The 288,027-nt window shown below is 36.5% G+C and overlaps 10 protein-coding genes, 7 long non-coding RNA genes and 2 pseudogenes across 37 annotated transcripts; 10 read left to right on the top strand and 9 right to left on the bottom strand.

The window, feature by feature from the left end:
- The first annotated feature begins 9,220 nt into the window (after positions 1 to 9,220).
- Positions 9,221 to 14,715, top strand: LOC147486042 (nucleic acid binding / methyltransferase). The gene is made up of 4 exons (XM_086575180.1): positions 9,221 to 9,622; positions 12,401 to 12,559; positions 13,880 to 13,961; positions 14,308 to 14,715. The coding sequence occupies exons 1-4, from the start codon at positions 9,365 to 9,367 to the stop codon at positions 14,457 to 14,459; spliced, it is 651 nt and encodes a 216-aa protein (XP_086431306.1). The 5' UTR covers positions 9,221 to 9,364; the 3' UTR covers positions 14,460 to 14,715.
- A 14,034-nt stretch (positions 14,716 to 28,749) lies between these two features.
- On the top strand, positions 28,750 to 34,659 carry RBL15 (RHOMBOID-like protein 15). 2 transcript variants are annotated; one of them, XM_086575179.1, is made up of 12 exons: positions 28,750 to 28,906; positions 29,720 to 29,885; positions 30,252 to 30,555; positions 30,770 to 30,802; positions 30,924 to 31,015; positions 31,129 to 31,202; positions 32,305 to 32,399; positions 32,825 to 32,894; positions 33,123 to 33,298; positions 33,698 to 33,743; positions 33,861 to 33,917; positions 34,175 to 34,659. In XM_086575179.1, exons 1-12 carry the CDS (start codon positions 28,883 to 28,885, stop codon positions 34,253 to 34,255), a joined length of 1,218 nt encoding a protein of 405 aa, XP_086431305.1. In that variant the 5' UTR covers positions 28,750 to 28,882; the 3' UTR covers positions 34,256 to 34,659. The 2 variants fall into 2 exon arrangements, with proteins under 2 accessions (XP_086431305.1, XP_086431304.1); XM_086575178.1 differs by having other exon boundaries at positions 32,822 to 32,894.
- A 796-nt stretch (positions 34,660 to 35,455) lies between these two features.
- LOC147486040 (uncharacterized) lies at positions 35,456 to 42,249 on the bottom strand. Of its 3 annotated transcripts, none has more exons than XR_015203261.1 (8): positions 41,898 to 42,249; positions 41,652 to 41,816; positions 41,404 to 41,562; positions 37,851 to 38,012; positions 37,578 to 37,694; positions 37,390 to 37,497; positions 36,302 to 37,236; positions 35,456 to 35,859 (listed from the first exon to the last, which is right to left on the bottom strand). XR_015203261.1 is itself a non-coding variant. In XM_086575177.1 (7 exons), exons 1-7 carry the CDS (start codon positions 42,186 to 42,188, stop codon positions 36,406 to 36,408), a joined length of 1,833 nt encoding a protein of 610 aa, XP_086431303.1. In that variant the 5' UTR covers positions 42,189 to 42,249; the 3' UTR covers positions 36,090 to 36,405. The 3 variants fall into 3 exon arrangements, 1 of the variants encoding a protein (XP_086431303.1); XR_015203262.1 differs by having other exon boundaries at positions 35,456 to 35,811; XM_086575177.1 differs by lacking the exon at positions 35,456 to 35,859 and having other exon boundaries at positions 36,090 to 37,236.
- Positions 42,250 to 47,244: 4,995 nt separating this feature from the next.
- LOC147486039 (uncharacterized) lies at positions 47,245 to 48,570 on the bottom strand. The gene is made up of 2 exons (XR_015203027.1): positions 48,434 to 48,570; positions 47,245 to 47,880 (listed from the first exon to the last, which is right to left on the bottom strand). It is a non-coding gene; the product is annotated as an uncharacterized LOC147486039 (long non-coding RNA).
- A 13,501-nt stretch (positions 48,571 to 62,071) lies between these two features.
- On the bottom strand, positions 62,072 to 81,064 carry LOC147486038 (uncharacterized). Its single transcript, XR_015203026.1, has 3 exons — positions 80,756 to 81,064; positions 63,566 to 63,685; positions 62,072 to 62,599 (listed from the first exon to the last, which is right to left on the bottom strand). It is a non-coding gene; the product is annotated as an uncharacterized LOC147486038 (long non-coding RNA).
- Positions 81,065 to 90,294: 9,230 nt separating this feature from the next.
- On the top strand, positions 90,295 to 91,194 carry LOC147486037 (uncharacterized). Its single transcript, XR_015200769.1, has 3 exons — positions 90,295 to 90,484; positions 90,571 to 90,769; positions 91,016 to 91,194. It is a non-coding gene; the product is annotated as an uncharacterized LOC147486037 (long non-coding RNA).
- A 2,711-nt stretch (positions 91,195 to 93,905) lies between these two features.
- On the bottom strand, positions 93,906 to 96,561 carry LOC147486036 (glycosyl hydrolase 5 family protein-like). Its single transcript, XM_086573299.1, has 4 exons — positions 96,093 to 96,561; positions 95,382 to 95,629; positions 94,694 to 95,214; positions 93,906 to 94,573 (listed from the first exon to the last, which is right to left on the bottom strand). The coding sequence occupies exons 1-4, from the start codon at positions 96,507 to 96,509 to the stop codon at positions 94,125 to 94,127; spliced, it is 1,635 nt and encodes a 544-aa protein (XP_086429425.1). The 5' UTR covers positions 96,510 to 96,561; the 3' UTR covers positions 93,906 to 94,124.
- Positions 96,562 to 98,309: 1,748 nt separating this feature from the next.
- Positions 98,310 to 100,560, bottom strand: LOC147486035 (protein TIC 20-I, chloroplastic-like). The gene is made up of 4 exons (XM_086570449.1): positions 100,470 to 100,560; positions 100,117 to 100,184; positions 99,797 to 99,991; positions 98,310 to 99,316 (listed from the first exon to the last, which is right to left on the bottom strand). Exons 3-4 carry the CDS (start codon positions 99,978 to 99,980, stop codon positions 98,673 to 98,675), a joined length of 828 nt encoding a protein of 275 aa, XP_086426575.1. The 5' UTR covers positions 99,981 to 99,991; positions 100,117 to 100,184; positions 100,470 to 100,560; the 3' UTR covers positions 98,310 to 98,672.
- A 172-nt stretch (positions 100,561 to 100,732) lies between these two features.
- Positions 100,733 to 103,340, top strand: LOC147486034 (protein NRT1/ PTR FAMILY 4.6-like). Its single transcript, XM_086570448.1, has 4 exons — positions 100,733 to 100,872; positions 101,136 to 101,280; positions 101,507 to 101,724; positions 101,832 to 103,340. The coding sequence occupies exons 1-4, from the start codon at positions 100,870 to 100,872 to the stop codon at positions 103,230 to 103,232; spliced, it is 1,767 nt and encodes a 588-aa protein (XP_086426574.1). The 5' UTR covers positions 100,733 to 100,869; the 3' UTR covers positions 103,233 to 103,340.
- A 1,289-nt stretch (positions 103,341 to 104,629) lies between these two features.
- Positions 104,630 to 107,999, bottom strand: RBL (Transducin/WD40 repeat-like superfamily protein). Its single transcript, XM_086572313.1, has 5 exons — positions 107,859 to 107,999; positions 107,682 to 107,780; positions 106,492 to 107,579; positions 106,113 to 106,374; positions 104,630 to 105,098 (listed from the first exon to the last, which is right to left on the bottom strand). The coding sequence occupies exons 1-5, from the start codon at positions 107,875 to 107,877 to the stop codon at positions 104,881 to 104,883; spliced, it is 1,686 nt and encodes a 561-aa protein (XP_086428439.1). The 5' UTR covers positions 107,878 to 107,999; the 3' UTR covers positions 104,630 to 104,880.
- A 7,072-nt stretch (positions 108,000 to 115,071) lies between these two features.
- Positions 115,072 to 118,003, top strand: LOC147486032 (uncharacterized). Of its 3 annotated transcripts, XR_015200679.1 has the most exons (4): positions 115,072 to 115,432; positions 115,557 to 115,637; positions 117,221 to 117,288; positions 117,775 to 118,003. It is a non-coding gene; the product is annotated as an uncharacterized LOC147486032 (long non-coding RNA). The 3 variants fall into 3 exon arrangements; XR_015200677.1 differs by having other exon boundaries at positions 115,086 to 115,432; positions 115,557 to 117,288; XR_015200678.1 differs by lacking the exon at positions 117,775 to 118,003 and adding an exon at positions 117,380 to 117,768 and having other exon boundaries at positions 115,086 to 115,432; positions 115,557 to 117,288.
- Positions 118,004 to 118,663: 660 nt separating this feature from the next.
- On the bottom strand, positions 118,664 to 121,703 carry LOC147486031 (uncharacterized). Its single transcript, XM_086569718.1, has 4 exons — positions 121,132 to 121,703; positions 119,969 to 120,072; positions 119,711 to 119,829; positions 118,664 to 119,025 (listed from the first exon to the last, which is right to left on the bottom strand). Exons 1-4 carry the CDS (start codon positions 121,400 to 121,402, stop codon positions 118,947 to 118,949), a joined length of 573 nt encoding a protein of 190 aa, XP_086425844.1. The 5' UTR covers positions 121,403 to 121,703; the 3' UTR covers positions 118,664 to 118,946.
- Positions 121,704 to 122,285: 582 nt separating this feature from the next.
- Positions 122,286 to 128,472, top strand: LOC147486030 (ABC transporter B family member 13-like; annotated as a pseudogene). Its single transcript, XR_015203033.1, has 7 exons — positions 122,286 to 122,622; positions 123,480 to 123,841; positions 125,189 to 125,448; positions 125,529 to 125,840; positions 126,146 to 126,391; positions 126,666 to 127,424; positions 127,935 to 128,472. The product of XR_015203033.1 is annotated as an ABC transporter B family member 13-like (transcript).
- Positions 128,473 to 129,952: 1,480 nt separating this feature from the next.
- Positions 129,953 to 209,537, top strand: LOC147486026 (protein phosphatase 1 regulatory inhibitor subunit PPP1R7 homolog). Of its 13 annotated transcripts, XR_015203264.1 has the most exons (10): positions 129,966 to 130,122; positions 130,449 to 130,505; positions 156,427 to 156,556; positions 156,748 to 157,091; positions 157,320 to 157,431; positions 157,857 to 158,085; positions 158,209 to 158,353; positions 158,456 to 158,585; positions 158,767 to 158,881; positions 159,013 to 159,350. XR_015203264.1 is itself a non-coding variant. In XM_086575184.1 (9 exons), exons 4-9 carry the CDS (start codon positions 156,969 to 156,971, stop codon positions 209,464 to 209,466), a joined length of 843 nt encoding a protein of 280 aa, XP_086431310.1. In that variant the 5' UTR covers positions 129,960 to 130,122; positions 130,449 to 130,505; positions 156,427 to 156,556; positions 156,748 to 156,968; the 3' UTR covers positions 209,467 to 209,537. The 13 variants fall into 13 exon arrangements, 10 of the variants coding, with proteins under 10 accessions (XP_086431316.1, XP_086431317.1, XP_086431318.1 ...); XR_015203266.1 differs by lacking the exon at positions 157,320 to 157,431 and having other exon boundaries at positions 129,960 to 130,122; positions 158,456 to 158,605; XM_086575184.1 differs by lacking the exons at positions 157,857 to 158,085; positions 158,209 to 158,353; positions 158,456 to 158,585; positions 158,767 to 158,881; positions 159,013 to 159,350 and adding exons at positions 207,360 to 207,529; positions 208,804 to 209,034; positions 209,158 to 209,304; positions 209,407 to 209,537 and having other exon boundaries at positions 129,960 to 130,122.
- LOC147486029 (uncharacterized) lies at positions 132,308 to 132,832 on the top strand. Its single transcript, XR_015203268.1, has 3 exons — positions 132,308 to 132,374; positions 132,477 to 132,626; positions 132,791 to 132,832. It is a non-coding gene; the product is annotated as an uncharacterized LOC147486029 (long non-coding RNA).
- LOC147486028 (uncharacterized) lies at positions 135,562 to 136,028 on the top strand. Its single transcript, XR_015203267.1, has 2 exons — positions 135,562 to 135,594; positions 135,726 to 136,028. It is a non-coding gene; the product is annotated as an uncharacterized LOC147486028 (long non-coding RNA).
- Positions 169,333 to 179,491, bottom strand: LOC147486027 (bifunctional dihydrofolate reductase-thymidylate synthase-like; annotated as a pseudogene).
- Positions 209,538 to 236,559: 27,022 nt separating the features above from the next.
- LOC147486024 (uncharacterized) lies at positions 236,560 to 285,898 on the top strand. 3 transcript variants are annotated; one of them, XM_086575196.1, is made up of 5 exons: positions 236,560 to 236,873; positions 237,253 to 237,325; positions 283,822 to 283,878; positions 285,138 to 285,267; positions 285,512 to 285,898. In XM_086575196.1, exons 1-5 carry the CDS (start codon positions 236,861 to 236,863, stop codon positions 285,881 to 285,883), a joined length of 645 nt encoding a protein of 214 aa, XP_086431322.1. In that variant the 5' UTR covers positions 236,560 to 236,860; the 3' UTR covers positions 285,884 to 285,898. The 3 variants fall into 3 exon arrangements, with proteins under 3 accessions (XP_086431322.1, XP_086431321.1, XP_086431320.1); XM_086575195.1 differs by lacking the exons at positions 236,560 to 236,873; positions 237,253 to 237,325 and adding exons at positions 238,081 to 238,173; positions 283,072 to 283,245; XM_086575194.1 differs by lacking the exons at positions 236,560 to 236,873; positions 237,253 to 237,325 and adding exons at positions 282,527 to 282,756; positions 283,072 to 283,245.
- On the bottom strand, positions 250,756 to 260,118 carry LOC147486025 (uncharacterized). Its single transcript, XR_015203269.1, has 2 exons — positions 259,984 to 260,118; positions 250,756 to 251,308 (listed from the first exon to the last, which is right to left on the bottom strand). It is a non-coding gene; the product is annotated as an uncharacterized LOC147486025 (long non-coding RNA).
- Positions 285,899 to 288,027: the final 2,129 nt, after the last annotated feature.

The raw sequence follows: 288,027 nt of genomic DNA, 5'->3' as shown, positions 1-288,027 counted from the left end.
ATTATAAAGTGGTATGGTAAATTAACTACATTCCGTTGTATGACGAGAGCCAACTCAACCATCGAGGCAATTTACATTGAAGTATTTTGTTCTCTTGTTAAAAACTCAACAGGTCCAAACCATCGAGATGTCTTGTCAAGATAACATAAGACAACATAAGGTTTCTTATAGACTATCTCGGTAAGTGTACATCTTTATTGATACACTTACTAAGATTGTAAGTTACATCCAAATAAACATTACACTTCAATTATTTTGAGTTTCGCATCAAACAAAAAAAGATAACTTCACCGCATACAATCTTTCTATGACTACAAACTCCAAAACTTATAAAGATTGTAAGGTTTTTAAATTCTAGGGTTTATATAGGTAGACTCATAGTATGAAATGTATGTTGGTATTGAAAATTTCAATAAGAAAAATACCCTATATTACTAATATAGGGTTAAATGTTAAATATCATTCAAACTTCAAAGGATCTCCAAAAACCGATAAACAATAGTAAACTAAAATGATAGTGGGTGACATTTTCCAAAACAAAGCTTTCCATGTAGTTTTTTAGTTGGAATTTATATCGTTTTATTTGTTTTGTTTAGAAAGAAAAAAAAAACAATAAATGAGAATAACAAAGTAACTAACGTTAAAGGTAAGCACAATGGTAAATCACAACCAAATTTATCTAGGGGTGACCCAACTAACAAATAATCACATCTCAACTAAATCTTAGTTAAAACTTACTAACTGAGACCCAAACCTAGAATTAAGAAATCAAACAAAACAAAGTCTTTCCATTCTTCATAAACACGTCATTATTCCTTTAAAAAAAAATCCCACAAACTTTTTACATGCAATCATAATGTGTTGTTTTTGTTGTATGTTTTTTTTTTTTGGTTAACAAAAAAATAATATAAAAACTCAATGAGTTCTTATGTAAACATGATAAGATGAGAGACCTTAAAGTACAACCGAATTCTATGTTAAAATTTGAAGTAACATTTTTGTTTGTTCACCACTTTAATCTTTTATGTTAGGAATAGAAAGATATATTTAACAAACTCCACTTATACTTGATATGAATGTTGTCTCTCTCCCAGTCTTGGAATGCATGTTCCTTTACTTGTGCCCAGGTATGTGCTTCTCAACTGCAACAACCAAAGCTTCGACCTCATAAACTGACAACACTATTCTTTCTTTCCTCACTTTTTCAGTTTTCTTTTGCGTCTCCATGGGCTCGCAAACCTCTTCATATGTTGTGTAGATGAGCACATAAGATTGCTTTGCCAATTATAAGTTCTAACCTGAAAACAATATTTTAGTTAGACTATTTATTTTGTACTTTTTATTTGTTTAAAAATAAAATAATTTACTAAGTCATTATTAATTTCAACCCAATTTTTCTCCTCAATGTGCACATGGCACAAGTAGTTGCCATGTTTCTCATCCCCCTCGTGCACAATAATTTTATGGAGATGATATCTGACCTATAACATGAAGAAATTAACAATGTTCAACTTTATATTATATTCATTAATTTTTATATTAAAAGGAAAAACATAAATGTACAAATGTACCTGGTGTCCAATATATAAATGGAAATTAAGTCACGTTGGATAACCAACTAACCAACTGTGCCATAATTTTTGCTATCACTAGAAATCCAAAGCCCAAGTTGAATAACCAAATCTTCGGGAAAACATCAATGATCTTTCAATGGATAATTCACATTGATCGTTGCAACATTGACATAGTTGTCAAATTCTACCATTTAAGTGGTTTCTCAACAGTTGGTCTAAACTCGTAGTGCTGACATCTAAAAATATACAAAAAATTAGACTATCAATAGATTATACTTTTTGTATTAGCTAGGCAGCTAAGACATGCAGTCTGAAAATGAGAAGAGAAATCATTTAGTTATTGTGGTAAACAACTCAATGTGAGATAATGTGGTTATGGTGGCTGTGGAGAGGTGTTATTGTAGGAGAGTGTAGTATGGGAATAAAAGGGGATTATTGACTTTCTTGACATAGTACATGTTTTTTATAGTGTCACAATCTTTTGAGATTTCATTTGGGAATCTCTAAAAATTTCATTTAGCAAAATTTTGTTCCAACTAGGTTAGTCATTTACATTTTTATCCATTTTTTTTTTGCTAGGTAAGCTTAAATTGTATTAAAAGAAAGGGGAAAGAGTACAAAAATGATTAGTGTAGGCAACAGACTGCCATACACCATATTCTAGCCAAGTCAGACCTAAATCTAGTTATAATTCATTTAAACCTGTAGAAGACTTGGAAAGGATCTTCCCACTTGTGAATCCAACTTGGTCTTCCAAGGTAAACGAACTTATCTTGAGTTTGCAAACCACCACCAACTCGTGCAAGTGCATCTGAAGTGATATTGGCCTCTCGCCAAATTGCGGTGAATTTGATGGATTGAACTTCAAGTTTGCAGCTCAACCATCTCGATTCCCAAGGGATCCGGTCATTCTCAAAAGCCTTGGCCGATTAAACTTCAAATCGGACTCTACCCATAATTGTTTCCAACCTTTGTGTAAAGCCGTTTCGACCCCCACAATAATTGCTAGACACTCACTCCCCACTATAATATTCTTCCACACAAGTAAGAAGGAATTCTCCCAAAAATCCTTCTAAAAAACTATACCAATGCCTGATGGACCTGGGTTACCCATAGTTGAACCATCGGTATTAAGCTCGATGATATTGTTGTCAGGAGGTATCCAACAACAATGCTTGATGCTTGGTGCACTCCTTGGTATTGGATTTCCATCCCATAACCTTAGAATAACATTATCACCCTCGGTGTTCCAGCTATGTGCTTTGGAGAGTCTAGCCGACATCTTTACTTGTATTTTGACGTGTAACTTACATTCCCACAAGCTACCCACTTTATTGTCAAAATACACTTTGTTTCTCTGTTTCCAAATGCTTACCATTCCTGCAGTGATGGCTAAGCTCCATAACTGTTGTATTCTATTGCTCCATAGTTTAGCTAAATTTATCGCTGAACTGAAGTCAATGAGAGGGGTGGAGTAGTTAAAAGCTAATGCAATCCACTTCCAAAGCTTTTGAGAGAAGGCGCACGTCCAAAACAAATGGGTAAATGACTCAATATGATCTTTACAGAGACAGTAGTGTGATGCTAAATGCACACCAACTTTCTGAACACACACATCTATGGGCACACCTCGTCTTAGTATATTCTACGCCAGAGATGCATAGCGAGGGTGGATATACTGATTCCATAGAAACTTGCTCCATTTAGTGACTGGCTTCTTTTTTCTGATTTGGTCATACGCTGATTTCACCGAGAACTTACCTCTTGAGTCTGGACACCAAACAATGAAATCCTCAAAGTGGGGGTCACACTTGTGAACAACCTTAATGCTAAGGTTGACATTGTCCATCAGTTGCTTCATAACATCAGGAATAACCCACTTATTTTCTACTAACAAATCACACACTCTTGTTCTACACCCCTTAATATGTGCATAATCAACGCCGAGAGCTTGCTTCAAAGACTGAGTGCCCAACCAGTTGCTGCGCCACAAATCCACTTGTTCCCTATCTGCCACGACCCACTATGATCTCTTCACCACTTCCACCAAGGCATTCATTATCCCAGACCAAATGGATGTAGGCTTATGGTAGTTTAGAATTTCACCACCTCATTGAAATATTTTGCATTCATGAATCTTGCAAAATCAGTTTTCTCGTGTAAGATTTCCCAGGCCAACTTCATAAGCATAGCAGTGTTTATATCCGCAAGCTTTCTGATCCCAAGCCCACCTTCCAACAAAGGTTTGCACGTCTTCTCCCAACTTACGGTCACACCTTTTCTGATGGTAGGGTCACCTGACCACAAAAAGTTTCTTATCAACCTTTCAACTTCATTGATCATCGATGTAGGCCACTTGAGGATTGCCATGTTATGAATGGGTAAGCTGCAGAGAACAGACTTGATAAGAATAACTCGCCCTTGGAACGACAACAAGTTTCCTTTCCAACTCGAGAGTTTTTTCTTTATTTTATCTAGAACAGGATAAACAGATGCTCTTGTGATTTTACCTTGGTGTTGAGGAATACCAAGGTATTTTTCTGGTAAGAAGCCCTCTTTCATATTCAGCTCCTGCATAGCTGTCTCCTTTCTTGCTTGAGTGAAGCCTCAAAAAAAAATTTACTTTTTTCTTTGTTCACATATTGGCCGGATACTCGTTGGTATCTTTCCAAAATATAATTTATTTTTCTGAGCCCTCGAATATCTCCATTTGCAAACACAATGATGTCATCGGCAAAAAGCAGGTGACTAGGAGCATGGAAACTTTTGATAGAGACCATTGGCTTCACATACTTCATACTCCTTAAGTAAAGGAGGGTTCGGCTCAAAGAATCTTCAGCAATAGCAAAGAGCAATGGGGACAGTGGGTCCCCTTGCTTCAGTCCTCTGCTCATTGGGAAGTACCCCACAGGACCACCATTTAACAGAATAGAAATGAGTGCTGAACTTATAATAGTTTTGATCCTCCTGATCCACATCGAGGAAAAACCAAGTTTAAGCATAACCTGACATAGGAAGTCCTAGCTCATTGTGTCATAAGCTTGGGTGATGTCGACTTGATTGCCACCGACCCCCCATATCTTTTTCTTGCTTTCATTCATCAATTAAAGGGCCATGGCTATACTAGATCGAGAATTTCTTCCCTGGAACAAAACCCATTTGTTCAAGAGTGATTAGTTTCCCACCCACATCATTGAGTCTTAACTGGAGTAGCTTCGTTATAATCTTCATGAAGAAGTTACTCATACAGATAGGCCTGTATTGGTTAAGCTTCTATGCATTTTTGTTCTTTGGAATAAGAGAGATTAAATTGGAGTTCATTCCCTTAGGTAGGCAACCTTGAATGAAAAATGATTGTACTGCAACACATATATCTTGTTTGATTATGCTCCAACATTTGTGGTAGAAGTGTCCTTGGAAACCATCGGGGCCCGGTGAACTATCTGTCTTCATACTAAACACAGCATGTTGAATCTCCTCATAAGAAGGGGTTCTATCAAGAGAGTAGTTATCTTCTTCCGAAATCAGGTTAGGAACTAAACTCAGTAGGCCTAAATCTTTCTGAACTGGCTTCTCCTTGAATTTCTTTGTGTAGAAATCAACAACATGGTCCTTGATAAGGTCCTGTTCAGCTAGCACTATCCCATCTTCAGTTATGATCTCACTCATAATGGCTGCTCCTTGTCTAATTTTGCACATGTTGTGGAAGTATGCTGAATTTCTGTCACCATCGTCCTCAAAGTGAGTTCTACTCTTTTGCCTGAGTAAAGAAGTTCTATTTACTCTTGCTGCATCAAGCTCTGTTTCTCTTCTGAACAAGAGTATGGTATTTGCTCATCCTCAGGGTGTTGATCAGCCAGAACTTGTGATATGAGTAAATCTTCTTGAGCTCTTCTTATATTATCATCTACATGCCCAAAAATTCCCCGATTCCACTTCTTAAGGTCCTTTTTAAGTCTTTAGAGCTTTTTCATCACTTTAACTATTGGTGCAACTATCATATCTTGATTCCAACTATACGCAACCAAATTTAAAAAGGAAGGGTGTGAAGTCCATATCTTATTGAATCTGAAGGGTATCTTGGGTTTGGGGATAAGAGGATGCATTCCCATAAGTGGAGAGTGATCTGAGCCTTGTCGAGCACCAACCTTATACTTCCAGCCTGAGAACTTATGATTCCAAGCCTCATTGTAAAAGGCCTTATCTAACTTTGAAAGGACTCTGTTCGGATCCCACTGGTTGTTACACCATGTAAACTAGACTCCCTCCCAGTGGCTTTCAAAAAGTTTATTTGTGCTAACAACCTCATGAAATTCTTTCATAGTTGTTCTACTAGGTGGCCTTTTTCCTTTCTTTTCCTCGTTTCTCAGAACCACATTAAAATCACCCATGACTAGCCAAGGTAACACTGTGGACACCAACTTCAACTCATCTCGAAGCTATCGTCTATTAACTAGCAAACAGTTTGCATGAACAAAAGACAGTATGCAATCTTCCACCATTATAGTTATTTGCTGGGCCGAGGAAGAAATAAGCGACATCTTCACTCCTTTCTTGGCCAGAACCCAGATATTACCCATTCTGCTAGGGCAATTATTGTGCAGAATGTACTCTTCAAAAAAATTGATACTAAAGGAGCTAATCACATTTAGTTGATGTCTGATGAGGGGCTCAGCCAAACAAACAACATCCGGCTTATTAGTACTGATCAACTCTTTCAATCTATCTCTAGCTGTAATCTTTAAGGCACCCCTAATATTCCAGAAGAGGATCTTCATTGAGAATTGTGATTAGGATTCTGCACCTAATTAGCAACGGGGCATGAGCGACCCCCTCTTACCTTTTTTTTTTTTCCACCTCGGACTATCTTTTAGAGCCTGTTTCTCCACAATATCACCCATCGAATGCTAGTCCTTGCTTTTTCCGAGGTTCCATAGGGTGGCTATCCCCATCCAACTCTTCATTCCTCAAGTATGAGGAATTGGTTCTTGATTTCCAATCCTTTACATGGTGAGCTAGGACCCGACCTCATGCTCCACTAGTGTTGGAGCTATTGTAGTGACATTCTCTGCGCCACTCTTGGCAAAAATTCTCTGCCATTATTGGAGTGACCCTTTCGCCATAAATAGTGTTCCACATGACCTATGTCCACTTCCGGGATTTCATCTAATCCCTCATGTTTATTACGATTGTACAACATCGGTCTCCTTTGGTAAGTCGATTACACATGTTGTATGGTTTCTTCTTGCACTTCCCGTCGCATGATCATCGCTATGTAATTGGCTCGTACCTCTGTAGACTCAACTCTTGGTTCACCATGCACCGATTGCATACGTAGGAGCAACTACTTGTTCGCCATGTAATCGTGTCTTGGCTGCACCTCTGTCTGTAATTTTACCAAAGCTCACCCAAAACATTCTCAGGACCGAAGTTGTTTAGAGTAACCACATTTGGCCGAGCTGCCTGTTGTTCTCCTCCAACACCCCCAGCGTTCTTATTTTTCCTCTTCCATCTTTTTCTCTGGTTTATATGCATGCCCTCGGTTGCAGTTTGTTCTTTTTCACCCGAGAGATCCTTCTCTTTAGACTGCTCATTCTCTTTGCTGAATGCATCCTTGAGAATTCTACACTCAGTTACCAGGTGACCTAACCTCTTACAATGATTGCAAAATTTCGGTATTTTTCCAGTGTCCACCTTTTTCCATAATTTAGTCTCTTCCTTTTACCTCCACCCAAATTTTCTCTGGGATCTTCTCTGTTAAATCAAGGTCAACTAAGACACTAGCATAATATCCTAGTGTTATTTTTGCTGTTGTTTCATCAGTATGGATTGGTCTGCCAATTGCTCTAGCAAGTGAGAGAATTGTTTTAATCTCCCAGTACTCAAGACTGAGTCCTGGAAATGTGATCCACACCAGCGCATTCGAATGATTTTCCTTATTAGTCGAGAAATTGGGGGTCCATTTAGACAACCTTAACACGTACCTGATCACCAAAAACCCAGGTTCCTTGCCCCCAGATTCTATTGTAGTCGGCCTCATCAGTGAAGCGGAACATAATGTATCCTCTTCCTTATGGTGTAGCTTGCCATTCACCCTTAGGAGCCCACAATTGTTTGATTTTATCATTAACCACGCTCATATTGCATCGTGATAGATCTAGTCTGCCAACTAGTGCAAGTTTACAGAAGTCTAGGCCTTTATCCACTTCAGAAGCTTGGATTGTGATTGTGGGATAGTCACCTTGTCGACCCAGTGTAGGTAGCGTTGAGGTATCCACATCCCTTCCATAGGTAACTTTTGCAGCATTTGCATATGATTTCTTTGTTGTGTTTGTCAGTTGAGGCGTTGTAACATCTACCTCTTCAACTATTACACTCTCAGTGGGGATTCTTGGATTTGCTTGTTTGCTATTGCTTGAACACCCATCTAGAAAGTCCCATGGGCAAAAGACTGGATCTTTATGTCGTTGTAACGATTGCTCATTATTAGGAGTATCGATATCCATGCTCGAAAGCATATGAGTTATGCCGGAAAGAGGGGGTTAACCACCGGTGAAGGCTGGTTAACCAATTCGAGGGGAAAGTTTTCCTCTCCCGAGCCAACCTTATCTCTCACAATTGTTGTAATTAGAACTAAAGTTACCCAAAAAGGAAAAAGAAAGTTCAAAAGACCTAAAAGCCCTTTTACACATAAAATCGCCTTAAAGAGTTGAAGTTGGGTGCAATCATACCAGCACTAATGCAACATTTTTATCCATATTCTACTTAACGAACAAGAAAAAAATAAAAAATGTATTGATTATTTGATGAGAAAATATGATATGATTAAACCTTAACACTACTAAGAATCTGGAAATTTTTAGTATTTAGAGTTTGAAGAACATCTTTGAAAAATTCCACCACATCCTCATGTTATCCTATTTTAAAAATGCCAAAGGCTATGGCTGATAAGAAAACTAAATCCACATAAAAAAAAAAAAATAAAAAAAAAACCCTGTAAACCAAGTATCTTTCGATGAATACAAGAAATCCAAAAAAAAAAAAATAGTACCCAACATAGAACAAAAGGATTAAAGAGATGTTATTAGTGATCAATCCAATATCAACTCCCTTCCATCCCTGGTTGGGTACAGTTTCCTTTTGAGTTATCGTATAAACATAATAAGACGAGAGACCTTAAAATACAATCGATTTATATGTTAAAATTTGAAGTAACAATTTTTTTTTGTTAACAACTTTAATTTTTTATGTTAGGAATAGAAAGAGATATGGAAAGCACACAACAAAGCTCAAAACGTCACAATTCACAGTTTAGTCTAGCTTTATAAATATCATTGAGGGTGACACAACGAATCAAATCTCATTAATTACTTTAAAAAAAAAAAAAAAAAAAATGTTTAGGGCGTATGTTCTCACTTCATACTACCTCTCTAATTCCCAAGTGGAATATTCAAAACCTAGACACCGGTCGAACGATAATACATAACAGTTTGTTTTCCATTTTCCAGCTTTATAAAACCAGTAATTAGTTTTATAATTAGTAAAAGATGCTTCTTTCGGCTTGTCAACAAAACGAAATATCGGTTCATTGAACGTCCGAAATGTCTGACATTTCGATATTCTCATCATCATTTTTAGGTCCACACTCAAAAGTCAAAAGTCAAAACCCATAAACCTCACTGTCTGTCCGACACTCTTGAAGTCTTGAACCCAACAATGGAGGCAGAAGGAAAAGAAACAAAAAAGCCCATCCTCAAAACCGAAGAAGAAGAGAAGACGATGACCCACCAATGCTTAGTTCACATACACTTGAAGCACTAAAAGAGTTTTTAAACGAACAGCAACAAAACCATTTGGAAGAAAAAGAAACTTCTTCTTCTTCTTCTGAAGTTGCATTAGTGGCAGAAGACTGGAGGTTGAGTCAGTTCTGGTACGATCAACATACTGCAGAAACAATAGTGAGAGAGATTCAGCTTCTTTGTGCTGATGATACATCTTCTTGTTCTGTTGCTTGTATTGCTTGTCCAACTCTTTATGCTTATCTCAAGGTATGATTTTTAATTGAGGTTGGGTGCTTTGTTTTGATTGTTTTTTATTTGGAGAAGCTTGTTAGTGTTGTTTTTGAGTCAGTGTATTGAGCAATTTTGTTTCATGAATTATTAAGGTAATGTGCAAGACTTCAAATAATTTGCAAATAGTGTGTTATGTCTGACCTTCAATCTGTAATTGCATTTGGGAATCGAGTGTGGAGCTGATGGAATGAATAATGGTTGTGGTAATATGTATGTAGAAAGCATTTTAATCTGGAGTGTCTAGGTACAGTGCTAGTAACAACATTGAGTGAAATGCCAATGGTTGGTATACTTTGATATAAAAGAGAAATGGGGTGTCAAAGGCACTTGAAAAGGAGTTCAGTGCCAAACACAAACAGATTGAATATGTCAGTTCCGTTTTCAAGAGCGCATGTGCCCCCTCCATGGCACGATAGGGCTTGAGCCTACCATATGTTAGACCTGTGGTCCATACTATAAATATAACAGTTTCTCTCTTAACTTCGGTCTTTTGAAGTAAACATATGTTAAGAATGTGGCACAAGCTCAGAGCTGGAGATCCCATCTTATACATATTGCTATGTATATTCTCAAGATTATGTATTGTAAAGTATGATGTTAAGATTGTAAACCCTTATAAGTTGCAGAATCAAGGCCAAAGGAGGTGCGGGGAAGGTTGCCGCTGCATCCCCACCCAAGGGTTGTTGCTAGGCATGTGTCTAACCTATGTTACGCCCATAACCCAATTGACATAGGTTATTATGTTTCTCCATTAAGCTTTGGATTTGATGTAATCTGTCAACCTGTTTAAAATCTCATCTTTATTGGAGCTTCGGAGGGCCTCTCTATAAGTCTCATTAATAACATTTACCGTTGGTTTTCACATATAACGATGTTCATTAGAGGAGGCGATTAATTTCTCATCGAGAGAGTCAAACAGGCTACCTACCAATTTCTAAGTCATGAGGAGGCTAGTAGTATGTGGCCACCAATTCGAGATTGTACATTATATTACACTTACCATCACAGTGCCATGGGTGAATAGAGAAGGCCTCTAAATTGAGTCTTTTGCTTGGTAGTCGGTATTAATCTAAGGGAGGAAGGGGTATATTTTTTATGTTACACATACGAGGGATGATCATGTATTCTGAAACTTGTTTTCTAAATTAATTCCGGGAAAAAAGTTTATATTTCAAATGGTAATATGGTATCATCCTAAGTAAATGGTTGCTTTGCAAAAAAATTCTGTTATTGTTTCTGAGTCAGTGTTTGGAGCAATTCTGTTTCTGGGGTTAATGTAATGTGGAAGACTTCAAAGCATTGCAAATTATTTGTTCAACGTTCTATTTATTATCATGTTGAAAATTTAGAACTTATTTGGTTCATTTAAAACTGAATGATTGCACGGAAAACTAAAGGCATTTGTGGAAACGAGTGTGATGCCGAAGGCACAGCAATGGGTGAGGGAGTCTGTATGGACAAAATGTTTCATGTCGAGTGTTGTAATCTACAGTCTGAGTACTAAAATTTGAGTGAAATGTGAATTGTTGGTAGTTAGTTAATGTGTAAGGGAATGCTAGTCGGAAGGCACATGAAATGAGAGGAGAGTCAAACACAAACAGAGTGAATATGACAGTTCTGCCTTTTGATGTGTGTGTCCCCAGAGGGGTTGATGGGCTCGATCCTACCTTTGTAAGATCCCTATATATCTCTCTAGATTTCAGTCTTTTGAAGTGAACTGTGTTTAACAGAGCTATAAATCCCCCTTAAATGTATTGCTGCGTATCTTTCTAAAGTTCAGTCTTTTGAAGTAACCTGATGTCAAGATTGTAGCAGGGCCGTAATTCTAACAGGTTGCAGGTTCAAGTATGCAGGGTTTGTCTGCTGAGTTCTTGTTGGGCATATTCCCACCTACGGGTTGTTGTTAGGCATGCGTCTAACTAGTGTTAGACCTACAACCCAATTAGTATACATTGTTATGTAGATCCATAGATTTTTTGATTTGGTGTAATCTTTGAATGTGTTTACAGCTTAAATTCTTGGGAGTGTCGAAAGATATTAATACCTATAATACAAGGCTTGTAGTGCCTGGGCAGGTTTTCACGTGTAAAGAAGTTTGTTGAAGGGAGCTTTTAGAATGACGTTAGAATGTTAGATATTTGTGATCATAGTATCATACAGTATATTACATCATCAGAGCGACGCGGGTGACCAGAAAGTGCCTTTATATTGATTCAGCTCTTGGTACCATAAGCCGTAGATTTTTTATGTAGGCATATCACGGATGTTCACATATTCTGTTATCTGGACTCTAGGTGTATGTACGGTGGGTTTTGATCTCTCGATTTTCAAAGTTCTGATAAAGCTTCTACTTAGAACTTCTACTTGATTGCATCCCATGCATCGTCTGTTGTGTATCACAACTTTCTATGGATGCAACACTTGGTTCAGATTGTATTTTGCTCTACGTCAAGGTTTTATAGTGAATACCTCATATGTAATATTTGTTATATAGTTCCAAGTTTTCCAACTATTGAGGTGTGAAATGCAGTTTTGAGATGTTATTAACAGAAGAAAACAAATTGTAAGGATTGAATTACACTCTTGCCAAAACTAGGTAATGGAAATTTTGCGTGCACATGTATGATCTATGAAGCACCTCAGAATAATCTTTGTCAAATACCTCATAATAGTATTGTAAGGAACTAAGGACTTTCTTTTTCCCTTTATTAGTTGCTACTGTAAGCATCATGATCTTCTCTGTGTGGCTTTCAGAAAATTGATCCAAGCATCTCCGTAAGTTTACTGGAGTATGACAAACGATTTGAACAGTATGGGAGTGATTTCACATTCTATGACTACAACCAACCTGAAGAGCTGTCACAAGAGTTGAAGCATGCTTACCGAGTTATTATTGCGGACCCTCCTTACCTGGTGAGTACATACATTGTGCTTTTTTCATAGCTTTACAAGTGGCTGTTATTTTCCCATCGTTTTAATATGTAGTGAGTGCATATGTATTTATGTTATGTGACCACCTAGTACTTAGAAAGCCATTGTTCCTTCTGTTATTGTGGTCAAATAGAAAAACAGTTCACCTTTTTGCTACATACTCTCTCGATTCATTATGGAACACCAATGGGTACTTAGGTATCTCAAAAGAAAAATGTCTCCACTATCCAAGGCGTGATCCTTACTGGTAGACGAGCTTTGTCTGGCCTCTGTCATTATCTGTTTATCATTCATTTTTATTCAGTAAAATCAATTATATTGATAAAGTACTAGCTATTACCCGGTGGGTTTGGTGTGTGTGTGTTGGGGGGGGGGGATAGAGCCACTCTACTACGAAAAGAGACCTACAAAATGAGCTGAGGGCTGATTTTAGTGGAGATGATGTCTCTACCATGGAGATCATCCTTCCAAAAAGTCAGCTCATTTGAATATGTCCAACCATGCAAAAAGTTGTGTTCAAATTCTAGGATTTCATCCAACTGTTCAAAATTTGTCCGACTCTTTTAACAAGGTTAGACTTTCCGAATGAAATGATTTTTTGTGAGGATGATCTGCAAGGCGCGGGGTCGTATCTACCAAAAGCAGCCCTTCATCATTTTGTAATCACACTTTTTACACGAGATAACCAACGTTAACTGGCTCCGGCTCACACCCGACAAATGCAAAAATAAAAAATAAACAAGTAGCAAACAAAGCAAAACAAAAAAAGAAAGAGCAAAAGCTCCAACCTATCAGGGCCTATTAGGTCCGACAATCCTAGACTACTATACAACCCACAGTGGTACCACCCAAAACCTCCACCCCCTTCCTTTTCATCCGCCTCTTCTCTACATCCTTGTCAAGTTGTCATCCTTCTTAGAGGAGCTGAAGTCAAGATGATCATCCCGATTTTTGTCTCCATAGATAAAACAAATGTCTTGATCAAGCATACATGCACCCAAGGCCATCCTCCCACTTCTTAAAAAACCCTAATTACCTGTAATACCATGTTTGTGGAGAATGACCTGTTTATCATCCAATCACATATAATACCATGAACTTTTGATCAATGGCATATCTAGGTGGGCCTGATGAAGGATTTCTTTATCCTTCCTGCCTTGCAGATACATGGTGGTCTAGTCTTCTTGTTGCGTTTAGACGTTCAGTGTACTCCACAACAGTTATTCTGAATGCCATCTGATGATTTTAGCTAGTTTGAATTCCCAATTTGTAATGTTTCTCTACTTGTTATCCTTCTGACAGAGTAAGGAATGCTTGGAGAAAGTTGCTCAGACGATGAAGTTTCTTATCCAACCAGGAGATTCCCACCTGCTCTTATTGACAGGTAGAGATTTGCCTTTTCAAAGTATGTTTTATTGAGATATTTTCTAGACAACAAAAGTTAATATGCTTATATCATGGTTTTCTTTTATCAGTGTCCAGTGAGTTCATGCTACAGAGCTAAAAGTTATGAATTTATGATCTTCAGTATTATATGTGAACACAATAAAAAGATGAAGTTTGATAATCCTTTATGAGTTCTCCGAGAGAAAAAGGTTCAGAAGAACAATATTATTTGAACCGAAGTAAATCTTTGAAACTAAGCGTTTCTAATATTAATCATTAAAATCTGTATGAATGGATAATTCTCATATAGTGTCATTCTAAAATCTAAATATGTTTTCTTGCAGGAGGTGTGCAAACGGAGAGAGCTGCCGAGCTCTTGAGCTTATATCCATGTGGTTTTAAGCCTCAGCACTCTAGCAAGCTTGGTAATGAATTCCTTCTGTTCACAAACTATGATCCAGGGGAGAGATTAGGCGGATGGGAGTTAAACAATTAGACGAACCTAAAACTATGCTTGGTTGGTTTGGGCTTGTTACCACAATGGAAGGATTTATAACTACTTGGTCCAAAATGACTTCAACCATGTTTATTGTAATTAGGGGAGAGCCATAAGCCCACATCTTACTAAATGGGCAATAACAAACTTCCTACTGGGCGTCTACCAAGATGTGATTTTAAACTCTAGTGTTCTTGAACGAATGTTCGTAATTCTGGAGCTGGAGAAATGTGTTCCTCGTTCAAAATTTGCTAAACTCTGTCCAAAACTCCCAACGTAACAAGTTATTTGTGCAAATGCACAACATTTAGTACGCGTGCTTACCAGAGTCAGTATGTATGATTCAATCTGGTGAAATGCACAGTATTCAAATTGTACGCGTGTTTTTTTTTTTTTTCTTTTCCTTTCGAAGAGTCTGACCAATGCCCAAAATTCAATGATCCACACATGTATCTGACGTGTATATCACCATATCTAATACCCACTTTTCTCTCGCTTGACCAAAAATCCTCCAGCTTCATCTAGCCAGTAGCAGCTGGAGCCTTGTTCTACTCGGGCTCAGCTCTTTTGGGCTTTCTATGTTGCTCAAATTGCAAAATGGGTCGGAGCCTGAGCATAAGTGCGGTAAATGGTTTGTGGCGTGTGGGTATTATAGGGATGTCCAAACGGGTATCGGCCCGGCCCGAACCTGACTTTTCAGGTTTTGAACGGGTATTGGGTAACCGTTACCCGATACCTGAACTGGTTTTCAACGGGTCGGGTATTTTATTGAGAAGTGTGACCAAACCCTACCCTAATCTTATATTTTGGGTACCCAACGGGTTCGGGTTTGGGTTTCATATAGGATAAAGCCCGGTATAAATGAAAAAATAAGACAATAAGAAACTTTATTTGAAATATATATCTACATTTTATTCCTTCTTCGGCTATCCACCAATCCTTCAAACAAAATAAAATTTCTAATGAATTTGGAAGTAATTATCATCTATACTCGGACATAATTATTTGATATGATTTAAAAATAGATAGACTCAGAATGAACTATAGACAGATGATCACATGCAATTACTGAAAAAATTGGAAATCCCGACATAAATTTTTTCATAATCCAATATATTAAATAACTTATCATTGTAAACACGAATGAAATCATAATCCAAATATTTATCTAACTCATTCTTTTATATGAGATTAGTAGTATCCAATTGAAACCGGATTTAGGGTTCGATTTCGGTTCGAGTTCGGTTTCGGGTTATTTAGCCTTTTAACAGGTTTAGGGCTAAATTATCGGGTCGGGCTCGGATCGGTCCGGGTTTAGAGTGTGACCAAACCCTACCCTATGTATTTTGGTTCGAGTTCGGGTTCGGGTTTTGTTGAGTTCGGGCAGAGTTAGGTGCGGGTATTTTGTTCGAATTTTGGACGGGTTTCGGGCAAGATGGACATCCCTATGGTATTATAGGGCTTCACCTTGAAGCATGCTACATTGCTACTCAATTCAAAACTGGGTTGTTTCGTTTCTACTCAGCCACTGATTCTTCTGTCTTCTAATTTTCTAAATCAGATTTTGGGTTTAATCTCCTGGTTCATAAACATCCTATATAAAAACCCCTTCACTCATTACGTACTAATCCATAAAAACTCCCTCTTTTTCTAAAACACCCACTGACTAAAATACCCACACATAAAACACCTGTGGACTTGGCTCTCAAATTTCTCTCCTCTCTTTCTTCTCGACGCTCCCTCTTTTCTTGCAAACCTTATATATCCTGCAAAACTAAATTCACATAGAAGATAAAATGGCAAAACAACCCAAATAGAAGAGAGAAACAACTAACAAAATAAATAAATCAATAGCGATTCTAGAGTGCGCTGGATTCAGGACTCTAGATTCAAGACTTTTGTGGGGCAATACACCCTCACCTTTTGCTGGTGGAGGGCCAGATGAGAGAGTACACATGCAGCATGCGTACTCTAGATTTTGCAATAAATCAAAAGTTTCAAAATAAGATGCTCCAGTGAGAATGAAGCGAGTGGTTCAATCACAAACAAAAGGGAATAAAACAACGATTGATAAAAATATGAAATCGAATGTGAGAATCATATTTATTTTTGAAATTTGTTTGTAAATATGTGAGAATTTCTATTTTTATATATGCAAATGTTTAATTTATTATATAAATTTGCATTTTCATATATAAAAGTACAATCATATATATATGTGTATGAATTTGTAAATTACATATATAGCTTCATATTACAAATTCGTATTTAAGCATATTCTAAATGTAAATTCGTATTTTCACAAGTGAATTTGTATTTACATGTTGTAAATTTGTATTGCAACAGGATGTAAAATCTACTATTTCTAACAATGTATTCCATTCTTCTACGTTGCTAATGCTAAAACTTGTGCAAGATTTGAAGGGAATAATTATAAATGTTTATATCACCAAGATGAAAGAAACTCATTTTGACAATCTTTTCATGGTTTTTGTCGATGGAAAGGTGGATAATAAAATGTTAGAAAAACCAAGCCACATCATCATAAAGTTGTTAGGCAGTTGGTGCAAGGAGAGACATAAGTTTAAGATAGGAAATCAATTTGTGTCTTTATGTTCACCTGACATATGCAAATATATATTTTCATATATTTACAAACAAATTTCCTATCTTAAACTTATGTCTCTCTTTACACTAACTGCCCTAACAACTTTATGATGATATAGCTTGGTTTCTCTAACATTTTATTATCCACTTTCCCCTCAACAAAAACCATGAAAAGATTGCCAAAAATAGTTTATTTCATTTTGGTGATATGAACATCCATAATTTTTCCTGTAAGACCCCAATTATTTTTACATTATTTTGTAATCATATTTAGCATTTCGGAATTTGATATTTATTTATTGGTCGACGTGCTAGAAATGTGGGCTTGACTTTTTGATAAAAAGAGAAATGAGGGGAAATTAATATTTTGAATTTAGAATTTTTGTGTAGAGATTTTTAATATTCGGAAAGTTTCCAAATAAATATGAAACAAGATATTAATATAAGGTATATATATAATAGATATATTACTTTTAATAGAAAATAATATTTTATATTTATGAATAGAGATATCTGGTAAAATAGAAAGTTTCTAAAAGGTTAAGCATAATATATGGTAGGTAATATTATTTAGAAATTAACAAGTTTTAGAAATACTAACATGATGAAAAAAACATATCGACAGAAGAATAAGCAGGAAAAAATAAATATTGAGTGAAAAACTCTGATAGTAAAGTTTTTTCTTCATACCCGTAAAACTCTAGGTTTGGTGAAATAGAAAAAATTATAACTACTCATCTCTAGTATCGCGAAAAAAGAGTATTTAGAATATCAAAGAAAACCGATCCCAAGTTAGCTAAAAGATGCACGATCCGTGTCTCCGTTCTTATTTGTTTTAGTTGTTTAGTTTTTTGTGTGTTTTAAGAAAACCTTATTTTTTTCCGAATACCTTTCTAAATAATATTACCTACCATATATTATGCGTAACCTTTTAGAAACTTCCTATTTTACCAAATATCTATATTCATAAATATATAATATTATTTTCTATTATAAATAGTATGTCTATTATATACCTTATATTAATATCTTGTTTCTTATTTATTTGAAAACTTTCCGAATATTAAAAATCTCTACACAAAAATTCAAAATACTAATTTTTCATCATTTCTCTTTATATCAAAAAGTAAATCCCACATTTACTAGCACGTTGACCAAGAAATAAATATCAAATTCCGAAATGCTAAATATTATTATAAAATAATGTAAAAATAATTGGGGTCTTATACTTCCCTTCAAATCTTGCACAAGTTTTAGCATTAGCAACGCAGAATAACAAAATACCTTATTAGAACTGCTAGATTTTACATCCTGTTGCAATACAAATTTACAATATGTAAATATAAATTCACTTGTGAAAATACGATTTTACATTTAGAATATGCTTAAATACAAATATGTAATATGAAGCTATATATGTAATTTACAAATTCATATATATATATATATATCCAATTCCGAAATGCTAAATATTATTATAAAATAATGTAAAAATAATTAGGGTCTTATACTTTCCTTCAAATCTTGCACAAGTTTTGGTCTTAGCAACGCAGAAGAACGAAATACCTTATTAGAACTACTAGATTTTACATCCTGTTACAATACAAATTTACAATATGTAAATATAAATTCACTTGTGAAAATACGAATTTACATCTAGAATATACTTAAATACGAATATGTAATATGAAGCTATCTCTATTAGTAAAATACACCATAATTAACCTGGCCTTTTAAATTAGACCAGCCTTTTTTCTACCACCTAATACCCCTGATTAAATAAAAAGAAATATTATTCAATGTCTTAAAAAAGGACTATTTCGTCATTTAATTTTTGATTTCTATTTATACCCTTCAATCACAACACACAGACAAAGGAGTTTTATGTAAATTCAGGGTAAAACCAAATCCACCACTATATTGACATGTACGCTGCGGTGTTATCTTGCCATTAATACCCACTTAACTACCATTAATACCTACTTAACTACCATTAATACCGAAGTTCTTTCAACTTCCCTCCTTTCTTCATGAACTCTTTCCAAACCTCTCATTCTCTCTCTTAAAAAGATCAAAGCCAAAAAAAAACCCGAGATCCCCTCTACTCCCTCACGATTATTTGTAAACGGAAATGGTTAAAGGCTTAAAGCAAGTGGGTCGAGATATATAATAGTAGTTGATTTGTGAGTGTTGCACAACATTTGCCATCGAATTATCCAGAGCCCAATAAAATCACCGTTGTTTTTTCAAGAATGCACCCAACTCACTCACGGTCGGTCGGACTTTCGGGTGTGGAATCAATTAACAAAGGTTGTTTCTACTACAATGAAGCTGATTCCCTCTCCACTGGACACTACATCATCGAAAGCGGCTTGCTCACCAAATTAAAGTGTACGTACTCTGTTGCATACTGTTTTATGGAATTTATATTAATTCAGACCAAAGCACATACTCTCCTTCCTTATTCATCTGCTTCTTAATTGGTTATATTTCTTTGTTTTGTCTGCATTCTAATCTTCTTCACTTGGACTAGCAAGTGGACTGGTAGCCCATGTTGAGCACAAAGTCTTCACTCTCTTTTCTGCATCAGAGTAATAGCTCTTGAAACTTGATCTGGAAGAGTTATGGGTGAAATGATGGCAGAGACTCTCAGAAATGAATTTGAGGTAAAACCATATCTCCTTTGTATGATATCTGCAACACCCTTTGTTTAATTTGATCTCAGTATTATTTTATGAACTTTCTTCATTTTTCATACTACCTGCATGAGTTTTGATTCATGATTGTTGAATTCTTATATTATGATTCTCAATTGAATTTTTAGATGATGTTCATTGTTTTTGAAAATTGTTGATGGGTTTTGCACTGAAAATGATATAAGCAGATAGAAAAACCAATTGCCTCTGATCCTAGATTCAAGTAATCAGTTTCATTTGGAAGATTTGAGAACGATTTATTATCTTGGGAAAGATGGTCGTCGTTTTCCTGAAACAAGTACTTGGAAGAAGTTGAGAAGTGTTCAACCCCGGATCAAGAGCTATGAAAAAAGCTTACTTTGAAGCCCATTACAAGAACATTCTTTGCTTTCGAAGGTGGAGATCATGGAAGAAGAGCGGAGAATGGGAGAAGATTTATTCAGATCGGATACTCCATGTAAGGAAAATTCCATTAACAATGATTATGGCACGAAAGTTGAATTCGGTACATTGAAAGCCAATGGAATTACTTGCTCAATGGAGACAGATAAAACTTCGTTGGCAACGACCTATTACACTTTAACCGAGGAGCCAAACCGGGATAGGAGATTGTCAATCGTCAAGGCTCATCTGTGGAGGGTTGAAGAAGAAGGGGATGACTTACCGGATGGTCCAAAGTCAAGTGAATTTGAGGGAGCGGTCTTGGTTTTGAGATGAAAATTAGTATGTTGAACCACGGGCTCAACCGAAGTAGAGTTCAATTCAACAAATGAAGATCGCAGTTATGTAGGTTTTCCAATACAATCGTAACATATGGATGTTTTAGTACAAGAGAACCATCTAATTAGATCTTTAGATCCATTACAACACACCACAGTTAGACATAGAGATCGACAAAGGCGTGCTCAAGAAGAAAAGCACTGATCGAGCACAAGATCCACTAGAACATTCCGCAGGTTGTGCAATGAGACAAGCCACACTGAACAGAAGCATGTTATTGGATCACTAGATCTATTACAGCAGTCACAATAGTTGGACATAGAGACAATCTATGCTCAAGAAGAGAAACAGCTGATTGGATCACAACATTCATTAGAACATCCACATCTATACAATGAGACAAGCCATACTGAAACACAGAAGCATGTGATTGGATCACTAGATCCATTACAACAGTTGCACCAGCTAGATAATGAGACATGCCATGTCGAAGAGAATAAGTCGGAGGTTTTAAACATATTACTACCACAAAGGAGACATTCCGTTGCAAAGAACGCTGTTATTGTGAATATTGTTATTATACAGAACGATTGCTTTGTAATTTTGATAGTGGAAACTTGGTGAGTTTAATTGCGGTAAGAAATTCTCCAACTCGAGAGATTCTTTTTGCGATAATTTCCTTCATTTACTTTCTTGGATCCCTATCATTTAGTTTAAAATTTATTATCACCCCATTCACTAACAGTTGGCATTACTATTTGGATTGGATAATTCAAGGGGTTGTTTTTAGTCATTTATTTAATTGGTTAATTATAATTGTTTAATCCTTTTTTATAAGTTAATAGATTTGTTTGAATACAATTTTAGAGATATTTATGTTTACTACTTTCGGTGTTGATGTAATGGCGGAAAGATTGGCCGAAGAGGTATACATTTCCCCTGGTTATGTATACTTCCGTTTATCATAGCAACAATATGATAGTTTTGAATTTGTGTATATTTTGCAGGTAATGTCAGTCATAAACCGAAGGCCAAAGCTTCAAAAGATATCCTTTGTGGCTCACTCATTGGGTGGTTTAGTAGCAAAGGAACGCTTATTGGTAGGCTATATAAACTAGACATCTTGAGGGAAAGTGATCAAGGAAATGGAGTTTTCGTTTGTGGGTGGCAAGTCAAAAGGAAAAATTCTTTGGATTTGGAACCCATGAATTTCATTACTTTTGCTACACCACACCTAGGTGCGAGAGGGCATAAACAGTAATGTCATTTACATGGAGTATATCTGTTTGGATTTGTTTCCTATGCATCCGTCTTGAGTGGAAAATTTTTGTATCTTTTGAATTTAGGATTTTTTTAACTATTGTTTGTTTGTTTCCTCGAAATATGTCCGACTTGATTCTTCTTGGGTAATCAAAACTTTCCACCCCTTGATTATGGCATCTACTTGCTCTGTTTTCTTTACCAAGAAACAAAATAAAATAATGATAGAGCTCCCTGAATCGATAATGACTTTGAATTCTTTTCGGGATTTGAACTCTGTCGTTCAATTGGTGCTAAGATATATCCCCGCGGGTATCAAATTTGTGTCGTTGATTCTCAGGTAAGTTATGGTAGTAACTTTTACACAATTTCATTTGTGTATGGTTGTAGTTTACGTGGCAATCTCATTTTCCAAACCTTTCAAGTAAACTGTTCTTCTTTCATGCCTTCAGGTTTTCCTCTATTTAATTTCAAAATGCAAGAGGTACTTCCACAACCGCCTCAAGCCTTCAAAGCTTACCTGGATGGCCACGTATAGGAAGCAACATAAGAAGGTGAGTTTATATTTTTCTTCTTGCCCTGTCATTGGTGTTATTGGCCATGCATATGGCTTCATGGTTGATTTTAAGTTTTTTGTCTTATTTCACATGCAAGGTAGGACATTGCTGCAGAGGCTGTAAAGACAAGGCGTCGCGCCACAAAGAAGCCATACTCTAGGCCTATTGTTGGTGCTACATTGGAGGTTATCCAGAAGAAAAGAACTGAAAAGACTGAAGCTCCTGATGCAACCCGTGAAGCCGCTCTCCGGTAAGCTGTTTTTCTCCTTTCTTTGATGATGGCTAGGAGGAATTTGTCTTTTGCTGTTTATGAGTATGTGCACAATCAGTATTCAACTTCCAAGCCCTTTTTTTTTTTTTTTTTTTTTTTTTGTATTAACCATTATTTTATTTTGGGGACAAAAAATCAAAGAGAGGATAAAGAAGACAAAGGATGAAAAATAAAGCAAAAGAAAGCCGAGGCGATGGCCAAGTCACGAAAGACTCGAGTAAAAGTGCCCAAGGGTGGTCTTTGCATCAAAGGGTCCCAAACTTGGAGGTGGTGATGGAAAGCTAGCTGAAAAGTTCTATCTGAATTGGCAAGGAGCTATTTATCATCGCTTGGTAAAATATTTATTCACCTTCTCTATATAGATATATATTGCTCCTATAGTTCTAAATATGATATATATCAGCTCAAAACCTTTATTGGATTAATTTCAGGACTGTCCAAACTCCTAAGTATTATTTGTATGTGTTACAGCCTTCACACTGCCGTTCAAGGAGCTATTTATCATCGCTTGGTAAAATATTTATTCACCTTCTCATCAGAGATATATTTGCTCCTATAGTTCTAAATATGATATATATCGGCTCAAAACCTTTATCGGATTAATTTCGGGACTGTCCAAACTCCTAAGTATTATTTGTATGTGTTACTTCACATTTGCCGTTCAAGGAGCTATTTATCATCGCTTGGTAAAATATTTATTCACCTTCTCTACTATAGATATATATTGCTCCTATAGTTCTAAATATGATATATATCAGCTCAAAACCTTTATCGGATTAATTTCGAGGATGTCCAAACTCCTAAGTATTATTTGTATGTGTTCTGACCTTCACACTTTGCCGTTCAAGGAGCTATTTATCATCGCTTGGTAAAATATTTATTCACCTTCTCTACTATAGATATATATTGCTCCTATAGTTCTAAATATGATATATATCAGCTCAAAATCTTTATCGGATTAATTTCGGAGATCGTCCCAAACTCCTAAGTATTATTTGTATGTTTACCTTCCTTCTTTCCCGCCGTTCAAGTTCAATTCAAGGTTCATACTGAACTTAAAATAGCAAGCTATGGGTGAAATTGATACAAAATCAATTGAATCGGTTCAGTACACTTTCTTTGTTTGGGCGGAAAAATGATCAAAGAAAGCATAGGTCAATAAGCATTACTGAGGTACAATTTACAAAGTTTAATGTGAATTCATGGTTAACACTTGGTTGGAACTGTATAATTAGACCGTTAATGTGCTATTACTGTGACAGGATCCACCTTGATGTTGGTCTACCCAATATATTCAGATGTTGTTCGTGATTAATGATTTAAGACAATTGATTTCCCTCATTTCTTAGGGTAAGATGAGGTCTGAGAATCAGGAGCTTCTGCTAACAGACTTAGCCAACTACAAGGTGCAAGTGGAAGTAAAAGAATATGCTTACAAGCGAGCTCTTCTCAAGCTCAAATCATACAATGTAATCGTTGATGAACCGTTTTGCTCAAACTAAAGAACTGTGAGGCTGAAAGAAACCAAGCCGTTGAAGATTCCAAAGAAGCAAGAGAACAGATTGACAAACTTGAGTCCAAGGTCAAGGAGATGTCTGATCTGCTCCTTGAAGCTGGAGACGCTCAAGAGCAGCTCATCCATGTAATAAATGAGTTGAATGCAACTAAGGAAGGAAGAGCTGCGAATGCTAAAGCTGAAATTTCTTCCACCGAGGAATCAAAGGTTTACGCCAAGAAAGCCGTGGAATTAATGGCAATAGGCATCGACATGGAGAAGGAAAAAGACCGAGGAGCTTTTGAGGTCGTCTCTCGAATTTAATGATGTTGTTCTTACGTCAAAAGTGGTCGCAATTGAAGCAGAGAACAAGTACTCTATAATTTGATCGAGAAAGAGAAAGAATTGCGGGTGGCGGCAGTTCATGCTTTCGGGGAGTAGTTGGAAGAGATGAGAAAACGAACCCGAAATGATGCAAGATTTGGAGAATCATTTGTCGAGAGAGGACCCTATTTATTGATTCTTTACAATCGAATCGGAACAAGTAAAAAGAGCTCCATACTTCATTGAAGGAAGCCGCATCTAATGCCATGGATAACTTGGACAAGCTAAGATCGAGTGAAGCTACTTTGGAAAAAAAAGAGAGCTCCGATCAAAAGCAAGTTACATGATATCATTGGAAACCGAAATTTGAGGCAAAGAATCGATCAAGTAGAATTAAAAAAGTGCAAAAGAGGAATCCATCCTTTTGAATCATGAGCTTGATATGCTTTGAAGTGAAATCAAGGCAAAGAGTGATATCTTGATGAAATCGAGTGGAAAAGAGTCCGCAAAGACAAAGTTGAAATTGCATTACTTAAAGCACGTGTTCACAAAGGGAGGTTGATGATTGCAGCGGTGATTTGCCAAGAAAGGGGCAAAGAGTGTTAAATCTGGACAAAATATTGCTTGTGAAACGACTAGCAATAGAAGCGATTAAAGGCCCAAAAGGAAACCGAAAAGGTTGAAAAGAGAAATGGAGAAAGTAGATCTGAAGAAGAAATTGAGAGCTTTACCTTGGTAACCAAACGGAAAAAAAACTGTAAGCAAAAGATGGATTAGGAAGTTTTACCTTTGTCAATCTCCAAGCTTCTGCATATACTCAATATCTAGAACTCGAAAGAGATGACAGTGAAGCCTAGGTTACAATTTCATCGAAGGAATGTAATATGAATCCTTGGTCCAGAAAGCTGAGGGAGCAGACCAAGTTGCACCATCATCGCCTCATGTTACATCACACTTGATTATTATGATACGGGGCGCAAATTGCATGGTTTGAAGACGGACCTCGAAGCTGCAGAGTTTGAGATTAGGGAGCTCAAGTCCGTTGCAAAAAACGCCGCGGAACGAGGGTTGAGCAAGCTGAAAAAGCTAAGACAACCGTTGAAGCTCAACCGAGGAAATGGAGAGAGCAAAAGCAAAAGAAGGGAGGCAAAGTGAAGAATCAGCTCCTAAAGGAAGCAATCTTCCGAAAACCAATGTTGCTACATATAATAAGACTCATACACCATATCAAGTTATCAACATCGAAGAACTACAGCTGCTGCACAATGGATGACACAGCGTACACAATACTGTCTTTAAAAATTTAACACACTTTGTATTGATTATAATAGTTTGAATCCGGGATGAAGGCACTATTACAACATTCATGCAACCGGACACATTTCATGTACATTACCAAACATGATGAGTATGGAAGTATCGCCTAGCTTTTGTTCACCCTCGTAGTTACCGGGGAAGCCGGGCTTACTCCAAAGTGGCGCTTTGTGCTTGCACCAAGCAATAGCGTAAAAAGGAATATGGTACCGTGGATACCACCACCAACAAATCGGAAAAGAAGGGGCATACCCTTCTTATATAAATCAATTTTGATGTTCATCCCAAATATACCAGCCACCACAACAAAACCACTCACCACGAGGGTTGCCGTCGTCAACATGACCCCCATCTGCAAGAGGTGGTTTTGTTTATCGTCCAGCATGATGTTGATGTAGTCCTCAGTGTCATCGACATATTCTCTTAGCTTTTCACCCAAAAAAAAAAATTGTAAGAAAAGAACTTGGACCATTTTCGAAATAGGTTATGGATTCTAAAAGTGTAAAACAGCTTTTGCAATCGAGGATAATTTTAACTAACATTTAACATAATAAAGAATTGAAAACAGTCTGATTGGATAATTTTAAACGTACACTAACATGACTTTCCCTTTTAACATTCTTTTCACATACTAACCACCTGCTAATCTGCTATGTGTATCGAACTGCCAACAGTTCAAATGCCCTTTTTATTACGTAATATATTTTGGTGCATGTAGGATGAGGATATTATGATCATTGAGAATTGCGCGTTTTACTGCCCATTTAAGATCTTTGGATTTAATTATGTGCTCAGCCTACTGGATTAAGTAAATAATCCAATTTGGTTTGTTGTTTGGTGGTTCGCTTATTTGTTCCTCAAGTTATTATTGTGTTCTGATAATTTGGAAATATCTTTGAAGCACGGAAAAGATTAAAACTCTAACAAATTTTGGTAATATAGTGGAGAGGCATGGAATGAATTTATGAATTTCCTTGGTTCTAGGTAAGTCAATGCCGTTTCAAGTTTACGATTTCCAAAAGTTTTTTGTCTTCAAGGCAAAGGTATTATAAAAAATTCCCATTATAATTATTTTTCCTGCTAATATATTGGTTGTTTTAATTGTCTTGAGGCCAATGTATTTCAAAGACATACTATATTGCTTTTGCATGATAAACTTAAAACCTCTTCTTAGTATGTAGTGTTCATGGAACATTATCCATAAAAGTATGTTGTGTTCATGGATTTTTTTAAAAAAAAAAGAGGAAGCAATTCTAGGCTCCCGGAGGGACTGTCTTGACAAGGTGTAAACATTGAAGATTACTCATCTTTTGAGATAAGGCAACTTCAACTGATGTCAAATCTTGCTTAAGTCAGCCACTCCATGAAGTTAGGGCTTTTGGCATTGTTTTTTTTTTTTTTGTACATATCTATTATTATTACGATATCACCCAAATTTAGTATGTTCATAGTCATTTACTCAAATTTAAAAGATTTATTTATTTGTTATTCACTTGCTGAAAGGATTTGAAAACACAATGCTAGGTAGCTTATCACAAGGCTTCATAGATTGATATGGTCGTATTTACTTGACTATCTATATTGACTATCTATAGGTCTAAACTTTTTAGTCGGTTTTTTCTTTGGAATTTTCCTGCTTTTGGTCAAATCATATCCATTAACACAGAGCCTGTAAGAGGCCTTCATGTATAGGCTTATTTCATCCAAGCATTTTGAAATATGTGTAATTGAAAGCAAGCTCTTTGTAAATTTGGAAAAACCTTATAATTATGTCAATTCCACTTTTTCCTCGTTTTATTTTAGATCTCATGCCATGAGAAATAAATTTTCTTCTTTGTTAACACTTCAGATTGTGTTTGATCGGTGAGAACAAATATATCTAACCGTTTATTTTTAAACATTTCCTCTTCTGTAGGCATGAAATGTTGGTAGGCCATTACCATAGGTTTCATCAGTTGATCCAAGCGCTAACTGTAGATCAAGCTCTTTGAGCTATAAAAAGCAAGAAAGCTAAGCGAACAACAGGCACTGAAAGTGTTACACTTCACCTCATCAAGCTACGTCATCATCCCACCATATTCTATCATGTTGAGAGAGGGCGGCTCCTTTATTGCCATATTTATTTTCTCCGAAGTTCAGCCCTCTCCATGTTGTAGAGACGTCGAATTGTTGATACTTGACTGACAGCAGTCTCTCATCTTCTTAGTTCTTGGTTCCCAAGACAAATTTCCATAATTTTAATGTGTTTGTAAAGCTTTAGGACAAGTTTTTGATGTGTATGGGCAATGCAGCCATATCAATTGGCTTCACTTGTAAGGGGTAGGTGGTTACAATGAGTAGATGGTTGCAGCTTCTTCATATACCAACTAGACAACACCGTCATTGTTACTGCATAAGAGAACTAACGCAACATTGTCATTGCTCTTGAGAAGAGGACAAATCAGAGTGACTAACACATGCACTCTTACTCTTATTGGTGTAATCTCCTATGTGGATTAAGTATGATCCTTTGTAATATATAGAAATGTTGCATAGATGCTAATATGCTATTGTAATCCATTCTTTGCAGTTTGCATGAATGATTGACAAACCAACTATACATAGTGGAGTTTGCATCCTCTTTAATAAGTTTTATTTATTATCCATGTGCAAAGCACGTGCATTTTGGCTAGTATATGTAATTTACAAATTCATATACATACATATATTGTACTTTTATATATGAAAATGCAAATTTATATAATAAATTAAACATTTGCATATATAAAAATATAAATTCTCATATATTTACAAACAAATTTAAAAAATAAATATGATTCTCACCTTAGATTTCATCTTTTTATCGGTTGTTGTTTTCTTCCATTTTGTTTGTGATTGAACCACTCACTTTACTATCAGTGGAGCATTTTATTTTGAAACATTTGATTTATTTGTTTTGTTGGTTGTTTTTTTTTCTCAGTTTGGGTGTTTTAGAAAAAGATGGGGTTTTTATGGGTTAGTACCTTATTTATATAGGATAAGATGTTCGGAGATTAAACCCAAGATCTAGATAAAATATTGGTTAGGAGGGTAGATTTGTCATATCACTCTTGCAGACTCATAACAAAGCGTGAAAACTAGTATAAAAACAGCTTCCCTCTTCTCGAAGCGGGAAAAAAAAATCATTTCCTCAAAAACAAATGAGATCCAATATCGTTTCTGAGGTAACCTCTCAAAACGAATCTCTAATGTGTTAATTTGTTGAATTCATTTATAGTTTTTAGTGTTTATCAATTTATATTCCAATGTTCTAAACCCTAATTTGGTCTAACTCACTGATTATTTATATATCGTTTTGTTAGACTTATTATGATTCGTTAATTAGATCAAATGTAGTTATATAGTACTAATATTTGTACATCTTAGTTTAAATTGTTATAATGTTTTACTTATTGAGTATGGTTTGTAAAGAAACATCAAGGTGTCGGTTAGAATATAGGATTTGACATTTTCACCATGGTTAGTTAGTACCAAGTTCTGTACAGATATGAAACACTTTACTTAACTCACACGTTTAGGCTGCTGGCCTCGAATGATACATTATCACTATTAACTTGTACTTGAATGCTAGTTTACTTCTGTAAGTAGTTCTATATCTTAGAACAAGTTATTTGTGTATGCATCATGTATTAATGTGAACAACAGTAATTGAACTGAATAAGATTTTAGTTTGAGTTAATAGTGATAGGATTTTAGTTGATTTTGTCGATAAATAATTATATACTTGTACACGTTGAAATAATGAGTTTCAAAAGTACTAATGATATGGATGAGGAAAAACAGGAAATAGAATCATTTCCTCCTTTTTATATTCATTATTGTTTTCTATTGCTATTAATTAGAGACTGATGAGCCTTCTTGTATGGCTTTATTGTGCTGCTGAATTTCGTTTCTTAAGAACCTCTTTTTCAGTGTCACAATTAGTTTTATCAGTTGATTTTAGCATCTCAATGTGTAGTTTCTTCTTTGACATACAGGCAGGGTTGTCTACTAGGTTTAGCCAATGGTGGGAAAGTATCCCATTTCTTACTTCAGCCATAGTCATTGTTTGTGGGGCTATATACTTGGTGTGTCTTTTTGTTGGATATGACTCATTTACCGAGATATGTTTTTTGCCCGATGCCGTGGTACCACATTTCCAAGGTACAGTTTTCTTTTCGGACTTGGTGAGATTTGCTAGCAATGATGTTGTTTTATTGATAATTGAAGTACGAAAATATTAAAACTTTCTAACTGGAAACCACCCGTTATAGATTTATCATATTTTCTGATATACTGATATGGTACTCTGCGAGAATAATTCAAAAAGCCGTACAAAATCTATATGGTTATTGGCTGTAACTTATACATTGGTAGTGATATTATTCTGTTGTTTCGGGATCTACGATGTACATTAATTTGTCATCGATCTTTACTTGTCTAATACCTACTTTTTGTTAATTGAAATGTATTCCAGATCTCATCTCTTTGTGTTTATCTCTGAAGAGTTCACGTTTTTCGTGTGTGCAGTTTACCGGATATTCACATCAATTCTTTTTCATGGCTCCCTGCTGCATGTTTTGTTCAATATGTTAGCCCTGGTGCCTTTGGGATCTGAACTGGAGAGAATTATGGGATCTGTCCGCTTGCTGTATGTGATAATAATTCTGGCTATCAGCAATGCTCTCATTCATCTTTCTATTGCGTTATTGGTTGCCTATAATCCCTTTTCCCAACATACGTATCTTGTGAATGAATGTGCAATAGGATTCTCTGGAATCTTATTTTCCATGATTGTTATAGAGACAAGTCTCAGTGGCGCCCAATCTAGAAGGTACTGCTTATAATTGTTTTTTTTTAGGAACTTATAAATTTATTTGACAACTCCATGTATATATTTCTCTTCATTTTGGGGAACTGTTGCTCTAAAATGCACCAGGAAGACATGGATCAATAAATAGTGACTGAGTGCATGGCATTGATTACTTTGATTAGCTTTGTGGTTATGATCTTGGAATCATCTAACTATTCTCATTTTTTTTATGCAGCGTGTTTGGACTTTTTAATGTTCCTGCTAAATGGTAAGGGTGTGAATAATGCACTTGTTTTGGACACTATTTTGTCTAGTGTTCGTTTTGGTTGCAATCTTTTTGGTAAGGTTGCTTCTAGGTGCAATATATTCATTTGAGAATCAATTTTCAGGTATGTTTGGATCTTGTTGATTGTATTCCAGCTTTTGATGAAAAATGTCTCCTTACTTGGACATTTGTGCGGGATTTTGTCTGGATATGCCTGTTTGTTCCTCTCCCATCTCTTTTACACTTGTTTAACCTGCCAATTTTGTTTCAATTTACCATGTCAGAAGGTCAGAGAGATTATTTAAACTGCTATATTTTCCTTTTATCAGATGCCTATGGGTTATTCAACGTTTTACTACCTGGATCATCTTTATATTCTACCATCGAGAGCTCCTCGTTGCTGGTAATTGTTTTCAATATTCATGTTACATAATGGAAGTTAATTACTTCAGTTTTTGTTTGTTTTTCCTGTTATTCAAATATGTTTAACACTTTATGATGTAGAACATTAGTCGAGTCTGTCAGTGTCATAAGTGTGCGCTTATGTTCCCTCTACATGTTATGGGCGTGAGCCCCTTAGTTGAGTCCAAGCCCATAGTTCGAGTCCATTAGTTAGTTGGACACATGTCGTGTTCCTATTGGTTTATGCTTTCTAGGTTTACTTTAAATAATGGGCTTGTAGTTAGGGTTTTAGTAGTTGTGTTTATGTGTGTGATTTGTGATTGAGAGATTCAATAAAAGAGTGATTTTTAGGTCGTCTTTTAATTGTGGTTCAATTAAAGTGTAGATTCAATTAAACTGAAGCTTCCGCCAGTAAGATCTACATTACTTTAACGTTAGGGTTACCGATCAATTATGTCATTCAACTTTTTGTGAATTTTACTAATGAAAAATAAAAGAAAAAAAAAATCATGTTTAACTTGAGGGTTACTGGGACTGGTTGAGCATATCATATTTGCAGTGAGACATGCCACTTTACTGTCTAAAGGGTTATTGAGTCACAGGATACTCACAGCCATGTGATCTTAATGTTAGATCCATTTTGTTCTTGATAATCAGATGTAGGCTGCCACCACTGAGATGTGCTGATTCACGTGGCTGATTCTCAGTTGAAATTTGTCTGTGTTTTGGTAGCTTTTAAACATTCGTCGTCTGTTTTCTCCCTCCTAATGGGTTTTCGGTTGAGATCACACACCGCAAAATATGAATGTTACGTTGTTATGACAAAGCAACTAGGCCACAAGAGGTCTGATACATAGATTCCATCTTTTGGAAAGCAAATAAACTGAAAAAGAAAAAAGAGGAAATATGTCAATAAAATATGCACTTGCATGTTACTAAAATAAGCAGATAAACCAAAAAAGAAAGAAGAGGAAATATGTAATAATATAGGCAGTATTTACAACTGTAACATACGTTGTCTTTCTTGCTCTCCGAGCCATTTTTACCTTTCTGTTTTGAGTATTTAGAACTTAGAGCAATTTGATCGGTTCATTATTTTGCAGTCAACATGTGTTAGACGGCCCAAATTTATTTTGTGCACTGGAGGCAATCCATCTGGTTATATGCCTACACATACAAGTCCAAATTCACCACCCAGGTATTCTCTTTTTTTAATTTTGTTTTTGTTAGAGTTCTAAGAGGACATCTCCGGAGGTCGGAACTAAGGCTGTATCTCTTCTTCATTAACAGTAATACAATTTTACTATTTTCATATGATTTGTGTCCATCCATGTTCTGGATAACTTGGATGTCGTTAAAGAGTTAGGGAAAAAAAGAGAAAATACAAACGACATGGATGGAGTTGGATGGAAGGAGGGATTAATTTCACTAGCCTCATGCATGCTTGATGAGTGTCTTAATTAAACACATAAATATAATAAGATGAATTTGGTTTCAAAGTATTTGAAAATTGAAATCTTACTCAGCAATATTTTTTGACTTATGTTGACTAAGCCTAAGCCATGTGTATTTTCCGATGAGCTTTATGTAGTTACCTGTTTTTTAATCTTTATCATGCAGTAGTTTAATTTCCAGCAATATATGGAGAAACCTTTCCTCGTGGATGCCACAAAGAGAAACAGCAGTTGCTCAGGTAGTGCATCTATGACCTACAAGTCAATATTCATAAACTAATTACAAATTTAAAGATATTTGGTTGTAGATATTTTCTGTACAATAATGACATAGCTCTTCCAAGTTTTATGTTTATTTATAACCAAGCAATTGTTGCTCCATGTTCCGGGGTTCTGTTAGGTTAATGCATAGCTTAATTATTTATTTTGTTTTGTTGAACTGATAGCTTTACTATTAAAACTTGCAGTCAACACAAGATAGCAGGTTCCCCGGGCGGGGAAGGACACTTCTTTCAAGTCAGAATCAAGCTGCTTCTGCTTTAGGCTCTGACTCAAGCTTACAGGATAGACTTTTGGATAACAACAACCCCAATCATCTTTCATCGGCAATAAGCACTGTTGGACATCAGAATCCAGAGGGAAGGTATGTTAATGAGGTGTATTAATATTAGTATTTTCAGCATGCTTTTTAATCGTTTATATTACATAAGCAAGCCCAAAGGAGCTGATTGTTTACCAAATAAACTACCTGCAATTTGAAGGTTATTGAGTTGTTTTTAGTTATGCATATGAAAACCATGGAAAGTTTGAATGGAAAAAAAAAATTATTAACCTAAACGCTGTGGGCATCAGGATGTTGAAGGAACACTTTCTTTCATTACTGTTGATCTACTCCAGACTGTGTGAGTGCAGGGTCCTCTTCTGTTAGATAGTGATATCTAATCATTGTAACAAGCTGGAAACTATACTGACTTAGTCACTGCAAGTTAACAATTTTAGTGTAGCTTATATATCCATTCGCTTTGCTTTACTGGTGTTGCAGGCGTTCAGGTGTGGATAGTGCAGGAGCAGTTCCTTCACATCACCAGGTTTTGACCATTCTATTTAGAATAGATTACCAAGCTAAAAAAGAAGATAGACAGTTGTTCAAATACACCTAGCTAGTTCTCAAACATTTAGTTGGTCTATCTGTTTACTGGATGCAGGGTGCAGTTACCTTTGAAGATGAGCTCCAAAAACTTGTGGCAATGGGTTTTGAAAAGGTACCCCAAAACAAACTTTTTGACCTTATTCCTTGTTCTTGTGGGAAATGATTTGCTTTCCACTAGGTTTAGAGGAAATTAAGAAGCCTAACAGTCTCTATTCTCTTAGATATGGTTCCTTTAATTAATTTATTTATTTTACAAGCTTTTATAGATCACAGAAATATAAATTGGTACTCGTAGTATATATAATTTGTTTTATTTAGACTGCTACAAGTTGGATGGTGCTTGACCAACGGGTGGTGACATTTATGCAGACACAGGCAGAAGTCGCTCTCACAGCCGCTGATGGAGATTCGAATGTTGCAGTGGAGATTCTCATGACGCAGCAGAGCTAGATTGTAATCAAACTTGTCCATAGATTTAAAGATACAAATATACGAGAGGTAGTCTTCAAAGTTATATGAGGTTCCATTTGGTACTTTTTGCAGTATGGTAGTAAAACCAGATGAGACTATGCCTTGAAGGGTAAAAAAAGGAAAAAGGGCAGTTCGTGGTAAGGTACTTTTTCCCTGCCCCCCTCATTTAAGGTGATCTGAACCCATCTTGCTATCCCTGCAGTTGCAAGTATAGTTTGTTGACCATCCGAGTAATAGGCTTAAATCAGCATGGATACAATTTACTGATTTACTAGAAGACCAACTCTGTTCTCTGTAACAGACCTTGTATACAATCCTCACGGTGCAAAGTTTCTGTTGTTTATTAACTGTTTGATAACATGCTAACAGTTGCTGAGGCCCGAGGGTTCGTGTGATTGTTTTTTTTTACTGCTTTTCTGCATCCATTCTTCAGGGTAAGAGTTTCATTTTTCTTTTGTACCAAAAGCGCAGACCAACTTCGTTTAGTCAGTCTCCCCCAGCTGTTCTCAATTGTGGATTCTAGTTAATGCCACGGAACCCTAATATGTCAAACCACCAGTTCTTGTGCATTGAGACAAGTATTACTTGGTTTATATTACAGTTCTGTTGTACTACAACTGACTAAGCACAATCACAAAATTAAGGTGTGTTTCTTCATAGATCCGGATAATGAACTGCTACATGAATACATGATACATGATACAGTTATCTATTTTGCCAAAGAGTACTCTTTGCCAAAAGGTATGGATGTATGGTCCGCATTCATGTAAGCAGAATTTTCTGTTCTCCAACAGCAAACAATGGAACTACGTCCTTGTTCTCCATACAATTAATGGGTCCAACCCCCAACGTTAACTCTACCTCAACTCTACAAAGTCCAACGTCAACTCTACAAGAGCACGTCATTCTACATCAATTAATAGTCATCTCTTGTAAAACCATTTGCATGAAGCATTCAGGGCAAGGTTCCGAACAAACACTAAATTGGCGATTATATGTCATGCTCAACGGAACAAGTATATGCCCATTTTGGTCTATCCATCCAGATGACAAAAGCCTTTTATGTAGTTCTCCCGATGCTTGCAAAGTTGCAATGATACGGGATGGAATAGCGGATAGTATAAAATTTCTTTCCACAGATTCGCAGAAAGTTTATAAAACGCTTAAAGAATAGTCAAATGGTGAAACCTCCCTTAACATTCCATTAGCACATGGAATATTAAATGTCTGAACTGATTAAGAAAAGAGAAATACAGGATGGGGAGTTGAGTCGCTTCACTATACAACTCTCTATAGAATAACAGATTAGATAGGTATCTGAAAAAAATACTTCCAAAAACGAATGATTATTATTTTTGTTTTCAACAATGTAAGTAAAATTCCAAGGTCCATAATGCATGCGTTGGCGCTTCAACAGCATATACACAGATAATTCTTTTTGAGTGCATCACTGATTGGTTGTAATGTTGTATAGACTATAGAGCGATGCCAGGATTTGATCCCAGGTCACGGAATCAGCCAGTCTTTACCACCTTCTGCATTAAATGGGGGCAGCAAGACATCAATACCTTGGCGCACAGTTTCTGCAAACATCACATTGACAGTCATCTCTCAATCAGCTTAAAAAAAAATAAAGTGTCTAAATTAAACTCTGCTTCAGTGTATGTGTACACATCTGCCAAACAAAATCAAATGCATTCAACCAGGAGAAAGTGCATTCGTGATTAGGCACTTCAATATCGCGTGTTGAAAATTAATGTCATTATAAAGATACGCTGCGTTGCTCTTTGGAAAAGGTATACTTCAACAAAGAGATCAAAAGTAGGACATATATTGAACTGACAAAAAATTTAAAAATTCGGCGTCTTGCTATAACTATTTTGATTACCTCGTCAGAAAAACAGTTGCCAAAATACCTAACTCCCTTATAGACCATCAGACCATTTCAAGTGATGCCAGTTGCACATCAAAATGGAGTACACCAAACAAATAAATACTCGGTTGAACTAAAGAAAAAACACTTACAATTTTACAACAGGTTCAATGCCCTCCCACAAGGAGCTCAAGATTGAAATTTCCTTGAGCAGTGTCTCTCAATGACACTAGGATATAAATAAAATTGGCACCTGTCACCAGTCATAACTTCTGCTTCCACTACCAATAGAATTGCCAAATCGGGAGGGTGTATACATGTGCTGGTAAGAATTGGCTGAACCATGTGAATTTGGAGTCATGGGAATATGAGGATAAGCTGAACCATGTGAATTTGGAGTCATGGGAATATGAGGATAAGCTGAACCATGTGAATTTGGAGTCATTGGAGTATGAGGATAAGCTGAACCATGGGAATTTGGAGTCCTGGGAATATGAGGATAAGCTGAACCAGAACCTTGAGTCATTGGGAAATGTGGATAAGCAGAACTATGTGAATTTGGAGTAATCGGAACACGAGGATAAGCTGAAACATGTGAAATTGGAGTTCTAGGAGTTGAATTATAATTAAGAGGAGTTGCGTGATAATTTGGAACATGTGAAATTGGAGTCCTCCGTATGTGATTATGTGACTTCCATGGAGACTGAGAATTCGAATTAAGACCTCCAATGTTAAGATCAGTATTTCTGTGTGCCTTCTTGGTTGAAGTTGAAGGAGACCTCCAACCACTATCTGTGGCTTTTCTCTTAGGACGGTCTCCTAGATCATCTGGTATCCACCCACCCCTTTGCTTTGATCTTCCTCCAGTCTCAAAGTCTCTTTCTTGTTCTCCTGGATCATCCATTATCCACCTACCCTTTCGATTCGATCTTCCTCCATTGGCAAAGTCTCTTTCTTCATATTCGATGCTTTTCTTTTTATGATTTTTATTAAGATCGGGAGGTGCAGACTGAAATCCCGATGAATGCCTGCCTTTCTTTGAATTTTTCTGAGTAGGGGAAGATGATTCAGCCATCCAACGATCAGGCTGCAATAACTTTGAATTAAATAATGCAGAATATGGTTGACAGGACTAGATTAATCTAGATAATCAACATCCAAAAGGAATGACGATAATAAGAAAGGTCTTAAAGCCAAATATAATTATCTAAAATCAGGTCAGGGTGTATGGAGCACTGACCTTGGAAAAGCTTGTGCAGCCTCTTGCGAAATGTCCTTCCTCCCCGCATTTATAGCATAAAGTCGCTGGGGGTGCACCGCTTACCTCTCCGCGTTGTTTTGCACATCCCTGCAGCAATTTTCTCACATAAGATTGGTTGAAGTTTATTCAATGAAGATAGGTTGCTTTTCAATAAATATATTGCTTACCGCGCCAATATGATCTGATTGTCCACAGTTGTAACATGACACTTCTCGTGGACCAGGATCAATGGAGTCAACACAACAAAGATGGCCAAGCCTCTTACAAACATAACACTGTATATCCTGTCCAAGTGGGGAAGAAAAAATACGGTAATTTTCATGAAATGGATGTGCAAGTCATCCAATCTCACCCTGACGGCCTTTTTGAAAGACAAACAAGAAATAGATATTTCCATGAAAACTAACAATGATTACTAGCATGTGGAAGAGTCTACAGACCTTAAGATCGCCAAGGTCATAATCTTTCGAGCAAGTAGACATGAGATGCCCTTGATCTCCACATCTTAAACAGATCTTATTCTCCCGCGAGTTTTCTTGGTGTTTCTCAGGACAGCATTTGGCACGATGACCTCTCTTTTTGCAGATGAAGCAATCTTGACCCTGAAAGAGAAGAAACCCATTAATACTCCGAAACGTAACCCCAGAGCTTTGGTAGGGTAGCTTTTCTATGGTGAAAGAAGAAAGCCGTCTATTTTCTCCCCAGATGTTATGATATCAGAATTCCAAGAGTACAGGACCATGATGATTAAAAATTCCTAATTAGAAAAATCTCATAAAGATGACCTAAAGATGGGAACATATATTTGGAGGATAAGTTAAGTATCCTTTACAAGTATCTGGACCTCTCAATTCTAAAACTTCGGCAGATCTCCTTTATGATGCTCAGTAAAGCAACTTTCTCATCAGATATACCTGCCTTTCTCTCCACAGGATAGAAACATAGACACCTTTTTAAATATTAAGTACAAGTACAGTTGGTTCAAACTTCTACACATTACAAGATTACAATGGATCTAAACTCCTTTGGTTCTGCGTTTGGCTAAGCTCAAATTATAAGCTGCATTCCTCTTGAAGTTTATAGCATATACATGTGTCTAGTCTAGACAAGCAAATTTTGTCCTAATAAGTTATTAGCAAAAGCAACTGAAAGACAGTTTCTACTACTAACGCATTAAGAGTTAAGACGGAAATATACACAGAGTTTGAAATATACACAGAGTTAAGACAGTTTATCCTGAGCCAGATAACCCAGATTAAAGCAGAATAAACTCCCATCTATAACTAAGTGTTCAAAAGGAATATCACGTGTGATTGCCTCTCATCAAACACCCTGTACCAAAAGAAACAAGGCTCTTGATGACCTCCTCCTTACATGACTAGGAAAGGAACCATATACCAACTATGACATCCCTTCAGTAAATGAATTATCAAATCTTAAGTGCCAGGAGGCTGTCTAGTAATTATGTGTTCACCATATCTGGGCATGTTCATTAGACTCATGAGTCATGACAATGCAAACGTATTTTAGACCTGTTATGATAAATGTTAACATCCACTCACGGGCCCAATTTGTTTCTGGTATTCTACAGTCTGCTTGTGGTACAGAAGATCAATTAGTGAGAGGAAAAACTAAGAAAGGTAGCATGATATCTGAATTAAACCGTATATGATTTTCAACATAGGATAGGCCAGAGGGGTGATTTCAAAACATAAAAACCCTGGCAACTTGTGCACCATACTGGGATTTTTCTTTTCCTTCTTTCCTTGGGGTTTCGATTGATTGTAATCGGCAGATTTATACCCTTGAACACAAATCATTTTATTTTTAGATTAAAAACAAAAAACAAACACCTAAACAAACAAAATCGATTTTATGCTAACTCCAAAAGATGAAAATGGTGATTGGTTTGATAACAGACAAGATATTGCCATTTTGGTAATCATATACTGATATTTTCCATTCTTGTTTACCACTTCTGATCCTCATTTGCCTGATTACATTCCTTACATTAGCCCTATTATTTACTGATTCAGTGATTCTGATAATGAATACCTAACTCAACATGTTGCCATGGATGAGATATATCATGCCCTTTCTGCTATGGACCCAGGCAAGATTCCCGGGCCTGATGGGTTCACTCTTTGTTCTACTAAGACCATTGCCATTTTCTTGAATCTGACATTTTAAATAATATTGAAAACATTTTTAACTCAAATATTCTCCTATATAAAATTCAATAATACTAACATAACTCTTATCCCTAAAAATACCAAACCCTACTCAAATCGAGAACTACAGATATATAAGCTTATGCAATATTATATACAAAATTATATTGAGGATATTAGCGAATAATTTAAAAGTTGTGCTGGATAAAATGATTCCTCCTTTTCAGTCTGCTTTTGTTAAAAACAGACAAAATGGCCGAATATACTATTATCCTTCAAGAAATTCTTGATGAAATGAAAAAGAAAAATGGGGTTCAGGGTGGCATGGCTATTAAGTTAGACATGCATAAGGCATTTGATCAAATTGAATGGCCTTATCTTCCGCAGATCCTTAGACATGCATAAGACTTTGATCAAAGTGAAATTTTCATTAATAAAGGAGAAGTGGATTAGTTGGCTATCTCCTCCTTTTCCATCAATTTAAATGGGTCACTTTACTTCCACTAGGTATCTCTGCCAAGGAAACCCCTTGTCTCCCTTTTTATCTATATTATGTTCAGACTTCCTCCTAGAAGTATTGCTAGCACGCAACATGCGAAGAAGAGACATGGAATATGCATATCTAGGAATGCTACGCCTGTTCCTCGTCTAATGTTGCCGATGACTTGACGACTGTTTCCTATTTGTTAGAGCTAACTTGTTTAACACCCATAATGTTCTTGATTGCCTTAATGAGTATTGTTCATTAATAAATCCTGTATTACTTTCAGCAATAATACGCACCATAGGATAAACAAAATGATATCTAGAATTCTGAAAATTCCTCTTTCTAACAGTAATAACACTTTACTTAGGTATAGACTTTGTTCTTGCTAAACCTAACTATATAAGCATTAGTAAAACTCTCAATAAGCATTAGATCTGATCCCTCTATTATTTTAGAAGTCACATGCTAGCACATGATTTCTTAAAAAGAATAGAACATTCCAATAGACTATAAATCTTAACAAAACAAAGTAAAAAAGAGCCCCAACACCAAGCTGATTAGTGGATCAATTTCAATGGTCCTGCATCACATCTATACACAGTGTTCAAAAAGAATATCTTGTGTCTCGTCAAACGACTTGTACCAAAAGAAACAAGGCCCTTGGTTGAAATTATAAGTTTATAACCTCTTCCTTAGACGCTACCACTTTTTCAAAATGTCAGATATTTCTTTCCAACCATGTACCTAAACGACTAGGAATTGAATCATATTCCAAATATGACATCCCTTCGGCAAAATGAACTCTCACGTCTCAAGTGTCAGGAGGCTAGTAATGCGTTCACCAAATCTGTGCGCACACCCATTAGACACACCAAAATACAATTGTATTCCAGACCTGCTCTCGTCAATGATAACACCTACTCCAGAGTCAAACTTACTTCCTGTATTCTACAGTTTGCTTGTGGTTAACAGAAGAACAATTGGAGAGGAGGTATAAAGTAAGGTAGCATAACATCTGGATTGAAATCGTATCTGATTACAACATCGGATAAGGGTACCTCTAAAACATAAAGATGCTGACAACTCATGCAGAATGAGTCATCTTTCTAGGATCCGACTTTAAAGTATCATTATATTTTGACTCTAGCATAAAGACCCTGACAACAACTCGGGCAGATAGTTAATGTTATTATGTATTTTGATTCTAGCAGTTGCAAATCATTTTATACTTTCCTTTGGGTTGTGATTATTTGTAATTGGCACATTTAAGTTTTTTCAGATTATAAAAACAAATACATAAACAAACAAAGATATAAAAGTTGAATTGACACATACCTGAGTACAGTTCCTGATACCATGATCAAAACTCCCACAAATAAAGCACGGTTTCTTCCGCTTCTTTGCTGTACAGTTCACTGCATTATGACCTTCTTCACCACAGTTATAACAAGCTCCCCAGCTTTTATCTTGTGGGTCAAAATATCTCGGCCCCCGCTATCAAAACAAAGTCCAAACGTATAAATAATAAGCACATTTCACATTTCACATCTCATTCAATTTCAATTACAGTTTTAATTACTCACAAGAAGCTTCCGCAACACGATATTATTCTCCAACACCTCAACTGCTTCAACATCATCACCAGCTTGTTTAGTTATTTCCCCCCCAACTTCCCCACTCTTTACAACAACAAGTGGTTCTGTTTCACCTTCCACAGATGTAACTATTCCCATTGGCTCTTCAACATCCTACATCATAATAACAGATTCATAATTACATATCAAGTTCAAATATTTTTCACAAATGGAAACAAGATTCAATATACTTACAGCATCAACTATCTTATTTCTCTTCTTATTCTTATTATTCTTCTTCTTTCTCTTCTTCTTCTTTTTCAATTCTGGTATAACAAATAATTGAGTATTATTCTTAATCTGAGCATCTTCACCTGACGACAAATCAATAACTTTCTCCTTTTCTTTTCTTTGTCTTGCTTTTTCAACGATTTGGAGAGTTAAATCTTCATTCGCTTCTTCATCATCACTACTACTCAATAAAATTACTGTTTCTTCATCCGTTTCTTCAATTACTTTCTCTTTTGAGTTCCTTCTCTTCACCATTGTTTGATTAGGAAAATAAAGATTCAATCTTTTTTTTTTTTTTTTGAATTCTAGTAGGGTTTGGAGAGATTAGTTTTAGATATATTGTCGATATTTTCATCCGGAATGTCGACACTGATTTTTTTTATTTCAACTAGAATAGAATACCACGATATTTTGTGTTTACTAAAAATCCGGGTACCAATCAATATTGTGTAAAATGATTTTTAATTTAAAAGTGTTTAAAAATAAAAATAGTTTTACACATTTTTTAAAACTCATTTAATTCTAACTACATTCACGTTTTATCATCAACCTTTTATTTGGTCTTATTGATTTAGATTATAATTAATTAACGAGTCATTTATTATCAAATTTTATTTAAACGAATTGAAGTTTTTACCAGATCACAAACATATCAAAATATAGCTAGAGAGGTTTTAATGGCGATATAATATACAAGACGAAGAGGTGCCAATAACAGCAAGGGAATTAATATTATTACTTACTTACACACCTTTTATATTAACATTGTCGCTTTATGAATATTTGAATCGAAGTTGTTTGACTTTTGCCCATTTTTCTATGCCTATCTCCTCAATCATTTCTAACACAAACTTTACAAATAAATGCACTCAATCAATCAAGTGTTTTGCATTTATTCTAATGCAATCTTACAAATAAATGCACTCAATCAATCAAGTGTTTTGCATTTATACTAATACAAACTCATTTGTAGATGCGTTCATCCAATCTATAAGTTCACTTGTAGATGCGTTCATCCAATCAAGAAAATGATTTACATTCATTCTAATACAAGCTTATAAGTGAATGCACTCAATCAATCAAGTGTTTTGCACTTATTCTAATGCAAACTTACAAGTGAATGCACTAAATCAATCAAGTGTTTTTGCATTCATTCTAATGCAAGCTAACTTACAAGTGAATGCTTCAACTAATTCTCTTACTTTAGAGACAAACCACAATTTCCTTTCTTTCCCGCAGTTTTCCACTTTTCTTTTGTGTCTTGGATGCAACCACGGATGTCGCGCAAACCTCATCATATATCTTGTAAACGAGCATATAAGGTGGCCTTGGCGCCTTGCTAAGACATCACCTTCTTCACAAATTCCAAACTGCAAATTAAAACAATAATTTAGTTAGGCAAAACACTATTATTTATTTTGTAATTTCTATTTGTTTAAGAATAAAGAAATTTATCCAATCATCATTAACTTCGAACCAATTCTCGCCATTCAGCACATAGCAAATGTAGTGACCACGTTTCTCACTTCCATCATGCACAACAACTGCATGGCAGACTATACTTGACCAATAACATTAATATTTTAAAATTTAGAGAAAATACATAAGGCAAAATAAAATATTAAACTTAAAGAAAAATTCAATAAACAAAGGGTGTTAATATTCTTCCCGCCCAACCCTATAAGCTCACCGCCCCCATAAGCAAAATGACTAACATACCCCTCTGTCTACCTGGTCACGTCCCTCCAAAATCATTGTTTTCTACTTCTCGTTCTTTTCTTCAACCATTTTCACTCAAGTTTTCCTAAGTGGAGTACATCGATACTTAAGTTATGAACATGTTTTCTTCTTCTTTTTCGTGTAGAACTAGATTTGATGTTAATTCAACGAAGTGGGCAAAGAGCATGTTGGAAATCAATTTCGATCCTTCTATTTTAGGGGCATGACCAATTTCAATTTCAATTTCAAAGGAGTTGATCGATATTATGACTCTTTGTGTATTAGCTACCCTCTCCTTGTGACCTTGTTCTAGCATCTAGCATTGTAGCTACTTCATCCTATTTGATACTACTAACGGCCCAAGTAGGATAAAATGATATGGTCGACACATATTGGGTACATATTATAATTGGTATGTGCTATTACAGGAAAGTTAAAAAAATTTGTGCTCGCAAAATTTTACTTGTTCATGTCAATTGATATTGTGACTTGGATGTTATGAAAGCATTAAGAAAATTAGTTCCTTGCAGCAATGGGTTTACATCCATTTAGATAACATAGAGACGGAGAGAGAAAAGAAGAGTTAATTGCAGTGTGGCGGTGGTTTTTGAGAGGGGGCCTATTGGGCATTTTAATTTTTGGGGCGGTGAGTTTATAAGGTTTGGTGGTGAGTATATTAGCACCCTAAACAAACCTACCGGGTTTTCTAGTATATACACTACAACGACACTTTCGACATCCCTCGTGTGAAGTACTACAATAGGCTAAACCCCTACATCCATTTTGCACTTTAAATACGGATGACTCAGTAATTAAAGATTCGAAGGTTGGTGGTCTATTACGTAATTGTTTAGGGGAACCAATATTAGCGTTTGCGGATGTTTGTAACGAAGAGTATCCACTATACGCAGTTGAGTTATGGGCGATAAAAATAGGTTTGCGGCATGCATTATCTAGTAGTGTGCGATTTATTAACGTGGATACTGATTCCACAGATGTTGTAAGTTTAATTTATAACATAAGGCAAAATAAAATATTAAACTTAAAGAAAAATTCAATAAACAAACCTACCGAGTTTTCTAGTATATACACTACAACAACACTTTCGACATGTTACAAAAGACCTTTTGTAACATTTTAGTTAACATTTATGAATGTGTTTAGAGGTTATGTAAAAATTTGAGAATGTCACAAAAGATGCGATCATTTTTAAAGTGTTACGAATGTGCTAGTGTAACATTTTAGAAAAGTCACAAAGCTGCTTTTGTGGGATGACTTCTAAGCTAATATAATGAACGTGGTTGCTTGGACCCGATTACTTGCATACAACAAAGAGAAAAAATCTGGCAAAATAACACTTAAAATAACATAAAATGTTGTAAGAATAAAAGTTCCAACCTAAAATCCGAGCCGTCGAAAAACTTAAAAATCGCATGTTAAGTCGGACTTTTCTTTAAGGGTCTAAAAGTTTATTTTCTTTAAAATTCAAAATCATCAATTTGTGGCATATGGCCATTAGAATTTGATCAATTTGTGGCATATGGCCATTAGAATTTGTTATACCTTCCTGTAAAAGAAAACTATTCCATGTTTTAAATCTTCAATTTATTGTGCGTGTCGAATTAAATATAAAACAAATCGGTTGTTCTCCTTCATCATACTTAGGATTATTGTTAAAAACTTAAATAGAATAGAAAAGAGAATTGTAAAAGGAAGAGATGAGAGAGAACAAGACAAAAACTTCTTTCTTTGTTGGCTTTTGTTTTGGGGTATGCTAAACAAAATGATAAATATAAATGAAAGTAAAAACACTTATTTTAATTTATTTTTATGTTTGGGTATGCCATTATTTCCCTACCAATATCACTCATCATATAACTTGTAACATTTTATGGAAAATAATGTTACAATAAAATTTTGTTTTGCGTAATGTTCCCAACAAAATGTTGCAAAAGCTCGTATTTGTTGTAGTGATAAATAAAAATAAAGTAAAGCTGGATAATTATTAACTCGGTGATCAACTTTGCCACTAGCCAACAAACATCCAACACCCAAGTTGAATGAAAAAAATCTTTGGAAGAACATATCACTACAACAAAAAACTAGTTTATATCACTGAACAGTGACAAAAAGTTTTTTGTTATTGTTTTTTTTTTACAAAACCGTGACCAAGTGGGAGTCATATTTTTTTTTCCAAAACTGTCACAAATATTTCCTCAATAGACGGTTTCAGCCACTTAAAACCGTGACAAATACGTGAAAAAAAGTTAGTTTCTTTCTACTGAACAGATTCAAGGTTTCCAAATAAGAAATCAGGAAACATAATCCACAAGTACGAGATTTAAATTTTTGATTCAAAGCTTCTACAACGATCACTATGTTTAGAAACGGAAGAGATAGACAACCATGGTTGTAGGTGTTTAACAGGATTAGCTTGACAACCTTCTACCAGTCCAAGTGGGTTACCATGGATTCTATTGCCATAAACAATATTTCAGATGTCAAGAAGTCCTACTAGATTCAATGCTAGAAAAACACATGCCCATATGAATTTGTTCAGTACTAAAATGTTTATAAGAAGGCAAGCCATCTTAAGCTAATGAACAAAGTATATCCTACTCTACAACCTTACATCTTCAGTAGATTAAAGAAAGTAAAAGTGCTCAAATTTGAATAAATGATCTGTCTGTAAAACAGCGGTTGGGTTTGTCATTTCGTTTACATTTCAATAAAATTGCAAAACGTTACTTATAAACAAAACTAATATGATCCCGTGAATTTGTGAATGGAATTTAGGTGAGAAAATGATGAAAATAAAAGAAAATAGACTTTGATTTCGGAGATAGAAAATCCGTTTAAGCGAATCATATCTCCTTCTCGATTTTTGATCTATAATAACGACTCTTCATCTCTGAACAAGCGTTATTAGCGTGTGGAATCAATTAAGAACCCCATCTCTGGGTGAACTTATTCGATTCCTAATCGTTATAAATATCGAAACACCCTCCCTAACGAAGATAATCTTCACTCAGGCAGAGTTTCTGCTCTGAGATCACAAAACTAAAGTGTTATTCTAATTAACAGAAAATAAAACTGAATTAAAAATATTTTAATTAAAAACTGGAAATTAAAATTTTCATTACACTAGAAAAGCAATACATCTAACTCTGCTCCTACTAATGGAATAATAGAGATAATCCTCACTCAGGCAGAGTTTCAACTATGAGATCACAAAACTAAAAGTGTTATTCTAATTAACAAGAAATAAAACTAAATTAAAAACATTTTAATTAAAAACTGGAAATTAAATTCTTCATTATACTAGAAAAACAATAAATCTAACTCTACTCCTACTGATAGAATGCTAACCATTCCATGAAAAAAAAACTAAAACTAGACCCTTCTATTTATAGTTGAATGGACGACCGTGATCGAATCTCATAAATCTGATCCAACGATTGAGATTTGACCACTATTCAACTTTTTGACTTTAAGAACTAGTAATCACTATTTGACACTATTCAACACTATTTAAAACTATTTAGAACAATTCATATTTTGACTTTACAAAAAGTTAAATAATAAAAAAATCTAAAATATCTACGTCGCCTTCGATGAATAGTGACGTGTTTGGTTTTATTTCTGATTTCAAACCATACATCTATTTTGTAGAAACAATATGCCTTTGCGAAGAGTTTTCTGCGCTGATCATTTTGACAGGTCATATGCTACATTAAGAGTTAGGAGACGGAAAATGTCGCCATTTAAACTTTCTCCTAATTCTCGGATTGTTTTAGATAAGTTTGACCAAGTCTTGACCCGAAAATGACTCCTTTGGATGGCTAAGGGCTTAAGTTTGTTTTTTTGACTTGTTTCATGGCTCTTTCCATAGTGGGGTCATTCCTGTGGTGGGACCCGTAGCTTTTACCAGTTAGACCCGAAAGTTGATGTTTTGCAAAATCTGGCATTGGATAGAGCATGTTGCATTGATCTTCTGGGCAGGTCACTTGTAAACTTTGGAGTTCAGAATAAGAAGATATGAGCTCTAGAATTTGGTTGAATTTTTTGCACTATTGACCTGTTCTGGTCCGTTGAGTCCATGAGCTTTATTTTGGCATCTGTGAGCTTTGAACGGCTGAGATGGAAGATTTCAAGACCAAGCTTTATTCGACTATATTATGTGCTAAAACACAGATTTTGCGTGTATTTTATCGTTGACTGTCAAAACCTGTGAAAACATAAAAATACAATTAATTTACATATATTAAACACATAATTGACCCAAATGTAATGTCTCTACGTACGGGGTTTAAAACATAATTTTGGGTACTTATTAATGAACCTTCCAACAAAACTACTGTACTAATAGTAACATGACGACAAGTAAACTTCAGTCCTTAATTTTGCTACCAATTGAAAATGTCTAATAAGCATAAAAATACCTATATAACAAAATAGGTAAACCAGCTTGAGGTACATGGAGGATCCAAAAAAAGTGCATCATGATCTTTTGGTCAACAAAGATAACTTTTAAATGACTTTAATCTATTGAAGGGGCCTTTTATGTTAGGCATTTTACACTTTTTGTTTTTAGAATGACTATACTGGTATAAGCATAAAAATACATATCTTACACAAAATGCCATGCATGTGATGCAAGACTTAGCTAACACTGTCCAAAGTAATTATATGCTGGCATAAACAGAACTAAAGTATGTGAGTACAAGAAAAAAAGTCAGAGATTGTTGCATTAATGTGCTATAGAGACAGAAAGAGGATACCTTTGATCATTATGAGAGATGCTCCAACGTCTAGATTCCAGTCCTCTCAATTCCAACACAAACCGTCTCTTCATTTATGCACAAGCTTGAATAGAATGGAAACGGAAAACTGAAATTGAAACTGAAACTGAAAATTTAATTTAATATACTAGGTTAGTAGCAACTAGTTAGTGTTATATAGCCACTGATAGCACATGCATGTCTCAAGTCAAAGCTATCAGAGTTGCAATATGTAACATTGGTAGTCAACATGTGATATTCTTATTTTACTGAAAACACTCCACGTTAGCTATATTGACCGCAATGCAAGGTGACCAGATGAGTATTGGTTAAATTACAAAAAAAGATGAGTATTGGTTAAAAGACCCATTATTGGATAAAACAAATACAAAATTTAACCAAGTTTTAAAGGTTATGGTGGACTAGTGGTTATAAAGTTCTCATTTACAAACTCAATATTCAGAATTAAGAACCCGTTGTAAATGGACACTAAGTATGTTCCAACTTGCACTTGATGAAAGAACAAAACAAATTTACAAGTGTCTAAGTGCAAGAACAAACAATACCAAGTGTTTCGACGTTTCGTAACTCACTTAAATATGAGAAAAACACTCATGGAGTCCTCCACTATATAATGTACTATCATTATATTAACAAGTATAGCACAAATTTTATATATGTACCTTAGTGTATAAGGGGTCTTCTTTGGTCTTGGACTATTGGCGAATGGAACCACTATAACAAAATAAGAATTTAAATGGAGTTAAGGATCGTAAACTTTTAGATGCCAAGTACAAAGAAGCTGGAAAAATGTTTGGATTGAATCATATTTAGTGGTAGAGGTTTCTGCATTTGGCCATTTGAGTCAGGCAAGATTCCATGGCAACTCAAGATTAGATAGAGCAAGTGCATAGCTGAAATGCAACAATTCATGATAACCTCAACTTAGAGGGAGGCTAACTTTTCTGCAGATTAGGTGGCGAAGAGAGCAACAACTATGTCTTCTGAGTCCCCCTTTATGTATCATGGTAAGCCTCCATGGTTATATAAATGGGAGGCTTACACTAGCACTTATTTTAGATTTGATTGAATGGAAGTGGTACCTGATGCAGTGATATATTGGAGGCCTACGGGTTACAATCTCACTTCATTAGTGTATGCTGACATCTTTTTCCCTTTCTTTATTTTACACTTAAACTCTTGTAATCTCCTACCCCTTTTCCCATACTTAATACAATTCTGAACTCTCACTATATAATATATATATATATATATTATATATATATATATATAAATATATATATATATATTGTTTATATGGATTTATATGGATGCCCACCATTGATATGTGTTATCCTGATAATCCTCTATCTTACTGTTTATCGTGTTAATCCTTTATCTTAGAAAGGAAGTTACCTAGTTGTATATAAAGGTAACCTCCTCCCATTCAGATTTACCTCAATGAATAAGAATTCTCTCTATCTCATTCTCTCAATGATTCAATACATGTTAAGTTAGTGTGGTGTTCTCTCCAAAAACGGTTTAATTCTAACACGTTATCAGCAAAATAGTGTTGGGGATTATACCAATACCAATCGGTTCCCCCACTACACAGATAACTTGTATGAACACACTTCAACTCCAGATGAATCTCAAATGTCACAAACTACCTATACTAACATGCCCAACTCGCTAAACAACTATTAACAACAGATAATAATGTAAAGCAGTAAAAGCAAACCACAACACAAAGATTTACCGTGGTTCGGCCAATGATGCCTACTTCCACAAGAGCCAGTTCTTAATAAAGTGGGAAGGAAGATTACAATCTCTCCTTTCAGTCTCTCACCTCACTAGATCACTCTTATCTCTTTACAGGGTTGTATCTGCGTAAGGTTCTCTCTTTGTTTTAGTCTGGATTCCAATCCTTCTGACTTGTTAGGTTCTTAGTCTTAGGTTTTCCAAAACCTTGATTTTGGTTTTTATCTCCAAAACCAAATTCAAGGAATCTTGTAGCAAAGGCCCACGAAATTAGACCTGGCGCTGAAGGCAATGTAATGAGATGGAAATGCTGGTCGCCCCTATGAGCGGGTCGCCTATTCTATCGAACCCCGAGCGCCGAAGTCGCCGCCTATCCGAGCTGGCACGCACGCCTCGATTTCATTTCCAACGTGCGTTTCTCTCCGCTTTCTCCGTTTTTCTCTCCTCATGTGAGGGATAACTCCAACAATCTCCCCTCCGAGCGGTGAGGGGATACCTCCATGCAATTGCCAAATCAGCGGGAGGAGTGTCGCCATTCGGGCAATAGCACAACAAACATCAAACTTACCTTTCTTTCGGTAAGACTTTGGTCATCATATCCGACCCGTTCTTGTCGGTATGGATCTTCTCGATACACAAATGCTTGTCTTCGAGTACTTCTCTAATCCAATGATAACGCACGTGTATGTGCTTGGATCTAGAATGAAAACTCGGATTCTTGCTCAAGTGAATGGCGCCTCGACCGTCACATAGAACTACAAACCGTTTTACGCTTTTAGCCCTAGTTCGTCGAAGAACCTCTTCATCCATAGCAACTCTTTGCAACACTTTCGGTGGCTGCAATATACTTCTCGGCCAGAAGTGGAGAGGGCAACACACTTTTTGCAACTTAGATTGCCAAGAAACCGCTCCCCGCAAAAGTAACCCGGATAACCGGAGGTGGACTTCATCGAGTCAACATCACCGCCGTATGCGCATCGGTGTAGCGCTTCAAAGTAAGGGCTTACTTTCACCAAAGCACAAACATGATTTGGAAGTGCCTTTGAGATATCTCAATATCCACTTAACACCTTCCCAATGTTCTTTACCCGTTTTGACAATCGCCTTACAACCCTAACGGGCGAAAGCAATATCCGTCTAGTACACACCATGACATACATCAAACCGCCCATCTGCGGATGCATAAGGAATCTTTTCCATCGACTCTGCTCATGCTCACCCTTAGGACACATCTCTTTGGTCATGCGGGCTCGCCACCAAGCGGACAACCGACCGGCCCGGCTGATCCATGTTGAATCTCTTCAACACCTTCAATGTAGCTTTCTTGAAAGCCACAACTTCCCACTCTTTCGTCACGGTGATCCGCATCCCAAGTATCTGCTTTGCTTGACCCAAATCCTTCATCTCAAAGGACTTACTCAAGTCTTTCTTCAGCTTGATATCTTGTTGATGTTTGGGCCAACTATCAACATATCATCCACATACAATAATAGCACAATGAAATCCCCATCCGAAATCTCCGAACAAACACACAATGATCGAAAAGCGGACTTCTTGTATCCTTGCTTCGCCATAAAGGAATCAAACTTTATGTACCACTTGTCTCCGGTGCTTGCTTCAACCCATACAAGCTCTTTATCGGCTTTGCATACTAGGTGCTCCTTGCCTTTGACCTCAAACCCTCGGGTGGTCCATGTAGACATCTTCTTCAAGGTCTCCATGAAGAAAAGTCGCCTTAACATCTAACCTGCTCAACCTCTAGGTTCATACTTGCGGTCATACCCAATACCACCCGGATAGAAGTCATCTTCACTACAGGAGAGAAAATCTCATCAAAGTCAATCCCTTTCCTTTGACCGAATCCCTTCACAACAAGGCGAGCTTTGTACCTTGGGTGAGGATTGTTCTCCTCATGCTTGACTTTGTATATCCACTTATTCTTGAGAACTTTTCTCCCTGTGGGTTTCTCAACTAACTCATGAGTGTGATTCTTATGCAAAGAATCCATCTCGTCATGCATGGCCTTCAACCACTTTTCTTTGTCTGTACCTTCAAGTGCCTCTTGATAGTACATAGGTTCTCCACCATCCGATAGTAGCACGTACGTATGTGGTGGATACCTGGTTGAAGCTATTCTCCCTCTGTCAGACCTCCTTGCCCCATCTGCTGGTGCCTCAGGAGGTTGCACTTCTGCTTGCTCTGGTGGTGGTTCATGCATCTCATCTGCATCTTCTATACCAATAGGTTCTATCCCATCATGAGCAATAGGATTCTCATCATGAGCTTCAAACTCATGGTTCTTTGCATTCTCAATGCCTTCTGCACATTCCACAGTAGGAACTTCGGTTCAATCAACAAGATCATTGGTGAAAGCCTTTAGCTTCTCCCTCCTCAAAGTCTCTGCTATGGTTTGGTCTTCTAAGAACACAACATCTCGACTTCGAATACCTTCTTGTTAATCGGATCATAGAGTTTGTAACCAAACTTTTCATCTCCATAACCCAGAAAAATGCACTGCTTGGCTTTGTCATCAAGCTTGGATCTCTCATCCTTCGGAATATGCACAAATGCCCTGCACCCAAATACCCTCAAGTATCCATAATCAACATCTCTGCCTGACCATACTCTCTCTGGATAATCACTATTCAGAGGCTTTGCCGGCGCGACAAGGTTGATCACATGCACGGTATGCGCATTGCTTCTACCCAAGAGCTTCTAGGTAGCTTAGAGTGAGATAGCATGCATCTCATCCTCTACAATGGTACGGTTCATTCTCTCTCTTATTCCATTCTGTTTGCGGTGTCTTGGGAACGGTGCGCTCATGACGAATCCCATGACTCGGCAATACTCTTCAAATGGCCCAATGTACTCACCCCCATTATCCGCGAATACACACTTCAACAACTTCCCAGTCTCTCTTTCCACCATGTTGTGGAATTTCTCAAACACGCCAAGTACTTTCATCCTTGGTCTTCGACTATAGGCCCATATCTTTCTTGATCATCAATGAATGTCATGAAGTACGAAGCTCCCCGGTGGGACTTCACTCTCATAGGACCACATAAGTCCGTGGCAAGCTAGCTTCGGGGCCGATTGTCCTTTCGTGAGGCGACGGAATCTTTGGAAAGACACCCTGTTGCTTTCCTACCAAAAACGATGAGTACATGTATTTAAATGTGTACCTTTAATGTCCGGCATGGCCTTTTGCTTAGCAAGAACTTCCATCCCTTTTATGCCCATGTGACACAGTCTCTTGTGCCACAGTTCAGATGAAGCTTCTTTTTCTGCCGCATTCGCTTCTGCTTTACACAAACTAGCCTGTGTTTTGTAAAGAGAGCAAGTTTTTTCCTCCTCGCGCTCTGATGGAACCTCTGCTCAGTTTCCATACCCCGTTACCAAACGAGTTTACAAAGCCGTCGTCATCTAATTTCCCAACCGAAATTAGGCTTAACCGTATGTCAGGGACATGTCTTACATCCTTGAGTGTCAAGGTGTAGCCGACATTGGTTTCTATATGAACATCTCCAATGCCTATAATCTTGACGCCATCGTTACCCATCCTCACTTCACCATATTCACCACGGTAGGTAGTGAAGAATCCCCGATGCGGTGTGGCGTGATAGGATGCTCCTGTATCTATCACCCACTCTCGTATCGACATGAGGTACTAAGGCGGCCACCACCAACTGATCGACCTGATTCCCACTAGGTCATCGACTAGTGCGGTAGTATCTCTGCTGTGTTTCCGTTCCTCGCACCATGTCTTCATGTACACGCTTATTCTTCTTCTCATCCTCTTCGATGTTCTGCACTCATATCCGAAGTGGCATTTTGTGGCACAATAGTAACATTGCCTCTCCGCCTTAGGAGTTCTAGCTTCACCCCTAGATTTATACGTCATCACCTCTAGAACGAGATGGTTTTCTGTTTTGACCTCTCCCCGTTTCTCTGTGAAAGGATCTCACGAGTGAGAAGAGCAGCTTCTTGCACTCCTTCTAGTCTCCTCGTTCAACAAAGGCGTGGTAGCCATCTCCATGGTAACAATTCCATCCTTGGGCCGCTCCATGTAGAAACCGCTAATGTCTCCCAACTTTTAGGGTAGAGAGCCTAATAGAAACAAAGCCCAACCGTCTCCCAAATTGATCTTCATCAAATGCATCGATTGATGATATTACGTACTTCATTAAGATGCTTTCCGGACATTGAAGAACCTTCTTGGTACTTTCGTGGTTCAAACTTCTTAACGACTAGCACTTTGTTTCCACCCGACTTCCTCTCGTAAAGGTCTTCGAGTTTCTTCCATAGACCGGAAGGCTGTAGTCTCTTACAGGCCACATGGTGAAAGACAACCGTCGTCAATCCATCGTCGAATGTATCCAATCGGCTTTTCTACGTCAAGCTTTTTCCACTTTCGGCCTCATCGGGCTTTTTCGGTTTTACTCCCTCATTCTCAATGGGAAGTGCCAAGTCCTTCGATATAGCAAGTCTTCCATCTTGGCTTTCCGGATGATGTAGTTCTTCCTATTCGGACTCATCATACAAAGTGTTCACGGAATGGTCTATCTCTACAAGTTATTTAACCTCAAATCTTCTCTCAGGAATTTCGTCAAACACCTTCTGGACCAAGATTCGGATAACACCCTAGGCTATTCTAACCAAGGCTCTGATACCACTTGTTGGGGATTATACCAATACCAATCGGTTCCCCCACTACACAGATAACTTGTATGAACACACTTCAACTCCAGATGAATCTCAAATGTCACAAACTACCTATACTAACATGCCCAACTCGCTAAACAACTATTAACAACAGATAATAATGTAAAGCAGTAAAAGCAAACCACAACACAAAGATTTACCGTGGTTCGGCCAATGATGCCTACTTCCACAAGAGCAAGTTCTTAATAAAGTAGGAAGGAAGATTACAATCTCTCCTTTCAGTCTCTCACCTCACTAGATCACTCTTATCTCTTTACAGGGTTGTATCTCTGTAAAGGTTCTCTCTCTTTGTTTTAGTCTGGATTCCAATCCTTCTGACTTGTTAGGTTCTTAGTCTTAGGTTTTCCAAAACCTTGATTTTGGTTTTTATCTCCAAAACCAAATTCGCGGGTACTGTAGCAAAGGCCCACGAAATTGGACTGGCCTTGGCCCTCTTTGAGCGGAAAGGCCAATCTTGGAGATCGAAGCTGGTCGCCTCTATGAGCTGGGTTGCCCTATTCTCTTTGGAACCACCGAGCGCGAAGTCGCGGCCCATCCGACATTTCTAATTTGACATTTCTAACGCCGTGCCCGCCCGTTTTCTCCAAATCGCTTTCTCCTCATGTGAGGGATAACTCCAACAAATAGTTTCTAGCTTTGGATTAAAGGTATGTGTTTAACTTGTTATTATGAATCGTAATCGATACTATTGAATTTAAATTCGTATTTTAGTATTAAAAACGAATTTAACTTTACTACAAAAAAACAAGTTTTAAGTCACAAGTATGTTATTAAGAAATATTAGCATCACTGTTACTATTACTATTATTAAGAGATATTAGAATTTAAGTTTACTGTTAACGTCTTTGTTTGACTTGTTACTGTAAGTTGTCTTTAATTAGTTCATCCACCTTGGTCTCATTCATAGATATGCGCTAATTGTGTTTGTGATAATAGGCATATATGGTGCTGAAATTCTTGGAACAAATACTAAAAAGCAGAATATTATCCAACCTTGAAAAAGGAGAGGTTCCTAGTTGTGTACAATTACTGGTGTCACAGTGTATATACCAAATAATCAAGGGATATTATTCTTTATTCTAAAACCTGATGATGATAAAGTTGTGTGATGTTTGTTACATATGAAAAATAACACATGTATTTATTGTTGAAGTGTGTGATGCAATGTGTTCTGCTAATTCACCGTGGTACCATTGTAAATTTGTAATGCTTAGCTATCCGAGTGGCTCCAAAGGGCCAGTTTTCCTTTGAAATTGTCCTCTTAAATTAGCGAGGTTGGGAATTTATATTGCTTTATTTCCCTGTTCCCTATCTTATGTGGTCGTGTACTTTATACGCATTTTGGGGTTGGGACTTGGGGCTGTGGATCGTTTGCTTTATTTTGCTATTGTTAATTGAGCTGCATGACACTTATATACTATATAATATATAGTAGCAAAATAGTAATCTTTTAATCAAGAACTACAATTTCAGACCAACTGGGTCAATGACAATTCTAGAAACAAATGTCAGCTTTCGAGCTAGTGGTAATCGTGGTAAAGGACATGGTTGAGGTTATCATCCTTATGGAGATGGCAATATTAATAGAAAAAAAAAAATCTCTATTTTTTTTAGGAACTGACGTTTCAAGATCTAATTTTTAGGAACCAGAAATTCTAAGGTCGAATTTTTAGGACCCTGAAGTTCTAAGATCTATTTCTTTTAAGAACCTGAAGTTCCAAAGATTCAATTTTTAGGAACTTGAAGTTCCAAGATCGTCTGGTTGACTATATCGACTTGGTCATGTCCAACCCATAAAGACTGGTCCGGTTTTGGCCCATTACAGTGGTCATTTATATAGGCCCAATTCATTTTTATAGCTATTTTGTTTTCAAGAACTTGAAGTTCTAACATAAATATTGCCGAGCTTCTATAGAAGAGGTTGAAAAGTATAAAGCCTCCAGAAAAATGGAAACAAATGTAATAGATAATTTGAAGAGTGACCACTTTAATGATGGTACTCATTTGGATTGTTCCGATTTCCTTGAGGCTCAGTATGAGGATCCAAATAGCAATGGGAAAGTTTGATGAGCAAACTTTCATCCTTGGAATGATTTATTTAGTTAATTATATTTTTATTACCAATTCATGGAACGTTTACCGTTAATATTGTGTTTTGATTCATGGACAGTCTAGGCCAGGATTGTCGTTAATATTTTGAATTTCCTTATTATGAATCCCAAGTTTTATTTTTCTTAATATACTTGTGCTAATATCAATCTTTACAAATTTATTTTGCTTTATGTTAAAATGTATAGATATATAAATGGAGAAAAGTATTATATATGGATATATGTCCGGTAGACTATACCCATAAATGAGGAAGACATTGTGTATCATATCTAACGTTGGGAGCAAAAAGCTCACTTAGACAGTTTGTATTATATAATTGTCAATTTTGATGAGACAGTATTCCCGTCGTTAGGGGGAGATAATAAAGTTTTTGAAGAACGCCTTATCCTAGCAGGACAACCCGTTTCAGAAGAACGACGAGAATTGAAGTGGAATACTCCCACTCTGTCTCATCTAGATCCCAGAACTCCTCAGTGTGAATATGAGGTTAGGAGAATATTATATCTACAAGAAATTGCAAATAAATTGCCTGATGCATTCAATGATGCAGAAAAAGTGACTAGGTCACATGTTCCAGCTATAAATACACCCGCTAAGATTAATGTCCCGTTGGACAAAATTTGAATATAGCTGCAAATGAATATGTTGCATGCCAGAAGCGTGGCAGACCTATAGGCTCCAAAGACTCGGCTCCCTGGAAGAGGAGGTCCACTGAAAAATTATGCCCCAATAATACTCTAGAAGAAGTTGTGCACAACACTCGAGAAGAGGTTATGCATGAAACACCCACTTCCTCTAAAACCCCAGAAGAGGTTATGAACGAATTAACTATGGAAACCCCTGAAGAGGAACTGGTACCAGAAAATGATGAGATCTCAATATTCCATGCATATTCGGGAGAAGTGTGGGCCAGAAAGGATATGACTATCGATGACGTATTTACATATACGGTAGTTATTGAAATATCCAAGGGCAATGACGATACTGAACCACGTAGTATAAAAGAATGTCAACAAAGATCTGATTGGCCAAAATGGGAAGTTGCTATCAAAGCAGAATTAGAGTCTCTCAATAAACGTGATGTATTTGGACCTATAGTACAAACCCCAAAAGGTGTTAACCTTGTAGGTTACAAATGGGTGTTTGTTCGAAAACGAAACGAGAAAAATGAAATTTCTCGATATAAGGCACGTCTTGTGGCACAAGGTTTTCTGCAGAAACCTGGGATTGATTATGAAGAAACATACATACTCTCCTATTATGGACGCTACAACTTTCAGATATCTAATAAGTTTAGCAGTTTTCGAAAGCTTAGATATGAGACTCATGGATGTAGTGACTGCCTACTTGTGTGGGGACATAGACAAAGATATTTACATAAAAATCCCTGAAGGATTTGGTTTACCTGAAGCAAAATCAAGGAGTACGTTCTCAATTAAACTAAACGTTCATTGTATGGTTTGAAACAATCCGGAAGATTGTGGTACAATCGTCTTAGTGAATATTTGTCTAAGGAAGGGTATGCAAACAATAAAATTTGCCCATGTGTCTTTATAAAGAAATCCTTAAATGGATTTGCAATACTAGCCGTTTATGTGGATGACATAAATTTGATTGGAACTCCGGAAGAGCTCGAGATAACTGCTCAATACCTAAAGAAGGAATTTGAGATTAAAGACCTTGGGGAAACAAGACTTTGTCTCGGCTTGCAGATCGAGAGAAGTTCTAGTGGTGTATTAGTCTACCAGACTAATTACACCAAGAATGTTTTGAAACATTTTCATATGGACAAGGCACACCCATTAAGTACCCCAATGGTCGTTCGGTCACTGAATACAGAGAAAGACCCATATCGCCCCAAAGAAGAAAATGAAGAAGTATTGGGTCCTGAAGTACCATACTTGAGTGCAATTGGTGCATTTATATATCTAGCACAATACGTGCACAAGATCATACATTGCATTTTCTATTAGTTTCTTATCAAGATATAATTGTGCACATACACTTAGACATTGGAATGATGTCAAACACATATTGAGATATTTTTATGGAATAACTTGTATAAAACTATTTTATTCTTATGGTTCCACTAATGACTATGATCTAGTTGGCTATGCAGTCTTTGGTTATCCATCTGACCCTTAGAAGGGTCACTCCCAAACAGGTATGTATTTATTAGTGGTAATGCTGTCATTTGTTGGCATTGCACAAAACAAATTTTAGTGGCAACTTTCTCTAACCACTTTGAAATTTTAGCTCTTCATGACTAAGGTTATTAATTGGGCATATTCGTAGTTCTTGTCAATTACCTTCTATAACAGGTGTTCCCAACATTATTTATGAGGATAATGCAGCTTGTATATCCCAGATTCAAGAAGGATTTATAAAAAGAGACAGGACAAAACACATTGCGCCAAAATTCTTTTACACTCATCAGCTTCAGAAGAAGAAGTATATTAAGGTCAAGCAAGTTCGTTCCTGTGACAACCTTGCTGATCTCTTCATTAAATCACTACCAAAGCATACATTTCAAAAGCTTGTATATGGGATCGGCATGCGCAGAGTTCACCACCAAGCCATATAAAGACTTGTCTTTATCAGGGGGAGTACTAGAACAGGAGGAGCATCCTGAAGAATGTGTCCCAGGACATATGCACTGTACTCTTTTTTCTTATCTAGGTTTTATCCCACTGGGTTTTCCTAGTAAAGGTTTTAATGAGGCAGTATTAAGCAAGTCACAATGATTCTGAGTAATATTGTACTCTTTTTCCTTCGCTTTGGTTTTTTCCCACTTGGTTTTCCTTAGCAAGGTTTTAATGAGGCAACTGCCATTGGATCATTATAGAGCATCCAGAAGAATGCTGCAAAAGATGCATCCACCATAATTTCCACAAGAATGGTGGACATCTAAGGGAGAGTGTTATGAAATCCATGGGCTTATATGGATGCCCACCATTGATATGTGTTATCCTGATAATCCTCTATCTTGGTATTTATCCTGATAATCCTCTATCTTACTGTTTATCCTGATAATCCTCTATCTTACTGTTTATCCTATTAATCCTTTATCTTAGAAAGGAGGTTACCTAGTTGTATATAAAGGTAACCTCCTCCCATTCAGATTTACCTCAATGAATAAGAATTCTCTCTATCTCATTCTCTCAATGATTCAATACATGTTAAGTTAGTGTGGTGTTCTCTCCAAAAACAGTTTAATTCTAACATATATATATATATATATATATATATATATATATATATATATATATATATATATATATATATATATATATATATATAAGAAAATATGAGAGATCAGGTAAAACACCTAATTAATGCGGAAGAAGATCAGTCAGCAGCAAGAACACTTGATTAAACTGAACTTTTATTTATACTAGCCATTTGGCCCGGCCTATGGCCGGACTTGCTACGTAGATAGTTAATGACTTAAAAACCTAAAGTCCACTTGAATAAATAATATATGTATATTGATAGCTAATGATTCATTGCTTATAATATATTTATACTTTGTTTAATGGGTTTATGTTTTTCTAATTTTTTTTAAAGTATTATTGTCCTAAATAACAATTCTTATCATCCTCACCTAGGTTATTATTGTCCTAAATAACAATTCACTATCAAAATATAATGCAACAATCAAGGAATAGAACACACAAAACATACCATATAGCTGCATTCATTTCTTGAGTCTATGTGCATGGGTATCGTGGTGAACAAATATTAGAAATTCAAACATAAGCAGCACTTGGCACTTTGAGAGGGTTTGAATCTGAGTATCCTGACAATTTCCATTGAAAAGCTTTCAAAATATCTCCAAAACAAAGACAGGAAAAGCAGAGAAAGCTTTAAAGCCCACCACTATTGTATATAGGGGTGTGCATGGGTACCTAATTACCCGAATCGGAACCAGAACCGGAACCATTTATAGCAGGTCTGGGTCTTAAAATGTTAGACCCATTTAAAATGGGTCTTCAAGAACCGACCCGATAAAGAACCGAAACCGTTAGAACCGAATAGTAAAAAACCGATGGGTACTGGAACCGAAACCGGAACCGATTAGTTTGATTTTGATATATAGAATTTAGTATTATATAACACTAAATAAAAACAAACCCAAACATTATTATTATATATAGTATTATATATAGTCTATATTTGTTAGGTGTAAAATTATACTAAATATATATAACATTTAGTATAATAGTGAATATGTGTTATTAAATGTATTTTTTATAATATTACATTAAATATGTGTATTATAAATATTAATAATAATGTTTACGTGTCTATGTCTATACGTATAGTCGTATACTATGAATTAACTTATACACTGTCTATATTAACTAATGCATGAACGTATACGTGCTTGATATATTACATGTATATATATATTAGATAACGAATACGTGCAATGCTAACTAACAATTGTGATACATGTGGTATTTATTCTATATATGACGCATTACGTATAGTATAATATACATATGTTCGATTTAAAATATACACATACATATAATGTATGAGAATGTATTTAAAATTTTTAGATAACTTTCAAATATTATTATTGAATTTAGGACCATTACTTCTTATAAGAGGACAAAAATATCGATGACAAGTGTTATAGTCGCCGTAAACTAACTTGTATATCGGTTATATAACTAAAAATAATAATTTTAGCAATAAAAATTTATAACCCGATAAGGAACGGAACCGACTTAATTAATGGGTATGGGTCCGGGTTTTCAAAATATAAAAAAAAACCCAGAAAGAACCGAACCCGATAGGAACTGCTAAAAATAGACCCAGAACTGAAACCGGTAAGAACCGACCTAGAACCGACCCATGAACACCCCTAGTTGTATATTAGCCTTTTAGTTTAGTTTTATTCTTTTTCTGATCATCAGCATTTGTCATACAAACTCATGGGTGTATGATGCATACAATACTTCCTTATCTCTGCATTTCTTGACTTCTCTCTCTCTCTTATCTATAGAGATCTAACATACCCAAAAGGAGAAAATCTATAAAGAACAAAAATAATATTGGGAGAGAATAAATGAGTGCATCATACTTCTCTCTATCTATCGTTCTAGTGTTAGTGATTACAGTTTCAGAGCTGTTCATAAAGGGAGATTCAAGAACTCATTGGGGAGATATAGAAGTCTTAAAATAGTTGAAAAAGAGATTTGATCCTTCTTCAGTGACTCCTGGATCTTGTGTGAGCTCATGGGACTTCAAACTGGATCTATGTGACCACATCTATAGTGAACACTTCACTTGTGGATTCAGATGTGACATTGTTGTGTCTGAGAAAAGCCGAGTCACATAAATCATTCTAGACCGAGCTGGCTACACTGGTTCACTCTCTTCAGTATTTTGGAACTTACCTTATCTTGAAACTGTTAATCTATTTGAGAACGAAAAAAAGAGAATAGATTTGGTGAAAACATACCAATAAATTTCATCAGATCAAGTAATCCCAAGAAGAGGAGTGCATGATGCAATGAACTTCATTAGCCAATGCAAACATTCCAGATATTAAATATCCATCTCCACCAATACAAAATATTAGAGAAATTTGTTAATTAGCACCAACAAAACAATGGGTTAAACTGTTAAAGGAGGTAGTAAAATCATCACTTGTCATCAACTTAGTTTAAAAGCAAATAACATATTACTGAAAAAAATAGAGAAGCAATTATACCTTCAAATCAGAATTGAATTTTCCTAACAACCACTCAATGCAAGGTAAATAAATTATTTTTTGTCGAGTCCAACGCCCCAAAACTCGAACAATTATATACCTAAAGTACGTGACTTTTCTAGAAAAATTTCAACAGAGTCTCCTCTGTATTTTTGACATTTCATAAATATAAAACCTGTCATAACTTGAAAATTTAAAACAATATACTTCTCATTGATTAACCCAGCTACTTAACCGTCTCGACGAATGCCAGAGTAGTTAAATAACTGGTAAAAAAAATGAGAACACTGCAATATTAGGACTTAGTACAACAAAGAACTTGAATGTCTCAATTGATAATAACCTCAGTACTGCATAAGCAGTAATTACGCATCGCCATCCTTGTTCAAACCACCATATTGAATTGGTACTTGCTCAGGAGAAATATATCTATCTATAAACACCCAAATAGATGGGTATCAATCAAAAGATTCATATAGATGGCCGGGTTTTGAACCAGCTCCCTAAGTTCAGTCATAACCATTATTGGGTAATTGATTCAAGATTCTCACAATAATACATGATTTTAAAATTCTTGAGTGAATCATGGAGCATCTTGATATTAGGCATGCTCTTGCACCTCAAGCAACTCTTTTCCATTCAAATTTGAAAATAGCCAATTAGAATTAGTAAGATATACAACTAACCAAGTTACACTATGACCAATCAAATAAATCCACTCATAAAAAAAGGCGAGCTATTTAAATTAATCATGCACCTTAGAGTTCGAAGTAAAGGAGATTGAAGTCTTACAGAGTTCAAAGATAACTTACAGGTAAAGGAGATTGAAGTTCAATGAGGCCCGAGGAGAACACCAATGCTAAGCCGATAGAAACACGATTCTTAAGTCTTAGCGTGAATCTATTTCATAAACATTGAACTTCCTTAACAACCTGCATATAGTAATACCACCCATTTTATATTTAAGCACAAATAATGGGTCATAGAGGAAAATTAATACACAATAGAGACAAAAATAAGAGATTAGGAAAAAACAATAAGAACCAAAAAGGCGCCTTTTTTCTTGGATCCGCAGAGGAGTTCGGTTCAGCAGATGGAATGATTGGACTGGAGTTTTTGACGAAGAGTCTTTTGCTTCTTTTTTGTTTTTCTTTTTGGTTATAAGGTTTGGTGAGAATAAAAAGACCAATCATATGCATATTGTTTATAGGTAATAAGTATCTTAAGGCTATTTAAACATCAAAATGTGAGTGATCTACTTGATATAACTTTACATTTGCTTTATTCCTACCCAAGTTCGACTCAAGGTAGAGGCATTTTTCACAAATTGAATACAAAACTGGGTCTAGTGTAGTATTTGGTCACAACATTACCGGCCCTAGGACTAACGCCCTGCTTCATTACGACATTGAACTCATCTTTCTTTAGGGAAGCCATTGTGAAACTTGTAGGTTTAGTTGGTAGAGGCCAAGCTTCTAGGAAGCATGTGAGCTGGTAGCTGTACTCAATAGCGTCCGATGGCGAACACATGAGTCGCATAGGGGCAAAAATTAGATCTGTGGTGCTAGATATGGGTTGATCATATTGATGGTGTGTCTGCACAGGCTGTGTATTTGTAATAATCATGTTAGTAGTGATATTTGTATAGCAAGTGGAGATCAATTTTGATTAACAGTATCCACAGTCCCACATCCATCATTGTGAAAATAGTGAATGGCGCTGATGGAGTGGAGGGTGGTAGTGAAAAGGTGTTTTAGTAGTGGCAAATTCATCAATATTTCAATGGCGATAGTTTGAATACTCGTTGGTAAGGTTGGTCAGACATGCGCATATACTCAAACTCAAACTCGCAAAGAGATGAATACGTCTCTGTGGACTATAGTCCTAAAAATAGATGTAATCAGCCGATAACTTTAAAGAAGAAATGATAGTCATCTTTTCCAAGGCTATTGCATTCTTCAACATAAAGTTAATCAAATAAAGCTCAAGTTGAAAAATGAATGCAGGTGATCAGAGACATCTAGACTGGAGATAACCTTGAAACACCAAATCAAAATGCTTCAGAGCTACAGAGTCAGCTATACCATAGACATACGTTTTTATAAAAGTATATCAGAAAATACATACATATAAGTATACTTAGAGAGTTACTGTCACACCCCGAATTTCGACAGAATTCGGAAAAACATTATTTGTCCCCGACTCTTCGATTTCCGAGGTGTGACGCACTCTCAACTCCTAAAAACCCATAAACAGTTTAAATATGCGGATAATAAAAACCAATAAAAATTTTAACTTAAACAAAAGTCTTCTTCATGACAAAGATTCACAAATAAGATTAGGTTACAACTCTCCTTTCAATAACTCTTTAATAAAATTTACAAATGAAATACAAAAACATTGTCTAGACTGAAATTCTATATCACCTCGGGGAAAACAAAACAAATCCACGAGATGCTGTGCTAACGCAAAACCACAAGCAACAACCACTCTTCTTCAACACTAAACCTGTCAAAACTTATCAACTATGTTCATTGAATGAACACACCCGATAAGCAAACATGCAAATCGGGTCAGCATTATAAAAATGTTGGTGTGAGTAGCTCTAAAAACAATATATACTTATACAAATATATCCATAATCCATACGGCAGTTAGTTCCTCCACCGAGGCACCTTAACTTTCAACGACTAATACAACATCTTTAAGTACAATAATCTAGGAAGGTAGTTCCTCCACTGAGGCGCCTTAACTTCCCACTAACTACACAACAAACTATACGATCATAAATAAGGCATTTAGTTCCTCCACGAGGCGCCTTAGGTTATAACTAAACTACTAACCAGCCAGACATATACAATTATCTATCTAGAGATATATTATTTACCAACATATTACCATAATTATATTAGTTTAGACTTTCTTTGTGTGTCCCTAAAGTCACGTCGTATCTATGTCTTACCTAGTTTCCCTGGCTACCACAATCGCTACCCAACGCCGAACATGTACATCCACATGCCTCCCTTACATAATGAGCCACTCCGTGCGTAACTACCCTGAGCGGGATGCCGCACACCAGGTAAATCCTCACACGGAAGCCAAATCTATGTAAGCACTGCCACTATTCGGCATAAAATATTGCGCATCATCGTTCTATTTTGCGAACGGAATAATCAAGCCACTATTCGGCTACGCCAGGAGGGCCATTCAGCTTTACTGAAACGCCAGAAGGGCCAATCACATGAGTTGTGGTAGTCAGGTTCTAGGATTTTCGTTACGTAATTTATTCAGGTGTCATACATTAATGACTCATAAACATTCCACTATATCACGTGCAGGTCACTTGCCTTATTGCACTAAGCCACAATATCTAGAAACATCACAATTATATCTCATAACCAAATTTCATTATTTCACGTGCCAATATATTATTGCACTACACCACACTCCCGTGGGCAAATATTCACCAATACTATATTAGCATCTCACATATAAAATAATGGAGTGTATATACATTTCTCCAAGATATTGCATTAATATAAATATCCCAAAGATATTATATCATGTCACAATGCTTCAACGTATCACATACATTTTATTATAACGTTATTAGGAATATAAAGTCTCCTAACATCTCAATATCGTCACGTGTCAAAAATACACAACATCAATGTCAAATCTTAATTAGATAATGACCACCAAATTTATACAAGCTTCCACAACATTTTAGCATTTGATTGTCCATACAATATACACATAAAACGTAGCACAAATAAACAGTCCACAGTCCACAATCAAAGCCCAATATATATATGCTTTACACACTACTCACGTCAAATCTAAATTAGATAATGACAAACCAAGTTATACAATCTCAACAATATTTTATTACTATATTTATCCATATAATCAAATATGTGAAAAACTGGAAAAGTCAACATTCCCAGTCAATGGTCATTAGTCAAAGTCAATGGTCAACGGTCAAAGTCAACGGTCAAAGGTCAACACATCATGGTCAAGGTCAAACTCAACATGTCATAGTCAAAGTCAAAGTCAACATGTCCTGGTCAAAGTCAAACTGTCTTGGTCAAAGTCAACAGGTCCTGGTCAAAGTCAATTCATCATTGTCAAAGTCAAACTGTCGTTTTCGTGTTCGACAGGTTCAGGGTCATAGCCATGGTTCATGGCTAAGGTCAAAGGTGCATGGCTCATGGGCTCATGACCAAGGTCATAGTCCGGACCCAACTGGCCAAGCCCAAACCTTAGAACCCGAAAGTTTAAACATTTAGGGTGTGTTTGTTTAGTGGCAAACTTCTAGTGGGAAAATATTAGATTTGCCAGCATTTTCCCACTAGAGTTTTGCCAGGCTAATTTGTAGTGGGAAAATTTTAGTTTGCCAGTGTTTGTTTGCAAAAATTCATAGTGGGAAATTATAAAATTTGCCAGTTTTGCCAGCGTTTGTTTACATGGGTTTTTTTTTTTTTTTTTCCGTGGCAAATGATTTTTTAACTTTTTAGAAATATTATTTTTTTGGTTTCCAAACTCAATGAAATATAAAAATAGAAAGAACATTGAATTCCAACTACGTGAACTTTCAAAGTATGGCGGGTGAACAAACACCTCCATTGGAGAAACAAATTCAAATTCCAATATCCCGACTGCTCAATAAACATCATCACACCACTAACATACTACAATATTTCTACAACACCATTTCATTAACTCATCATCTTGATACATCACCAAGGATCATCAACTATTGCAAAGATGGAACTACCAAATTAAACAAGTAAATTGGACAATTCAAAACCTAGTCCAACATAAGAATTTTAAAAACCAAACATCCCATTAAATTAAATGCTTGAAACCTCTACTCACATATGCAAAACATGGAATACCAAACTGAAAAGAGCTCCTCGCAGCAGCACGTAACACCCAACGCCTTTGCAACAAAGACCAAATAGCAAAGCAAAGAATAAAGACGTAGTAGCACCCAACAAAGACACAACAGCACCACCACCCAAAGACCTTTGCAAATGCAGAAGAAGACACGGCCCAATAGCGAAGAAGGTAGCACCCCAAAGACGCAAACCCAAAGCAGCCGGTAGCACGCAAACCCCAACACCTTGCGGCGGCGGCAAGACTCTTCCACTAGCACCCCAAAGACGCAAAGAACACCCAAAGACCTTGCAAATGGCAACAACACCCACCCAACCATCTAAACCAACCTCTGCACACAAACACTCCACCCAGCAAGAACAACACACTACCCAGCACACACTCACACACACCACACTCGCACACACTCACCACAACACACAACACCACACACACACACACACACACACCACCCAACTTCCACTCCTTTTACCACACACACTCAAGACACACATAACACCACGGTCACACCCAGCACACACTCACCACAGTCACACACACCACACTTGCACACACTCACCACAACACACAACACAACAGCCACACACACACACTCACCACCCAGCACACACTCACACACACCACACTCGCACACATAACACCACACTCACACACACTCACCACACACGCACACACTCACACACAAAGACACTCTCACACAACACACTACACACACACACACACTCACCACCCAAAGACACAACACCACCCACACACACACACACTCACCACCCAAAGACTCACCACCCAAAGACACAACACCACACCACACACACACACACACACTCACCACCCAAAGACACACTCACACACACCACACTCGACACACTCACAACACCACACTCACACACACACACACACACACACACTACCACCACCACCACCTACACACACTCACCACACTCATCACACTACTCACCACCACCGCTGACACACACACTTTATCGTCATAATATCGAATAGTTCAACCAAATCTACAAGCCTTGTTCAACATACACTATTTTCAAGTAAAATCAAAATCAAAACCAAACCAAACCAAATAATACCAATTATAGTGAGAAACGAAATCAAAACCCCAAAAAGAAATCAAACCCAAAATCATACCGATGGCAAATGAGTTGGCGAGAGAGAGAGAGATTACATAAGAACGACCAAATCTGAGAAAGAGAAAAAAACACAAAGAGAAAATGAGAGAGATCACGAGAATGTAAAATTTACAACAAAACATGTCAAATTTTAAACTGTTGGTCGATTCAAAACAGATTGAATTGATTAAAGAGATTGTTAGTTTGAGTTATTTGATTTAGAAATTGAGTGAAGTGAGAGATGAGAGAGATTACTTGTCGAGACACAGAGATGAAAGCGAGAGAAGGAGATGAGTGTGATAGATTGATGGTGGCAAATGTTTTGGTCATAGTGGGAAAATTTCAGTGATTTTCATGCTGGCAAAAGAGTTTAGGGGGGGAGGTGGATTCTATTTTCTCACTTCTAGTGGGAAAATTTTGTTTGTTTCTTAGAATAAATAGGGAATAGTGTTTGCCACTACCCTTAAATGCAGCCAAACACTGGCTAATGGTGCATCTAGTGGGAAAATAAAATTTGCCACCCCCATTTGCCACTAAACAAACACAGCCTTAGAGATCCACTTAGATCTATTTTAAGTCCTATGGGCTGACCCCAAGCAATATTAGAAACGGGCCCCAAAAACAGTTAAGTGGTTCGGTCCAAAAACTTTAACTGAAACCGGCCCAACAAAACAATCTAAGTTCTGGCCCAAAGGCTTAAAAGAAAAAATGGACCAAACCAACCAAAATAGAATCCGGCCCATAAAAACAAATCAAATAAGGCCCAACTAAAACCAAAATAGAATCGGGCCCAACAACAAAACAAGGTCGGCCCAAAAACTGAAACCGACCCAGGCCCAAGCCCAAGCCGATCCACAGTTCTTCTTCTTCCCTAGTTCTCCTCCTCCAGCTGATAACAGTGATTTTACGTATTCTAACTATCTATGCGTAAACACAAATAATCAAATTACGTAAATACGTGTTTATATCAATATTCTTACTCTCAATAATGAAGTAATATCAGAGAGTCAGGATTCGTTCCACTCTTAAACCCTCAAGACTTAAATTGAATTCAACTAATCAAACCCAAAAGGAACAATAGTGAGAGTAATGATTTGATGTGAATTTTCTATTCTACCATTCCCAACAATTGAATCTAAACAAGACATAATATAAAGATTTGAACTTTATTTGTTTAAACTCAATTTGAAACTACTCATGCAATAATTGAATTAAACTAATAATGACAAATAAGTAAATCTAAGAATTTAAGCTAATAAATAAATGAAAATGAAACTAGATTATGGAGAACTAATTAACTTTATTTATCTAATAGGACAATAAGAACAAGATATGATTGAATGAATAACAACTATTTTATTTTTCTAATGAATGATATTCAATGATTTAAATAACTAATCTAAAACAAAGAATGAAACTAATTAATGGAATGAAAACTAAGTAATTAACTAATCTAGATCTAACTTTTTCTAACCCTAAACTCCATTAACATTAGCTTCCTAACCTAACTGCCATTAACAAAGAGTCAAGCTTTTGTTTTTATACTTCCAGATCCAAAAATCGTGCATGGGCTTGGAGCCATATTTTGGGCCGGAAAATCGGGCCCAAAACCCAATTTCTTTAGTCCAAAATGGGCTCTTTAGCTGCAGTTGGCTTCGACAGATGTTTCGTCCACTTATGCTCCTCTGATTGGGCCAAGGCTTGGACCATTGGAAAGCTCTTTTCGAGCCGGTCGTTTTGACATAAGCTACTCCCAATTCCGAGATCTGAGTCCAAAGATACGGCCTTCGGAAGTTCTCACTGACTTGTGCACTCTTTCCTGCCCGTGTTGACTTTTCAGCTTTTGACCGGGCTTTACAAAGGCTTTGTCTCCTTGAATCTTGGCCTTTATTCACGAACTCCTTAGCAACCGACCTTTGCTCCTTTATCTCGCTAAAGTGGCACATTTCGCACATAATAGACTTTGAAGCCCTGAAATGCATAAAAACACGTGTCGGTATTAACTCTTAATTATTACTCACATAATTGGTCTAAAAGTATGATTGTTAAGGGGTTAAAACTACAGTTTTGGGCTCTTATCAAACCACCCCAAACAGCATTTTGCTTGTCCTCAAGCAAAGATGAGAAATTAGAATAAGTGACCAAAAATGGAGTTCTATCTACTCCGTTTACTGAGTGCGATTGCATTGACCATATACGCAACAAGGCCTTAAACCACTAGGAATTCCCTAGTGGACGAAGTTATAGCCTCGTGAGAGTTTTCCGATGAAGGTACTCACAAACTTCATCTATACTACAACGACTAAGAAATAAAACTATTGTTTCCTCATTCATTCACGCCTCAACTATCTATACATCTCACTAGCAATTGAATACGTAATAATCATGTCGAAACCTAAGCTAATATATGCATAATAATCAATCATCTACTTAATAAACATATATACAATGAGTAATGCTATGAAATGCTTAGCAGGTCCGTTTCTGAAAACTTCGAATAAGCGTCCTTAAGTAGGTCCTCACATAAAAGTCAAGACAAAATCACTCGATTTTTCCTCAAAGTTTCACTCCGATTAATGCGGTGGGCACACTTTACCTTACAATCTCAATGACACACAAGGAAGCGAGTCGATCAAACACAACTGCCACTTACTATCACACTAACCTATTCCTAATTGAGCTAGAGGTCTTTATTAGGTGTTGTGGGGATTAGGAGATGGTTTAAGAAAGAAGGAAATGGATATACAAAAGACAAGTCCGAGATAATAGAGTCTTCATATTATATAACTTAGAAAAACTTGTTATTTTCTTTTGCTTCTATACTTTGTTTCCATCATTAGCCATATTTTTCTTTTTTTTTCTTTGGCTTTTGACTCCATTTTATTCTATTTTTGGAGTTTTTATTTATTTCTATTTTCCTTTTTCTTTTCTTTTCTTTGGATGGAAACTTCTTTTCTTTTTCTGAAGCAACTAACTAATTTTTGTTTACACAGGTTTTTCTCTTCTTCTTTCTTCACTCATTCTATTCTCGGACTTATTCTAGATTGGGTAAGTTGAATTTTTTATTTTGTTTTGTTTTTGTAACAGGGGTAAAGGAATTGTGGTTTATGGAAGGCTAAAGAAAGGCTCGGAGGGGCTACTAAGCGGAAAATAATTCATAGGTTTGAATTTTTGGCTATATCGATCCAAAGAGGGCCTAAATTCTCGCTTAGATATGGCATAGTGATCAAGCAAGTGGACGTGTGATTTCTCTATCCGATTTTACTTCTCCCTTGTGTCATTTCTCAAATATTTATTTCATATAAGGCTTTAGGCTATATTCTCACAGGATTTGTAGAATAAGTACTCTAGCCTAGATTTCGAAACTTACTACTAATAATCATAGATACTCATGTAATATATTTATAGATAGATGCAAAGATTATTACCTACATATTAACCTAAGTTTCTAACAATTATTACGATGCAAAAAGCTACGGAGACTTCTAGATTGTTAAGAGCATAGAAAGAAAACAATACCAATATTCCTAAGTGTATAGCATAAACTTATTTATTTATATTTTTGAAATTTTTAACTTGAAAACAAATGCATATTATACATATCTATATCCTAACAGATGCCTTAATTACACGTATTTCTATGCCCCCAAAACAAGAAGAATGCTTTGTCCTCAAAGCATTTAAATAAAGAGGGTAGAAAAATACCATGGAAATGCGTGAAATTCGGAACATCTGCAAAACAAGGTTAGAATATACTAATATAGGAAATAAAAAAGCCGGACGAACTCTATAAGAGTTCCACCCATTATGGGGTTAACGAGAATTAAATTGCTTGGGACATAAGCGCACAAAGAATGGCGAAACTAAAAACTTACCTCCACTCCAAATAAGTTTACTCGCCATCCTCCTCTTCTATAAAGAAGTGAGGTTCCTTCGCATCCCCGCCATGCCATTATAATTTGCCAAGCTTGCCGCCATTTATCATCTACGGATCCTAACCCGTTAAAGCCACTTGGTCGGATGGGGTGTAAGGTGCAACCCGATGAGGTTGTATCCTCCCACCCTTGCCAAGTCATTGCACGGAAAGATCGAATAATAGAATTGGTGGATCTCACAATGTCGACCCTACCCCAAATGAAGCGGAAACAAAAAAAAGGGAAGAAACATAGTATAATACGGCAAACTAATATAGGCATAAGAAGATACTTATGCCTCATGCTATGGGCTCGTGCTAAACTAGACATCAAAGTTCGGGAAGGTCATGGCACATACGTCCGTGGATAAAGCAAGGAAGACGGCGCAAGTGGCATCATTCACGAGAAGAAAAATGTCATTCCTCTAAAATGTTTAGCATGATCCAAAACATAACAGTTCCTATGTTCATGGGCCGGGCTACCAAGGGCGGCGTTATATTCCCCTTGGTCCTCGATACGGAAAAAATGCCTGCCCCATACTCATGCAAAACTCATAAGTGTAGACATACATATTATCTACCCAATAGCACCATGGGTCTTGTATTTTTCAGCCGGCATGGCAAGTCCAAGAACAAATGCTAGCAAGAACCATAAGCGGTTCCCGACCTCGTGTGTGATCACCTCAAAACCAAGCACCATAAGTAGTGCTTTGAAACAAATCTTTGAAAGACTGTTCCGGTATTATTATAGGAGATGTCATCTCGAACTACGCTCTAGAACAGCTGCGAATGAACTGAACGACCCGCTGAAAACCGGAATTTTTCTGGTCGACGGAAGTCGAGCGCGCGAAAGCCGACTAACTAAGGCGCCGAAGTCGCTCTGTGTATTTGGAATTCCAGGTGTTAGCGCCGAAGTCGACCTTGACCTTGCGGGCGCTCTGAACAAAATTCGACAAAAGTGTAGAAGCGGCCAGAGCCTTCCCTCCTGCAGAGGCGCGTCGAGGTGTTGATTCGTGAAAAATGCGACGAAACGTGGGAAACGTGGGAGTGAAAGGTGAGAAATGGAAGTTAGGTGTAGTGTGGGTTGTGAGTGTAGAATGAATGAAGTTTTTATAGGTTTTGAATTGTTAAAACGAATCGGTAAGTTGCCAAAAAGCTTTAAGGCAATTTCCGGAAACAATAAAATTTCCAACCCAAAACGAAAACAACTCATATTCTTGATTCTATAACAACCCTAATATCTTTTACACTGGATTTAGACTAGTAACTTCTAAACTCTCTTAGATTTCATCATACCACCACATCTAATCATAGGTATGCCAATTATGACAATATTCTCAACCTTCACTCCAAAACAAACTCTAAAATGGAGGATCTTCTACAAATCATGATAGAATAAATAATACCACCCCCAAACAATTCGAAGGTGAGATTAACAATAAAATCCATGCACAATTTGAAAAGAACAACATTATATTAAAATTGAAATTCAAACAACATTTAACTACCAAATTCAAAGTTAACTACGAATTTAACAACGTAACATCCTATCTACTAAAAATAATAAAAGACAACATCAAAACAACAAACAAAGAGAAAGCTAGCTACTCTTAAAGGGAGCGAGGTGGGGATAAGAATAGGAAGTTTAGTGATCAAGCATGGAAAAACCAAACACCCACCCCAAACAAATTTTTGAAAACAGTTTGTAAAAATTTGTTTTAAAACGCGATCAGTCTTTTAAAGTCGATTCCCTAGACTTAAAGTGATATATATGTATTTACATGCAGTTTCCCATATATCAATAATCTAAACAATTGTGGATCTTTCCATAAATAGTTAACATGGAATGCACCACCAAACAGAATTAAGCTCCAAAACTTTCTACTGGCCTTAACTTCGTTGAATAAGAAGGAGTCCAAGTGAATGATCGTGAATAAATGAATGGTTTTGGAAAATACTTGGAATGTGGATAAGTGTTAGAAGAAAAGGGTGGGAAGAATGATTGGATTTTATGAGGGATTAACTCAGGTGGATGGTGGTAGGGTGGTGCTCTAGGTAGTGCTTGAGAAGGTGGATCATCACAGGCTCTTAGAAACTCGTCGAATTCCTCATCTAGGTTGTTCACATCCATATAATTATGGTATTCATCTCCATCTTTGAGGAATTCATCTATCTCGTCTATTGTGAGGTTTAGTCCATCTCTTGTATGGTCAGAAGGCAAGGTTGAAAATTCTTTCTCTAGTTCAGTTATGTTCAAAGAGTCAAAATTGTGATCTTTGTCTTCTTCCATAAGAGGGGTATCTACTAGTGTGGGGACTAAAGCGTCAGCCGCACTAATGTGAGGTACAAAACTCTCAATGGACTTCACTTCTCCTTCTATAGGCAAACCTAGTTGTCCCTGTTTTTGTCTAAACATGTTAACTTCTACAGAAAGATTTCCAAAAGAAAGAGTCATTGAGCCATCCCGACAATTGATTTGAGCATTGGCGGTTGCCAAGAAAGGACGCCCTAAGATGATGGGAATGGAATCATGAGCAACTTCTGTGTCGAGAATAACAAAGTCGGCTGGATAGTAAAAATCCTGAACTTTAACGAGAATATTTTCAACTACACCCTTGGGATACTTAATAGAACGATCGGCTAACTGCAAAGTCATTTTGGTTGGTTGAAGTTTTGTTAGACCCAGTTGTTTATATAAATAAAAAGGGAGTAAGTTAACACTCGCTCCTAGGTCTAATAAAGCAGTTGTTATAAAGGTATCACCTAAGGTACATTGTACCGTAGACCGACCAGGTCCTTGTACTTAACAATTCCATTATGTTCAGATAAAGAGGGATATTGTTCAGTTAAGAAGGGCTTCGTGGGGTATGTTGGTTTTCCTCTTCTTGGTGCACAACTCTTTTAGAAACTTAGCGTGTCCTGGTAGACTTTTTATAGCATCTAGAAAAGGTAGGTTGATAGTTAGATTTTTAAACACTTTTCTAATCTCATCAAAATTCTCGTCCTTTTTAAACACAATTAGTCTCTGGGATACGGTAGTTTATCTTTATGCCTAATATGAGGGGAACATATTTGTTAACCGTTGCTTTATCTTTTATCACTTTCGAACTAGGTTTCCATATTGGAACCTCTACAGGTGTAGGGTCTTCAGTTTCTATTATAGTATTTGGTATGGTATCATTTTTAGTTTGCGGGTAATCTTTAGGTATAGTCACTTGGTTATCAACTACTACTCATACTGAGCGAAGGGTAGTGACACTCAGTAGGTCCCCTTGGTTTATATTACCATTACACTGAATACTTTTTATTTCAAAGGCGGTGTTTGTTGACTTAGGATTAGGCATTGCTTGACTTGGAAACACGCCGGTTTGGTTATTATTTTGGTTAGAAGACATGTCAATAACCTTTTGGCACAAAGACTGCATCATTTGCATCATTTGTTTCATCATATTAGAGTTTTGATCATGTGATCTTTCATCAAGTTGGAGTTTTGTTGCATAATTTGATTTTGTTTCTCCAACAAGGTCACTACTACTTTGTCGTAGATGGTTGTATTGGAATTAAAAGCTTGTTGGCGTTCATGTCTTGATGTTGATAGTTACGGGTTATGGGTACTAAACCTCTATTCTGGTCACCTAAGTTCCCTTGTCCTTGATGTTGAGTTAACTGGTTGAAGTGTGGTGGTTGTGGTGGTGTTTGTGCATAGACAAGAGGACAATAGAAGTCGGAATGCTCAAGACTACAAATGCATTATTACAACGAGTAGAGTTAATGTTCATGACCGGAGTGGGTTGTTGTTGAACGAGATGGCATCTACCTTTTAGTGAGGGCATCGATAAGAGTTTTAAGCTTCGGGATCATGTTTAACCTCAAGAGAAGAAGGAGAGGAGCGGGAGGAATCGTTACCTCCCCAATTGTTGTTCCTCTTAGATTGATCTTCTAAGAATGTATAAGCCTCGAGGCTCCTTTACTAAGAAAAACTACCCCAGTCATGATATCTAGAACCTCCTTATGATAATGTGAAAGCCCCTTGAAGAAAGCACGAACAAGCGTGTCTTTTCGCAAGATTATGATGCGGCATTCAATGAGGAGATCGATGAAACGATTCCGTGCCTCCTCGAAAAGGATTCATGAGGATTATGGTGGAAAGAAATGAATCTTGTGAAGCATTTCATCTGTCTTCGATGGTGGGTAAAACTGTTCCATGAACAATTGAACAAGTTGAGCCCATGAGTCCACAGAGTTTGGCGTTTGGGCGATTAACCAAGACGCCGCTTTGTCGGCTAGGGTGAAAGGAAACACCCTAAGTTTAACTTGTTCGGACTTACGCCAGGATGATGGAATGTAGTGAGAACTTGGTCTATCCTACGCGTGTTTGGTAAGGCTTCTCATGGTCTAAACCATGAAAAACCAGTAACAAGTTAAATATATTAGGGGATTCGAAAATCCCCCACTAGGTCTAAGAGAACGATGCACCCACTTAGGGCCATCGTTTAGGGCTTTATAAAAATCGAGAGAGAGTCTCTTGTTATTTAGCCATTGATGCAAGTGTAGTGTGTGAAATTCTAGATAGGCGTGTTGTATTTATTTCTATGAAAAACAAGCCTGATTCTACTAGAATTAAAACTCCTCTGACAGAAGAGGCGAGGAGTGAAAGAAGGAGTACCTGAATGCTTCCTTGCTTCGCTTACGAATAGCGTCTTGTATACGCGATTTCAGTGTATTTAACAAGTTAGAAACACTTTATAACTTTAAGGAATAGAAATTTGAACTTTCCTGTGAAAATCGGGCTGTTCACGATGAATTTTCCTTGTAGGGCGCGGGTTGGGCGCGAGTTGGGCGAAGTGCCCTCTGCTTTGTCGAATGTCCGGTGTTTTTGGGCGGTCGCGTCAGTTTGAAGCGGGTCGCGCTCCAGGGTTTTCAAGTTTTAGGCCTTTTATCGTACTCCAAAATATTTGAAATTTTTACAGTAATTTGCTAAGACGTCTATCAAGTAGCCTGTAAAATTTCAGATCAATCGGAGCTGTGAAAGTCCCTCTACAGCCCTTCAAAGTTTGCGAAACGGTTTTCGGACACAATACAAACAACCGAATGGTTAACCCATCAAAAAAAATCCAAAAATTGCCAAATTTTTACTGGAGACTCCTGACAGATCCTACTTGTTCCTGTAAAAAAATTTAGAGCAATTGGAGTTCTACAACCTCTCCTTATTGTCTGGTGTTTCAGATATTAAGTGTTTGCAACACTGCAGAAACACACTGGAAACACTCTACTATTTAGGAGGTCAAAACAAATAAAAAATTCATCAAATTTTTACTACAAACTCCTTAGTTAGGATAGATACTCCTGTAAAAATTATAGAATTTTAAGAACTCCCTAAGTAACCTTACTCGTCTGTTTTTCAAGAACATACGTTGTGAAAACTGAAATGCAGCACTGTAAAGATCGTATTTTTTTCACAAGGTAAAACAACTTTGAAAAATCTGAAAATATTCCAGTAAATCAACAACACATTAAATAATATGTATGAAAATTTTCAGAATTTTCGAAAATTTAGAAATACCTTCACCGCAGTGTTTTTCTCTGTGAATCCGCAGCCCTATGCCTGAAACAAGTGAAACGGTTCGAAAATTCAAGAAACAAGAATGAAAAATTAAAAGGGTGGGTGGGTAGAGAATGGGGATTGCCCCTTGGATTCAAGCAATTGAATTCTTGTCTTGAACGAGATTAAGATGGCAGCGCCATTTGATAACAGTGATTTTAATTATTCTAACTATCTATCGTAAACACAAATAATCAAATTAACGTAAATACGTGTTTATATCAATATTCCTACTCTCAATAATGAAGTAATATCGAGAGTCGATTAGCTCCACTCTTAAACCCTCAAGACTTAAATTGAATTCAACTAATCAAACCCAAAAGGAACAATAGTGAGAGTAATGATTTGATGTGAATTTTCTATTCTACCATTCCCAACAATTGAATCTAAACAAGACATAATATAAAGATTTGAACTTTATTTGTTTAAACTCAATTTGAAACTACTCATGCAATAATTGAATTAAACTAATAATGACAAATAAGTAAATCTAAGAATTTAAGCTAATAAATAAATGAAAATGAAACTAGATTATGGAGAACTAATTAACTTTATTTATCTAATGGACAATAAAGAACAAGATATGATTGAATGAATAACAACTATTTTATTTTTCTAATGAATGATATTCAATGATTTAAATAACTAATCTAAAACAAAGAATGAAACTAATTAATGGAATGAAAACTAAGTAATTAACTAATCTAGATCTAACTTTTTTTCTAACCCTAAACTCCATTAACATTAGCTTCCTAACCTAACTGCCATTAACAAAGAGTCAAGCTTTTGTTTTATACTTCCAGATCCAAAAATCGTGCATGGGCTTGGAGCCATGTTTTGGGCGGAAAATCGAGCCCAAAACCCAATTTCTTTAGTCCAAAATGGGCTCTTCACCGCAGTTGTCGACAGATGTTTCGTCCACTTCTGCTCCTCTGATTGGGCCAAGGCTTGACCATTGGAAAGCTCTTTTCGAGCGGTCGTTTTGACATAAGCTACTCCCAATTCGAGATCCGAGTCCAAAGATACGGCCCGGAAGTTCTGGCGACTTGTGCACTCTTTACGCCCGTGTTGACTTTTCAGCTTTTGACCGGGCTTTACAAAGGCTTTGTCTCCTTGAATCTTGGCCTTTATTCACGTAACTCCTTAGCAACCGACCTTTGCTCCTTTATCTCGCTAAAGTGGCACATTTACGCACATAATAGACTTTGAAGCCCTAAATGCATAAAACACGTGTCGGTATTAACTCTTAATTATTACTCACATAATTGGTCTAAAAGTATGATTGTTAAGGGGTTAAAACTACAGTTTTGGGCTCTTATCACCAGCCACCCAAAACCGACCACCACCATCTCCCATTTCACCCAACCGAAGTCACTCCTAACCACAAACCCTACACCTTTACTAAAAGCCAAAAACTTCAATTCTTAAATTTAAAATACTCAACCAAACCGGATCTAGAATCTTCATGCGCCATTAATGGCTTCCACAAGCTCCACTCGACCGCCCTCACGCACCTCACTAGCTACCCATCGCCCCACACTCCATTCAAACACACAACCAAACCCAACAACAAAGTTTGAATATAAGTGGGCGATTCTTGTAAACGCCATTAACGTCTCCACAAAGCTCCAACAGTTCCCAACATCACGAAATCACCCAACCAAACATCAAACCAACCAACCTCAATCAATACAACAAGAGGAATACACAAACGGTTTCAAAACATGCACCGGCGATTTTTTTTCTCGGCCGTCGAATTTAACTTCAGTTCCAAATGGTGAAACAAAGAGAAAAAAGCCCGACGATTTCTATAGATTATAGATTTGGGCTTTAGCTGCCCTTAACCGGCCATAAAGTTCGACAGAAATATCGGCGATTTCTTGTTTGGACTTCGACGCCACCATTGACGACTTCCGAAGTTCCAACAGCCCGACAATTAAACTCAAATCCGAAATTTAACAAAATTTAATAAAACCAATGGCACAAAGTCCAATACAACGGGATAATGAACGATATAAAAAACAAGAAACGATTATCGCCGATATATGTAAACTACAAATCCGTTGAAATAGCAAAATAGCTACTCACTGTATGAACAAAATTCGGCGAATCCTCTAGCCCCGATTAAATCGCTCCACCCTCCAAAGAATCCAAAATTTTCATCTCGCTTCCATTTTCATTATTTTATTATCTTCAAAACCCTATTCTCTAGAACAATGTGTTTATATACTTGGGTCCGAACCCAAGCCCAATCTGAACTTCGGGCCCAAAACCAGCCCCCATTATTCCGAGTCAATCCGGCCGAATTTTGAAAATAAATAATTAAATTAATTAATTAATAAATAAATATGTATTTAAAAATACGGGCGTTACAGTTACAGATCACAACAGCAACAGAGATACCAAAGAAATCTCAGAATACCTGAACTGTGAATGAAAAGGATTAGAAATGAAGGAAACTCACCATAGTAGAATCGGATATTGTTAGATCTCTTCCAGTATTGATCGCTATAAGAACCTTAACCTTACGCAGGGAGGAGGCACGGAGTTTTAATTCAAGTGTGTTTGTGGAAATAGGGAGACCTAAAGAGAAATTGATTGATTCTTTAATGAACTCGTCGTTTTGAAGAAAGTTTTTTTTTTTTTGGGGGTTTTGAGTTTTGACGAAAGGTTTATTTCTCTTTTTTTCTTTTTTTTTTTTTGCTTTCTGTGAAAAACTCCAAAACTGAGTTTTTTTTTTTTTTTTTTTTTTTTTTTTCTGCCGAATAATTGTAAAAGCTGAGGTGTCCACCTAAGAGAAAAAAGGGGGCTGAGGTGGCTTCCTGGGAGCATTCTCAACTTGATCGACAGCCACCACCATGGCCCCAGAATTTAGAATATAGATAATGTGAGTTGTAACCAGAGTTGCTCAAAGAGCTTGCTCCATAAGAGCAGTGTCACCTAAACTAAACCATTAACTGTTTTGTAATTGGCGTCAAAAGCATCTACAGTTGAAATGGGCATAAACTCAAATGAAGCGAGAGGGCGAAATAAAAACCTTTTGGACCTTTTTTCTTGAAAAACCTTATAAGGCACGAACTGATGCAGGGATGAAAGCTTGCTAGAAAAGGGCCACTGCATCCCAGCAACTCTCATGAATTCTGCAAAGATCAAAACATAGAGCAGCCATTTTATGCAGAAACCTGGTACCTTCTCCCTGTGTTTTTTATTGTAGAAAAATAAATAAATGGAAACAAAATTTCATTGATGGGGAAAATAATATACACTATCATTTTTTGTCAATATATCTAAAAGAATTCAAAGTCGAGGTATGGACCTGATGAACAGTCTCAATCACTTGCTCCCTTCTGACTTTGTGGCACAGAACATTTAACACTTTGGTCAACACAATTTAAATCAACTGGTTTTGGAATATCTGGAGGCTGAGTTCCATGAATAAGAGTCCAATTAAGATTTTCAAAGAATGGATGCTGCTTGATTTCTATAGCTCCCCTTTTGTATCATAATCTTTGTTTTGGGTCCTTTGCAAACAAACCCCTAATCAAATCTTTGGCAGCAAAAATGAAAGTGGATCCATCTGGGAACTTGAGCAGTCGTCCAACAACATTGAACAATGTCTCTTGATTACCATTGCCTTTGAATGGCGTCTTCCCGTGAATCAATTCGTATAGAAAAATGCCGAATGTCCACCAATCTACAACACTTCCATGACCTTCCCGACATCATGTTTGTTGAAGAATAAGTTCGAAGGGTAGATGGTTTTGTAATTAGATGGTTTTTTTTTCCAAAGTTTTAATTTACTGACGAAAAAAAGATATTGGGTTATAAAGTGAATAAGAGTGTATACATACCGGAAATCCATAGGTAAATACAGAAAATCATATTCTGAGAAATAGTTTGATGAGTGCTCATTCTCTTGCTTCTTAATCTTTTCATTCTCTTGAAAACAGTGTTTATCAAGAATTTCTAGCAACACGTTCTTTCTGTAACCAAAACCGAAAAAACAAATTAATCATCTTGAACAATTTCTTCTGAATAACACAGCATCTTCTGTAATTTTGACATCACTCTATCATCCTTTTTGACCTCGTCCATAGACTTAACTTCGTCATCTTGAACAATTTCTTAGTTTAATTTTGGAAGAAGAGAAAAATAAGAGAGAGGGTTTGAAGAGATGATTTTTTTTTTTTTTTTTTTTGTTTTGGAGAATTGAAAAAAGAGTAAGGAAGAGGTTTTTATCTATTTTGGGTTACGAACAATTGAAATCGCCAAAAAAGGGCGTAGAATTCTTTTTTTTTATGAAAAATCTGATGTGTCAATCTAAGAGAAAAAAAAGGAACTGACGTGGGTCACTGGGAGCATTTTCCACTACTCAGTATTAATGGTCTTTGATTGATGGGGAGAGAAACTCTTATCACACAAAACAAATAGAAAAATGAAAGGTCGGAAAAAAGATCGTTCCTCAACAAGGGTGAGGTATCCCTTATATACTAGTCGGATCTCAAAATATAATTTGGAGTCCGCACAAAAGTGGCTACATGTGCTAAAAGAGTCGCAGTGACTGGGCCACCTTGACAAGGCATACTTGTCTTTTGTTTCTATCTTAAAAGGATAAGAATCCTTATAATGCTCCATTTTTTACTTTAAGAAAAGAAAATTTTAAAATGTCCCATTCAAGGGTCCCATTTAGACAAAAGTATTGCAAATTCAGCTGTAAGGATAAGAATCCAAGCAAAAATAATGCTGATTCTGTTTCTGGTCCTTATCATGGGCCATAATGTCTGTAATTATGTTCAGGAGTGCCAAGTTGAGTGTGTAGATTCTCAACAACTTGGATAAGGATATCATTATCCACATCTTCTGGTTCTATATCAGAGGAAAGATATCCGAGATGATTAAGAAACTCATAAGGTCCTTCTTCATTAATAAGCTTGAAAATCTCCATAGCTTTTGGGCTAAGAGCCAAAGAACTGGTTCTGCTGAATTGTTCATAAAATCTGGTTCTATTAGAATTGTCCAGAGATTCTGTAAGGATCAATAATCTATCAGATTCAGACAAAAGAGTGAACTTTGGATACTTTTGTATTGAATTATATCTGATAAACCACTTAACCTGATGAAGACCAATAGCACGAATTTCTGCCATTTCTCTAACTCTGTCTTCTGCTGTAATGGTATGAAATTTCTCCTTAGATTCCGAAAGAGAAAGAGCTTTTGATATATCAAAAGGTCTTTGTTTGTGGATTCGGACCAGAAAAACTGAAGGATAAGTTTCATATTCTGTGTATTCAGGACAGGTTGTGGTAAATTCACAGTAAATAATTCCATGCCATTTCATCATAGTATTCTCTATGGCTTGGACCAAAGGAAAGGCCAGGAATGTTCTGTCATTCTTTTTCCGACTTCGGAGAAACCTCTCAGATCGATGGTGATGGATTTAACAAATCCCATCTCTAATAATTCATCAATTAAATACATATCTCCAGGAAGAAAATATTGCCAAAATGTGGCTGGGAGGAGGATATGAAGGTTTGGGTGCATACTGTGGGTTCCTTCAGTGATATGGGCAATACCTTTAATAATTAAAGGACAAGTTCCCAAAACAATTGAATTCCAATTAAGAATCCACTTCTGAAAATGTGAAGGAAGGAGGTTTTGAATTACTTCTGGCAAAGGTGCTGGAAGAGATATTTTGGCTTTATTCCAAAAGGATTCTGAAAAGTATTTGGAGAGAGTACTCCAAGACACACAATCAAGGGATTTATTTGACTTAGCGGTTTTATTTTTGAAGTCAGACCAAGACTTGATTGAATTCTAGTTTATCTTGCTAAAATATTTAGCAGTAGTTTTAAGGATCTGGAGAAGATTCTTCTTATTATTCTGATCAAAGGAATTGATAACATTGTCCAAAATAGACTTCTGAAAGCTAAGAAGCTTCTGATGTGTAAAGAACTTATGCCTGTTATCATGGACATAAGGTAACTCTAGATCATCAAATCGTACTTTTCTTTTACCAGTACTGTTGGACTTTATAGCGGATTATCGCGAAAGAACTTCATGATGGTGTTTGAAATAATCGGGACTCAAGGTTTTACCCTTGTTGATGCTGTCAGATATACCAACAGACTCCTGAGAATAATCCCAATTAGGGAGGCCTAAATTGTCCTCAAGGATGTTGATAAACTCAACGTCAGCAGTATCCTGTAAGGATTCAGAGGCCACGGGGGGCTGCTCTGTGTGCTGTCCATATAATGGATTCTCCAATTAACCAAATTGGAGCATTCTGGATTTTGTAAAAGACATTAAATTATGTCTTAGATGCACATGATATAATCCCGGAGAAATATTCTCTAAATAATGAAGAGTATGTTGTTTCCAAAATATTTGGATACTCAAAGGAACATCTGTTTTGTGAATTATATTTCACAATCTTGAACCTTCCTGTTCTGCAAAGAAGAAGAAATAAATTCGGAGACCAAAGGGTGATCCTCAAAGTTAGTGTAAATACCATAATTATCAATTTTATTAATAGGAAGAATGATATTTAGAAAAGGGGTTCCCAGTATAATTTGCTAGGTAAGATCCTTTATTAATAAAAAGGATAGGGGTATATTAACCTCATTCTTACTAATATCAATTTTAGTAAGTTTATGTTTGATTGTAATTTTACTACCACTAGCACTAGTCATAGTTTGAGTAGTAGTTTCAAAATATTTTTGAGGAATTAATCCTTCTTGGATGTAATTCATATCTGCACCACTATCAACTAAAGCAATATAATCAGCAAGAATATATTCTTTGTTAATAATCAAAGGTATAAAAATATTCCATTTTCTAGAAAATATAGAGGAAATAAAGTTGCAGTGTTGGAAATTATTGTCTGTCTTTTCTATAATAACTTCCTTAGATTGGTGTTTCTCAATTTGAAACACTCTCTGTTTTAATTGCAGAATCTCTCTATTGAGATTCTAGACCTCTTTATCCAAGTCCTGAAAAGAAGATTTCACAAGTCTAGGTTTATTGTTTCCTAGGCGATCAAAAACTTCTTTTAGATTGTAACCTTCAGAAGGGTCAACAATACTATCTTTTACTGTTTTAAAGCAAGTTTTAATTAACTTTAGCTTAGTGTCTGGGTTCGTAATAGATTCTATGAGATCTAAAACAGACTGCTGATCGTGGGTTAAGACATTAGTTGTCAACCCATTCATTTGTAAGATAGCTTCCATGCTATCACATTTTGATTGCAACATGTTACATTGACATGGTGCTTCATCATCAGAAGAACTAGAATCATATTCAATATCTGATTCGGAAGAACTAGTGTTAAGTAAAATCTTACTTAACTGAAATTTAAGATCTTCATCAATCTCTAAATTATTAAGTTTCTGTTTGGTCTGACATCTGTTGGCATAATGACCAATCTTTCCACATTTTAGACAAGTAACATTAATCTTGTTATGTGGATTTTTATAAAATTCTTTATTAGGTTTCCAATTTCTGTTGAAATCCTTTTTATTCTTTCGAGAGTATTTTCTCTTGTAGGGTTTCTGGGTATTTTGAGAAGAAATCTTCTTCTCCCTCTCATGAGGAATATCATAAGCAAATTGCTCACAAAATTCTCCTAATTCTTTTCTACCAGAAAGATTATGTTTTTTAAGCTGATGCTGTAGCTTTAGATCATTACATAGGCTAAGACCTTCCTGAATGACCTGATTAATGAGACTCCCATATGTATGAGACTCATAAGAAATATTAGATCTTCCATTTAAATCTCTAAGCTTTTTCCTAACCTTTTATGCAAAGAAGTTAGGGAGACCATCAATAAACTTAGATTTCCAATGCTCACTATTAGCATCATGTAATTGAAGCACTTTGGCTAAGAAGACATCCTTATACCATCTAAAATGAGATAAAGTAGGACATCTAAGATTCTGGAGCATCTCTCTATTCTTTTCAGCTGACAATCCTTCAGGTCCAATAAAGTGAAGGACAATAGAAAGATATAAAGTATAAACCGCATCAGATATAGGTATATCTTGGTTTGCTTCTGAATTAAACTCCAATTTGGTGGAGTTAAAGATTTCAAATCTTTGCTCATTTGTAAGAACATTATCCCACCAACCTTTAAGAATACCTACAAAACCATGGGTAATAAATCTACAGACATCCGCATCTGTATTACCATGAGCTTTGCAAACACTCGCATACATGAGCATCTCCTGTAAAGTATGATAAATCTGATAATCAGATTTAGCATCAATATTCCAAGTGTAAATAGTTTTAGCCTGGTAAGACACTTGGTCATTAAAATAAGCTTCTTCATAAAGAATATCTTGGGGAGTAGGTCTAGGATAATAATTCCTACTATGGCCTATATGACTCACTTTTTGAGTATTCTTATCATAAGTTATCCTATTAATATTAGGAGAAACAAAATTTGCTTCAATGTCCAAAATTTCTTTTGGATTAATATTATCATCTTCGGAATTAGATTCCTGAGATAGAGTATTAAGATTCAGTTTACTTAATTGAGTATATAATTTCTCAATAAAATCATTTTTGGATGATGATTGATCCAACTTAAAATTTGGAATTTCCAAGGGAGGCTGAATAGATGGTCTAATATGACCAGCATAAATATGTTGTTTTAAAGAAATATTCTTTAAAGATTCTTTATCCCTATTAGAATCTATCCTCGGAATATGTTTCAGGATATTTTCAGCATTATTCTCAATTCTAATTAATTGAGCTCCAATAGTTTGCAAACATAAATTTGTATAATTATTTTGTTTACAAATTTTATTAATGTCTTCAATACGAACAGATTTGTGCGTATCTTCTTGGGGCTTAATATAAGCCGCCGTTTCCAGACTGTCTTTTAGCTTTAAAGGTGTTGTTGGAGGATGAACAACTGTCATCTCCTTTTCATCAGTAGTTGTCCACTTCTTTTGATGAAATTCTAAAACACCAATATAATTATCGATAGGAGTAAAGTTACAATTTTTAATAGTAATATTCTCTTTGTCATCATTGATAACAGGTTGAGAAATAATCTTTTCCTGTACTTGATTATTACTTACCTCCTTATTAGGTAAGATACTATTATTACTATTATTAATTAGGATATTATTATCACTATTCTTAGATAACTCACTATTTACATTGGCTCTAAGCCTAGCCTCTCGTTTGGCTATTAAATAGTCAGTCATCTCTTTTCTCAGAGCTGCACGTTCAACTCTGCCATTCAGGATTTTATGACCATGATACTCAAGACAAAACCATTTTGCAAGAGTAGTTCGATTCCTTTGATGATAATCATAATAATCATTATAAGGTCGAATCATAGGTTTCAATTCTGTAGGAGCAAAATATTTACTCAACTCTTCATATTTTAATTGATAAAATTGGTAAATTTCATAAGGTGTATAATCCATTATAAAACAAAATCCATCTATGACGCTGTGGGAGATTCCCTAGCTTTCTGTGTATAAATACCATGTGGTATTTGTTGATTAGAGAGACGAATCTCTTCTACAGATTGATTATATTGAGATATGGATTCAGTATCTGAAACTGAATGCCTAGAAGATTGTGGTATGGAGATCTTATAAGAGGATCTCGAAGATAAACTTCTACCAACAAAAGGTTTCTTAAAGTTCAATATAACTTCACCTTCTGTTGATTGAATTATTTGATCTAAATCATTATTAATGATTGGATGTGGTTGAACAGTGTTTCTGCAGATCCATGAATCTGGAAATTGAATTTCACTCCAAGGAATCATCCTGGGTGTTGCTACACTAGAAGTTAAAAGATTTGTGTCTATTAACACAGTCTTACCTGGTGTAGTTTTATACCGTGCATTTGGTATTAGAGTTTGTAACACCTTATAGTGAATTCTGTAAGTGATTCCAATCACCTCATATCCAAGTAAAAAGTTATAATCTTTAGCCTGAATTTGTAATGATAAAGAATCATAAAGATTTCTATCCGATAAAGACAAACTTAAATTAGGATAGACACCAAAATAGATTGGTCCATGACAAAGACTAGTCTCTACAACTCCCATGAGGGACGGTAAATAGTCGAGACATTTAGCATCTCTGAGAGTTGCTTGAATACAAGCATTCATACCCAACGCAACCTGTATTAATCCTATATGAATAAATTTATAATTTATAATTTTTCACATAAGGATATAAATCACGAGGACATAAAAGATGCAAATTATTACTCATAGAATGTAAACTAATAGTTTGTTCTATAGTTTTTACTGCAATTTTGCTGGTAAATTTTTCCATCCAGCTACCATATTTATATATGGTCTTAGGATCCATATTAGGAATCGTCCATTTATTCATTTTTTCCTGTGTATCGAGATCATACTCGATTAATTCTGTGTTCTTAATTGAACTCAGATCATCATTATTTGATGACTGTGCCATGGGTGTTGAGGTGTTAGTGCAAAACAGGTAGAATATAATGAATTATAACTATACCAAACAGTAATAAAAACTATTTATGATGCAATCATTGATACATCGTCTTCTTTCCCAAATATTATAAACAGTACAATCAAAATCAAGTCTTTAATGCTTATATTAAGTAAAACCACGACTATCAACGCCTTACGGGTGCAAATGGCCTAAACACATATCCTGCTAAATGGCACTGCATAATCCCTACGCGACTTAGGTGACGTCCCAGAGTTACCAATATAAACGAAATTAAAGAAACAACAATGACCTATTGCTTATGCAAATAGTCTTATATCAACAAGAATGAAATTAAGTAATCCTAACTTCATCTCTAATAAGATACTATTCATAATACTGGAAAGGAAGAGTCAACAATATTTTAGGATCTAAGCGGACATTCTTGTGGTCGGAAAACCGAACCTTTTAGCAAGTAGTCCTTAAGAGTAACCCTCATGCCTTTTTCCTTAATCATACTAATATCTCTTACTTACATCTTTTTAGAAAATAAAACAATTAAATATAATTGTAAGACATTTCCTCACCGTTATGCACTAACCTCCTCCCATTCAGATTTACCTCAATGAATAAGAATTCTCTATATCTCATTCTCTCAATGATTCAATACATGTTAAGTTAGTGTGGTGTTCTCTCCAAAAACGGTTTAATTCTAACATATATATATATATATATATATAGTCCTTCTCTAAAAAGTAGTTACTTAAGTTAACTTAAAATAAGTACGTAGGTAAAACTTCACTTAGAAAATGAATTCAACTCAAATGTTTTGTGGATATGATATACCAGATCATTTCCATAAAATTTCAGCTTATTTGGAAACTTCCAACATTGGCAAAAAATTATTGCAAAAACTCAATATTTTTAGACCGTTAGATTTATTTTTAAAAATGACAACAATTTTTATCTATGTTAGAGGTTTCCAAATTAGCTAAAATTTTGTAGAGATGATCTTTATGGCGAGTGCTTCATAACCACAAAAAAAATTAGATTTGAATTCATTTTATAGGTGAAATTTTACTTACATACTTATTTTAAGTTAACTTAAGTAACTACTTTTTATATAATAACTGTATACATATTATTTATTACCTTTTGTATACATAGCCAACAGATATAAACACAATGCATATGATAACCCAAAGGACAACATGGATAATTAAGTGCAACTAATCGACCATATGCATAGTCTGGTCATAAAATTCTACACCCCTGCCTTCATATATATATATATATATATATATATATATATAGCAACGTCAGAACAGCTGCACCTACTCCTAGAAGCATGGAATGTTTTAGTAAAAAGCTATCAAGTTATATTAAGCTAGCAAATTCGTTATATATATATATATATATTAGTATATTACCAATGAAGCAGATTCATAAATGTGTAGAACCTTCTGCAAAGTGGCACCACTAGCCCTTTCAATAAATGTCAATCACTAAATGTAGAACCTTTTTTTTACACTCCCACCCAAATGTAGAATCTTTTAGTTTAGTAGTTTTTGTATTTTCAGGTATTTGTTTAGCTATTTTAAATGACCGTAGAGATTAAAATTTTTTTTCTCTTCTCTTCCTCCAATAACATTGATGATGTCTATAAGACAATGGATGAGATGAATGAGCCGACAGAGAATATGAAACAGATTCAAGAAGCATTGTCAACTCCAATCAATGCAGCTGCAGATTTTTATGAGGTTCATTCCTCCATTCTTTAGTATTTTATGCTTCATTCTGTATCATTTTGTCTGCAAAAGATTCTAAAAGTTATTGTCATTACAAGATGCGTTGGATTCGGATCTCGAGGAACTTGAAGGGGCCGAGTTTGAGGAACAACTTCTTCAGCCAGCAACAACTGCCCCTCCAACATTGGCGTACGTTTCAGTAGGAAAGCAACCAACTCGACCTTTTGCCTAGAAGCTAGAGAACAGCTGAGGAAGAGGAATTTGCTGCATTTCAGGCAGAGATGTCATCTTAAAGAGGTTTGTGTTTGTTCTCTTATACTTACAGTATGATCACATGGAAGACTTCGATATGAAAATGTTGTGATATGTTAAAAAGCATTTTATCTGTTGACGTTATTTCCCACTTAATCTTCTGATATGGTGAAAATATTTTGAAAATGCCTGCCAAAAAAAATATATATATTTTGAAAAAAGTTTTGAAATCATTACCCATATGTAGGTTTTTTCATGTTTTGATTTGGCCACATGTTTTTCTTCATGCAGTAAGCGACTTGATTTAAAGATATCGTGTAAAGATTGCATCAATTGTAAGTGTGACGAAGTCTGCTGGTTGCTCAATTAATTCAGTCACATGTCTCAGCGTGCATTTGTAAATTTCAGAAACTGATGACCTACCTGTTTAGGAGATTATGAATTGAATAAAACAAAACCTTGTTTCTAAAGAAGCGTAGCTGCTTAGCAATTTTGTTACAGAAACCATATAGCGTACACGCTAATAACATTGTTCTAGAATGCTAGTATAATCCCAAGATAGAAAAGATACAAATCCAGAATTAAGTATAAACTACAATTTGTCTATTAGCACAATTATAATGACTAGTATCAAATTCACAATCATTCAGATAAAGTTTTAGTCAAAAAATTATCCTGCACATTAACATGTTGTGTGACTGACGATAAATATATGAAATAAAATTATATGACACGTTTAGCCTTGTAGAAGACTGGCAAATCAAAGCTTGATTAGACGGACAGAAAGGATAGAAGAATCAGTTTTCTTAGTCATCTTCCTTTTTCATGGATTTTGAAGTTGGCGCAATATAGTTGCAGAAGCTTGCTACGTGTCATAATGTGTTTCAAAGATACCATAAATTTACTGAAAAGGTCGGAGGGACGGGAGAGATTCTGATATTGTGAGTGGGTTTTCATGAAAATGGAACAGGATTTGCATTCTTATTCTATGGCCATGCACTCGGCTACATTATTTGTCTCTATTCCCAGCCCACCTATATATGCTCCTAGTATAACACCATGGTTGTCTCTGAACAGTGATCCCCAACCTGCATCGCCTGGATTTCCCCATGAAAATCCATTTGTGTTTATCTTAATGACATCAAGTGGAGGTGGCAACCAGTAGCATTCAGTCATCTTTGGGGTTCTCCTATATTTCATCTGCAATCTCATTTTGTCCATAAATCTTTTAGGCATATTATAGGCTCTGTATATGGCTTTCCTAATCTGTATGCAGTAGAAAGGATATATATAGCTGGACTGCCCCTTGTCATATAGGACTTTATTCCTATTTTTCCAGATTGCCACAGTTTTCATACAACGTGTAAGGGAAAGGAGAATACAAAATGAGAAAAAAGAGTAAGGGTTATATAGTCCCCTTAAATAAACTACAAAAAATGAGGAAATCAATTACAAAACAATGAGACTAAAGGCAACTAGTCTTTCTATCCATCTGTTTATCTTTGTTCCGAATCTTGCTAGTGAATGATATACGCTATAATCTTTGTTCTCTTATAGTCATCTTGCTATCGTAACCCCTGCAACCAGAAGACTATAAGCAACATGAGAGAAGTCCTTCTAACAATGTTCCAACCATAGACATAAAACATTCATTCGGACCATTCGTAAACAAAATTTGTGCCGAATGCAATAAGATTGTTTCTCCAGAGTCGATGCCCTTGATCAAACATCGAGGTGTAGGAACTTCTTTGATTGTATATCTTAATGGATATTAGTTGGCATCATATTAAAACATCGAGTGGAAATTCTACTGACAGCAGCTAGCACAAATAGGCCATTTAGGTGCTAGGTGAGCATTAAGAAGCACATCCATAAAAAGAAGCACAACAATGTTAAGGTGTAAGGGACTAAGTTGAAAATTCTATATACTTTTCTCTAAGGGACTAGATTGAAAATTCAGCGAAACAAAAAAGACTAAGTTGAAACAGAATTGCAAAATTCAAACCAGTTTTCATATAAGGTGTAAGGGAAGGGAGAGTACAAAATAAGCGAAAAGAGTAAGGGTCCCCTTAAACAAACTACAAAGAATAAGCAAATCAATTACAAAACAATGAGACTAATGGCAACAAATCTTTCTGTCCATCTGTTTATCTTTGATAAGAATCTTGCTAGTGAATGATATAGGTGAGCAACAAAGCTGCGAACATCAGTACATACGCTATCCCTTGATCAATTGCAACCCCTGCAACCAGAAGATTATAAGCAACATGGGAGAAGTCCTTTTAACAATGTTCCAACAATAGACATAAACATTCAATCAGTCCCTTTTGTAAACAAAATTTGTGCGGAATGCAATAAGCCAGAGTCAAACCCTTTATCAGTTGAGGTGTAGGAATTTCTTTGATAGGCATATCTTTATGGAAATTAGTTGGCATCATATCACAACATGAGTGGAAATTCTACTGACGTGCAGGAGCTAGTACAAATAGGCATTTAGGTGAAGTGACTAGGTGAGCATTAAGAAGTACGACAATTTAGTTACCAAAAAAAGAAGCACAACAATGTAGTAGGACTTTGAGAACCGTTTTTGTTAACTAAGTGTGTAAGTGCATTGCCTCGTAGGCAGGTGACAATCGTGATCAATTTTAATATACATTGTAGATTGTAATCTATAATCAAAATGAGAAAGTTTTAATGGAAGGACATGGTATTGTTCTTGGATGTTTAAAGAAGATTTTCTTGTAAAATGATATACACAACTCACAAAAAAAAAACGAAATAAGCAAGTTCAGTTCAGGCACGGAGCAACTGCAGGTTCAGGGCTTTGAGCAATAGCAGTTGAGAAAACCAGAGCCAACAAAAGCCCATAAAGCCATGACTGGAAATGAAATTGGAAGAATATGTGAAAGCTCCCGTGTACGGTAGCAGCATGTTCTTAGTTGTTATTGTGACGGCCTAGTTGTTAATGATTAATCTCACATGCATCTATGATTGGCAGATTCTTTATTCTATGAACAATTCAAATTTCAAAACGGATAGATATGTTCTCATTTCTTTTCCTTAATTACTTTCTAGCCATTTGTATAACGTTCTTATGACTGTTTTCATCAAGTTGTAACGTACAAATGGTAAGGGTCCTAAACACCCCATCTTGATGTTTATCAAAACCTGTTCAGGTAAATGCATGGAATGAAACTAAGCTGATTCAGGTTCCTTAAGAATGTTACATAAGCAAAACCTGTTCGTTGAGTCGGTTAAAATTTCTAAAAAAACAATACATATGCCCTCAAACTGCATTAGACATGGATCATTTCCTTTTTCTTTTTTTTATTGGCAATGCATGGATAATTTCATCCCACATGGATCATTTCCTTTTTTTTTTTTATTAGCAATACATGGATCATTTCATCCCCGTTCTTATTACAGTCGCTCTTATTACAGTCGCTCTTGTTGTAGCTGTAACGATTTTAAACCATTGACTGGTAGGGTCACACTTATGATGTTTTGTGAGACACCTGCATTTGTTAGTGACAACACTTCTATCATTATCCACATCCAAGCACACGGTCTCACCGCTAGGGAGCTTTGATGATAGGTGCAATCTTGATTTCGATATTTTTGTCCATTTTGTGGAATCACTGTAATCAACTCCGGTATCAGCTGGTTCTCCCCGTCCAACAGCTTCTAAATAGAAATCGGTTCCTTCCACCTTTATAGTCTTTTCAGTATTATTGTATGACCAAGGCGCAATATCTTGACATGGACTAAGTCCAACTACTTCACTGACGCAAAGACCACTTGCTGGATGGAATATTATGTCATAATGTTTCTTACCAGAAACACCAGGACCTGCGTTTTACAACAAAAGATATAAACATGCTGAAAATGAGGTATTGTTACATACACCGGATCTAGCATGCTATAAATTTAAGAACAATGTACCTTGAAATAAATTTGAGAACAATGTACCTTGAAATGGAGGTTGGACAGTCTGAACTCGCTGCAAAAAACTTGAATTCCTTATGCTACCCCAGTCTCGGCTCAAAACTCCATACATCTCTTCCATTCCTTGTTTCCCTTCTCTCAAGTAGTAATCCCCTTGTAAAGTCCACAAAGCCCAATCCATGTCTAGATCAGCTATAACACCTAATATGCAGCTGAAGTACCTATTGTCATTCACATTGCCACCTCTCTGATCTTGCCCAAATTCGCTGAGGAAAACTGGATAGCCTTGTTCTAGTAAAAAACCAAAATTATTCATCATATTCTTCATGAACTTCCCACAAAAGTCATTAGCATTATGCTTCGCCCAATTTTCTTGATCTGTGAATCCATACCAATGCCCCTCGAAGACTAGCTTTCTTGTAAATGATAATTTCACCTGTTTGTTTCTTAAGAAAGTGAGGTTTTTATCAAATTCTAATCCAGACAGTATAACAAGGACGTCTGGGTTTGCTGCATGTACTGCTTCGGCTCCTTGTTGCATGTACCTAATGTTACAATAATAAGTAATTAGTTGTGAAGAGTCGTAATCTATAAATTTAGTGATGTTTATAAAGTTAGTTCTAGAATGATGCATACAAATTCGTTAGTTTGCAACCCTTAACATGCTGTTGCGGATGCATAATTAAATGAGCTATATAGTTCAGATGTTTACTTGTACCAAAGGCCCACGTTCACATTTTTTCCTCTTAGCTCATTTCTAAGGCTCATCCCTACCACATTTCGGGTGCCTTTGAACATTGTAGCCATCCGACTTAGTCCTTGAATCCAAAGTTTTGGGTCGAAGTCTTTATCGCCAAAATACCCATTGCCATCTTTTAAGCTGCAACACCAACCTGGAGTAGTGATGTGATTGTCCAGTATCACCATGACGTTGTTGTTTCCAAGGCTTGAAACGACATTCTGGATATACACAAGCATTTTACAAAGAAAAACAGAATTTTTGTCAGAGCCAGATTCTTGTAGGTTGATGCATTTTTCACTATAGATATATGTTTTTGTTTTGGTGGTAATTATTATTGTTATTATTACTATAAATAGAATAGAACTGCATATTTCGTTGTGAGCCTTACTTGTGCTAATCACTTTGAAGCTGCTAATTACTTCAAACCTGAGATTACGACTTCAACATGTTTCCTACTTCTTTTTACACGTCTACTTGGTTTCCCACCAAGTGTTTTTGGACAGAATCAATGAATCATAAGAAGCACTAAAGTGTTAAAAAATGCTGAAAGATTGTAAAAACACATGGAGGAAAAGGAGTTCGTTACAGTCCATATAATTTTGTTAAACATGTTAAGAAATGGTACCACGTCGTTGCCATTGTGTTTATCAGTTTATCCTTCAATTTAAAATGATAGTTTACCTTAAAAGCTTGGGGGAGGGTCATACTGAGGAATTTTCCGTTGTTGGCTCGAATCCCAACAAGAGATTTATGGAGGCCTAGACTCTTGAATGAGTTTTCAACAGTCATCGAACTTATTGTTTGGTTATTAACCAGAGCCAAAGGCCATGTAAGTCGAACGCAGTTGAACCCCATTGATCTTATTTTATTTGAAATCACGTCTACTGGCTGCCAGCTCAACCCCTCAGCAAGAACAGGTTGAAGGTGAGAAGGCCAATTCACACATGCTAGCTTAACTCTCTTTCCATCCTTGTTTACTATCCATCTTGATTTGGTGAATAAAGGGTGAGCCAACGCTTCTTGTTGTTGTAGTGCATCAGCACTAAGACATATAATAAGAACCCAAGGTAAAATGTTTAAGGAGAAGTTGTTCTTCATGGTGAAGGGTGGTGTGAGTTCCTGTAGCTAAAGCTATATCTTTGTAAAATGTAAAAAGACTGCCGAGAATTGCAGTTTATTTATAACTAATACCTAAAGAATAGGGATGACTATAGAACAACTTTTTTCCTAACTTGTAGCTAAACTACTGATTGAGTCTATCTCCTAACCAAGAGTCCGAATTTGTCCACCAGGCTAGTCCTAAACAAGAATCCGAATAGTTTTGCTACCAGCCTAGTGGGCCACGTGTAAGCAAAAGTTACTAATAAAACTTTTTATGTTTTTCATTTTTCTAAAAGATATATATGAAAATAATTAAAACAAAGATGTGCCAATATTTTCGTCCAAAAAGATGCACTCTCTTTTCGCCCATAAAACTTATCTCATTCTTCATCTCCTCCAGATAATATCAAGAAACAAGGAAGATGATATCATTATCTTTAGTACACCAGATAATTGAATTAGCCGTTACTATTAATCTTTTTTTTATTGGCATTACTATTAATCTTTCGCTTCCAAGCCAAGCCAAGCCATGTTTAACTTTCTAGCTTCAGCCATTAATTCCTATATTTCTTCGCCTTTTAAAGCATGACACACAGTTGAGTAGTTGAGAGAGTTTGAAACTAACTGTCCTTTCTTCCTTTCACATGATCTCAGGCAAGTGTTGAAAACAAAAAAATGTGTTAACTGAAGGTACTTCAATATATGTTGTAAACTTTTAAAAAGTATGATTTCCCAATACATGCATATTCCCGCCCTCTGTGTTTCTAACTACCTATCTTTCCTTATTGTAAACTCAAAAATTGGAACCTTATATATATATACATGCGAGTAAGAGTAAGCCATGAGTGGAGAGGCCGCCATAATCAATTGTAAACCAACCAAAGATTCTTTAGCCAAAAAAAAAAAAAAAAAAAAGCAAACAAAGATTAAAACGTAAGTACTTCACAGTAACAAAGAGATAAATATGAAGACCATTATCCTGTGTAGTACACATTATCCTGTGTAATACACATTATCCTGGTCAAAAAAATTATTGTAGAGTTTGTTTATGGATTTGCCAACATGTGGTACCTATATTTCTCCTTAAGTGGGAAGTTAAACCAGCAATTTTGTTTTTGATCAGATTAAACCAGCAAATTCATATGGTCTTAGGTTTGCGTTATTCCTCACCATTAACAAGGAATTCTGTAAAGCCATACATTAACAGCACCTCATCCTTGGTTCCTTACCACAACGTACTAAAGTAAGATAATGAACCACCAATCAGATACCATAGTACTAATGTAAAGAATAAGGAAACGCAACATTCACATTTATATCAAGTAGTTCAAAATTTCTAGCGGAGTGGTGGAACTAGACTCATTGGGCGAGTAGTAGTCGGATGGTGGAAGTGTGGAACTAGACTCATTGGCAAGTGGTGGTTGGATTGTTCTGTCTTCATTCAGCATCTATTTGCTACTCTGCTTATTTGTAAATGTGTGAAGAGATTGGTTGGTGTACTACCCTGGGTGGGTTTAGTCCCACAGGCCAATAGGAAGCCAGTTACTATTCCTAGACCAAGTAACTAAAGTCTATTTAAAATCAGAAGGGCTTTTAGCGGCCATTACCATTTACATGTTACCTTGTCAAATTTTTATTGAAAAGATAAAGGAATAATTTAATGACCATTTTCAGGATCAGTCACCAGTGCATAAACTCTCTAGTACTGCCTGTAGAAAATATGAGTGCTTTAAGGAACAAACATGCAGACTAACTAACTAACATAGGCATATTAGTCTTCATCAAGAAAGAAAAAAAAACAAGCAAACTGGAATATTACTCAAAATTCTACTCCTAACAACAATGCATTTCCTTTCATCATTGATCCTGATGCAAGTAAGATAAGCATGTCACAATCACACGCTAAATACACGTTTTTCAGATCCCTACACCAAAGTATTACACATAAGTAGCTTACAGTGCACCATGTACGGGGATTGGGGCTCAATCGGATACAAATGCATCTAAAGGCAGGCCATTCCTTAGCAAATAGCAACCAAGTCTTTCTTTCATCTTCCAATTATAGCTCAAAATGTGTCACGAACTCCAAAAACGAAAAAGTAGAATAAAACATTAAGTACATGAAAGTAAATGTCTTGATCTTCCACATCTGGTTGCTAATTAATCATATGGAATTTGAATATATGCAGCATCACACACAAATGGAACGTCAGCATACATGCCACCAAGGGCACAACGTATGCATTCCAACACTGTGAACAGGTATCCAAATGATATGGCCGTCCAGAAATGCATCCCAAGCTTTCCCCAATACACTGCCAGTGGCATCCATCGGCTTATTGTCCCAATCACCTGCAGGGCAATCTCCAGGAGCATCCCCATAACCACATGAAACCGAAAGAAATGGGGCCATTCTTTCTTCCTCACCACTCCAAGATAAGCCGCAAAGAAATATGCCATTAGGAACCAACTTGGAAGCCTTCCAATGGCTTCAAGGAAGGGATAAGTAAGGAATTCAAGGTCTTCTAAGAACGGGTGGAGATGGTATGCTGTCTCTGCATACATCCATGTCTCGTGAAGCGGCATGAGATAGGGAAGGCAGGCTAACATTCTCCAATACCACCTTGGCTTTTTTGTCATAGGAGGGTAGCGGTAACTGGTAGGGACATCCTTGGATGCTCTGGGAGGAGAAGATATGGCCTTCCTGCTATGCCGGTAAGGTAACAGCGGTATTGTGTGGGACAGGCTGCCATGTTCGCCACCTAGAAGTGATGTTGATGCAATTGAAAGGTCCAACCGTCGCCCTGAAATCAACAAAACTAACTCCTTAGCATTTCTCTCACAATTCAGATGAAAATGGATCTTAAAGGTCGTTTCAGAAGTAAATTGGTGTGTCAGATAATGGGTTTCATTCAGTTCAATTGCAAAACATAACCTTTTCCCATTAAGTAGAACTTCATTCGTAGGAGCACATAAAAAGAATTTGGACAGTGAGAATTCCTCAGTCTTGGGCATATAATTATAGAAGTGCTTCATCCCATGCATCTTAACTTATATAATTCAATTTTATTACTTTTATGTCTAACAATTATAGAATTTCAGTCTTGTGGGATTCCATGAAGTGTCCAAGCTTTTGATACCTAAAACCTTAAATCCATCCAACAAAGTGTGTTCAAATCTTTCTAAAGATGAGTACATAAATTCCATCAAGTCATAAGTTATTGATCTATCTGAAGGATTTTGTGACAACGAAAGCAGCCAAATGGGTATAAATATTAAAATACCTGTAGACGGAAAGAGTGTCTGTCCATGATAAGCACGCCATGAACTCCTGCTGCTCTCACAGATAGGCTTCATAGGCAAATAGGAGAATCGTGTCAAAGTCAACTTTTGTGCTACAGGACTACAGAACATGGGTTTCATCATAACCACACTCCCGGAGATCATGACACCTCCACCAAAAGTCATGGCCCAAATACCTGCACGAAACCACGAGAAAAGAATTTAACTTTTTTGGGTAATTCAGAATTTGATATTTTAGAATTATACAAAATAACAACAAATTGAAATGGAGACATAATTTGTTAGTATTCTATCTACTCACACAATCCCTGATACTTCCGACTTTAGATTAAAGCATGCTTTGATCTGGATCACAAATTGTTGCACTACCTGCATGAATGCCCAGTTACAGATAAGTGGGCAGTGGGCACCAAAGAAAAATACATAAAAAGTGATAGAGAATGAGGAAGCTGAATGTATAACAACAACATACAACGGTGGAAAAATAATAGAATTCAGTCTCTATTTCCCATATAACTTGTGCAGTGTATCTACTGAGAACTACAAATACTATACTACAGAACAACAACCCAAGTTGGAAGAACTCCTCAGAAGTGAAAAGTTGTTTACCATGCAGACACCAACTAGAAATAAAGAAGAGGGAAAAGGACGTACCTGTTTTTGAGGTTTTGAGAGGGCTGAAAGAGTGAAGACTGAACAACTGAAGAAGAAAGAAGAAGATAAAATCTTGTGTTTTTGACAAATTTTGGTCAACGTTGACGCTTCTTTCTAATTTTGACTGCCAAAAAGTCAAAATCGGTAAATCAGTGACTTATTAGAGCGATATTCCGACACGACAACTGGTAGCATCTAAAAGAGATTCCCGATGAGACAATGTATGGTATCTTACTATAGTTGAGCATTGATTTCATACAACATCTTGTCTATACATTTGACATGTGCTTATACAAATAACCTGCTCTTGTCCATCCTTTTGCTAAATGATACTTTCTCCTCTGCTTGTTCTTTACGTTTAATCTATGTTTTACTTCATTAATACATCAGGCTACAGTAAATGGTATGTGTCCCATATCTTTCATTAATTAATTCCTTAAGTTAAGTAGGTGCACCAGGGCTTCAGAACTCAGAAGCATCCACCCATCTGAATTACTAGTTAGTTAATCTGAATTTGAACATAAAAGTGCAGTAGGCTAGATCATAAGGCTAAGTTATGACTGATGATGACCATCTTGTTTTACATTTTTTTCGCCTAATAATGCTTCAGAGACTAGCTAATACATATATTGGCATTGGTTATTATGTCGTTACGGAAATCACCAGGAGCAAAACAGCAGTTTACAGACCTCAAAAGGAGCTGATGAAGCCGGGACTGTATCCTACACTGTCGATGGCTTTGTAGATTACAAGGGTGACCCAGCTAACAAGCTCAAGCATGGAGGGATTAGAGCATCAATACACATATTTGGTAATTCCTAAATACGCCCAGGCGCTGCTGCCTTACTGATGAATTGTGACATTGAATCCAGCATTTTTCATCATACATTAAACTGAATCATATGTGAATTATATGAAACGTTGTTCCTAAAACTGGGCATGATAGAAGTCCATAGTGTTTGAGCAGTCTTAGCTATTTTGTTTGTCTTAGTCTTGCCTTACTGATGCATTTTAATGTCATTTTAAATCACTTGCAGCGATGACTATTCTAGAGAACATGGCAAATCTAGGGACATCAGTGAACTTGATGACTTATTTCTACTACCACATGCACTATGACCTCTCCCAGTCGGCTAACATGGTCAGCAATTTCATGGCTACTACTTTCTTATTGTCCCTTGTAGGAGCTTTCATCTCTGATGCTTACATCTCTAAGTTACATATACTGCTAGTATTTGGTTCCGTAGAGTTCATTGTAAGCCTCTCTCTCCGACTCTCCCTCTTGTAATCTTGTTATTTATCTGTCCGTCCACATGCAAGTACATAAAACACTAACAACTGTTGTCCTCTTTCGATTATCAGGGATTCATGCTACTTACAATACAAGCACAAACTAAGTCGCTTCATCTTCCTCCCTGCGACATGTTTGAACCCAATGTGATTTGTGATCATGTTAGTGGTCGAAAGAGTGTCATCTTATTCTCTGGCCTTTACCTAATTGCATTGGGTTCAGGTGGACTTAAGGCTATTCTCCCCACATTAGGAGCAGACCAATTCGATGAACATGATCCTAAAGAGCAACGCCTTGTTTCATCTTTCTTTAACTTTTTCCTGTTTAGCCTTTGCTTCGGCGCGTGCATTGGTGTTGTATTTCTTGTGTGGCTGCAAAACAATGAGGGATGGGACATTGCGCTTTCTATATGCTCATCTTCCATCTTAATTGGACTGTTTTTAGTAGCCTTGGGATACAATAAATTCCGCAACAGAATCCCTGTAGGAAGTCCTGCAACCAAGATCTGGAATGTCCTTGCTGCAGCTTATAGGAACCGGAACCTTGATATCCCAAGCGATATTAAGGACTTGTATGAAGAGGAAGTTCACCAAAACAACAAACATAAGCTCGAGGATCTTGAAAGACTACCTCACACAACACAATTTAAATTCTTGGACAGGGCTGCAATTTTAGCTAGTGTCACAAAGGGAAGCAAGCTTTGTACTGTTACAAGCGTCGAAGAAGTGAAGATCCTGATAAGAATGTTACCCATCTTTGCAAGTACCATTGTGATGAATACATGTCTTGCTCAATTACAGACATTCTCAATCCAACAAGGAGTGACAATGAACAAGAAGCTTGGCAGCTTGGAGATTCCCTCGGCATCTGTTCCTATCATACCTATGGCCTTCATTGTCATTCTCACTCCACTCTATGACAGAGTTTTCGTTCCTTTTGCTAGGAGATACACAGGGCTTGAAACTGGGATTAGTCATCTACGACGAGTTGGTATTGGATTGGTCCTGTCCATCTTCTCCATGCTTACAGCTGCTATAGTGGAAATTAGGCGTAAAAACATTGCCAAGGAACATAATCTTGTTTATGCAAACCCGATTTTGAATCCTCTACCAATGAGTGTATTCATTCTAGGCTTCCAATACTTCATATTTGGTATTGCTGACCTTTTCACATTTGTCGGATTGCTAGAATTCTTCTTCAGCCAAGCTCCTAAAGGATTTCGACCCTTGGGTACTGCTTTCGCTTGGTGCTCAATGTCGATGGGGTATTTTCTAAGTTCTGTTCTAGTTCGCGTGATAAACGAAATTACCAAGAATCTGACGAGCGGAGGATGGTTAAAAGGAAATAATATCAACTTGAATCACCTTGATCTTTTCTACTGGGCATTGGCTGTTCTTAGCTTCCTCAACTTCTTCAACTACTTGTACTGGGCCAATTGGTACACATACAAACGAGTGGAATCAAACCACTAACAAATGTTCATTTTATAATTCTTATAGTTTGTATTTTGTAAAGATAATATATTTATATACTGCGCATGCCATGCATACAAATAGCTACACAAAATGATTTAACAATAATGTTTTGCTTTCATTTTCTCCTAGAGACTAGAGTATGCTAAAACAGTCCAATTAGATATTTCCTATACCTTCTCATTATCCAATATAAACTAAACACCACCCGAGTAAGCAGATGGTACGCTACTACCTTACTAATGGTGATTCCAGTGGTAAGTAGAAGTACCAGTGCAAGTGCAACCAATTTTGGATTGAGAAACAATATGGAAGAGTTGTTTGGTGCGGGTTTCAGTGATGTCATGTTGTCATCAACTCATCGTAGTTCCTTGAAACGAAATTCATCTAATCTTCCAAATCACAAAACAAGAAAAAGTCGACCACGCAGCTCCAATAGCAAACCATGCATGGTAAAGGCCACATCATTCAGGAAAACTTTTCAGGGAACTTGGCTTTGTGTTGAGTCTCCCAGAAAGGCATCTTGCCACCATACTTTTTGACTATGCTGGATGCCTTCACTACTAAATCCATATCTATGTCACGGAGCTCCATTTCTCCATTGGCTTGAAATTGCATTTCATTGTGATTAGCACTATCGATGAACTTTCTACACCGGAAAGCACCTCATTCCTCAGATATCTTGGATTCGACTCGAGCTTGGAGACGGGGAATTTGATGGCATATTAAATACCATAACATGCCCCTGAAGCCGTGATTTGTTCACAATCTGGACACAAGAAAGTGATGAATTTGGAATTATGACAGGTGACTTCCCAGGATTTTGTAATTCAGTAGTAGTCTCTCCCTTCGAAAAGGGTTTCAATGACTGCATGGACAATCCACTAAATACATCCTCAACAAAAGCAATATCAACTCCTAATAATAGCAAAAGTCAGGAGAAAATTGCACTGCACGACTGAGCTTGCTAACACCATCCCAAGTACGAATAGGCCAACATATGTTTTGTCAAATTATCTCCCAACCTCTTCTATTATCAAATATCAGTTTTGTTACACCACAATTATTCACCCATCTCTCAAATTTCTTCTAATAGTGCAAGTGAGAAGTTTAGTCAGAGAATCTTTTTTTTTTGATAAGTAAATCTTATTCAATTGGTTGCAAAATGTAGTACAAGTGAGAAAGCTCACTTACAAGGTGCAACCAGTGCACAAGCGGACTAGACACCTCCTACGACCTCTTAGCAATACCGTAAGACTATTTTAAAAGAAAATTTACGCCACAACCTAATGGAAAACTTTAATGCTCTAAAATGAACAAAAGTGAGAAATAGGAGCACAAAAAGCAGGAGCACACTGAAGCTATGTATAAACATGATTTGGTAAATGAATCTAAACTGTCGAACAATGACACATTACTTTTGATACTGCAATTTCAATCAAATACAAAGTATACTATCTTTGTCCAAGTTGACAGATCAATACAGTGACCAACTCAACATGATAATGCACTGGTGCAACTGTAACAAATCTTAAGTCACACACTCGGTCACAATTAGTACCTTCTCTTTTCTTTTCTTTCTATATGCCACAGATAGTTAAGCTGAGAAGAAGTAACACTTTAAATAAAATCGATGAACAAAAAAGATCTACATGTACACATCATCATCCCCATATTCACCATTACTTGTATCCTGCTCCTCCATGGATTTATTTTTAGCTTTTGATAATTTACCTGAAGCTTTTATCTTTTTAATTGGCTTCCGGACTTTCTCTGCCTGCAACTCCAATCCCTTCTCTGAGGGTTTCCGTCTTCTTTTCGAACTTTCTGTCAGACCTGTATCCTCTCCCATAGAGTTACCTACGGCTGCAAATACACAAAAAAAAAACAGGTATATGTGTAAAAGAAGAGCTATGATATAGCTTTCAGTCCAGTCAAGTGGTTTTCTCCCTCAAGCTCTTGGGAAAATGCTTAACTAGCAGACATTATTCAAATTATAAGTATTGGACTAAATAATAAGTAGCAATTGTGTATTGCCTTTTACAGAAAATAACTGTATGTGTGGCACCCCGCCCGACAATCTACCTTTCCTCCTCATTTTGCCATTCAAAGGGAAAAAAAGTTATTTCTTTAACAATACATGTTGAACATTAGAGAACATTTTGTAATGAAAGCTGGACAAAAAGGAAACAAAGAGTAGGATTGACAAAGTACGGACCCACGGGTAAGAACCTATAAGGTAATTCTAAGCTTCCGAATTCTCAGCACGATATCCTTATCTTTGATAGCTCTCAATAAGAACTTTTTTTATCCAGTTCCCTTTCTTTGTATATCAAGAGGACGCTCAGGACAAACACACCAGTGTTGCAGAATACAAATCATGCATGTGGCTTACAATAACCCCATCTCCAAGAGCTAAAAGCAGAAACAACCAAGTTTGGTGATTCTACTAGTCATCCTATACGGACTAGTAGTTTAAATGTCAAAAAAATTATATGATCCTCCAAAAGAAACTGAAACATCAGATGTGTAGACCATCCACCTATATTTGAAAAGTCAATAAATTATGATGCTCCAAAAGAATGTGAGGCATCAGATGGGAATACATTATGTTTTGAAAGTTTAAGCACGTATTTCAGATGTTAGCCTGAGAGCAACATGCTGAACCAAGTTTGACATGAGGCTTTCAAGATTCTTAATACTGAAACTATATTGATTGTGTATTGATTGTGTATGAGTTCTATTTTAGGGCTGATTTTAAGGATGATGTCTACCCATCTTGAAAGTCTCTCCAAGAGCCAAGAGGTAGTTATGTGGCCTGTCTTCAACAAAAAGAAGAAAAAGGGATTGAAAAACAAGAAGAGAGTTCAATGGCCTTACCTTCTAGTGGACTTGATGCAGGGTTACTAGGTTGGCCATTCTGACCTGCCTCCTCCGAAAAGGGGGACCCTGAATGATTACTGTCGACCAACTTTGATGAGCTACCTCCATATTTATCTTGCAGTTCTAGAGAATCAGGGCAAGGAACTGCTGGCAAGAAACAAAGTTCTTCCTGAGACATATCCGAATCACTGAAAGCTGAATCCTTTTCCACCGTGAAAATATCAACTTCCTCATCTTCATTAACATTTGATTCTTTCACCTTTACAGAAACAATACAAAGACAAATAATTCTTATTTTTGATAAACATATAAACAAGAAAGTGTCACTTTTTCAGGAGAAAAAAGACAACTAGAATTATAAATGTTCTTTATTTACCTTCTCAGTGTCAGGTACCAAGTCAAATTCATCCTCTCTCTCTACGTACTCCTCATTCTCCTCGAGCTCTTTAAAATCAGGGGCAAATGCACTCCAATTCTCAGTATAGTCCTTAGCCCATATGTAGACCAGACCCGTAACGGAAACTGAAACCACAACAGGATTCACCGGATGCCAAGCTATATCCATCAATGCTTCCTTGGGACCTTCCAGAATCTTCACTAGGTGGCCAGCTCTGTCCCAAATGTAGATCTTATGCTCTCCTTTGCTACCAGATGCACCAACAACCCACTCGCCATCACCACTAAAACATGTTGTTTTCCAATGGATCCTATTAATGGAATCCTGAAACTCCCTAGAGAGTATCAGACACTTAGAACCTACTGCCTTCAACTTTTCCATACCATGAACTTCATCCACTGTTCTGCTCAGTTCATCCAGAGTGGCTGGTCCATCTTTTTGGGGAAGATGATTTTCATATACCCTGATCGTCCGATCATTTGAGTTTGTTAGAAGATACTGTCCATTCCTACTGAACACTATGTTTTTAATCACAGCGCCTCCGGAAACAGGAACAATTCCATGCACTTGAATGTTCTTGTAATCTACAATAAGTATTTCTCCTTTGGAATTTCCCACGTAAATTAGATCACCATATTTATTAAAACACGCAGCAGTTGGGGTCAAAGGAGGAGATCCATCAGAAAATTTGTTGCGCAATGCAGGAACAACTCCATTACCTGTATCAGACACGGATACAGGCAATACCGTGGTGCTTCCAGTGTTCAAGTCAACTAGGACTGGAGCAGACGAGAGAGGACACGCAAGGCAAACTGATGGTACGCGCGAACTGGGATGGAGACGAGCACTCAACGTGGTCTGCTGCAAAGTTATACGCGTTATCTTTTCACCATTAACAACATCCCAAAGTGTTAATGATTTGTCAGTGGCTGAGACAAGTACATGTCGACCATACTTTGACCAACACACACATGTAATGGGACAGACAGAATCTTTATCCCGAAGCTCCTTAGCTATCCCCCTAGTCTCAAAATCCCATATAACACAAGTTCCATCAGAGCACCCGGCTGGGGAAACAAAAGAAGCAGGTCAATGCGAACAAAACGAGATAGCATTATGGTTTTTCAATAAAGCTATAGAACTAGGGGGAAGAAAAAAACAAGTAATACCAGCTAGAAGAGTTCCACGACGATTAAAGGCAATGCATTTCATAACCCCATGTTCTAAATACTCTTCTATTATTTCCGGAAAATCTCCCTGCAAAGGATCTTACGCCATGTAACAAATTTATTAGAAAACGATTAAAAACAAAAAAAAAAAAAAAAAAAAAAAGAGAAAGTGAGTACCTATTATAGAGACGTTCATAATGTGCTCCGCAGTTTTTTTCAAGAATTTGGAGGGATATTTATTTGGGTTTGGGGAGAATTAGAAATTACAACCCTAATAAATATAAATTTAAAAAATAAGGCCAATTTTGAGTAGTGGTAGTGACTGGTCTATTTAATTTCCTTCTGAAATTTCAATCAAAATTCCACTGGGGATGAAATATCGCGGATCCACGTGGTATTTTTTCCCAATTTTATTCGAGGGCTAGTCGTGGAGCAGACACGGGTGTTTATGGGTCGGTTCTCAGTTCTTTTATTAGGGGTCTCAATGGATCGGTTTGGATCGGATTCTGTAAAATCCGAATCCGAACCGATAAAAATTTAGTGAACCTGAAACCGATCCGAACTGATAAGAATTTAATGAACCCATAACCAATCCGAACTGATAAGAATTTAGTGAACCCAAAACCCATAATCCAACAGGTGTATTATCAGTTCCAGATAAAAATAAATGATAACTATTGTACCCAGCAACTTCCCTTGCAAAAATATTCACGTCCTGAAATGCCCCCAGTGAAATGCTCCAATAGAGATACAAAGACATACTTTTTTTTTTACAAAATCATGCAAAGAGAAGTATAAATTCATTAAGGGGTCCTGTTACTGATGGACCCTATATTGTGTTGGGCAAACCCCAAAAACAAAAACAATTATTACAAATGTGTCATTGGTCCCAAAAAGTTATTTTGTGTTGGGCACCTCCCAAACCAACGTGAATTTTTCCTTTTCAGCCATTTTTTTCTCTTCTATTCTCTTCACTTCCACCATCTTAAATCTTAAACCATGAAAACTATATCTTGACACTAATATTAAACACTAGGGTTGAATATGCATGTGTCATGAATTGAATGAGAAAATTCAACACCCTAGGTTAAAACAACCCGCACCAAACGGTTCATCACACACCGTTGTCCCAATCGGCCGCTAGATATTTTGAGCACACCAAACGGGTTCACACCGGATAGGGATGTTAAACGCCGGTTTTTCTACCTTTGGCTTATTTTTGGGTCGGTTCGGTTTTATTTGTTAGATACATGTGACCCCCTACCCTAACCCTATATTTCGTCACGGTTCGGTTCGGGTTGGTTTTCGTATGATAAAACCCGAAATATATGAAAAATATTAAATCTCTTCATCGTGAACGCCATTTTTCGGATTTAGATCTCAAGATCTCAAGAAAAAAACTTTTTTTCATCTAATTAATCGGTGCCATCTTCTTTTATCGGATTTGATCCGCTTAACTTTAACATCGTAAAAGCCAAACCCAATATTCAAAACACACAAGATCTTTTGAAAAAAAGAAAAGTTAGTTGGCAAGCAAAACCGGTCACTCAAAAGATTGATGGTTTTTTCTAAGTTTCAACTTCATATTTTTTTTTGGGAGTTTCGGTTCTTGTGGTGGAATTGTGAATCCGCTTTGCTTCTTGGCGACCACATTTAGAAAGAGATATTTGAGAAGGTTTTTTCGAGAATAACGAAACTTAGCGAAGACTATCAAACCCACCAATCTCTTCATCCAACGTGTGATTGGGTTGTCTTTGTTTTTGGGAGTTGTTGGAGGGAATAATGAAGAGAAAGTAGTGGTACGGCCGAATTTGTCTTGAAGACCAAAAGTAAATAAGAATGAAGCAAAAGACTAAAAGTTTGTTGAAGATAAATAGATAATAAATGAAAATATAGTTGTTGGAATTATGGTCCGTTCGGGTTCGGGTTTTGGTCGGCATTTTACCCTATATAACCTGGGTTTTGGGTTGGGTTCCGGATATGGTTTCGGCTTTTTTTTAACCCTTTTAACGGTCCCGTTTTAGGGCCAAATTATCGCCGGTTTCGGGTCGGTCCGGGTTTATATTTTTAAACCCGACCCTATGTATTTCGGTCCGGGTTCGGGTTCGGGTTTTATCGAACTCGGGTAGGGTTCGTCATGGGTTTTTTTTGGTTGGACATCCCTACGCTTAGATCGAAGTCCAAAATGATGTGGCCATGTCATTTGGGATTTAGACTTAAAAAAAACTTATCGGTGTGGTCACATCGCTTGACTAAGTCCCAAATGACTTGCGCCTAAAAAAAATAACTTCATATTTTTTTCAAAGTTCAAATCCCAAACGACATGGGCCACACCATTTGGATTAAGTCCCAAACGGTGTGGCTAAACGGACTTAATCCAAACGGTGTCCACACCGGCCAAGAGGCTAAAAACGTAACTTCATATTTTTCAAAGTTTAAATTTTTTTTATAAGTTTGGAAATTCCAAACGACATGGCCACATCGTTTTGGACTTAGTCCAAAACTCGCAGCGGTGTGACCGGGACCGTTTTTAAGTTCAAAAACCAAACGACCCATGGGCCACATCGTTTTGGACTCCTCGTGGTGTGTCGAATTTTCTCATCTAGCCATTGTACACATACATATCCAGCCTTAGTCACGTGCATATTCAGCCCTAGTGTTTAATGTTAGTGTTAGGATATAGTTTTCTTGGTTTAAGATTTAAGATGGTGGAAGAGAAGAGAATAGAAGAGAAGAGAAGGGCTGAAAATGAGAAATTCACGTTGGTTTGGGAGGTGCCCAACACAAAACAACTTTTTGGGACCAATGTCACACTTAAAATAATTGTTTTTGTTTTTGGGGTCTGCCCAACACAATATGGGGTCCGTCAGTAACAAATACCTTCATTAATATGCAAAAAGAAGTAAAACTTGAAGTAGCAGGTCCTTAGATACTAACTGAAACTTGAAGAGAGAAAGTGCAGTTGGAAGAAATTGTGGCTAAAGAATGGAAGCAAACACAGCAGCAGGACAATCCAAAGGACGAGACTGTCGGTCAACAGGCAGCCAAGCAAAGATTTTCACTGGAGAACTTTGTTAGAGTCTCCGAGTCGCTTAAAACAAGTCATTCTCACTAAAATATTTCACAAAGATATTATCTTAGAGAAGGGTATCACTGGTGTTGCTGTTAGACACTTGATACAGTCGATCTACATTCTCACTAAAAGATTTGATCTTAGCCAAAGATATTTTTCATCAGTGAATCTCTGCCACATATTTTGTTTTAACTTATACCAAACTAATTATAGATATTACTACAATACCACTCTATCGGTTCGGGTTAATATCGGTTTGGTGGAAGCAAATACCGAAACCAAACCGATAGCTTATCGGAACTGAAAAGTGGATCCATTACTGAACCGAACCCGAAATACCAAATCCAAACCCGTTTTTTTATCGGTTTGGGTCGGGTCGGTTATCGAGTTTTCAAAACCTATTGATAGCCCTAGTTCTTACCAGTTTCGATTTTGGTTCTATTTTTAACGGTTCCTACTCGGCTCGGGTCTTTCGATTTTTTTCTTATATTTAGAAAACTCAGATCCATATACCCATTAATTAAATTGGTTATGATTCGGATTTCAGTTACTGTTCGGGTTATACATTATTATTGCTAAAATTACTTTTTTATTTATGTAATCGATATTAAAGTTAGTTTTTGGTGCAATAATAATATTTGCGATCGATGATTTTGGTTCTATTTTTAACGGTTCCTACTCGGCTCGGGTCTTTCGATTTTTTTCTTATATTTAGAAAACTCAGATCCATATACCCATTAATTAAATTGGTTATGATTCGGATTTCAGTTACTGTTCGGGTTATACATTATTATTGCTAAAATTACTTTTTTATTTATGTAATCGATATTAAAGTTAGTTTTTGGTGCAATAATAATATTTGCGATCGATATTTTTGTCCTCTTAAAACAAGTAATGGTCCTAAATTCAATAGTGTGTGCATGTGTATTTTACGAACACGTGTACATTATACTATACTCAGTGGCGGAGCCAGGAAATTAAGTGAGGGTGAGCCACCACAACCAAGTATACAATTTTTTTAAAACGAACTAGCCTTGTGCACGTGGCAAGCTACGTTTTTTCAACACATTTTTTATTACAATTTTTTTAGTGGAGCTAAGCCCACATGAGTTGACGAAATCACTTTTTTTTGCTTTTTCTTTTTTTTTAAAAAAAAAAAGACTTCAAACTTTGCCACCGTATTTGATGAAATCTACAGACTTGTCACCGTTTTGCCCACCAAAAAAACAAATCACAAAGCTATGAAATTGCCATGCAAAAACCAAAAAATTAAGATTCTACCACGGTGACAGAAACAGAATCTACTATTACTCACACTCCAGATTTTTTATTTTGTTTAGATATTTCAAACCCAATCACAAAATTCATTATTTCTTTAACTAATATTTCAACCACCATTTTTCTTGGTGACTTCGTTTTGAAGAGGATATTATTTCAGCATTACTAACATCTTCTGAGTTCAGCATTGGTTGAGTTAGCAATGATTTTTCTTTGATGATCAAATATTTTAATATAATCGTTTAAACAATATTTACGTAGCAATTAATCAATGCAATCTATTACTTTAAATTTCAAGATAAATAAAGCATCAAGTTTAAACCTACAAAATACCAAAAAAAAAAATGGTTTAGAAAATTTACTTAAAACTTACCACAACGTCTTCAAGAGAGTGAGAGACTGAGTCACCGAAAGAGAGAGTATGTGAGGGTTTTTTGGTTTTTTTTTAAATTTATATAAAATAAGAGAGAGTGCGTGAGGATGTGAGGTTAATATTTGGGGTTTCTACTTTCAATTTATTATTTTTGAGGAGAGAGAAAGAGTCAGTGGGTTACCGTTTTTGGGCTGGGTGTGCTTTGCTTTTTTATTTTTTTCCTTTCCTATTTGCTTGCAATTTGGTTACAAGGGAATAGTAAGTGACTGACCCAAATAGTATATATTTTTTTTGTGGAAACTGGAAAGTAAGGGTGCGCCAGGGCGTACCCTGGGATCCGCCACTGACTATACTACTATACATACATGCGTCATATATAGAATAAATACATGTATCACAATTATATCGTTAGTTAGTATTACACGTATTTATTATCATATGTATATATATAAAGCACGTACACGCGTATTAGTTAATATATACAATGTAATATTTTTTTTTTCTAATTAAGTTAGCAAATATATTGATATGAATAGATTACAAAAGGCTGGCTTAATTGGGATTATATATATTTCCCAACTATCCTCAATCAAATTTGTAATACATGACATCTGGGGATTTCCACCTAGTGAGCCATTGAGGCTTTCCTATATAGACAAACTGCTTTTGTGGTGTTAGGTAGGAGTGTAAAAAAAAACTGTTGACCCATCATCCGATAAGGCACCCGGTCTTCACCCACCAACGTTTTTACGCAGTCGGGAACTGGGTGTAGGTTCTATGTTCAAACCCGAACCCGTCAAGCCGCTCGACCGCACCGTGTCAAAAGCCGTTGACCCGCACAATTTCAAGACTCAAGTCTAATATTTTTGTATTTTGTTTATATTTTATTTTAACTTTTGTAGGAATTTGGGAGATATGAACACAAATTTATGAAGTTCAACATCAATTTCAAATATTCAAGTTTGAACATTGGGCAAATATCAAAAGTTCAAATTCAACTTTCGAATTTTGGAGAAACTGAATTATTCATCCTTGTATTAATTTCAAATTATTTTAGTTTATATTTTATTGTTTTATACCATAGATCCTCGTTCCCATATTTATTTTATCATGCTATGGAAAATAATCAATTTACAAATGGTAAATCATGAGAAAGAAGTTTCAAATTTGCAGATATGGTTTTGGGTTCAAGTTAAAGTTTTTTTTATTTTTGTTTATTTTTCATTGATTGATTCAATTTTTTTTCTCTTTGTTGTGAATTGGAAATATATTACTTGCAGAATTTGAAAGTTTTTTTTTTTTTTTGAAATGAGTTAAAATGATAATTTCCACCCGACCCGGATGACCCGCCCAATACCTACCCCGTAAGCTGACCAAACATGCCGGGTGATGGTACTAAGACATGACACTTCAACCCGCCCCTCCCCGTCCCATCGGAGATAACTGGATTTGTATCCCATAGACCCGCCCGACCCAACCCATCACTATTTGACATGCAGTTGACTCGCCCGCCCCGTATTACACCCCTAGTGTTAGGTGTAAGCTATGCCTTGTAACTTGGTCTGATGCGAAGTTCGCTTCACGCCACTACACGTACTTGAGACCAATACATAGTCTAATTTATTTTTTTACTAATTCCCATCGTAGTCTAATATCCCATGGCAACTCTGAAGTCCCAAATGCCATGACTGCTGTTTTAGAATCCAATTCTATCTATATTCTTTCCCATCCCTTGTCAATTGCCAGTTCAACACTTTTTATTATATCCATTACTTCAGCAAAATAACTAGTACTCTCACCTAAATTTTTACATATAACTAGTAAAACCTCGCAATCACTATTTTTGAAGACTAGCCCATAACCTGCAGCTCCTGGATTACCTTGTGATGTTCCATCAATGTTAATCTTGATTATCTCTTTGTGTGGCAGTTCCCATATGCAATCTCGAATTCTAGGTGCTCGTGGGAGTTTGGGAGATAGTCCCCATCTTTGTAGAAATGCATTGTTAGAAGGTTTTGAGGTTCTTTTAGACAATGTGTAAGCATAATGCACTTCCTTTCTTATATCGGCTTTGCATCTTGCTAAGTTTTCCTTCTTCGCATAAAAAAACCCATATCGTTTCTATGTGTCCAAATGATTACCATCCTGGCCACTACTGCCACATGCCACATGTGTTTGACAGTGGAACTTTGCTTGTTGGTAATTTGTATTGCTTCCTTGAAATTTTTAAATTCTTTCTGGCACTTGAACACATCAAACAACCAATCCCATATTTCCTTCATAGTATATGTATGGACGTTGATCGACATTATTATTAACATTTATAACACACGTGTTTAATGTAATATTATAAAACATGCATTTAATAACACACATTAACCATTATGCTATATATATTTAGTTGACTTTTACACCTAACAAACAAAAACTATATATTATATATAATGTTTTGATTTGCCTTTATCTACTGTAATATAATACTAAATTTAATATATCAAAATCATAATAATCGATTCCGATTTTTATTTGGGTACCCATTGGTTTTTTACTGTTTGGTTCTAACAGTTCCGGTTTTTATCGGTTCGGTTTTTAAGACCCACTTTTAATAAGTCTAATATTTTAAAACCCAAAACAACTATAAACGGTTCCAGTTCCCAGTTTGGTTTGGGGTAATTGGGTACCATGCACACCCTGACACCCCCCTAATTCAGGATCCAATCTTTTAAACGAGACCATGTTTAATCTAAAATATTTTAAAACCCGTGTCCTTCAGCTACAGTCCCAAAACCAAAACTGTGCAACAGGCGTGTTAATTGTTGATGCCTAACAACCTTTTTCTACTTCTTTTATCAAACATGGACTTAATTTAGCTGAAATAACTATCTAACGATGTTTGTTTGTAAGCCTTCATCAATGTTCCATGGTGGTATCTTGCATCAAATAGGATGATTAGTCCCTTTTTGACTATTAGGACCAAGATCAAGTTAACTCTGGAGGGCCCTCAAAATCGCTCAATACCCTTTTCAAGTTAGTCCTGAACTGATTTTGCTTCATGTCATTTGCTTATTTGATTTCGATATGGTGGTTTTTGGATTTTTTTAATCTTTTGATTGATAACCTCTCAGTGTTAATTGTGTTTGCTTTTGTGTAGATTTTTAGTGATGTGCCATGGTGGTACCTTGCTTTCAATAGGATGGTTAGACCTTAAACTCAAGAAATCGTTGTTACTGAGGCAAGTATTTCCTATAGCCCATTTATTCTTATGTATCTTCTAGCTTTGTGATTAATTATCTGTTTGTTATGAATTGAACCGGTTACATGAACACGAATCTCATTTAAAAAATCAGATATATAATCTTGAGAAACCAGTGTCTTGAGGTGACATTGTAGTGACTTTGAAATAACGATACCATTGTCAAGTCACCTTGAAAAGTTTATGGGGGATTTGTCTGGGAAAATATATTTGGAGCATGATTTTTGCTATAACAGTGTACTTGAATATTGGTAATCGAAATTTTTGATTGATGATGGTGGTTTGAGCTCAAGGAGGTTATAAACTCACTAGAACTATTTACCTAAAAGCCATTTCTTGCCTTGCCAATATCAGAGGATATATAACACTTGGCCTTTGCTATGTTATTGATCATATCAATGTGCAATGTGAAATTTGTCTCAACTCCTGGCATTTAGGGTCACAAATCCATGATGCATCCATTAGAAAAGACTTAGGCTATTCGATCAATCACAAATCATTGGCACATTCTTTATGTATATATACTAATTGTGTGTGCAACGAAAAAATAAATTCTTTGTTAGATCTATATAAATTGTGAATTAGATAAAGTTGTAGTAGTAGGGGTATTCAATCACAATAGTACGTGGAAATAACAATGTGATTCTCATGCTACCAATACCCTTAGAGTTGTGATCTATAAATAGTTCATTCCTTTGAGTTCAGTAATATGGATGCGTTTGTATTTTCTCTTTAACTTAGAAGTAAGCTATTAGAGGTGAAATCAACATGGTCCATGGAGTGGCCTTTTGCGTCATGCAGTTGATGGTCTGATGTGGCTAATGGATGGATTGTCACAACCTAGATTTAATGGCACGTGGACATAAGTTTTCGTGGACATGTGAGGATGAAATATGTATTTGGGAAAGGAAATTTGATACCTGTTGGACATGGATTGCTGAAAGTTGCACCATCGGTGTTGAGTTTACTTATGTTAGGTTCGGGTGGAATCGAGGTACATTGCTATTGCTTGATGGTCGGTGCAGGTCTTGGTCTGTTAGAAATGGTCCAAGTTCTTAGAACAAAGTCATCCCTCGCAGAGACATGATTGTGGGTTTTTTAAATATGCACCATGGTTTGTAGTTGAACCCAAACTAACTGTTTACACTGGTTGATGTTGGGCTGCTTCAACTCAAACTTGAACCTTATTACGTTGGTTGACTGTTTACATTTCTTTAATTGTTCAGTTTTTAGATGGTTAACAAAATCAAACCTTATAATTTACACTTTGTTTTCTTATTAGTTTCTTTTCCATTTTCTTATTGTTGTACAAGACCTCATCGTTGTTTTAATCAATAGGTTTTAAGAGAAATGAGGACCCTTTCCCATAGTTAAATATTTGCAGATTGCTTACTTGGGGTTCTTATTTCATGAATATGTTCTTAATATTTATTCTCAATTTAATTTTATGCTCTTGATGACATTGGAGGCTGCAGTTGGGATTGATCTGACAACAACAACCATTGTTAAAAGATTTACATAATGTTTAGTAACTGCTTTGGTAGTTGTTGAACTGATTGCAGGTAGGGGTGATATGGAGAATGTGAAGAATGTTTATTTTTATTGAGTTGTAGGGAGCAAGATATCCCAGGTATATACCTTTTGAGTACTCATACCTTTTTGTTTAATATCTTGATAAAAGCTCATGTCAAGGCCAAAACTTATGATCCAAGCGTCCGTAGGAAAATGATTCTTGGAAGTCTTAGGCCATCAGATGTTGCGACATAACATTTTCGGACTCAATGTTTGCTTTGGGCTTTATAAAAAACGGGTTACCTAACGTGCCCATGCTAGAGAAAATGGCTAGCCAATCAACTACAAGTTCAATGCTATTGCAGAGCTGAGCATACTGAATATTAAAATTCGGAATTAACTAGACATGAATTGTAAATCTTTTGTTCACCTCTCATGCTTTTGATGGGTTAGTAATCAGGTTGAACTGGTTTTCCGAGATACTACGTTGAACTTAGGCTGAACTGTTGAAGCTGTAAAGTTTTAGCAGCATTATACACACTTCGAAATTTACTTATTAACTATAATCTGATGTCTAACATTTACATATACTTTCCTATTGCAGGCCCGTATGTCGATTGAGAGTAGATGAACTGAAGCAACCTTAATTTTGAGTTCCGGATCCACTCAATGAAAAAGATGCAATTGATCTAATTTTAATACTTCATTCCCGTTTTCATGTACGCCATTGTAATGCCGGAGAAAATAATCTTGGACATTTAATTTTATAACTTTCAGTTTACATTGTGTTATTAGACTATTGCATTAATTAATACAGTAACTATTCTAAATTATATTATTGGGTTAATTTCTATGGAGACATTTGAAATTCTGGATCAAATAATATACTTCATATATCGTCAATCACAAATGCCCCACTTACAAGAACACTAGCCAATTATGCTACAATGTATACTTTAAACGATGTGCAGTGCAATGTTGGCATAAGGGACGTGATTCATATGATACTGCCGGATTGCATAACTTAAAAAAATAATTGGCTATCATGTGTAACTTGCTTTCGCGAATTTTCCATGGTAATTTCGCAAATCCTTGTTGAACAGTGATATATCACATATGTAAATTATTTGATATGCTTTGAAACATATGTAAATGAAGAGACAAATTACTCTTCATTTAATTATACTACCCCAATCTCTTCATTTGGTGGACTATGGGTGAAATCGCTGTTAGCTTTCAATTCCCTTTGCTGCTTTTAAATTGCTGCATATAACTTGATTATGTTATCATTTGTATACTACCCCAATCTCTCTATTTTCTAGACTCAAATGTTTAATTATGATGTTAGAGAATCCTCAACTCACTAGATTCAGGCAAATCAAGGTTTGTATTTGAGCAATTGAGCTATAGAAATACCTTCCCTTAGTATAAGCCTCAAGCCTGGAATACAAATTCGTGCAGCGCACGTGCATAATGCTAGTATCATTACAGGATGCACGAAACTGAGGAACATTCATTCACCAAATATGTGACAAACTGACAATCACTAATGAACTTACAAGACAAAAATAAATTACTTAATTGCTAATAAAGTAAATTAACCGACTTAAAAAAAGATGTTTTTTCCTCTTTATTACCGAGATCCTGAACCACACAGATGACAGATCTACTTCTCGCGCAAATTTAAGTTATACATTGATTTATCCTGACAACATCAACTTGGACTCATTCTGTTTGTTACCCACAATACTTAAGATGCTACCCAGACTCCGCTGCTCATTTTGGTGGTTTTACAATGAGGATGGGGCATTTTGCATGATGGGCACAGTAGTCACTGACGCTTCCAAGAAATGTTCTGCAAGCAAAGGACAAACCATTAACCGATGAAGGTGTTTTACCACAGAAAGAAATTGTAATTCGATTATTGAAAAAAAAAGAAAGAAATTGTCATTCAAGTACTAGTCACAAATCCAGTAATGAAGAAGGTTAGAAGGAGATCAAGGAACAAAATGCTAAATCATTACAACAACTCAAAAGGAATGCCACTAAGTTATATATATGTAAAGGGACAACAATCATTGTTTAAATCAAACACAATTTATTAGTCTTTCAATTCCTCAAGGTTTAGCTAAGGCTTAGCTCAGCCCTTACTAGTAAAGGGAACTGGAACGGATTATTTGACCTGATCGATTTGTCTGTCCCAAAACTTTATCCCTTACTTGCCAGGACTAGTCTTGTGTGGAACTCAGATTGTTGCATATATTCCGGTAATCCGGATAATAAGCTATTTTTAGTCTCCATACAAGCCTAGGGGGAGGGGAAACAGATCAGGGAATGGCCCTCGTACTCACTGCCTTCAGTAGACAAGAACACGGTTTGTCGCAAGTTCTACCACTTGCATTTAACATTTAAGAAGAATTAGGTGAACCAAATTATTATGTGAAGAGTTTAATTCATACCTCCTCACAGATGAACCTAAGGGGATATGAAGTTAAAAACCTAATGATGACAGCAAAAATCATTTAAATTCTGAATTATACCTCTTGAGTTTGCTAAGACCACGACTCCCTACGACAAGTATGTCAGGATGAGTCTGCTCTGCCACCTGACAAATCATCTCCTTTGGGTCTCCATCAAGAACAACAGTTTCAACTTTGATCTGCACAAGATTCAAGAAAACAAAACAATTAGAGCTCACAATAATAGTCCGGTTACACACAAGATCAATGATGACCTGATATCATTCAATTTCCTCATCCAGTCATCCCAAGATCAACAATAATGAGTTTAGCACTTACTGGCTTTTCCTCGCAGATTTGTACAGCACGGGAGAGCAGTATGGCTGAATTATGTTCTTGAGCTTTCTTTACAGATTCCATAACCGAAGGATTTTCATAAACACCTGAATGAAAACACTAACAAGTAAGGATATGGAAATCTTGTTACAATCTTAATTTCCACAGGAAGTAAGAAAAACCAAGATGTCCCCATGGCAAAAACTGGGAAAACGAATCTGAAGAGAGAAATTACTCATATATGAGTTGCCTATTACCAATTTACAAAGAGATGCACTTTTCCCTCTGTCAAAAGTTAAAACAAGTGCTTGAAACTTGAGCTTCTACTTTCGGTAAAAATCAATGTATATTTACAGTTAAGTCCAAAAAATAAAATAAAAATGAACAACATATTTTCGCCATCCATAGTCACTTAACATTCATATTTTCACAGTCAAATTCATACAATTTATTCATCAAAAAAAAAAAAAAAAAAACATATAATATGCTTGCAAGTTGGAACCATATTCCAACTTCATTGTATAATTAAGGGACTTGAATTGTTTGACTTGTCCTACAGTATATACAATCTTCCAATTTGAATCTGACCTACCACCTCCTCTGAAGCTCCAAAACAGGACCTATTGGCTATTGATGGATATAATCTCTTCACACTATCACAGTGGAGATCACTGTAAACATTTTGATATATCTAACCCTACCAGAAGTATGTGTTCAAGTTGTTGGACGGTAATAATTTTTTCAATACATACTCGAATAATGAGCTAATTGTTTCCGAGGATGATGATTTCCATGTAAGAAGACCGTATCCACCAAAATCCGCCCCCCTAATTCGTCGTCGAGTTTATGTCAAGTATCAAACTAACAATTTAAGGGGTCATGTCAAGTATAGCATTATAATCTCAGGAGCAGTCAAAACCTTCACTAGAATAATCTTTCTAGTAGGTAAACACAAACCTTAACCGGATTTAATTAAACAATTCTAACCAATTGTGAGATTCATGGCTAAAGTAACTACACCAGCAAATTATAGTCTTAATATAATGCTCTTCTTCTAACAATTTATTTTATTTTATTTTTAATTATATTTACCTGAGAAAGTGTGTGGATACTACTATACTGTGGAAAAATGTAAGTTGCATTAGAGAAAAGCTAGCAAAGCAAACCAGGTCCACCAAGGCCAGGATAGATGTAGTGTTGGAAAGGTTGTTGGACATGAACAATAATAATAACCCCAACATCTGGTTGATCAACACCAAGACCATGATCACAAGTAGTAAACAAGTTATTAAGAGCCCACTTGAGTGCATAAAAACTCCCTTCACGCTCATCAAGTGCCACCATCACTCTTTTCTTCTTCTTCTCTTCCAACACTGGCGGCACCTGAACCTGCTGCTGTTGCATGGTTTCTTCTGCTTCTTCACTCTTCATTTCCATCTTCACCCTCTATTCTCTTCTGTGCCACCTCTCTTAGCAACTTTGAGCTTTTATAGGGATCAATCTGAGTGTTTGTTTTGACTTTTGACAATTGGGCCCCTTCCTTCTTCAGTTCTTCATGCTACTTTTCAAACTCAAGGGTGGGACTAAAACTGAAAGTGTAACTTGGCGACGCAGCCATGGCCCACGTGTATGAATAATAATCCCCTGCCCTTGTCTCAAAACAATGGATCTGTTTATATATTGAAAACAACTTGGACTGTGGTTTTGTTTCTGATTCTACTCTGTTTCTTGTAATATCATCAAAATATCACTGATATTTGTAGTCTTATGTATCTCTAAATATATTATGATATTTCACAATATTTCATGATATTTTTTACTATAGTAGTGTTGGTAGTTATGCTTGGATTTGGAATGTTTGGAATGTTGGTAGGTGATGACTACTTCCCTTTTCTCCTTTTGAAAGACCCTACCATGACAAACTGGCATTTTCATATGTTCGTGACGTAGAAAACATGGTGGGGGTGCGGGTGACACAAAACACCAAGCCGAACAGAACATATATATGGAGTGCCCGGCCTGAATACAAAGGAGACCGATGGATTGTAGGACCTTTCAATTAATCTACATGTTCCTTTGATCCTCTGCAGTTTTAACTTGATCCACACTACCTTGTGGTCATAGTTCATTATCAGGACTTTTCATAATGAAAAATCATGAATGCAACACAGATACCTTGTGACTGAGTTGATTATCGAAAAAAAAAAAAAAAACTTGTGACTGAGAGTGCAAGTAGTGTGCATCATTAGGTGGCTTTCGAGGCCCAAGCTCAAAAATTATAATGACGGCTGTTATAACTGTCGCTAGTAGCAGCATTATAGGGGAACTGTTCCTCAGCTGGCGTCTGGCTACCATCCACGCCCGGTCCAAAGCGACAACTCGATCACAAACCAGAAACCCTGTTCAATGGAAGAAGTGGAGCTAAAACACAAACCAGAAACCAGTCTCACACTCGAAAAACAAGGAACAGACTAGTGTTTCATTTTTTGGTCTATTTGCATTTGCTGACAAGAAAGATTGTTTGTTGATGTTCTTTGGAAGTTTGAAACTATATGGTGCAGCTTTGCCTATGTTTTTCCTTGTTTTTTGGCCACTTGATTGACTCATTGGGATCATTCTCCAAAGATACTCACAGATTATCATCTGACATCTCAAAGGTACATTTTCCTTCATTCTAGCATGCAACAAGGTATAATTTAGTTTAGTACTTTCTACTTTTCTAGATCAGCCAATTTATTATGCCACTTCGGCCAGCGGCAAAATGAAAATAAAATAAAATAAATTTAATTTAATAAAAACCATTCCCCAAAAATGCAAAACGACGACATTACCCCCCGCGTCCTCTTCTTTAGCTCCATTTTCTTCCAATAATGCCAACTACAAAATTCCAAATTGTAGTCCATGAAGAGAACAAGGTATCTTGGGTGTCACTGTTTGTGTTTGTGTGTTTTCCTCGGATATATAAGACCATATGGTGGCAGTGAAATTTTTGTCCAACCTTTTAAGTACTCACTCAAACACTCATGGTAGAGTGGAGTAGAACCCAGAAGAACATCAATGTCAATGTGAGCCTAAGGAAAAGAAGTGGGTGTCCAGTAGACTAGTAGTGAAATAATAGATACTCAGAAAGCAGAATTATCCTTATAGAAAAATGTGAGGAAATGTATCTTGATATCAAAATCCCAAGATGGAGTACAGTTAAAATTGAGAATTTGAGTCTCTTGATGAAATAAAACCCTCGCAAAAGGCGGAAGATATTACCATTTGAAAATCCGTTAATCATAGATGTCATACACACAAACTGACAAGAAAACTATAGAGAGAGAGAAAAAAATATTTGGAACTGAGGTACCATGTTGATACAGCGGACATTAAATTTACTGCAGGTGGTCCGTGGAAATACAGGCTTTTGAAGAAATAATCATAAGTAGTACAGAGTTTTAATGGTATTGATTAACTTGATATTTCTTTATTGAACTTTGACTAACTTTTGGCATTCCTACTTTGATTACAGAATGCCTTATACTTGGTTTACTTAGGACTGGCTGTCTTGGCTTCAGCATGGGTGGGTATGTTTATTTGTTTAACCTATTTGATCCAAATTACAAATTTTCCTTGCATTACTTTCAGTTGTATTGAGTAACTTGAAATGTAACTCCAGCTTAAAAGAACTGATATTCTTCTACTAATAATATTTCACATGGGTTTCATGTTGGATGCAAACTGGGGAGAGACACAGCTCGTTTGCGAGTAAAGTACCTTGAATCAGTTCTACAACGAGATATTAACTTTTTTGACATGGAAGCAAGGGATGAAAATATAGGTTTTCGGGTCTCAAGTGATACGATTCTTGTGCAGGATGCAATAGGTGATAAGGTAGTTATATATTGCCATTATGCTCTATAACTGATATATCATTAGTGAGGGTATGTGACACCCTAGATTGGGTTTAGTTCCACATCAGTTAGGAAGTCGTCTAGGATTCTGGTTATATTGGATCGACTACCACTTATTAATGTCGAGGCCTTTTGTGTTAAAACCCCACACCATAGTTTTTTTTTTTTTTTGTTTGGTAAGCCTGTTTTAAATGAGATCAGTAACTCTTTGATGCTGGCGGGATTCGAGTCCTAGACCTCTGGTATCATCACCCAAAGGTTTTACCAACTTTGCTAGTCGGCACCTGCCCCCACACCATAGTTGGGTAGACTTTGGACCTACCCCTTTGGGTGATGTAAGTGGGGACGATATCGGCATTAGTTTGGCAGCTGTTGGATTTACATTAGTTTAGTTTGGCAGCTCACACTTCTCACAGTGGCTGTTGTACCATTGATAGCTATAGTGGGAGGTACATATGCAATAATCATGTCTGGTTTTGGACAGTGGGAGGTACATATGCAATAATCATGTCTAGTTTGTCCAAAAAGGCTGAGGACGCAAGTGCTGCAGCTGGGAAATATGCAGAAGAGCATTGTGTCTCTAATTCATAGGTTGCATGCTAGCTAGTGCTTTTAATAATCAACTTACGAAGAAAAGAAGCATATACATTTGTCTATAATGCCAATTTCAACCTAGTAAACTGATTTGCAAAAAACAGCGACGTACTATTATGATTAGAATCAGCTTTCTTTCTTGACCATGCAAAAAATGCGTGAGAGATCAGATTTTGGAATCATCAATCATGTGTGATTCTTTCTCTCTGATATATGATGAATAGGGTCATTCGTGTTAGTTCAGTCTACTCAGCATGAATAGACTTTTTGCTTAGGAGGAATTTTTTATGGAGCTCTACTCCGAACTTCCTGTTCTCATAGATAGGTTTTCTTGCATGTGAGAGCTGGGCGGAAGAATCAAGGGGTCCACGCATTAAGCCATTTCTCCTTCTTCTCATATTGCATTATCAGCATAAAATCACTTCTAATGGTAAGATGGAACAATTTCAGTAACATTCTCTGAGAAACAGAAAAGAAAAGAACCATGTATTTGGGATGTGTCAATACCATTTCCATGTTGCAAATCAGAGCTTCGTCAATCCGACAGTCTTGATCGACCATGTAGCAAGAGAATCATCTAGGCAGAGAAAAGGTTTGGAGTGATATTACGAGGAGTGTGTTTCTTCTCTGACTTTCTAAACTTACAAAAGAAGTACAGCTCGTCCATGGTGCCTAGTATTTATAGTGTGTTAAAGGTTTAAAGAAACTTCATATGTCTTCTTCAATTGACCAGGTTATTTCGCATGTTCATACTGTTTACTCATTTGTGGGGGAGGAAAAAGCAATTGAATCTTACTCAAGGTCACTTAACAATGCTTTAAAGTTGGGGAAGAAGGGTGGATTTGTAAAAGGAGTTGGTGTTGGCCTTACATATGGGGTGTTGTTCTGTGCTTGGGCGTTACTTCTTTGGTACTCTGGTGTTCTAGTCAGGCATCACATTACCTCTGGTGCAAAAGCATTTGTGACGATCATAAATGCCATCTTCAGTGCATTGTAAGTCTATGTTTAAATATGTAAGTCTGTTTATCTTCCTTTATGTATTTCTTTTATTGAATTGATTTGTGTCTGTGTAGTGCTCTTGGCCAAGCTGCTCCAAACCTTGCTGCTTTGGCAAAAGGTCGTGCAGCTGCAGGCAGCATTATAAGCATGATTGAAAAAGTTGCAGCTTCTTCTAAACAGTCTGATGCTGGAATAGTTTTACCCAAAGTAACTGGGAAAATAGAATTCAGTGAGGTCTCCTTCACGTATCCTTCACAATCCAATATGGTGTTTGAATCTCTTAGCTTTTCTGTTGGTGCTGGGAAAACATTTGCAGTAGTTGGTCCGAGTGGATCTGGAAAGAGCACCATTATATCCATGGTTGAACGATTCTATGATCCAACTTCAGGTATATTCACTACTAACAAGTAGAAACAATAGATCAGTGCAAGTAAGGCCAAAAAACCCTGATAAACATGTGAAATTGTTCAAATGGCCCGAGTATGATATTTAAATATTTTTCCCACATGCATATATCGGAAGATGTCATGACTCAGTTGAGTCACAATGAGTTTGGCTATTAACAAAGTCACACATGAACTCCTTGGAAGAAGATTTGGGTTTTTACAGCAACTTAAGTATTTGACATGCTAAGTTTCATAACCGTTTAAGCTGTAAAGAATACACGCATGACTTGCGTAATATATCCATTTGGTAAAATATTGTTGGATGGGAATGACCTGAAGATTTTTCAACTTAAGTGGCTAAGGGAACAGATGGGTCTGGTTAGCCAAGAACCAGCATTGTTTGCGACCACAATAGCTGGAAATATTCTATATGGTAAAGAGGATGCTAGCATGGAGCAGATTATTGAAGCTGCAAAAGCCTCAAATGCACATTCTTTCATACAATCTCTGCCTGACGGTTATAAAACCCAGGTTGGTATATGTTCCACTCAGTGCCCTCTTAATACCAGTAACTTGTATGTCACTCAAGAAATAGGTTATTCAGCTATTAGATATGTACCGTTTGAAGAAAATATACCTACTGCGACGGATGGCTCTCATTCAGAAACTTTAAGACATAATATATGTATTGGTGTACATCTACTGAATGGTTATTGATTTTTTTGTTGTCAATTGATAGAATGTGATTTCTTAGTCCAAGTGTTCCTCTTCCTTCTTATTCTCCTTTTCTATTTTTTTCTTTTTCTTTGAATTAAGGTTGCTGAGGGGAACTCATCTTTCTGGAGGACAGAAACAGAGAATCGCCAGTATTGAGAAATCCAAGGATTCTACTTCTGGATGAGGCACTTGATGCAGAATCTGAACAAGTTGTCCAGCAGGCAGTTGTTTCAATCATGTCAAACCAGACCACAATCATTGTTGCACACAGATTGTCCACAATTCGTGATGTTGATACAATCGTCGTCTTGAAGACTGGACTGGTTGTTGAAAGTGGTAACCATCTGGAATTGATGTCCGATAAGAAGGGAGAGTATGCTACTCTAGTGAGTCTACAGGTAACATCAAATAACAATGACCCGAGCCAGAATATTAGTGATTCTAGAAGTTCATTGCTTTCAGAAACATTCAACAGTCAAATTCACGGCACGCAAAAGATTAACTCAATTGGCACAAAAGAGATTCAAATGAGCAACCAACATAAGGACTCGTGCAGCTCTATGCCAGCACCTTCAATTTGGAAAGTGATCAAACTGAACTCACCTGAGTGGCCCTTTACATTAATTGGGTCAGCTGGTGCTGTTCTGGCAGGAATGGAAGCTCCTCTATTTGCTCTTGGAATCACGTATGTACTGGATGCGTTCTACTCTTACAATGACTCACGAATCAAGCACGAAATTAGGGTGGTCTCTCTTGTATTTATTGGAGTGGCTGTAGCGACAGTACCTATTTATATGTTACAACATTACTTCTATACCTTGATGGGAGAGCGGCTTACTACTCGTGTTCGTCTCTCCATGTTTTCAGGTTTTCACCCCTCCTGGATTATTACATTTTCTTTCTGACATTTTTAATTCTCTTACATATAAGAACTTTCGCTTACTACTTAATCACTGTGCTTAGTTCAACTGGTCTCAAAAATATGACAAATAGTGAACCTATCTTTAAGAAGTCTAAAGTTGTCTTAAAAATAAGATATTTATGATAACAACTTAAAACAACCATTACATAACAGTTGACTTGTCAATAAAGATTTTTGTTGCACCTCTTTGTTCTTTATCCTTATTGGTCTTTATATGGAAATACATTGGAATTAAGTTTATAAATATTTTTCGATTCTGTAGCTTATTTTTCAATGTGAATACATTTATACTGATTCTAATGTATCACAAGAACACCTTGAAAGCCAAACGAAGGTAGATGGAAAGATATCCTTTATTTACTTGCACAAGATGTCTTATTAATATGTATATTTCAAAAGATCAGGATATTTTTTGTGTTTGATTCTTTCTGAGGACCTGTTCTTATTGACAACAGTTATCCTTCGGAATGAGATTGGTTGGTTTGATTTGGACGAGAACAACACTGGGTCTCTGGTGTCAAATTTAGCAGCAGGGGCAACCTTACTAAGAAGAAGTACACTTGCTGACCGTGTATCAACTATTGTTTAGAATTTAGCACTCACTGTAACAGCTTTTATTATTGCTTTCACACTCAGTTGGCGCATGGCAAGTGTTGTCATTGCCACATTCCTGCTTCTAATTGGAGCATCTATAACTGAGGTTGGTCTGAAGTGCTACCTTTTTAACACCTTAGAGTTGTTAAGTCCCCACACCAATTGACTACCACGTGGATTCATCACTTTCATCTGTGCGGTCTCCCTCTTTGGTCGGTACTGTGTGTGCATAAGGCGGATCTAAACCTTCAGTTATCCATTTCATTAACATTAGAGCAATATGTACTTCCTCTTTCTGTATTAACCTAATTATTATATTCACTACATCATTTTCTTGACCCGTTCAACGAATGGGGACCATTTTTATAAATTTTATTATTATGTATCAAAAATATTATATATCGAAACAGCCGAAACTCATACAATAAATTTATTGATAAAAAATATTATTTAAATAATTATATTGAACAATAAATATAAGTTTATTTGAATCAATGGATACCGTTGTTTTTCTCCTTTATCTTCCCTGCGAAACATGTTTTGTACAATTACTTGTCCAGATTAAAAATGCTATAAGTTTGAATAGCACATTTGTTCTGATTTCTGATAGGTGCAGAGTCATTGACTTTCATTGATCAGTAAGCCCATCTATGACAAAAAAGTGAAAAACCTCTTCTCTTAATATTTAATTTCATCACAATTTAACTAAGTTTAAGGTGAGTCCAAATTTCACTTCTCGTTCTTGAAACTTTTCAGATTGTTGTAAATAAATTAGATAGGTGGGTTTTAGTCGTAATATGGAATTTGATAGGTGAATGCTCTATATCATTTCGTAATATGGAGATCTTTGTCAAGACTTTAACTGGGAAAGCAATTACAATTGAGGTCCAATTTGAATACCAAGATCCAGGATAAGGAAGGGATCCCACCTGATCAATAGAAGTTGGCGTTTGCTGGAAAACATTTGGAAGATGGTCAAACTTTGGTCGATTGCAATATTCAAAATGGGAGTGCTGTTATTGATATTATATTGAGAGTAAGAGGTGGTGGTAATACACTCTATATTGCATCTCAATATGTTCAAAGTGATGGGAGTACAAATGAGTGTTGGAAATGGTTATACTATCGATACAATGCTACCATAGAGATGGTCTCTCTTGGAGTGTTGTTCAAAAACAATGTTGTAATCAAGGATTTGGGTATTATGAAGTAATTTTTTGGGATCGAAATTGCTTATTAAAAAAATATATATTTCTAAATCAAAAAAAGTATGTGTTGGATCTTTTGAGTGAAGCAGGAAAGGGGGGTAAAAAACAATCGATTCTCCAACCGACAAATGAGCCAAGTTGGACAACACCGATCTTCTTCTTTACTTGACATTGGTCAAGATTATCAGTGATAGTTGGTAAACTAATATATTTAACTTTTACCCGACTAGATATTTCTTATGCATTATGCATGCTTTAAGGACTCCACATATGAATGCAGTTTCCAGAATACTACAGTATCTGAAAGGGTCGCCAGGCAGAGGTATTTTGATGCGGAAAAATAGGCATACATCTATTACTGCTTATATAGATGCTAATTGGGCAGGATGTCCAGTTGATCGACACATATACCCTTGTTTAAAATTTAATTTACTTTAATTTTGCTTTTCTAATAATGTCATTTAATGAAAATATAAAGGGCAAAATGGGAATAAAAAGTGGGAAGTGTATGAAATTTTAAGAATCCAAATTCAGCGAAATTACTTTTTTACCTTTGGTAGGATAGATTATTTACATGTGATCTTTTCAATATATGGTTGTTAAGGTCGTTGCGTTAAAAAAAAAAAAGCCCAAAGGAAATAAGAAAAGCCCAAAACCAGATTTCCTCCACCCTCGTCCCCATTTCTCTCAATAACAGAAAAAAAAAAAAGAGACCTCCACTCTCACTCTCTCTGGCGATTCCACCCAAATTGAGGATGGAGATTTGTTGATCCTCAAATTCGAGAATGGAGATTTCGCAAAGCGTGATTATTCAATAGTGAATCGACAATGGAGAAGAAAGGTGAATTAGAGATTGGAATTATATTTTGGCAGTTATAAAAAAAAAACATGTTTTAGTCCCACATCGTCTTTTTATACAGTGTTTATTACGTATTTAATAAGTTTGATACCAGAAACAGATGCCCACGAGGCACCTTCCACCCACCACCCCACTTCCTGCTGAGGACATGGCAGGGGAAACACGACCCCTCACTGAGGCTGAACCCCCCCTGTCATCGAGGCACTACCACCCCCTTCTCGGTGAAGGGGCTCCACCCATTTTTTTTTACTTTTTCAAGTCTCTATTCCTCTTTTATTGGTCTTTAAGCCGTATGTTTCTTCGTTCAGGATACTCAGTGCCTACTCTAAGGTCCCTCCAAAGCTGGAAGTATGTTCAACTAAGAGGTAATATTAGATTCTGCCACTTCAACATGCTCATCAACTAATTTGTAGTATTCGTATACGACTCATGTTCTTAGCTGGTTTTTTTAGTTTTTTCCACCCATTTTTTTTACTTTTTCAATCGAAACATTGGTGGCAACAGGGGGTGAAGATGATATGGGGTTTCTGTGGAGCATTGGTCAGGGAGATCAGCCTCACGAGCTTCTAGGTATATCCTTGGATTGCCATTTCATTCTTTGGAGGTTTTTTTTTTTAACTGGCATACACTACATAGCCATAAGTTTTTAACTATCTTTTCGCCCTACGTAAAAAATTTCAATGAAATGAAATATCCGGAGATTTTACTTATTGAACCAAGCACTTGAGATTTTCCTTAGTTAACCAGAAAAATATCTATCACTGTTATTTTGTTGACATTTTCCTTTCCGACTCTTAACGCCTACATTTCAATAGACTAGTTTGTATCTTATGGATTCTGGTGGACAATTTTGGCCACAATCACTACATATGCCTACATCAGCTCAGTGCTCAGGTTGTATCTTATGATCTCATTTCCGGAAACAAATCAACGGGTTCTTTTATGTTGTACAGGTTTGTTCTTTCTAATATACTGTATTTTCACCAAGAATTTTATAAATTAGTACTGTGACTTAGCCTCGTGAACTTTGTTCATTTGTTTGTGTTTTGTTTGATTTTTTGTTTTTATCTCTATTAATGATTATGAATCATAATAAGAGCAAGTTTGTAGCAAGGCTCTCCGATTACAGCTAGTAAATGTATCCCTGTGAATGTGGCATTGTATTAGAGTGTCCAACTGTTTGTTCTAGGGATTCACTCACGCATGATCCTGTTCTGTCTTTCAAGATGGGTAAACAAGAGGTGCTTAGAAAGTGGAGCTCTTCATTGAATGCATATCTGGTAGTGTGCATTCTTTTAAAAGGTAAATAATGTTGATGCATTGTGAAAATGAGTTCACATGTGTGGTGTTGCAATTTGGTGAAAATGAATTAGAAGGGCTGATATTGTCTCTTTGACACTTTCGAGCGTGTTCTCAGTTTGTGTTTATGGCGCTTTCTGTTGTATACCTATATAATACATTTATGAAGTTATTTAATGTGGGAATAGGTTTCATTATCTCACTCATCAGGCTGGTCGATATATACACAGCAAAGCATGTAAAACTTTTAGGACAAACTTACTGTTTACTTTGTGTTAATTGACTAGGAATTGCTATTTTATTCCGAAAATAAACATTGTGATTCATATATGATGTTACATTTTGGCTCGTTTCACCACTAGTATGCAAAGTGAATGGCTTCATTCTTCTGTAGTAGTTGCATTCCTAATTGAGACTGCTTTTTCTGCAGGAACTAGTGTTCAGGGATAACAAACTAATGAAAATGCCTGATGTCAGCATTTTCAAAAGTCTTCTGGTGTTTGATGTATCTTACAACGAGATACCGTCCTTAAATGGTGTCTCAAAGGTCTCAAGCACACTCAAAGAACTCCATGTTTCTAAGAATGAAGTGACAAAGATGGAGGAGCTTGACCACTTGTACAATCTGCATATTCTTAAACTTGGTTCCAACAGATTAAGGGTAAACATTACTTTTGATTTTAATTTGTTTGTTGAGACTCTCAAGATTTTAATTCATCTAGTTTGGAACAGAAAGATTTGAATTTACCCTTACAGCTCCATGTTGAATTCTATCCTTTCCCAGGTAATGGAGAACTTGCACAATTTAACAAATTTACAAGAGCTGTGGCTTGGGCCGGAATCGTATCACTGAACAGTTAACTTGTCTTGGGCTGAAATGCATCAGGAAGATTAGTTTACAGAGCAATCGTTTGACCGATATGACAGGATTTCAAGTATGCTACCTTGATAGCCTTTTCTTTATTGATAAACAAGAATAGAGAATAATGTTCGTCATAGTTTGCGTGACTAATTTAGTTTGCATGCTTCCCTTTCAGGATTGTGTTGCATTGGGTGCCATAATGGTATTTCCAAAATGGAAGGCTTATCTACATTAGTTAATCTTCGGATCTTGGATATTTCCTCCAACAAACTGACAGTAGTGGATGACATTGAAAAATTGACCAGGTTTAGATGATTTTTCTTAGGTGTGCGTGTTTTTTTTTTATAGTAAGGGGTGTTCTTCTGTTATTATTACTATCTGGCTTTTATTTTTCCTGGGTTTTCGTTCTTTTTTCCTTCTTTGTCAACTTTGCATTTATAGTTTATTTGACATTTTGACTAGACATTCTTATGGACTGTTGCTATGTAGATTGGAAGATCTTTGGATGAGCGACAACCAAATTGCATCACTTTGGATGGCTTTGATCTAGCTCTTCTTTGGTTCAAGAGATAAACTCACGAGCATCTACGTTGAACATAACCCATGAGTACGATTCTTTATCCGTCATATTTGTTTTTTTTCAAAGATTTACCTCCCTAGATTGCATCTTGAATGTGAGGTTTGTCCCATGATTATGTCCTACTCCGTCTTGAAGTATTGAGTTGCTTTGTTCTCAGGCAAATTTTTCCTAACTATATGAAGACCACGAGACAGTTTTTCCCAAATTTGGGGAAATTGATTCTTATACATTCTCATAAGGTTGGGCCTTGAAAAAGGATGAGTAATACACGCTAGGATGTTTGATTTGTATTCTCATATGCAATTGTGCCTTTCCTCGCAACTTGTTTTAGCCCGTTGCTAACAAATGTGATTTCATCAAGTCCTAGTTCTTTGGATTCATATCTGTTTTTGTATATTAATTCCGAGAACATTGTAATTTACTTTTATTTTATTATATGGGTCTCGCCACTATATCAGGTTGTGAATATACAGGTGTAGTAATATTTTTGTCACCTTAATTGATCTTGTAGATACAAATCATCAATCACAAACCATTTGGGTGCAAAGGAGGATCACTAGCAGAATGTATGAGAGCAAATAATTATTATTATCTTTTTTAAATCAATTAGATTAGTGATGCCAAAATGGCGTTATAAATATTTGTGACGCCATTTTGGCATCACTTTTTTTGTGACGCTATTTTGACATCACAAATATTTATGATGTCAAAACGCCGTTACAAATTTGTGACGCCAAAATGCCGTCACAAAAAATAGTGACGCCACGCCAAAATGGCGTTACAAAAAAAAATGACGCCAAATTTCAATAGACTAGTTACATGCAAATAAAGAAGACAAATTATGGATTATGGTGGACATTCTTAGACAATTTTGGCCACAATCACTACATATGCCTACATCAGCTTAGTGCTCAGGTTGTATCTTATGATCTCATTTCCGGAAACAAATCAACGGGTTCTTTTATGTTGCATTTAGAACATAACTATATGTTTGAGATACGAAATCAGTGATTCCTCTTTTATTGGTCTTTAAGTCCTATGTTTCTTCTTTCAGGAGACTCAGTGCCTACTCTAAGGTCCCTCCAAAGCTGGAAGTATGTTCAACTAAAAGGTAATATTAGATTCTGCCACTTCAACATGCTCATCAACTAATTTGTAGTATTCGTATACGACTCATGTTCTTAGCTGGTCTTTTTAGTTTTTGTTGTTTGAACCTTTCTATTGGAATACATGATATAGTTCATGTTCTCAAAAGAATAAAAGAATATATCATCGTAAGTATAAATGGTTTCTCCTCCTTAACGAGGAAAGCTTGTTGAGTTAATCTTGGGTGGTGGGTAGAGATCTAAATCTATATTTAACTGGTGATGGAGAGATGTAAGTGGAAATTAGCATCTTGAAAAGGCAAGTACCTATCAAAAGGTGGTAAGCTGGTTCTCCATAAGTTGAGTGGCTCATGTAAGGTGATTAGAGATGGTGTTATGCATTTTAGTAATATTTTAAGATTTTAGTCATCATATTCAAGATATAAGGTGCTTATATAACGTAGGCAGTTCTTAGCATCTACTAATGTGGATATCCTGTTTTCTCTATGTTATCCTACTTATCCAGTTGTATGTAGTGTAATATGGGTGGAGACCTTATCAACCAAAACGCAATGTGTAAGCACGGAAGCGAAAGCGTGAGCGCTAAAGCGCCTTACGTAAAATTTTACCTTTATTCAGAGCGCTCTTAGAGCGTGCATGTGTGTATATAAAAGTGTATATATACAACACATTATATGGAGAAAAATCAAAAGGAATACTTAAAGAGGTTTTACTTGTTGTATTTTTCTTTTATTTTTTTAATAAGAAATGTAATGATTTAAGTGAAAATTCTAGTGTTGTAGATGACCCTAGTTGTAGTATACTCATTAGTCAAACTCAACTTTTAAATCGTAAATTCATTGTTACTTGAGTGCTTGCCGTGTTGATCAAACATTTTGTTGCTTGACATTCTCAAAAAGTAATGACTTTTGCATCAAAACCAATAAACCATGTGGTCTGGTATTAATAGTCTGCTAAATTGAGACATGTGATGACACCTAAGAGCATGAGAACAGCAAAACGTTTTGTAAAATGGGAGAACGCGTTCATAAATTTTGGTAAACGCGCTTTGTACACGTTTTCGAATTAAAAACGGGACAGCGCGACTTGAGTGCTCAAGCGGCATCCTTGTCCCACGCTTTAGGTTGCTAAGGTGGAGACTTGTGTATTAGTTTTCGTAATTCAACTCTTTTTGATACGTGGACCAAATATTTAACGAATCTCATCTGCTTTTTACATACTAATATTTCTTGGCAGCGATTTTGAGGAATCGGAAACGGTCGGGAAAAATGTGATGGAGGTCCTGCTAGATTCACCATCTTCAAATTCAACATAACCTAACATAGCGAACGCTCCGGAGGATTCTTCTTTTCTTAAATTTTTTAATGTAAATGATCTTAATACCCTATCCCCATCTTCTTTTCTTTATATATATATATATATATATATATATATATATATTTTTTTTTTTGTTTTTATGAGACGGTGTTAGAGACAAATTGCTGTGTCATTTTACCTTGAGGTTTGCTTGAAAACTTTATGATCGTCATCGTTATTGTCAACCATATTGTGTATAGCTGCCTGTCATTGGATGGCTCACAAGCATCTACGCTAAACACAACCCATGTGTACGATTCTTTATCCGTCATATTTGTTTTTTCAAAAGATTTACCTCCCTGGATTGCATACTGAATGTGAGGATTGTCCCATGATTATGTCCTACTCCGTACTGAAGTATTGAGTTGCTTTGTTTATGCAGTCAAATTTTCCTAACTATACGAAGACCCCAGGTTTTCCCAAATCTGGAGCAAATTGATTCTTATACATTCTCACAAGGCTGGGCCTTGAAAAAGGATGAGTAATACACGCTAGGATGTTTCAGATTGTATTCTCATATGCAATTGTGCCTTTTCTGCAACTTGTTTCGCCGTTGTTAACAAATGTGATTTCATCAAATGCTAGTTGCTGGATTCATATCAGTTTTTGTATATTAATTCCGAGAACATTGTAATTTACTTTTCTTTTATTATATGGTGATCGCCACTATATCAGGTTGTGAATATACAGGTGTAGTAATATTTTTGTCACCTTAATTGATCTTGTAGGTACAAATCATCAATCACAAACCATTTGGGTGCAAAGGAGGATCACTAGCAAAATGTATGAGAGCAAATAATTATTATTATCTTTTTTAAATATAAAATTAGATTAGTGACGCCAAAATGGTGTCATAAATATTTGTGACTCCAAAACGATGTCACAAATTTGTGACACGCTATTTTGGCGTCACTATTTTTTGTGACGTCATTTTGGCATTACAAATATTTGTGACGTCAAAACGCCGTCACAAATTTGTGACACCATGCCAAAATGGCATCATAAAAAAAAATGACACCATATTTGAGGTAAGCATTGCTTCCACGTCATTTAAATATCTTTAATGTACAACAATATCAAGGGATGATTGGACACTTGCTTTTGTTTATAATCAGCATCTAAACAAAGGTGTGGGCTGTGTCATTATGTTTGAACTATTTATTATCTTGCTTGGTTAGTTTGTATCCCTTCTTTCAAACATCCTCTATTTTCATTTTTTGTTCATCTTCATTTGCATTTTTCTCTTACACTCTTATTGTCATCTACTACAATGTTGATAAGTACATGCAATATTAGAAAAAGAAATTTCACATTGGCAAGGTATGTACATTATTTTTTAACAGTCATGGTAGTCACTATTGATCGATAGGACAGGATTTACACAAGTAGATTATATTAAGTGATCTGCTAAAGATTTGGCTTCTTTTGAAGCTTGATGAATTTTCTAAGCTAATGTGCTTGGTTTGCTCACTTAAGATGAAGTAGGGTTTGAATATTATATAGGGTCTTTTTGTAGTACGTCACACTATAATAGGGCATATTTGAGTTTAGTCACACGAAGTTCAAATATTTGATTTTAGTCACACTCTGTCAACTTTTCTGTCTCAATCTGTTAGTCAACGTATTTGACTAAGTCAAACCGTACATTGACCGTATATATATACATAACCCCCTTTTTTTTAATACAATCCATCATCACTCACCACTATACTCGAGGACAATCTCAATTGGTAGAAAACAAATTCTATCAATCGGTCTAATAACTTGAATCTCGATGAATATCGAAAGTCAATTAAATTAAGGTACTCAACAAACAAAACTAGGGTTAATGGTTCCCGAAACAAAACAAAACATTCTTCAAAATTACTCACATCCAATTGGGAATTAATGGCATTTGAAAGAAGTTAAGAGGCGGGGACAAAGAGAGATCGCAAATTTGTTAACTTCTCCTCAAAAGGTATGTGCTTCCGGAAAATACAGTTTTCAAAGTCTTGGTACGATTGATTGGTTTATAAGAGCTTCCAAATGATACAATACCACTTTTGAGTGCCTTGAGTTCATATTCAGTCTATATGGGTGAAGAAGTAAGTTTAATTTCTCCATTAAGTTGCTATCGCTTGTTCAATCGGACCGACAAGAGTCCCCGCAAAATTGCTTAACCGATAACCTTGCTTTTGATACTATCGCAAGAAACCTTCTACCATCACTTCATGACTCGGGGCATGACACCATCTTTCTGCTCATTGACCGATTTCCCTATCTTGGGCATTTCTCCTAGTCGCTCAAGGACACGGCTATCCCTCCCTTGTTTGCTTGCTTCAAAGCCTTGTTGAGCTCTTCACAATAAGTCTCTAGGTGCTCTAGCTTATCTTTCAACTCACCCAAGGAATATTTCATTTCTGAAACCTCCATCAAAGCTGCGTCTCTACTTTCATTGGCTTCCATCAATTCTTTCTTTAAGGATTCCATTGACATTATCCCCATGTCCTTGAAAGTTTGTGAAGTCGCCTTCGATTCTACTCGATTAGGTGATGCTTCACTCTTGTTCTTCTTCCTTAGTCGAGGGAATAACCTTGAAAGAAGTGGTCCTTTGTTCTTGAATGTGATTGAACCCGACGAATGAGAATCGATGGAGGAGTCCGTACTCTTGATCAAATTCTTCCCAATTTTGTTTCTGATTTCAGTTTCACTCTTCGATAGTTGCGAGCTTGCGTTATTGCAAGTCGTTATGGATTTCAAGTCCATTGAAACATTTCTTACGCTTGACTTGATAATGTCTACACACAGGGGATGTTTGAAGTACAGTTGTTATATGATTAGTACAAGAACTTGAAATGGATTTATGATCTTCTTCACCGGATAACTCTCAGAGCTCTCTGCTAAAAGAAGAAAGTGGCAAAGCCGGTAGCATTGACCCCTTTAACTGATCGCAATTCGAGAGATTGTTAGAGTTGATATATTTGGAGGTTGACCCAACGACTTATACTTCTCCCAACAAGTATTTGTTTTCTACCACTGAGATTGTCCTCGAGTATAGTGGTGAGTGATGATGGATTGTGGATTGTATTAAAAAAAAAAAAAGGGTTATGTATATATATACGGTCAATATACGGTTTGATTTAGTCAAATACGTTGACTAACAGATTGAGACAGAAAAGTTAATAGAATGTGACTAAAATCAAATATTTGAACTTCGTGTGACTAAACTCAAATATGCCCTATTATAGTATGACGTGCTACAAAAAGACCCTATTATATACCCAAAACTCAAACAGATTACTTTGGAACCAAATTTTCTCTGGGAGCTTGCCAACACAGGATCGCTTAATAAAGAAGAAGGTACTGAGTCATTCCTTATGCTGCCTTTATAACCAGGAGAGGGAGAATACTAAACACTTATTTTTCCAGTGTGTATACTCCAAAGAAGTTTGGAAGGGTATCAAGGATACCATTGGTATAGTGACTGATGAAACAAACTCTAACAGAGAGTGGTCTAATATACTGAAATTATGCTGAAAGAAGAATGAGGTAGCGGAAGTCTACAAAGTGTATGTATGCGCAGCAGCTAACTATATATGGAATGAAAGAAACAACATGAGATTTAGTAATGCTAGATGTCAACCTAATGTGTTGAGGGAGCGATTACTCAAAGATCTCAAATTCTATTTACAAGCCACACTGAATACAATCACTGATTCGGCTCTAACTAGAGCTCTTATTCAAAGATTGGGGATGCAAGTTGTAACGCCCGTATTTTAAAAATACGTTTTTATATATTTAATTAATTAATTTAATTATTTATTTTCAAAATTCGCTGGACCGAATTTGAGACACGTGGGCCTGGTTTCTGGGCCCGAGTCGGTGTTGGGCTTGGGTTTCGGACCCAAGTATATAAACACATTTTTCTAGAAAATAGGGTTCAGAGAATAATAAAATAATGAAAATGGAGGCAGAGATAAAAGGCTGGATTTCTGGAGGGTGGAGCGCGACGGCTCGGACTCGGAGAAATTCGTAGGAGCTGTTCATACAGGTGAGTAGCTATATTTTGCTATATCACCGGATTTATCGTTTTCGATTATCGGTATACTGTCTAAGGTTTCTGTTTTTGTACTGTTCATTATATTGTTTTTATTCGACGTCGTGTTTCGTCGAGTTGTTAAAACTCTAGTTAAACTGTTAAACTGTCGAAGCTTCGACAGAGCTTCAATGGCGTCACATGGGCTGTTTTTCTATTGAACTCGTTGTGGGTTATAGTGTTGGGTTTTGTAGAATTGAAAACCCAACTGTTTAGGAGTGGTGGTCGATGCTGCCAAAAGCTTGGTTTGAGGTGTTAATGGCGGTGGACGAACCGGTGGTTGGGCTGTTTTTGGTTTGATTGGTTGTTGTGTTTTGTGGTGATGTGTTGTGAGGTTGGTTAGTGGTGTTTGAGTGTGTGTGAGGGCTGAAAATGGTGTCGATTAGAGCTTGGTGGAAACCATTAATGGTGGCCGAAATTCTTAGATCTAGTTTGAAGAAGAGGGTTAAATCACTGATATTAGAGTAATTGTATTTATTAAAGTTATAGGGTTTTTGATTTGGTGTAAAACCGATTTGATGGAAGAGGAGAATGGTGGCCGGCGATTTGGTGGTTGCTGGAGCTGAGGAAGATGACAGTGAGAGGGATCCAGTGCTCCCACTCTCACATAGTCTAACTCTAATTCGCATGGGCTTGGGCCGGACCAATTTGGATTAGTTCCTCTGGGCCGAAATGTTTAAGTTGTTGGGCCATATTCATTTCTATTTTTAGATAGGCCGAAATTTCAGTGGTAGTTGAGCCGAAATTTCAGTTTAATTTTCGGACCACATTAGTTCTGTTGGGCCAGTTCCCTTTGTTTCTTTGGGCAGACCCAAATTAAAGTGTTGGGCCACTTCCAAATTAATTTGTGGACCAGTTTATATTAAAGTTTTTGGGCCGAATCCACTTAACTGTTTGGGCCAGTTCAGTATAAGTTTTTGGGCCCGTTTCTAATATTGTCTGAGGCCAGTCCTTAGGATTTAATATAGATCCCAATTGGGTCAGGTAGAATAAATAAGTTGGTTTTAGACTTTCGGGTTTTAAGGTTTGGGCTTGGCCAGTTGGGTCCGAACCATGACCTTAGCCATGAGCCCATGAACCATGCACTTTTGACTTTAGCCATGAACCATGGTTACGACTCTGAACCTGTCGAACACGGAAACGACAGTTTGACTTTGACAATGATGAATTGACTTTGACCATGATGTGTTGACCTTTGACTGTTGACTTTGACCGTTGACTGGGAATGTTGACTTTTCCAGTTTTTTCACATATTTGATTATATGGATAAATATAGTAATAAAATAGTGTCGAGATTGTATAACTTGGTTGGTCATTATCTAATTTAGATTTGACGTGAGTAGTGTGTAAAACATATATATATTGGGCTTTGATTGTGGACTGTGGACTGTTTATTTGTGCTACGTTTTATGTGTATATTATATGGACACATATGGTAATAAAATGCTGTGGAAGCTTGTAAAATTTGGTGGTCATTATCTAAGAAAGATTTGACCTTGATGTTGTGTATTTTTGACACGTGACGATATTGAGATGTTAGGAGATATTATATTCCTAATACGTTATAATAAAAATGTATGCGATACGTTGAAGCATTGTGACATGATATAATATGCTGGGATATTTATATTAATGCAATATCTTGGAGAAATGTATATACACTCTATTATTTTATATGTGAGATGTTAATATAGTATCGGTGAATATTTGCCCACGGGATTGTGGCATAGTGCAATAATATATTGGCACGTGAAAGAATGAAAGCGGTTATGAGATATAACTAAGATATTTTTCTAAATATTGTGGCTTAGTGCAATAAGGTAATTGACCTGCACGTGGTATAGTAGAAATGCTTATGAGTCATAAACGTATGACACCTGAATAAATTACGTAACGAAAATCCTAGAACCTGACTACCACAACTCATGAGATTTGCCTTGTGTGGGCTTATGTGATATGATTGACCCATGTGTTGGGTGTATATATAAGATGTGATTGACCCATGTGTTGGGCAATCGTAGCCGAATAGTGGCTTGATATATTCCGTTCGCAAAATAGAACGATGATGCGCAATATTTTATGCCGAATAGTGGCAGTGCTTACATAGATTTGGCTTCCGTGTGAGGATTTACATTACGTCGCGCATCCCGCCGGGTGGTTACGCACGGAGTGACTCATTATGTAAGGGAGGCATGTGGATGTACATGTTCGGCGTTGGGTAGCGATTGTGGTAGCCAGGGAAACTAGGTAAGACATAGATACGACGTGATTTTAGGGACACACAAAGAAAGCCTAAACTAATATAATTATGGTAATATGTTGGTAAATGATATATCTCTAGATAGATGATTTGTATATGGTTGGCTGGTTATAGTTTAGTTAGAACCTAAGGCGCCTCGATGGAGGAACTACATGCCTTATTTATTATGAGTATAGTTTGTTGTGTGGTTAGTGGGAAGTTAAAAGCCGATTGGAGGAACTACACTGCCTAGATTAGTGTACTTAAGAATGTTAAAGCCTCGATTGGAGGAACTACCTGCCTAGATTATTGTACTTAAGAATGTTGTATTAGTCGTTGAAAGTTAAAGCCTCGGTGGAGGAACTAACTGCTGCATGGATTGATTGTATATATATGTATATTATATGTTGTATTTTAGGACTACTCACACCATTGTTGTTTATAATGCAATTCGATTTGCATGTTTGCTTATCGGGTGTGTTCATTCAATGAACATAGTTGATAAGTTTTGAGGTGTTTAGTGTTGAAGAAGGTTGGGTTGGCTGCGTGTGGTTTTATGCTTAGCATTGCATTTCGGGATGTATTTTGTTTTCCCTTAAGGTGATATAGATTTTCAGTCTAGACAATGTATTTGTACTTTCATTTGTAATTTTAAATAAGGAGTTATTGAAAAGAGATTTGTAACCTAATCTTATTTGTAAATTTTTTGTAATGAAGAGGACATTTGTTTAATTGAAATTTTTATTGGTTTTTAATTATCCGCATATTTAAAACTGTTTATGGGTTTTTGGAAGTTGAGAGTGCGTCACACCTCGGAGATCGAAGAGTCGGGGACAAATAATGTTTTTCCGAATTCTGTCGAAATTCGGGGTATGACACAAGTTGAGATGAGACTGAAGGAAAATATTGAATGTATGTGGGTAAAGCCTGATCAGGATATTGTAAAGCTTAATACAGATGGATCTATAACAGGGACTCGGCCGGTATAGGTGGTGCAATCGAGACCATGCGGGAGAAGTGTTGCTTGCATTCAATGGAAGCAACTTCGGGTAAATGCATACTCACTCGGGAGCTATTGGCTATCAGAACTGGACTGGAAGGATGCATTATGAAAGGATTCAAGAAAGTGGTGGTGGCCTCAAACTCTTTACATGCAGTCAAGTGCATTAACAAGATTGAACCCCCCCCCCGGTACTGCCTCAATCTTGTGTCCTATTTTTGAGATTATCTCTTTTATACATGTTTATAGGGAGACAAATAGGCTTGCAGATCATTTAGCTACAGTAGGTAAGTGTTTAGAAGAGAATGTAGTGTATTTCGTACCTCCTCTTGATTTTCAAAGTGATATTATTGTAAAAGAGGAGGTAGCCAATAGGCTGTACACTAGGTTGGTTTCTTAATACAGGTGAGGGTCTGCCTAACCCTAGCTTAACCTTCAAAAAAAAAAATCTATTGAACATGCTACTATATTTATTTACCTTTTGGTTTCAGGATTTTTGCTACATACTTTGGCATTGAGAGTCAATTTGATAAGTTGATTCACAATTTCTTACCAATTTCGAATATATAAACTACTCAATTCTCAAATTAAGATTACGAATTTAAGATTCCTAATAATTCCTAATACAGACACTACTATAAGTTAATTAAAGTTAGTTTAGCGTATTGAATTCATTAAGTACTTGATGTCATGTCTTGAAGTTGAAAGTGAAGAACACGTCTTGAAGATACTAATTTTATAGTGCTTTTATGTATCATCTCCAATAAACTATAAGAATATAACGATATGTTTAGATATAATGGCCTTGGAATACCCAATAAGATTAGAGGTATGGACGGTATACCCAACTTCGTTAATATTGGTGCAAGAGATTGAGCAAACGTTAGGAATTCCAGCACGTAAAAAAGAATCTCTAACACTCAAATCGAACAAAAAAACACCTATTTCAACCAAACAAATAGAAACCAAAGCTAAACCTACTTCAATATACCAATTTTTGTTATTAAAAGTTTATTACTGCTATTGTGTTTGTACTGCAACAAAACTTTGTAAGAGTTAGATATCCTGATAATTGCCACAAACAATTCGAGACTGGGTGGAGATGCAACATTCAATGATGGCAATTGGTTTTTTTTTATTTTATTTAGAAATGTCGGCAAAGGGGCGAACACGTGTAGAAAAATTAAGAATAGAAGATTAAAAAATTAAAAATATAATAACACAGAATGCTCCACACAAAGGAGGGGTTAACCAAGAAGGATATACCAAATTCATCACGTTCTGGTGGAACATGCAATGCTTCAATCCAATATATGAGCTCAAATACAAAGATAAAGAAAAAACCTTAGCACCCCGGTTCGTGGTCTTAGAGATGGTCAGCAAAGAAAACAAAGAAATGTCTTTCAACAAAGAAAACACAATTATGTTTTTCCAAAACCCCAAAAAATCAAGAATAGATGCGAAATAAATATGCTAAAAAAAACTTACAAATCAATGGACTGATTAAACTGCGATAAACATCTGTACCTGAACAAACAATTTCGTGTATGTTTCTTTATTTATGGAATCAGTCCATACTAATAAGTTAGGTGAAGAAATAAGGAAAATGCTCATACTGGCGATTACCCAAACAAAATACACCAAATGTGAGTTGTTGAAGCCAGACTCCTCTTTCGTATTCCTAGATGCAATATTACCACAAATTGTTAGAGTGCTTAAGAAGGTACGACTTATGAGAATTCCATGAGATACGACAGACTTTATCTAGTATGTTCAATATTTACCTGAGTAAACCAATTATGAAATCTTGCAGCATTATCCGTTGGCTCACCATCGCCATATCTAAAAACCTGTCACAAAAAGTGATTCAACAACATATAATCAGGTCAAGCTCGTTCAAAAGTTCATCATACCCATTGAAGCTCATGAGGTTGACAGATCTCCCAAGAGCAGTTCCATACCTGTGGACCTGAAAGAATAGCATAATATACTTGTGATTATTTATGCCTGAGGACAAAAGGGAACTCAGTCTTATTAACATGAAGAAATTCGATTTGCTAAGAACAAAAAATAAAGAAAATGCCAATCAAGTTTAAATCAAGTACTAAAAATTAGAAAATAACAATCGACTTACATGGTTTTAGATAGTGTAACCATGGAGGTAGTGTATTAATCTTTTTTTTTCTCGTTAGTGTTTAGAATACGTGGGGTTTTTTGAATTCTTGCTCGGTAGGGAAAGGGAAGAAGATAAGAGACAATCGTAGTTTGAGGAGAAAAGTTAGGTTTTGGGTAGAATTTGGATAAGGTTTATTTACTTTGTTATTATTTATTTTTTTTTTTTTTTAATTTGAAGAGTCCATAGAAAATTAAGCATAGATTAGGGAGATTTAAACAAATCTGGGGAGGTGTGACTAATTATTATTCCATCCGATTTTTAGGAGCCAATCATATTGCTCAAGGTGCAAAATGGAGTGATATGGTGAGGAGAGAGAATGTGCGCGAGCAATTATATTTACACATTTACCCTTATCAAATATAATAAATTACAAATAAAATCAGATTATAGCCTTGTAAATAGAAAATATGAGTGAGGGCTGATAAGAGCTCAAAACTGTAGTTTTAACCCCTTAACAATATTGCTTTTAGACCGATTATGTGATTAATAAATAAGAGTTAGTGCTGCTTACGTGCTTTTATGTATTTCAGGCATTGGAGTCAATTATGTGCAGAAATGTGTCCCTTTTGTGAGATAAAGGAGCAAAGGTTGGTTGCTAAGAAGTTCTATGATTAAATGCCAAGATTCAAGGAGAAAAAACCTTTTTAAATCCCGGTCAAAGTTGAAAAGTCAAAGTCAACGCGGGCAGAAATAGCGCATAAAAGTCAACAGAACTTCCGAAGGCCGTATCTTTAGACTCAGACCTCGGAATTGGACCTACCATATGTCAAAACTACTGGCTCAGAAAGAGCTTTCTAATGGTCTAGGCCTTGATCCAATTAGAGGACTAGAAGTGGACAAAAAGACTGTTGAAGCCATTTCCAGCAGAAAGCCCCTTTGTGGATTGAAGTAACGAAGTTTTGGGCTCGATTTTATAGCCCAAAACATGGCTCCAAGCCCATGCACGAATTTGTAGACCTAGCCTCTTCTATATAAAGACTAAAGAGGACTAAGGCCAAACTCTTGGACACGTAGTTAGTTTTAATACAACATCCTAGATTAGATAGATAATATAGATTAATCTTAGTTCATTAGTTAGTACTTAGTTTTTAATACAGTTTGAATTTTTAGACCCTTTCAATTAGATTAATAAAGTAATTATTATTCTTTCAATAATGTCTTGTTCTTATTGTTATTATTCCATAAGTGATAGTTTGATAAATCAAGGCTAAACCTCCATTAGAGGGGTTTGAGGAAGCCTTGATGAAAACTTGATTGTGTTAGTATAGACATAGTTGTGATAATCTATTCCACTCTAGAAAGTAATTAGTTCACCATGAGAATGGATTTAATTGCTTCACATACTTATATCGTCAAATAATATGAAACACAAAATTTTTTTTTGTTGAAATCTTACATGTAGCTAGTAGAGTTATGCATCAAAATCGATTAAACAAATACATGGAAAGTCGAACCTATACTCCTTGCTAAGACATATTCTCATCCGTTCAAGATTCCAAATAGTTATATCAGATCCTTGAGCACTAACTGATGATACACACCAAAGAAGTTAGCATCTTATCCAAAAAACTCGATCTCACTCACACTTCAAAACAAATGTACATATGAAGTTTTGTTTTGGGGGTCCTCTTTCATTCAATTCCAATTCAATCCCGATAAATAGAATTATGAAATCCCTGAAAAATATATATCATTCAATTCAAATTAAGCATGACGTTAGCACAATGCCTTAAGGTTCAATGACATACACGTGATAAAACACTACTTGTTTTAGACATCAAAAGATCATAACTGCCATAATTATAAGCTTGCTAGCTAGATTACCAAAAAAAAAAAAAAAAACTTGTTAGATAGTTGTGTCCCACGTGATAGAGTTTAAGGTCATGGGTTGATGAAAAATACACATAATCATAACGATTACATTAGTTAAAATTACAAATAATTACTGATTCAACCTACATATAACTCTGAAGTAAACCAATACTCTACAATTCTATAATGAAAACAATGAGTACATCCAAACATAGTAATTCGTGTTGCCTTCTTGATTAAATCCAAGCATATATAGATATTGTTGATGTCCCTTCTTAATCCTGCAGGAAAATATTTGATTAGCTCTATTTCATCTTCTCCACTTTTGTCGTTCAAAATGACGTACTTTATGTGTCAGGCGTGATAACAGTTCCCTTTGTTTCATATATCATAGTGGTCTAGTTGACAGTTGAGAAGAGTCTTTTTATCTCGAAGCACTCTAAACACCCTGTTTAACAATGTGGAAACCCCATAACAAAATCACACACCTTAAACTTTGTCCTATCCCTATAAATTGAAAATAGAATAAACAAATGATCCTAATCTCTTTTGCGATCATCGTCCAAGACTTTTCCATTGGAGTCTTCTTCTCTAATTCCATATTCCATTGGAGACTCTTTCTCAGTGGTGCTTCAATATATTCGAGTTCGTTCTACTATACAACAAACAAAAATATTATTAATTGATTCTACTATATTACTTGCATGTAAAGATTATAGAATTTTTAGAAGAAGTGAAATAGATGAGAGAGTTGTACTTTTAATAGGAAACAACCAATAGCCTTCCGGTTTCAAAATTACACTTGCACTCAAATTGAAATTAAAGTGATCCACGTGACAAAACCAAGTGCTGGGAAATTGCCACATAGGAAAGAAATTGTACACCATACCTCAGCTGCTTTAATATAGGGATGGTCTACTATCTATATACTAAAGTAGCATATTAGATTTTAAGTTCGATCAATGAGATGAATAAAAAGAAACAATCCATATAATTTTTTTTAATATATTTTTAATTATTATATATCAAAAATTTTAACTCCAAAATATTTTAATGATTCAAGTTTTGATTAAAACAAAGAGGTTTTCTCACTCAGAGAGAGAGGATTCATCGACCAACACTTCCTTTCAAACCATTCAAGCAGGGATTAAGATGGCTTAGTCTTCATTTTTTTTAAATTTCCTTGAACATCATGCCCAACCACTCTTTCCTGACAACAACTCCAATGATCTATGCTTCTCAAGTGGCATAGTATCAATATTCCTTTCAAACTATTTGGTTGCCATTGTTGCACACACTCATATACAATGAAACTTGCTAGCATTTCTTTTATCCCTTTTATAATCAAACTGCAATATATATTCACAATTAAAATAAACATAATAATGAATGAAATGAATGTGTGAAAGAAAAATGTAAGAAGAAATATCATGTTGGAAAAAATCAAAATGACAATAAGATTGCTTGAAGATTTTGCAACTTAAGTGCATCGACAATGGTATTATTTACATTATAGTTCTCAAACACATGTTGATTCCAAACAAACTTGAGAAAATATTAAAGCACGATGATTTGTGTCTCACAAAGCTTCACCATGTTTGATATGATGCACTCAAGTTTATTGTTGTGCTTAGGGGGCATTTGGATAGAAAGCCACAAAGCCAGAAAGTAAAAAGCTTAAACTTTAGGTCAATAACGAAGAGAATGGAAGAGCGGGAGGTTGAATTGCCCTTTAAATTAAGTTGGGTATCCATGGATATATATATCAAAAGAAGTAGGAATGCATACAATTCAACCATCTCAAGCTAGCAATGCAAAGATCGGTTTTTTACAAAAAGATTATAAGTAATGGATTGAGTACTCGTGGAGAAAAAAAAACAATCATGAAGAAGAAGGCAAAGAAAGTCATAACATTATAGGAGACATGAAAAACATGAATACCTGATGAAGAATAGCTGAGGTTTAGTTGTCTTGCTTGCCAAAAAAATCAAACTATGAATAAATGTTCACCTCCTGAACTTTTGAGAATTTAAATTTTCCTAAGAGAGTTTTAACAGACAAAGACTTTCTTGATGCTTGGTTGCATATAGATATTGAGTCCCATCTCCACTGCTTTGAGTTCCTAGTACAAAATTGATCTCTTTGACATTCCTCCTGTGTAGGTAAAAATTACATTTCCCTCGTGATTTATTGACATGTTGACTATGCACAAAGTGTCTTTTAGCGAAAAATCTCAAGTCCAACCATAGATTGAAAAGTTAAGATTAGATTACTTAAAACATAACCAATTAACTACAAAGGGAAAATTTATTTCCTCCGATCAGTAGATCTACAAAAAGGAATACACATGCAATCATAAAAGAAATATGAAAAAGCTATATATATAATACCTTTAATTGGTATTAAAGACATATAGTTTTCCAATTTCATTGACCTACGAACAAGCAAATTAATATTTAAATAAATTCATATTTTCTATATCCTACTTAAAAAAAAATTCTTCGCCCGAAGGCCTAAAAGACCTCAAGTATATATAAAGACCGACTTTTTTTTTTTTGTTTGAACTTTGCAGATAACCAAATTTTTGGGTATAAAAATGAGCTGTTGGAAAGTTATAGATCCATAAGAATGGAGCCATAACGAAAATAACACTTGTTGAATGTTGCACTACAATGCTTTAACTGAAAGGTGCACATAGTTTTGTGCAATGAGCTGCATTGTGATAGTAGTTACTGTAGTTCATAAAGAAAAACAAACATACAAACGCCACCATAGTATAAAAAGAAATATCTAAAGGCAGCCCTATATATCACTCTTCACCTATGGCTATTGAATTCATTGCTCTCAAAATCAACACCAACACGCAACCTTTGCTCCACACTTCTCATTGTTCCCCCCTAAAGTGAATTGAATCTTCCTGCATCACCAAAGAATTTAATCAGTGAATGGTATGCTTTGATTCACGATAGGTCCAGAACGGACATGGCAAGCTGTGAGATCGAACATTGAGAAGAGGGTTAACAGTGATGATGCAAGGGATACTAAAACATGATTAGTTACTTCATATAAAAAACTTAAAGAACATAATGACATTAGATACGAATAGTACCTTATTAAATCAAGATTGTTCCAAGATCCATTTTCCCAAAGAATTCAGGAACTCCTCTCATGACTTATATTTGAAGTCCGTCAAAAGCAAATATATGGAATATGGCCTGAACCAAAAAGAAAAAGATAAGGAAAGAATACTAAAACCATTTTTATGTACCTTACCCAAACAATGTTTGGATGACCATTTAACGATGCTAGCTATAGTGAAACATCTATATACCAAACAATGTTTGGATGACCATTTAACTAAGATGCTAGCTATAGTTAAACATCTATATACCGAACAATGTTTGAATGGCCATTTAACTAAGATGCTAGCTATAGTGAAACATCTATATATGATAGTTTTTAGTGTGTATGTATGTGTTAATTCTCCACAAAGCTTGATGTACCACATGACATCCTATAAGCATTGTGATAAAAAAAATATGTTAACGTCAGTAAGCAATTGACCAACCCATAACCATATCTAGCTTATCAGTAAGCTTCAATTAAGAGTTTAGTTTAACCCCCAAATGTCTTCCTTAACTACGTCAGGTCCAACATAACTTAATTAGTTTATTTTAACGATATTTGCAAATATCTGGTATGTATATAGCTATGTTACATGGACACACCATATATATTTCACAAATAATCCATGTCGGACACACATAGACACATTTTGTATGTAATATACCTTAGTTTTTTTATATTTCGACGTGTCAGACACTTCAAATCTGTGTCGGATATGGACACACGTGTCTGTATCAATGTAACTTAGGTATATAACAGTCTTTATCCCGTGAATTGGTTAAGAGTTTAAAAGAGTCGATCGTTGTTAAAGGAACCCAAAGCTCCTTCAGAAACAACGCCACTAATTAGAGAAATCAACCACCTACTTGATGGGATAATTACAAAGAATAGTACATGTGCACATTATACTATGTTGCATTGATCCCCTGATAAACCATATTACGGAGTAAAAGTTCAATAAATACGTTCTAAACCATTGGTGTCACGTGGTAGTAAGGTGATTTTCACCTCCAGTTGGAATCGAAAAAAAAGCATCACATGCACTCATTATTGCATTGATCACCTCCTTTCGATAGGGTTTCCAAAAGCTTTCTCGTTATTAGACTTAAAGAGGAAAACTGCTCTTTTTGGAGGAGGCTTTATACATAGAAATATTAATTGCAATTAAAGAAGGCAATGGCTAACTGGTTACTACAATGAATAAAAGTGAATCAAAACACTGAAAAGTCTGAGAAAAGAAAGGATAAAAAAGATACATAATAAAAATAATAAAAAATGAGGTATTTAAATTAGAACAGATAAAGAATGTATTATTAGTAGTTAATGCAGACAGATGCTATTAAGAAGAAGATAGAGAGTCATACCTTTGATTAGATTGAATTTCCATGGATGCAAAGATGAACCGGCGAGGTTCTGCAAACCTTTTCGCCCATAGTGAGTAAAGCAGAACTTGAGAAAGTCAGAGAACCATAAAAATTAAGAAGAGTGGAGCAGGAATCCTTTTTCCCATTACTAATTGTGAAACTCAAAGCATTAGGTCTAATTGCTCAATCAAGTGTGAAACACTCAAATCATTTATTCCTGTGGGAAGGTTTCCCCAGAGTTGCACTATAGTTATATGGAAACCTCTCAGAGGCATTAGAGCAAGATGCCAAGATGGACTGGAATTGGAGATTTGTTTGGTCAACGGTATTTTGGAATATTTTATCGGTCATTATTACAGTTACCATGACTACAATAAAGTTACTAATGCATTCTTACGCACCTATAATGTTGAACATGAGCTAGTTTATGAATGGTGATAATGCATACTGTATACTTACCAATGCATACTTGTATAAGTGCTACTATGCTTGGTGTGTGTAAACCCACTCATAATGCAATGAAACACCCAAATATAAATAATTAATGCCATGAAACTACAATATTTTTTACCTCAAAATACAACTGTAAGGAGACGTTCAAACTTTAGGCAGTAGCCAAATAGTGGTACTACTAATATCATTTGAATACATTTTGTCATCTAGCAGATTAAGACGTGTCTATTCAACAATCATCATGACTATAAAGTATTCAATCTCGAATTTACAAAATTGTCAAACCCATTTCACATGAAAACTATAAACCCATTTCATTGCATCATGATCAATAGGTATAAATCCAAATTGGACACGGCCCATATCCTAATTTTTGTTACGCAACAGATTCCTGGATTACATAAATTTTTTCAGAGAAATATTCACGAAATTGAAAAGATATCATAAAGATAATAACTAAACCCTGTAAAGTCCCGATACAACGTGGACAACAGGGCATGCAAAGTATTTGAAAGCAGAAGCTCGTTTTGCACTATAATATTCAACGACTTGTAAAGCTCTCACACCTTTACTGTGGTTGATAATTTTTCTACATAATAAATAAATGGTTTCTTTTCTTGTGCTCTTAGCTATGAATCTATGATCTCATTTGTGTATACCTTGAGAGTTTTGGAACGTGGTATTCTTAGTTTTGCAGTGTGATTCTCATATCCTGTTCTCCAAAGTGAATTCTCGTCCTTCTACACTTCGGTATCTTATTGATCATGTGGGCGAGTTTATCCATGATTTTGAACAAGTATTGTGTTTAGCTTCTTTGAGTTTGGTTCAATTTGCCATTTTAGTAGGATTCCCATACGGAATACACTATTCATCTGGTGTATATATATGTCTACCATTACCAAATCAAAGAAAAATGTTCAAAGAATTAAGATTTTATTTCCTTTAAGTAATAGGTGTGGGTACTACGATTTTATCTATATTCTCAAATTCTCAATGGTCTCTCCATTGAACTACTCTGAGCCTCTTCTCTTAATCTTTTAACTCTCCTCTACCCAACCTCCCATGCAGCGACACAAAAGAGTGCCTTATGAGCTCTTTCAACAATGTTAATTGGCAAACTGTTGGAATGCCGTCAACGCACCCTACACAATTTTGAAGCATTCCATTTTAGCCTCCCTGGTATTGCCTGTTCGGGCAACTTTTTATAACACCTTAAAATTGTTAAGTTGAGTCCCCATACCTGGTGTTGCCTCTGTTAGTGCTACCTTTTTAACACCTTAGACTTAAAGAGGAAAACTGCTTTTTTTGGAGGAGGCTTTATACATAGAAATATTAATTGCAATCAACATGATCTCTGCAGACTATCCCAACGCACCTCCCTGACCTGGGTTATCTAGAACTTTGATTTCAATTTGTTTAGGCAGACACCGGGAAAGCTCCATTGTTCTTTGATGCATCCCATTCCACCTGTCATACTAAAACCATTCAAAGATTCATGCTTTGCTATTGAGCCCTGCAAATCTCCTTTCATAAGCTGGCCTATGATTCACATATCCATTTATTACTGTCACTCCAAGCTTAGCTTGAACAAAAACTGTTTTCAAAAACTGACTTTCCAAATGTATTGTGCACCATGGGGTGAAGAACTTGAGCAAACAAAACAACCATGAGGTGAAGAACTCCAAATGAAAGGTGCTTGTTAGTATGAAGAATTTCAAGTTTTAGCTGCAACAGGAATCTCTTGTACATTATAACTTATTAGTCTCATGATGCTGATTAAAAGCCAATAAAGCAATATAATGAAGGAATTGAAAAGAAGAAAATACCTAGGGTAATACACAAAAGAAATTCATTGACACATGGGGTTTTTTAAAAATTCTAATTTCGTTAATGCTACACTAAGAATGTCTGTTATACTAAAAATCCACTAAGAAAGGTGCTTATTACTGATCGTTCAACTATAAAATGTCCAAATAAAGGTAAGATAATCACAGATAGTCAAGGCTCACGGAGGCAGTTCCTATATACCCTCAAATACTTAAAACAGTGGCAATTGCAAGACTCACAAATCGGCCATACAGATCCCTTTACCGTATTGCACAGACTCACAAATTGGTGATTATAACTTTTAGGGTAATATACCAAGTCTAAGGATCCGAGAACCCACGAAAAGGAAAAATCAAAGTACCCGAATAAGATGGAATCCCATTACAACATATTCTATTAGCAATAAACCGTTAGATGAGAGCGAGAGATATGATGAGTAGGGAGGTTCAATTCGTGATGTCGAGTGTCTGAGCGTTGACACCGAAGTATTAGCCAAGAACTCATTTTACTGAAACTGAAACTGAGTTGTTAATCTGCATATGAAGACCATCCATGACATGACTATTAACCAATTGAGCGAGATTTGGATTCTGGGGTGTATTGACGGAAAATTAACTAATTTTTTTGGATCTTAGTATGTTTTGACTACATTTAAGCTTGGTCGCAACATGTAAAAAGCTAAATGTTAGTAAATACTCCTAGCCCTAAACAGAAAAAGATCTTGGATATAGTGGTTTATCATGCACAAAGTTTAAAGCTACAAAGGGTATTTGCATAAACCTGTGACACTCTAGAATGCATATCATGGAAATCAGAGATTGAAAATGTAGCAAGAAATCTACACATGATTACCAAACTTTCGGGAATAAAAGAAAACCAACTTTGCATGCGTGAGGCTTCAATCACAATTTGAGTTTGAACTTGTTTCCGTACTTTAGCACGATCATTTTCTACATCCGTTTGTTGTTCCATGATGGATATCATAGCTTTTTAATTGAAATGCCAAGCTAGGAGAAGTTGAATTGTGTTAGATAAACAAAGAGTAAAACAACCAGCTTTACAAAATCACTAATTACCAACTCCTCTTCAAAAAATCAGAAAAAGAGTTAAACAAAAAAAATAGAATAAAATAAGATGCAGACCAATGGATGGAAAAAGAGAAGAAACCATTCCTCTATTACAAAAATCACGATCCCGTAGAATCAAAGAAAGTAATGGTAATCAAGATTTAATACCAAGGGTCTGGATTGAATCAAATAAACTATGCCATATGTACATTTACAGCAAGGTGCAAAAAACATTTGTCCATTCAGCATCATCAGATAGTGAATCTAATAACCATCAAACCAAATTGAGGATGGAGATTTGTTGATCCTCAAATTCGAGAATGGAGATTTCGCAAAGCGTGATTATTCAATAGTGAATCGACAATGGAGAAGAAAGGTGAATTAGAGATTGGAATTATATTTTGCCGCTTATAAAAAAAATGTTTTAGTCCCACATCGCCTTTTTATACAAAGTGTTTATTACGTATTTCTTATTTAATAAGTTTGATACCGTAAACAGATGCCCACGAGGCACCTTCCACCCACCACCCCACTTCCTTATTGAGGACATGGCGGGAAACACGACTCCTCACCGAGGTCGAACCCCCGTCATCGAAGAGGCACTACCACCCCCTTCTCGGTGAAGGGGGCTCCACCCATTTTTTTTACTTTTCAACCGGTTTTTTTTGTAAACCTCCATTTGTTTTATGCAGGTCATTCAAACTCCATTACCGCTTTAGCCTTCCCACATCGTCTTTTTATACAGTGTTTATTACGTATTTAATAAGTTTGATACCAAAACAGATGCCCACGATGGGAAATTGCTTGCTTCGAAGTTTTGATGGGCTTGTTCAAGTATGGGACGATGTTCGGCAGCCACAAGTTAATGGGATATGGTTTTACAATTCATCTGATTGTGAAGCTGTTGAAGATTTATTCAGTAGGTATATTGTTATGCGAAAAAAGTTGCATCTTCTATGTTTTTTTGCGTGTTTTGTTCTTTTTGGGGTCATTATGTACTGAGTAGTCATACATCAAATGAACTGAAAGGATATTTAGAGCCTCCACTACATAGCCATAAGTTTTAATGATGCTTTGTGCGTGTACCATAGCCTTGTTTCTATCTTTTCGCCCTACGTATTAGGGCATCTCCAATGGGGGGTGTAAAATTACACCTCCACCTAGGCTCCACGTAGGTGCCATTAGGATTTTACACCTCTAATTGTATAGTAATGTATAACTCATAAATATCCACACTCTATACTCTCCAATGGAAGAGTGTAAAAAATAGATTTTAAACTCCTGACGCCACTCCAAGTGACGCCCCTCTTTAATTTAAGCTGAGATGACTTTTTAGTTTTTTGTTGTTTGAACCTTTCTATTGAATGCATGATATAGTTTACCGACGCCACTGAGTGACGTCCGAAAGTTAAAAATAAGGCTTCAAACGTGTGTTGAAGTGGCGTCCGAAGTTTTTAAGTTAAAATGTGACGCTATTTTAAGTGACGTCCGGGCTTTTTATTAACTAATAGCGGTAGAGGAATTTCCCAAAACTCTCTATTAGCTAATACACTATTACCTACGGTTTAGCACCCCCATTGGAGAGAGTTTTTTTATATTTGAGGTGTAAAATTTCCACTCTATACGGTTTACACCCCCCATTGGAGATGCCCTTAATAGTCTGCTAAATTAAGACATGTGATGACACCTAAGAGCATGAGAACAGCAAAACGTTTTGTAAAATGGGAGAGCGCGCTCATAAATTTTGGTAAACGCGCTTCGTACACGTTTTCGAATTAAAAACGGGACAGCGCGACTTGAGTACTCAAGCAGCATCCTTGTCCCACGCTTTAGGTTGCTAAGGTGGAGACTTGTGTATTAGTTTTCTTAATTCAACTCTTTTTGATACGTGGACCAAATATTTAACGAATCTCATCTGCTTTACATACTAATATTTCTTGGCAGCGATTTTGAGGAATCGGAAACAGTCGGGAAAAATGTGATGGAGGTCCTGCTGGAGTCACCATCTTCAAATTCAACTGAACCTAACATAGCGAACGCTCCGGAGGATTCTTCCTTTCTTAAATTTTTTAATGTAAATGATCTTAATACCCTATCCCCATCTTCTTCTTTTCTTTATATATATTTATATATATTTGTTTTTATGAGACGGTGTTAGAGACAAATTGCTGTGTCATTTTACCTTGAGGTTTGCTTGAATACTTTATGATCGTCATCGTTATTGTCATTGGCTCCCTGACTTTTCTTGTGGTCATGTTTTTGCAGACAGCTACCAGTATAACAAACGCTTCGAATGCAGCAAACCCTGGACAATACCAACCTCCTGCAGTAATCCCTCCGTCATTCCGTTCACCAAATGTACCCACCACTGTACCAGCCCTGGAATTACCATATGCACCTTCGCCTAAGTCTGGACCATCATTGCCCTTCCCCAATTTTTCTGAGACAAGCGTGTCACTAATCTTGTAAAGCCGTCAGTATTTCTTATGCAACCTCCTTTGTCTACATATATGATACCATCAACATCTTCTTCCACGCCAACTACTCCAATTAATGGACTAGGCATTACAAGAGATAAAGTTCGTGATACACTTATGAGGCTTGTACAGGTTTGTTCTTTCTAATATACTGTATTTTCACCAAGAAATTAGTACTGTGACTTAGCCTCGTGAACTTTGTTCATTTGTTTGTGTTTTGTTTGATTTTTTGTTTTTATCTCTATTAATGATTATGAATCATAATAAGAGCAAGTTTGTAGCAAGGCTCTCTGATTACAGCTAGTAAATGTATCCCTGTGAATGTGGCATTGTATTAGAGTGTCCAACTGTTTGTTCTAGGGATTCACTACGTATGGTCCTGTTCTGTCTTTCAAGATGGGTAAACAAGAGGTGCTTAGAAAGTGGAGCTCTTCAATGAATGCATATCTGGTAGTGTGCATTCTTTTAAAAGGTAAATAATGTTGATGCATTGTGAAAATGAGTTCACATGTGTGGTGTTGCAATTTGGTGAAAATGAATTAGAAGGTCTGATATTGTCTCTTTGACACTCGAACGTGTTCTCAGTTTGTGTTTATGGCCGCTTTCTGTTGTATACCTATATAATACATTTATGAAGTTATTTAATGTGGGAATAGGTTTCATTATCTCACTCATCAGGCTGGTCGATATATATACAGCAAAACATGTAAAACTTTTAGAACAAACTTACTGTTTACGAGTGTTAATTGACTAGGAATTGCTATTTTATTCTGAAAATAAACATTGTGATTCGTATATGATGTTACATTTTGGCTCGTTTCACCACTAGTATGCAAAGTGAATGGCTTCATTCTTCTGTAGTAGTTGCATTTCTAATTAAGACTGCTTTTTCTGCAGGAACTAGTGTTCAGGGATAACAAACTAATGAAAATTCCTGATGTCAGCATTTTCAAGTCTTTTGGTGTTTGATGTATCTTACAACGAGATACCGTCCTTAAATGGTGTCTCAAAGGTCTCAAGCACCCTCAAAGAACTCTATGTTTCTAAGAATGAAGTGACAAAGATAGAGGAGCTTGACCACTTGTACAATCTGCATATTCTTGAACTTGGTTCCAACAGATTAAGGGTAAACATTACTTTTGATTTTAATTTGTTTGTTGAGACTCTCAAGATTTTAATTCATCTAGTTTGGAACAGAAAGATTTGAATTTACCCTTACTACTCCATGTTGAATTCTATCCTTTCCCAGTAATGGAGAACTTGCACAATTTAACAAATTTACAAGAGCTGTGGCTTGGACGAATCGTTATCTAACAGTTAACTTGTGCGGGCTGAAATGCATAAGGAAGATTAGTTTACAGAGCAATCGTTTGACCAATATGACAGGATTTCAAGTATGCTACCTTGATAGCCTTTTCTTTATTGATAAACAAGAACAGAGAATAATGTTCGTTATAGTTTGCGTGACTAATTTAGTTTGCATGCTTCCCTTTCAGAATTGTGTTGCATTGGGTGCCATAATGGTATTTCCAAAATGGAAGGCTTATCTACATTAGTTAATCTTCGGATCTTGGATATTTCCTCCAACAAACTGACAGCAGTGGATGACATTGAAAAATTGACCAGGTTTAGATGATTTTTCTTAGGTGTGTGTGTTTTTTTTTTATAGTAAGGGGTGTTCTTCTGTTATTATTACTATCTGGCTTTTATTTTTCCTGGGTTTTCGTTCTTTTTTCCTTCTTTGTCATTGCATTTATAGTTTATTTGACATTTTGACTAGACATTCTTATGGACTGTTGCTATGTAGATTGGAAGATCTTTGGATGAACGACAACCAAATTGCATCACTGGATGGCCTTGATCTAGCTCTTGCTGGTTCAAGAGATAAACTCACAACCATCTACGTTGAACACAACCCATGTGTACGATTCTTTATCCGTCATATTTGTTTTTTCAAAAGATTTACCTCCCTGGATTGCCTACTGAATGTGAGATTTGTCCCATGATTATGTCCTATTCCGTACTGAAGTATTGAGTTGCTTTGTTTCTGCAGGCAAATTTTCCTAACTATACGAATACCCTGAGACAGTTTTTCCCAAATCTGGAGCAAATTGATTCTTATACATTCTCATAAGATTGGGCCTTGAAAAAGGATGAGTAATACACGCTAGGATGTTTCAGATTGTATTCTCATATGCAATTGTGCCTTTCCTGCAACTTGTTTCGCCACTGTTGTTAACAAATGTGATTTCATCAAATGCTAGTTACTGGATTCATATCAGTTTTTGTATATTAATTCCGAGAACATTGTAATTTACTTTTCTTTTATTATATGGGTCTCGCCACTATATCAGGTTGTAAATATACAAGTGTAGTAATATTTTTGTCACCTTAATTGATCTTGTAGATACAAATCATCAATCACAAACCATTTGGGTGCAAAGGAGGATCACTAGCAGAATGTATGAGAGCAAATAATAATATTTATTATTTTTTAAATCTAAAATTAGATTAGTGATGCCAAAATGGCGTCATAAATATTTGTAATGCCAAAACGATGTCACAAATTTGTGATGCTATTTTGGCGTCACTATTTTTTGTGATGCTATTTTGGCATTACAAATATTTGTGATGCCAAAATGGCGTCACAAAAAAAAATGACGCCAAATTGTGATGCCATATTTGAGGTAAGCATTGCTTTCACGTCATTTATATATCTTGGATGTACAACAATATCAAGGGATCATTGGACACCTGCTTTTGTTTATAATCAGCATCTAAACAAAAGTGTGGGTTGTGTCATTATGTTTGAACTACTTATTATCTTGCTTGGTTAGTTTGTATCCTTTTTTTCAAACATCCTCTATTTTCATTTTTTGTTCATCTTCATTTGCATTTTTCTCATACACTCTTATTGTCATCTATTACCATGTTGATAAGTACATGCAATATTAGAAAAAGAAATTTCACATTGGCAAGGTATGTGCATATTTTTTTTATTTAAATCATGGTAGTCACTATTGATCGATAGGACATGATTTACACAAGTAGATTATATTAAGTAATCAGCTAAAGATTTGGCTTCTTTTGAAGCTTGATGAATTTTCTAAGCTAATGTGCTTGGTTTGCTCACTTAAGATGAAGTAGGGTTTGAATATTATATACCCAAAACTCAAACAGATTACTTTGGAACCAAATTATACTATTGGAGTGAGTATTCAATAATGTTATGAAACATCTATTGAACATGCTATTACATTTATTTACTTTTTGGTTTCAGATTTTTGCTACATACTTTGGCATTGAGAGTCAATTTGATGAGTTGATTCACAATTTCTTACCAATTTCTAATATATAAACTACTCATTTCTCAAATTAAGATTACGAATTTAAGATTCCTAATAATTCCTAATACATACACTACTATAAGTTAATTAAAGCTAGTTTAGCATATTGAATTCATTAAGTACTTGATGCCATGTCTTGAAGTTGAAAGTGAAGAACACGTCTTGAAGATACTAATTTTATAGTGTTTTTATGTATCATCTCCAGTAAACTATAAGAATATACCAATATGTTTAGATATAATGGTATTGGAATACCCAATAAGTTTAGAGGTATGGACGGTATACCCAACTTCGTTAATATTGGTGCAAGAGATTGAGCAAACGTTAGGAATTCCAATTAGTTAAAATTACAAATAATTACTGATTCAACCTACATATAACTCTGAAGTAAACCAATACTCTACAATTCTATAATGAAAACATTGAGTACATCAAAACATAGTAATTCGTGTTACCTTCTTGATTAAATCCAAGCATATATGGATATCGTTGATGTCCCTTCTTAATCCCTACTTTTGTCGTTCAAAATGACCTACATAGCTCTATTTCATCTTCTCCACTTTTGTCGTTCAAAATGACCTACTTTATGTGTCAGGCATGATAACATTTCCCTTTGTTTCATATATCATAGTGGTCTAGTTAACAGTAGAGAAGAGTCTTTCTATCTCGAAGCACTCTAAACACCATGTTTAACAATGTGGAAACCCCACAACAAAATCACACACCTTAAACTTTGTCCTATCCCTATAAATTGAAAATAGAATAAACAGATGATCCTAATCTCTTTTGCGATCACCGTCCAAGACTTTTCCATTGGAGCCTTCTTCTCTAATTCCATATTCCATTGGACTCTTTCTCAGTAGTGCTTCAATATATTCGAGTTCGTTCTACTATACAACAAACAAAAATATTACTAATTGATTCTACTATATTACTAGAGATTATAGAAGTTTTAGAAGAAGTGAAATAGATGAGAGAGTTGTACTTTTAATAAGAAACAACCAATAGCCTTCCGGTTTCAAAATTGCACTTGCACTCAAATTGAAATTTAAGTGATCCACGGACAAAACCAAGTACTTGGGAAATTGCCACATAGGAAAGAAATTGTCCACCATATCTCATGCTTTAATATAGAGATAGTCTACTATCTATATACTAAAATAGCATATTAGATTTTAAGTTCGATCAATGAGATGAATAAAAAGAAACAATCCATATAATTTTTTTTAATATATTTTTTAATTATTATGTATCAAAAATTTTAACTCCAAAATATTTTAATGATTCAAGTTTTGATCAAAACGAAGAGGTTTTCTCACTCAGAGAGAGAGGATTCATCGACCAACACTTCCTTTCAAATCATTCAAGCAGGGATTAAGATGGCTTAGTCTTCATTTTTTTAAAATTTCTTTGAACATCATGCCCAACCACTCTTTCCTGACAACGACTCCAATGATCTATGCTTCTCAAGTGGCGTAGTATCAGTATTCTGTTCAAACTATTTGGTTGCCATTGTTGCACACACTCATATACAATGAAACTTGCTAGCATTTCTTTTATCCCTTTTATAATCAAACTACAATATATATTCACAATTAAAATAAACATAATAATGAATAAAATGAATGTGTGAAAGAAAAATGTAAGAAGAAATATCATGTTGGAAAAAATCAAAATGACAGTAAGATTGCTCAAAGATTTTGCAACTTAAGTGCGTCGGCAATGGTATTATTTACATTAGTTCTCAAACACATGTTGATTTCAAACAAACTTGAGAAAATATTAAAACACGATGATTTGTGTCTCACAAAGCCTCACCATGTTTGATATGATGCACTTAAGTTTATTGTTGTGCTTAGGGAGCATTTGGATAGAAAGCCACAAAGCCGGCCAGAAAGTAAAAAGCTTAACTTTAGGCCAATAACAAAGAGAACGGAAGAGCGGGAGGTTGAATTGCCCTTTAAATTAAGTTGGGTATCCATGGATATATATATTGAAAGTGTTGGGGTTTATACCAATACCAATTGATTCCCCCATTACACAGATAACTTGTATTTGAACACAATTCAACTCTAGACAAATTCTAAATATCAACTACAACCTATACTAATATGCCCAACTAGCTAAACAACTATTAACAACAGATAATAATGTAAAGCATAATTAAACACATACCACAACACAAAGATATACCGTGGTTCGGCCAATGGTGCCTACTTCTACAAGAGTTAGTTCTTTATAAAGTAGGAAAGAAGATTACAATCTCTCCTTTTAGTCTCTCACCTTACTAGATCACTCTTATCTCTTTACAGGGTTATCTCTCTGTAAAGGTTATCTCTCAATCTTGATAGCTTTCAAGATTGAGTTTTCTCTGACTTTTGTGCTGCCTCTCGTGTGTTTTATGGGTGTTAGGTTTTGCCAAAAACTCTAACTCTTATTGCAAACTCACGGTCCACAAAATTAGACTTCTTCTGAAAATAGACTCGAGCGCGGGGTGCACCTCGAGCAAGCACAAGTCGAGCGCTGGGTGCACTCACTCTACTGGAAGTCCATCAAGGCACGAAAGCAGTCGCTACTCGAAAGCAAACCAAAACCGAAGCGCAGGGGTGCTCGAAGCTTTCCCCGCTGCAAGAAGCTTAAATTCTTTCCTCCTCATGTGAGGGAGAAAGGAATCTCCCCTCCAACGGTGAGGGGGCTTCCTCCATGCAATTTCCAAATCAATCAGAGGAGTGTGTTGCCATTCCGCAATAGCACAACAAAAACATCAAACTTACCTTTCGGTAAGACTTTGGTCATCATATCCGACCCGTTCTTGTCGGTATGGATCTTCTCGATACACAAATGCTTGTCTTCGAGTACTTCTCTAATCCAATGATAACGCACGTGTATGTGCTTGGATCTAGAATGAAAACTTGGATTCTTGCTCAAATAGATGGCGCTCTGACTGTCACATAGAACTACAAACTATTTATGCTTTAGCCCTAGTTCGTTGAAGAACCTCTTCATCCATAACAACTCTTTGCAACACTCAGTGGTTGCAATATACTCGGCTTCTGTAGTGGAGAGGGCAACACACTTTTGCATCTTTGATTGCCAAGAAACTGCGCCCCCCTGCAAAAGCAACCAGATAACCGGAGGTGGACTTCATCGAGTCAACATCACCTGCCATGTCTGCATCAGTGTAGCTTTCAAGTAAGGGCTTACTTCCACCAAAGCACAAACATGATTTGGAAGTGCCCTTGAGATATCTTAATATCCACTTAACACCTTCCCAATGTTCCTTACCCGGATTTGACAGAAAGCGATTTACAACACCCACGGCGAAAGCAATATCCGGTCTTGTACACACCATGACATACATCAAACTGCCCACTGCGGATGCATAAAGAATCTTTTCCATCTGACTCTGCTCTTGCTCACCCTTTGGACACATCTCTTTGGTCATGCGGAACTGGCCACCAAGCGGACAACTGATTGACTTCACTTGATCCATGTTGAATCTCTTCAACACCTTTTTAATGTAACTTTCTTGAGAAAGCCACAACTTCCCACTCTTTCTGTCACGAGTGATCCACATCCCAAGTATCTATTTTGCTTGACCCAAATCCTTTATCTTAAAGGACTTACTCAAGTCTTTCTTCAGCTTGGATATCTTGTTGATGTTTGGGCCAACTATCAATATATCATTCATATACAGCAATAACACTATGAAATCCCCATTTGGAAATCTCTGAACAAACACACAATGATCGGAAGCAGACTTCTTGTATCCTTGCTTCGCCATAAAGGAATCAAACTTTATGTACCACTGCCTCGGTTCTGCTTTAACCCATACAAGCTATTTATCAACTTACATACTAGGTGCTCTTTACCTTTGACCTCAAACCCTTCTAGCTGGTCCATGTAGACATCTTCTTCAAGGTCTACATGAAGAAAAGCTGTCTTAACATCTAGCTGCTCAACCTCTAGGTTCATACTTGCGGTCATACCCAATACCACCTGGATAGAAGTCATCTTCACTACAGGAGAGAAAATCTCATCAAAGTCAATCCCTTTCCTTTGACCGAATCCCTTCACCACAAGACGAGCTTTGTGCCTTGGGTGAAGATTGTTCTCCTCATGCTTGACTTTGTATATCCACTTATTCTTGAGAATTTTTCGTCCTTGCGGTTTATCAACTAACTCATAAGTGTGATTCTTATGCAAAGAATCCATCTCGTCATGCATAACTTTCAACCATTTCTCTTTCTCTGTACCTTCAAGTGCCTCTTGATAATACATAGGTTCTCCACCATCCGATAGTAGCACGTACGTATGTGGTGGATACTTGGTTGAAGCTAATCTCTCTCTGTTTGACCTCCTTGCCCCATCTGCTGGTGCCTCAGGAGGATGCACTTCTGCTTGCTCTGGTAGTGGTTCATGCATCTCATCTGCATCTTCTATACCAATAGGTTCTATCCCATCATGAGCAATAGGATTCTCATCATGAGCTTTAAACTCATGGTTCTCTGCATTCTCAATGCCTTCTGTACGTTCCACAGTAGGAACTTCTGGTTCAATCAACAAAGCGGATCATTGGTGAAAGCCTCAGAAATCTCACCCTCCTCAAAGTCTGCTATGGTTTGGTTTTCCAGGAACACAACATCTCGACTTTGGATTACCTTCTTGTTAATCGGATCATAGATTAGTTTGTAACCAAACTTTTCATCTCCATAACCCAGAAAAATGCACTGCTTGGCTTTGTCATCAATCTTGGATCTCTCATCCTTCGGAATATGCACAAATGCCCTGCACCCAAATACCCTCAAATATCCATAATCAACATCTCTGCCTAACCATACTCTCTCTGGATAATCACTATTCAAAGGCTTTGATGGGGATAGGTTGATCACATGCACGGCTGTACGCATTACTTCTACCCAGTAGGTTCTAGGTAGGTTAAAGTGAGACAACATGCATCTCATCTTCTCTACAATGGTTCGGTTTATTCTCTCTGCTATTCCATTCTGTTGCGGTGTCTTGGGAACGGTCTGCTCATGACGAATCCCATGACTCTAGCAAATTTCTTCAAACGGCCCAATGTACTCACCCCCATTATCTAAGAGAATACACTTCAACAACTTCCCAGTCTCTCTTTCCACCATGCTGTGGAATTTCTCAAACACGCCAAGTACTTCATCCTTGGTCTTCAGATTATAGGCCTATATCGTTCTTGACGCATCATCAATGAAGGTCAGGAAGTATGAAGCTCCCCAGTGGGGCTTCACTTTTATAGGACCACATAAGTCTGTGTGCACTAGTTCAAGGACATTGTCCTTTCTGTGAGACGGGAATCTTTGGAAAGACACCCTGTGTTGCTTTCCTACCAGACAGTGAGTACATGTATTTAAATGTGTACCTTTGATGTCTAGCAAGGCTTTTGCTTAGCAAGAACTTCCATCCCTTTTATGCCCATGTGACACGCCTCTTGTGCCACCGCGAGGAAGCTTTTATTCTCACGATTCACTTCGCTTTACACAAATTAGCCTCGTGTTTTGTAAAGAGAGCAAGTTTTCTTTCCTCTCGGCTGCTTCAATGGAACCTCCGCCGCTTTCCATACCCCATTACCAAACGAGTTTACAAAGCCATCGTCATCTAATTTCCCAGCCGAAATTAGGCTTAGGCGAATGTCAAGGACATGTCTTACATCCTTGAGTGTCAAGGTGTAGCCGACATTGGTTTCTACATGAACATCTCTAATGCCTATAATGTTAGAGATGCCATTGTTACCCATCCTCACTTCACCATATTCACCACAGTTGTAGGTAGTGAAGAATCCCCTGTGCGGTGTGACGTGATAAGATGCTCCTGTATCTATCACCCATTCTGTATCCTGACATGATGTACTAAGATAGCACACACCATAATTTGACACAATTCCCACTAGGTCGTCGACTAGTATGGTAGTATCTCTGCCTGTGTTTCCGTTCCTATGCACCATGTCTTCATGTACACAATTATTCTTCTCATGCCTCTTCAGTGTTCTGCACTCATATCTAAAGTGGCCCTTGGTGGCACAATAGTAACATTGCCTCTCTGCCTTAGGAGTTCTAGCTTCACCCTTAGATTTACTTCTGTCATCACCTCTAGAACGAGATGGTTTTCTGTATCTGTCTCTCCCCCGTTTCTCTGTGACAAGGATCTCTGAGCGAGAGGAGCTGCCTTTTGAACTCCTTCTAGTCTCCTCATTCAACAAAGACGTGGTAGCCATCTCCATGGTAACAATTCCATCCTTGGCTGCTCCGTGTAGAGAGACTGCTAATGTCTCCCAACTTTCGGGCAGAGAGCCTAATAGAAACAAAGCCTCAACTTCATCTCCCAAATCAATCTTCATCAAATGCATCTGATTGATGGTGTTCTGTAATTCGTTAAGATGCTTAGACATTGAAGAACCTTCTTGGTACTTCGTGTCAACAAACTTCTTAACGACCAACACTTTGTTTCCGCCCAACTTCCTCTCATAAAGGTCTTCGAGTTTCTTCCACAAGCCAAAAGATGTAGTCTCTTGGGATACATGGTGAAAGACACTGTCGTCAATCCACTGCCAATTGTTCCACTCAGCTGCAGCAACCGTTTCCGGTCTTTCTCCTCCATTCTCAATGGGTTGTGCCAAGTCCTTGCAATAAAGCAAGTCTTCCATCTTGGCTTTCCAAATGGTGTAGTTCTTCCTATTCAGACTTGTCATGCGAGTGTTCATGGAATGGTCCATTTCTACAAGTTATTTAAACTCAAATCTTCTCTCAGGAGTTTTGTTAAACACCTTCCGACCAAGATTTGGATAACACCTTAGGCTAATCTAACCAAGGCTCTGATAACACTTGTTGGGGTACCAATACCAATCGATTCCCCCACTACACAGATAACTTGTATTTGAACACAATTCAACTCCAGACAAATTCTAAATATCAACTACAACCTATACTAACATGCCCAACTCGCTAAACAACTATTAACAACAGATAATAATGTAAAGCAGAATTAAACACATACCACAACACAAAGATATACCGTGGTTCGGCTAATGGTGCCTTACTTCCACAAGAGCTAGTTCTTTATAAAGTGGGACGGAAGATTACAATCTCTCCTTTCAGTCTCTCACCTTACTAGATCACTCTTATCTCTTTACAGGGTTATCTTTCTATAAAGGTTATCTCTCAATCTTGATAGCTTTCAAGATTGGGTTTTCTCTGACTTTTATGCTGCCTTTCATGTGTTTTCTGGTTGTTAGGTTTTGCCAAAAACTTTAACTCTTATTGCAAACTCACGGTCCACAAAATTAGACTTCTTCTAAAAATAGACTCGAGCGTGGGGTGTGCCTCGAGCAAGCACAAGTCGAGCGCAGGGTGTGCTCGCTCTACTGGAAGTCCATCAAGGCACGAGCGCAGGTCGCTCTCTGAGCAAGCCAAAACCGAGCGCAGGGTGCGCTCAAGCTTTCCCGCGTAGGTTGAAATTTTTTCCTCATGTGAAGGATAAAACCAACAGAAAGAAGCAGGAATGCATACAATTCAACCATCTCAAGCTAGCAATGCAAAGATTGGTTTTTTACAAAAAGATTATAAGTAATGGATTGAGTACTCGTGGAGAAAAAAATAATCATGAAGAAGAAGGCAAAGAAAGGCATAATATTATAGGAGACATGAAAAACATGAATACTTGATGAAGAATAGCTGAGGTTTAGTTGTCTTGCTTGCCAAAAAAATCAAACTATCAATAAATGTTCACCTCCTGAACTTTTGAGAATTTAAATTTTCCTAAGAGAGTTTGAATAGACAGAGACTTTATTGATGCTTGGTTGCACATAGATATCGAGTCCCATCTCCATTGCTTTGAGTTCCTAGTACAAAATTAATCTCTTTGACACTCCTCCTTTGTAGGTAAAAATTACATTTCCCTCATGATTTATTGACATGTTTTTTTTTTTAGAAATGGCTAGGGGTTAAGGCGACCCCAACCTTTTATTTAATCAAGAGCGCAAGTACAGTTTTCCTTCTTTATCCCTTTTAACCAATTCATACATTTTTTAGTCCATTGGAGGGATATGATACAAATTTTCCTTACATGAGGACTTGCTCAGCTTGGATAGATAGTCAGCTACTTGATTTCCTTCTCTAAAAACATGTTTAAAAAAGATTTCGTCAAACTTCGAGATATCATCCCATATCTGTGCTACTAGATTCCTGCAATACCATGGCGATACTTCTTCCTTCTTGATTATTTGGATCGCTCGCATAGAGTCTAATTGAACTTGGAGACTATTTATGTTCATATCTATTGCTCCTTCAAGCCCTTTTTGTACCGCAAGCAGTTCTTGGTATAACACCGATATTCTTTAGGAGCTTCCACTGTACGCCAGTATAACATCTCCATTGCAGTCTCGTAGAGCTCCTCCAAACCCTGTGCTTCCACCTTGAAGAGATCCGTTAGATTTAAGAGCGTGAGCTGTGTCTGACTTCTCCCATCGCACCCATTTTGCTTCATTGTTTTTAACTTAGCCCCTACACCCAGTCTGGCCAAGAGAGCTCTCAATAATCCATCCTCTTTAACTGTTTCCAGCATCTTCCCTAAGTATATCTTCATACTATTAAGTACTCGGATACTGACTACATCGGCAGTTCTGAAGCGCTGTTTCTTGAGTCTCCAGTTCCTTTCATTCCAAATAGCTTGGACATCAACACCAATCAATGCCTTTATCACTTCAACTATCATCGAGTTCGATCTGCAGATACGCATGAGATGATACCACTCATCATGCGAGTTGCGAACCACTTCTGTTAGCCCCATTGCTTTCTTGATGCTTTGCTAGACTAATTTCAAAAAAGAACACTCAAAAAATAAATGGGCCGAACTTTCCTCTTGCGAGTCACATAAACAACATCTTGATTACACAATCACTTTCTTCATTCGAAGTCTATTCTGTGTGGGAAGACATCTTGAAAATAGCTGCCACATAGTGAAGGCATGTTTTGAGGTCACAAGCTTTCCCCAGACTATCTTGTACCACTTAACCTTACTACGGACATTTTTAAGAGAGGCATATGCTGAAGAGATAAAAACTTGCTAGAACTTGACGGAGTCCATATAACTTGATCATCAGTAAGGAATGTATTGATTTCGGTTTCCATGATCCATTTCTTGACTTCACACTCCGGCATATCTGTAATGGTCCTCGACCATTCTCCATTTGAGATAACTGCAACTACTTTAGCATCCTGGGGTTTAGAAGAAGATTTTTAGCTTGAACATTAAGAATGAGTGGCCCTGAGCACCAAGGTTCATGCTAGAAGCTCGTGTCATTACCATTCGCTATGATGTACCGCACTAGCTTCCATGCAACTTCTCTATGCTTCAAAATACCTTTCCAAACCCAGGAGCAAACCTTTGGAGCTTTCATTGTCCAAAACTGCTTTTGCTTGATTTGCTGATCCTATGACCATTTAACCCACAAGCTCTCTGATTTCTGAGCCAGTTTAAACACTAGGCCGCAGTAAGTTGCTTGATTCCACACTCTTGGGTCAATCAGTCCCAGCCCTCCTTGTTCCTTATCCAATCTCAAAGTCATGTGACTTGAGTGATGCATCTTTCTTGCCATATTCGGTCCTGCCCATATGAATCTATTGCATAACTTGCTCACCTTCTCCAAGACAGTTTTTGGTAAAATAAAAGTCTTAGCCCAGTATGTTTGAAAGGATGATAGAATTGATTTGACTAGCTGTACTCTTCCTGCTCTATTCAAGTCCTTATTCTTCCAATCTGAGATACGTCTTGTTATTTTTTCAATGAGAGGTAGGCAATCTCTAATACCCAGTCTTGTTGCAGTAAGTGGCAGACCGAGGTATGTGACTGGAGGAGTGACAATCGAGATATTCATCTCTTCAGCTAAAGCTAACGAACGCTTCTTCTTCAGACATGCTTCCTGCTAATAAGGTGGTCTTTTCATTATTCAGCTGTAGCCCTGTAACTTGCGAGCAGGTGGAGAGAATGTCTTTTATTGTAAGTAAGGATTCTATGTTTCCTTTGCAAAAAAGAAGGACGTCATCGGCAAAGCAAAGATGCGAGATAGCCAGCTTCTTGCATCTTGAATGACATTGGATCGACTTAGTTGGAATCCCTTGTTGGAGCAAAGCACTCAACACTTCCATAATGAGCACAAATAGATAAGGTGAAAGTGTCTTTTAGCGAAAAATCTCAAGTTCAACTGTAGATTGAAAAGTTAAGATCAGATTACTTAAAACATAAGCAATTAACTACAAAGGGAAAATTTACTTCCTCCAATCAATACATCTACAAAAAGGAATACACATGCAATCATAAAAGAAATATGAAAAAGCTATATATATAATACCTTTAATTGGTATTAAAGACATATAGTTTTCCAATCTCATTGACCTACGAACATACAAATTAATATTTAAATAAATTCACATTTTCTATATCCTACTTAAAAAAAAATCTTCGCCCAAAGGCCTAAAACACCTCAAGTATATTTAAAGACCGACTCTTTTTTTATGTTTGAACTTTGCAGATAACCAACTTTTTGGGTATAAAAATGAGTTGTTGGAAAGTTATAGATCCATAAGAATGGAGCCATAACGAAAATAGCACTTGTCGAACGTTGCACTACAATGCTTCAACTGAAAGGTGCACATAGTTTTGTGCAATGAGCTGCATTGTGATAGTAGTTACTGTAGTTCATAAAGAAAAACAAACATACTAAACGCCAACATAGTATAAAAAGAAATATCTAAAGGCAGCCATATATATCACTCTTCACCTATGGCTATTGAATTCATTGCTCTCAAAATCAACACCAACACACAACCTTGCTCCACACTTCTCATTGTTCCCCCCTAAAGTGAATTGAATCTTCCTCATTACTAAAGAATTTAATCGGTGAATGGTATGCTTTGATTCACAATAGGTCCAGAACGGACATGGAAAGCCGTGAGAACATTGAGAAGAGGACAGTGATGATGCAAGTGATACTAAAACATGATTAGTTACTTCATATAAAAAATTTAAAGAACATAATGACATTAGATACGAATTGTACCTTATTAAATCAAAATTGTTCCAAGATCTATTTTCCCAAAGAATTCAGGAACTCCTCTCATGACTTATATTTGAAGTTTGTCAAAAGCGAATAAACGGAATATGGCATGAACCAAAAAGAAAAAGATAAGGAAAGAATACTAAAACCATTTTTATGTACCTTACCTAAACAATGTTTGGATGGCCATTTAACTGAGATGCTAGCTATAGTGAAACATCTATATACCAAACAATGTTTGGATGACCATTTAACTAAGATGCTAGCTATAGTTAAACATCTATATACCAAACAATGTTCGGATGGCCATTTAACTAAGATGCTAGCTATAGTGAAACATCTATATATGATAGGTTTTACTGTGTATGTATGTGTTAATTCTCCATAAAGCCTAATGTACCACGTGACATCCTATAAGCATTTTGATAAAAAAAAATTATGTTAACGTCAGTAAGCAATTTACCAACCCATAACCATATCTAGCTTATCAGTAAGCTTCAATCAAGAGTTTAGTTTAACCCCCAAATGTCTTCCTTAACTATGTCAGGTCCATCATAACTTAATTAGTTCATTTCAACGATACTTGCGAATATCTAGTATGTATATAGCTATGTTACATGGACACGCCATATATATTTTAATAGGCACCCAAAACTATAATATTAAACCCCATTGAGACATATAAATTTGGTTAATTATGTGTTTAATAATCATGAAATAAGTATATTTTCGTACTTTTGCAGGTCTTCGCAGTAAACATGAAAATATTGGTTAAACCTGCGTTAAAGCACGAGGAACGATGTATATATGAATTCTTCTAAATCAGCCATGTGAAGCTAAACAAAGACGGATCAAAGCCAGGGACTCAAACATGACAGAATCGAGTCAGAACGGGACTATATAAAAAAAAGCGTAAACTTTTGGAGCTCATATCTTGTTAACCTGGACTCTGATTTCGGCAAGTAAGCTGCCCAGATGATCAGCACGACTAGCTCTACCTTAGGCCAGAAATTACAGAAATCGACGTCTAGACCCACTAATGGACATAGCACATGGACCCACCTTTTGGGCCCACAAGAAGAGATGAGTCATCAATCATGGAGCACGTCAAGACAAAGCCTCCCTCATATCTCTCTTGTGACCTGGCTGTTGGTTTATGCACACGTATTCCTAGCTTTATTGCTACGTTAGCAGCAGCTTAGGCCTACGTTGTTCAACTCTAATGCTTGAAGATAATCATAAAATTCAAGAAATAATAAGTTCCTTCTATCAATTAGATCTAATTTTATGCTTGCATGAGATTAAGGTCTGGTTCTACTAAACAATTTGAACATACTTATCGTAGGAGAAAATACGATAAGCATTTGCGTAAGTTTTCACCTCCACAAAGTTCTTCATCTATTAATCCAAATCAAAAAGATTCGTCACCATTCCCATCATTCATTATGGCTGACGAAAATCCACCAGCTGAGAAGCCCCTTTCGGACTTCTATACAGCATTACAGGAAGGACCTTCTTCCTGCATCAAACTAGAGTACATTGTCGGTGATTTTCAAATTCCGCCAAACGTTTTTAGTTTGTTACCTGTGTATCATGGTTTGGATCATGAAGAACCGTACAACCATATTCGTAGGCTTCAACAAGTGGCCACAATATTTCACCATCCAGCTGTCTCTAAGGAACAACTCTTGCTGCGGCTGTTTCCATTCACTTTAGCGGAAAAAACGTCAATTTGGCTAGCAGGACAATAGCCACAATCCATAGATACATGGAATAAACTTGTTCAAGCTTTTATGCTTCAATTTTATACTTAGAAAAAAAACTACTGAAATGCTTCAGAAAATTCAATTCTTTCGTCAAAATCCTCATGAATCATTTACGGAAGCATGAAGTCGCTTTACTGATCTTCTTTTAGAATGTCCTCATCACCAACTAGACAAAGTTGTTCTTGTTCGTTCATTCTTTAATGAACTTTCTGATCATCAAAAAGAAACTCTTGATATAATGAACGGCGGTTGCTTCATGGACAAAGGAGCTACTGAATTGAAGCATATACTTTTCTAGAAAAACAAGCGAAAAAAGGTGCACATTGGGGTAACATTGATTCTTCTAGGTTATCTAAGGATACTGTTACAAAAGCTACATCTATTTTTGAGGTAAAACCCGACCACGAATTAAAAAATTTGATAGAATCCCTCACTAAAAAAGTAGATGCCCTTGCAGTTCAAGTAAACAATCAACTCCCAAAACAGGTCATGAACGTTGACATATCCCCATGTGTTCTTTGTCTCAGTCCTGAACATCATGATGCTTATTGTCCCTTGTTATATGCCTCCCTTCTCAACCATCAGAAGATGCATGTGCATTCAACATTCCTAATGCACCTTGGCGACAACATCTGAATTTCGCTTGGCGCCCACCGCCACCACAGATGGCTCTTCCAGGTTTCGCTAATCCGCCTGTTTGACCACCCAACAACTTTATTCCATACCGCCAAGGAAATAATCAGCAATACCAACAAAGTCAAAATCAATTTCAAAATAATTCCAATGCTAACTATCAAACCAACCGCAGCCTTGTTCCAGCAAATCCAAATCTCAGCTTTAATTAACAACTTCTCAGCAATAATCGTGAACTAGTACCTGTTGCACAACCTGCGCCACTCGTTATGGATAGCACAAGCGAGATGTTCTTAGCTTACATGAACCAACAATCTCAAATTTTAACGTCTATCCAACAATCACTTCAACAATTGGCGCAAGAAAAGTCGAGTCGAAAGTGTTTTTCTGGACAAGCAATTCCAAACCCTAAGCCAGCAAACACTGCCTTTGAACTCACCAATGCACCTGGTACAAGTACTCCAAACCAAGGTGAGGTGCACGCAATCACTACTCTTTGATCTGGCAAGACTGTTGATAATCAAATACGTATGCCAGATGATCAACCAAAGGTATCTGAAGGTTCCAATGAATCTATTTCCAATAATGAACCTACGGAGGATTCACCAAATCCAACAAAGTCAACATCTCAGAAATTAGGAAACGAGCAATCGGACACTTATGCCAAATTTCGGCCTAAGGCACCATTTCCTGCACGCTTGGCAAAGAATAAGCCTGATGAGAATTTTGATGAAATTCGAGAAACTTTTCAGAATTTGACAATCAACTTAACTTTTCTCGATGCCCTAAAGCTATTGCCCAAACATGCAAAATTTCTGAAAGATATGTGCACCACAAAAAGGAGAACTAATATTCCTCAACAAGAATTTCTCACCGAACAGTTTCCATCCATCACCAAACACAATGGTATAGTCAAATACAAGGACCCTGGTCGACCAACAGTTCTATGCACTTTGGGTGACAAATATACGGCTACTGCGCTACTAGACCTAGGTGCTAGTGTGAACTTACTTCCATATTATTTATTTAAACAGCTAGGTCTTCATGAGCTTAAACCTACCACCATGACTCTACAGTTAGCTGATCGTTCTATTAAGTATCCAAAAGGAATTGTGGAAAACGTCCTTGTAAAAGTCCAAGACTTTTACTATCCTGTAGACTTTGTTACTTTGGATACAGAAGTTGCATGTGATTCCATTCCTATCATCTTAGGACGTCCGTTCCTAGCAACTGCTAATGCTCTCATTAATTGTAGGGATGGTTCCATGACCATGTCCTTCGGAAATCTTTTGGTCGAGGTGAATGTGTTCAAGTTGATGAAACAAATTCCGGAGCATGACATTGATGGTGAAGTGAACAGGGTTGACAGCATTGCGCAAGAGTATTTTACAAAATCTTTTCCTGAAGATGAAGTATACCAATTTCTTTCCTTTAGCGATTCTGAATTTGAGGACGATGATTATACACAAGAAGTAAACGAGTTATTAGAGTCAATACTACTATTTGACCCTACGACCGTGATGTACAGTGACTTGGATGAACATCAATCTGTTTACTCCATGGAAGACGACTTTCCTCAAGAATCTTTAATACCCACTCCACCTGCCCCTGACTTAAAACCGCTTCCTTCGGAATTAAAATACGTACATCTTGATCTAAATGGTAGTTATCCAATTATCATATCATCACAATTGACTGATGATCAAGAATCCCGTTTAATAGATGTCATTCAACAACACCGTTCTGCTATTGGATGGTCCCTCGATGACATTAAGGGCATTGACCTTAGTGGAGGCACCCATCGCATATATCTTGAAGAAAATGCTAAGACGTCGCGTGAACCGCAGCGTCGTCTAAACCCAACCATGAAAGATGTGGTACGGGAGGAAGTTTTAAGATTACTCGATGCGGGTATTATTTACTCTATCTCTGATAGTGTTTGGGTGAGTCCAGTACACGTTGTTCCAAAGAAATTTGGTATTACAGTTGTGCGCAATGATAAAGATGAATGCATCTCCGCTCGTATTCCAGTGAAATGGCGAATATGCATTGACTATCGCAAACTTAATGTAGTCACTCGTAAGGATCACTTTCCACTGCCCTTCATCGATCAGATGCTTGAACGGTTAGCCGGTCATGCATATTACTATTTTCTTGATGGTTATTCAGGATATTTTCAGATAGTCATATATCTTGCTGATCAAGAAAAGACTACGTTCACCTGTCCTTTTGGTACATTTGCTTATAAACGAATGCCTTTCGGCCTTTGCAATGCACCTGGTACTTTCCAACGCTGCATGCTTCACATTTTCAGTGATATGGTTGAACGTTTTATGGAAGTATTCATGGACGACTTCTCAATATATGGTGATTATTTCGATAGCTGTTTATCAAATCTTAAAAAGGTTTTCATACGTTGTGAGGAGAAAAACCTCGTTCTTAATTGGGAAAAATGTCATTTTATGGTTACAAAAGGAATAGTTCTAAGACATATTGTTTCAAAGGACGGAATCGAAGTCGATAAAGCTAAAATTTAAAAAGTTGCTTCACTTCCTATACCAAAAACAGTTTGCGACATTCGCGCATTTTTAGGACACGCAGGTTTCTATAGGAGATTTATTCAAGATTTCTCAAAGGTTGCTCGACCTTTAACCAATCTCCTGCTTAAAGATGCCGTTTTTTACTTCACTTTCAATTGCAAATAAACTTTTGTGACCTTAAAATCCGCCCTAACTACCCACTACAAGAATACTGAGTATTTGCCACGGCCATTAACCGTGGCTAAAGACTTTTTGCCACGGTCAAAAGTCGTTGCACGACCGTAGCCAATGCGCCTGTGGCTAACTTTTTGCCACGGCTAATGGCTGTGGCCAAAGCTTGCCTTTTTCCCACGGTTTTGAACTGTCCCAAGAGCCGTGGTAAATAATCCTTTTGCCGCAGTTGATGTTCGTGGCTAATCCTTACATGAACTGTGGGTATTTATTTTGTGCTAACTGAGTGTATTGTTTGGCCACGGTTTAAGGCCGTGGCAAATGTTTTAAGATATTTTAAAAAAATTTGGTCTCACTTTTTTATCACGCTTGCTGTTCATACAACAATCTAAGAAAACCCAATTGAACAATAATTCTCAACAATTAAACATGGGTTTCATACACAATATGTATTGTACATATCATAGAACCCATTAGCAATCAAAACTTGCATAAATAACAAATATAAGAAATTGGAAATATACTATTAAGAATGACTCCCAAAAAATATGAAAACATCACTATAAACGGCACCTAAACTCGTTGGACTATGTTCCCAGCCATATATACACAATGCATCAACTATTTCTGATCAAAATCTACATATTTTGGTTCGCTTCTCTATACCTCATCATGTATCTTGTCGTAGAGAGTAGGCTTTGAAAATATATCTATAGCCATATAAAAACAAACATTAGAACTTGAACTACATATATTCTCATAGAAAATTGTGTGATATAGCAATTCAAATATAAGGAAAAATCACTAACCATTACGTGTTGTAACCGTTGCCAAAGTCATAATTGTAATTAGTCGTTGACACCAACTTCTTTGCTCAACTTATATTTCAAACGGCCTAGGTGAGTCAATCCAAATGAGATATAATAAAAGCCAAAATCATGGAATATGAAAACTGTAAAAGCCACCCTTATTTATAGTTTCGGTTGAGAGAGAGGAAATGAATGTGTAGAATTCAATCCAAGTTCTGTTACAATACCATACTAGCAGGTATTGTTCAACGGTACATACTCTTCATCTTATAGTTCACCTAGGCAGTTACAACATCAACCAAGGTCTGGTATTGCCTTTGGTAAGTTCTCATTTGAATTGGGTAGGTCAAAATATCTAATAGACATGCTATCATGCATTCACTTGCAATTTACTAGAAAGGTTAGTTCTAGTAGTAAGTTAACTATACTAACATCATTATAACCTAAGAATGAATGAAAAATCCCAAATACATGCATCATACTATAATGCAAACCAATGTACCTATTTGCTTTTCCGGATTCCTAAGTGTAAATGTGAGCTTCAGGCACACTACAAGAATACAAACAGAAAACAAGCTATAGTTAAGCTCAAAACAAAAAAATGAACTCACTTAAAATGAAATATAGTGGAAAGAAAATTTGGGCCAAGTACACTAACGTCATTCTAAAGCTTCAAACTAATGTTAATAGCAAGCATCAATAAGCTCACAGTTCACACAAGATATTTATGGGAGAAAGACACAAAATAAGGCATAGGATTTCGTAACAAACTTCATAATAATGATATTACCTTTGCATTTATTGAACCACTAATAGACCACAAAAGTCCTTCAACTACCCCTCGCCAAAAAACTTTTTGAGTAACCAAACATTAGCTTAATAATAAACCTTTCACATCCTGCAAAGATTATTTTAACTTGTGTGTGTGTGTTTTTTTGTGTGTGGAGGTGGGGTAAATAAGCCAAAAAACATATTCAGTGGAGATCACATTCACGTGAGCCAGATGGATCAACACAAACTAGATAATTGATTTTTAATCAGAAGATAAGCACGTGGTTTGGTGAGACCACCTTTAGGAATCTTGTAATACATGTATGAAGCAAGTTAATGATAAAAACTTCAAAGAAAAGCTCAAACCTTTGTTGTAAGAACTAGGAAAGACTTCCACAGATTGAATCGCATCTTGTGAAGACAGAAGCAAAGAAATAAAATATATCAGTCAATTTATTACGTACCAAACAATTAATTAAATAGCAACCATATATTTTATCTTTGACGATCAAACTCGGCAACCAAATTTTGATAGGGTTCCAATTCTGTCTGTCATCTTTCTGAATTCCATTTGAGATGATATCTTGAACCAATTTGAGATACATGTATTTCTCGTGTTTTCAAAGATCATCTTTGGCGAGGAAGAGGATTTATCAATCTCAAGTTTAACAGAATTTGAACCATTACTAATATCTCCATTGTTAAAAAATGATTCCAGTATAAACCTGTCTCACATGAATATAGGAAAAATATGAAAGCGAGAATGTTGTTTTCTACTAATAGGAAAGAAGAGTACCATGGCTGATAGATCAAATGATCAACTGGAGGCATGAATGTGTCACATTCAATGCTAGTCGACAGCATCACATTCAGGAGCATTGAGCGCCTCCCTACAATCAAGTTCATCAATATCTCTCCCAACAGAAAAGATATTGTCACCACTAATGGAATAAGTAACAACATACTTACTTCAATATCTGGCCACCACCAATTACGAACACCTTTTCTATTGACAGACAATAGGGAGAGGCTGCTAATAACTCCAGAGCATAAGTCATGCTTCCACATATGACAACATTTTCAGCAAGTAGCAATATCAAAACTCCCGAATCGAGTAAGCCTGACATTTAGACGACCAGGCAAAGGTCTCTTTTCAGGAGGTATACTTTCCCATGTTTTCCTCCCTATTATGACTGCATTCCTTTTCCCAGGATCTGACGTAACCATTGTAACCTCTTTAAAAAATTTAAGGTCAGATGGTAAGTTCCACGGTAACTTCCCATCCTTACCAATGCCCATAGTCTGAGTTGTAGCCACAACAACTTGATAGGACCTCAAAGGATTTGAACTCCCATTCGAAAGGTTCACAACTATATCAGCACCAGCCATTCTATCAATCGACAAAGAGCAAACTCTTGTACGTGATAGTGTGAAAAACATGCAATGGGTGAATGGTTTTTTCTGATGACGGAATTTAATGACAAGAGAAAATAGCTCCGAACAGCAAGCCAACAAGTAGTGCCTAGAGTGTACTATGAGCATGGAAGAAGCTAGAAACAATTATAAAACATAATGCAACACTTTCACATGTCACGCTGTTTCAGCATCTAGGAATGTCTAACTAATCCACTTAGTTAACTAGAATGTCAATGACCAACAGGTCTCCCTAGAGAGATGAAACACACTGCATAAGCAGATATTGTCACATACATCCATTATTCCACGCATCCATTACTAAGATTAAAGGATAGTTTGGTGTCATGTCAGGCTATTAGCCATCAACTCAAAAGACGAAACCTATAATGTCCCTGATAAGTAAAAATAGACTGATTGACAATGTGAAATTAATCATTGACTCACTAAAACCTTGCTTAAATAGTCAAATAAACTACAATAAAGATCACAAATAATGTGAGTGAAAGAAAGAGTGGGTAAAAAATCAAACCTGAAGAAAGATTTGTTTGGGGACTGAAACCAATTTGATTTCTTTCTACCAATAAAAGTTACGATTGTAAATTATGAAAAATTACAACAGTGAACTGTCGAACTCATATCTGTGATGGCGTGAGAGAGAGAGATGGGAAGAAAACCAAGCAAGAGGGTTTACCCTAATGCTATTTTGTCGAATATTTCGCAGTGATACATTTCATTTCGTGCACCTTTATTTTTCAAGAGATCAACGGATACAAAAACACAGATTTACATCAACGGTTCAAAGAAAAAGAAACATGACCGTGGCCAAAAACTCACCTAAACTCAAAACCACACACGTAATTGGCCACAGCTGCTAAAAGCTTTAGCCACGGCTAAAGACCGTAGATACTCTGCCGCAGCCGTAGACCGTGGCTAAAGCTAACTTGTACCTGTGGCCAAAAGTCATTTTTCTTGTAGTGACCGCTCTCATAATACAACCACCTGATTGGTCTAAACCTTTTGAATTAATGTGTGACGCAAGCGACTATGCTATTGGAGCTGTACTAGGGCAACGCCGAGAAGATAAGCCAATTGTCATTTACTACGCGAGTAAAACCCTTAATGAAGCTCAACGTAACTATACCACCACTGAGAAAGAGTTTCTCGCTGTTGTATATGCCTTGGATAAGTTTCGTTCGTACCTAGTGGGTTCTTCCACAATTGTCTACACCGACCATCGCGGTAACCGTTTACCTATTAGCGAAAAAGATGCAAAAGCAGAGGTTGATCCATTTGGATTCTCCTCTTGCAAGAATTTACTCTAGAAATTAGAGATAAAAAAGGTTGTGAAAATGTGGTTGTAGACCATTTATCACGACTCGTCAGTGAGGTCGATAATGATACAGAACCCATCTGTGATTCCTTTCCTGATGACCACTTGTATTCCGTTTTTTTGTCCCCTTGGTACGCTGACATAGTAAATTACTTAGTTACTGAGGAAGTCCCTTCGTCTTGGTCTCGTAATGACCGAAAAAAGTTCTTATCCACTGTGAAATTTTATTTTTGGGATGATCCCTACCTCTTCAAGTATTGTTCAGACCAACTTATACGCCGTTGCATTCCCGACTGGGAACACAATGACGTGTTATCCTTCTGCCATGAACAATTTTGTGGTGGTCATTTCAGTGGAAAGAAAACAGTGGCCAAGGTTCTACAATATGGATTTTATTGGCCAACATTGTTTTGAGATGCACATGAGCATTGCAAAGTATGCAACCACTGCCAGCAGCTAGGACGCATTACTCAACGCAATATGATGCCCTTAAATCCCATTTTAATTGTGAAAATCTTTGATGTATGGGGCATCGACTTCATGAGTCCCTTTCCAAATTCTCATGGCTTCCTATACATATTAGTAGCTGTTGACTACGTGTCAAAATGGATTGAGGCTTTAGCATGTCGTGCTAATGATCATAAAACAGTCGTTTTATTCGTAAAGGAAAATATTTTCTCTCGATTTGGTGTTCCCAAAGCTATAATTAGTGATGGGGGAAAACATTTCTGTAATAAATTTTTTGAATCATTAGTAAAGAAATATGGAGTCACGCACAAAGTGGCAACTCCGTATCATCCTCAGACCAGTGGCCAAGTAGAAGTCTCTAATAGAGAGATCAAATCCATTTTGGAAAAAACTGTTAATCCATCTAGAAAAGACTGGTCTCTAAGATTATCTAATGCCTTGTGGGCATATTGAACAGCTTTTAAGACACCTATAGGGATGTCTCCTTATCGCCTCGTTTTTGGAAAACCTTGTCATCTGCTAGTTGAACTTGAGCATCGTGCTCTATGGGCCATCAAAAGCCTAAATTATAATACCAATGCGGCAGGCGAGAAGCAAAAATTGCAGTTAAATAAGCTTGAGGAAATTCGGAGCGATGCGTACGATCTCTCGAAGTCCTATAAAGCCAACATGAAAAGAGTGCATGACAAGCACATATTGAGAAAATATTTCAAAGTTGGTCAAAAAGTTTTGTTGTACAACTCGAGATTACACATTTTTCCAGGAAAATTAAAAACTCGATGGTCTGGTCCTTTCACTGTCTCTGCTATCACCCCTTATGGGGCTATATCTTTGAAAAATTTAAACGATAACAGCGAATTTCAAGTAAATGGCCAACGTCTAAAACATTATCATGAGTTACGTTCTCCAGATGTCGAAAAGACTCTTCTCCAAGATCCAGTCTACACAGACTAATAAATTCGCTGGTGTTCTTCCTTCCATGTGATTTAAACAAGGAAAGCACGCCATTAGGGTAGCTGGGCCCTTTTCTATTTTCTTTTCTAAAAATCCCTAGAGTGTGTGGTTTCAAGCGCCGGAACCTTAGTCCACGAAAACTCTAATCAGAACTGAGTATAAATGTCTTCTGTTAATCGAGCAAACGTGCCTTCTGGTAAACAATGGGTACCCAAAATTTTCCCTCCTTCTTTCTCTTCCCTTTTCTATTCTCTTCCTCGCGAACTTCAACTAATCATTTGGTGTAAGTCTCACCCATCTCGAATAGGTAATGGTCGTAGTACTTTTGCTCGAAAGCGACGTGCACGAAGGATGGGGTGGTGTATGAATTGTCAAACACCTTTCTGTCCAGGTCTTGAATTACTATCCGATATGAGTCGGAGCCGGTATAAGGTATATTATTGTCTGACACCAGCTCAGCAGGACAAACTTCGTCGTTATCCCGTTGCTCCCACAGGTTGGGATTCGTCTTGAGGATCTGACGTTAAAAGACTCAACATGTATGTACTTATGTCTTTTATTTTCACGTTTGCACTAAGTGTTGTGTACAAAGAGAGTCGTGATATGCAACATCGGATGGTCCCTCATTCGCACGGGCAATGGATTTTGCCAGGCCAACCTCGAATAGTTTTCTATTTGATGATAGTTCGGGGCAGTTTGAGGCTATACCATATGTACTAAGGGTAATATTATTATTAGACATTGGTCAGGGATGGTACCGTCCTGAACCCTAGGCCCCCAAAACATAAAGGTTAAGCCACAGTCTAGCTGGATTGGGTTCGCCCCAGAGCCGACATGACAATTGCCTGATTTACAGTAATGGTTTTCTTCTTGAAGTCCAAGGTTGTTGACACGTTCATCTCCCTTTGTAAATTTCAAAAAAAAAAAAAAAAAAGGGGGATTGCGTTTTGTTTTTACAAATTCAACCTCCCAACAATAAAAATAAATATAAAAAAGGATTGAATATGCCTTAGCCATATTCAATTGGATGGTATTTTTAATGTCGATCGTTTTGACATCTCACTCATTCAATTTGGAGTTAAAACGAATCGAAATTCCGCATTTGAAATTTCAGAACATAAGGGAAATTTCTGGAAATCATTTGCGCTTGGGCCAAAAATTAGAACCCGACCCAAACCACGCGTCCGGTCACAAAACCTAGCACACGAGGCAATCCACGTGTCAGCCTCTCCCATTTCTTCCCCCCGAAATTCCGGATCTTGCTCCCACTCAAACCACCCTCGCGCACGCGGTATCCCAGGTCTAAAATTGACCAGCGCACGCGGCCAATTCACCACCGATTCAACCAAATTTTTAACAGCACCATCCACTTACTTAGCGAAACCAATATAGGCCCTCAAAAATTCATTTCGATCACTCTATGACTGGAAATCGGAGAATCACAGTAGAGCAAAATTTTACAAATCTCTATAATTTCGAAATGTTCCATCCATTGTTCGATGAGGAAATTGCTAGTAGAGAGTGGGAATACCTTTTGCATCGAATTCCAGCTCATTACTCCAAAGATTTAATGTTGAAGTTCTATAACAATGGAGGTTTTTGGGGGAATGAGTATTGGATTACGGCGGCTGGGTTGGAACGTGAACTCACGTTGGTTGGAACGTGAACTCACGTTGGAGTTGATATCGACTACGGAGAATATCCCAATCAACTCCGATAGTCCGACACTACTGATATCAGATCAGTATCCGAATACAATGGAGTTGATGTTTGACACGCTTCTCGAGGGCGAATACTATGATAGCTCGAGATGCGTGTACCAACATTCCCTCCGATGGAACCAACTGGCAGTCACGCAATGGCTGGCCTACAACGTCATCGGTACATCAAAGACTTCTAACGTCAACAAGACATTCTTGCATCTGCTCTGGATACTTCAGGAGAAGAAGGAAACTTTCTGCATGGTCCATTTCCTTGGCCATGTACTTACGACTACTTCTGACAGGTCAACTCCTCTTGCTGTACTTGTTACACAGATTATGATAAATTTAGGGTTCCAGTCCGCTAGTCCTTTAATTCAAACAAGGTCTTTCTAAAAATTTGCGATTTTTGAGACTTGTGTCATGGACCACTGGGAACCTATAGCGAGAGATGATATTGAGCGTGATATCGTACCACCTCCTCCTCCTTCACCGCCCAACTGTTTTAATGAGGATACCATGTGCTAAATCAGTTCTCCCATGGAAGCTTTGAGACACATAAACTCGGGAATGCGTAGCATGTTTGTCCTCCAGGATAAGTTTCAGCATGAATTACGTGATCATCAGGGCCATTTCCAGCGCATGATGATGGCTAATCAGCAACAGTTTCAAGAACAAGTGGTTAGGTCTTTGGCAACCATACAGGAACAATTATCTCAACTAGGAGTTTGCAGTACTTGTCGTCATCGGAACCCTGGTTCATCATCAGTTAACCCTGAGGATTCACAGTAGCAGCTTGTTCCTCTTAGTCTAAAAAATGACTCTGTCATTTATTTCCCTTATGCACTGTATTTTTATTTTTCTAGTGATGAAAAACGATATATCGTTTCATTTCTCATAATTTTGTATCTTCATCCGGTTTGAATGAGAAATTATTTATGTTATGTGATTATTGTCTTTCCTAAAATGGTAGCTTGTTCCTTGATGCACTGGGCCTACTCTCTAAGCCCAACGGTCAATACCCAACGGATTGATCCAAATGGTCAGATACCCAACGGTTAGATTTTCCATTATAAAACCAACTCTCCTCTTCAACCTTCACTCATCCCCTTCTCTCACTCTCCTCAAATTCATCTTCACAAATTCTCATTTTCTTCAACATGATGAATCCAATTGAGCGATTGGAAATGGAGCAACACGAATGGGCTATCACATTATTCATAATAACAATGTTTATCATTGTTCTACTGTCGCTCATGCATAACATGCTCCAAAATATCTAGATCTATGTAACCGACATCTCTCTTTCCCTATGTCGTTTTGTATATTAGTATGGTGTGTTAAATAATTCTCACACATTTGTACGATTTACGTATTAAATGGAGAAGTTCCCTATTTTATATTTGTGTGTATTAGTTGTATTTTTAAACTTCTAAAAAAAAAAATAATAATAACTCACCAAAATAATTCAATCTCAACTCATGGTGTTCATAGAAGATCGCTGCGCTACACGATCGCCTAAAAAACCATCGAGCAAGCACTTTGCTCGATTATTCTTTTCATCTTCCATTATTGAGGTATGATCAACAATTCAGAAATTACCTGTAGGTCTAATAGCACTGTGAAACCTTCATCCGTATTTTCTAACAATGAAACATCTCATTAATTGTTTTTGGAAATTTGACATGAAAAGACTTACTATGGATACCCATATTGGCTGTTCATAAAGGTATGTGTCAAAACAACACATGAGTCACTTGTGTTTTCACATATTAATTCCGGATTTAACTACACTTGGAATCCGGATTGGTACAGACTCATGGATTGGCTATAAATCTCTTCTTTTCAGCCATTCTCATTTCAAGCATTCTTAATTATCCTTCCCTCTGTAATACTTCCAAATGGATCACCCAAGAAAAATAATGCCTGAGAAAGACTACCTGAAAATGTTTGATGATGGCCGGTTTTCTCTTTATTTTGACACAGAAATTGTACGTTGAGGATGGTTGCCTCTTCTATATCATTCAGCAGCTGGTTATTCCCGAGAATTGGTTTTGATGTTCTACCAATTTAGCGGTCCTAAAGATGGAAAATTCTACTTCAATGCCTATGGACAACGATTTGAATTGACTAGGGAAATTATCTCCGACATACTTCAAATTCCAATGAATACACAAGAGTTCCTTTTTCCAGAGTCAACATTTGATTCCGTCAAAACTTTACTACGAGCTACCGTATCTCGTGGCGAAGTCGGAAATAGACATCACGTTGTTCTTCAACGCTCTTTGAAACAAAATCAATGAGTAGTGCTCCACTGGTTGGGACACAATGTGGTAGGTACATCACACCAATCAAAAGTCACAAAGCCTCAACTTCACCTACTTTGGATTTTGCAGACTCAAAGGGATGATTTTTGTCTAATCCAACATCTCTGGAACGCGATCACCAGGAAAATGAGAAGGTTAGCACCTCTACCTACTTTAGTCACGAAAATTATGATGCGTTGGGGTTATTCAGTAATTTCTCCAGAGACACCCCTTCAAAGAGCAAATATTAGTGCACTTCACACAGACTACTCCGTTGGTTATTGGACTCCTGATACTCTGACAGATGAACAGAACGACCCAAGCTTAAACTCTGAACATTTCTTTGATGAACATGCTATGCTAAACATTTTTAATCCCATGGAAGGCATTCGATTTCTTCATCAAGGCATGCAGGAACTACACGTTCGTCAGAAAATAATCATTAAAACTCTTAAGGATTTCCAAGAACGTCAAACAATGCATGATGTTGAACAGGAGGAAATCTTGGAAAATCACTCTTAGTCCTTGCAATATCACGCTCTCCTAATGGAGAATCAAACTACACTCTCTGCCATCCAAGGGGACATTCAGATGCAGCTCAGCCAACAAATTAAAGAACTAAATAGTGTGGTGTACGATATGCGTCTCCAGAATCATCATAATAATCCATGATTTTCTTATTGAATAAAAATAGAATAATAATATTAAGTCAATAAATAAATAATCGAATATATCATTACATTTTTCGTCATATTATGAATTTTGTTGTTATCTTTGTGTCTTCTTTTGTAAGAAATGCCTACTAAACTTGTCATAATTCACGTTGTGACAAGAACAATTTTAACATGTGATTTTCAATGTCATTACAGGAGGGTCTATTTTCTTCCATACTCATTTATCCATCCAGTTTGCCATTATCCTTACCCATTTCTTTACTTCATCCAACATGGCATCTTCATCAAACATGACACCTCCGAAACTCATTCCTAAGCAATCCTTTCAGTCTATGATGGATTTCAATACTTATGGGCATATCTTCCGTGACTACATCACTAATATTGGGTGGTCTTCCCTAGTTCTTCAACCTGACCAAACTTATTCACCAAGTTTGGCTGCATACTTTTATGCTAATATGGAAGACACACTAGCTTTCAACCATGTGCATGGTGTTTTTTTAGACGGGTTCACAATCATAGTTGGTGGCACACGTCATATTTTTTCTAAACAACAGCTTGCCCTAACTTTGGATCTTCCCTATCACGATCCAACAGAAGCATAGTATTACAACTTTCATAATTCTCACATGTCCTTTCATTGGCCAGCTTTTCGTGCAGCATACGGTGGTGGTCTTGAAATTAAACAAGTAGGAACTGGACCGATACAATGGCGAGCCATCACCATTCCCTTAGCAAGCATGACCATGAACATGGGGACTACGATGTTGTTTATACTCCTGAACATCATGGGAGATTGGCATTTTTCTACAACCAATGAGGCTGCCTGCGTAATATTCAATGCACTTGCTCAGCGTCATTCACTATTTGATATTTCAGGTCGTGTCATCTCCAATCTAAAGCAAGCACGCGCCTTGCTTCAGATCGGATATCTTCGTTGCCGAATGCTTGCTTGCGAATTATGAGGACACATTTCCCGCAGTTTTTAGCTACATTTTATGACTGGGTTAAGGTTGATTCTATGTGCCCAGCAAACAAAATCATCCGGTCATTGAGGTTTGGGGCAATGGAAACGCCCCGCTTTCGGTACACGAGGCATGTTTGTTGTTACCCGAAGGATGAAAAATGATGACACATTTGAACAACTCGGAGATCAACGATGGGCAGAAATTTGGCGAAGAAATTATCTTTTGGCGTGATGCTAAGGAAATGCATTTCATTCAAGAAGACGCCCGGACCAGCAAAGTCCCACTTGGATGGTGACTTTGTAGGACATTGTACATATATCTAGCTATAAATAGTTATGTTTAGGTGTGCTATTATTTTTCGTTGTTTCTTTCTCATAATATATTATGTTCTCTAACCTTTACGCTCCAAATCCAAATTCCTAATTTTGCTCAAGGTTCTCAGGTACTTTCTTTTTTTATCTATTGATACTTCGAGGACTAAGCATCATTCAGTTTGGGGGTGCTTTAAATTTGTAGAAAAAATTAGGTAACTTGTAGGTTGTATATAGTTTTTATTTTCTTGTTAATAAATGTACTTAGTGACAAAGTCTTGTTCCCTTTTCAATGATGAAAATTGTCTAGAAGTCTCACATTAGTATCTGAATTAGGATTGTTTTTTTTAGAAACTTAAGATAATACGTATGCAATAGTTTATACATCTTTCATGAACATTCATGCACTGAGTATCATCAATTGTACATAGCAATAAGTTTCTGGAAATCGTGGTTAGTTACTTAAATGATCAATCCTGTGAGAATCTAACCAAAAAGCCTCGATATGTGTGATATATGAGTAATGACATAGAGATGTAGTTTTTTTGAAAAGAGAAAATCACGCGTCTACTTACTTGATCACCATCCGAACCCTAGGCAAGAATTTAGTCCATCTTTGGATCAAGCAAAAAATTCATACCTGTTAAAAATTTTACCGCTAGTCAATCTACTGAACCTTTCATTTTCACCAAAAATCCCTTACCCATCAAGTAACATTAAATAAATTAAACCTACCCAAATGAGGAGTATGAGAAATATAATGAAATGTAGAAAAATAAAGAGAAAGACTTGTCCCAAATAAAAGTCAGTTACTTGCTTCAGGAAAAAAATAAAAAAATAGAATCATGTTCTTAAGCCTTGGTAAAAAAAAAAAAAAAAAAAAAGTAAGAGCAAAGTAGGAAACTCAGGTGGAAGCAGGAAAAGAAGACAGATTTCTCTAGTGTAAATATCTTGAAGACCCTATTCTCTCATACTTGTCATTTTTGATTATCCATTTCTATTTTCTTCTACACCATCACCTAAGCCCCATAATACATAATAAAGACCTTTAACTCAATTAGGCATAGGAAGGTGTGATAATAAGTAGTAGACGTGATTGATCGACTTCGGCTCCTCAGATAGTCATTGAGTATGTGAGGAAATGTGTGCCCACTAGACACTGGAGTTAGCAAAGCCTAAATGGAAAAATTATGAGCGAATTTCTATTTAGACACACACCTGTGAGAACCCATTTTAGTACGTTCTCTAAAGGATCCAGAAACGGCCCTACTTGTACATTTCAATGAAGAGTTCACTGTATGCATGATCATATGTAGATGTTTTAATTATTGAATGCATATTAACTTGAGTTTCAAAGAAATCAATCCTCGTTCCCTGCTAAGGAGATGTATGGATATCTGAGATTAATTTAGGAAACGAGTTTTTGTCACTGAGTCGTTGTAGTATAAATGAAGTTTGTGAGTATCTTCTCTGAAAAACTCTCATAAGGCTATAACTCGTCCACTAGGGAATTCCTAGTGGCTTAAGGCCTTGTTGCATATGGTTAATGCAACCGCACTCTACGAAACGAGAATTAGTTAGGACTACACATTTTTGGCCACTTATCTGTTTTAGTGTCTCTTCTTTGCTTGAGGACAAGCAAAGTGCTGTTTGGGGGTAGTGTGATAAGCACCCAAAACTGTAATATTAAACCCCAATGAGACATATAAATTTGGTTAATTATGTGTTTAATAATCATGAAATAAGTATATTTTCGTTCTTTTGCAGGTCTTCGCAATAAACATGAAAATATTGGTTAAACCTGCGTTAAAGCACGGAGAACGATGTATATATGAATTCTTCCAAATCAGCCACGTGAAGCTAAACAAAGACGGATCAAAGTCGGGGACTCAAACATGACAGAATCGAGTCGGAACAGGACTATGTAAAGAAAAATGTAAACTTTCGGAGCTCATATCTCGTTAACATGAACTCCGATTTTGGCAAGTAAGCTGCCCAGATGATCAGCACGACTAGCTCTACCTTAGGCCAGAAATTGCAGAAATCGATGTCTGGACGCACCAATGGACATAGCACATGAACCCATATTTTGGGCCCACAAAAAGAGATGAGTCATCAATCATGGAGCATGTCAAGACAAAAGTGCCAAATTATTGGTGCAAAGTTGACACCTTGCATGTAAATTAATGATATTAGGTGTTAATAGTAAAAAATAAGCAAGGTGTCACTTTGTTTTAATGTGGTGGATAAAAGTGAATTAAATGTGTGTGTGTGTGTGTGTGTTTTCACGTGGGATGAGGGGGAGAATTCTAAAAGGAAGGAAAAAAACAAAACAAGGGGGGATGCACTCCATTTACTCCCTTGACTTCTTTTCCTTTATCATGCATTATTTGTTTTAGTTCCTTAGTGAGTAGGGGTAGGAGTTGGAGTAGGAGTACTTCTTAGTTTAGATTAGTTTTGGAGTTTTTATGAAAAAGCTTGTAATAGTTTTAATGGTAGAAATTTTCATTTGTGCTCTTGTTCTAAATAAAAATCTAAACTTCTTAATGCAAGTGAGTTACTTTATTATTCTTATTCTTCTTCTTTCTCATTTTACATATCTATTTGCTTTTTTCATTTATATCCCTAGGACCACGAGCTAAATCCTTCCCTTTGTGGGGGGTTAATGATGCTCATGTGAGGGATAACCTTTGTGATGTGATTTTAGTAAGTTGTTTAGGCAGAACAACTAGACCTACATCCTATCCCAAAATGATAGTTGGTGTAGAGTCTAGTTAGGAATCAAGATGATGATCTAAGAGATAAGTCATTGCTTTGGTTCTACATGCTAGCAATATGAGCTTAGAGATGAGTCATAGATTCATAGTGTTAGGGATCAAGTTAATCTTATTTAGGACTTGTGTATGAGTTCTAGGAAGGTTAAGATGCAAGAACCTAAAATCATACAATAGAGGTTATCTTCACATGAGGAGAACTAACTCTCCACACCTATCTAAAAGTCAATTTTTATCTTTGTTTAGTTGCATGTTTACGTAACTTAAAGTTTTTAGTTTTTGCATTAAAAGAAACCAAGTAGTTAGTATCAATTAAACCATAGCTTAAAACTTACTCACTAGTTTCCTAAAAGAGCAAAAACAAGTTGTAAGTTGTCTTAGACTTAGGATGGTTCGAAATCCCTACTCAAAGCTATACACACGAATATTGTGAGTAAGAAAAAATCTTTGTATTCGCACTTTGTCAAATTAGAGAATCAAATCTCTAACATACGCAAAAGGTGAACATCATATTTCACAAATAATCCATATCGGACACACATAGACACATTTTGTATGTAATATACCTCAGTTTTTTTTATATTTTGCCTTGTCAGACACTTCAAATCCGTGTCGGATACAAACACATGTATCTGTGTCAATGTAACTTAGGTATATAACAGTGTTTATCCCAGGAATTCGGATAAGAGTTTAAAAAGAGCTGACTGTTGTTAAAGGAACCCAAAGCTCCTTCAGAAACAATTCCACTAATTAGAGAAATCAACCACCTACTTGATGGGATAATTACAAAGAATAGTACATGTGCACATTATACCATGTTGCATTGTTGCATTGAGCCCCTGATAAACCATATTACGGAGTAAAAGTTCTATAAATACATTCTAAACCATTGGTGTTACCTGGTAGTAAGGTGATTTTCACCTCCAGTTGGAATCGAAACAAAAGCATCATACGCACTCATTATTGCATTGATCACCTCCTTTTGATAGGGTTTCCAAAAGCTTTCTCGTTATCCAAGAGGAAAACTGCCCTTTTTGGAGGAGGCTTTATACATAAAAATATTAATTGCAATTAAAGAAAGTAGTGGCTAACTGGCTACTACAATGAATAAAAGTGAATCAAAACACTGAAAAGTCTAAGAAAACAAAGGATAAAAAAGATACATAATAAAAATAATAAAAAATGAGGTATTTAAGTTAGAACAGATAAAGAACGTATTATTAATAGTTAATGCAGACGAATGCTATTAAGAAGAAGATAGAGAGTCATACCTTTGATTAGATTTAATTTCCATGGATGCTAAGATGAACTATCGAGGTTTTGCAAACCTTTTCGCCCATAGTGAGTAAAGCAGAGCTTGAGAAAGTCAGAGAACCATAAAAATTAAGAAGAGTGGAGCAGGAATCTCTTTTCCCATTACTAATTGTGAGACTCAAAGCATTAAGTCTAATTGCTCAATCATGTGTGAAACACTCGAATCAATTATTCCTGTGGGAAGGTTTCCCCATACTTGCACTATAGTTATGTGGAAACCTTACAGAGGCATTAGAGCAAGATGCCAAGATGGAATGGAATTGGAGATTTGTTTGGTCAACGATATTTTGTAATATTTTATCGGTCATTATTACAGTTACCATGACTACAATAAAGTTACTAATGCATTCTTATGCACCTATAATGTTGAACATGAGCTAGTTTATGAATGGTGATAATGCATACTGTATATTTACCAATGCATACTTGTATAAGTGCTACTATGCTTGGTGTGTGTAAACCCACTCATAATGCAATGAAAACCCCAAATATAAATAATTAATGTCATGAAACTACAATATTTTTTACCTCAAAATACAACTGTAAGGAGTCGTTCAAACTTTAGGCAGTAGCCAAATAGTTGGTACCCCTAATATCATTTGAATACATTTTGTCATCTAGCAGATTAAGTCGTGTCTATTCAACAATCATCATGACTATAAAGTATTCAATCTCGAATTTACAAAACTGTCAAACCCATTTCACATGAAAACTATAAACCCATTTCATTGCATCATGATCAATATGTATAAATCCAAATTGGACACGGCCCATATCCTAATTTTTGTTACGCAACAGATTCCTGGATTACATAAAAAATTTTCAGAGAAATATTCAGGAAATTGAAAAGATATCATAAAGATAATAACTAAACCCTGTAAAGTTCCGATACAAGGTAGACAACAGGGCGTGCAAAGTATTTGAAAGCAGAAGCTCGTTTTGCACTACAATATTCAACGACTTGTAAAGCTCTCACACCTTTACTGTGGTTGATAACTTTCAACATAATAAATAAATGGTTTCTTTTCTTGTACTCTTAGCTATGAATCTATGATCTCATTTGTGTATACCTTGAGAGTTTTGGAACATGGTATTCTTAGTTTTGCAGCGTGATTCTCATATCCTGTTCTCCAAAGTGAATTCTCGTCCTTCTACACTTCGGTATCTTATTGATCATGTGGGTGAGTTTATCTATGACTTTGAACAAGTATTGTGTTTAGCTTCTTTGAGTTTGGTTCAATTTGCCGTTTTAGTAGGATTCCCATATGGAATACACTATTCGTCTGGTGTATATATATGTCTACCATCACCAAATCAAAGAAAAATGTTCAAAGAATTAAGATTGCATTTCCTTTAAGTAACAACTGTGGGTACTACGATTTTATCTATATTCTCAAATTCTCAATGCTCTCTCCATTGAACTACTCTGAGCCTCTTCTCTTCATATTTTAACTCTCCTCTGTCCAACCTCCCATGCAGAGACACAAATAAGTGCCTTATGAACTCTTTCAACAATGTTAATTGGCAAACTGTTGGAACACAGTCAACGTACCCTACACAACTTTGGATCATTCCATTTTAGCCTCCCTGGTATTGCCTGTTCGAGCAACTTTTTATAACACCTTAAAATTGTTAAGTTGAGTCCCCATACCTGGTGTTGCCTGTTAGTGCTACCTTTTTAACACCTTAGAGTTGTTAAGTCCCCACACCAATTGACTACCACGTGGATTCATCACTTTCATCTGTGTGGTCTCCCTCTTTGGCCGGTACTGTGTGTGCATAAGGCAGATCTAAACCTTCAGTTATCCATTTCATTAACTCCATTAGAGCAATATGTACTTCCTCTTTCTGTGTTAACCTAATTATTATATTCACTACATCATTTTCTTGACCGGTTCAACGAACGGGGACCATTTTTATAAATTTTATTTTTATGTATAAAAAATATTATATATTGAAACTCATATAATAAATTTATTGATAAAAAATATTATTTAAATAATTACATTGAACAATAAATATAAGTTTATTTGAATCAATGTATACCGTTGCTTTTCTCCCTATCTTCCCTACAAAACATGTTTTGTGCAATTACTTGTCTAGATTAAAAATGCTATAAGTTTGAATAGCACATCTATTATGATTTCTGATAGGTGCAGAGTCATTGACTTTCTTTGATCAGTAAGCCCATCTATGACAAAAAAGTGAAAAACCTCTTCCCTTAATATTTAATTTCATCACAATTTAACTAAGTTTAAGGTGAGTCCAAATTTCACTTCTCGTTCTTGAAACTTTTCAGATTGTTGTAAATAAATTAGATAGGTGGGTTTTAGTCGTAATATGGAATTTGATAGGTGAATGCTCTATATCATTTCGTAATATGGAGATCTTTGTCAAGACTTTAAATGGGAAAGCAATTACAATTGAGGTCCAATTTGAATACCAAGATCCAGGAAAAGGAATGGATCCCACCAGATCAACAGAAGTTGGCGTTTGCTGGAAAACATTTGGAAGATGGTCAAACTTTGGCCGATTGCAATATTCAGAATGGGAGTGGTGTTACTGATATTGAGAGTAAGAGGTGGTGGTAATACACTCTATATTGCATCTCAATATGTTCAAAGTGATCGGAGTACAATGAGTGATGATGAGATGTATGACACTGCTCCTACTTCTCCAAGCGTTGAGATGGTTAAGAATCAAATTGGAGAGCCCAGAGCAACGAGTGTTTGTGAACATGATAGACAATATGTTTATAAGCCAAATAATATGATATCAGAATTTAATAATCACATACTAATGCATTTTTTTCCCATTATTATGTAGCTATTATGACCGCATTTTTGACTTGCGTGACGTTTGGGCATATTGCAAAGGTCTTAGATGGTGGGAAGATAAGTAAGAGGGGAAAAGCCTTTTTCTTTCATTCGTCGTGATGAGAAGAGATGGTATCACATTGCCTGTAGTGATTATATAACATATTCAATTTATAATAAAGAACGGTGAACAGAAGTTATCTTAGGAATCAATGAATTTGGAGGCCGGTTGCAAAAATGATCATTATTATGGTGTATGAATTGTATCTGGTGAGGTACTGTTAGGTCCCAACTCCATTAAGCAAACATCTTTTGTACTGTTGTAGATTGACTTTGTGCAGATTAAAAATGCTAGAGTTTGAATAGCACAATAACCTATTTCTTTTTCGATGAAACGAATAGCACATAAATGCAAGTTTATATCTATATGCCCACATATTCTGAGAAAAAGGCATACGGGTTCAGAGCGAAGTAATTCTTCATAGGTTAGAAGTAATTCTTCATATATAATTTATTTATTTATTTATAATGATATAAAATATTATATAAAATCATAAACTAATAATATAAAACTATAACAACAAAATAATAATAATAAATGACAAATATATATATTTATAATAGTTTTTATAGTGGTAAAATGAATTATTCAAATCAAATAAAATTTTAATTAATATTAATTTTCGGATCGGATATTATCTGATATCCGATCCGGATATCCGAAATCGGATTCGGATAAAATTTTTAATATCCGTCGGATTCGGATTCAGATTCGGATATCGATATACATTTTCGGATTCGGATTCGGATACAGACATATCCGAATCCAAACATATCCGTTTGCACCCCTATTAGAAAGTGCGAAAACAAATATCATTCTCAAAGATGCAGAAACATTAGGTTATGTGACTTCTTCCGTCAAACATATGTTCCAGAGCAGATGTTAATCCACCTTAAAAAAACCTAACCCTAAACCCTACCTTCCTAATTTAACTGTTTGTAAAAAAAGACTGAGATCCGATAGTAACATTACAAATAATTGAGATATGTCAGGATATGCAGACTCCGATGTTGTACAGGGAACCAAATCTTTACTTTTTTTTTTTGCTCGGTTCAGAGCTCCAATTCTTAGATACTATTAAAACCAACCTTTCTCCTTTATTTTTCTGTACAAGAGGACTTTAGTACGAAAACCCAACCCATCTTTTATCTGTCATATCCCTCTGATTTCAAGACCCCACTTTCCTGAACACTTCCCTCCTCACCACTTGACTTATCTATTAAAATTTAGCGCCTCTATAATGCAAATTGGCTAGTTGTTGTACCAAACAATTGCTCAAAGGCAAACGTCTCAAGTGGTTTGTGATGGTAATCATAGTCCAAAGTGGTTTTAACAGTGACATGTCTACCCTACCAAAACGTGTGATACCATTACAATCAATTGAGGCTGAAAAACCTAACGTTAAGTGTACACCACTTGACCAAAGGAAACAACAGAATTTCCGTAGAGGAAGTGTGAAAGCTCGCTAACAATTTCGGGGATAGATCACATGAAGGCACCAGGAGGATTATAGACTTATAGGAAACAGAAACATGCATGATAAAAGATAAGCAATCGGCAACTTAAGATAATTCAGGTGCGATTTACTATCAGGTCAGGAGCATTGTCTTGCTTACACATAATCCAAGGGACACCAGTGCCAGGACCCACAACCATTTCTGCCACAAATTATGTATATGCTCAAGCAGGAGGACCAGGCTCATACTCCATAGGCCCATACTGGATGCATTGGCCCCTTGTTAGAAGCAAGTATCACTGAATTGGAGTAACTTTCTAACCATTTTATGTTCCAATTCTTGCTAGCTACAACCACCATTGCTAATGTGATTGTGTGACATTCTGCTTCAAAATTAGTTATTATAGCTAGTCCCCTTGCCTTGCCATGATACCAATTAAGTTAGCAATATGATCTCTGCAGATTATCCCAGCACCTCCCTGACCTGGGTTATCTAGAACTTTGATTTCAATTTGTTTAGGCAGACACCGGGAAAGCTCCATTGTTCTTTGATGCATCCCATTCCACTTGTCATACTAAAATCATTCAAAGATTCATGCTCCGCTGCTGAGCCTGCAAATCTCCTTTCATAAGCTGACCTATGATTCACATATCAATTTATTATTGTCACTCCAAGCTTAGCTTGAACAAAATCTATTTTCAAAAACTAACTTTCCAAATGTATTGTGCACCATGGGGTGCAGAACTTGAGCAAACAAAAACAACCATGAGGTGAAGAACTCCAGCTGAGCAGGTTTGTTAGTATGAAGAATTTCACGTTTTAGCCGCAGCAGGAATCTCTTGTACATTATAACTTATTAGTCTCATGATGTTGATTAAAAGCCAATAAAGCAATATAATGAGGGAATTGAAAAGAAGAAAATACCTAGGGCAATACACAAAAGAAATTCATTGACACATGGGATTTTTAAAAAATTCTAATTTCGTTAATGCTACACTAAGAATGTCTGTTATACTAAAAATCCACTAAGAAAGGTGCTTATTACTGACCGTTCAACTATAAAATGTCCAAATAAAGGTAAGATAATCACAGATAGTCAAGGCTCACGGAGGCAGTTCCTATATACTCTCAAATACTTAAAACAGTGGCAATTGCAAGACTCACAAATCGGCCATACGGATCCCTTTACCATTTCGCACAGACTCACAAATTGGTGATTATAACTTTTAGGCTAATATACCAAGTCTAAGGATCCGAGAACCCACGAAAAGGAAAAATCAAAGTACCCGAATAAGATGGAATCCCATTACAACATATTCTATTAGCAATAAACCGTTAGATGAGAGCGAGAGATATGATGAGTAGGGAGGTTCAATTCGTGACGTCAAGTGTCTGAGCGTTTACACCGAAGTATTAGCCAAGAACTCATTTTACTGGAACTGAAACTGAGTTGTTAATCTGCATATGGAGAACTCATTTTACTGAAATGGAAAATTAACTAATTTTTTAGGATCTTAGTATGTTTTGACTACATTTAAGCTTGGTCGCAACATGTAAAAAGCTAAAGGTTAGTAAATACTCCTAGATAGCTAAACAGAAAAAGATCTTGGATATAGTAGTTTATCATGCACAAAGTTTAAAGCTACAAAGGGTATTTGCATAAACCTGTGACACTCTAGAATGCATATCATGGAAATTAGAGATTGAAAATGTAGCAAGAAATCTGCACATGATTACCAAACTTTCGGGAACAAAAGAAAACCAACTTTGCATACCTGAGGCTTCAATCACAATTTGAGTTTGAACTTGTTTCCGTACTTTAGCACGATCATTTTCTACATCCGTTTGTTGTTCCATGATGGCTATCATAGCTTTTTAATTGAAATGCCAAGTTAGGAAAAGTTGAATTGTGTTAGATAAACAAAGAGTCAAACAACTAGCTTTACAAAATCACTAATTACCAACTCCTCTTCAAAAAATCAGCAAAGAGTTAAACAAAAAACATAGAATAAAAATAGGGCGCTTGAACAAATGGATGGAAAAAGATAAGAAACCATTCCTCTATTACAAAAATCACGATCCCGTAGAATCAAAGAAAGTAATGGTAATCAAGATTTAATACCAAAGTGTTTGGATTGACTCAAATAAACTATGACACATGTACATTTACAAAGAAGGTGCAAAAACATTCGCTCATTCAAAGATCATCGATAGTGAATCTAATAACCATCAAACCAAATGAAACCATTCCAGATAAGTGAAGTGCGGTGTAAGTAAAAAAGACGACATAGACTAATAGACTCGCTAATAAGATTAGGAACATCTAAAATATGATCAGATCTACTATTTTACCCTTATTTTTTTAGTAGGCTGATGATATTACCCTTCTATGCTTTAAGCAAAACGCACAAGGTGCGTGCATCAATCTAGTTTAATTAAATACTAGATTTTGCATTAATTAAATGATGGCCAACACGTGGGACCCATGTGTTAATGGCAAAAATGATTTTTTTTCTTAAAGACATATATACCCTTTTCAAAGACACATATACCCTTGTTTAAAATTTAATTTACTTTAATTTTGCTTTTCTAATATTGTCATTTAATGAAAATATAAAGGGTAAAATGGGAATAAAAAGTGGAAGTGTACGAAATTTTAAGAATCCAAATTCAACGAGATTACTTTTTTACCCTTCGTAGGATAGATTATTTACATGTGATTCTTTCAATATCTTTATATATATATTATAGCTCTACCCTCTTCAATTGAGGAAGTGTTTCTAGAGTATCCACGTGTCAAGGCTAATTAAGAAAAAATAGGAGATAAAATAGGAAACAAATATTTATCTTTATCCTTAGATATATATTATAACTATACCCTCACAACGACTCCAGTTTTTTTTAAACTTTATTACTAAATATAAAAGCAGTTTTTTCTAAACTCTATTACTAAATATAAAAACAAGAAATTGGGCCTAACACTCAATTTTGGAGAAAATGAAGTCTAGAGGACACGGTTTTTGGTGAGTAACTCACAAGGACAAATTCTACCAATTAGTAACTCACGAACCCACGATTTAAAATTTTCTAACCCTCAAGGACAAAATAAGTTGGCTTGGCCATTTTACTTTTTTTAAATGCCAGTTATACCCTTTCGTGAAAATAACCCCCAAGGACAAATGGTTCCGATTTAAAATAAATATTTTCCAATTTTTCCCTTTCTGTCATTTTATTATGAACAATGAGTGTTCATACCTTCTGCTGGTATATGAACAATAATTGTTCATATCCAAATAGGTTAATGTACCTTATACAATATATTGATGTATGAACATTGAATGTTCATACCCAAAGGACTATGAACATTGAATGTTCATAGTGAACATTCAATGTTCATACTAAAAAGACTATGAACATTCAATGCTCATACCCAATCAATGTTCATACCCAAAGACTATGAACATTGAATGTTCATACCCAAAAGGACCAAGGACTATGAACATCGAATGTTCATACCCAAAGGATTATGAACATTGAAAGTTCATACCCAATCAATGTTCATACCCAAGGACTATGAACATTGAATGTTCATATCCAAGGACTATGAACATCGAATATTCATACCTAAAAGATTGAACATTAAATGTTCATACCCAATCAATATTCATACCCAAAGACTGTGAACATTGAATGTTCATACTCAAAGGACTATGAACATTGAATGTTCATATCCAAGGATTATGAACATCGAATGTTCATACCTAAAGGACTATGAACATTGAATGTTCATACCCAATCAATATTCATACCCAAGGACTGTGAACATTGAATGTTCATACCCAAAGGACTATGAACATTGAATGTTCACTATGAACATTGAATGGGAAGATAAGTAAGAGGGAAGATAAGTAAGAGGGAAAAAGCCTTTTTCCTTCATTCGTCGTGATGAGAAGAGATGGTATCACATAGCCTGTAGTGATTATATAACATATTCAATTTATAATAAAGAACGGTGAACAGAAGTTATCTTAGGAATCAATGAATTTGGAGGCCGGTTGCAAAAATGATCATTACTATGGTGTATGAATTGTATTTGGTGAGGTACTGTTAGGTCCCAACTCCATTAAGCAAACATCTTTTGTACTGTTGTAGATGGACTTTGTGCAGGTTAAAAATGCTAGAGTTCGAATAGCACAATAACTTATTTCTTTTTCGACGAAACGAATAGCACATAAATGCAAGTCTATATCTATATGCCCACATATTCAGAGAAAAAGGCATACGGGTTCGTGAGCCAGAAGTAATTCTTCATAGGTTAGAAAGTAGGGGTGGAAGTGGATATCCAAATATTCGAATCCGATTCGAATTCGTATTCGAAAAATCGGATATTATCCAAAAAATTTGGATATCAGATTCAGATTCGGATAATTTTTTATGTCCGAACTGGTTTCGGATACGGATTCGGATACTGCCATATCCGCATCCGAAAATATCCGATCCGATTTAAAAATTAATAGTTATTATATATAATTTATTATTTATTTATAATTGTATAAAATATTATATAAAATCATAAACTAATAATATAAAACTATAATAACAAAATAATAATAATAAATGACAAATATATATATTTATAATAGTTTTTATAGTGGTAAAATGAATTATTCAAAGAAAATAAAATTTTAATTAATATTAATTTTCGGATCGGATATTATCCGATATCCGATCCAGATATCCGAAATCGGATTCGGATAAATTTTTTAATATCCGTCGGATTCGGATTCAAATTCGGATATCGATATACATTTTCGGTTGGATACAGACATATCCGAATCCGAACCTATCCGTTTGCACCCCTATTAGAAAGTGCGAAAACAAATATCATTCTCAAAGATGCAGAAACATTTGGGTTATGTGACTTCTTCCGTGAAACATATGTTCCAGAGCAGATGTTAATCCACTTTAAAAAAAACCTAACCCTAAACCCTACCTTCCTAATTTAACTGTTTGTAAAAAAAGACTGAGATCCGATAGTAACATTATAAATAATTGAGATATGTCAGGATATGCAGACTCCGATGTTGTACAGGGAACCAAATCTTTACTTTTGTTTTTTTGCTCGGTTCAGAGCTCCAATTCTTAGATACTATTAAAACCAACCTTTCTCCTTTATTTTCCGTACGAGAGGACTTTAGTACGAAAACCCAACCCATCTTTTATCTATCATATCCCTCTGATTTCAAGACCCCACTTTCCTGAACACTTCCCTCCTCACCACTTGACTTATCTATTAAAATTTAGCGCCTCTATAATGCAAATTGGCTAGTTGCTGTACTAAACAATTGCTCCAAGGCAAACGTCTCAAGTGGTTTGTGATGGTAATCATAGTCCAAAGTGGTTTTAACAGTGACATGTCTACCCTACCAAAACGTGTGATACCATTACAATCAATTGAGGCCGAAAAACCTACCGTTAAATGTACACCACTTGACCAAAGGAAACAGCAGAATTTCCGTAGAGGAAGTGTGAAAGCTCGCTAACAATTTCGGGGATAGATCACACAAGGCACCAGGAGGATTATAGACTTATAGGAAACAGAAACATGTAGGATAAAAGATAAGCAATTGGCAACTTAAGATTATTCAGGTGCGATTTACTATCAGGTCTGGAGCATTGTCTTGCTTACACATAATCCAAGGGACACCAGTGCCAGGACCCACAGCCATTTCTGCCACAAATTATGTATATGCTCAAGCAGGAGGACCAGGCTCATACTCCATAGGCCCATACTGGATGCATTGGCCCCTTGTTAGAAGCAAGTATCACTGAATTGGAGTAACTTTCTAACCATTTTATGTTCCGATTCTTGCTAGCTACAACCACCATTGCTAATGTGATTGTGTGACATCAAAATTAGTTATTATAGCTAGTCCCCTTGCCTTGCCATGATACCAATTAAGTTAGCAACATGATCTCTGCAGATTATCCCAGCACCTCCCTGACCTGGGTTATCTAGAACTTTGATTTCAATTTGTTTAGGCAGACACCGGGAAAGCTCCATTGTTCTTTGATGCATCCCATTCCACTTGTCATACTAAAACCATTCAAAGATTCATGCTCCGCTGCTGAGCCTGCAAATCTCCTTTCATAAGCTGACCTATGATTCACATATCCATTTATTACTGTCACTCCAAGCTTAGCTTGAACAAAAACTGTTTTCAAAAACTGACTTTCCAAATGTATTGTGCACCATAAACAAAAACAACCATGAGGTGAAGAACTCCAACTGAACAGGCTTGTTAGTATGAAGAATTTCAAGTTTTAGCCGCAGCAGGAATCTCTTGTACATTATAACTTATTAGTCTCATGATGCTGATTAAAAGCCAATAAAGCAATATAATGAAGGAATTGAAAAGAAGAAAATACATAGGGCAATACACAAAAGAAATTCATTGACATATGGGATTTTTAAAAAATTCTAATTTCGTTAATGCTACACTAAGAATGTCTGTTATACTAAAAATCCACTAAGAAAGATGCTTATTACTGACCGTTCAACTATAAAATGTCTAAATAAAGGTAAGATAATCACAGATAGTCAAGGCTCACGGAGGCAGTTCCTATATACCCTCAAATACTTAAAATAGTGGCAATTGCAAGACTCACAAATCGGCCATATGGATCCCTTTATCGTATCGCACAGACTCACAAATTGGTGATTATAACTTTTAGGGTAATATACCAAGTCTAAGGATCTGAGAACCCACGAAAAGGAAAAATCAAAGTACCCGAATAAGATGGAATCCCATTACAACATATTCTATTAGCAATAAACTGTTAGATGAGAGCGAAAGATATGATGAGTAGGGAGGTTCAATTCGTGACATCAAGTGTCTGAGCGTTGACACCGAAGTATTAGCCAAGAACTCATTTTATTGAAATTGAAACTGAGTTGTTAATCTGCATATGAAGACCATCCATGATATGACTATTAACCAATTGCGCGAGACTTGGATTCTAGGGTGTATTGACGGAAAATTAACTAATTTTTTTGGATCTTAGCATGTTTTGACTACATTTAAGCTTGGTCACAACATGTAAAAAGCTAAAGGTTAGTAAATACTCCTAGATAGCTAAACAGAAAAAATCATGGATATGGTGGTTTATCATGCACAAAGTTTAAAGCTACAAAGGGTATTTGCATAAACCTATGACACTCTAGAATGCATATCATGGAAATCAAAGATTGAAAATGTAGCAAGAAATCTACACATGATTACCAAACTTTCGGGAATAAAAGAAAACCAACTTTGCATACCTGAGGCTTCAATCACAATTTGAGTTTGAACTTGTTTCCGTACTTTAGCACGATCATTTTCTACATCCGTTTGTTGTTCCATGATGGCTATCATAGCTTTTTAATTGAAATGAGAAGCTAGGAGAAGTTGAATTGTCTTAGATAAACAAAGAGTCAAACAACCAGCTTTACAAAATCACTAATTACCAACTCCTCTTCAAAAAATCAGCAAAGAGTTAAACAAAAAAAATAGAATAAAATAAGACGCAGACCAATGGATGGAAAAAGAGAAGAAACCATTCCTCTATTACAAAAATCACGATCCCGTAGAATCAAAGAAAGTAATGGTAATCAAGATTTAATACCAAGGGTCTGGATTGAATCAAATAAACTATGCCGCATGTACATTCACAGCAAGGTGCAAAAAACATTCGTCCATTCAGCATCATCAGATAGTGAATCTAATAACCATCAGACCAAATGAAACCATTTAAGAGAAGTGAAGTGCGGTGTAAGTAAAAAAGGCGACATAGATTGATAGACTCGCTAATAAGATTAGGAACATCTAAAATATATGATTGTATCTACTATTTTACCCTTATTTTTTTAGTAGATGGATGATATTACCCTTCTATGCTTTAAGCAAAACGCATAAGGCAAGGTGCGTGCATCAATCTAGTTTAATTAAATATCTGGATTTTGCATTAATATGTATTTAATGCAATTCTTCATAGGTTAGAAAGTAGGGGTGCAAGTGGATATCCAAATATTCGAATCCGATTCGAATTCGTATTCGAAAAATCGGAAATTATCCGAAAATTTAAGATATTGGATATCGGATTCGGATTCGGATAATTTTTTATGTCCGAACTGGTTTTGGATACGGATTCGGATACTACCATATCCGCATCCGAAAATAACCGATCCGATTTAAAAAATTAATAGTTTTTATATATAATTAATTAATTAATTTATAATTGTATAAAATATTATATAAAATCATAAACTAATAATATAAAACTATAATAACAAAATAATAATAACAAATGACAAATATATATATTTATAATAGTTTTTATAGTGGTAAAATGAATTATTCAAAACAAATAAAATTTTAATTAATATTAATTTTCGGATAGGATATTATCCGATATCCGATTCGGATATCCGAAATCAGATGCGGATAATTTTTTTAATAATCCGTCGGATTCGGATTCGGATATCGGTATAAATTTTCGGATTCGGATTCAGACATATCCGAATCCGAACGTATCCGTTTGCACCCCTATTAGAAAGTGCGAAAACAAATATCATTCTCAAAGATGCAGAAACATTTGGGTTATGTGACTTCTTCCGTGAAACATATGTTCCAGATGTTAATCCACCTTAAAAAAACCTAACCCTAAACCCTACCTTCCTAATTTAATTGTTTGTAAAAAATGACTGAGATCCGATAGTAACATTATAAATAATTGAAATCTCTAAGCTCAAGGAGTTATTGCACAAGAAATTTGTCATCAAGGATTTGGGTATTATGAAGTACTTTATTGGGATCGAAATTGCTTATTAAAAAAAATATATTTCTAAATCAAAGAAAGTATGTGTTGGATCTTTTGAGTGAAGCAGGAAAGCTGGGGGTAAAATCATCTGATTCTCCAACCGACAAAAAGCCAAGTTGGACAACACCGGTGATCTTCTTCCTGACATTGGTCAGTATCAGCGATTAGTTGGTAAACTAATATAATTAACTTTTACCCGACTAGATATTTCTTATGCAGTGAGCTTGGTTAGTTGTTTTATGCATGCTTCAAGAACTCCACATATGAATGCAGTTTCCAGAATACTACAGTATCTGCCAGGCATAGGTATTTGGATGTGGAAAAATAGGCATACATCTATTATTGCTTATACAGATGCTGATTGGGCAGGATGTCCAGTTGATCGACATATATACCCTTGTTTAAAAATTAATTTACTTTAATTTTGCTTTTCTAATAATGTCATTTAATGAAAATATAACGGGCAAAATGGGAATAAAAAGTGGAAGTGTATGAAATTTTAAGAATCCAAATTCAACGAAATTACTTTTTTACCCTTGGTAGGATAGATTATTTACATGTGATCTTTTCAATATATGATTGTTAAGGTCGTTGCGTTAAAAAAAAAACCCCCCCCAAAGGAAATAAGAAAAGCCCAAAACCAGATTTCCTCCACCCTCGTCCCCATTTCTCTCAAAAAAAAAAAAAAAAAACCTCCACTCTCACTCTCTCTGGCGATTCCACCCAAATTGAGGATGGAATCCCGGTTGGAAGCTGTCATCAAGGACTCCACATATGGATGCAGTTTCCAAAATACTACAGTATCTGAAAGGGTTGCTAGGCAGAGGTATTTGGATGCGGAAAAATAGGCATACATCTATTACTGCTTATACATATGCTGATTGGGCAGGATGTTCAGTTGATCGACAGTCGACTTCTGGTTATTGTAGCTTTGTGGGAGGTAATTTGGTCACTTGGAAGAGCAAGAAATAGAATGTAGTGGCTCGTTCTAGTGCTGAAGCTGAGTACAGGGCTATGACTTCCACCACCAGTGAAATCCAAATAGAGAGTGCCCCCTTATTTAGCTAAGATGTTATTTTGAATGACGTCCGAATTTCTAATATCGAAATTTGTATATTTTCTCCATTGGAGACATTCAAGTATCTAATAATTATTCATACCGTATACTAGAGTGGAGTGGGATGTAAAATCCAAAAGTGCAGCCTAGTAGAGGTGTAAAATGGATAATCTAAGACACCTTAAAAGACGCGTGTTCGCGCCATTTTCAATCACAAAAGTCGCCTCGTTTGAAAACAATTTTTGCGTTAAAACAAATAAAACGCCCACAACCAAATAAGAAAAGCCCAAAGGAAATAAGAAAAGCCCAAAACCAGATTTCCTCCACCCTCGTCCCCATTTCTCAAAAACAGAAAAAAAAAAGAGACCTCCACTCTCACTCTCTCTGGCGATTCCACCCAAATTGAGGATGGAGATTTGTTGATCCTCAAATTCGAGAATGGAGATTTCGCAAAGCGTGATTATTCAATAGTGAATCGACAATGGAGAAGAAAGGTGAATTAGAGATTGGAATTATATTTTGGCAGTTATAAAAAAAAACATGTTTTAGTCCCACATCGTCTTTTTATACAGTGTTTGTTACGTATTTAATAAGTTTGATACCAGAAACAGATGCCCACGAGGCACCTTCCACCCACCACCCCACTTCCTGCTGAGGACATGGCAGGGGAAACACGACCCCTCACTGAGGCTGAACCCCCCCTGTCATCGAGGCACTACCACCCCCTTCTCGGTGAAGGGGCTCCACCCATTTTTTTTTTACTTTTTCAAGTCTCTGGTTTTTTTTTGTAAACCTCCATTTGTTTTATGCAGGTCATTCAAACTCCATTACCAGTTTAGCCTTCAGTGCTGATGGGAAATTGCTTGCTTCTGGAAGTTTTGATGGGCTTGTTCAAGTATGGGACGCATGTTCTGGCAGCCACAAGTTAATGGGATATGGTTTTACAATTCATCTGATTGTGAAGCTGTTGAAGATTTATTCAGTAGGTATATTGTTATGCGAAAAAAGTTGCATCTTCTATGTTTTTTGCGTGTTTTGTTCTTTTTGGGGTCGTTATGTACTGAGTAGCCATAAGTTTTAATGATGCTTTGTGCGTGTACCATAGCCTTGTTTCTATCTTTTCGCCCTACGTGAAAATTTTCAATGAAATGAAATATCCGGAGATTTTACTTATTGAACCAAGCACTTGAGATTGGCTGGGAGTGAAGCTACTCCCTTAGTTAAAGAATACCCACCCAATTACTTAACCAGAAAAATATCTATCACTGTTATTTTGTTGACATTTTCCTTTCCGACTCTTAACGTCTACATTTCAATAGACTAGTTACATGCAAATAAAGAAGACAAATTATGGATTATGGTGGACATTCTTAGACAATTTTGGCCACAATCACTACATATGCCTACATCAGCTCAGTGCTCAGGTTGTATCTTATGATCTCATTTCCGGAAACAAATCAACGGGTTCTTTTATGTTGTACAGGTTTGTTCTTTCTAATATACTGTATTTTCACCAAGAATTTTATAAATTAGTACTGTGACTTAGCCTCGTGAACTTTGTTCATTTGTTTGTGTTTTGTTTGATTTTTTGTTTTTATCTCTATTAATGATTATGAATCATAATAAGAGAAAGTTTGTAGCAAGGCTCTCCGATTACAGCTAGTAAATGTATCCCTGTGAATGTGGCATTGTATTAGAGTGTCCAACTGTTTGTTCTAGGGATTCACTACGTATGATCCTGTTCTGTCTTTCAAGATGGGTAAACAAGAGGTGCTTAGAAAGTGGAGCTCTTCATTGAATGCATATCTGGTAGTGTGCATTCTTTTAAAAGGTAAATAATGTTGATGCATTGTGAAAATGAGTTCACATGTGTGGTGTTGCAATTTGGTGAAAATGAATTAGAAGGGCTGATATTGTCTCTTTGACACTCGAACGTGTTCTCAGTTTGTGTTTATGTCCGCTTTCTGTTGTATACCTATATAATACATTTATGAAGTTATTTAATGTGGGAATAGGTTTCATTATCTCACTCATCAGGCTGGTCGATATATATACAGCAAAGCATGTAAAACTTTTAGGACAAACTTACTGTTTACGAGTGTTAATTGACTAGGAATTGCTATTTTATTCTGAAAATAAACATTGTGATTCGTATATGATATTACATTTTGGGTCGTTTCACCACTAGTATGCAAAGTGAATGGCTTCATTCTTCTGTAGTAGTTGCATTTCTAATTAAGACTGCTTTTTCTGCAGGAACTAGTGTTCAGGGATAACAAACTAATGAAAATGCCTGATGTCAGCATTTTCAAAAGTCTTTTGGTGTTTGATGTATCTTACAACGAGATACCGTCCTTAAATGGTGTCTCAAAGGTCTCAAGCACCCTCAAAGAACTCTATGTTTCTAAGAATGAAGTGACAAAGATGGAGGAGCTTGACCACTTGTACAATCTGCATATTCTTGAACTTGGTTCCAACAGATTAAGGGTAAACATTACTTTTGATTTTAATTTGTTTGTTGAGACTCTCAAGATTTTAATTCATCTAGTTTGGAACAGAAAGATTTGAATTTACCCATACAACTCCATGTTGAATTCTATCCTTTCCCAGGTAATGGAGAACTTGCACAATTTAACAAATTTACAAGAGCTGTGGCTTGGATGGAATCGTATACGAACAGTTAACTTGTGCGGGCTGAAATGCATAAGGAAGACTAGTTTACAGAGCAATCGTTTGACCAATATGACAGGATTTCAAGTATGCTACCTTGATAGCCTTTTCTTTATTGATAAACAAGAACAGAGAATAATGTTCGTCATAGTTTGCGTGACTAATTTAGTTTGCATGCTTCCTTTTCAGGATTGCGTTGCATTGGGTGCCATAATGGTATTTCCAAAATGGAAGGCTTATCTACATTAGTTAATCTTCGGATCTTGGATATTTCCTCCAACAAACCGGCAAAGATGGATGACATTGAAAAATTGACCCGTGTTTAGATGATTTTTCTCGGTTTTTTTTTTTTTTAGTAACGGGTGTTCTTCTTACGTTATTATTACTATCTGGCTTTTATTTTTCCCCGTTTTTTCGTCCTTTTTCTTTCTTTGTCATTGCATGTATAGTTTATTTGACATTTTGACCGGACATTCTTATGGATCAATTTGCTATGTAGATTGGAAGATCTTTGGATGAACGACAACCAAATTGCATCACTGGAAGGCCTTGATCTAGCTTTTGCTGGTTCAAGAGATAAACTCACAACCATCTACGTTGAACACAACCCATTTGTACGATTCTTTATCCATCATATTTGTTTTTTCAAAAGATTTACCTCCCTGGATTGCATATTGAATGTGAGGTTTGCCCCATGATTATGTCCTACTCCGTACTGAAGTATTGAGTTGCTTTGTTTCTGTAGGCAAATTTTCCTAACTCTACGAAGACCACGAGGCGAGTTTTTCCCAAATCTGGAGCAAATTGATTCTTATACATTCTCATAAGGCTGGGCCTTGAAAAAGGATGAGTAATACACGCCAGGATGTTTCAGATTGTATTCTCATATGCAATTGTGCTTTTCCTGCAACTTGTTTCGCCGTTGTTAACAAATGTGATTTCATCAAATGCTAGTTGTTGGATTCATATAAGTTTTTGTATATTAATTCCGAGAACAATGTAATTTACTTTTCTTTTATTATATGGGTCTCGCCACTATATTAGGTTGTGAATATACAAGTGTAGTAATATTTTTGTCACCTTAATTGATCTTGTAGATACAAAGCATCAATCACAAACCATTTGGGTGCAAAGGAGGATCACTAGCAGAATGTATGAGAGCAAATAATTATTACTATTATTTTTTAAATCTAAAATTAGATTAGTGATGCCAAAATGGCGTTATAAATAATTGTGATGCCAAAAAGATGTCACAAATTTGTGATGCTATTTTGGCGTCATTATTTTTTGTGACGCCATTTTGGCATTACAAATATTTGTGATGCTAAAATGGCGTCACAAAAAGTAGTGACGCCAAAGTGGCGTCACAAAAAAAAAACCACGCCAAATTGTGATGCCATATTTGAGGTAAGCATTGCTTCCACGTCATTTATATATCTTGGATGTACAACAATATCAAGGGATCATTGGCCACTTGCTTTTGTTTATAATTAGCATCTAAACAAAGGTGTGGGTTGTGTCATTATGTTTGAACTACTTATTATCTTGCTTGGTTAGTTTGTATCCCTTTTTTCAAACATCCTCTATTTTCATTTTTTGTTCATCTTTATTTGCATTTTTCTCTTACACTCTTATTGTCATCTACTACCATGTTGATAAGTACATGCAATATTAGAAAAAGAAATTTCACATTAGCAAGGTATGTGCATTATTTTTTAACAGTCATGGTAGTCACTATTGATCGATAGGACAGGATTTACACAAGTAGATTATATTAAGTAATCTGCTAAAGATTTGGCTTCTTTTGAAGCTTGATGAATTTTCTAAGCTAATGTGCTTGGTTTGCTCACTTAAGATGAAGTAGGGTTTGAATATTATATACCCAAAACTCAAACAGATTACTTTGGAACCAAATTATACTATTGGAGTGAGTATTCAATAATGTTATGAAACATCTATTGAACATGCTACTATTTTTATTTACCTTTTGGTTTCAGGATTTTTGCTACATACTTTGGCATTGAGAGTCAATTTGATGAGTTGATTCACAATTTCTTACCAATTTCTAACATATAAACTACTCATTTCTCAAATTAAGATTACGAATTTAAGATTCCTAATACATACACTACTATAAGTTAATTAAAGTTAGTTTAGCGTATTGAATTCATTAAGTACTTGATGTCATGTCTTGAAGTTGAAAGTGAAGAACACGTCTTGAAGATACTAATTTTATAGTGTTTTTATGTATCATCTCCAGTAAACTATAAGAATATACCAATATGTTTAGATATAATGGTATTGGAATACCCAATAAGTTTAGAGGTATGGACGGTATACCCAACTTCGTTAATATTGGTGCAAGAGATTGAGCAAACGTTAGGAATTCCAGCACGTAAAAAATAGAATCTCTAACACTCAAATCGAACCAAAAAACACCAATTTCAACCAAACAAACAAAAACCAAAGCTAAGCCTACTTCAATATACTAATTTTTGTTATTAAAAGTTTATTATTGCTATTATGTTTGTACTGCAACAAAACTTTGTAAGAGTTAGATATCATGATAACTGTCACAAACAATTCCAGATGGGGTGGAGATGCAACATTCAATGACGGCAATTGGTTTTTTTTATTTTATTTAGAAATGTGGGTGAAGGGGCGAACTCGTGTAGAAAAATTAAGAATAGAAGATTAAATTTTTTTAAAATATAATAACACAGAATGCTCCACACAAAGGAGGGGTTAACTAAGAAGGATATACCAATTCATCACGTTCTGGTGGAACAGGCAATGCTTCAATCCAATATATGAGCTAAAATACTAAGATTCTGTTAAATGAAGATAAAGGAAAAACCTTAGCACCGCCCATGTTCGATGGTCTTAGAGATGGTCAACAAAGAAAACAAAGAAATGTCTTTCAACAAAGAAAACACAATTACGTTTTTTCAAAATCCCAAAAAATCAAGAATAGATGCGAAATAAATATGCTAAAAAAAACTTACAAATCAATGGACTGATTAAATTGCGATAAGCATCTGTACCTGAACAAACAATTTCGTGTATGTATCTTTATTTATGGAATCAGTCCATACTTATAAGTCAGGTGAAGAAATAACGAAAAGAGAGTTTCAGACTTTCTGTGGTCTAAGCTATATTTTATTTTATCTTTAAACAGAATTTCTTGCAAGCTACTCTTGTCTTATTTATCTTGCCGTATATTTGAGTGTGTTATGCCCCCATAAATAGTATATATTGCCATATATTTGAGTGTGAAATGCTCATACTAGCGATTACCCAAACAAAATACACCAAATGTGAGTTGTTGAAGCCAGGCTCCTCTTTCATATTCCTAGATGCAGTATTACAACAAATTGTCAGAGTGCTTAAGAAAGTATGACTTCTGAGAATTCCAGGATAGAGATGTACCATATTGAAATGCTCATACTGGCAATTACCCAAACAAAATACACCAAATGTGAGTTGTTGAAGCCAGACTCCTCTTTCATATTCCTAGATGCAGTATTACCACAAATGGCTAGAGTGCTTAAGAAGTTACGACTTATGAGAATTTCATGAGATACGACAGACTTTATCTAGTATGTTCAATATTTACCTAAGTAAACCACTTATGAAATCTTGCAGCATTATCTGTCGGCTCACCATCGCCATATCTAAAAACTTGTCACAAAAAGTGATTCAACAACATATAATCAGGTCAAGCTCGTTCAAAAGTTCATCATACCCATTGAAGCTCATGAGGTTGACAGATCTCCCTAGAGCAGTTCCATACCTGTGGACCTGAAAGAATAGCATAATATACTTGTGATCATTTATGCCTGAGAACAAAAGGGAACTCGGTCTTATTAATAGGAAGGAATTCGATTTGCTAAGAACAAAAAGTAAAGAGAAGGCAATCAAGTTTAAATCAAGTACTAAAAATTAGAAAATAACAATCGACTTACATGGTTTTAGATAGTGTAACCGTGGAGGTAGTGTATTCATCTTTTTTTTTTCTCATTAGTGTTTAGAATACGTGGGGGTTTTTGAATTCTTGCTCGGTAGGGAAATGGAAGAAGATAAGAGACAATCGTAGTTCGAGGAGAAAAGTTAGGTTTTGGGTAAAATTTGGATAAGGTTTATTTACTTTGTTATTATTATTATTATTATTATTATTTTAATTTGAGGAGTTCATAGAAAATTAAGCATAGATTAGGGAGATTTAAACAAATCTGGGGAGGTGTGACTAATTATTATTCCATCCGATTTTTTAGGAGCCGATCATATTGCTCAAGGTGCAAAATGGAGTGATATGGTGAGGAGAGAGAATGTGTGCGAGCTATTATATTTACACATTTAGCCTTATCAAATATAATCAATTACAAATAAAATTAGATTATAGCCTTGTAAATAGAAAATATGAGTGAGGGCAAATTTGGAAAACAAAAAATCCAACCAACCCAAAAAATGGTGTTGCTTGGGGAGTTTTCTTTATAAAGTAAAGATTATAGATTTATAGTATAGTATACCAATTTAACAACAAATCTTCGAGAAAGGTTGCATCGTTGACATAAAAACATCCTCCAACTAAGCTATCTAAATTTAGTTCATTAATTGCCTCACAGTCACAGCCCTCACTTGCTGACGCAAAACTGCAAACGGCGACATTATGCATATGCAAATACATTCACTACCTCCTCCCCTCAGTACATGTTGCATAACATAATTCTATATCTATCAGCACGACTCAAAGTTTCCACGAAAAGCCTTAACAAGTCAACTTGCACAAACAAAAGAAAAATGACAACCAGAGTAGCATACTTGCAAGTCAAATAACTTACAAGGTAAAATCCTAAAGTTAAGCTTCACCAGGCCATACTGAGAAAACAACTTACTATTACTACCTAGTATCAAACATAAGTAAAGGCGAGCAGCACATAGCATACTCTATTGTATCAACTATACAACAGCTAAAACTGTACGTAAACACAAGAATTCTCCTGGCAGCTCAAAAGAGTAGGAGAGAACAAAATAAAACAAATGGAAATTACACTTCATTCAGTAAACTTTTCATCTTCTTCCCTTTCCTACCAATCAAGAATTCCAAGCAAGAGTTCACAATATCCCCACTAATGCATGATCGAAAGCAAAAAAAAGCAAAAAGAAAGAAAGAAAGGATATCGAGCTCCTTCTATCTCAAGCAATCATGGGATTCCCCCAATAAGCCCAATCAATAAGGAATGAAGTCCTCCAAGTAAAATTCCCACAAAAGCATTCAAGGAATTCCAAAATCACAGTTGAAGTTGGGAATAGAGACTAGAGTTTAAAGGACGATTCAGAAACAAAATTTGAAACAACAAAGACAATAGGGCATGCAAAGTATTTGAAACCAGAAGCTCATTTTTATATAATTTTTTTCATTTTATTATTATGTATCAAAAATCTGACTTCCAAATTATTGAAACTCATATAGTAAATTAATTGATCAAACTTCCTAGTGCCAATAATTTGTTATGGCTATTAAACAAAGCTACAAACATAGAGCGCTGAGCAAATTCCATTAAAAAGTAAAGATTTGCGCTGTTGGTCATCAATGTGGGGAAAACTGGCACGAAGGAGCTCCACTGGTATTTCCTTATAGCACTCGCTGCTTCTAACCCCAATTGCTGCAACATTTGGACCCACTAAAGAAAACAATTAATTATACCTCTTTGTTTCCACTTCTACTTGTTAACGATATATTAAAATGAGATTTTCATATATGAGAATGCACAATTGGTTTTAATCTAACAATTCAATCTAAGTTTGTTTTTCCCTTATTCCAAAATATTACAAAAGAGAACTAACCTTAGAATACTCATTTTTAAGTATTTAACCTCATAATACTTATATCGTCAAATAAAATGAAGCACAAATTTTTTTTTTGTTGAAATCTTACATGTAGCTAGTAGAGTTATGCATCAAAATCGATTAAACAAATGTATGGAAAGTCGAACCTATACTCCTTGCTAAGACATATTCTCATCCGTTCTAGATTCCAAATAGTTCTATCGGATCCTTGAGCACTAACTGATGATACACACCAAAGAAGTTAGCATCTTATCCAAAAACCTCTCACTCACACTTCAAAACAAATGTACATATGAAGTTTTGTTTTAGGGGTCCTCTTTCATTCAATTCCAATTCAATCCCGATAAATAGAATTATGAAATTTCTGAAAAAAATATATCATTCAATTCAAATTAAGCATAACGTTAGCACAACACTTTAAGGTTCAATGACATACACGTGATAAAACACTACTTGTTTTAGACATCAAAAGATCATGATTGCCATAATTATAAGCTTGCTAGCTAGATTACCAAAAAAAAAAAAAAAAAAAAGCTTGTTAGCTAGTTGTGTCCCACGTGATAGAGTTTAAGGTCATGGGTTGATGAAAAATACACATAATCATAACGATTACATTAGTTAAAATTACAAATAATTACTGATTCAACCCACATATAACTCTGAAGTAAACCAATACTCTACAATTCTATAATGAAAACATTGAGTACATCAAAACATAGTAATTCGTGTTACCTTCTTGATTAAATCTAAGCATATATGGATATCGTTGATGTCCCTTCTTAATCCCTCGGGCAAATATTTGATTAGCTCTATTTCATCTTCTCCACTTTTGTCGTTCAAAATGACGTACTTTATGTGTCAGGCATGATAATAGTTCCCTTTGTTTCATATATCATAGTGGTCTAGTTAACAGTAGAGAAGAGTCTTTCTATCTCGAAGCACTCTAAACGCCCTGTTTAACAATGTGGAAAACCCCACAACAAAATCACACACCTTAAACTTTGTCCTATCCCTATAAATTGAAAATAGAAGAAACAGATGATCCTAATCTCTTTTGCGATCACCGTCCAAGACTTTTCCATTGGAGCCTTCTTCTCTAATTCCATATTCCATCGAAGACTCTTTCTCAGTGGTGCTTCAATATATTCGAGTTCGTTCTACTATACAACAAACAAAAATATTACTAATTGATTCTACTATATTACTAGAGATTATAGAAGTTTTAGAAGAAGTGAAATAGATGAGAGAGTTGTACTTTTAATAAGAAACAACCAAATAGCCTTCTGGTTTCAAAATTGCACTTGTACTCAAATTGAAATTTAAGTGATCCACATGACAAAACCAAGTACTGGGAAATTGCCACATAGGAAAGAAATTGTCCACCATACCTCAGCTGCTTTAATATAGGGATGGTCTACTATCTATATACTAAAGTAGCATATTAGATTTTAAGTTCAATCAATGAGATGAATAAAAAGAAACAATCCATATAATTTTTTTAATATATTTTTTAATTATTATGTATCAAAAATTTTAACTCCAAAATATTTTAATGATTCAAGTTTTGATCAAAATGAAGAGGTTTTCTCACTCAGAGAGAGAGGATTCATCGACCAACACTTCCTTTCAAACCATTCAAGCAGGGATTAAGATGGCTTAGTCTTCATTTTTTTTAAATTTCCTTGAACATCATGCCCAACCACTCTTTCCTGACAACAACTCTAATGATCTATGCTTCTCAAGTGGCGTAGTATCAATATTTCGTTCAAACTATTTGGTTGCCATTGTTGCACACACTCATATACAATGAAACTTGCTAGCAATTCTTTTATCCCTTTTATAATCAAACTGCAATATATATTCACAATTAAAATAAACATAATAATGAATAAAATGAATGTGTGAAAGAAAAATGTAAGAAGAAATATCATGTTGGAAAAAATCAAAATGACAGTAAGATTGCTCGAAGATTTTGCAACTTAAGTGCGTCAACAATGGTATTATTTACATTAGTTCTCAAACACATGTTGATTTCAAACGAACTTGAGAAAATATTAAAACACGATGATTTGTGTCTCACAAACCCTCACCATGTTTGATATGATGCACTCAAGTTTATTGTTGTGCTTAGGGGGCATTTGGATAGAAAGCCACAAAGCCGGCTAGAAAGTAAAAAGCTTAACTTTAGGCCAATAACGAAGAGAATGGAAGAGCGGGAGGTTGAATTGCCCTTTAAATTAAGTTGGGTATCCATGGATATATATATCGAAAGTGTTGGGGTTTATACCAATACCAATTGATTCCCTCACTACATAGATGACTTGTATTTGAACACAATTCAACTCCAGACAAATTCTAAATATCAACTACAACTTATACTAACATGCCCAACTCGCTAAACAACTATTAACAACAGATAATAATGTAAAGCAGAATTAAAAACATATCACAACACAAAGATATACCGTGGTTTGGCCAATGGTGCCTACTTCTCCAAGAGCTAGTTCTTTATAAAGTGGGAAGGAAGATTACAATCTCTCCTTTCAGTCTCTCACCTTACTAGATCACTCTTATCTCTTTACAGGGTTGTCTCTCTGTAAAGGTTATCTCGCAATCTTGATAGCTTTCAAGATTGGGTTTTCTCTGACTTTTGTGCTGCCTCTCGTGTGTTTTCTGGGTGTTAAGTTTTGCCAAAAACTCTAACTCTTATTGCAAACTTACGGTCCACAAAATTAGACTTCTTCTGAAAATAGACTCGAGCGCGGGGTGCGCCTCGAGCAAGCACAAGTCGAGCGCAGGGTGCGCTCACTCTACTGGAAGTCCATCAAGGCACGAGCGCAGGTTGCGCTCCGAGCAAGCCAAAATCGAGCGCAGGGTGCGCTCAAGCTTTCCCGCACAGGCTGAAATTCTTTCCTTCTCATGTGAGGGATAAAGCCAACAATCTCCCCCTCCCGAACAGTGAGGGGGGGCTTCCTCCATGCAATTTCCAAATCAACAGGAGGAGTGTGCTGCCATTCCGGCAATAGGACAACAAACATCAAACTTACCTTTCGGTAACATTTTAGTTATCATATCCGACCCGTTCTTGTCGGTATGGATCTTCTCGATACACAAATGCTTGTCTTTGAGTACTTCTCTAATCCAATGATAACGCACGTGTATGTACTTGGATCTAGAATGAAAACTCGGATTCTTGCTCAAATGGATGGCGCTCTGGCTGTCACATAGAACTACAATCTGTTTCTGCTTTAGCCCTAGTTCGTCGAAGAACCTCTTCATCCATAGCAACTCTTTGCAACACTCAGTGGCTGCAATATACTCGGCTTCTATGGTGGAGAGGGCAACACACTTTTGCAACTTTGATTGCCAAGAAACTGCCCCCCCTGCAAAAGTAACCCGATTACGGAGGTGGACTTCATCAGTCAATATCACCGCCATGTTCCGCATCGGTGTAGCCTTCTTCATGAGGGGCTTACTTCCACCAAAGCACAAACACAATTTGGAAGTGCCCTTGAGATATCTCAATATCCACTTAACACCTTCCCAATGTTCCTTATCCGGATTTGACAGAAAGACACTTACAACGCCCACGGCGAAAGCAATATCCGGTCTTGTACACACCATGACATACATCAAACTGCCCACTGCGGATGCATAAGGAATCTTTTCCATCTGACTTTGCTCATGCTCACCCTTTGGACACATCTGTTTGGTCATGCAGAACTGGTCACCAAGCGGACAACTGACTGGCTTCACTTGATCCATGTTGAATCTCTTCAACACCTTCTCAATGTAACTTTCTTGAGAAAGCCACAACTTCCCACTCTTTCTGTCACGAGTGATCTGCATCCCAAGTATCTACTTTGCTTGACCCAAATCCTTTATCTCAAAGGACTTACTCAAGTCTTTCTTTAGCTTGGATATCTTGTTGATGTTTGGGCCAACTATCAACATATCATCCACATACAGCAATAGCACTATGAAATCCCCATCTTGAAATCTCTGAACAAACACACAATGATCGGAAGCAGACTTCTTGTATCCTTGCTTCGCCATAAAGGAATCAAACTTTATGTACCACTGCCTCGATGCCTGCTTCAACCCATACAAGCTATTTATCAGCTTGCATACTAAGTGCTCTTTGCCTTTGACCTCAAACCCCTTTGGCTAGTCCATGTAGACATCTTCTTCAAGGTCTCCATGAAGAAAAGATGTCTTAACATTTAGCTGCTCAACCTCTAGGTTTATACTTGCGGTCATACCCAATACACCCGGATAGAAGTTATCTTCACTACAGGAGAGAAAATCTCATCAAAGTCAATCCCTTTCCTTTGACCGAATCCCTTCACCACAAGGCGAGCTTTGTGCCTTGGGTGAGGATTGTTCTCCTCATGCTTGACTTTGTATATCCACTTATTCTTGAGAATTTTTCGTCCTTGCGGTTTCTCAACTAACTCATAAGTGTGATTCTTATGCAAAGAATCCATCTCATCATGCATGACTTTCAACTACTTCTCTTTGTAAGTACCTTCAAGTACCTCTTGATAGTACATAGGTTCTCCACCATCCGATAATAGCACGTACGTATGTGGTGGATACCTGGTTGAAGCTAGTCTCTCTCTGTTTGACCTCCTTGCCCCATCTGCTGGTGCCTCAGGAGGATGCACTTCTGCTTGCTCTGGTGGTGGCTCATGCATCTCATCTGCATCTTCTATACCAATAGGTTCTATCCTATCATGAGCAATAAGATTCTCATCATGAGCTTGAAACTCATGGTTCTCTGCATTCTCATTGCCTTCTGCACGTTCCACAGTAGGAACTTCTGATTCTGAATCAACAAGATCATTGGTGAAACCCTATAGCTTCTCACCCTCCTTAAAGTCTGCTATGGTTTGGTCTTCCAAGAACACAACATCTCGACTTCAGATTACCTTCTTGTTAATCGGATCATAGAGTTTGTAACCAAACTTTTCATCTCCATAACCCAAAAAAATGCACTGCTTGGCTTTGTCATCAAGCTTGGGTCTCTCATCCTTCGAAATATGCACAAATGCCCTGCACCCAAATACCCTCAAATACCCATAATCAACATCTCTGCCTGACCATACTCTCTCTGGATAATCACTATTCAGAGGCTTTGATGGCGATAGGTTGATCCCATGCACTGGTCAGACGATTGCTTCTACCCAATGGGTTCTTGGTAGCTTAGGAGAGAGACAACATGCATCTCATCCTCTCTACAATGGTACGGTTCATTCTCTCGCTATTCCATTCTCATTTCGGTGTCTTAGGAACGGCCGCTTCATGATAAATCCCATGACTCTGGCAATACTCTTCAAACGACCCAATGCACTCACCCCCATTATCTGAGCGAATACACTTCAACAACTTCCCAGTCTCTTTTTCCACCATGCTCTGGAATTTCTCAAACATGCCAAGTACTTTATCATTGGTCTTCAGACTATAGGCCCATATCTTTCTTGACGCATCATCAATGAAGGTCAAGAAGTATGAAGCTCCCCCGTGGGGCATCACTTTTATAGGACCACATAAGTCTGTGTGCACTAGTTCAAGGACATTGTCCTTTCTGTGAGACAAGAATCTTTGGAAAGACACCACGTGTTACTTTCCTACCGCATGAAAGTACATGTATTTAAATGTGTACTGTGGATGTCCGGCAAGGCCTTTTGCTTAGCAAGAACTTCCATCCCTTTTTATGCCCATGTGACCGCGATCTCTTTGTGCCACGCCTGAAGAAGCTTTTTCTTGTGCCGCGATTCACTTCGCTTTACACAAACTAGCTCGTGTTTTGTAAAGAGAGCAAGTTTTTTCCTCCTCGACCGCTACAATGGAACCTCTGCTTTCGGTTCTATACCCGCTACCAAACGAAGTTTACAAAGCCATCGCCATCTAATTTCCCGGCCCAAATTAGGCTTAGGCGAATGTCAAGGACATGTCTTACATCCTTGAGTGTCAAGGTGTAGCCGACATTGGTTTCTACATGAACATCTCTAATGCCTATAATCTTCGACGCGCCATCGTTACCCATCCTCACTTCACCATATTCACCACGGTTGTAGGTAGTGAAGAATCCCCGTAGGCGGTGACGTGATAGGATGCTCCTCGTATCTATCACCCACTCAGATCCCGACATGATGTACTAAGACAAAGACACACCACAATTTGACACAATTCCCCACTAGGTCGCCGACTAGTCGCGGTATCTCTCGCCTCGTTTTCGTTCCTCTGCACCATGTCTTCATGTACCACGCTTATTCTTCTCATCCCTCTTCTTCGTGTTCTCCACTCATATATGAAGTGGCCCTTGGTGGCACAATAGTAACATTGCCTCTCGCCTTAGGAGTTCTAGCTTCACCCTTAGATTTACTTCACCATCACCTCTAGAACGAGATGGTTTTCTATATCCGCTCTCTCCCCGCTTTCTCTGGACAAGGATCTCTCGAGCGAGGAGGAGCTGCCTTTGAACTCCTTCTAGTCTCCTCATTCAACAAAGACGCGTGGTAGCCATCTCCATGGTAACAATTCCATCCTTGGCGCCCGCGGTGTAGAGATCAAGCAATGTCTTCCAACTTTCGGGTAGAGAGCCTAATAGAAACAAAGCCTCAACTTCGTCTCCCAAATCAATCTTCATCAAATGCATCTGATTGATGGTGTTCTGTAATTCGTTAAGACGCTCAAACATTGAAGAACCTTCTTGGTACTTCGTGTCGGCAAACTTCTTAACGACTAACACTTTGTTTCCGCCCGACTTTCTCTTATAAAGGTCTTCGAGTTTCTTCCACAAGCCAAAAGCTGTAGTCTCTTGGGATACATGGTGAAAGACACTGTCGTCAATCCACTGTCGAATGTACCCAATTGCTTTTCTGTCAAACTTGCTCCACTCAGCCGCAGCAACCGTTTCCGGTCTTTCTCCTCCATTCTCAATGGGTTGTGCCAAGTCCTTGCAATAAAGCAAGTATTCCATCTTGGCTTTCCAAATGGTGTAGTTCTTCCTATTCAGACTCATCATGCAAGTGTTCATGAAATGGTCCATTTCTACAAGTTATTTAAACTCAAATCTTCTCTTAGGAGTTTTGTTAAACACTTTCCGACCAAGATTTGGATAACACCCTAGGCTAATCTAACCAAGGCTCTGATACCACTTGTTGGGGTACCAATACCAATCGATTCCCGCACTACACAGATAACTTGTATTTGAACACAATTCAACTCCAGACAAATTCTAAATATCAACTACAACCTATACTAACATGCCCAACTCGCTAAACAACTATTAACAACAGATAATAATGTAAAGCAGAATTAAACACATACCACAACACAAAGATATACCGTGGTTCGGCTAATGGTGCCTACTTCTACAAGAGCTAGTTCTTTATAAAGTGGGAAGGAAGATTGCAATCTCTCCTTTCAGTCTCTCACCTTACTAGATCACTCTTATCTCTTTACAGGGTTGTCTCTCTATAAAGGTTATCTCTCAATCTTGATAGCTTTCAAGATTGGGTTTTCTCTGACTTTTATGTTGCCTCTCGTGTGTTTTCTGGTTGTTTGGTTTTGCCAAAAACTCTAACTCTTATTACAAACTCACGGTCCACAAAATTAGACTTCTTCTAAAAATAGACTCGAGCGTGGGGTGTGCCTCGAGCAAGCACAAGTCGAGCGCAGGGTGTGCTCACTCTACTGGAAGTCCATCAAGGCACGAGCGCAGGTCGCGCTCTAAGCAAGCCAAAACCGAACGCAGGGTGCGCTCAAGCATTCCCGCGTAGGCTGAAATTCTTTCCTCCTCATGTGAAGGATAAAGCCAACAGAAAGAAGCAGGAATGCATACAATTCAACCATCTCAAGCTAGCAATGCAAAGATTGGTTTTTTACAAAAAGATTATAAGTAATGGATTGAGTACTCGTGGAGAAAAAAGATAATCATGAAGAAGAAGGCAAAGAAAGGCATAATATTATAGGAGACATGAAAAACATGAATACTTGATGAAGAATAGCTGAGGTTTAGTTGTCTTGCTTGCCAAAAAAAAACAAACTATGAATAAATGTTCACCTCCTGAACTTTTGAGAATTTAAATTTTTCTAAGAGAGTTTGAACAGACAGAGACTTTATTGATGCTTGGTTGCACATAGATATCAAGTCCCATCTCCACTGCTTTGAGTTCCTAGTACAAAATTGATCTCTTTGCCACTCCTCATGTGTAGGTAAAAATTACATTTCCCTCGTGATTTATTGACATGTTTTTTTTATAGAAATGGCTAGGGGTTAAGGCGACCCCAACCTTTTATTTAATCAAGAGCGCAAGTATAGTTTTCCTTCTTTATCCCTTTTAACCGATTCATACATTTTTTAGTTCATTGGAGGGATATGATACAAAATTTCATTACATGAGGACTTGCTCAGCTTGGATAGATAGTCAACTACTTGATTTCCTTCTCTAAAAACATGTTTAAAAAGATTTCGTCAAACTTCGAGATATCAGCCCATATCTGTGCTACTAGATTCCTGCAATACCATGGCGATACTTCTTCCTTCCTGATTATTTGGATCGCTCGCATAGAGTCTGATTGAACTTGGAGTCTATTTATGTTCATATCTATTGCTCCTTCAAGTCCTTTTTGTACCGCAAGCAGTTCTTGGTAAAACACCGATATTCTTTTGGAGCTTCAACTGTACGCCAGTATAACATCTCCATTGCAGTCTCATAGAGCTCCTCCAAACCCTGCGCTGCCACCTTGAAAAGATCCGTCAGAGTTAAGAGCGTGAGCTGTGTCTGACTTCTCCCATTGCACCCATTTTGCTTCATTGTTTTTGAACTTAGCCCCTACACCCAGTCTGGCCAAGAGGGCTCTCAATAATCCATCCTCTTTAACTGTTTCCAACATCTTCCCTAAGTAAATCTTCATACTATTAAGTACTCGGATACTGACTACATCGGCAGTTCTGAAGCGCTGTTTCTTGAGCCTCCAGTTCCTTTCGTTCGAAATAGCTTGGACAACAGCACCAATCAACGCCTTTATCACTTCAACTGTCATCGAGTTCGATCTGCAGATACGCATGAGATGATACCACTCATCATGCGAGTTGCGAACCACTTCTGTTATCCCCATTGCTTTCTTGATGCTTTGCCAGACTAATTTCGAAAAAGAACACTCAAAAAATAAATGGGCCGAACTTTCCTCTTGCGAGTCACACAAACAACATCTTGATTGCACAATCACTTTCTTCATTCGAAGTCTATTCTGTGTGGGAAGTCATCCTGAAAATAGTTGCCACATAGTGAAGGCATGTTTTGAGGTCACAAGCTTTCCCCAGACTATCTTGTACCACTTAACCTTACTACGGACATTTTTTAGAGAGGCATATGCTGAAGAGATAGAAAACTCGCTAGAACTTGACGGAGTCCATATAACTTGATCATCAGTAAGGAATGTATTGATTTCGGTTTCCATGATCCATTTCTTGACTTCACACTCTGGCATATCTGTAATGGTCCTCGACCATTCTCCATTTGAGATAACTGCAGCTACTTTTAGCATCCTGGGGAACCGAGTTTAGAAGAAGATTTTTAGCTTGAACATTAAGAATGAGTGGCCCTGAGCACCAAGGTTCATGCCAGAAGCTCATGTCATTACCATTCGCTATGCTCAATCATGGAGCATGTCAAGACAAAAGTGCCAAATTATTGGTGCAAAGTTGACACCTTGCATGTAAATTAATGATATTAGGTGTTAATAGTAAAAAAAAAACAAGGTGTCACTTTGTTTTAATGTGGTGGATAAAAGTGAATTAAATGTGTGTGTGTGTATGTTTTCACGTGGGATGAGGGGGAGAATTCTAAAAGGAAGGAAAAAAACAAAACAAGGGGGGATGCACTCCATTTACTCCCTTGACTTCTTTTATTTTATCATGCATTATTTGTTTTAGTTCCTTAGTGAGTAGGAGTAGGAGTAGGAGTAGTAGAACTTCTTAGTTTAGTTTAGTTTTGGAGTTTTTATGAAAAAGCTTGTAATAGTTTTAATGGTAGAACTTTTTGTGCTGTTGTTCTAAATAAAAATCTAAACTTCTTAATGCAAGTGAGTTACTTTATTATTCTTCTTCTTCTTCTTTCTCATTTTACATATTTATTTGCTTCTTTCATTTATATCCCTAGGATCATGAGCTAAATCCTTCCCTTTGTGGGGGGTTAATGATGCTCATGTGAGGGATAACCTTTGTGATGTGATTTTAGTAAGTTGTTTAGGAATAACAACTAGACCTACATCCTATCCCAAAATGGTAGTTGGTGTAGAGTCTAGTTAGGAATCAAGGTGATGATCTTAGAGATAAGTCATTGCTTTGGTTCTACATGCTAGCAATATGAGCTTAGAGATGAGTCATAGTGTTAGGGATCAAGTTAATCTTATTTAAGACTTGTGTATGAGTTCTAGGAAGGTTAAGATGCAAGAACCTAAAATCATACAATAGAGGTTATCTTCACATGAGGAAAACTAACTCTCCACACCTATCTAGAAGTCAATTTTTATCTTTGTTTAGTTGCATGTTTACGTAACTTAAAGTTTTTAGTTTTTGTATTAAAAGAAACCAAGTAGTTAGTATCAATTAAACCATAGCTTAAAACTTACTCACTAGTTTCCTAAAATAGCAAAAACAAGTTGTAAGTTGTCTTAGACTTAGGATGGTTTGAAATCCCTACTCAAAGCTATACACACGAATATTGTGAGTAAGGAAAAATCTTTGTATTTGTACTTTGTCAAATTAGAGAATCAAATCTCTAACATACGCAAAAGGTGAACATCATATTTCACAAATAATCCATGTCGGACACACATAGACACATTTTGTATGTAATATACCTCAGTTTTTTTATATTTCGCCATGTCAGACACTTCAAATCCGTGTCGGATACGGACACACGTATATGTACGTGTCAATGTAACTTAGGTATATAACAGTCTTTATCCCAAGAATTTAGATAAGAGTTTAAAAAGAGCTGAGTGTTGTTAAAGGAACAAAAAGCTCCTTCAGAAACAACGCCACTAATTAGAGAAATCAACCACCTACTTGATGGGATAATTACAAAGAATAGTACATGTGCACATTATACCATCTTGCATTGTTGCATTGATCCCCTGATAAACCATATTATGGAGTAAAAGTTCTATAAAAACGTTCTAAACCATTGGTGTTACCTGGTAGTAAGGTGATTTTCACCTCCAGTTAGAATCGAAACAAAAGCATCATATGCACTCATTATTGCATTGATCACCTCCTTTCGATAGGGTTTCCAAAAGCTTTATCGTTATTAAACTTAAAGAGGAAAACTGCTCTTTTTGGAGGAGGCTTTATACATAGAAATATTAATTGCAATTAAAGAAGGCAGTGGCTAACTGGATACTACAATGAATAAAAGTGAATCAAAACACTGAAAAGTCTGAGAAAACAAAGGATAAAAAAGATACATAATAAAAATAAAAAATAAATGAGGTATTTAAATTAGAACAGATAATGAACGTATTATTAATAGTTAATGCAGACAAATGCTATTAAGAAGAAGATAGAGAGTCATACCTTTGATTAGATTGAATTTCCATGGATGCAAAGATGAACTATTGAGGTTTTGCAAACCTTTTAGCCCATAGTGAGTAAAGCAGAGCTTGAGAAAGTCAGAGAACCATAAAAATTAAGAAGAGTGGAGCAGGAATCCCTTTTCCCATTACTAATTGTGAAACTCAAAGCATTAAGTCTAATTGCTCAATCAAGTGTGAAACACTCGAATCAATTATTCCTGTGGGAAGGTTTCCCCAGACTTAACTTACACTATAGTTATGTGGAAACCTTACAGAGGCATTAGAGCAAGATGCTAAGATGGAATGGAATTGGAGATTTGTTTGGTCAACGGTATTTTGGAATATTTTATCGGTCATTATTACAGTTACCATGACTACAATAATGTTACTAATGCATTCTTATGCACCTATAATGTTGAACATAAGCTAGTTTATGAATGGTGATAATGCATATTGTATACTTACCAATGCATACTTGTATAAGTGCTACTATGCTTGGTGTGTGTAAACCCACTCATAATGCAATGAAACACCCACATATAAATAATTAATGCCATGAAACTACAATATTTTTTACCTCAAAATACAACTGTAAGGAGACGTTCAAACTTTAGGTAGTAGCCAAATAGTTGGTACTACTAATATCATTTGAATACATTTTGTCATCTAGCAGATTAAGACGTGTCTATTCAATAATCATCATGACTATAAAGTATTCAATCTCGAATTTACAAAACTGTCAAACCCATTTCACATGAAAACTATAAACCCATTTCATTGCATCATGATCAATAGGTATAAATCCAAATTGGACACGGCCCATATCCTAATTTTTGTTACGCAACAGATTCCTGGATTACATAAACTTTTTTCAGAGAAATATTCAGGAAATTGAAAAGATATCTTAAAGATAATAACTAAACCCTGTAAAGTTCCGATACAAGGTGGACAACAGGGCTTGCAAAGTATTTGAAAGCAGAAGCTCGTTTTGCACTACAATATTCAACGACTTGTAAAGCTCTCACACCTTTACTGTGGTTGATAATTTTTCTACATAATAAAAAATGGTTTCTTTTCTTGTACTCTTAACTATGAATCTATGATCTCATTTGTGTATACCTTGAGAGTTTTGGAACGTGGTATTCTTAGTTTTGTAGCGTGATTCTCATATCCTGTTCTCCAAAGTGAATTCTCGTCCTTCTACACTTCGGTATCTTATTGATCATGTGGGCGAGTTTATCTATGATTTTGAACAAGTATTGTGTTTAGCTTCTTTGAGTTTGGTTCAATTTGCCGTTTTAGTAGGATTCCCATATGGAATACACTATTCGTCTGGTGTATATATATGTCTACCATCACCAAATCAAAGAAAAATGTTCAAAGAATTAAGATTGCATTTCCTTTAAGTAACAAGTGTGGGTACTACGATTTTATCTATATTCTCAATTCTCAATGGTCTCTCCATTGAACTACTCTGAACCTCTTCTCTTCATCTTTTAACTCTTATATGCCCAACCTCCCATGCAGAGACACAAATAAGTGCCTTATGAACTCTTTCAACAATGTTAATTGGCAAACTGTTGGAATGCAGTCCACGCACCCTACACAACTTTGAATCATTCCATTTTAGCCTCCCTGGTATTGCCTGTTCGGGCAACTTTTTATATCACCTTAAAATTGTTAAGTTGAGTCCCCATACCTGGTGTTGCCTGTTAGTGCTACCTTTTTAACACCTTAAAGTTGTTAAGTCCCCACACCAATTGACTACCACGTGGATTCATCACTTTCATCTGTGTGGTCTCCCTCTTTGGCCGGTACTGTGTGTGCATAAGGTAGATCTAAACCTTCAGTTATCCATTTCATTAACTCCATTAGAGCAATATGTACTTCCTCTTTCTGTGTTAACCTAATTATTATATTCACTACATCATTTTCTTGACTCATTCAACGAACGTGGACCGTTTTTATAAATTTTATTATTATGTATAAAAAATATTATATATTGAAACTCATACAATAAATCTATTGATAAAAAATATTATTTAAATAATTATATTGAACAATAAATAAAAGTTTATTTGAATCAATGGATACCGTTGCTTTTCTCCCCATCTTCCCTACAAAACATGTTTTGTACAATTACTTGTCCAGATTAAAAGTGCTATAAGTTTGAATAGCACATATATTCTGATTTCTGATAGGTGCAGAGTCATTGACTTTCATTGATCAGTAAGCTCATCTATGACAAAAAAGTGAAAAACCTCTTCCCTTAATATTTAATTTCATCACAATTTAACTAAGTTTAAGGTGAGTCCAAATTTCACTTCTCGTTCTTGAAACTTTTCAGATTGTTGTAAATAAATTAGATAGGTGGGTTTTAGTCGTAATATGGAATTTGATAGGTGAATGCTCTATATCATTTCATAATATGGAGATCTTTGCCAAGACTTTAACTGGGAAAGCAATTACAATTGAGGTCCAATTTGAATACCAAGATCCAGGATAAGGAAGGGATCCCACCCATTGTCACCAAGTACGGTACGGGTTTAAAACGGTGTACTTGAAAAAAACTTAGTTCGTGTTTTAAACGGAACGTCTCAGGAAAAAAAACGGAAAAAAAAGCGTAAAAAAACGTGGGGCATAAAAAAAAAAAAAAACGTTTAAAACGGTAAAACGGGTTTAAAACGTATAATACGTAAAAAAAACGGTAAAAACCGATGATAAATAATATAATAGATAAAGAGTTTGATTTTCTATAAAAGTGGAAAAAAAAATAGACACATAAAATAAAAATAATAATAATACAAATGAAAGAAAATTCAAATACATGAAAATATCAAATTATCATTACTCATCCAAATACTATAAGTTTTAGATTCAGTGCCAAAACACTACTCAAAATAAGATACTACTAATTACCAACCATAATGGCATAATTAAGTACTACAAATAAGTTAATAACTTTAAAATTTTCAATTAATTATTAATAGTCCAAAGCAAAATAGAACGGTCTCAATAAGTCAATTTAACGCCCACTCTTAAAAAAGGTAAACTCCAAAACCCTTTTCTTTTCTAAAAAAAAAAAAAAAAAAAAAAAAAAAAAAAAGAGAGTTTTAAACGGGAGATTTTCAAAATCTCGGGTTTTAAACGTTTTTTAAGTTTAAAACGGGTTTAAAACGTTTAAAACGCGTTTTTTTGAAAAACCCGGGTTTTAAACTGGAACCAGACGCCTTGGCAATATCTCGGGTTTTAAACGCCGTATTTGGTGACAATGATCCCACCAGATCAACAGAAGTTGGCGTTTGCTGGAAAACATTTGGAAGATGGTCAAACTTTGGCCGATTGCAATATTCAGAATGGGAGTGGTGTTACTGATATTGAGAGTAAGAGGTGGCGGTAATACACTCTATATTGCATCTCAATATGTTCAAAGTGATGGGAGTACAATGAGTGATGATGAGATGTATGACACTGCTCCTACTTCTCCAAGCGTTGAGATGGTTAAGAATCAAATTGGAGAGCCCAGAGCAACGAGTGTTTGTGAACATGATAGACAATATGTTTATAAGCCAAATCATATGATATCAGAATTGAATAATCACATACTAATGCATTTTTTTTCCCATTATTATGTAGCTATTATGACCGCATTTTTGACTTGCGTGACGTTTGGGCATATTGCAAAGGTCTTAGATGGTGGGAAGATAAGTAAGAGGGAAAAAGCCTTTTTCCTTCATTCGTCGTGATGAGAAGAGATGGTATCACATAGCCTGTAGTGATTATATAACATATTCAATTTATAATAAAGAACGGTGAACAGAAGTTATCTTAGGAATCAATGAATTTGGAGGCCGGTTGCAAAAATGATCATTACTATGGTGTATGAATTGTATTTGGTGAGGTACTGTTAGGTCCCAACTCCATTAAGCAAACATCTTTTGTACTGTTGTAGATGGACTTTGTGCAGGTTAAAAATGCTAGAGTTCGAATAGCACAATAACTTATTTCTTTTTCGACGAAACGAATAGCACATAAATGCAAGTCTATATCTATATGCCCACATATTCAGAGAAAAAGGCATACGGGTTCAGAGCGAAGTAATTCTTCATAGGTTAGAAAGTAGGGGTGGAAGTGGATATCCAAATATTCGAATCCGATTCGAATTCGTATTCGAAAAATCGGATATTATCCAAAAAATTTGGATATCAGATTCGGATTCGGATAATTTTTTATGTCCGAACTGGTTTCGGATACGGATTCGGATACTGCCATATCCGCATCCGAAAATATCCGATCCGATTTAAAAATTAATAGTTATTATATATAATTTATTATTTATTTATAATTGTATAAAATATTATATAAAATCATAAACTAATAATATAAAACTATAATAACAAAATAATAATAATAAATGACAAATATATATATTTATAATAGTTTTTATAGTGGTAAAATGAATTATTCAAAGAAAATAAAATTTTAATTAATATTAATTTTCGGATCGGATATTATCCGATATCCGATCCAGATATCCGAAATCGGATTCGGATAAATTTTTTAATATCCGTCGGATTCGGATTCAAATTCGGATATCGATATACATTTTCGGATTTGGATACAGACATATCCGAATCCGAACCTATCCGTTTGCACCCCTATTAGAAAGTGCGAAAACAAATATCATTCTCAAAGATGCAGAAACATTTGGGTTATGTGACTTCTTCCGTGAAACATATGTTCCAGAGCAGATGTTAATCCACTTTAAAAAAAACCTAACCCTAAACCCTACCTTCCTAATTTAACTGTTTGTAAAAAAAGACTGAGATCCGATAGTAACATTATAAATAATTGAGATATGTCAGGATATGCAGACTCCGATGTTGTACAGGGAACCAAATCTTTACTTTTGTTTTTTTGCTCGGTTCAGAGCTCCAATTCTTAGATACTATTAAAACCAACCTTTCTCCTTTATTTTCCGTACGAGAGGACTTTAGTACGAAAACCCAACCCATCTTTTATCTATCATATCCCTCTGATTTCAAGACCCCACTTTCCTGAACACTTCCCTCCTCACCACTTGACTTATCTATTAAAATTTAGCGCCTCTATAATGCAAATTGGCTAGTTGCTGTACTAAACAATTGCTCCAAGGCAAACGTCTCAAGTGGTTTGTGATGGTAATCATAGTCCAAAGTGGTTTTAACAGTGACATGTCTACCCTACCAAAACGTGTGATACCATTACAATCAATTGAGGCCGAAAAACCTACCGTTAAATGTACACCACTTGACCAAAGGAAACAGCAGAATTTCCGTAGAGGAAGTGTGAAAGCTCGCTAACAATTTCGGGGATAGATCACACAAGGCACCAGGAGGATTATAGACTTATAGGAAACAGAAACATGTAGGATAAAAGATAAGCAATTGGCAACTTAAGATTATTCAGGTGCGATTTACTATCAGGTCTGGAGCATTGTCTTGCTTACACATAATCCAAGGGACACCAGTGCCAGGACCCACAGCCATTTCTGCCACAAATTATGTATATGCTCAAGCAGGAGGACCAGGCTCATACTCCATAGGCCCATACTGGATGCATTGGCCCCTTGTTAGAAGCAAGTATCACTGAATTGGAGTAACTTTCTAACCATTTTATGTTCCGATTCTTGCTAGCTACAACCACCATTGCTAATGTGATTGTGTGACATCAAAATTAGTTATTATAGCTAGTCCCCTTGCCTTGCCATGATACCAATTAAGTTAGCAACATGATCTCTGCAGATTATCCCAGCACCTCCCTGACCTGGGTTATCTAGAACTTTGATTTCAATTTGTTTAGGCAGACACCGGGAAAGCTCCATTGTTCTTTGATGCATCCCATTCCACTTGTCATACTAAAACCATTCAAAGATTCATGCTCCGTTGCTGAGCCTGCAAATCTCCTTTCATAAGCTGACCTATGATTCACATATCCATTTATTACTGTCACTCCAAGCTTAGCTTGAACAAAAACTGTTTTCAAAAACTGACTTTCCAAATGTATTGTGCACCATAAACAAAAACAACCATGAGGTGAAGAACTCCAACCGAACAAAGCTTGTTAGTATGAAGAATTTCAAGTTTTAGCCACAGCGAATCTCTTTGTACATTATAACTTATTAGTCTCATGATCTTTGATTAAAAGCCAATAAAGCAATATAATGAAGGAATTGAAAAGAAGAAAATACATAGGGCAATACACAAAAGAAATTCATTGACATATGGGATTTTTAAAAAATTCTAATTTAAGTTAATGCTACACTAAGAATGTCTCGTTATACTAAAAATCCACTAAGAAAGATGCTTATTACCGACCGCTCAACTATAAAATGTCTAAATAAAGGTAAGATAATCACAGATAGTCAAGGCTCACCCGAGGCGCTCCCTATATACCCTCAAATACTTAAAATAGTGGCAATTGCAAGACTCACAAATCGGCCATATGGATCCCTTTATCGTATTATCATTGCACTCACAAATTGGTGATTATAACTTTTAGGGTAATATACCAAGTCTAAGGATCTGAGAACCCACGAAAAGGAAAAATCAAAGTACCCGAATAAGATGGAATCCCATTACAACATATTCTATTAGCAATAAACTGTTAGATGAGAGCGAAAGATATGATGAGTAGGGAGGTTCAATTCGTGACATCAAGTGTCCGAAAGTTGACACGAAAGTATTAGCCAAGAACTCATTTTATTGAAATTGAAACTGAGTTGTTAATCTGCATATGAAGACCATCCATGATATGACTATTAACCAATTGCGCGAGACTTGGATTCTAGGGTGTATTGACGGAAAATTAACTAATTTTTTTGGATCTTAGCATGTTTTGACTACATTTAAGCTTGGTCACAACATGTAAAAAGCTAAAGGTTAGTAAATACTCCTAGATAGCTAAACAGAAAAAATCATGGATATGGTGGTTTATCATGCACAAAGTTTAAAGCTACAAAGGGTATTTGCATAAACCTATGACACTCTAGAATGCATATCATGGAAATCAAAGATTGAAAATGTAGCAAGAAATCTACACATGATTACCAAACTTTCGAATAAAAGAAAACCAACTTTGCATACCTCGAGGCTTCAATCACAATTTGAGTTTGAACTTGTTTCCGTGACTTTAGCACGATCATTTTCTACATCCGTTTGTTGTTCCATGATGGCTATCATAGCTTTTAATTGAAATGAGAAGCTAGGAGAAGTTGAATTGTCTTAGATAAACAAAGAGTCAAACAACCAGCTTTACAAAATCACTAATTACCAACTCCTCTTCAAAAAATCAGCAAAGAGTTAAACAAAAAAAATAGAATAAAATAAGACGCAGACCAATGGATGGAAAAAGAGAAGAAACCATTCCTCTATTACAAAAATCACGATCCCGTAGAATCAAAGAAAGTAATGGTAATCAAGATTTAATACCAAGGGTCTGGATTGAATCAAATAAACTATGCCACATGTACATTCACAGCAAGGTGCAAAAAACATTCGTCCATTCAGCATCATCAGATAGTGAATCTAATAACCATCAGACCAAATGAAACCATTTAAGAGAAGTGAAGTGCGGTGTAAGTAAAAAAGGCGACATAGATTGATAGACTCGCTAATAAGATTAGGAACATCTAAAATATATGATTGTATCTACTATTTTACCCTTATTTTTTTAGTAGATGGATGATATTACCCTTCTATGCTTTAAGCAAAACGCATAAGGTAAGGTGCGTGCATCAATCTAGTTTAATTAAATACTGGATTTTGCATTAATATGTATTTAATGCAATTCTTCATAGGTTAGAAAGTAGGGGTGCAAGTGGATATCCAAATATTCGAATCCGATTCGAATTCGTATTCGAAAAATCGGAAATTATCCGAAAATTTAAGATATTGGATATCGGATTCGGATTCGGATAATTTTTTATGTCCGAACTGGTTTTGGATACGGATTCGGATACTACCATATCCGCATCCGAAAATAACCGATCCGATTTAAAAAATTAATAGTTTTTATATATAATTAATTAATTAATTTATAATTGTATAAAATATTATATAAAATCATAAACTAATAATATAAAACTATAATAACAAAATAATAATAACAAATGACAAATATATATATTTATAATAGTTTTTATAGTGGTAAAATGAATTATTCAAAACAAATAAAATTTTAATTAATATTAATTTTCGGATAGGATATTATCCGATATCCGATTCGGATATCCGAAATCAGATGCGGATAATTTTTTTAATAATCCGTCGGATTCGGATTCGATATCGGTATAAATTTTTCGGATTCGATTCGAGACATATCCGAATCCGAACGTATCCGTTTGCACCCCTATTAGAAAGTGCGAAAACAAATATCATTCTCAAAGATGCAAAACATTTGGGTTATGTGACTTCTTCCGCGGAAACATATGTTCCAGATGTTAATCCACCTTAAAAAAACCTAACCCTAAACCCTACCTTCCTAATTTAATTGTTTGTAAAAAATGACTGAGATCCGATAGTAACATTATAAATAATTGAAATCTCTAAGCTCAAGGAGTTATTGCACAAGAAATTTGTCATCAAGGATTTGGGTATTATGAAGTACTTTATTGGGATCGAAATTGCTTATTAAAAAAAGTATATTTCTAAATCAAAGAAAGTATGTGTTGGATCTTTTGAGTGAAGCAGGAAAGCTGGGGGTAAAATCATCTGATTCTCCAACTGACAGTGGAGCCAAGTTGGACAACACCGGTGATCTTCTTACTGACATTGGTCAGTATCAGCGATTAGTTGGTAAACTAATATAATTAACTTTTACCCGACTAGATATTTCTTATGCAGTGAGCTTGGTTAGTCGTTTTATGCATGCTTCAAGAACTCCACATATGAATGCAGTTTCCAGAATACTACAGTATCTGCCAGGCATAGGTATTTGGATGTGGAAAAATAGGCATACATCTATTATTGCTTATACAGATGCTGATTGGGCAGGATGTCCAGTTGATCGACATATATACCCTTGTTTAAAAATTAATTTACTTTAATTTTGCTTTTCTAATAATGTCATTTAATGAAAATATAACGGGCAAAATGGGAATAAAAAGTGGAAGTGTATGAAATTTTAAGAATCCAAATTCAACGAAATTACTTTTTTACCCTTGGTAGGATAGATTATTTACATGTGATCTTTTCAATATATGATTGTTAAGGTCGTTGCGTTAAAAAAAAAACCCCCCCCAAAGGAAATAAGAAAAGCCCAAAACCAGATTTCCTCCACCCTCGTCCCCATTTCTCTCAAAAAAAAAAAAAAAAAAGACTCTCACTCTCTCTCCCGATTCCACCCAAATTGAGGATGGAATCCCTTGAAAAATTGTCATCAAGGACTCCACATATGGATGCGGTTTCCAAAATACTACAAGATATCTGAAAGGGTTGCTAGGCGGCAGGGTATTTGGATCTTGGGAAAAATAGGCATACATCTATTACCGCTTATACATATCTTTTTTTGGGCGGGATGTTCGGTTGATCGACAATCGACTTAAGTTATTGTAGCTTTGTGGGAGGTAATTTGGTCACTTGGAAGAGCAAGAAATAGAATGTAGTGGCTCGCTCTAGTCTTTGAAGCCGAAGTCTGGGCTATGACTTCCACCACCAGTGAAATCCAAATAGAGAGTGCCCCTTATTTAGCTAAGATGTTATTTTGAATGACGCGTCCTATTTCTAATATCGAAATTTGTATATTTTCTCCATTGGAGACATTCAAGTATCTAATAATTATTCATACCGTATACTAGAGTGGAGTGGGATGTAAAATCCAAAAGTGCAGCCTAGTAGAGGTGTAAAATGGATAATCTAAGACACCATAAAAGACGCGTGTTCGCGCCATTTTCAATCACAAAAGTCGCCTCGTTTGAAAACAATTTTTGCGTTAAAACAAATAAAACGCCCACAACCAAATAAGAAAAGCCCAAAGGAAATAAGAAAAGCCCAAAACCAGATTTCCTCCACCCTCGTCCCCATTTCTCAAAAACAGAAAAAAAAAAAGAGACCTCCACTCTCACTCTCTCTGGCGATTCCACCCAAATTGAGGATGGAGATTTGTTGATCCTCAAATTCGAGAATGGAGATTTCGCAAAGCGTGATTATTCAATAGTGAATCGACAATGGAGAAGAAAGGTGAATTAGAGATTGGAATTATATTTTGGCAGTTATAAAAAAAAACATGTTTTAGTCCCACATCGTCTTTTTATACAGTGTTTGTTACGTATTTAATAAGTTTGATACCAGAAACAGATGCCCACGAGGCACCTTCCACCCACCACCCCACTTCCTGCTGAGGACATGGCAGGGGAAACACGACCCCTCACTGAGGCTGAACCCCCTGTCATCGAGGCACTACCACCCCCTCGGTGAAGGGGCTCCACCCATTTTTTTTACTTTTCAAGTCTCTGGTTTTTGCTTTCTGTTTGTATGGGCACAGATCCAATCCTGTCCTACAATCGAAACATTGGTGGCAACTGGTTTTTTTTTGTAAACCTCCATTTGTTTTATGCAGGTCATTCAAACTCCATTACCAGTTTAATAAGTTTGATGGGAAATTGCTTGCTTCTGGAAGTTTTATTCAGTAGGTATATTGTTATGCGAAAAAAGTTGCATCTTCTATGTTTTTTGCGTGTTTTGTTCTTTTTGGGGTCGTTATGTACTGAGTAGCCATAAGTTTTAATGATGCTTTGTGCGTGTACCATAGCCTTGTTTCTATCTTTTCGCCCTACGTGAAAATTTTCAATGAAATGAAATATCCGGAGATTTTACTTATTGAACCAAGCACTTGAGATTGGCTGGGAGTGAAGCTACTCCCTTAGTTAAAGAATACCCACCCAATTACTTAACCAGAAAAATATCTATCACTGTTATTTTGTTGACATTTTCCTTTCCGACTCTTAACGTCTACATTTCAATAGACTAGTTACATGCAAATAAAGAAGACAAATTATGGATTATGGTGGACATTCTTAGACAATTTTGGCCACAATCACTACATATGCCTACATCAGCTCAGTGCTCAGGTTGTATCTTATGATCTCATTTCCGGAAACAAATCAACGGGTTCTTTTATGTTGTACAGGTTTGTTCTTTCTAATATACTGTATTTTCACCAAGAATTTTATAAATTAGTACTGTGACTTAGCCTCGTGAACTTTGTTCATTTGTTTGTGTTTTGTTTGATTTTTTGTTTTTATCTCTATTAATGATTATGAATCATAATAAGAGCAAGTTTGTAGCAAGGCTCTCCGATTTCAGCTAGTAAATGTGTATCCCTGTGAATGTGGCATTGTATTAGAGTGTCCAACTGTTTGTTCTAGGGATTCACTACATTATGATCCTGTTCTGTCTTTCAAGATGGGTAAACAAGAGGTGCTTAGAAAGTGGAGCTCTTCATTGAATGCATATCTGGTAGTGTGCATTCTTTTAAAAGGTAAATAATGTTGATGCATTGTGAAAATGAGTTCACATGTGTGGTGTTGCAATTTGGTGAAAATGAATTAGAAGGGCTGATATTGTCTCTTTGACACTCGAACGTGTTCTCAGTTTGTGTTTATGGCCGCTTTCTGTTGTATACCTATATAATACATTTATGAAGTTATTTAATGTGGGAATAGGTTTCATTATCTCACTCATCAGGCTGGTCGATATATACACAGCAAAGCATGTAAAACTTTTAGGACAAACTTACTGTTTACGAGTGTTAATTGACTAGGAATTGCTATTTTATTCCGAAAATAAACATTGTGATTCATATATGATGTTACATTTTGGCTCGTTTCACCACTAGTATGCAAAGTGAATGGCTTCATTCTTCTGTAGTAGTTGCATTTCTAATTGAGACTGCTTTTTCTGCAGGAACTAGTGTTCAGGGATAACAAACTAATGAAAATGCCTGATGTCAGCATTTTCAAAAGTCTTCTGGTGTTTGATGTATCTTACAACGAGATACCGTCCTTAAATGGTGTCTCAAAGGTCTCAAGCACCCTCGAAGAACTCCATGTTTCTAAGAATGAAATGACAAAGATGGAGGAGCTTGACCACTTGTACAATCTGCATATTCTTAAACTTGGTTCCAACAGATTAAGGGTAAACATTACTTTTGATTTTAATTTGTTTGTTGAGACTCTCAAGATTTTAATTCATCAGTTTGGAACAGAAAGATTTGAATTTACCCTTACAACTCCATGTTGAATTCTATCCTTTCCCAGGTAATGGAGAACTTGCACAATTTAACAAATTTACAAGAGCTGTGGCTTGGACGGAATCATTATGAGAACAGTTAACTTGTGCGGGCTGAAATGCATCGGGAAGATTAGTTCTGAGCAATCGTTTGACCGATATGACAGGATTTCAAGTATGCTACCTTGATAGCCTTTTCTTTATTGATAAACAAGAATAGAGAATAATGTTAAGTCATAGTTTGCGTGACTAATTTAGTTTGCATGCTTCCCTTTTCGGGATTGTGTTGCATTGGGTGCCATAATGGTATTTCCAAAATGGAAGGCTTATCTACATTAGTTAATCTTCGGATCTTGGATATTTCCTCCAACAAACCGACAAAGAAGGATGACATTGAAAAATTGACCGAGTTTAGATGATTTTTCTTAGGTGTGTGTGTTTTTTTTTTTTAGTAAGGGGTGTTCTTACTTTATTATTACTATCCGGCTTTTTATTTTTCACGGGTTTTCGTTCTTTTTTCCTTCTTTGTCATTGCATTTATAGTTTATTTGACATTTTGACTAGACATTCTTATGGACTTTGCTATGTAGATTGGAAGATCTTTGGATGAACGTCAACCAAATTGCATCAACTGGATGGCTTTGATCTAGCTCTTCTTTGGTTCAAGAGATAAACTCACAAGCATCTACGTTGAACATAACCCATGAGTACGATTCTTTATCCGTCATATTTGTTTTTCAAAAGATTTACCTCCCTAGATTGCATCTTGAATGTGAGGTTTGTCCCATGATTATGTCCTACTCCGTCTTGAAGTATTGAGTTGCTTTGTTTACTGCAGGGCAAATTTTCCTAACTATATGAAGACCACGAGGGGCAGTTTTTTCCCAAATTTGGGGAAATTGATTCTTATACATTCTCATAAAAGGTTGGGCCTTGAAAAAGGATGAGTAATACACGCTAGGATGTTTTGATTGTATTCTCATATGCAATTGTGCCTTTCCTGCAACTTGTTTTACGCCGTTGCTAACAAATGTGATTTCATCAAGTCCTAGTTCTTTGGATTCATATCTGTTTTGTATATTAATTCGAGAACATTGTAATTTACTTTTATTTTATTATATGGGTCTCAAGCACTATATCGGTTGTGAATATACAAATGTAGTAATATTTTGTCACCTTAATTGATCTTGTAGATACAAATCATCAATCACAAACCATTTGGGTGCAAAGGAGGATCACTAGCGAAATGTATGAGAGTAAATAATTATTATTATCTTTTTTTTTAAATCAATTAGATTAGTGATGCCAAAATGGCGTTATAAATATTGTGATGCCAAAAGATGCATCACTTTTTGTGACTATTTTATTTTGATATCACAAATATTTATGATGTCAAAACGCCGTTACAAATTTGTGACGCCAAAATGCCGTCACAAAAAATAGTGACGCCACGCCAAAATGGCGTTACAAAAAAAAAATGACGCCAAATTGTGACGCCACATTTGAGGTAAGTATTGTTTTCACGTCATTTATATATCTTGGATGTCCAACAATATCAAGGGATGATTGGACACTTGTTTTTGTTTATAACCAGCATCTAAACAAAGGTGTGGGCTGTGTCATTATGTTTGAACTACTTATTATCTTGCTTGGTTAGTTTGTATCCCTTCTTTCAAACATTCTCTATTTTCATTTTTTGTTCATCTTCATTTACATTTTTCTCTGACACTATTATTGTCATCTACTACCATGTTGATAAGTACATGCAATATTAGAAAAAGAAATTTCACATTGGCAAGGTATGTACATTATATTTTAACAGTCATGGTAGTCACTATTGATCGATAGGACATGATTTACACAAGTAGATTATATTAAGTAATCTGCTAAAGATTTGGCTTCTTTTGAAGCTTGATGAATTTTCCAAGCTAATGTGCTTGGTTTGCTCACTTAAGATGAAGTAGGGTTTGAATATTATATACCCAAAACTCAAACAGATTACTTTGGAACCAAATTATACTATTGTAGTGAGTATTCAATAATGTTATGAAACATCTATTGAACATGCTACTATATTTATTTACCTATTGGTTTTAGGATTTTTGCTACATACTTTGGCATTGAGAGTCAATTTGATGAGTTGATTCACAATTTCTTACCAATTTATAATATATAAACTACTCATTTCTCAAATTAAGATTACGAATTTAAGATTCCTAATAATTCCTAATACATACACTAATATAAGTTAATTAAAGTTAGTTTAGCGTATTGAATTCATTAAGTACTTGATGTCATGTCTTGAAGTTGAAAATGAAGAACACGTCTTAAAGATACTAATTTTATAGTGTTTTTATGTATCATCTCCAGTAAACTATAAGAATATACCGATATGTTTAGATATAATGGCCTTGGAATACCCAATAAGTTTAGAGGTATGGACGGTATACCAAACTTCGTTAATATTGGTGCAAGAGATTGAGCAAACGTTAGGAATTCCAACACGTAAAAAATAGAATCTCTAACACACAAATCGAACCAAAACACACCAATTTAAACCAAACAAACAGAAACCAAAGCTAAACCGACTTCGATATACCAATTTTTATTATTAAAAGTTTATTATTGCTATTATGTTTGTACTGCAACAAATCTTTGTAAGAGTTAGATATCCTAATAACTGCCACAAACAATTCGAGACGGGGTGGAGATGCAACATTCAATGACGGCAATTGGTTTTTTTTTATTTTATTTAGAAATGTCGGTGAAGGGGCGAACACGTGTAGAAAAATTAAGAATAGAAGATTAAAAAATTAAAAAATATAATAACACAAAGGAGGGGTTAACCAAGAAGGATATACCAATTCATCACGTTCTGGTGGAACAAGCAATGCTTCAATCCAATATATGAGCTAAAATATTAAGATTCTGTTAAACGAAGATAAAGGAAAACCTTAGCACCCCAGTTCGGTGGTCTTAGAGATGGTCAGCAAAGAAAACAAAGAAATGACTTTCAATAAAGAAAACACAATTATGTTTTTCCAAAACTCCAAAAAATCAAGAATAGGTGCGAAATAAATATGCCAAAAAAAACTTACAAATCAATGGACTGATTAAACTGCGATAAGCATCTGTACCTAAACAAACAATTTCGTGTATGTTTCTTTATTTATGGAATCAGTCCATACTAATAAGTCAGGTGAAGAAATAAGGAAAAAGAGAGTTTCAGACTTTCTGTGGTCTAAGCTATATTTTATTTTATCTTTAAATAGAATTTCTTGCAAGCTACTCTTGTCTTATTTATCTTGCCATATATTTGAGTGTGTTATGCCATAAATAGTATATATTGCCATATATTTGAGTGTGAAATGCTCATACTAGTGATTACCCAAACAAAATACACCAAATGTGAGTTGTTGAAGCCAGGATCCTCTTTCATATTTCTACATGCGATATTACCACAAATTGTCGAGTGCTTAAGAAGGTATGACTTATGAGAATTCGGGGATAGAGATGTACCTTATTGAAATGCTCATCTTGGCGATTACCCAAACAAAATACACCAAATGTGAGTTGTTGAAGCGAGACTCCTCTTTCATATTCCTAGATGCAGTATTACCACAAATTGTCAGAGTGCTTAAGAAGGTACGACTTATGAGAATTCCATGAGATACGACAGACTTTATCTAGTATGTTCAATATTTACCTGAGTAAACCCCTTATGAAATCTTGCAGCATTATCTATCGGCTCACCATCGCCATATCTAAAAACCTGTCACAAAAAGTGATTCAACAACAAATAATCAGGCCAAGCTCGTTCAAAAGTTCATCATACCCATTGAAGCTCATGAGGTTGACAGATCTCCCAAGAGCAGTTCCATACATGTGGACCTGAAAGAATAGCATAATATGCTTGTGATCATTTATGCCTGAGAACAAAAGGGAACTCGGTCTTATTAATAGGAAGAAATTCGATTTGCTATTTAAATCAAGTAAAGAGAAGGCCAATCAAGTTTAAATCAAGTACTAAAAATTAGAAAATAACAATCGACTTACATGGTTTTAGATAGTGTAACCGCGGAGGTAGTGTATTCATCTCTTTTTTTTTCTCATTTTTTTTTTCTCATTAGTGTTTAGAATACGTGGGGGTTTTTGAATTCTTGATCGGTAGGGAAAGGGAAGAAGATAAGAGACAATCGTAGTTTGAGGAGAAAAGTTAGGTTTTTGGTAGAATTGGGATAAGGTTTATTTACTTTGTTATTATTATTATTATTTTTAATTTGAGGAGTCCATAGAAAATTAAGCATAGATTAGGGAGATTTAAACAAATCTGGGGAGGTGTGACTAATTATTATTCCATCCGATTTTTTAGGAGCCAATCATATTGCTCAAGGTGCAAAATGGAGTGATATGGTGAGGAGAGAGAATGTGCGCGAGCTATTATATTTACACATTTACCTTTATCAAATATAATAAATTACAAATAAAATCAGATTATATCCTTGTAAATAGAAAATATGAGTGAGGGCAAATTTGGAAAACCAAAAATCCAGCAGACCCAAAAAACATTGTTGCTTGGGGAGTTTTCTTTATAAAGTAAAGATTATAGATTTATAGTATAGTATACCAATTTAACAACAAATCTTCGGGAAAGATTGCATCGTTGACATAAAAACATCCTCCAACTAAGCTATCTAAATTTAGTTCATTAACTGTCTCACAGTCACAGCCCTCACTTGCTGACGCAAAACTGCAAACGACGACATTATGCACATGCAAATACATTCACTACCTCCTCCCCTCAGTACGTGTTGCATAACATAATTCTATATCTATCAGCACGACTCAAAGTTTCCATGAAAAGCCTTAACAAGTCAACCTGCAAAAACAAAAGAAAAATGACGACCAGAGTAGCATACTTACAAGTCAAATAACTTACAAGGTAAAATCCTAAAGTTAAGTTTCACCAGGCCATACTGAGAAAACAACTTACTATTACTACCTAGTATAAAACATAAGTACAGGCGAGCAACACATAACATACTCTATTGTATCAACTATACAACAGCTAAAATTGTACGTAAACACAAGAATTCTCACAACGCTCAAAAGACTAGGAGAGAACGAAATAAAACAAATGGGAATTACACTTCATTCAGGTCGCTTTTCATCTTCTTCTCTTTCCCTACCAATCAAGAATTCCAAGCAAGAGTTCACAATAGCCCCACTACTACATCGAGCAAAAAAAAAGCAAAAAAGAAAGAAAGAAAGGATATTGAGCTCCTTCTATCTTGAAGCAATCATGGGATTCCCCAGAAAATAAGGCCAGTCAATAAGGAATGAAGTCCTCCAAGTAAAATTCCCACAAAAGCATTCAAGGAATACCAAAATCACAACTGAAGTTGGGAATAGAGACTAGAGTTTAAAGGACGATTCAGAAACAAAATCTGAAACAACATGGACAACAGGGCATGCAAAGTATTTGAAAGCAGAAGCTCATTTTTATATAATTTTTTTCATTTTATTATTATGTATCAAAAATCTGACTTCCAAATTATTGAAACTCATACAGTAAATTAATTGATCAAAATTCTCAGTGCCAATAATTTGTTATGGCTATTAAACAAAGCTACAAACATAGAGCACTGAGCAAAATCCATTAAAAAGTAAAAATTTGCGCTGTTGGTCATCAATGTGGGGAAAACTGGCACGAAGGAGCTCCACTGGCATTTCCTTATAGCACTCGCTGCTTCTAACCCCAATTGTTGCAACATTTGGACCCACTAAAGAAAACAATTAATTATACCTCTTTGCTTCCACTTCTACTTGTAAATGATATATTAAAATGAGATTTTCATATATGAGAATGCACAATTGGTTTTAATCTAACGGTTCAATCTAAGTTTGTTTTTCTCTTATTCCAAAAAATTACAAAAGAGAACCTTAGAATACTCATTTTTAAGTATTTAACCTCATAATACTTATATCGTCAAATAAAATGAAGCACAAAAATTTTTTTTGTTGAAATCTTACATGTAGCTAGTAGAGTTATGCATCAAAATCGATTAAACAAATATATGGAAAGTCGAACCTATACTCCTTGCTAAGACATATTCTCATCCGTTCTAGATTCCAAATAGTTCTATCGGATCCTTGAGCACTAACTGATGATACACACCAAAGAAGTTAGCATCTTATCCAAAAACCTCTCACTCACACTTCAAAACAAATGTACATATGAAGTTTTGTTTTGGGGGTCCTCTTTCATTCAATTCCAATTCAATCCCGATAAATAGAATTATAAAATTCCTGAAAAAAAATATATCATTCAATTCAAATTAAGCATGACGTTAGCACAACGCCTTCAGGTTCAATGACATACACGTGATAAAACACTACTTGTTTTAGACATCAAAAGATCATGACTGCCATAATTATAATTAAGCTTACTAGCTAGATTACCCAAAAAAAAAAAAGCTTGTTAGCTAGTTGTGTCCCACGTGATAGAGTTTAAAGTCATGGGTTGATTAAAAATACACATAATCATAACGATTACATTAGTTAAAATTACAAATAATTACTGATTCAACCTACATATAACTCTGAAGTAAACCAATACTCTACAATTCTATAATGAAAACACTGAGTACATCAAAACATAGTAATTCGTGTTACCTTCTTGATTAAATCCAAGCATATATAGATATCGTTGATGTCCCTTCTTAATCCCTCGGGCAAATATTTGATTACTTCTATTTCATCTTCTCCACTTTTGTCGTTCAAAATGACGTACTTTATGTGTCAGGCGTGATAACAGTTCCCTTTGTTTCATATATCTTAGTGGTCTAGTTAACAGTAGAGAAGAGTCTTTCTATCTCGAAGCACTCTAAACATCCTGTTTAACAATGTGGAAACCCCACAACAAAATCGCCCACCTTAAACTTTGTCCTATCCCTATAAATTGAAAATAGAATAAACAGATGATCCTAATCTCTTTTGCGATCACCGTCCAAGACTTTTCCATTGGAGCCTTCTTCTCTAATTCCATATTCCATTGGAGACTCTTTCTCAGTGGTGCTTCAATATATTTGAGTTCGTTCTACTATATAACAAACAAAAATATTACTAATTGATTCTACTATATTACTAGAGATTATAGAAGTTTTAGAAGAAGTGAAATAGATGAGAGAGTTGTACTTTTAATAGGAAACAACCAATAGCCTTCCGGTCTCAAAATTGCACTTGCACTCAAATTGAAATTTAAGTGATCCACGTGACAAAACCAAGTACTGGGAAATTGCCACATAGGAAAGAAATTGTCCACCATACTTCAAATTTGCTTTAATATAGGGACGGTCTACTATCTATATACTAAAGTAGCACATTATATTTTAAGTTCGATCAATGAGATGAATAAAAGAAACAATCCATATAATAATTTTTTAATATATTTTTTAATTATTATGTATCAAAAAATTTTAACTCCAAAATATTTTAATGATTCAAGTTTTGATCAAAAGCGAAGAAGTTTTCTCAAAGAGAGAGGATTCATCAACTAACACTTCCTTTCAAACCATTCAAGCAGGGATTAAGATGGCTTAGTCTTCATTTTTTTAAAATTTCCTTGAACATCATGCCCAACCACTCTTTCCTGACAACAACTCCAATGATCTATGCTTCTCAAGTGGCGTAGTATCAGTATTCCTTTCAAACTATTTGGTTGCCATTGTTGCACACACTCATATACATTGAAACTTGCTAGGATTTCTTTTATCCCTTTTATAATCAAACTGCAATATATATTCACAATTAAAATAAACATAATAATGAATGAAATGAATGTGTGAAAGAAAAATGTAAGAAGAAATATCATGTTGGAAAAAATCAAAATGACAGTAAGATTGCTCAAAGATTTTGCAACTTAAGTGCGTCGACTATGGTATTATTTACATTAGTTCTCAAACACTTATTGATTTCAAACAAACTTGAGAAAATATTAAAACACGATGATTTGTGTCTCACAAAGCCTCACCATGTTTGATATGATGCACTCAAGTTTATTGTTGTGCTTAGGGGGCATTTGAATAGAAAGCCAAAAAGCCAGAAAGTAAGAAGCTTAAACTTTAGGCCAATAATGAAGAGATTGGAAGAGCGGGAGGTTGAATTGCCCTTTAAATTAAGTTGGCCGGGTATCCATGGATATATATATCGAAAGAAGCAGGAATGCATACAATTCAACCATCTCAAGCTAGCAATGCAAATACCGGTTTTTTATAAAAAGATTATAAGTAATGGATTGAGTACTCGTGGAGAAAAAAAAACAATCATGAAGAAGAAGGCAAAGAAAGGCATAACATTATAGGAGACATGAAAAACATGAATACCTGATGAAGAATAGCTGAGATTTAGTTGTCTTGCTTGCCAAAAAAATCAAACTGTGAATAAATGTTCACCTCCTGAACATTTGAGAATTTAAATTTTCCTAAGAGAGTTTGAACAGACAGAGACTTTATTGATGCTTGGTTGCCCATAGATATTGAGTCTCATCTCCACTGCTTTGAGTTCCTAGTACAAAATTGATCTCTTTGACACTCCTCCTATGTAGGTAAAAATTACATTTCCCTCGTGATTTATTGATATGTTGACTGTGCACAAAGTGTCTTTTAGCGAAAAATCTCAAGTCCAACTGTAGATTGAAAAGTTAAGATTAGATTACTTAAAACATAACCAATTAACTACAAAGGGAAAATTTACTTCCTCCGATCAATAGATCTACAAAAAGGAATACACATGCAATCATAAAAGAAATATGAAAAAGCTATATATATAATACCTTTAATTGGTATTAAAGAGATATAGTTTTCCAATCTCATTGACCTACGAACATGCAAATTAATATTTAAATAAATTCACATTTTCTATATCCTACTTAAAAAAAAATTCTTCGCCCGAAGGCCTAAAAGACCTCAAGTATATATAAAGACCGACTCTTTTTTTATGTTTGAACTTTGCAGATAACCAAATTTTTGGGTATAAATTAAAATGAGCTGTTGGAAAGTTATAGATCCATAAGAATTGAGCCATAACGGAAAAACATTTGTCGACCGTTGCACTACAATGCTTCAACTAAAAGATGCACATAGTTTTGTGTAATGAGCTGCATTGTGATAGTAGTTACTGTAGTTCATAAAGAAAAACAAACATACTAAACGCCAACATAGTATAAAAATAAATATCTAAAGGCAGCCCTATATATCACTCTTCAGCTATGGCTATTGAATTCATTGCTCTCAAAATCAACACCAACATGCAACCTTGCTCCACACTTCTCATTGTTCCCCCCTAAAGTGAATTGAATCTTCCTGCATCACCAAAGAATTTAATCGGTGAATGGTATGCTTCGATTCACAATAGGTCCAGAACGGACATGGCAAGCTGTGAGAACATTGAGAAGAAGGTTAACAGTGATGATGTAAGTGATACTAAAACATGATTAGTTACTTCATATAAAAAATTTAAAGAACCTAATGACATTAGATATGAATAGTACCTTATTAAATCAAGATTGTTCCAAGATCCATTTTCCTAAAGAATTCAGGAACTCCTCTCATGACTTATATTTGAAGTCCGTCAAAAGAAAATATACGGAATATGGCCTGAAACAAAAAGAAAAGGATAAAGAAAGAATACTAAAACCATTTTTATGTACCTTACCCAAACAATGCTTGGATGGCCATTTAACTGAGATGCATGCTAGCTATAGTGAAACATCTATATACCAAACAATGTTTGGATGGCCATTTAACTAAGATGCTAGCTATAGTTAAACATCTATATACGATAGTTTTTACTGTGTATGTATGTGTTAATTCTCCACAAAGCCTGATGTACCACGTGACATCCTATAAGCATTTTGATTAAAAAAAAATACGTTAATGTTAGTAAGCAATTGATCAACCCATAACCATATCTAGCTTATCAGTAAGCTTCAATTAAGAGTTCAGTTTAACCCCCAAATATCTTCCTTAACTACGTCAGGTCCATCATAACTTAATTAGTTCATTTCAACGATATTTGCAAATATCTGGTATGTATATAGCTATGTTACATGGACACGCCATATATATTTCACAAATAATCCATGCCGGACACACACAGACACATTTTGTATGTAATATACCTCAGTTTTTTTATATTTCGCTGTGTCAGACACTTCAAATTTGTGTCGGATACGGACACATCTGTCTGTGTCAATGTAACTTAGGTATATAACTGTCTTTATCCCAGGAATTCGGATAAGAGTTTAAAAAGAGCTGATTGTTGTTAAAGGAACCCAAAGCTCCTTCAGAAACAATGCCACTAATTAGAGAAATCAACCACATACTTGATGGGATAATTACAAAGAATAGTACATGTGCACATTATACCATGTTGCATTGTTGCATTGATCCCCTGATAAACCATATTACGGAGTAAAAGTTCTATAAATACGTTCTAAACCATTGGTGCTACTTGGTAGTAAGGTGATTTTCACCTCCAGTTGGAATCGAAACAAAAGCATCATATGCACTCATTATTGCATTGATCACCTCCTTTCGATAGGGTTTTCAAAAGCTTTCTCGTTATTAGACTTAAAGAGGAAAACTGCTTTTTTGGAGGAGGCTTTATACATAGAAATATTAATTGCAATCAACATGATCTCTGCCGGACTATCCCAAAGACCTCCCCCGACTGGGTTATCTAGAACTTTGATTTCAATTTGTTTAGGCAGGACACCGAAAGCTCCATTGTTCTTTGATGCATCCCATTCCACTTGTCATACTAAAACCATTCAAAGATTCATGCTCTACTGTTGAACCCTGCAAATCTTCTTTCATAAGCTGACCTATAATTCACATATCCATTTATTATTGTCACTCCAAGCTTAGCTTGAACAAAAACTGTTTTAAAAAAACTGACTTTCCAAATGTATTGTGCAGCATGGGGTGAAGAACTTGAGCAAACAAAAACAACCATGAGGTAAAGAACTCCTGCTGAGCAGGCTTGTTAGTATGAAGAATTTCAAGTTTTAGCCGCAGCAAGAATCTCTTGTACATTATAACTTATTAGTCTCATGATGCTGATTAAAAGCCAATAAAGCAATATAATGAAGGAATTGAAAAGAAGAAAATACCTAAGGCAATACACAAAAGAAATTCATTGAGACATGGAATTTTTAAAAAATTCTAATTTCGTTAATGCTACACTAAGAATGTCTGTTATAATAAAAATCCACTAAGAAAGGTGCTTATTATTAGAGTGGAGTGGGGATGTAAAATCCTAAAGTGCAGCCTAGGTGGAGGTGTAATCTTTTACTCCCCACTGGAGATGCTCCAAGCACTACACCAAAATGGATAATCTAGGGGACAATAAAAGAAACTTCCGACGCATCAGAAGCGCCATTTTCAATCACAAAAGTCGGCTCGTTTGAAAACAAATTTTGCGTTAAAACAAAAAAAAAGCCCACAACCAAATAAGAAAAGCCCAAAGGAAATAATAACAGCCCAAAACCAGATTTCCTCCACCCTCGTCCCCATTTCTCAAAAACAGAAAAAAAAGAGACCTCCACTCTCACTCTCTCTGGCGATTCCACCCAAAATGGAGTGGATTTGCTTTTATAAATGACCGATTACTACTATTAAACAGTGTTGAGCAACACTTTAATACTTTAATTGGAAGACAATATCGGTAGTACGAATTTATATGGGTGTAAAAAGACCAAATAATCATTTTTAATAGTATTTAAGTGTTTGATTTAATTATTCATTTAGGGGTATTATGTGTAAGAAAAATATCCAGATGAATTTAAGAGTCCAAATTAGTTATAGGAGATGCTACTTGTGCTAGTAGAGATATACAGCCAATAGGCAGTGTCTGTGATTGACTAAGGTGCGCCCAGCGCAGCTAGATGTAGTTTTCAGAACACGAAAAATGCAAACAATCTCAACAATCACGAGTGGTCGAGTGTTTGTTGAGGATATACACATATATAGCTACACAAGGATCCACAATACTCAAGAACCTGCTTCAGCATATGGCATATCTTAACGACCCTTCACCAAAAAAATTATATCTTAAAGGACCGCTTAAACAGTGTAGATCCTCACAAGTCACAACCTTCTGTATCTTGGCACGACAAATTGGGCAGCCCCAGGAGTTAACTTCGATATTGCTCAAACAAGACATGCATCCAGGCATATGACCACAAGGGATGCAAGCCCCCTCTATTGGAGCATCCAAACATATCGCACATGATGAAAGTCTGCCCTGGTGAGTTGCACTTTTACTCGGCCCAGCTTCAGGCACACCCTCTTTATTCTGCTGAATGACCACAGTGCCTGCTTGAGCTTATCAACAATCAACAAAATGACAGCAAATCAAAACCTTAAAGTAAAACTTGACCACTTCACAAATTCAACTCTTCTATGAGAATATATTCATCTTTTTTTTTTTGGCAATAGGCAGACCGCTACAAGTATTAATGAACAAAATGAGTGTGCATTGTCTCTATCATATCATTCTACACGATAGAGTGTATCTTACAATCAAGAGGGGTACAAAATGAACTAGCTTATCTTCAGTAGAGTTGTAAAGGGATGCCAAGTAGTCCACAGCTTGATTCGACATGACTCTAGAAAGACTATACTTACTCTTTAATCACGTTTCAGATTAAAAGTTCGTATATGACTCAGAGAAAAGCTTACTATAACACCCCTATTTTTATTTTTATTTTAATTTAATATATATAAAATTAAATAATAATAATAGATAAAAAAAAAAGAGGATAAACATTAGAAAGAGATAAAGTAAAGAGGATAAACCCCATTCCCTATTTTTAAGGGGTTTATGAAAAAAAAGGGTTTTATACAGGAGTTCACAGGTTGAGTTTAATTTACACACAGAAAATAAAATAAAAATAAAGTTTTTCACTTAAAGGAGAAAGAAGGATTCTTGCTGGAAATCTACTGATTGATAGCTGCCGGAGCGTATCACGAGTGAGTAATCATTCTTTTCTATACCCATATTTAGTGTATGATTGGATGTTCTTAAAATCTATAAATTTGAGTAGTTAGCCTATTGATTTTTTTTTATATGGATTCTAAGGGATTTTTGTATATGATATGCAATAGGTATGTTGTTAGTGAACTTAAAGTGAATTGGGAATTTAATATATTGGTGTTGGTCTACTGTGGAAGTACTTACAAATTCTTGTACGTGGGTAAATGAATTGGAGTTTGGCCTATCATTGATCATTAGATTTATATTGATGTTTGTATTTTCTACCCCTCTTGCTTGTAAATAGTGGACTGATCTTGAAAGAGTTCTAAACAAATTGATGTTGCGCATACGTTGAGTTCATTGTTTTGGTGTCATTAGTATGAATTTAAATACTTAAGATTTTTTTTGGTAAATGTTAAATACCGATTCATTCGGGAGAGTTGTTGTCGATTACATTTGCCTCAATTTAGAGCTGGGATAGTGTATACCTCTTTTTTATGAGGACTTCGTCTAAACATCAAAGGATAAGTTCAACGAGTCCTTAGTCTGTATGCATCAAGTCTCTAATTGAATGTGTATGTGAAAAGTTATGATGTCGATAAGTTACACAGTTGGAAATCTGTCTTCAGAAAATCAGGATCTATGTCTGTTTTGGAACCGTATTTTCACTTAGTTAGAATCAGATTCAGACTCTCACCGAAACATGAAAGAGTGAGTTTTCTGAGTCTTCTTTCCAACCTAATCGCCCTCGTTGCATTCCGAGATTTGTGGATATGGTTACGGTGTTTGGAAGTTGGCACGTCAGAATTTTCTGATTTCAGAAATCCGGTCTGTGCCTGGTTTGGAATCGAGTTTTCACATAGTTAAGGTCAGATTCAACCTCTCGCCAAAACATGAAAAAATAATTTTTATGTGTCTGCTTTCCAACCCAATTGGCCTCGTCGCATTCCGAGGTCTGTGGTGATATATATAAGGTCTGGAAGTTTTGTTGACAGAAAACAGTGCGTCAGAAATCAGTTTCTGCGCACTGTGTTCAAGTCCAGTTTTAAAATAGTTAGGGTGAGAGTTAGAATTTTTATAAAACATAAAAAAATAAGATTTGGAAGTCTGATTTCTATTCCAATCGGCCTCATCGCATTCCAAGGCCCATGGATTTAATTATGGTGTTTGGAAGTTTGACTGGCACAAAACAGTGCGTTAGAAATCAGTTTCTGCGCACTGTGTTCGAGCTTAGTTATCGAACATTTAGAATGAAATTGAGTATTTTTGTAAAACATAAGAAAGTAAGTTCTGTTTGTTATATTTTCAACGCAAAAAGCCTCGATGCATTTGGACACCTGTGGAAAGTGTTGTGTCATTCGGAAGATAGTCCGTCAGAAATCTAGTTTGCTGAAAAATTAGGATTTTTACCGTTTTGAACTTAAGGTTTCTTCTAGATGGGCTAAGGTTGGGACTTTGAGTTCTACATGAAAAAGTATGTCTACATACCCTAGTTTCTAAATAATTAAGTTACATATCATTTGGATGAATGTAGGAAAATTATAGCATTGACTATGTGGCTGGTAAGAACTACGAAGGCTTGATTCCAATCTTGAAAGATTTGGATACGTAGGCAGCTTTGAGCAAAAGTGCAGCCACTACACTACACTATATCTATAATATATATATTAGTTTGTGTGATAACTATATGATTGTGTTAGAAATTACTGTTGTTTTGAGACTACATAAATATATATGTGTGAAATAGAAGTTGTATATGAATATAGACTTTAATATATGTGGATCTGTTTTAAACATTAGTGTGTGTGGACTTGAATTTGGGCTAATGAACTATTTGTTTACGATATTGTGTTTATGAGTGTGGTTATGTAAATTGTATTTGTTTGATTATAAGTCTATTTACATTCAATGATATTTAAGTGATTGATTTGCCTTGTCGCGCGAAAATGACTCTCTGCATGTGTGGTCTGTTTTGACATGAGTAATATTAGTATAATTATAAGTGATAATAATGTTTTAATGTGTCGCCCACATCTTTAGAACTCTCTACGCCTCAGGATTTGGTAATGAGATATTATGACTTGTGATGTCATGTGATAGATGGGTATTCATTGAATGTGCCATGAATGACCCAGGTATTCAATGAATGACCCAATAGTTTGGACTGCCCTAGAGAGGAACTAAGGTATTCGCCTTGCGGGTTGGTCGTATTCCTTGAATGTACGGGAATGTAGGGTTGGGTATTTCTTGAATGTTGCGGGAATGACTCAGGGCATTCATTAAATGTGCCATGAATGACCCGTTAGTGTTATGATGGGTATTCCTTGAATATGGCGGGAATGACCCAAGGTATTCATTGAATGTGCCATGAATGACCTGAGATTTTATGGCCAAAGAGGCTTTGATTATGTGTATGGAAAGCCCAGAAATGGCTGTGATATAGTGATACTCGGTGGGAGAGAGGCACACGTGTATGTGTGATTTGGCAAATGTGTGGAGTGCAAATCGTGGAGTAGGAACTAAAGGTTGGGTTGAGTCTGTTTATAAATGAGTCAACAAGATAATTAATAAGCAAAGTGAAATTTTGATTTTACGTATGAGTAAGTTAGTGCCTATAAATATTTATGTATTATGATGTATATGCTTTCTTACAAAGAAATATAGAGGTGGTTTGTGTGAGGTTATGAATGTGAAGTGTGACTGGGAATAATATTATTGAATGCTTGTGATCTTTTCTGTGATTGTGGATGACTCTAAAATGATATGTTATTATGAAAGCATTAATGACTTGTAATGGTCTGAGATATATAGTTACGCACTTGGAAATTTTATGACATAATGATGTCATGTGAATGATTACCCTTGATATAGGTGGTATGATAAGTAGTTTTCCCCGAATATGCGAGACGAACTATGTTGTATTAATTAAACTTCAATGTCTTAAATGAGGTTTGATTATGAATGAAAATTTGACTGGCTGAGATAAATTTTTTTATAGTGCTGTCTAACTCTGTTTTTGCAGGAGGCTAGGATCTGTTAATCTTTTATGCAGGGACGTAAATATCCTACCCTGAGACGACGTGCTGGCTTAAAGGTAATGTGTATCAAACCAATATTTAATTAAGTTATCATATTTGTATGTAATAAGTGGTATTTCTGTTGTGAGTTATTTTGGAAATGTATATTGGGATTGAAATCTTACTTAGGAAGAAACTACACGCCGTTTTGGAAAACAGAACTTTATTGTCTTCCAAGTTGAAATGGTTAGTAATGTTATATTTATTAATTTGAAAGATTATTATATATATTTTGTTGTTAGTCTACTCATACAAGTAAATTCAATTTGCTGACCCATGTTTGCTTTGTTTTGCAACGTGGGTGTGTTCTTGGGTACATAGATGGTGGAATGCAGCAGATGAAGACGCTTGATTGGGATTCACTCTTGGAGTCTTACTGGTATAAGTTTTATGAAGTATAAAGTCTTGATTTGAAACAGATGTAATAGAGTGGTTTAGTAAATTCTTGAATTTGTACATTAAGAGTTGTTCGTTTGGTTGTAATTTGATCTCATATTTTAATATCGTGGTTGTTAATGGGTTAGTAGGGTTTTGTTTCATCCTGGATTTTCAGAAGATGGAATAGGGTGTGGATAATTCCCTATTTTAAATTTTCTGGAAATTTGGGGTGTGACAGTTTGGTATCAGAGCTTAGGTTAGCCTAGAATGAGAAGGTCTAGGTGATCCTCGGATTGTGGTAATGGGTAGTAGGAGTGTTTTTGTGGTGTTAAGTTTTCTTGTTTTCAAGTTTGTTTGTTCCCATTTTGGATTTTGGTCTTCTGCAATTTCGTATAAAGTGGAGTTTCTCATTACATGGTTTTATTTTAATTATGTCCACTTGTAAGGTTATACATTAGTGTATATATGTATTCTTTTTAAGGTGTGTATACTTGAGTATACACTTATATCTCATCTCTGATATTTGTTTACTATGACCTTTAGGTGCAAGCTATAAATAACGTGTTTAATTAATTTTGATGGCATGTTTTAGATTATTTCTTGAAGCTTAGTTGTTGGGATATAATCTCTTAACTCTAGACTCTTTGAAGAATTATCGTTTGGTGTAGTGTTTGTTTGGTTAATTTACGTTCTTTCCTAGAATCTCGGGACGAGATTCCTTTAAGGTGTGTATATTATAACACCCCTATTTTTCTTTTTTTTAATTAAATATATATAAAATTAAATAATAATAATAATAATAGATAAAAAAAAAAAAGGATAAACATTAGAAAGAGATAAGGTAAAAAGGATAAACCCCATTCCCTATTTTTAAGGGGTTTTTGAAAAAAATAGTGGTTTTATACAGGAGTTCACACGTAAAGTTTAATTTACACACAAAAAATAAAATAAAAATAGAGTTTTTCACATAAAGGAGAAGGAAGGATTCTTGCTGGAAATCTACTGATAGATAGCTGCCGGAGCGTATCACGAGTGAGTAATCATTCTTTTCTATACCCATTTTTAGTGTATGATTGGATGTTCTTAAAATCTATAAATTTGAGTAGTTAGCCTATTAATTTTTTTTTATATGGATTCTAAGGAATTTTTGTATATGATATGCAATAGGTATGTTATTAGTGAACTTAAAGTGAATTGGGAATTTAATATATTGGTGTTGGTCTACTGTGGAAGTAATTACAAATTCTTGTACGTGGGTAAATGAATTGGAGTTTGGCCTATCATTGATCATTAGATTTATATTGATGTTTGTATTTTCTACCCCTCTTGCTTGTAAATAGTGGACTGATCTTGAAAGAGTTCTAAACAAATTGATGTTGCACATACGTTGAGTTCATTGTTTTGGTGTCATTAGTATGGATTTAAATTCTTAAGAGTTTTTTTTGGTAAATGTTAAATACCGATTTGTTCGGGAGAGTTGTTGTCAATTACATTTGCCTCAATTTAGAGCTGGGATAGTGTATACCTCTTTTTTATGAGGACTTCGTCTAAACATCAAAGGATAAGTTCAATGAGTCTTTAGTCTGTATGCATCAAGTCTCTAATTGAATGTGTATGTGAAAAGTTATGACGTCGATAAGTTACACAGTTGGAAATCTGTCTTTAGAAAATCAGGATCTATGTCTGTTTTGGAACCGTATTTTCACCTAGTTAGAATCAGATTCAGACTCTCACCGAAACATGAAAGAGTGAGTTTTCTGAGTCTTCTTTCCAACCCAATCGACCTCGTTGCATTCCGAGATTTGTGGATATGGTTACGGTGTTCGGAAGTTGGCACGTCAGAATTTTCTGATTTCAGAAATCCGGTCTGTGCCTGGTTTGGAATCGAGTTTTCACATAGTTAGGTTCAGATTCAAACTCTCGCCAAAACATGAAAAAATAATTTTTATGTGTCTGCTTTCCAACCCAATTGGCCTCGTTGCATTCCGAGGTCTGTGGTGATAGATATAAGGTCTGGAAGTTTGGTTGACAGAAAACAGTGCGTCAGAAATCAGTTTCTGCGCACTGTGTTCAAGTCCAGTTTTAAAATAGTTAGGGTGAGAGTTAGAATTTTTATAAAACATAAAAAAATAAGATTTGGAAGTCTGCTTTCTATTCCAATTGGCCTCATCGCATTCCAAGGCCCATGGATTTAATTATGGTGTTTGGAAGTTTGACTGGCACAAAACAGTGCGTTAGAAATCAGTTTCTGCGCACTGTGTTCAAGCTTAGTTATCGAACATTTAGAATGAAATTGAGTATTTTTGTAAAACATAAGAAAGTAAGTTCTGTGTGTTAGATTTTCAACGCAAAAATCCTAAATGCATTTGGACACCTGTGGAAAGTGTTGTGTCATTCGGAAGATAGTCCGTCAGAAATCTAGTTTGCTGAAAAATTAGGATTTTTACCGTTTTCAACTTAACTTTTCTTCTAGATGGGCTGAGGTTGGGACTTTGAGTTCTACATGAAAAAGTATGTCTACATACCCTAGTTTCTAAATAATTAAGTTACATATCATTTGGATGAATGTAGGAAAATTATAGCATTGACTATGTGGCTGGTAATAACTACGAAGGCTTGATTCCAATCTTGAAAGATTTGGATACGTAGGCAGCTTTGAGCAAAAGTGCAGCCACTACACTACACTATATCTATAATATATATATTAGTTTGTGTGATAACTAAATGATTGTGTTAGAAATTACTGTTGTTTTGAGACTACATAAATATATATGTGTGAAATAGAAGTTGTATATGAATATAGACTTTAATATATGTGGATCTGTTTTAAACATTAGTGTGTGTGGACTTGAATTTGGGCTAATGAACTATTTGTTTACGATATTGTGTTTATGAGTGTGGTTATGTAAATTGTATTTGTTTGATTATAAGTCTATTTACATTCAATGATATTTAAGTGATTGATTTGCCTTGTCGTGCGAAAATGACTCTCTGCATGTGTGGTCTGTTTTGACATGAGTAATGCTAGTATAATTATAAGTGATAATAATGTTTTAATGTGTAGCCATCTTTAGAACTCTCTCATACTCGGATTTGGTAATGAGATATTATGATTTGTGATGTCATGTGATAGATGGGTATTCATTGAATGTGCCATGAATGACCCGTTAGTGTTATGATGGGTATTCCTTGAATGTGGCGGGAATGACCCAAGGTATTCATTGAATGTGCCATGAATGACCTGAGATTTTATGGCCAAAGAGGCTGTGATTATGTGTATGGAAAGCCCAGAGATGGCTGTGATATGGTGATACTCGGTGGGAGAGAGGCACACGTGTATGTGTGATTTGGCAAATGTGTGAAGTGCAAATCGTGGAGTAGGAACTAAAGGTTGGGTTGAGTCTGTTTATAAATGAGTCAACAAGATAATTAATAAGCAAAGTAAAATATTGATTTTACGTATGAGTGAGTTAGTGCCTATGATTATTTATGTATTATGATGTATATGCTTTCTTACAAAGAAATATAGAGGTGGTTTGTGTGAGGTTATGAATGTGAAGTGTGACTGGGAATAATATTATTGAATGCTTGTGATCTTTTCTGTGATTGTGGATGACTCTAAAATGATATGTTATTATGAAAGCATTAATGACTTGTAATGGTCTGAGATATATAGTTACGCACTTGGAAATTTTATGACATAATGATGTCATGTGAATGATTACCCTTGATATAGGTGGTATGATAAGTAGTTTTCCCCGAATATGTGAGACGAACTATGTTGTATTAATTAGACTTCAATGTCTTAAATGAGGTTTGATTATGAATGAAAATTTGACCGGCCGAGATAAATTTTTTATAGTCTTTATCTAACTCTGTTTTTTGGGGAGGCTAGGATCTGTTAATCTTTTATGCGAGGGGCGTAAATATCCTACCCCGGAGGACGCGTCTTTGGCTTAAAAGGTAATGTGTATCAAACCAATATTTAATTAAGTTATCATATTTGTATGTAATAAGTGGTATTTCTGTTGTGAGTTATTTTGGAAATGTATATTGGGATTGAAATCTTACTTAGGAAGAAACTACACGCCGTTTTGGAAAACAGAACTTTATTGTCTTCCAAGTTGAAATGGTTAGTAATGTTATATTTATTAACTTGAAAGATTATTATATATATATTTTGTTGTTAGTCTACTCATACCAGTAAATTCAATTTGCTGACCCATGTTTGCTTTGTTTTGCAACGTGGGTGTGTTCTTGGGAACATAGATGGTGGAATGGAGCGGATGAAGACGCTTGATTGGGATTCGCTCTTGGAGTCTTACTGGTATAAGTTTTATGAAGTATAAAGTCTTGATTTGAAACAGATGTAATAGAGTAGTTTAGTAAATTCTTGAATTTGTACATTAAAAGTTGTTCGTTTGGTTGTAATTTGATCTCATATTTTAATATCGTGGTTGTTAATGGGTTATTAGGGTTTTGTTTCATCCTTGATTTTCAGAAGATGGAATAGGGTGTGGATAATTCCCTATTTTGAATTTTCTGGAAATTTGGGGTGTGACACTTACCTTCCACAACCTTAGTAACATCTACCTCTACTCCAACAATCAAAGTATCACCCACAAGAAACCCTCTACTAGGGTCACACAGCTTATTGAGAGGAAATGACGTGAATCCCCAATCACTCTCTTGTGCATTAAATGTGTGTTGGGTGTCTACATGAAGATTAAAGACTCAATTTGTCAAAGACAAGGCTGGTAATGTTACTGTAGATGATAATAAGTTGTATATTACGTGATTTCACAAAAAAAATATATGTAAATGAGCCAAGCTAGGTAGGAAACAATAAGCATTGCAAACTCACAATTAGCAAACTCAGATGTATGTAGTAGCTAATAAAAAACGTCGGCCGATTACTAAATTAACATTTTATTCTAGCCAATTTTCATTCACCAACTACATAATTATAGAAGGGTAAATAACTAAATATACCCGTCTGAGTTTTTGGAAAAAAAGATCTTGGGGGGAAATTCAAACCGTATTGCGGTGTATTTTCTTGTACACTTGATTAACCATCGACAAACTGAATGGGCATTTGTACTCCAACCACAAGGCAAATCAGGTGCATGTGAATAATCTACATTGTTCCCCTTTTGGATAAATCAACACTTTCGCCTATCAAAACACAAAATTGTTGTCGAGACTAAAAAGAGATTATATCAAATAGCTATAGTATAAGCCTAAAGAAATCGAACAAAGGGCAGCAGTTACTAGTTAGTATACCATTTATAACCACCGACTTGAAAAGACTCGAATAATGCTTCTTGATGCTCAACCTAGAGAAGTTTCTAATTGTCCAAGTGAATGTTGATGATGGTAGATCAACGGCCGGATGATTTTTCGCGTGGTACCACTGCACTCTTGACCTATGATAATCAACAACAAACCAAAAGCGTTGAAAACTCATCTAGCTTTATAGAAAACCCGAACACGGTAATTTGAAAAGATAAAGATCAACAAACAAATCTTCATCAACTCACAAACCGAGCTCTTACGCACAAAAGAAAAGAATCATATTTGAATTATAATTGCAATGAGAGATGCATATATGAATCAACATAAACTTACCTTCCCCAACCTTAGGGACGGTGACCTCTGCTGGATAGCTTAAGTATCATTCACAGGAAAACTTCGACCAATTTCACAACTTCAATATTTTGGTTCGAATCAAAGTTCAATCTGAATCAAGAAAAGCTTACCTTGAGAAAAAAACCTACCTCTGCCTCGACAATTAACGTATCATTCAAAAAGAAACCCTTTCCCGGGGGTCCCTTGGCTCACCGAGAAAATGAAGGGCGTGAATCCCCAATCAGAAATGAAGGACATTAAATTGGTGTTTTGTGTTTGCAAAAGAGTAAGGACTCAACTTATTACGGATACATTATGGTCTAATCCATAAACTTTCATAAGAGAATTCATGATAGATGAGATCATTGAATCTAAAACTTCGGTAAAAGATCATAGAATTGAAACCTTTTCTCCGCGATTGTACCGCCTATTCCCTTGATTAACCACTGACAAACCATAGTTGGCAAATATACTCCAACCTTGAGATAAACTAGTTGAATCAGCAACATCTAGGTACACTGACAAAAATATTTACGTGGTTCCCCTTGGGGAACAGCTGCAGCCGCCTATCCAACGACCACATATAATTAATCAATCATTTAAAAACCAAGTGATCATCAAAAACACAAAAGAGAAATATATATGAGCATGCATACCATTTATAACCGTTAATCTTTAGATATATATTATAGCTATACCATCTTGGCTCTATTTTTCAAGGCTCCACAGAGTCTCCAACTTTTTGTAAACTCTAATACTAATTACGAAAAAAAAAAAAAAATCCAAATCCTTATATATATATTATAGTTATACTCTCACCAATCTATTTTTTGGATCACTCACGAGACTCAGTTTTTTCTAAACTCTATTATTAAATATGAAAAAGTAAGATATAAATAAAGAAACAATCCCATCTAGAGTTTCAAAGTCTCCAACTTTTCCTAAACAATATAGCTAATTACGGGGAAAAAAAAAAAATGCAAAAACAATATTTTCAACCAAAAAACGATTTTCCTAAAACCCTTACATACAAAGAATAGTTTCCACACTAATCTCGGTGAAGTTTAACATAACAAAGTTTCTTTCTAGAAAATGATAATGAAACTATGAAAGAACAAAGGAAAAAATGAATTGAGTTGCTTTCGAACATTTACTTTATGCATTTGTTAACCACACATGTGGTTGGGAAAAAAAAAAAAAAAAAAACTAATCATAAAATAAATAATAGTGTACACCCAAAACAAATAAAAGTGTATTGTATGCACTATATATATGGGCCTAACAAATAAAGTTGGATAAATTTGAGGTGTCATCCACTTGTGGGATTTAGACATTTAGTCATAGTTAAATATTTCATAAACCATAGGCCATAATAATTCTGACATATTCTAATTAAATATATGAATTTTATAATTTCTAATTTTAGCGAGAATAATGAGATTGATTAAAAAACAGACGTTGGCTTAAATAAATTATATAACTATTGATTTAGTTAAAGTGGGCGTTGGGCTTAAATAAATTATATACCAAACCAAACCAAAACAAATTACATGTGGAAAATTAAATTATACTGAAAAATAACATCACAAAATATATAATAACAAACAAAAAAAAAAAAAAAAACCAATAATGACAAATATTTTAAAATATATATAATACAGCATGAAACTAACGTCAAAAAACAATTAACGAGAAACATAAAACTAGATGCATTTAACCTCAAATAATATTTAATGGGAAATCGAAAATTGGATGCATATGCAAGCATTAAACTAATCTTAAAAATTAATTAATGGACAATCAGAATATTGATACAACTGCATTAAACTAACCTCAAAGAATAATTAATGGGAAATCAAAACTTGGATGCAAATACATCGAACTAACACCAAAAAATAATTGTCGGAAAATTGGAAACTGAATGCAAATGCATTGAACTAACCCTTAGAGATTAAATTAATGGGAAATCGGAAACTGGATGCAACTGTATTGAACTCACCTAAAAAAAACTATAAATTTGAAACATGATGCAAATGTGTGAAACTAATCTTTAAAAATAATTAACGGGAAATCGGAAACCGGATGCAACTACACTGAACTAATTTCAAAAAATAAATTGGATGCAAATGCATTGAACTAACCTCAAGAAATAATTAACGAAAAATCGAAAACTGGATGCAAATTCATTGAACTAACCTCAAACAATAATTAACGGGAAATCAGAAACTAGATGCAAATGCAACCTCATCGAATAATAAATGAGGAATCGGAAATTGGATGCAAATGTATTAAACTAATCTAAAAAAATAATTAACGGGATATCAGAAACTGGATGCAAATGCATTAAACTGAGCTCGAAGAATAATTAGTAGGAAATTGGAATTGGATGCAAATGCATTAAATTAACTGCAAAGAATAATTAACAAGGAATCGGAAACTGGATGCAACTGCATTAAACTAACCTCAAAAAATAAATAACATAAAATTAGAAACTGGATGCAAATGCATTGAACTAACCTCAAAATATAGTTGTGTTATATGTTGTGGGAATGTCTCGATAAGTATAGTTTTGCATTTAAAACATTGTTTATCTTATCTTTTTTCGTATAATTCGGAACACCTTGCTATTCAAGTAGCTTTAATATGAATTTCGTCTTATTAGATAATTTCACAAAACTTCAATCAAACTTCTATTATTAAACAACAAATGAAGTTGAAGGGTTTTATCAATGGTGAGTTATTATTTTTTTTAATAGAGAGTATGTGGGGTTTTCATGTTATAAGAAATTTGGATGAGTGATCAATATAATATTTGTATATAATAGTTATGCATATATAGTTGGATATATTTTTCAGAAAATTAATATGACAGGACCAGTTTGTAGATAATCTTTGAAGATCCCACATAGTGAGTTAGGTATATAATTTAAAGAATAATTAACGGGAAATCGGGAACTGGATAATCTTTGATGATACCATATAGTAAATCAAGTATAATTTATTTTTATGTCATGTTTGCAAGGACACTACAGATGCATAAGTAGAAAGTTGGTATTACACACCACATTGGATAATTAAAAGGAAATCGAAAACTGGATGCAACTACATTAAACTAAAATCATATATTAACTAACAGGCCGGAAAATTAGAAATTGGATGCAATATCCTTGATGAATATTTAACGGAAAATCAGAAACTGGATGCAAATGTATTGAAATAACCTCAAAGAATAATTAACTAGAAATCGGAAACCGGATGTAACTATATCGAACTACCCTGAAAGCATAAATAACCGGAAATTGGAAGCTAGATGCGAACTAACTTCGAAAAATAATTAACGGAAATCCCAACCGGATCACAGAGATGTATTAAACTAACCTCGAAGAGTAATTATCGGAAAATTGGAACCTTGATGCAAATGCAATTAACTAATCTCAAAGAGTAATTAACGAAACATTGAAAACTAGATAGAACTGTACTGAATTAACCTTAATGACTAATGGGAAATTGTAAACTTGGTGCAACTGCACTGAACTAACCTCAAAGAATAATTAACGGGAAATCAAAAACTTGATACAATTACATTGAATTAACCTCAAAGAATAATTAACGGAAAATCAAAAACTTGATACAACTACATCGAATTAACCTCAAAGAATAATTAATGGTAAATCGGAAACTAGATCCAACTACGATGAACTAGCCTCAAAGAATAATTAACGTAAAATCGGAAACTTGATGCAAATGTATTGAACTAACCTCGAAACATAATTGTATTATATATAGGGAGAATATAATATCTCGACAAATATAGTTTTGCATTTTAAGTAGTGTTTATTATAATTATTTTATTATGATTGGGAATGTCTTGCTATTTAAATAGCTTCAATATCATCTTCGCCACATTGGGCATTCTCACAAAATTTCAATCAAACTTCTATTATTAAACATAACAACAAAAATAAATCGATGGGTTTTACCAAAGTTTGGTGTTTTCTTTTGATAGAGAGTGGTGCAAGAAATTTGAACAAGTGATTAATATAATTTCCATATCTCATAGCTATTAATAGTTGCTAATATTTTTTAAAATAATTTAATATAACGACACCTGTTCGTAGGACGGGTTCGGAAGCTAGTTACATAAATATCGGAATAAAGCTTCTTGGTGTTCAACTTTGAGAAGTTCAACTCTGGTAAAAGTGAATTTGGGATGCACATATATAAAGTACACACGTAGACATACACATCAAATTACTGTTCAAACAAATTATTAAGAACCTGCAGATTGGATACAGAAGCCCATGATTAAGTACTATCCGCGGTGCTCCACCCAAGATCTTTGCTCCCATTCTCCACACATCTCTCTTCTCTGTAGAGGCAACACCATGGGAAACAAGACATTTATCAAGCAAAACTCACAAAAATAAAAGAAATACATAAGCCAAGAAACGAGAGGATGCAAAATATAAAGTTGGATGAACGGACACTGAAACGAATAGACACAATATCCGTGTCCTCGAGGTACTTCGGGCGACCCAATGACAAAAAACAAACTTCCAATCGCCAAAATAATGAGTTCTAAATTTAGATTTTCATCTCATCAAACAACGAGAAAAGGCAATTTTCACGATGAATTAAAGCGAAGTTACCAAATAATGTGATATAGATGTATCTTTACTTTATATTGAGTGACTCAAACTAAGATGAAATAAGATGGTCTCTAATCAACTGCGGTGCGGGGAGAAAAGTGCTTGAGAGACTCCTCATCCGGGACAAGCAATTTCTTCTTTATCGCACCTTAGCCCGAATTTAAAGTCTCACCCTCATAAATGACAAGAAAGAATGGTTCAACAAATCCTGAACCACCGATTGAAATATGAAAAGATTCCAAACATTCAAGAGGTTGAATTTGTGAGGGTGCAAGCATTGCCATTCATCAACTGCACAAGTACCAATTGGACTTGAATGCGTATTAATATCTAAACTTACCATCCGATTAGAGATGTCTTTGGTGAAATGATAAACATGAATTAGGCGATCATGAGCACTGTGAGGGAGTGATATCCCCCTTTAGGAATATCAGGCGCGTACTCAGCACGGTGGAAATGTCACACCGACCAGTGGAACCAGATCGCGTCTACAAGCTAAGAGAACGTTCCGGCCGATTGTTCGCCCCGACGCGCAGAAACCGGCTATAACGTGACTCAGCTTACCTTCTAGAAGCAATCATGAACAAAGAGGCACATGCACGAATCACTGCCACCAGCTACTGACCACTGCCGCAAGCTACTTGCCCAGACTACTAATCTCCATCATCACAATAGGACCTATAAAGATAGCTTCGTCGCGCTCCTTGATCTAGACCCCATGTAGGTGATACACTTTACACGTGGTGGGCGAGGATTCATTCTCAACATCTATAAATACCCTCCTATGAACTCGCCCGGACTGATTCTTCTCTCCCTCACGAATCAAGAGCAAGATCGTTAAGGCGATTAAATCCTAAGCCGAACTCGGTCCCAATAATAACCCTTTCCAGTTCCCATCCAACTGTATTTGTAAAGGAAAGCTGAATCATGCCTTTACATTGGCGCCGTCTGTGGTCTCGATTACTTGAGACATCATCTTCATACAAACTAAAAGAACCAAACACCAAAAACCAACTATCTCAAGCCCATGAAGCATGGCAAGCCTCGAAGCTCAAGTTCAAGGCCTCGCAAACCAGTTAGGCTTAACCAACGAGAGCATTTCCTTGCTCAGGCAAGAAAATGCTGCTCTTCGTGCACAAGTTGACGCTCAACAACAGCCAGTTGGTAACGTCGCTGAGAACGGCATTAACGGTTAATCAGTAGATTAATGAGTTGTCGCGAACGGACCCGAGCCAGCGCGATGCGAAGACGCGTCCCAGATCGTCCAGAAAATGCTTAAGACATACCGCACCTCCCCGTTCACCACAGAGGTACTTAGTAAACCCTCTCTTCAGGATTTTGTCCAACCACGTTTCCCAATGTACGATAGCAGCACATTCCCCTGCCAACATGTTGCCCGCTACATTCAAAGCCTGGCCCTTTACAGCTCCCCGGAGTTTGACCATCTTCACTGTCGACTCTTTCCCGCCAGCCTCAAAGATGGCCCACTTGATTGGTTCTTTTCACTCGAGTCGGATTCGATCAAAACTTTCAAAAATTTCACCGATCGTTTGCCCGGCCGATCGTGCACAAATGGCGTAAAAACAGATCTGGATTCACTCTTCCAGTTATCATTTAGAGAGAATGAAACCATTCGCCAGTTCCTAGGTCGGTTCAAAGCCGAACTGTTATGCATGGAGAGTGGCCTCAAAGAGTCTTTTGCCATACTGGCATTCTCCAACGCCAACCGGTGCGTAACCATACGACCTCTCCGTGTCGGCGATGAGATCGCTGTCGAAAACCCCGGCCGAGTCGTATGCTCGGGTCGACAAATATATTAAGCAGCAAGAAGGTTTGTCACACCACGGTCTATCAGATGACCAAGAAGTCGCAGCGATCTCTGACGACACTCCACCTGCCAAAAAACGATCCAGGTCGCAAGCACCCAAATCAAGCAACCGCTTGGATAACAACAGAGAGTTTGTCTTTGTCGACGACACTCTCCTAGCTACATCTTTGGAAAAGATCAAAGCGAGCCTCATACTTCCAAAATTTAGCGTCGGCAACCCAAGCAGACCGACTGACATGCCCCATCACTGCGCATTCCACAAAGCAAAATGTCACGAGACCGACGCTTACTGGGGGCTCAAACATTATCTCAAAGATCTCATTGAAGCCGGACAGATAAAATAGTACACCAACATTGCTGACGGCGACTTGCACCACAAGCTTATGGCCCGCTGAGTGCATAGCGCAGATCTCCACCCAGGCGCGACAAAACATCCAAGCTCGCTCCCGCGAATGAGGGCGCCCGTCGACCGTTCCCCAAAGATGATCGCCGCCCACACTCGTCGGATCGTGACAACGGCCGAGAACCATCCATATGATCACTTTCCCGGATGATTACATTATTTCTTCCAGAGAAAGCGAAGGCGTGTTGGTGCTCTTCAAGAAATCTATCATTTTTTTTCTTCACAAAAGACCTGCGCCCGCGACATTCGGTCGCCATTCGGGGATATCACCTTCCACAGAGGGTCGACCTCCCAAAGGTCCGCCTCCCTCATAACGATGCGCTTTGTCGTCCACGCCGATCGCCGGCCCGGATAGTTAAGCGCGTCTTGATAGACCCTGGCAAGTCATGCGACATTTTGTTCTACCACACAATTCAGGAGATGAACCTACCCAAGTCAGTCTTCATAGATCCTATCGCTCCTCTTTATGGGTTCAATGGCTCCAGAGCCGACCCAATCGGTGACATTATACTCCCAGTTTCAGTGGGATCAAGAGAGGATAAGGTCAGCTTCAACACGCATTTCAGCATCTTGGACATTAAGTCGTCTTACAACGCCATCCTAGGACGGCGTTGGATTCATCAAATGCAGGTCGTACCATCTACACTGCATCAAGTCCTCCGTTTTCCAGGCCCCAGGGGCATGATGGAGCTTTGTAGCAACCAGCTCGAAGCCTATCACTATAATCAAATCCTCTCAGCAAACAAGACCGCTGAGGCCCCAATCAGCATAAGAGATGAGCCCACCAGCTACACTATGGCCAAAGACCTGGTCGCCGAAGTCAGAGGCAACGCACCAACTCAAAGCGCTGGAGGCTCCAACAAGAAGGCCTATCCATCTGAACAGACTCCGAAAGTTGCCAAGGCTGCCACTCACTCACTCGTCAAGACACCAAAGATTGCTCCCGTAACCAGTGCTCCACCTGTTCAGACCACAGAGGTCGCCCCACCAGATCCCCTACCGCCAAAACAGCTTCTACATCATAATCCAGCTTCTGTTGTCATAACCACAGAAGTCATCCCAGACTCTGTGGTCATAACCACAGAAAACGCTCCAAATCCTGCAGTAACTCCAATCACTCATCAGACCAACAACGCATCCACAGAGCTCAACCCCCCAGAGGACGCTCTCCTAACACAAGCTATGGCACCAGCTGAAGAGAGGCAGCAAGTGAATCTAGGAACGGAAGACGACCCTAAGTTCGTTATATGTAAAGTGGCTAACTTCGACCCCCACTCAAAGCCCAAATTTTGTAAACTTTTTGTCCATGAATAAAGATGTTTTCACTTGGTCGTATATTGACGTGCCAGGTATAGATCCTAGCATTGCCTGCCATAGGTTGAACGTCAACCCTAGTGCCAAACCAGTTCGACAGCGACCTAGGAGACTATCACTACGGTTCCAAAAAGCAATCAACGATGAGGTCGATAAACTCAAGCAAGTCGGGTTCATCCGAAAGGTTGACTACCCAGATTGGATCGCTAACATAGTGGCGGTTCCAAAAAAGAATGGCATAGTCTGCCTATGCGTTGACTTCACCAATGTCAACCAAGAAACACCCAAAGACAGCTTCCCGTTACCAAGGATTGACCGACTTGTTGACCAGACCTGCGGCCACGAGCTCCTCTCCTTCATGGATGCTTATAGTGGGTACAACCAAATACCACTTGCTGAGGAAGATCAAGAGAAAACATCCTTCATTACCGAACAGGGGGTTTATTGCTACAACGTTCTCCCATTCGGCCTCAAGAACACTGGAACGACGTATCAACGAATGGTAACTGACATGTTCCAAGACATGTTAGGAGACACCATGGAAGTATATATTGATGACATGGTCGTCAAGAGCAAAAAGCGGTGACCACCTTTACTCACTTTCGAGCAAAGCGTTCTCCAGTTAATGAACGGCATGAAGCTGAACCCAGAAAAATGCCTTTTCGGAGCGTCCTCCGGCAAATTTCTGGGCTATTAGGTCTCACAGCGTGGGATCGAAGCTAACCCAGATCAAATTCGCGCGTTCTTGGATATTCCCGGCCCGCAGACAAAGAAGCAGATATAGAAGCTATCAGGCATGGTTGCTGCACTCAACCGATTCATATCCAGGGTATCAGACAAGTGTCGACCGTTCCTGGAACTCCTCAACAAAGGCAAGCAGTTCTCATGGAACAATCAATGTCACCAGGTCTTCTCCACTCTCAAAGAGTATCTCACAACACCTCCCGTCTTAGCCAAACCAACAGACGGTGAAACGCTGGGGCTGTATCTAGCAATATTAGACTTCGCTATTAGTTCGGTTCTATTCAAGGAAGACAATAACTCAGAAAAACCAATCTACTTTACGAGTAAGACACTAACTCCAGCCGAAAAGAACTACTCTTACATCGAAAGAGCAGTTTTAGCACTGTTATACTCTGCAAGGAAATTTAGGCCATATTTCCAGGCACACCAAATCAAAGTACTTATCGACCTCCCGTTGAAGAAGATACTTCACAAGGAAAACAAAACAACTCGCATGGTGGTTTGGGCCGAAGAGCTCGGCGAACATCACATCGAGTTCGTCCCACGCACTTCACAGAAGGGACAAATCGTAGCTGATTTCCTCGCTGACTTCCCGGTGGACAATCTACACTGGGAGCCAGAGACATGCATCCTACCCCCCAAGCACAACGACAAGACGGTTTGGTCCCTCTTTGTAGATGGTTCCAACAACCCCGGAGGAAGTGGCGTTGGCGTCGTGTTAGTATCGCCCGTCGGAGAAGTAATGGAGAAATCAGTTCGCATCGACTTTGCGACCTCCAACAATGAAGCGGAGTACGAGGCAGTAATTATAGGGCTTAGAATGGCGCTACAACTGGGTGTACAAGAACTTCACGTCTTTAGTGACTCGCAACTGGTCGTTCGCCAGATTGCTAAAGAGTACACTACCAACGAAGGTAACCTTTCTAAATATCTTAAAGTTGTTAATCGCCATTTCTATCTTTCAAAAGGGCCACCATGCACCACTTTTTTTTGATGAGAACCGCCATGCCAGACAATTTAGCCTACTTGGCTACTAAAACACCGAAGTTTCGCCCGAGACAACTCCTCATTTGGAAGTAGTTGACCGACCTGCCTACCAAGTAGAGCACGTCTTAGAAGTCAGCAACCTATGCCCACTCTCTGAGGATCAGATGAGCCAAACATGGATGCAGCCCATCATAGAGTACATTTAGAAAGGCACACTCCCGGTAGAACAGAGCAAAGCCAGACAGATACCATACCAAGCACGTCGCTATTGTGTTCTGAATAACAAGTTGTTTCGAAAATCTGTTGGAAGACCTCACTTAAGATGCATAAGTCCAACTCAAGGTCAATTGATTTTTGTTGAGATTCATGAAGGAGAATGCGGCAATCATGCTGGAGGTCGTTCTTTGGCCCACAAAGCGATCTCTCCGAAGATACTTTTGGCCTCGCATGCAGATCGATGCCAAAGTATATGTGCTCAAATGCATCAAATGCCAAACCTTTGGCCACAACATCATCCAACTCGCTCGAGAATTGATCAGCATTGCAAGTCCCTGACCATTCCACATGTGGGGCATGGACATCATGGGACCATTCATCCCACAGAAGAGCACCGGGTTCCGCTTCGTTTTAGCTGCAACCGATTACTTTACTAAGTGGATCGAAGCAGTTCCTTTGGCATATGTCAAGGAGTCACATGTTAGAAATTTTATTTGGACTCACATTGTCACTAGATTTGGTCTGCCACACACCTTGGTGATGGACAATGGTTCCCAGTTCAAAGGCAAAACGGTCAAAGAATTTTTGGCCAAGTGGAAGATAGTTCACGCATTCTCCACTCCACAGTACGCTCAAAGCAATGGTCAAGCAGAGGCCAGCAATAAGGCCATATTAGAAAACTTAAAGAAAAAGATTGAAAAGAACAAGAGCCAATGGCCTAACCAGCTAGAGAACATTCTGTGGGCTCATCGCACCACAACTCGCTCTAGCACAGGCGAATCACCATTCTCCTTATGTTATGGCACCGAAGCTGTTATTCTAATCGAACTGACAATCACAACAACTAGATCCGAGCTTGTCGAGTCAGGACATAATTACTCGGTCCTAGCCCGAGAGGTTGATTTGTTGGAGGAGCGCCGCGATCTGGCAGCTATCAGAGTGGCATCATATCAACATATTCTAAAGAGGTCCTACAACAAACGAGTACATCCTAGATCCTTCCAGCCTGGTGATCTAGTTCTGAAAAAGATGCAGGATAACTCCAAACTAGCCACAACATGGGAAGGACCGTACATAGTGGACCGAGTTGTTGGCAATGGGGCCTACTGGATCAAGACACAAGAAGGGAAAGCACTTCCACGACCTTGGAACACTTACTTGTTAAAGAGATTTTATCAATAAAAATTCAGTCTCGTACGCAATCATATTCTTAATCTTCGATAATTCAGATAGTTTAGTTACATTCGTATTGTCAACCACTCCATTCAAATACTTCTAGGATCAACTCCGATAGAACGCCTCTCGGTGGAGCGTAATCGAGACGGGCCTACAAACGCCTCGGCCGAGCCATACGCCCAAATGGTTTAATACGCTCTTCACGAGCAACACGCTCTTAGGAGCTTATAGGCTCATAGCTTCTCCAAATCTCGCTAAGTTGAGGACCTATACTCCTAGGATCAACTTCATGAGAACGCTCTCAATGAGCAGAACGCCCTCAGGGGCTACAAACGCTCTCAGCGAGCAATATGCCTCCAAATTTTAATACGCTTCGCGGAGCGTAACGCCTCGGGAGCTTACAGGCTCATAGCCTCTCCAACTCTCGCAAAGTTGAGGACCTATACTCCTAGGATCAACTTCGTGAGAACGCCTCTCAATGAGCGTAAGCGCCTCGGGGGCTACACGCTCTCGGCAGCGACGCGCTTCAGAGGCTAAATCGCTCATCACGCGAGCGAACGCTATCGGGCTTACCGCCCTTCCGCTTATCTGAATCTCGCTAAGTCGAGAACCTATACTTAGAGGTTCATCGCAGTGAGATCGCTCATTTGAGCACTACTTAACAAGCATATCGCTTTCTTAAACTAAGTCTCACGCTTCATATCCACAATATGCCACAAGCATCATAAGTTTTAACGATGAGCGAAAAAGAGATCAAGCATAAGCAAAAGCATGAATTCCATGCATATTCGTCAAAAGTACCGCTGGCCCAAAGCCCAGACACTTGTTCGCGCTTTCACCGATCTGCTGGGTTTACCTAGGAAATCCATATCGGTAGCTTTTACATTTGTTGAAAGGCATCGAGCTGCCACTTTCGTGGAAACCAGCTCGTCAAATATCTAACCAAAAAGACGAACTGCTCAGGCAGACCTGAGAAACCAGCTCTATTGTTAACTCTCTTATAGAGAGGCTAGATTGCAACATAAACAAACAAAACAACTATTTTCAATGCTTACAAAGAGAAGCTCAGGCAATCAGCATCTTGCATCTGTCACAACATGCTTATCCCTTGGCGCAGCACTGGTCGAGGGGAGATGACTCGCATCACGGGCAACAATAAGCGCGGCGGCGTCTTTAGCTTCCTGGTCATGCTTCTCCAGTAGCTCCACGTATAACTCCGCCCGATCTGAGTGATCCTCACAAGTTCGATCATACTCTTTTTAGCCTTTACGAGCCACCATTTGACACCGCTTTGGCATACTTTCGGTCATAGACGCCAACCGCCTCTGCAGATCCATCATGGAGTTTACCAATACGATCTTCTCCACTCGCCTCATGATGTTTCGCCTTTTAGGGGCGCCGACTTCTTCTTATCGGCCTCCCAAGAATAGCGCATCCTCGCTAGCTCGGCCGCGCCACTATCACCATCACCATCACTAGGACATTGAACAGTATGTTTCAATCTATCATACCCTACCAAGAACTGCACGAAGGACGTTAATGTTCAACCATCCTCCTTCAATCCACAATAAAAGGTATAAACAGAAAGCTTATGAAACAACAAGCCACGTCGGTAGTCTTCAGGGTCGTCTCCAAGCTTTCGCTCTCCAGCTCGGCTTTATCACCATCGAGCACTATCCCTTCTAAGAGGCAGCTCGCTATAGACGCCGAGTGGAAGCTACAATCAGAACGCTTCACCATGCGTTTCTTCCCAGTACGACAATGTAGTAGAAGTCACTCCCAACATCACCACGATGTGGGGACGAGCTGCCAGACGCATCATGGAGATCTTGCTCCCGATCGTCACTCCCTCTGTGACTCGGAGACCTGAAGACGACCCCCCCAGGTCACCCACCTCCCCCTACTTTCACACGCTTGCCTTTCCTAGCGCTAGAATCATCAGCTTTACGCTTACTATGGTTCCCCAGCGAGTGAGATCAGAATGCCATCTCTTCCATCACGAAGGGTGAAGTTTCCCTCGCCCATTCACCACCACCAGCACTCTGGGCATTACGTCTAGCCATTTTCAGACCTACAAACCACATTCAAGCATCAGCGAGCCACCACACAAACAAAGTTTCCGAAGATAAACCACGAATCAAGCAAAGGACAGACGTACCTGAGATGATCAGTAGAAGAACGGAACCTCGCACCGTCTAGGAAAGCAGAGCAAACTTGAAGAAAAAGAAAAGCAAATACTCTTCAGTTTCTCGAAGCAGTTCTATTTATGCCTACGAAATGTCTCTTCCCAAGACAAGTCATAATGGCATCGAGACGCCAAACGGCAGGCCACCTGGCACCCATCATTTCATATCTCCCGACCGCCCATATTCTTACATCGCGTTACGCGACGCCTGCTTAGGAAGCTCCAAAGTAAAGCACGCCCCGGCGCCCTCAACATATGCGCGACCGCACCATTTAAATCGGATATCAAGCCTGAATGGACCGGCAAAGTCACAGTCATCGACACCGCACCCTCCGTACGACAAGTCGCAACAGCATACCAATACTTACAAAGTGCAAACATTCATATCATACACAATACTACTTATAGAAAGCAAAGCAACATGTTTCACATTCACAAAAAGGAGTGAACTGACGACATCAGGGAAGCCTTCGGTTCGCGGACTAACCAAGCTCCGAGAATACTCGGAAATCCAAAGCCGCTTAGCCACTAGTTATCATGATCACCGGGTAAAGAAGAAAAACGAGCTGCCCAGGTTAACCCAGGAAACCAGCTCTATTGTTTACGGCCAAAGGCCAATTACAACCACAAATACCAACAACTTTTTCAAACGACATCATCAAAGTTTTCTGCAAGAACAACATTCAACACTGGGGCAGAGCTCAGATCACCAGTAGATGCCACAACTGCCTCGGTAGCGGCCACATTTAGCTCGCCAGAACACTGAAGCTGATCACTCACCACACTAGTAATAGGGGGAAGCACGACTGCAAGAACAATGCTAGCATCTTCGAGTGGCCCGCCCCCGCGTTCTCCCGAAGCTCTTCGCTCCCTCTCCTCCTGCAGGTCGTCAAATTTCTTCTCCAGTTCCTCCACCTCAGCACGGATGGTGAGATAGGCCTCTTTCGCTTGCAATGTGGAAGTCTTACATCGTTCAACATAGGTTTTCGCTACGACTAGCTGGCCCTTCAACGCTTCCACCTCATGCTTCAGCCCGATCGACTCATTCACTGCAGATGTCTTCTCTAGCATCAAGGCAATAAGTTAGGGCTTCAAAGCATCCAGTTCTTCCTTCCCAGACTGTTGCACAGCTCGCAGATTCAAAAGCTCGTCCCTCAGCGACTCGACCTCCGTCTTCTCCGAGTCAATGAACCGAGCGGCCGCTCTTCGACTTTCTCGATACCTAAATATCACCGCGATAACTTCGCCTGAACATATCACGTTAGCATCAAACAACAAAGAAAAAGCACAATAACACGGTAAGTTTGAATGCAAAGTTACTCACCGTGCACATCACCCTATCCATCCCCCGATTCGACTCCGCTCCCATCGCGATCCGTGTCTTTCCTATCACCGTCCGTCATTTTCTCCAAAGAAACAAGCAGCTATGGTGCGGACTTGTAGCTGCAAATCGGACCTCCCTCACATAGCGCTTCTTCCCGATCACTTCATCTAAATACATCGGGTTGCTCCCCAAATTTCGTTTTCCCAAAGACTGAGTGCCCCTTTACCGCCTTCTTTCAGACCAACCTTCCCCTTCATCCTGCCGGAGGTATCTCCAGCAACCCTGGTCGGAGCGACCTCCATGGCCTCCTCACCCAGAACGCTAAAGTTGGGAATCGGCCTCGCCCTCAAGCTGCGAGCCGCCCTTCCCCCGGTTCGCACTTCACCACCCCCCAGTGGCATCTCAGCTACCCTCGCAACCTTGGAAGGTCGAGACTCTGGGTCATTCCCCTTCCTCATTGGCAAGCGAGACTCAGGGACTTCGAAGAGAACGTCCTCCAAATCGAACGGAGCGTCCTTTTGACCCTTCCCCACTCCAGACCCAGATGCACTAGCACCTCCAGCGGGTCGCTTCACCCCGGCACGGCCTCGGTTCTTATCTTCCCTAGTCACCAGATCACTCCTACGCTTTTCCATCACAGGCTTCCTCGACGTCCTCCCGCTCACCTTACCCCGCGCCCTGGTCTTTTGCATTTTCCTCTTCTCCCTAATTGCGGGTCCTCCCCGTTCTTTAAAGAAATGAGCAACTTCGAAAGCTTCGCTTCTTCAGCAGCTCGCCACCTAGCGAACTTCTCAATCACCTGTCGGCTCGACTCCTTTTCTAGGTGGATATCTGCACAGAGAACGAAACAGTAATTTCATTACAAAATCAGCCAACGCAAGATCAATATTCTCAGAGAGCGTACTGGTACCCACCAGTAAAGTCGCATATTTTATTTTCCACATTGAACCCGCTCGCACAGTAGCTTCCAACAAACAAGAGCGGTCGCTTATCCCATCCAACTTCGTTACTCACACCATCCGCGGCCGACAAAGATAGCTCGAGTTTGCAAGCTAAAGTTCAGTGACCGAGATCGCTTTAATAAGTAATGCTCAATGATATCAAATGACCTTTATCCGGTACTCAATCACGGGGCGCTCAATAGGTCAAAACCTTGAACAACCACCACGTGTTACCCACAAACCGAAACAGGCGCTTTGCCACGGCGGTTCAAGAACTCACAAACCAAATTTGAGAAACGATGATCGCCATGTACGCCTCACCCTCCACGATTATCACCCCATAATTCGATTGGGGTGTACCTATCGCTATAGACCGAGTGTTCTCGTCGCTCATGGATTTCCGCATCGCTACGGTTATCCCATATTTCTCCCTTAAATAAGGGAATGCCCTCAAAGCATGTCTGTCCACTACCCTAGGCGGCGTGACCAGCTAAGAAGACCTCTCTCACAACACCGAAATGCTAGCTTCAGCCAGCCTACAGACGCAGATCAAGCCACATTTTCCTCACTTCCACCTCCCTTAACTCAACTCATCTTCATCATCATCACCCCTCACCCCCCCAATAATACGGACTCATCTTTCTCTTCCTCTTCGTCATCCCAACCAAGAGAAACTTCGCGAACCTCATGAGATCGCGTATCATCTGAGTCAGACATCTCTCCTCTAGCCCTAACAATTCTAGCCACTAGTAACTAATCGAATGTCCTAACAACTCTAGAACAAAGACTAAGCACGAAGCAAGAAGCAGGAGTTCAACAATGGCAGAAAACTAACCTGAAGGTTGTTGCGGTAGTGAAGTGGTTTCTACCAGACGAAGCAGCCAAATGATGTTTCAAAGAACCAGCGAAATTTTTGAACAACCGCCCCTCCAGTTTCCAAGGCATCATGATTACACCCCAACCCTAGCGCATTACTTCGACTTCCAACCAATCGCCCCGCTTTTTCACATCCCGGAAAAATGGGCGCACGCTTTTCTCAAGAATCGCCAGATTCTCCCACGGCCGGTCACGTTGTCAAACATCTACTTCACCACCACCACAGGCAAATAGAGACGCTTCTCTCCAAATCGTTGGATATTTCCACATCTAGCATGACCCATACGCGCTACTGTTTTCTCTCAGTAGGCCGCTTCCATGACCAACGCCCCTCTACCGGTAGGGTCGTAAGGGAATGATATCCCCTTTAGGAATATCAGCGCGTGCTTCAAGACGTGGAAATGTCACACCGACTTGTGGAACCGTCAAGCCTACAAGCTAAGAGAACGTTTAACCACAAGTTAAGGCCAAAGACGCCGCGAACCAAAGCTATAACGTGACTCAACTTGCCTTCTAGAAGCAATCATGAACAAAAAGGCACATGCACGAATCACTCCCACCAGATACTGACCACTGCCGCAAGCTACTTGCCCAGACTACTAATCTCCATCATCACAGCAGACCTATAAAGACAGTTCTCGCGCGCCTCCTTGATCTAGACCCCACGTAGGTGATACACTTTACACGTGGTAGGCGAGGATTCATTCTCAACATCTATAAATACCCCTCCTATGAACTACGCCAGACCTGATTCTTCTCTCCCTCATGAATCAAGAGCAAGATACGTAGGCAGTTCCCTCCTAAACCGAACTCGATCCCAATAATAACCCTTTCCAGTTCGCATCCAACTGTATTTGTAAAGGAAAGCGGAATCACGCCTTTACAAGCACCAAGGTTCTTCTCTCCCTCTGGAATCTGTGATAGAACATATAAGAAGGATCAAACAATCTAACTAGCAGAGAAATCTGTAACCCTACCATCAATGTACTCAACTACATCGTTATATAGTGTAGAGATTGGGAATTATTTTGCGTTTTATAAAAAAAAAACATGTTTTAGTCCCACATCGTCTTTTTATACAGTGTTTATTATGTATTAATAAGTTTGATACCAGAAACCCGACGAGGCACCTTCCACCCACCGCCCTACTTGCTGAGGACATGGCACAGGGAAACACGACCCCTCACTGGGGGGGTCATCGAAGCACTACCACCCCCTTCTTGGTGAAGGGGCACCCATTTTTTTTACTTTTTCAAGTCTCTCTCACCGAAAAACAGTGATTTCAATTAACATGTTTTTACAAATGGTTTTGAAACAACTCTTCTAGTAAAAATAATAAATTATCACTGTTTTTTCTTATCAAAGTTAACCTGAAAACTCCATGTTTCGTGAAAGAGGAGAGGTATATTGTGTCGTGTGATTCTTGGCCAATATGCAGATGCTGAAATGTCTGCTTTATGGAATGTTATTAATGGTTCTAAAACTGGTACGAGTTTCTCTTCTGTTTAGCTTAACTTCAATTTTCCTTATCCAGTGTATATCAACTCTTTCAATATGAATATGTAGATACTATCTCGTTCTTTCAATTTTGATATTCTTCAAAAACATATTTTTTATTTGGAATTATAACGTAGTTGGAGCAAGATTGGTTGCATTGTATATGAGATTGTGAAAAACGACAATTAAAGTTAGCAAATTTGAGAGAATAAATCATTATAATCATTGTCATAACCACACAAGGATTTTCTTTGCCAAACAACTCACTGCTCGTTTAGTATTATAATATGTATGGGCATTGTCAAATTAGTTCTCTATGTATATTTAAACCCCATAAACCCAATATTGGAGTTCAATTCGGATGTTCCAAATAAGATTGTAAAATGTCGTGTTAGCCATATGAATCTGATTTCCAAAGATCACATAAAATGTATGAGGGGACATTATAATTTCATTTTCCCACTCTTTTTGGCATATTCCTCACCAAGGTTCCCGCTCTTATACTATTCCGCCTATTGTTAGATCGTGGTGAATTCATAGTTTTATTAAGTTGGATTAATATTTAAGATAGTAAAAGAGAAAGATAAAGCCACACAATCATGTATTAAGTGCAAGTGTAACTGTGGGAGAAGAAAGAGACAGTGCGTGCGCGCTTCAGTTGCACATGATGAAGGCGCGTGCGCGCTCCGTCGGTTCATGACAAGTTCGACCGACTTCAGTGTTTCTAAACTAGGGAAGACTCCATTCTTAGAATATACATGATTTTGTGCACTTGTGTTGTGCCTATATATATCTTTGTAATGGAACCCTAATAAATCAATCAAGCAATAAACTTTTCTTCTCCCCGTGGGACGAGGGTCAGCGATTGATATCAAACCACTATAAATTATTGTGTTTTTGTCTCTTTGATTAGGCTGTTTAATTCTACATGGTATTATTAGAGCCGAGCTTAATCTCTCCTCTAAATCAACTTAAACCCAATACACTATGTCGATCCAAAACCAAACCCCAAGTCTGCTGAATAACAGAGACTCCATTCTAATCCCTTGGAAGTCATCATCAATTCTCTTGAATGGAGCAAACTATATACCTTGGTCTAGGGTCAAGTTTCGCTTATCGCTTGGGCAAAGAAAAATTAGGGTTCATTAATGATGCAAAGGTGTGTCCTGCCATTGATGATGCCGAATATGAGAATTGGGTTTCTAATGATCAGCTTGTTTGATCTTGGTTACTCAATTCTATAGAGTCTACTATTGTTGAAATTTTTACTTTCTCTGATTCTGTAAAGGAGATGTGGGATTCAAATTGAAGATTTATACGGAAACCAGAACAATTCTCGCCTGTGTGTTTGAACTTCAACTCACAATCGGTCCTTTGCAACAAGGTGATAAGACTTTTACAAAACACCTTGGGAATTTGAAGAAATTATGGGATGAGTTAAACATATATCGTCCACACACCACAAATGCTAAGACTATGTTGAAACGTGCTGAAGAGGATAAAATCTTCACAGTATTTCGTAGTCTTAAACCAGAATATGAAAATGTGGAAAGCAATATTCTAATGGAAATCACTCTTCCATCACTTGCTACTGTTTGTGCAACTATTCAGAGAGAGGAAATAAGGAAGAAAACCATGAACTCGCGCTCTGGTGTTTGTCCATGTCCAGTAGATGAGGCGCGGGCGCGCTCCCAGAATGAGCAAACTGAGGCGTGGGAGCGCTCTAGTGGTCGTCCAGCTCTTCCAATTTCTCGACAATCTGAACGAGAGAGACGACCTCTAGTAACTCTCAAGGATTACTATAAATTTGATAGAGAACTGCATCCTCCAGTGATTCACAAGAATTTTTATTCCTTGCATGACGTTTCATATCCGCTACAGGAGTATATAACGTATGCCAATATCACTTCATCTCATCATGATTTCTTGAGTACAGTCAATGATGTGCAAGAACCCAAGAACTTTAGAGAAGCTAACTCTCATTCAGTATGGAGAAAGGCGATGCAAGAAGAACTTCGTGCTCTAGACGAGAATAAAACTTGGGAGATTGTTATGCTACCTTATGGAAAGAAAACAGTTGATTGTCGTTAGGTGTTTAGAAACAAGTTCAACAGTGATGGTTCCTTAGAGAGGTCTAAAGATCGACTCGTTGCAATGGGATTCACCAAACATATATGGTCAGGACTATAGGGAGACTTTTGCACCAGTTGCAAAGATGAACACGTTTAAAGTTCTTGTATCTCTAGCTATAAATCAAGACTAGAAATTATTTCAGATGGATGTTAAAAATGCATTCTTATACGGCGATTTTAAAGAAGAAGTGTATATGAGCATCCCACCTAGACATCCGAAGGAGACTAAGATTGGATTAGTATGCAAGTTAAAAAAGGCTATCTATAGACTTAAACAATCTCCACGAGCGTGGTATGCCAAGCTTAGTTCTGTTCTAGCTATGACCGGTCTTAAGTGGAGTGATATTGATCCTTCTTTATTTGTTAAGTCTAGCAGGTCAGGCTTGGTGGTTGTTCTTATTTATGTTGATGACATAGCTATCACAGGTAATGACCATATTGAAATTTCTAAGCTCAAGGAGTTATTGCACAAGAAATTTGTCATCAAGGATTTGGGTATTATGAAGTAATTTTTTGGGATCGAAATTGCTTATTAAAAAAAATATATATTTCTAAATCAAAGAAAGTATGTGTTGGATCTTTTGAGTGAAGCAGGAAAGCTCGGGGTAAAACCATCTGATTCTCCAACTGACAGTGGAGCCAAGTTGGACAACACCGGTGATCTTCTTACTGACATTGGTCAGTATCAGCGATTAGTTGGTAAACTAATATATTTAACTTTTATCCGACTAGATATTTCTTATGCAGTGAGCTTGGTTAGTCGTTTTATGCATGCTTTAAGGACTCCACATATGAATGCAGTTTCCAGAATACTACAGTATCTGCCAGGCAGAGGTATTTGGATGTGGAAAAATAGGCATACATCTATTATTGCTTATCTGAGATGCCGATTGGGGGTGATGTCCAGTTGATCGACACATATACCCTTGTTTAAAATTTAATTTACTTTAATTTTGCTTTTATAATAATGTCATTTAATGAAAATATAAAGGGCAAAATGGGAATAAAAAGTGGGAAGTGTATGAAATTTTAAGAATCCAAATTCAGCGAAATTACTTTTTTACCTTTGGTAGGATAGATTATTTACATGTGATCCTTTGTTAAGGTCGTTGCGTTAAAACAAAAAAAAAGCCGCGTGTTCGCGCCATTTTCAATCACAAAAGTCGCCTCGTTTGAAAACAATTTTTGCGTTAAAACAAAGAAACGCCCACAACCAAATGAGAAAAGCCCACAACCAAATAAGAAAAGCCCAAAACCAGATTTCCTCCGCCCTCGTCCCCATTTCTCAAAAACAGAGTAAAAAAAAAAAGAGACCTCCACTCTCACTCTCTCTGGCGATTCCACCCAAATTGAGGATGGAGATTTGTTGATCCTCAAATTCGAGAATGGAGATTTCGCAAAGCGTGATTATTCAATAGTGAATCGACAATGGAGAAGAAAGGTGAATTAGAGATTGGAATTATATTTTGGCAGTTATAAAAAAAAACATGTTTTAGTCCCACATCGTCTTTTTATACAGTGTTTATTAGGTATTTAATAAGTTTGATACCAGAAACAGATGCCCACGAGGCACCTTCCACCCACCACCCCACTTCCTGCTGAGGACATGGCAGGGGAAACACGACCCCTCACTGAGGCTGAACCCCCCCCTGTCATCGAGGCACTACCAGCCCCTTCTGAAGGGGCTCCACCCATTTTTTTTTTACTTTTTCAAGTCTCTGGTTTTTTTTTGTAAACCTCCATTTGTTTTATGCAGGTCATTCAAACTCCATTACCAGTTTAGCCTTCAGTGCTGATGGGAAATTGCTTGCTTCTGGAAGTTTTGATGGGCTTGTTCAAGTATGGGACGCATGTTCTGGCAGCCACAAGTTAATGGGATATGGTTTTACAATTCATCTGATTGTGAAGCTGTTGAAGATTTATTCAGTAGGTATATTGTTATGCGAAAAAAGTTGCATCTTCTATGTTTTTTGCGTGTTTTGTTCTTTTTGGGGTCGTTATGTACTGAGTAGCCATAAGTTTTAATGATGCTTTGTGCGTGTACCATAGCCTTGTTTCTATCTTTTCGCCCTACGTGAAAATTTTCAATGAAATGAAATATCCGAGATTTTACTTATTGAACCAAGCACTTGAGATTGGCTGGGAGTGAAGCTACTCCCTTAGTTAAAGAATACCCACCCAATTACTTAACCAGAAAAATATCTATCACTGTTATTTTGTTGACATTTTCCTTTCCGACTCTTAACGTCTACATTTCAATAGACTAGTTACATGCAAATAAAGAAGACAAATTATGGATTATGGTGGACATTCTTAGACAATTTTGGCCACAATCACTACATATGCCTACATCAGCTCAGTGCTCAGGTTGTATCTTATGATCTCATTTCCGGAAACAAATCAACGGGTTCTTTTGTGTTGCATTTAGAACATAACTATATGTCTGAGATACGAAATCAGTGATTCCTCTTTTATTGGTCTTTAAGCCGTATGTTTCTTCTTTCAGGATACTCAGTGCCTACTCTAAGGTCCCTCCAAAGCTGGAAGTATGTTCAACTAAGAGGTAATATTAGATTCTGCCACTTCAACATGCTCATCAACTAATTTGTAGTATTCGTATACGACTCATGTTCTTAGCTGGTCTTTTTAGTTTTTGTTGTTTGAACCTTTCTATTGGAATACATGATATAGTTTATGTTCTCAAAAGAATAAAAGAACATATCATCGTAAGTATAAGTGGTTTCTCCTCCTTAACGAGGAAAGCTTGTTGAGTTAACCTTGGGTGGTGGGTAGAGATCTAAATCTATTTGGAACTGGTGGTGGAGAGATGTAAGTGGAAGTTAGCATCTTGAAAAGGCAAGTACCTATCAAAAGGTGGTAAGCTGGTTCTCCATAAGTTGAGTGGCTCATGTAAGGTGATTAGAGATGGTGTTATGCATTTTAGTAATATTTCAAGATTTTAGTCATCATATTCAAGATATAAGGTGCTTATATAACGTAGCCAGTTCTTAGCATCTACTAATGTTGGGTTTAAGTCCATATTCTTAGCATCTACTAATGTGGATATCCTGTTTTCTCTATGTTATCCTACTTATCCAGTTGTATGTAGTGTAATATGGGTGGAGACCTTAGCAACCAAAACGCAATACGTAAGCATGGGAAGCAAAAGCGTGAGCGCTAAAGTGCCTTACGTAAAATTTTACCTTTATTCAGAGCGCTCTTAGAGCGTGCATGTGTGTATATAAAAGTGTATATATACAACACATTATATGGAGAAAAATCAAAAGGAATACTTAAAGAGGTTTTACTTGTATTTTTCTTTTATTTTTTTAATAAGAAATGTAATGATTTAAGTGAAAATTCTAGTGTTGTAGATGGCCCTAGTTGTAGTATACTCATTAGTCAAACTCAACTTTTAAATCGTAAATTCATTGTTAGTTGAGTGCTTGCCGTGTTGATCAAACATTTTGTTGCTTGACATTCTCAAAAAGTAATGACTTTTGCATCAAAACCAATAAACCATGTGGTCTGGTATTAATAGTCTGCTAAATTGAGACATGTGATGACACCTAAGAGCATGAGAACAGCAGAACGTTTTGTAAAATGGGAGAGCTGGCCATAAATTTTGGTAAACGCTTTTGTACACGCTTCGATTAAAAACGGGACAGCGCGACTTGAGTGCTCAAGCGGCATCCTTGTCCCACGCTTTAGGTTGCTAAGGTGGAGACTTGTGTATTAGTTTTCTTAATTCAACTCTTTTTGATACGTGGACCAAATATTTAACGAATCTCATCTGCTTTACAAACTAATATTTCTTGGCAGCGATTTTGAGGAATCGGAAACAGTTGGGAAAAATGTGATGGAGGTCCTGTTGGAATCACCATCTTCAAATTCAACTGAACCTAACATAGCGAACGCTCCGGAGGATTCTTCTTTTCTTAAATTTTTTAATGTAAATGATCTTAATACCCTATCCCCATCTTCTTCTTTTCTTTATATATATATTTTTGTTTTTATGAGACGGTGTTAGAGACAAATTGCTGTGTCATTTTACCTTGAGGTTTGCTTGAAAACTTTATGATCGTCATCGTTATTGTCAACCATATTGTGTATAGCTGCCTGTCATTGGTAATTTCTCTGTTTTACTCTGTGACCTCTATGGCTCCCTGACTTTTCTTGTGGTCCTGTTTTTGCAGACAGCTACCAGTATAACAAACGCTTCGAATGCAGCAAACCCTGGACAATACCAACCTCCTGCAGTAATCCCTCCGTCGTTCCGTTCACGAAATGTACCCACCACTGTACCAGCCCTGGAATTACCATATGCACCTTCGCCTAGGTCTGGACCATCATTGCCCTTCCCCAATTTTTCTGAGACAAGCATCATTAGCAACCATGTCACTAATCTTGTAAAGCCGTCAGTATTTCTTATGCAACCTCCTTTGTCTACATATATGATACCATCAACATCTTCTTCCACGTCAACTACTCCAATTAATGGACTAGGCATTACAAGAGATAAAGTTCGTGATACACTTATGAGGCTTGTACAGGTTTGTTCTTTCTAATATACTGTATTTTCACCAAGAATTTTATAAATTAGTACTTTGACTTAGCCTCGTGAACTTTGTTCATTTGTTTGTGGTTTGTTTGATTTTTTTTTTTTTATCTCTATTAATGATTATGAATCATAATAAGAGCAAGTTTGTAGCAAGGCTCTCCGATTTCAGCTAGTAAATGTGTATCCCTGTGAATGTGGCATTGTATTAGAGTGTCCAACTGTTTGTTCTAGGGATCTTGGATATTTCCTCCAACAAACTGACAGCAGTGGATGACATTGAAAAATTGACCAGGTTTAGATGATTTTTCTCGGGTGTTCTTTTTTTTATTATAGTAGGGTGTTCTTCTGTTATTATTACTATCTGGCTTTTATTTTTCCTGGTTTTTCGTCCGTTTTTCCTTCTTAGTCATTGCATGTATAGTTTATTTGACATTTTGACCAGACATTCTTATGGATTTGTTGCTATGTAGATTGAAGATCTTTGGATGAACGACAACCAAATTGCATCACCGGATGGCCTTGATCTAGCTCTTCTTGCCGTTCAAGAGATAAACTCACAAGCATCTACGCTTGAACACAACCCATGTGTAATGATTCTTTATCCGTCATTTGTTTTTTCAAAAGATTTACCTCCCTGGATTGCTTTATCCTTCATATTTGTTTTTTCAATAGATTTACCTCCCTGGATTGCATACTGAATGTGAGGTTTGTCCCATGATTATGTCCTACTCCGTACTGAAGTATTGAGTTGCTTTGTTTCAGAGGGCAAATTTTCTTAACTATAATGAAGACCCCGAGACAGCTTTTTCCCAAAGTCAAGGGCAAATTGATTCTTATACATTCTCATAAGGCTGGGCCTTGAAAAAGGATGAGTAATACACGCTAGGATGTTTCAGATTGTATTCTCATATGCAATTGTGCCTTTCTTGCAACTTGTTTCGCCGTTGTTACCAAATGTGATTTCATCAAATGCTAGTTGCTGGATTCATATTAGTTTTTGTATATTAATTCCGAGAACATTGTAATTTACTTTTATTTTATTATATGGGTCTCGCCACTATATCAGGTTGTGAATATACAAGTGTAGTAATATTTTTGTCACCTTAATTGATCTTGTAGATACAAATCATCAATCACAAACCATTTGGGTGCAAAGGAGGATCACTAGCGGAATGTATGAGAGCAAATAATTTTTATTATCTTTTTTAAATCAATTAAATTAGTGATGCCAAAATGGCATCATAAATATTTGTGATGCCAAAACGATGTCACAAATTTGTGATGCCATTTTGGCGTCACTATTTTTTGCGACACTATTTTGGCATCACAAATATTTGTGATGCCAAAACGCCGTTACAAATTTGTGACGCCAAAATGGCGTCACAAAAAATAATGACGCCAAAATGTGACGCCATATTTGAGGTAAGTATTGTTATATTTTGGATGTACAACAATATCAAGGGATGATTGGACACTTGTTTTTGTTTATAACCAGCATCTAAACAAAGGTGTGGGCTGTGTCATTATGTTTGAACTACTTATTATCTTGTTTGGTTAGTTTGTATCCCTTCTTTCAAACATCCTCTATTTTCATTTTTCGTTCATCTTCATTTGCATTTTTCTCTTACACTCTTATTGTCATCTACTACCATGTTGATAAGTACATGCAATATTAGAAAAAGAAATTTCACATTGGCAAGGTATGTGCATTATTTTTTAACAGTCATGGTAGTCACTATTGATTGATAGGACAAGATTTACACAAGTAGATTATATTAAGTAATCTGCTAAAGATTTGGCTTCTTTTGAAGCTTGGTGAATTTTCTAAGCTAATGTGCTTGGTTTGCTCACTTAAGATGAAGTAGGGTTTGAATATTATATACCCAAAACTCAAACAGATTACTTTGGAACCAAATTATACTATTGGAGTGAGTATTCAATAATGTTATGAAACATCTATTGAACATGCTACTATTTATTTACCTTTTGGTTTTAGGATTTTTGCTGCATACTTTGGCATTGAGAGTCAATTTGATTAGTTGATTCACAATTTCTTACCAATTTCTAATATATAAACTACTCATTTCTCAAATTAAGATTACGAATTGAAGATTCCTAATAATTCCTAATACATACACTACTATAAGTTAA

This window comes from Coptis chinensis, chromosome 7 (genome assembly GCF_015680905.1).
Source record: "Coptis chinensis isolate HL-2020 chromosome 7, ASM1568090v1, whole genome shotgun sequence".
Taxonomy (NCBI): Eukaryota; Viridiplantae; Streptophyta; class Magnoliopsida; order Ranunculales; family Ranunculaceae; genus Coptis; species Coptis chinensis.
Note: the sequence above shows the minus strand (reverse complement) of the source record. Positions and strands in the feature narration are given on the sequence as shown.

Coding starts and splice junctions, on each gene's coding strand:
- LOC147486042 (XM_086575180.1), top strand. CDS start 9,365: ATGCTTAGTTCACATACACTTGAAGCACTAAAAGAGTTTTTAAACGAA. Junction 9,623..12,400: donor CTCTTTATGCTTATCTCAAG/GTATGATTTTTA, acceptor TGTGGCTTTCAG/AAAATTGATCCAAGCATCTC. Junction 12,560..13,879: donor TTGCGGACCCTCCTTACCTG/GTGAGTACATAC, acceptor TCCTTCTGACAG/AGTAAGGAATGCTTGGAGAA.
- RBL15 (XM_086575178.1), top strand. CDS start 28,883: ATGAGATCCAATATCGTTTCTGAG. Junction 31,016..31,128: donor GATTTTGTCTGGATATGCCT/GTTTGTTCCTCT, acceptor TCCTTTTATCAG/ATGCCTATGGGTTATTCAAC. Junction 33,918..34,174: donor TGGCAATGGGTTTTGAAAAG/GTACCCCAAAAC, acceptor ACATTTATGCAG/ACACAGGCAGAAGTCGCTCT.
- LOC147486040 (XM_086575177.1), bottom strand. CDS start 42,188: ATGGTGAAGAGAAGGAACTCAAAAGAGAAAGTAATTGAAGAAACGGAT. Junction 38,013..41,403: donor GTATCAGGAACTGTACTCAG/GTATGTGTCAAT, acceptor CTTCTCTTTCAG/GGTCAAGATTGCTTCATCTG. Junction 37,498..37,577: donor AATCAGATCATATTGGCGCG/GTAAGCAATATA, acceptor AAATTGCTGCAG/GGATGTGCAAAACAACGCGG.
- LOC147486036 (XM_086573299.1), bottom strand. CDS start 96,509: ATGAAGAACAACTTCTCCTTAAACATTTTACCTTGGGTTCTTATTATA. Junction 95,630..96,092: donor CCCTCCCCCAAGCTTTTAAG/GTAAACTATCAT, acceptor GTGTATATCCAG/AATGTCGTTTCAAGCCTTGG. Junction 95,215..95,381: donor AACGTGGGCCTTTGGTACAA/GTAAACATCTGA, acceptor TTGTAACATTAG/GTACATGCAACAAGGAGCCG.
- LOC147486035 (XM_086570449.1), bottom strand. CDS start 99,980: ATGACTTTTGGTGGAGGTGTCATGATCTCCGGGAGTGTGGTTATGATG. Junction 99,317..99,796: donor GACACTCTTTCCGTCTACAG/GTATTTTAATAT, acceptor TGTTGATTTCAG/GGCGACGGTTGGACCTTTCA.
- LOC147486034 (XM_086570448.1), top strand. Junction 101,281..101,506: donor AGCATCAATACACATATTTG/GTAATTCCTAAA, acceptor AATCACTTGCAG/CGATGACTATTCTAGAGAAC. Junction 101,725..101,831: donor TTGGTTCCGTAGAGTTCATT/GTAAGCCTCTCT, acceptor TTCGATTATCAG/GGATTCATGCTACTTACAAT.
- RBL (XM_086572313.1), bottom strand. Junction 106,375..106,491: donor TGGTACCTGACACTGAGAAG/GTAAATAAAGAA, acceptor GTTTCTGTAAAG/GTGAAAGAATCAAATGTTAA. Junction 105,099..106,112: donor TGCATCAAGTCCACTAGAAG/GTAAGGCCATTG, acceptor GTGTATTTGCAG/CCGTAGGTAACTCTATGGGA.
- LOC147486031 (XM_086569718.1), bottom strand. CDS start 121,402: ATGGAAATGAAGAGTGAAGAAGCAGAAGAAACCATGCAACAGCAGCAG. Junction 120,073..121,131: donor TCCTGGCCTTGGTGGACCTG/GTTTGCTTTGCT, acceptor GTTTTCATTCAG/GTGTTTATGAAAATCCTTCG. Junction 119,026..119,710: donor GGTCTTAGCAAACTCAAGAG/GTATAATTCAGA, acceptor CTTTGCTTGCAG/AACATTTCTTGGAAGCGTCA.
- LOC147486026 (XM_086575186.1), top strand. CDS start 156,969: ATGCAACCTCCTTTGTCTACATATATGATACCATCAACATCTTCTTCC. Junction 157,092..157,319: donor CACTTATGAGGCTTGTACAG/GTTTGTTCTTTC, acceptor TGTTTGTTCTAG/GGATTCACTACGTATGGTCC. Junction 157,432..207,359: donor AGTGTGCATTCTTTTAAAAG/GTAAATAATGTT, acceptor TGTTTTATGCAG/GTCATTCAAACTCCATTACC.
- LOC147486024 (XM_086575195.1), top strand. CDS start 283,157: ATGGGACGCATGTTCTGGCAGCCACAAGTTAATGGGATATGGTTTTAC. Junction 283,246..283,821: donor GTTGAAGATTTATTCAGTAG/GTATATTGTTAT, acceptor TTCTTCTTTCAG/GATACTCAGTGCCTACTCTA. Junction 285,268..285,511: donor CTTTTCTTAAATTTTTTAAT/GTAAATGATCTT, acceptor CTGTTTTTGCAG/ACAGCTACCAGTATAACAAA.